We start from the raw sequence: 288,358 nt of genomic DNA on the forward strand, positions 1-288,358 counted from the left end.
AGAAGACTGCTGCTTCTGCCAAGCAAGGTTGGTGTGGCTGAGGCAGCAAGGAGGGAGGTGCTTCAGCAATGTGCCATGAGATAAGAGGGTAGGAAGGAACCACCAGGTTTCTGGGTGCCAGGTGGAGCCTCTCCATTAAGTGTGTTGCGCTGATGTTGCTGTGTCCTTGGCCGGACCCATCTACCTACATAGGTGCACCCATGCCGGGACCATAGCAAATTTCCTGGCACCCTGTACTTGAGGTGGCACAATAACTGTCTGAACCAGCCCCTGGGCTCCCGTGGGAAATGGCTTCCCTGCACATGTTGTTGTTCGGCTCTGCTTCTTTAGGCTGTTGGTGTGTTTAGGCTTTGTGTTTGGGCAGCAGGAGCTGTGGTTGCAGCCAGGTGAATCACCAAATCTCTTTGTTCTCCTTTTGTGAAAAAATGTGTAGTTTTCTGGCTGAGCTTTGCATGGTCATCATGGTTACCTCTAGGATAATCAGTGCATCTTCTCTTGCTGCCGGAAAAGTGAAAGGAGAAGAAAGCTTGACAACACAGACTAAAGGATTTCATGCTGTTGTAGAAGACGTAGGAAGGAAAGGAAAGGAGTTCAGCTCAGTCGCTGAGGTTGGATCAGACCTCCATCAAGAGAGGAGCAAAAGTGGTGGGGACTGAGAAAGGGAAGTCTCAGGGCAGGGAAGGTTTTCCTGGGAATCTACTGAGAGTGCTAGAAAGGAACTGAAACACCACTGCGAGCATCTGGCTGAGCACAGGGGACGCGCATGTAAAATGTTGAACATTGCTACGCTCGTATGAGTTGAACGTGATATATAAGCATTTGTCTGGACAAAGCTGTGTCCACAGCTGATTTCTAGGAAGATCTTGTGCTTTCCCTGTCCCAAAAGAATCCTGTTTTAGCATTTGTGCTCCCTGTTCCACTGGGGAAAGGAACCAAGAGCCGGAAAGACAGAGGTAGGCTTAGGGACCTGGATGAGGGTTGCTGCTTCGCTGGTTTTACTCTGGGCTTCACGGCTGCTGTTCAGGCTATTACAGATCAATCTTCATGCACGCAGCTGCTGGTCTTCCACGTGGGCTGATTTTTTCAATGGCAGAAAAGCTGCATGGGGAAGCTGGGGGGCCAAGCAAAACTGCTCTGTCAGATTGTAAAAAAAACAAGAGAGTAATTTGGCTTTCAGTGGAGGTGAGGTAAAACTTGATGTTAGACCACCTGGCTCACCTGGGGTAGGAACGTGTAGGTACTGATGAGCTGCAATGTGAACTGCCTGTTGCCCAGGCAGCAGCCAAGACGGAGTTTGGGTTTATAGGAAATAGGGTTGTAGGGTTGGTGGAAGCAGCTGGGAGGGATGGAGAACACAGTCTGTGAAAAGCAAAGCTTCGTTGTCCCAGGAGCACTAGAACTAATGAGCTTTGCATTTCAAAGGTGCTGAGCCTTCTTCAGACCCTGTAAAATACACGCCTGGGATTTGTCATGTTAAATCTCTACACTGGGGAAAAGAAGCGTGTGGGGGAGGTGGAGAGAGAGGCAGAGGAGGCAGCATGCAGCAAGTAGAGGCCAGAGGCCCTTATTTGGGTGCAAGTACCAATCTGCTGTCTGCGTGAGTCTGCCTGAGTTGCATATGCTCTCCTTTTCTGTGTGCACAGAAAGTTGTAATAAATAGAGGTTCAGGCAGTGAAGAGCATTTATTTTTATTTGCCTATTTTTGTCATTCACTTGGCATCTCTAGATGGATGATGGAACCAGGAGGAACAGGCTATTCTCCTTGCGAATACAGCCCTCGCGTGTGTGAGGCAGCCTGTCTCAAAGACAGTTTGATGCCTGCTGACCCTTTGCAACTTTCCTTCGCCTTGGAAATATCACGCCAGTGTAATGGTCTGCTTTTGGTAACCCTGCCAGCACCTTTCAATCGGAGCTGTGGATAGGCAGTTTTCCATACTCTCTGACTAGGGTAGCTCAGGTCCCGGTCTCTGCCCTTTCTTCTGTTTGCCATCAGGTATCAGAGTGGGAGTGGAAGGACTTTCTTTTGACACTTTACCTCCCGGCAGCCAGGCATAGACCATATAACCCGCAGGCTGTTCTGCTCCTCTGCAGGGCCTGGATCCATCCTGCCCCAGTGCTGGAGAGAGCTGCCATTGCACAGGATGGTTGACAACCTTTTGCCCCATCTACCTTCTTTCTAGAGACAAACTACTTTCAGTCTTCGCTTTTGATGACAAAGGATGTTGAAATGTGCAGACTGTTCAGTAGTGTCTTATTTTTCCTTCCTATTGTCTTTTCAATGTGTCAGTTTTAGTAGCCCCGTGTACAACACGTGGGCCCATGGGCACATGTAAAGCATCGTTCCCTTCCCGTCAAAGCCAGTGACTCCCGAAGTGAGGAGGCTAACCAAAGCATCCGGTGAAGTTGACACTGTGCCTAGCTCAAAGTGGGGTAAGAGAAGCTTTTTCGTGTCTTGTTGGTCCACTGAAAGTTAAAATTGGCAGCAAAGACATCAAAGCAGGTGTGAGGATGCTTCTGCAAGACTTGCCAAGGACTCCTCTGTTCCTGTGTGACGCTGGGAGCCAGGGCAGGGAAGAGACTGCAAGCGCAGCCTGTTTAATATTCTCTTCTGTCCCTCTGATCTCCCCCCTACCCCGCAGAAGCAACATGTCCCGTGTTTCTGCAGAGCTTGTCCTGAGCAGTAGCAGCATCTGTCAGGGGTTACGGTGGCATTAGCCTCATGGAGCTGGGAGTTAGCAGCGCTTGGCAGAGTGACAGTTCTGCTGTACCTTACATAAATCTGTGTCTTGCATAAATCTGTCTCTGCCTACTCTGTCAAGGTGTGTGGTCACAATTTGTCTCATTCGTCCTGCTGTCCACAAGGCCTTTTGGTTTCCTAGAAGACTTCATTTGTTTCTTGAGGCCCCTTTCCATCCTCTTGCTTCGCACCTCCCCACTCTATACCTTTTCCCTCATGGTTTCCCCAGGAGTCCGAGGGGGAGCATATCTTGTTAAACCAGTGCTATTTTAAAATAAATTCCCGTCACCTGCCCCTCTCACATGCTGCAGGAAGCTCCCCATATTCCCATGGAAAGAGGGAAGGTCCTGAGCCTCCCTGTGGCTTTGGCAGTAAACCACAGCAGCCCTCCACCCACCACCTTCTCTTATGGGCTGCACCTGATCCCAGTCCTGGTTCCTCGCTCACTGGTACTTAATGGTACTTGGTGTGCCTTAGTTGCCTCTCATCAGCTTTCTTGGGCACCTCTAGACCTTCTGAGGCTAGAAAGTAGCCGCAACTACCCCCGTTCTTGGCCTTCTTCCAGTCTCTAAGGAAATTCGTGGGGAAACAAGAAAATCTTTATTAAACAGAATGGTATGTCGCCAACCATACTAGTGCCGTGCGTTTTCGTACAAAGCAGCTGAAAAAATGATAAGCTCTTCAAAGCATCTCTGGTCACCACATGGCTTGTCCTGAGCCACCCTCTCCTGCTCAGGGACCTTACGGGGGCTGTGCTGTGGTGGTGACCTGTGGTGTCGTGAAAGTCTGCTCACCAGTGCTCTCCCATGTCACTTTGTCACCTCCCCAATTGCTTTATTGTTTCAAGGCTATAACGAATAACCGCTCTGAGCGCTGTGGGAGAGACCAGCATAATGTTCCTGCCGTTCTTCAGGGCCAATCTCTTAATATGCATTACCCAATAAAATACAGCGGCTCCAAAGGAGTGTATGGTCTGTCAAGTAAGTCCATCGCACCTCTCTGTGAGAGTCTCCACTGAGATACACGTCCTTGGGTGCTGAGAAGGAGGTGCTTGAGCGTAAGGGTACTTATTACTGTTATTATTTACTGTTGTTTGGAGTCTGGAGCTGGTAAGCGGTGAAGGTAGTACACTCTTCTACCACAGATTATCGAGGGGGGGGAAAAAAAATAAATCCCACGTTGTGTTATAGCGTGCACTCTGTGCTCCTAAAATGGAAGTTTCTGTTTTGTCTCCGAGCCCTCTTTCTTTTGTAGGCAGATGTGAGAGTTGTAATGCTAAGTGAATGGTATGTATTAAGTCTATACAATGGCTCTTAAAAAAATAATTACATGTGGTACAAAAGGGAGACGAAACCACTCCATTCCTGTAAATGGCCACTTAAGATGTGGACAATAAATAAATGACTGTAATAAATAATCTGGTGTATCAGAGCTTTAGCATTTAGGAGGAGTAAATCAGAGCTCGTTCTCCATTGTCTGCTGAAATGCTTTGGCAATGGAGTTGGAAGGAAAGATTTCACTCCGAGTTGTGGCAAGGTGTTGGAAAGCCCAGGGGAGTGTGGAGGAGTCTCCTGCCCTCCCCTGTCTCTCCCGTGTCTTTTTTGTTCCGCTTTCCCTGCACCACCCCTCCCCGTTCGCAAGCATGTGCTGCTTTCTTGTGAAATGGGAGAGACCCTCCTAAGTCTCACTTGCCTCTTGCGAACAAGTGCGAGGACGGCGCCTGGGGAATAAAGCCTCCGCCGGCGGAATTAACGCGTCCCCCACATTGCTCGTTGGGTGTTCAGTCCTTCTCCTCTCCGAAGGCTTTGCCTTTCCACCGCCGCTCTCCCACCCTCCTCTGCCCATTCATCCCCGCTCCTCGCACGCAAAACCAGCGCCTCTCCCGCTCCCTGCCCAGTCTGAGTGCCGGTATTTAAATGCAGCTCCAGTTGCTATAGCCCCGGCGAGTAGCGGAGTGCCTGGCTGGGGCTGGCAACCGAGGGCTGTGTCGCTTTAAGGCATGTGATACTTTCCCGAGCAGGGATGTATTGAAACAGGCTACGGTACTTACAGCATCGTATAGCAGTGTACGTACAGCCGCCTGGCTCGGCACTGCCCGCGCTGGAGTGAGGCTGCTCTGTCCTTAGGCATAAACTGCTCCTCGTCCTTAAGTATCCTGGAAGCTGCAAATTATCTCAAGATCACTTCAAAGGTCTCATCGGGCAGAAGGTGATGCTCGGAGATGATTTAAAGGTGAAAATGAGAAGGTTTCCACCCCTCAAACCTTGGCCACTCTTCTGACGGCAGAGTCTGAGAGCTCAGATGTCTTCTTTACTCTGGGAACAGGATTTGTAACGAGAGATTTTTTTCTTTTTTTTTTTTTTTTTTTTTTTCTTTTAATCCTGATAAAGAAGATTACTGGGAAGCTATTAAAAATCCCTTATTGTGATACAGATGGATTTAAAAAAGTGTTAGATCTTTCCAATGAACACTATTAGAGTGCTCTGCTCTTGGTTGGATTACTCAGGTAAGGAGCTTCTTTAGGATTTAAGGTTCAGAAAGCAGGTCTGGAACTCATCAGATAATAACTGGAGGAATACTCCCTGCCGTGTTTCTGTACTAATGATAAGATGATCTGTGTGGAGAAGCGTGTATGTATGTGACAGCAGTTTGCTGACAAACAACTGCATGAAGAAATGTTTGTAAGAAATGCTGGGGTTTGAGCAAAGGTAGTTTGAAATAGCATAGTTCGATAAAGATTTTTATTAAAAAAAAAAAAAAAAGGGGGGGGGGGGAGCGGAGAGCTAATAATAAAGCCTGAGTGGGTTAAGTCAGTCTGCTGTCCATGTGGTTAGGAATGTGATGCCTGAGGAAAGCCCCAGGAGCGTTCAGCAGGCTGTACAAGTTTGGCTTTGCTTCCCTGTCGGCTAGGATTTTTAAAGTTGGGTTTAAATAACCTGAAATATCCCTATGTGAGAGTCACCTTTCCCTCTTACCTTGTTGTATAAAAAGCACGGGAGCACCAAATATGACAAGAAGGCATTAATTCCTGAAGACACGGGAAACCTACTGGGAGCTCCCTGATCTGAGGGGATTGAATCTATTTTGCAAGATAAATAGGTCTAAAAAGAGAGGAGAAAAAGTACACTGTATACTGCAAACTAAACAGTTGGAAAGGAAATTAATTATATGCTAAGCAGTGCATCAAACACTACAGAGAAAGGAAGAGCCTCATGCTGGTTAAAATAATGGTTTGGTATTTTCTGTTAATTATACTTGTCAGTTTATGTGGGTCTCTTCGACCAATTAAACTTAAAAAGCTTCCCAAAGACTGTGTGCTGCTTTAAAATCAGACGCAAACCCATATTTTTTAATGTATATATTTTATTAACATTGTGTGTTTATTGTTAGTCTTCCTGCGGCAGCAATCCCCCTAATGTATCACATACAGACTTTTTTTTTTTTTTTTTTTTAATTTTTCTTTAAGGACATGATTTTTCTATGTGAGAGATTTAATCTTTCAAAGTATTTCTTGCTCTGTGAAAATGATGTTCAGCTGATTGGATTATTAGATAGAAAATGGCATCACGTCATTGGCTGAATAAGGAGAGTGCCTGAAGTTTGATTAATTTGGCAATATGAAATGCAGCAGAAGGTGTTGTTAAGGGAACTGGACGATGTGTAGCGTAGCTGAGCCTTGCAAACCTCCCGGTCCTTGCAGGCGCTGAGAAAGAGCTGATGAAGTTAAAAAGTCAGAGGGAAATTTAGCCAGTTACTACAATAATGGATGCAAGTATGAAAAATCACAGTTGTCTATATTAGATGACCAAGTGTGCCAACACCGGGAGACAAAGAAACTGCTCTTTCCCTTTGCAATAGGAATCTCTTTAAAATTTTGACACAATCTGCTTTGTGAAAAGATCAAATCTTCTGTAGAGTACATATGAAATTCAGTCTGGCCGTACTCCGGTCCCTTTACACGCACAGGTCGAACAAAAAGCAGCTGATTTTATCTGGGGATTAGAACATAATTCTGAGAAACAATTACTTTGTTTAGCAGACAGCATCATGATTAAAAATTAATGCTTGCAAAAGTCAAAAACAATAAACTTACCTTCTGGGTCAGTATTAGCCTTCCAGTCTTGGGGATGGAGTGTTTTGAAAATGCATCTCAGATACCTGAGAATGTTGTATGCCTGTCTGTAATGTGCTTAAAGTAGTTTTCATACTGTCTGGACATCGCGTTTTTTCAACTGGCAGTATGATTTATTTTTATTTCTTAACTCCCTGGTCAATTCAGCTATGGACCGGAGTGGGAGTATTTTCCAGCCTTCTTGTTTACATTGGGTTTTTTTAGTCCTCAGATCATTACAGTTTCATTTTTACCACTGAATTATTAAAGTTACCCAGGCTCCTGTGTTGACACCTTGTTACCTCAGCCGTCCTTTTTGGACGTGACCTTTGTTGTATGACAATTGTGTCCTGCAGGGGGGAATAATAACCCACAGACAAAAGGCATTTAGCAAAAGGAGTAAAAAAGAATAAAAGGAATATTAAAAAGATTAAATTCTGTTGTAATGGAAGCTGACTATTCCGTGTCCTGTCAGGCAATAGATAATAATGTCTGTCTAATATTTTGTTTAGAGAATGGCAGTGGTCTCTGCAATGTCCTGGGTCCTGTATTTGTGGATAAGTGCCTGTGCAATGCTCCTCTGTCAGGGGTCCCTCCATCACACTTTCCAGCAGCATCACCTGCACAGACCAGGTAGGACTGAGATCAGCTGTGGGATGCCATAAGTTTGCAGGCTTTCTGCCCGTGCTTATGTCTGTCTCGATAATGACTGAATAATCATAAAATCCATTTTATCATTTAACTTTTATGAGTTGTTTGCCGTTATATTGCACAGCATTTTTGGGGGGTTGGTCTAACGTGTTGTGCTTTTCCAATCTGATGTTGGAATATTTGCCCTTTAGCGTTGTCTTCTCACAATTTCCCAACACAGGAATCCCATTTTGGATAACTGTTCAGCTTCTCTGTCTCTTTCTCGGTCCTTATTTCTATCCCCCTTTCTCCCCTTTTTGTGCGGTTCTGGAATGGGTGTATAACTCAGAAAGACATTGTGACAGAACAGGTTTGGATAACTTTGCAGTTATCTGACCCACACCGGACATGGGTTTATTTCTCAAGTTACCGGCACCAAATCTCACTCGTAGTCACTAGTGTTTGCTGGAGGTCAGGTGTTTGCCTTAGCATAAATGAGAGACACAGTTATTCTAAGGTTCTCAAGTTTGTCTCTGAAAATTGATGGGGTTGCAAAAGTGCAGCCCAGAGGAGAATTTGGGACCGTCTTTCAATGGAGTTAAATGCCTGTAAAGTCAGAAGAAACCCCACAGGTTAGCAGTGGAGAACGCAGCTCGCTGTCTGTTGTGATCCACAAAGACTGCACATGAGTAGTTTTATTGTGTTTTTATTAATAGGAGTGGATCATGTAACTTTTTCCACTGTTAATTCCGCTTTGAAGAATATGTGCTGTGTTTAAAAAAAAATGAGGAGTTGGGATATTCTAGTACAGTATTATCATCTGGTTAAAATTAGATGGGCCAAGAATATTGCTGAACAAATTTGGATCCAAAGAAAGGTGGGAGAGGTTTTAAGAGCTTTAGAAATTAAAGATGCAAAATACTAACCCGCGGTGATGAATCATTTAACAATGTGGCAACTGATGCTTTAATGTTGTTTGATCTAGTGGCATACCTTCACAGGCAAACAGTTTCGAACCGCAGGTCTTTAGCAACCTTAATGACTCAAAGTTTTTCCGACTACTACCATTGCCCAAAAGTCATAGGTGTTGGCATTGTCTTGCTTTCTTGTATATAAAATGTGCATAGTACAGAGGAATAGACCTAAACCTTTGATAGCCCAGCTCTCAGTAGCAATTTAGAGCGTGAGATTAGCTAATGGTGTTATCTTTACTAGCTGGCACTGGAAGTTTGAGCGTGTTTGAAGTCTGAGTGCCCAAGTTCTTATTTGGGATTTACGGAGAAATGAACAAAATATTTATTAGAATGCAACTGTAAGTAACGCTGCTGGTTATTCGAGTCTGTCCCCCAGTAAAGGAGAGGGGAGGAGGGGGGAACCAGTCCAGCTAAACAGATAGGTGAAAGGAAAATGTAATCTCATTTTGTAAAATCAGTTGAAACAAGTGACATTATGAGAAAAAATGAGAGCCGGGCGGATTCAGAGCTCTGCAACATTTGCCTAAGCTTGAAAAATCACCTTTTTTATGAAGTGAGAACAGCAAGACACTGAATGCATACCAAGTGTTTGGGGAAATGTGAAAAATGACAAAAATCTTTCACTCAGAGATGCGATACAGATAGAGTGAAGGTTTTACAGCTGCCTCATCACCTACTTAGAAACAGGCAAGCTTTCCCTCCTGCGAGCCTTTCTCAGGCAGCTTCTCCGCACCCTGCATGAGTAAGATTGATGGTGTTCTGATCCCAGGCAGCCAATTTCAGTCTCTCAAGAAATAATCCACTACATTGACAGATGAGTGGAATTTGACACGATGTTCACCTCGGATTCAGATTGCGCTGCACCTGGGAAGTACCAGCTAGTGAGCGTCCTTTAGGGAAACTGTTAGAGATTTTGGACAATTTCTGCTGTCACAACAGAAAATCAAGACAGTGTTTTTTATAAGGCCATGAATTTGCAGTCTGCCAACTGAAAGGTTGTACATAAAAGGGATGGAAATACGTTAACTAGCAAACTGAGTGATTTTAATGTATTCAACTGCAGTCCCTGAGCACACCCTATTTTTCATATTTATAATATTAGGAATGCGTCATTTACTTTTAGTTAGTCACTGTGTAAGTAAGATTAAAATGTTCAGCCAAATAAAAGTGAATAAAAAATGGATGCAGATGAGCCAGTGCATAATTCCAGTAATTTAATATTTGGTATATGAAATTTCAACTTATTAAATCATGGCAAATATAGCTGTAATCAATAGCATGCTCAGCATACCTTTTCCTTCAGTTCGTGATCTTCCATAGATAATGAGACGCTCTGAAATAAGAGATTTTGAGCTGCTCAACTCCATCGTGGGGCTACTTTGGTACAAGATAATTAAAAAGGCAGGTTCTACCCCATCTTGTGCTTCTCATACTTGATGCATAGAAGAGTCTCACTGAGCGCAGGAAGGTGCAGGTGAAAGATAAAATCCTCGTGGAGTGTATTTAATGCAATAAGCTTGAATTGAACTCGGTGGATTAGCACAGTGAATATACCCATCTGTACTGCGGCGGTTAATCCAGTTTTGAAACACTGGAAACAAAGGGCACTACATGAAAAGGTTAGGTTATCATCAGAGATTTCTGAGCTTGCTCTCTTTTTCATGAAACTTTCTTAAATAAGTGTCTGAATGGGTTGAAATAGATTTCTATGCACTATGTGCAATCACAAAAGTTTAAAGCCGCCTTTCAGTATAATTTTTCAGTTTTATAATTCAGTACTTCTTCGTTCAGTTAGACATAGCAGAAGGTACAAACCCGAAAACAAGTGCGATAAACCACTTCACATGACAGTATTTGTAACTGACTGTAGCTTTATTTTCTCTGAATTGTTGGCAGGCGGGCACAGAATGTGAGGGCATAGTAAATACTGCTTGAATATACGGTGGATGATGTGGTATTATTTGTGACTGTTCGTTCTTGTCTCATTAACGCAATGAAACTTTTGAATGCCACTGTTAAGTACCCTTAAGTATTGGTGGCTGTTCCCTTTGGCTCTGGTAGGTGAGGAGAGCAGGTTACGTTTTCAGGCTTCTTCGCTGGGATCCAGAGGAGACCTTTGGAGTTAGCTGGCTGAACACCATTGCAATATAATTCCCCTTGGGTAATACATACGGCTTTCCGCAGGTTTTTTATGACTATATTTCATTTTCATGAAAATTATGTTAGGCAAAGGATGTATGAAAGCATTCACAGGAAATAACTTTATGTGGAAACAAATCTCCATTTTTTTCAAGCGTGTCACTTCTGTGTGATTTAATAAGAAACAGCAGTAATGAGAAGAATTCCACATTGGCCGTTTTAGGCTCTGATATACACACAGTTGTAGAGCTGTTGAATTGGCCTGAGGATTAGAGTGGACAGGTTGTGATTTGCAGAGTTAGCTGAGTGCCTGTGATAGTCCGTTGATCGTCTGATTGATGGCACTGACCCCACCCGAGGTACGAAGTAGGTGCTGGTATTTGGCAAGGCAGCAAGATATTAACGAAGAAAAGGGTTCAAGTTTTAAAAAACAAACAAAAACGCTCCCCCTCAATCGTGCAATTCTTACCAAATTTTCTGGCTTTGTTCCATAAATGAGGAATGTTTTGCTCCCAGTGAGGACCATCAGCTAGTACTGAATCACAGTGGATGATACTGGCCATGTGTTGCTTAAAAATACAGGAAAGCACATTAGACTCACCTGTAAATTCATGCTAAATACTTTGCTACACAGCAAGGATGTTAGGTCAGTCTTGCATACAGTGTAAAGATGTGAGGCAGACACAAGCAGAAACATGTACCTACTGTAGCAATGCTGACATTTGCAAATATGTTAATTAAAAATAGGCCTGTTCAGAGGAAGAAATCATGGACTGAATCGAGGCTGGAATCATATGTCTACTGAACATGAATTACCTTTTATTGTGACAGTAGTTAATGATGTGGCCATTAAAAATCATCTGAAGAAGTGATTCTCTATACCTCATATTACGAGGAGGAAAATCGGTCTCGAAGCATTTCTACCCAAACTAACAAGCAATATCAACCTAAGGATGCTCTGAGCAGGTTTCTCAGTAGACAGCATTTTGCAGAAACTTGAGTCTGTGGCTGTGAGCAAAAAATTTCTTAGTTCTGATCTCGGCCTTCCCACTGATTTTTATAGCCTTCAGGGAAACTGCGTATTTTCACATTTCTAAGCTCTGCTGTTTTCACATGCCCCATATGTGTGGCTATTCAGTTCAAAACAGACTGGGGAGAATGTTGGTCTGAATCTAATTCCTCTAGAAAAACGTAAACAAAATACCTGTCTTTACTTTGCAGAGCAACTGAGATCTGGAAGATGAATTCAGTGAGATTTGTGCTCTTGGTATTGATAGAAGCGAGTGTAGGACTAGGTAGTTAATATCTAAATGTATGCAGGTCCTGCGATTAGCAAGAATTGTATTACATTAATAATACAGTGTGAATGCAAACTGTTGCCTGTAGTACACAATGTCCAAATTGCCACGCAACGACTTAGTCAGTACCCAGTAGATCACGTCACGGACGTGAAAGCTGGGAAATGGCGTTTCTTGCTGTGGTAATTAAAATGAACAAATTCTTAAGCTCTAAGTGCCGATTCGGATCTCATTTACACCAGTACATGCACAGGGGGCACTATATACATCCCAGTTTGTTCAAGATCAGAAAATCGTGCTCACGGTGAGCTATTCCAGTCACTCACTGGGAATCGCCTCTCTCGTGACACCTTTCTGTTATGGATCTTTTGGCCTTCACAGTCAGTTCTTGAACATGTGAAACCTCCAACTGCTCAGTAAAGAAATCCAGGTTGGAGGTGCTTACTCTGTTCCTGGCCACATGCAAAATGCATTCGGATGTATGTGGACAAATGTAGTTGTGTGGGTTTTGTGTAGGCAGAGAATGGACGTAACGAAATCAGCAGTTAAGGATGAGGTGGGGTTACTGGCAGTGTGACAGCGATGAATTGCCTCCTGTGCTTGTGCGATGTACTTGTGTACAGCAGCAGAATTTTTTAGGAATATTGCACCCTGTGATTTATATTTCTTTTTTTTTTTTCTGAAAAAATCAAACTTCCAAAAGAGAAACAACATGGCTATAGGGTGTGTTTGCAGCCGGAGAGTTAACTGTGTGGATTTTCTCTGGGGTCTGTAAGCTGTTACTGTCCCTCGGGGGAAGGGGGGAGGGTAGGTGGGCATTGCCAAGGAGCCACCAGTACCCAGTGGAGGCTCAAAGGCGTGAGGACGCCTCTCTTCTTCAGCGGAGAAGGGTGCGTAGCCGCAAGGCTCACCGCTCGGTTGCGGGAGGAGGAAAGCTGTCACCAGCCACGCTGCTGAATGTGACGCCTTGTTACTTCTGATCCAGGTAGACGGAGCAACCTGTGGGGAAGCGGGTGTCGCAGCTCGATGGGCTGTGAAGAACAGAATGGCTGAGGTGCGCGGTGGGGCGCGGAGCGGAGGCCCGAGGTGCGCGGTGGGGCGCAGAGCGGAGGGCCGTGCCCAGCGCGGCCCCGCAGGAGCTGCTGGAAGCACGGCTGCGTTCCCTGCGACCGCCCCCGCCGCGCACCTTGTGCTCAAGTGCAATGCCGGGGCGCTAGCAGCGGTGTTTCCAGAGGAAGGACGTGCCTCCCGCGCGTGTGGCTTGCACTGGCAGTGGCTGGTGCTCTGGTTCTGTCCTTCCTCCCGGCCCTGCTTTTGTCCCCGTCCCATTGCCGCTCCAGCTCTGTCTGCAGGCCGCCACGCCGGCAGGAGCGAAGCACGTCCCTCTTTACGTGGCAGAAGGTGCTCTGGGGAAACGAACCAAAAAGGGCCTCTTGCTGCGACGGCCCCAGCGGGGACCTTCTCCTCCCGCAGCCCTGTGCTGAGCCTGAATCTCCTACCGCAGCCTTGGGGCCACGGTGAGTCATGAAGGGACCTCTCGGCGCACTGCGCTACGCGTAGTGCTGGCTGTTACGGTATTAAAGACTGTGAGAATTCATACTACGGTGGTTAAGTCCCAAGGAAAATTTGGCACCTACAAATATAAACCCCAAAGGCAAACTACATTGCTCCGCGCTGAAGTATTTCTGCTGATAACATCAGAAACCTGCCTTTAATGATTAGCCTACTTTAGTCCAAGGCTCATTTATATTTTAGAAGGCAATATCCAAGTGCATTTCCTCGTAAGATAGATGTGTTTTCTCCCATTAAGTTTCATATTGTTTTGTCCTATCCCGCCTATAATCTTTGTATTTCCTTTTGAATGTTTTCTTTGCCATTCTGCTGTGAAATCAACCTTTGCTGGGAGCGAGATTTATTTTCCTGATGCTATTCAGCATTTTTGCTATTTCCCGATGCTTTGTACAGAACAGTTCTCTCCAGCTAAACTTATTTTTTTGCATGGGAGTGGTGCTGGAGATTTCTTCTTATTCTGCTCCAGGCACGGCCCACGAGGACTGCAGCACCGTTGGACTCTAAATTTATAAGACTCAGTCAATGATGCACAATGGGGAATTGGGGGTGTAAATTAAGCTGAATGAAGTTACAAAGCCTCATGTATGACTCATATTTCTATGCTCTATTTAGAAGATTGTTATCCGACATCCCTCTCTTGCCTTCTGCATTCCTGTCAGAACAACAGTTTTCCCCTTTTCCTTCGCAGTGGGTGAAGAAACCAGTCCGGCCCTTCTTGAAAGGGCACTTCAGTGGCAGCGGGTGCAGGATCACTGCTGCTGTCATCTCATAATCAATAATTGCGTCGTAGTGTTCCATTGTAATCCGTATTTGACTTTGAGAGATCAGCTTTTCTCGGGAACTGAACTGATGGCAGGAATGGAGGACCTTACTAGTTCTTGGAGGATGTGAAAGTGATTCCTTGAGAATCACCACGTGCAGCCCAGTACACGCACAATCTGTTATCTCCGGTGGCTGAATTTCCTTCTGCCAGGGTGCTCTCATTGTGCTGCCTTGTCTTTGAGCTGCGAGTAATCTGGGAATAACCTGCTCTACACCAGCAGCTCCCACCGACAGTCGCATGTGCTGGGCGCTTCTTAAAATTGTGCATAAATATTTCTTCTATGAGCTGTGAAGTTTTATTTGTATATCGTGCACCTTACCTCTCGCTAAACGAATAGGCGATTAGAAAGCCGTTTAAATAGTGATCCTTGTCTCTTGATTATTAGGGGAGCTGCTGGTTCACATCAAAACGTGCATTTAATCCATCCTCATGCGTGATCCAAAACTACTGTTGGATTAATTTTGTTTTCTGTAGATGACAAATCTGAGTTGAGAGCCTTCATTGTGAATCTACTACTGGTTGGACTCGATGATCCCAAGGGTCTCTTCCAACCTAGACAATTCTATGATTCTACTAAAGCCAATGAGCAAAAATCACTTCTGTAGCTAACGTGCGTGCAAATGAAGATTATATCGATGGAGAACTTGATCTGAAAACTCCTATGAACATGCATGTCAGTTTATTGGAAAGTGGGGAAATTGAAATTGTGATTTCCTGTGTTGTAAATAATACCAGCAGCCAACAGGCTCTATGGGTCAGTCTGAAGACAGGCAAGAGCCTCAGGTTCTTAACTGCACACGGTCTGATAAAGTTTTATTATCTTTTTTTAGTATCCTCATTAATGCTCTTCAAAATTGCTGTTAAATATTTCTGGCAAGCAAGGCTTCACTGTAACTTTACTGTATTGTTAAGGATTTATTAATGATAATCTTTTCTTGCAGGGTCTATTTATGTTTGATCATGACATTAATTGGTTGCCAAAACAAACTAGAGTTAATTGTGTTTAATTAAGTGGTTGGGAGCAAGCATGGATAGTTTATTTGGAAATCGGTTTCATTGATTTATATGTTTATTTTATGAAAGAACACGAATAAATTAAGGGAACCTATTGTTTAGCACCCTTTTCCCTGCATGCTGCCCAGGAATTATCAATAACACAGTTGTGACTTTGAACATATTCGAGAGTGGAAAATTATCTGTATTATATATATTTGTCTATACAAACCTATTAAGAAGTAAACGTTTACTTTCTGAATCATTCTGAATTAAATCAAACCTAAAACCAAACAGAAATGAGATCAAGTAACTTTGAAACTAACAGGAAGGTAGAGTTTGGAACAACGCATCTTGGAAAAATGCATTGCAGAGAAAAACTAAGCTTCATTTCAGATTTGGCTAAAGGTGCTTTGGATAAGGAAGGTATAGTAAAATACACTAAGGCATGACTAGATAAATATTTTCTATAATAACTATATTAATACAATATATAGCTATAGTTTATTTCTATGCTATAGTAATAGCTATATTTTCTATCACTCATTTCAAAACCCACTCATTTTACAGTTCAGAAGCTTTTGAGCACCAGCCTATTCATGTTTTAATGCTAAAATCAGAACTGGGTGGAGAATTCTGAGGACTTAATGTTTTTTGAGGAATCAATTTCCTAAGTTGAAACTGTAATTTAAGAAAAATAGTAGTGTGATATCTTTGTGCATTCCTTTTTTCTGCATCAATATTCCTCACTGAAAAAAAAAAAAACAAACCCACAAATCTGCATAAGGTTTCTGTTATCCCAGCAGGTACCCAAAACAAATCGTCATCCTGATAAATGAATAAATCCTGTTTGGAAGTATATATTCAGAGATGCCCATGGCTACCTCTTTCCCCAAAGAAACCAAGAACTCACAGACTTCCAATCCAATACCAATGCAAACATGAGGCAGGTCTTGTGTGTCCTTCTAGCTGGTACCAGCTCTTGTTTTGGTTTGCAGCAGTGCTGAAATGAAAGGAGGTCTAATTTTTCCAGTTGCCTTTTTCCCCCAAATCTCTGCTGGTTTAATAACGAATATTTCCCTATGTAAAAATCTTGCTTAAATTGTAAGCTATCAGGGCTACACTAATGCTGTTTGCTGTGAATAATATCATTAACTCATGAAGTTCCCCTTCTTGGTTACTTGCGTGAGATGCTTTCAAATTTGGGTGGTCAGTCAGCCAGAAGTCGCTATTGTGTTGAAACAAAAACTCAAGGGATGAGTTGAAGATAACAGAGGTTTTTGCGTTTGTCATTGGTTTCAGCGTGCCAGGGCAGGATCTGACAGAGAATGATTGCGTCTAAGCCAACTCCGACACCTGTAGTATAATTATTTCTGTATCCACACATTTCTGTAGTAATATCATATTTTTGTGAGGCTTTAGAATGCAGCTTCCTCCCCCCACCCCCCCACCAGGTAATTAGAAAGTGTCTTTCCGTGGCTGAAACCTCAGCACTTTCTCCATCAAGTCAGCAGCCTGGGTGGTGTTTATCTCAACCTTGTTGTGAGTTTCGCCAACAAATAGATGACTCCTTTAGTTCTAATTTGGTTTCTCTTGGTATTTCTATTATCTTTCTAGTTGGCAGGCAAGGAAATCAGTTGCGCATCAAATGAAACCATTTGTCATGGATTAGTGCATGCAAATGCCTTGATAACAGCAAGAGACAAAAGCCGGCGAGTGTCTGAATGCTGACTTTGGAAGAGAAAATTAAAAGGCCAAAGCACCGGTGACAGCAGTCCCTAAATGAGATTATTCGATGCCTAAGAGCAAGGCGCCACTCTTCTCTCCCCTTCCTTGCCATTTTTTCCTCTTACTGAAATCTTAAGACGTTAAGGTAATGCACGGTGGCCCCTGCGAAGTGGCGGAGTGTCCGGGGGAGCTCCTGACTTTCCCAGGGCTACTGCCTGTCCGGACCTTCCCTCTGTCTATGAAAAACCATTTGTATCCACAGCAGGGCTGGGAGACGGGACTCATGGTTGGCCAAAAGCAGAGAAGACTTAGACATCAGTGATACTCCAGCACTCATATCCCAGTTTGTCACAGCTCACTGGAAGTCGGTAGAGCTGCCAGGCGGTGTACCTAAGGGAATCACGTTGAGGTGGAATATATCTTCCTCGGTGTCTTGGTTAGAAATATTTTGCATTTCCACTTTCCCCGAGGACAGAATTGGGTAATTGTTTAATGCTGATCTCCTGCAGTTGATAACACGCTGAATTGAAGGAGTTGACAGCAGTAATTAGATATTTGTCTCGTGCTTGTGTTTGTTACTCCAGTTTCTTTATAAGCCTGGGTGGACTCTTTTCAGCCCTAAAAAGTAAGCGTGGGCTCTGCCAATTTACCCACTCAAAGGACGGTGCGAGGAAGAGCTGAGACGCAGTTGTGGGAAGGGAATTTTGAGATGCCCTGAGTGGGAGCAGGCTGTGGACAGCCAGCACCCCGTGCACACTTGCAGGTTGTGTTTCCAGCCCTCCCAGACCGCTCTTAGGACGGCGCCAGATACAGAGGCTAATTTAGTGGAAGGACTACAATGTAGCCAGATTATCTGCTGTCTTCTCTAGGTTTTTACCCCATTTCAATCCTTTTTTATTATTATTATTTTTCCCCACTACTTATTCTATATCTAAATCTGTCTCCCTTCCATTAAATCAATTTCCTTTATTTTCTTGTAAGCCTTTCTTTATGTAAGCTCTTATGGCTCTTGCTTTTAGTAAAGGCTTTCTGAACCTCCTCCTCTTAGAGTCAATGCACCTTGATGTGCTGTTTGAGCAACAAAATGCCACTTGATTTCATCCCAATTAGAACAACACCCACATTTTTATGAAATAAATAGTTTCAAACATTGTTATTTGGAAAGGATCAAAAGACTTGAAATGCTAAAATACATTTTTCACTTTCTGATATTGACACCGTGTTTTAAGTGTTTTCTAACAAAAACTGGGGAAAATATAATTTATAACCTTTTTCACCCATAGGAAAAATTATTTCTGATGATCGGGATTTTCCGATGGGAAGAATTTCACAGGTCTTTGTGCCTGTCTCTGAAGCAGACTGTATGCAAGGCAATATGCTCTCATAGTGATTTCTGGTTTTTATTGCACCCCCGTCCACCCCTATGCTTTGATTTTGTGTATTTGCGCTGGAACCAGACCTTCATCCTTTACACCCCCAAAGCTTCTCCCTCTTTTGGTGCTGTGCTCTAGTGAAGACACCTTGTTGAGGTCATGATATTACCGCAGATATGAGTGTGTTGGTCAGAGTGGGTGAGACAGTCTCTGGAAAGCAAACTCTTGGCTGAGCAGGGCTACTTCTGAACATGAACAAGCGCTGGTGATAAAAATAGGTGCAAATTAAAGGGAGAGGGATTTCTGCTTTCAGTGTGAATCATGTGATGGTTTCCCCTAGTAAAGCAGTTCCCTGACTTCTTAGATTGGAGTTGAATTGGCTTTGAGCTGCCTGTTGCTGCATGGTATTTAGTGATGTTGTACCTTCTATAAGCAGTGCGGGATCAAGGGGTTCTTTTGTACTCGTCACACTCTTGTGCATTTCGGGCTATGCAAGTCCCCCCTAAACCATGTTCTTATGTAAACTGAATTATTTTCTTAGGTTTTTTGGTTTTGTTTTCTAATCTATCAAAGGACAAGGTGCAATCTATAGTGTGTAGAGATGGAAACAAATTATAAAGTGGCATCACATTTATGCTGAAGTCCTTCAGATAAAGATTTTATGTATTTAGTATGCTGCTCCCTGCATCTGAGGGGCTGTGCTCTTTAACAGGTAAGAAGAGATTATCCCTTAGTCCTGACAGAATCTATGAATCAAAGTCTGCTAGGTAAAATTCGTACTGAGTTTAAAACGCAAACCTACTTTCAACTGTAACTAGCAAAATGAATTCCTCTGTATAATACATGTGCATTGTATGAATTAGTGCCTAAAGTTTCAGAGGTCCTACTATGAGCTGTGTCCTGTTGGCTTTTGAAGTGCAGATTTTGAATGTCCAGACTTCACAGAGGAACCAAGCAAAGATACGAACAAAATTCAGATCTGCCTTTGTCAGGAGGGATTTTTCTGTATTCCAGTAGCACATACAGATCTCAGAACATTGATATTTGCTATAGAGAGACCATAGTTTTACAGGACACCCAACCAACACCTGCCTTTCTCTTTGGTTCTTTTCTTTCTCTTTATGCTCCACCAAGGGCCAGTCGGTCCCTCTGTGCGGTCTCTACACAGCATCCAGCAGTGGAATAGATCATCTGTGGAAACTGAGATCTCCATCGTGAGCATATTTGGGGCAGCTGAGATGCAAAGAAGTGAGGTTTTGTTTTTCTGGTCCTCACGTAGCTTCTTCCTGGTGGCTGCCAGACACTGTCCCCCCAGCTGGTACCCAGAGCAGGCATCCCGTCCCTCGCGCCCCCTCCTTGGCATGGCTTGGCGCGCAAGTACAAGCGTTGCTGCGAGCTGGGCGATGGATCATGGAGGCTCTTAGCTCCCTCTTTTCATGAAATCAAGTGCTTTAGTGTAAGCCAACTTCACGCTGGCTTAAACTTTCATGGTAGTTAAGCTATAATCTATCAGACTGCCCCAGCTGTGAGGTGTAAAGAGCCTTCACTTTCACTTACTGTTACTCAATTGACAAACAAGTTGTACCGTTGTAGTGAATTTTTTCCCCTGTGTCCCTGTTCTCAGCTGAGCCACAGGCTCGGCGCGTGCCGACAGGCAGTACGGCGTTTGCTTCAAAGGTGGAACTTCCCACTTTTTACTTAATTGCTTCCTTAAGGAGATGAGAAGGTTGGGCTTGTCTTTGGACGAAAAGGCTTCTGCTTTAAGCGTGTTTCTCACTTGAAGGCTACGCTTCCCACCAGAGTTTTGTGCGATGCTTCCAGTCTTTCACAGGCAGCGTAACACTGATTCTGCGTAACGCAGAGCGTATTTTTTGTAACATGTCTGACTTGCAAATCTTGTTAACTGCACACTGTTATCTCACCAGGCTTGCAGGCCAGATACAACGGCATAAAAACTTGTGGCAAGATAAATCATGTCAATTTTTTTAATTGGGGGGGGGGGGGGGGGGGGGGTGTGGAATTCAGACTCTTTCACTTGCTGCAATTGGAAAAAACTTAATCTCCTGATTGTTTCTAAAGACACATACTGCTGTGGGGAAAGACCCAGAAGATCGATCCCAGAAGAGGACTGTGCTCTGGGGGCTCCTAGCTGGAAAATCACCTGCGAACGTGTGAACGCTGTCTTGCTTGGCTCAGCCAAAGGTGTGGTGGGGACATGGTGGGGCTGGGATGCTGTTAGGGTCCTGCACGTCCTTCCCCACTAATGGCCCTTTTTTGGCTGTGGCCGTTGGGTTTTGAGCCAGCTACAGAAGTTTTGTTTCTCGCTTGCTGGGACCTAGAAAAACTCCAAGCTGGGGAAAGGTCTTCTCTGTTATTTACCTCTGTTTTGGCAACACAGAAGCTCAGAGGTTATACTGCTATTTGCCAGTATTGTCATGTTTCCTGGCAGGATTTCATGCTTTCATAGAGGCAGGAATCCCATGTCCCAGTTCATATCAGGGCCACCTGGTTGGACTGGGGAGTCCTGGCAAAGGTTGCATACAGCTCTGGAGCCCCCAACATAGGAAAGACATGGACCCGTTGGAACGGGTGCAGAGGAGGGCCACAAAGATGATCCGAGGGCTGGAGCACCTCTCCTATGAGGAGAGGCTGAAAGAGTTGGGGCTGTTCAGCCTGGAGAAGAGAAGGCTCCGGGGAGACCTTATTGAGGCCTTCCAGTCCCTAAAGGGGCTACAGGAAAGATGTGAGGGCCATAAGGCACTGGAACAAGTTGCCCGGAGAAGCTGTGGCTGCCCCATCCCTGGAGGTGTTCAAGGCCAGGTTGGACGGGGCTTGGAGCAACCTGGGCTGGGGGGAGGTGTCCCTGCCCAGGGCAGGGGGGTGGAACTCGATGATCTTCAAGGTCACTTCCAACCTAAATCATTCTGTGATTCTACGATCCTTTTCCTCTCATGCAATGAAAGGCGACTGAGCTTCAGCTGATGTCCACTGCCTGACTTGCAGAGGGTATCTACAGGCTCTTGTCAGGCCTTGAGAATCAAACTAGGACTTGTTTCCATCTGTATTGCTGAATTAATGTAAAAATTGCTCATTTTAACCTCTTGTGGTTATAAGTTTTTATGTGCTTGAGCAATTGTAGCACATTTTCTTTTCTGTTTTGACAATTGTTTGTTTATTTTTGTAGGCTGAAGGAATACAGGGTAACACTGCATTTTGCAAAGCAGTGTTTCTTTTGTTATGTGACTAAAGCAGTATAAATAATTGATTTGGGTTTTTTTTTTTTGACAGCCAAAGCAAGATATCAAGTGTTGGTTTGGTGCAGTATTTACATTTCTAAATTAGTTGAGAATAATTTTATTGGTTTTCTTACTAACTGGAAAAAAGTTGTATTTATAAATGCTGAAAAAAAAAAAAGCAAGGAATATGCCAGATTAAATTAATTAAAAAAAGTTTAGAGAAGGTACTGTTTCTATCTTTAAATAGATTTAAGTCAGAGTATCTCTAATCAGAAGCTGTTTTCTGCTGTAGGGGTTGACCCTTCATCTTCTTTCTCCCAAAAGTAGAGCTGAGGTGTTAAGATATTGCTGGTACCTCTTGAGTTTTTTATTTTTAATAAATAATTAGGTAATCAGGAAAGCAGAGGTGGGGCATCAGGATATTTTTTCCTCTCACTTGCTATGAGAAGGCAAAAAAAGCCAGTCCATTGCTCAGTCTTCATGGCTAATGTAGTGTTTTATGTGAGGTTGAATGGGCTTTGAGACAGGCCCAACTCCAGCCAAAAAGGGAAGAAATGGACACGGCAGCGCTAAACTCACCGCTGCTGAAACTGAGTGCGCAGCTCTGCTCTGAGCTGGTGGGGGCTCTCAGATGGCGGCGGCAGATGCTTGTTTTTGAGAATTAATTATACGTGTTCAACCTCTGTTCAACATCTTTGTCGGCGACATGGACAGTGGGGTCGAGTGCACCATCAGCAAGTTTGCCGATGATACCAAGCTCTTTGGTGAGGTGGACACGCTGGAGGGGAGGGATGCGATCCAGAGGGACCTGGACAGGCTGGAGAGGTGGGCCCAAGCCAACCTCATGCAGTTCAATAAGGCCAAGTGCAAGGTCCTACATTTGGGTTGGGGCAATCCCAAGCACAAATCCAGGCTGGGCGGGGAATGGCTGGAGAGCAGCCCTGAGGAGAAGGACCTGGGTGTGCTGATTGATGAGAAGCTCAACATGAGCTGGCAATGCGTGATTGCAGCCCAGAAGGGGCAACTAAGATGATTAAGGGCTTGGAGCATCTCCCTTATGAGGAGAGGCTGAGAGCGCTGGGACTCTTTAGCCTGGAGAAGAGAAGGCTGAGGGGAGACCTTATTATGGCGTACAAGTATCTAAAGGGTGGGTTGAAGGAGGATGGAGCCAGGCCCTTTTCAATGGTTCCAAGTGACAGGACGAGGGGCAATGGGCACAAGTTAGAACATAGGAAGTTCCGTTCAAATACACGGAAACAGTTCTTTACGGTTCGGGTGGCAGAGCACCGGCACAGGCTGCCCAGGGAGGGGGGGAGTCCCCTTCTCTGGAGATTTTCAAGACCCGCTGGATGCAGTCCGGAGTGATGTGCTCCGGGCAATCCTGCTTTGGCAGGGGAGTGGGACTGGATGATCTCTAGAGGTCCCTTCCAACTCTGAAAATTCCATGATTCCGTGAGACCAATACTCCTCCTTTACTATACATCTCTAGCAGTGATTTTGCTGTCCTTGAAGAAACACAGACTGGAATGTCGCTTTATTTTGAGAGATGCTTCTTGGTTTTTTTGTTGGGTATACTTTTAACTGAGGCTTAGCATTAGAAATGTATTTAAGTGATAGCATCTGCTTTTGTCTTTTTTATGTAAACTCAGCTCTGCTTTGCAAAGCACCACTGTTCTCCTCTTCTGGAGAAAATGGGCAGTGAGGCTGTGTCAGTGTGGTCTAATATTAATCATTGAATCCAGCACTTATTTAATCTGTATCTACTTGTGCCTTTTTCATGACAGGTTCTTGGAAGGCTGGGAGGGAGTGTAGTGGGATTCCTAAATCGAGACAGTGGATTTTAAGTAAGAGTAACTATGGTAAATTAGTTAGGGATTATGTGGCAGATTCCTTTAGTGAAATATACAGAGTTGTAAACAAACAAACAAACAAATCTTCTGGTAGGAACAACTTAGCAGTTTTGGTAGGATCCGTATTTTGGTAAAAGAGGATGAAAGAGAGGTTGAGATCTTTTCAACATAATCAGCGGTGCGGTGCTTTGAGCATTGCCCTGGAAGCGGATTCAGACGAAGGACTTGAATCTCAGTCTTCCACTGGGCTGTTGAGTATGTCTGAATTTTTCCTTTCCTGGGGAGAAAGCCCGATTCAGGCAGCAAGCCGCTGGTTCAGCGCACAGGGAGCTGACGGCATAGTCTGGCAGCAGCACAGCATAAAGACCAAGGTTTGTTTTTCAGCAGCACAAAGCACAAACTTCTTTCCAAAGCCTTGTGATTTTTGTGAAGTTACCAGCCTGTTTCTGCGTGATGTCCTTTTGCGGTATTACCCAGCTCAGTGGATGATCTGCAGCTGTCAAATCTTGCAGAGACCCAACTTTCTGCCAGCAGAAATAGAATGGGGTGTAAAACACTTAGGATTGGCTTTGATGGCCCTTCACGTGGAATAGAAAATGTAGATTCAGTTCATAGCTGACAAAGAGCTGATTATTTATGTTTCTTAGAAAACAACTAAGAATATCTAAGAATGTTTTTTTACCATTATGGATGACTTTCCTTGTATTTTCACATCATTCTTTCTGAATCATGACAAACTGAGATTAAACAACAAACACCCCCCGAGATCTGTGATTTTTTTGCAATGATTTACATAGGACGGTACCCATAAATTATGGAGGCAGCTATCGCATACTGTGAATGAACAAGTACTTTGTGATGTGGTTTTGAGAAACATCCCATGAATGGTATCTGCAGAAGGTAATGGTGCCATCCCATAAAAAAAGGGGCTTAACGTTTTCAGGACACTAAACCATGAGACAAAGGTACCGATTTTTTTATTTCTTTGTAACATTTTTAACATAACCCCATGAGGTTTTATGCTGGATTATATCACTGTCTTCCTATCTTTTTCTCATTGCTTTTACCATGTCATCTACATATCGAAAGAGCAAAAATCCACCTCTTCTAACAGGAAAAGAATGAAGATTTTCCACCTTGTTCTGGTGCTCTGAATGCTCTGACATCTGTAATATAACTATTTGTCAGCAAATAATTTACCCAATTTTGGACACCCTCTTTTGTCTGAAGCATCTCCCTCTTCTGTAATGGGAAGGTTTGGAAAGATGCTGTAAGAAAAGGAGGCTTGATTTTCTTCTGCTGCAAAGGCTCCATATTTATGGCTGCTATTATTTTGTATATTTTCTTTCATTACTCCTTGAGAAGGATGGACGAAGGTGCCAATGTATCATCTTCCAAAATGAGAACGTGTGGATACGCATATGGCCAGACATGTCTAACCTGTGCGTTCTTAGTGGTATATTCCCGTACGAGCCTCTGTATGCTACCTCATCTGGTAGTGCAGAGACCCATTTTTAGTGCACAGAGCTGGATTCTGCACTCATTTTCTTCAGAGAACATCGTCCTTTACTCTTCCCTTATTTCTTGTCTTCTCAAAAGAATCCATAGTGTGGATGTTCAAAGCAGCACGGTTTAGCCACTCTCATGGATAACTAAGTGCTAAATGTTTCCCATCAGCTGACCAGGTCTGGCAGTCTGCATTTCAAAGTCATAAGGGTTTGGGATTTTGTTGTATTTCTGCTGGGTCTTGATGTATTGAAATATTTTGAGTTTTGCTATTGCCGAGAGTCTCTCTCCTCATCGTACAAGTGCCACACTGGAACGAGATGCTTCCCCCAGGACCATGGCTTGTCACGGGCCAAAGCAGCAGTGGGAATAGCATTGTAAGGGACATTGCCCAGGGGAAATGAATGTTGCTGCTGCCTTCAAATTTTTTTTTTCTTTTTTTTTTCCCCCTACAGAGAGAATTTCTGCAGCTACCCTAATAGCAGTAAACACATCTGTTTGCAGCTGTAGAAGCAAGATGTGTCAATAGCTGCACTGGGCAGGGCGGCAGCAGCAATGTCACGGCACGGCTGGAAGCTCAGCACACGCTCATTTTCCACGTTTCTTGTCCATGCACCCCCCGGCCAGCCTGGCTTCGCCTGTCCTCAGGGCACAGTCCTGTCAGGCTTGAAGTGGTGCTGGTGAGCTGTGGTCCTGGTGGAAGGGGCGTTGTACGTGTCTGCTGCCACTGCAAGGCAAAAAGCCCCAGCTGACCTGGGGTGTCTCAGAGGCACGGGGCTTCTCTCATTCTCGTTAGTTTACATGCACTTGTGATCCGCTTTTTTTTCCTTCCTGTCGGTGAAAACCGTCAGAGATGTCACTCCATGGATTGGAAATATTTATCGAACTCCCTGCTGCTTTATTATTTGCTTTGTTATCTGCCTACCTCCACCCTAAAGAAAGAAGATGATACCCTCTTCTCATTTTTATTTTTTTTTTAACTTTCTACGCTCTGGGGGCCACAGCTAGGCAGACCTCGGCGCTTTCAAGGACTGTGTTTTCTAAATGGAGTACTTAAAATCATAAAGGATAAATGTACAAAACAAAACCTGGGAACAGTATCAATTATCCTGCCTTTCTTTAGAAACATTTTTCTTATTACATTTTGAATTATGATTCCTGTAACAAATTCTGAAGTATAGGTATCGACTGAAGTGGAGAAAATGCCCAAAGTGTCATTAAGTTTTCCAAGACTGTTTCTGTCAATATTTAATATTTGGGTATGTGCAATTCATGCTGTAATCAAGGCCATGGTAAATTGGTGGAAGGTAGTGCTTGTATGTATGCACATCCATACCTTTACTGTGAGCCAACTCATTTCCCTCTGTACGTTCCCCGCATTCATATGGATTTCTTTCATGGGGGTTGCGGGCACTCTGTGTGGTAAGATTCAGAAACTTCAAATCCACGACATCGATCCACTTGGCAATCTTCTAGTAAATCGCACCCAAGAGTTTAGAGTTTGTTCGGCTTTGTGCTAGATCAGCGTTTGGATTTACAGCTGTTTGCCAGCCCGGTGGGCAGAGGGGTAAACATCCAACATCCTCCCCCCCGGGAGGATGCCTCCAGCCTGGCAGCAGCCGGGTGTTAGGCTCGGAGCCCAGCAGCGAGGGGGTGCTTATCACCTCCTTGGGGAGGGACCGCCACCTCGCTGCTCCGGCAGCTCCCGTGGCTGCCCTGTGCTGCAGCTGCCTTTTGGGGTGGGGTATAAAGATCTGGTAGTGAGCAGAGAGTGGGGATTTGAGGTAGTAACAGGTTTTCTTGACAATAAGCCTGCCAAACGTTTTGGTTTCATCACACTTCTTCTGGCAGTGATAAATGTATTAATTAGCATTTTAATCGCATAATAGTCTATAGCCTGAAAATGTCAAATTGTGAGCACATTTGTAGATTAAGTTTAACTATTAGCGCTTTTCCAGGAATTTATATATAGGTACGTATTATATCTTTATTGGCAATATTAAATCATCATGGTTGGAGAGCTGTGCATCTGTTCGTTATTCATTTTCCCGGCCACTGGAAACACGCAGACATCACCGCGGCTCACCCAGCTGTCGGTGTTTGAAGATACCTTCTCTTTTTACGTCTCCTCTATAGTTATATAATATGGAGGAGTGAAGGATATCAAGGTTTCATCAGTATGCTTTTCTGTAACTCAATATATAGTTATTATTTTTTCAAGGAGGGAAACTTCCACACCTAGGAGGAGAAGAAGAGGTAGACTATGAAACATTGTTCTTAATGGCAGCAGTGAAAGTGTTTTGTGATTTGGGATGTTAGAGCAAGTCTTCTGGGAAACGGATTAGGAGGCCAGGAGAGGGTATTGTCATCAAAGTGCATAGTAAATTAATTTACCTCACACTCCTGCAATTTATCACACGGATATCGCCTCTACACATGAAAAGATACACGAGTATGGATGCAATATTGCTCTAGTGCTTATATCTTATTCCAGAACTTAAATAATTTAATGCTCCTGCTTTAACCTTATTGAAATATTAAAACGCTGCAATCCTTTCGATTTGCTTTTGTTACAACTGTAACATTACATTTTTGTGTCATTATGACACCGGTTCATAATTGCAGCCCAGACAGGTCTTTGGCCATTTGAAGAGAAAGCAAAACTGGGTTTGACTGGTAAATGCTAAGCAAGGACAAGGACACGCGTTACCGAGAGGGAGGAATTACAGATTCACTGACATCAGGAGCCCTTTTAAAAAGAACTTTTTCATTTTCTCACCCTTGCAACTTTTGGCTTGCAGTCGTTTCCCATCTATGTAGTAGTTCTAAGTGATTTTTCAAGTCGCAGCAGTTACGCTTCGCAATTAGACTTGGCTGGTAAACAGTTCATTAAAAATGCCTACTTCAAAGCAAGATGAAACGAGTCTTTCAGAGGTTTTGATGAAGAATGGGACAAAATAAAGATCCACCTATTGTTGAAGGGCCTCTAGGTTGGGGGGCGGTGGTGCAGTGAAGTTGAGCACGGGAAATGCAGAGTTATGTCCTGGCCTGGAATTATCGGGACTAAGAGTTCTCCTTTGCTACTCGCGGTCCAGGAAAATACCCTGAGAGGGCTGCCCTGGTTGCTCTGGGCCTTCAACCAAAACCCGCCTTCTTCCTGAGCAACCCTTCCCCCTCAAAATTACTGCAGCTCTCCTCCTCAAAAAGTTTCGGCTGTACAGAATACGTGCTATTGGATTACAAAAAGATTTCCTCAAAAAAAAAAAAAAGTCCCAATTAGCTGTAGTCACTGTGCTTAATTCAATGAAGCTGAGCTGATCCCCGCCGCTCATGGAGGCGGCAGGCAGTGTCGCAGAGGAGAGGGTCTGCTCCTCCTCCTCTCCTGCCCTCCCATGTCCTCTTGCAGGTGATTGCTTGGCTCCTGTCTGCAGAGCCACCCGCTTCTTTACCTGGAATCCCTTTATTGCCTGGGTTCCTCTAATCAATTACTTATCTCCAGGCCTTTAAAAAAACTTGGCAATTGGTGTATGTATCTGTTGTTTTTTTTTTCCCAAAAAATCTGAAACCACTTTATGTACAGCTTATCTAAGTGTACGATCAGCGCAATGAATAGTAATTGCAATTTCCAAGACTCCCGTGAAATGTTCACTTTCTGAAGAGTTTTCTTGACGGTTGTTTATGGGTAGAGTTCATGAGTATCACTGTGTTAATCTTTTTTGATTACTAAAACCTGATCACTCAGATTTCTTCTTCCTAAAGTATTTTTGGTTCAATTAATTTGCTTTTACTGCTGGATCTAACACATATTCCGCTGTAGAAAATAACCTGCTAATGAAACTACATCTTCTTTTAAATCGGTTCAGACTTGCTCCTGACGATCGTAGGTCTTGTCAGACTTCCATTTGAGGAAAAACATGTGCCTTAAAAAGCTTGTGGAAAATTCAAATAAAAAATTCAATTACTCGGATATTTCAATTTACCTGAAATTTCTGAGGTGAAATATTGTCTCCTTTAAATTTCCTGAGATTTTGACACCGGCGTGAGTGGGTTTGACCATTCTTTGCATAGTTCTTTTTCTGTATTTTTTAGCATAGAGTAATTAGTGTTTCTTGGAGGTTTTTTTCCGTTTACTGAAGTTGTAGGGCTCAGAGCCTTTGCCTTCAGTGTGAAAATACAACGCGGTGATGCCAGGTCAGCCCAGGCTCTCGTAGCTTGGCCGCACGGAACGAGGCGGATTCACTCAGCTGGGACCGCTGCAGGGGAGCGTGCGGGAGAACAAGCTGAACCGCGAGGGTGGCAGCATTTCGGAAAGCTCATTGAACCATGAGGTGGTGCAAACATTGGAACTCAGACTCCAAAACTGGCAAGAAAAAGGTGATGGAAGAAGTTGCTACTCTCGTAGAGAAGGAGGAAATCTTTCCAAAACAGGCAGTTGGCTCTCAGTTGAGTTTTCGCCGTAGTGTTACTCCACCAGCAGAACGTAGGCACCGAGTAAGACCACGCTGATTCAATGGTATTTTACAAGCATTGCCCAAAAGACTTGGGGCAGTAGTCAACTGTTTTCTAGGGTTATGTATAAAAAGCACCTTTAGACCCTCTTACCAAATGAGATTCATCGATGGCTCTTGTGAGGGATTTCAGATGAGCAAAGTGATTCATCACAGATGGGAGTAAATTGTTACTCATGACATTTGATCTTAACCAGTGAAATTAATCTCTTCCACTGAGGTAGAAAATTTGTCATGACAGCTCTTGTTCAGGTCCTCAAGAGTGACCGGTACGTAACTGGGTCTGCAGGTGACAAAGTAGTGTTTGGGTAGTCAAAAGGGAAGGAGGAGGCAGCAATCTTCTTAAATTAGATGAGGCCAAAGCTACAGAACCACTTTGCTGTGTGTTATTCTATTCACAAATCAACAGTATGCTGGGATTCAAAAAACAGATTAGAGATTTAGATGATTAATGGAAACATCTTCAGATATATTCACATCTGTTTTTTAGCTTGTAACCCTCATTTTAATAGTATAAGCTTGCTCTTCACCTCTTAGCTTCATGTCTCTGGTGCAAATCCTAGTTATGCCTGCGCTAAAATCTGCACCTGCCTCCCTGATGTCTGTGACATCTGGCTTTTGACTCTGATGCAACATAGCTAGGACAAAATCCTTATGGCTAAAGCAGAACTCACCATTGTGTCAAATCTGCCTTTTCGGTATCGCCCACTGTGAATAATTCCATCCTGCCTGTAACATGGGTGTCCTCTTCAGCTTGTGTCACCCTGGCCACCTCTGAATCGTACTGCATGAGCCGTCTAAGATGCAATCGTTCAAGTTTATGCATGTAGCCAGAAGTCTCGTTAAGGTTCTTATCTCATGCCCTGATTATTTGTACCTGCATTTGTCTGTTCCCAAGTTTCGTTATAGTGTGCTAGTGTCTGTCTGAAATGATGAGGCAAAGACCGTCCTTAGCCTCTACCTCGTCTTCTTTCTGTCCTGGTATCCCCTTTGCTATTGCATCAATCGTAAACTGCTTGTTTTGATATATTTTTTTTTTTTTAAAAGACTGCTTGGTCTATTCCCAGCAGATTTATTTCCTGTTTATTGTGGTGTACGTGCTTTCATGTGTACCTCGCATTGTGCAGGCTTTCATGTTGTTCATTCTCATAGTACTTTGTGTACTTCTTTAAAGTACCAAGCCACTGTAGTGTCAGCTGCTGTTGGGATACTGGATTAGATGTAACAATTGGTCTAATAATCTATAATAACTTCTCTGTGACTGCAGAAGGATCTTCAAAGTTCTTTACTTAGGGAAACAGATAAATTTTTCTTAAACTAAGGCGACCGTGTCTGAACTACAGAGGCACCTCCTGGGACATACTGGTTTAGGTACCCAAATGCAGGTTTGTACCTGTGATTTTCAGCCAGGAGTTTTCAGGCATCTGGTTTAAAAGATCAGTTGCATAAGGATTTCATTTCAATGGGTCTTAGTCCTCTGAATATCCCCCTTTCATAAAAAGAAGATTCTAGGCGTACCCACCCAATGCAAAGGCAGAGAGAGATGCCCTAGCTGGAGCCTGTACCAGCTCCAGAACCAGCGTAGCTGCATCAGGACGTGTCAGCTGGAACGGATTGCTGTGCTCAGTCGGTGCCCTGCTTCCCTGGCTGGGCTGGTTTCGGGGTTGCTCCAGCATCATGCACGTGTTGATGGCAAACCTGTCTTCTGTGCTGCGTTGTTCAGTGCAGGCTAGTTTTAAGGTCTTCTATCAGTTTAAGTGCTTCTATCAGTTTAAGTGCTTATAAACCCAAAATGCAGTACTTCAAATTTTATCAAAGGTTATCTTAATTGCACACATGTGTACGTGTGCTGTGTGGTTCTCAGATTTTGTTAACAATTATCAATAGCAATTATTAAAAGACGTTGCAAAGATTTAATATTGATTAAATCACTTACGCATGTGAGTGTGCATCATATGGAGTGCCCCTGATTTAACAATCGCAACCAAACTATGCTGCTCGGCGAGAAGGAAGATGTTATTAAAGTGAAGTATATGTGTATGGGCAGGCTATTGCCTTACGAGCTGCGGTGATAAACCTTGAGGCTTAGGTACTCTTGAAAATATCCCCTCTGGAGAAGTCATGCATTTGTTTGTAATAACGGTCAGAGACTTAGAACAGGATTTCTGTTGGTGTTTGTAGCTTGCGCCCTGGCAGCGCTTAATTAGCATCTAAACCCAACGTTAGGGCCTCAAGGGTGACCTTCACTAGAGGGGAGCGATCAGACCCCTTTAATTTCCTAATTACTGAGTGGGGCTAACGGATGTATGGCAACATCAATTCCACAAAAACTATTCCTGTTCCTCTTGGGTTCCTCAGACTCCTTTGCTTGTATTGATTGCATCTCTGCCCTGCAAAATGTATAGGCAGTGTGAAAGCAAGCTGGTTTGGCTCGAGGTGCTGCGAGATCAACGCCGTCATAGGTTACATAGTGCTTTAAATCTGATATTCCAGAAAGAGGACAAGATACTGTGCTCATCTCCACTGACATAATAGTTATTAATAACTGTGCTCTGTTTTTAAGGAAATAAATGTGGAACAGGGAATTCCCTCAAGAGTTTTGAGGGGTTTAAATTGCTCCAGTCAACAGTACACACAATACCATCAGTAATATTTATTAAACACAACTCTCCGAAAAGGAGAAGCTAACACTTAAAAACGTCCATGGGCGCTCACTACTACTTCTGCAGCGGAGCTGCGAGGTTATACGTGCAGCGTGCCCACGAAATGTCCCTTATTCGCGGAGGAACAAAGCGAGTGAGGTCTGGCGTGGAGCGGGCAGGTTGTGGGGTTCAGACCTTGCTGGCAGCCAGTGCTTCGGGTCGGTGACCGGCGGTTGCATTCGGAGGCCACACAACAAATTATTCCCTTTGCGGCGCTGGGGTACGGGGTCCTGCTTCCCCCTCTCTAGCGTTTCTACTGCTCGCGGTAGCTCAGCTCAAGCTTCTGTAGTGACCTACAGCTAAGTAGTTACTGCGCATAAAGCACGTAGGAGTAAAATACCAGGAAGTGTGTCAGATAGGAATTATACCACTTTAAAATTATCCATCTAAATCAATTTAATATGTGCTTTTATTTTTTTTTTTTAACGCTTTTCACCAGTTTTACATTATGAAGAACGGTAAATAACTGCTTGGTCTTTCCATGTCATCTGCTAATTTTTATGCTTTCCTGTGTCCCTCCCCTTTAAGTGTTCCTGCTGGAAATGGAGTGTTTAAATCTGTTTGGTGCCCTTGATTCCCTTCTGTCCTTTTGCTGGCGTCTCTCTCTCTCCTGTTTTTCCCACTTTGCCTTTTTTAGGGTGGGGAGCTTAAGTTTTACCCTTTTTTAGTATGATTTAATTATATTACTTCTCTACTACTTTCTTTCTAAGCCATTATTTTTCTAGCTCCCAAATTGTCTGACATTATGGCTGAACCATCATTTTTTTTCCAACCTGACATTGTTTACCTTAGAAATATCTTAGAGAAGGTACAGCTGACTGTTATGACTCGAAGTGGAATTGCATCTGTTCTTTTAACTCTTGTATAATTTAATGATTTTTCCTCCTTAAATAAAATAACCAAAAACAACTGAAAAAAAAATTTGAAATGCAGTTCAACAAATGAAAATAACAATTAATGTTGGCCTTCAAAGTGAAGCAGGGGGAGTTAGTGCCGGTATTCCCTCCAGAGCCCCAGTGCTATTTTTCTTCCTTTGATAATACCAACAAAGTGGAAGCAGCTCGGGCAGATTTGTGTGGGGAGGTGTAAAAGTTGTGGGAGTGTGGAAATAGCAAAATAAATTTATCTTCATCCCACTACAGTGTGTCATTGCAGCTGTTTATTTCAGTAGTTGTTCCACATAAAATACCGAGCAGAGCCAGCTTCTCTGTGCCTCAAACCGGCTGCAGTATATGGGTATTTTCAGGTGACGGGCCAGTAAGCAACAACGACCCGAACGCTGCCTGTATTGCCACGCGTGCCTCGGGCTAGGTGCAGGTCCTGCTGCCTCATCAGCTGGCAAAAAACCACTGCCAGGATCTGTGCCTGTAAATACCAAAAAATGCTCCTCTGAGGAGGAGCTTGAGGTTGGAGGATGCTCTTGCCTCGCAGATTTGGAAACCAGCATTCTGTCATATATTTTTATTCTCATCTTCCCGTTCCTGAGGGGAGCACGGGACAAACCTTGAAAAGGATTCCCCTGTTTCTCAGCTACCTTCTCCCTCTCACCCGGAAAGTGCCGTAGTGAGTCACCTCTCTTGAAAACCGGAGGGGACTCTCGGAGTGCTGCTGCTGCTATTGACTGTGTGGGGGGTGAGCTCCAACGCCACTGGGACGAGCCAGCATCCCTGCCTGGGCAGGGCTGGGCGTTTTGGCTCTGATATAAATTAAAGGCATTAGCTCTTCCCAGGCCTCCTGTGGCACCCGTGAGGTGTTGCGTTGCAAAGCGACCTCACCGTCCGCTCCCAACTTCTCATCAGACCTGGCCAGAGAGGAACTTTTAGCTGAGGTGTGACTGTGGGTAGTAGAAAGGGGAGAAGACACTTTGGACAATTAAATACAGATTCTTTGGTGTTTCTTAAAATATAGCAACTATCAAATTTAAATAGAAATCTAGCTGTTGCAAATGCAAATTTTGTCTAAAGTTCAGCTGCTGCTAAATGAGATTCTGGTACTCCTATACTTAGAAATGCTTAACATAAATTATGACCTAATTAACATTTGCATGGTAATCTAGACTTCCTACAGCTTATTCTGCTAATTAACACATGACAAATGATCGAGAATTAATATTTCATTGAAACATAACCTGACCAAGAAAGCCCATTAACGCTGTAGAGAACACTTCAGTCCCTTATAGTTTTATACCTGAAAAGCGTTCCGTTAGAGTTAAAACTATTTTATAATTGTTGTCATTAAAATTATTTGTTATTAGAAAAATTACTGTAATAAGGACAACTGCATGTGTTTCAATAAATTCTTCTCAGGTCTATTTCAAAATAAATGAATACACGTCCTGATGTGATCGACTGGGCTAATTAGGGTCTGGGGTCGTTGGCATTCTTCTGTGACACCCCACTGGACTTCAGTCAAACAGGTTGAAACAAGCAAGTGCAAAACCCATGCGTTGTTCCTCTGTTCTCGTTTGTTTGTGATGTGATAGTACCAAAGGGTAATACCAGTCTGCCTAATGCCGCGCTAGGAGCGGACCTGCGGGTTAGCGCCGAGCGGGCCCATACCGGCACAGAGCACAGCATAGTGGCACGCAGAGATACCAGCTCGAGTCCTTAGCTGCTCTTGCCCCGTTTGCTCTACGTTTCGTGTTTTCCCCTTTTTAATGCTGCAAAGCATCCTTGTGCTTGTCGCTGCCGCAGTGGGGCCGGGCTTCCGGCGCCCTCAGCGGGACCCAGCTCCTCGTCCTCGCCTTTCCGAGGGAGATGGGTCGCCTCTTTGCAGGATATGAAGGTCGGAGCTCCCACTTAAAATTTCTCATCTTAAATGGTATAGCTAAAACGGAGAGCTTACTCTTCAGAAAAAATCCTTTCTTTAGATCCACAGAAAAATGAAAAGAGCCTGAAGACTTCAGTAAATGTGTATGGGCTAAGGATAATTAACACTTAAATAATAATTAAATGCTAACTCATATAACCAAGACACTGAAGTTTTAAATCAAGGTTGTAATTAGGATTACATGATCAATGCACCACAGAAACCCAATGTGCTAGTGCCTTGAGTTCAAAGTGATTAAGTACTGGCCGTTCTTGCCATGCTTTTTTTCAAGCGTTTCTATTTCTAAGCACTGCTCACCCAAAATTTGAATACAGATGTGTCTCCTTGGGCTGAAACAGTAAGTTTGATTACCCTTAAAAAACCCCCGAACTAAAAATAATCGGATGAAAACCTCATTTTCTTCTGCTTCTATTCTTATGCAAATAATGCCACTTAAAGCCATAGGTATCCTTTTGCAGGAATGTAAGTCCCTTCTTCATTGTTTGGTCATCAGACACATCTCTACGGGCACCGCTTGCTCCATTTCTTTTGGATAACGTATCAGCATTTGTTCACTAAGCAATAAATCCTTAGTGATTAATCAGTGAAAATGCCTATTGGTTTCAGAAGGAATCTCAACTGCTTGCAAAATACAGGATCTGCTCTCTAAGGAAAGAGCAGAAAACATGCACATATTAGACTAACATTTGCTTTGTTTTAAAGTCAAATTAATTTTGCCTTGCCTGAAGCTGAAAAGGAACTTAATCATATATAGCGAGTCTGTAATAAATCCTGCTTGACATATGGTATTTCCCAATGAGCTTCCAAAAAGGAGGGGGACGCAGCAGATAGGTTGTTGGGGGACAAAGGCCTGGTGTTTCTCGAGCACCAGTTGAACTCCGACATTTTGTATTTGCTTTTGTACTCGAGCTGTGTGTGCTTTTCTTGGAAGGAGCTCATAACTCAGTTTTGTGGCACATGGCTGCTTGGCACTGGTCTCAGACGCAGGTGCAATGCGGGAACACGTACCTGCAAAATCTGTTTCATGAGACTGTCAGACAGCTCGTCTCCAATGGATAAGGTCAATGTCTACGGTTTGAGCGTTATGGCTGTTGTTTTATAATAACTTGAATACTTATCTAATTATAAATTATCCATAACATTTTTAACTCAACCCAAGATACTGGGGTCTATATGTTATCAGTTCTGAGGTTATGAATATCTATCTTAACGGTTCCATATGCCCAAACTTCTTCACATTAAGAGAGGATTTCTCAGAACTCTGATCACGAGGAATCATGACTGATCAGGTTGGGGAGTCTTTTTTTTCTCCTTCACCAAATGAAAAACACAGTGCAAGAACACGGGGAGGGGTTGGGCAAAAGGGGAATGACTAGGTTTGCATCTGAACGGTGGCATTGCGGAGCATATCATTTCAATTATCAAATAAATACTGAAATACTGAGAATCCTTGTGCAGCCGTTTTCCCATTGCCTTCTTGGGAGAGGCCTTAATGAGTACTGGGTGTAACCCATTGTATAATTAACCATTAATGCCCTAATATTGCAACGATCTGAGTGTTAGCAGAGTCTATCTTTGAATTTCTTGTGAGGGTAACTGTTAGAAGTTTCCTTTGTCCAGAGATGGGAGTGCAGATAGGAATTGGTAATATTGATCTGCCAACAGTGGTATATTCTACAACTGAGTCTGAAGCGCATCAGCCCTTTGAAGCTCTCTTTCTTCTTTAACTATTTTTCCTTTGTTCTCGTTATTTTTTATGTTCTGGCATTGATGCCCACAATGCTAAGGGAACTGAATGTAAAGCCCTTCAGAAATCTAGCAGTTTGTGCCTGTTTACATTCTTCTGTTGTACATTAGATACTCAAACTTATTTGACCCTGAAAAAAAGGCTTCCTTTAAGGCTTTTAATTCACTGTGACATGTTACGTGTGTCTGCCTTATGCAGGTGGCATCATGGCATTTGCCTTCTACAATACAGCTGGAGGACAAAAGTAAGAACGCAAAATTTCATGTCAATCTCTTCAACTGTAGGTGGCCTTTCAGTGCTCCCAAAACCCTGATGTGCATAATTCTGGCCCTCCCGCCCCCCAACTTCATCAGAAACAATAGAAAGTTACAAGTATAGGACTTGGTAACATATTTTGAATGAAAAAATCAAACCCATGTTGTGTGTTTTCTTCAACTAATAAAGAAACCGACTCTCTTGAGTTTGGGGAATCTTTGAGTCTACTCTAAAACTACTGACTTGCTACTGTTCCTCCAGGAGAATCCCGTTGAATTTCCGTTTCCTTGAAATCTAGAGGTGGTCTTGGGATCTCGAATTTGCAACAGTCTCTGGACCTCCATGGTTTGCAGATTTAAACGATGTTTTAGTGTTTCCCAAGAAGGACTGGCACGTACAGCAGGGTACAGCTGGGATGGACCGTCCTTCTGAGCTCCACACTGCCCTGGATGCAGGAGCATGTCGATGCTGCTGATGTTCCAAAGGCCCATAATATTCCCTATTCGGATGCTACGTTTTTGATAAATCCGCATTTACCCAGGCTTGTGTCGCATCGTGTAATTGAAGCAATCTAATTCATGCGACTGAGCAACACTGGAAGCCAGTGGCTCACTTTTATAAAGCAGTTTCCTTTGAATTCAAAAGAAAGCGTCTTGAATGTCTTTGATCTATGACAAAAGGTCAAAAGTTTGAGATGCAGGAGATATTGCACGTCACCCATGGGTCTGGGGACGGCAGAAATGTCAGTCAGGCTCCTGACTGTTTTGTAGTAAGAGCGATTTCATGTCTCCAGTGATCCTACATCCTCCAAATCTACAGCACTCTCACACTTGCAACCTTCGGCGTCTTTACTTCGAACTTCTGAGAGCTGACTGGGCCCACTGACTGAAATGAATTGTGGGTAATTAACTCTTGGCTTATATGGTTATTTTGAATCAAACAGACTCAGATTCGTGTAGGTTGCTCAGCTTTTTTATCCCAGAGTTTGGGGATCGAGCATCTTGACACAATTTTCTTTCTTTTACATAACGAACAGCAATCTCCCGTCTCTGCATTTTGTTATATGCCAGCTCCGTTACATCTGAAGGTAAAACCACAGCCCTGACTGCGTCAGAAAAGGCAATGGAACTTCTTTCCAGTTGGTAGAAACAAAACCCATTTGCGAATAGACAGCGAGTCAGTAACTGTGTTCTTTAAGAAATGACTGGTCGGTGCAGTAGGGAAGGAACTGCTCTTCCAATTTGGCTGTCTAAATGCAATTAAATGCTGCTAGGTTTGCCATAACAAACTGCTAAATTGTCACTGTCATCTACTGAAAGAGACACCTCAAGTTATTGAGGGCACTGTTCATTTCCTCCTCGCAGATAAGGGATCTGTCCGGCTGTCAAGTGTCAGCTGTCATCAGGCGATGCTGCTGTGTGCCCGGACTTCAGAGCGCTCAGCGCCGTTACTGCTTGGATGGCATTTTTACTTCTTATTCTGCTTGGGTTTGCCACTTTGGGGGTGCGTTGGCATTTTCAGCTTCCCAAAGAAGCACTTCAGGTTGTAATGGGTGGGGGTAATGGCTCAGGGAAAGAGCAGAACGGGAGCGGCATTTAAATGGGTAAAAATTTGGGATATTTTTGAGACAGGGCACAGCTCGGTTCCCTGGCTGTGGTGAAGGAACAAGTTGTGGATTTATCGTTTCGGGTCTGGCTCATAAACTGGCCATCGCAAGGTGGTTTTGTTTCCTCCACTCAAACTCGTGCTTTTTTTTGAATACCTCCATTCACACAGACCGTCACAGTCACAGCAAAGGTTAAACTGAGGGAGAGAAAAGAGTGTCTTTTTTGTTGAGTTAGCAGTGAATTCATCACTAGATAGGCTTTTCTTGCTGAGAATAGAGGCTGGACTACTTGAATCTGGTCTGTCTCTTGTACTCATTGTACTCTCTAAGTCTTTTTACCTTTTTGCTTCTCGTTTCCCCTTTGAAATGGGAAGAACCCACCAGAGGGTGTTTTCAGCATTAATTAGTTGGCATAATTTGAGATGCTGAAGAAGCTCATGATAGCTCAGACACTTGATTTTGGGCTGCTGCCTCTCTTATTGATTGATGTTGCTTCTTCCTCACATGCTAATATGGTGGGGAAAAAACCGCCCCTTTTTCAGTTTGATGTCAGACTGACTCTTCTTTCTGTCTTCTCCCATCCAAAGCATCTGGAGCTGATGGAAGCAGCTGCCTGCGTGCCAGGCCACCACCAAGCGAAAGGGGCTGTGCACTGATGCACACGTACATTCCTTCCCAGGGCGTTTAGCTATATTGATGTTGGAAGGCAATATTTTGGCCGCTGGAGCTGGTATTTACATTTAGAGCTGATCTGTCATTTCTCGGTTTGGAGATGTGAGGTCGTACGTCCATAGACCCAGCACGAGTGTCAGAGAGCCCTTCTGCTCCTAACGAACGCGAAGGGATTGCTTCGCGGTGAGTCATCCGGTCATATAATCAAAATGTTTATAGTGTCTGTGTCTTGGCGAGGCCGTCTGCGGTGCCCCAAACACAAATTCCATCAAACAGATTGTTGCAGAGCAGCCATGTGTATTAACTCTATTTATCAGGTAATTAATTTTGGTAGCAGAGAGAAGGGATGACCACGATTTACAATGCGATTCGGGGCCACGTGCGAGAAAGAACAACGCTGTCGCATTGTGGGCTGCAAACGGGAATTTTAAGTATGCTTTCATATTTCAGTTAATATTCTAAATGCGTTTAGGTAACCTTCTAACCAGAAGGCTATCTGTATGCTAACAGGGGAGTCCAGTTCATGTCCTGCTTCTGGCAAGACAGGACTCATTTTCTCTTGCGAGTGTCTATTTGGTGAAGGGTGGGGTTTGGGTTTTTGTTCGGGATTTTTTTCTGGCGTTTTAGTATTGCGTAATTCTCAAGAAGAGATATTAATTGTTCTCTGGCAGTAGTCATATTTTAATGTTTTTAACCAATATGATGTTTCTACACCAGCAAAAAGATTTGAAAATTATTTTAAGCCACAAATCCTGATTAGATTAGGAGGTGTGGAAATAAATCGTTCCAGACAGGGCCTGAACCCTATAAATGTATGATCAGCCCCACTGCTATTTCCTGGATGCATTTTGCTGCCGGGTGCCCTACCAGGCACCCGCTAGGTGACTTTACCTCAGTTTCCCGGCTCTTTGCCGGGAGAGAAGGAGCAGACATCACCTGTATCTTCTCCAGAGCATACGCAGTGCTTCCGCCTTCTACCCCTCGGCAGCGGCGCGGATGGGAGGCGGGCGGGCAGGAAGCAATTCATCCTCCGTCTCTCTTTATTCCCTTAGTATCGTCAGACTCCGAGTACTCCCGTTTGACAAAATGTGTACAACATGCAAAGGTTCATCTAATTTTTTTCCATCATTGGCGTGACGTCTGTTTATCAATAGCTCGCTGATTATTGATATTACATTTCCTACAGAGCAGGTTACATCTTTTAAAATTTATTCTCTCTCCTTACAGTTTTCCTCCATTTTCTAGCTGGAGGGGAGAAAACCAAAATGAGCATTCAGTTTCATTTTCCAGTTCAGGATCCCTTTTGTTCCTGCAAGCAAAGTGCAGGTCGCACCGCAGGCGCTGGATAAATGGCTTGTTTTACCTCATCACCAAGCGAAATGCTCTTCCTCGCTTTTTTTCGCAGTTACAACGTGTTTGGTGTTGTTCCATTTGCAGCGTTTGTAACAAGTTCCAGTCCGATGACCTCCTGAGATCCTCTCAGCAAAGCTTGCAAGCGGTGCGGTATTACGGCAAAAGAGGCAACGGGCAAAGTTGCCTTTACCGCTGCACGGCTCCTCTCAGAACTGCCAGTACCTTTGGAATATGCTGCTTTGTTAGTTTGCCTTTTATTTTATCTTGGGTAGCTATGATCGGTCGCTCCGACGGTTGTGAACAGCCGAGATGAGGCCGGGCTTACGCCGGTCGGTGTTTTAGCCCTGAGAAGCTGCCTGTGCTTCAAGGCACGTCCTGGGCAGGAGCTGCCGGCTGGGATGCCGCCGGCTGGGATGCCGCGGGCTGGGAGGTGCTGTGGCTCCGGCTTACGCGGCGTTCCGACTCTCTCCTGCCTCTTCCCCTCCATGGGTACTGTCTGACTGTCCACAGCCACCATCTTCCAACAGGATATCAGCACTCGGGCTAGTTAAAATTTGAAATTTTCATTTTTTTTAGTTGAAATAGCTTTTGTTTTCCCCCCTTTTTAATATTCTCTTTCCTAATTTTACAATACTTTTTTTTTTATGAGTGAGCAGTGGTTCGATATTTCAACTCATCTTTCATGTTGTATCTTCTTTCATGTTGTTTTGAAAATCATTATTGCCTTGCATTGAGCAAATCACAGTACCCTTTATGTAGAGCAAAGTGTCTGCTTTGAGATGCAATGAAGGGTACGTTTGACTCTCGTACAAAAGTCGTACATTAAAGCGTTTCAATAGTAAAGTAGTGCAGGATGCTACTGCCATCGAGTTGGAAAATGTGAGCATAAGAAGCAGCATGTAAATTGTAAAATATATCAAATTATATTAATGCTCAACCCCCCCCCATAAAAAATCCCTAAATATCAATTTAATAAATACCTAATTGGAACACATTATATTCCACAATATATTTGTTGAAGTTTTATTGAAGTCAATAGAATTTGTAGAAAAAAATCATTTTTTGACAAAGACCAGCATTTGGATCCAAGACCCTACAAACAAACAATATGTCATAAGGGGGAAAAGGCCCTTCATGACACCCAAATCCTTACCAGAAACTCCAGAAGATTGGTGCTAAACACACTTTCTATTCTTGCTAGCTTTTTCTCAATCAGCCTCTATTGTGGGAGAGAGGGAAGGAAGAGCTATTCTTTCCTAAAGCCCTTTCATGATGATCGGAAATCCAAGACACAATCAAGTCTTTCTATACTAGAAAAGTGGGTGGTAGATGTCAACCTAAATAGATTAGATGAATTATTAATGTGCATATTTTTGAGGCTGACAATAATCGGTTGAAGACGACAAATCTATTTTCATAAGTAGCGTTCCTCCAGACACAGCACCAAATTGGGGGTCCCTCAGTTTGGAGGGAAGAAGATTGAGGGGGACGTGGACGTGGCTTACCAAGTCACAAGGGCGGGAGAAACAGTCAATGTGCAGCTGTTCACCACATCCTTAAAAACTAGAGCTATTGGCACCCAGTGAATAAGCAGAAAACTGATTTTGAAAGGATATTTGTCCTCTGAAATGTCCCCAGTGCAGGGCTGTAGGTGCTGGGGTAGGATGGAGGGACGGGATGGCACAAACTGGTGGAAGCTCGTGTGCTCCTCCAAACAGCACCTTATGGCTGCTGTGGGAGAGGGAGCGCAGACCCACAGGGCAATTCCGATGATAATATGTCATCTCAAAACAGTCCTCAGTCTTTCCTTATTTTCCTGCCTTTTCCATATGTTCTGGGCAAGACATGGGCATATGAAATTGAGTTGAGAGAGAGGGTGTTTTGGCTGTTTTCTCAAGTCCCTGGAAAGTACCATTGTAATGATAAACTGGAGGGAAAAAAAAAAAAATCCTGTTCCAGTTTTCCAACTCTTCTTGTTTACTCCCTTGGTGACAGCCCACCGACTCAGCTCCGGTCGTCACTAGAAGCCAGGTTGCTGCTTCTGAAAAACTGACTGGAATTTCCATGATATGGACAAACACTTTCGAGTTTAGTTTGCACCGTGTTTATCTTATTTCCAGAGCCACTTAGTCTCAGATTATCCAATATAAAAGATTCATCTTCTGCTTAGCGTTCAGTTCCTCTCTGTGTCCTATGTCCAGGCTTTCTGCAAGGTACGCAGCTTTTTAGGGTGTAATGCTATTACGGCAAATGCATGCATAATGTATAAAACCTATTCATAAACAAATACTGAATTATGTTTACCAACATTTGCTTTGTATCCAAGCCAGTCTTTTCAACTCAATTTATATAGATCTTTCCTCCTGATTTCCACATTTCCCATTAGGTTTTTTGAACTATTGCCCTTAATTTTGTGCTTTGGGGCCGTAAGGATGACAGAAGCGATGCCATTGGGTTGCTCTTTGGAGAGCTGATGGTGACAGTGGCAGTTTTCATTTCAGCTCCCCAGGAATCTTCAAGTGTGTGACTGATATTCCCATATTATTTTCACCTCTCAGGGAAATGCCAAAAAAAAAAAAGAAGGAGCAGTTAATCCAAAAACTCTATCAGCCCCCAAATGAGCAGAGTGTACAATAGAGGCATTAACGGTTGGTAAAGCAACTCCGCTGCCTTTTAGAGCTTCTTATTCTAAGTGACATGGAAACAGCAGCTTTGCGCTCTGATCAGAAACGTGGAGGTTAAAATTTAATGCAGCTGAACACTATCCCACTTGTAGGGCTGTCATGAATTTTACCTGCAGCCTACAGAATGAGAAGGATCTCCTTGACGAGGTGCCCCCTAAATCCCAAGGCTGCATTTACTTTCTTAGAGGTGGGATTCTCCAATGTCTGCACACGTTTTCCAGTTTGGCACTTGCGGCTTTAAGAACCGTTTAAATATTTATGTGTTGTGCAAACGGCACTGCTTAGTTACTGTTGGATACCTGTTGTGGTACAAGGCTTGAATCAGAATTACACAAAGTCTGAATCGCAAGATGCAAAGTGAACCCCTGAAAACAGCCCCATTTTGTTCAAAGAAGCTGATCCTTTAGTTTGAGGCTGAAGGAAATTCCTAATTCTCTCCATTTCCAGAGGGATTGTGCTTTCGTCTGGGTTTGCTGTATCAGGAGAGAGATGACTGCTTGGCAACATGTTTTGTGAGAACAGTAAAAACGCGGCGGCTGGCGTATTATATATTCTTAGATCTACTCCGCAGGGAAGAGCGGGTCAAAAGGACCATGCTGCCGGCTTTTAGCCGAGTCTCTCACAATGTGGTTTTCAGTTAACTGATGAAGAACCCCACTCTGCAAGATGCAAGGCATTTTTTTGTGAGGGGTGATTACCTTAATTTCCCCCTGGGAGCCGAAAATGCTGAGCTTCTCAGACGTTATGTTCAGTGCTTTACAGGACTAAAGGTGGCATAAGTACGTTAGGGCTAATTTGAGGGGCAAAGACCCACAGAGAGGGGCTAAAAGTCATGACACCGAGACGATAATTTCAGACCTGCAGCCGTCCTACAGCACCTGCTTCACTTCTTGGTCTTCTATCGAGACTGGATACAGGGCCATAGCTACAAATATATATGTAGGTACCTAAAGATGCCAAAAATAATCTCCCTGAATGTGTCTTCCCTATTGTTAAATGGTAAAATCCTGATCTGGTTTTGCGGTAGTGTTTTGAGTTAAATTTCTGAGTTATGTTTTCTCTTTGGAAAGTGTTTTTGTTTTTTTTTTTTTTTTTCATTTCTTCTTAATACTGTGAATTATTTCCTGCCAGTTCTGGGGTGTTGATTTTTTTCTTTGGAGCCTTGCAAGATCGATGAGCTTCTTGTCATTTGATAGATACGTACAACTGTCTGCCATTTGCTCATTCAGGGATGAAGAGACCTTTAATAGTGATAAATGGTTAACAATATCAGCTTTTAATGTCTACTATATGGAATTAAAAGTCTTATGGAAAGTTCTTACACGCTTCCAAATTGTGGTCATCTGGTGCCTTTGTACTTTTACGTGTTAGGAATCCAGCAACTATCCCCTTCGTGCCTCTTGGATACAGAACCACAGTTGTCTGACTTCAAAGCCACTAGTCAGAATGAAAACGCAAAGATTGCTAAAGCTTTCCTAAGCATTGCCTTAAAGACTTATTTTCATTTATATTACTCGGCGATTTTGATCTTTCTTTCAATTACTGTAACATGTTGATAATATGACACCTGTGTGTGCGTATAAACCAAAATGGATGTATATGTAAATTTAATAGGTAGATCTACCTCTTTATCTGATGCAGACGTATTTCCGTGGGTATTAGTTGTCTATACAAAGTAATACTCCTGCGTAATTTGCAAAAGCAATTAATGCATGGTATTACAACGCACATCGTTGGTCACCTTCTCTACAGTCTGTGCACAAACTTGTTTGTTCTGGAATAATGCTGGGTAGCCTCAGCCTCTTCTACCTTAGCTGTTGTATTTAAGTCAAGCTACCCTGGAAGAGCTCTCTGGTATCTCTGCCAGCGTGGGACAGCGGGTGGGACCAGTAGGACCAGGGGCGCGAGATCAGATGCTGCTGGATTCACTCCTGGATCTATCGGAGGGCGGAGGTGCATCCTCCAGTGGCCCTGCTGGGTTAGCAGATGGAAACAGCATCCCTCTTTCCCGCAATGAGAAGTCGTTCCATCAGGCCCTAAAGAGTCGTGTGTTACCTACCCTAAAATAAACCACTGGCCTATGGAAAGTTTAGTACAAAATTATCTTCTGAAGTCTTTCAGATGAGCGTCAATGTACCCCGGTAGTAAAGTAGACCAGGTATTTAGTTGAACCAAAAGAGAAGACTACCACGGTTAACTTTAAACGCTCTATTTTTTTTTTCACGTTCAAGTATATTGCTTGTAGCAGTAGGGATTAAGGTACTCTAAGGAGTTCCCAGACGTTTCTTTAGGATGACCTTCACAAGTTCCTTGGGAGTTTACTATCTGCAATGGAGACATCCCCAGTGAGTGCCAATTAAATATTTATACCACAACATAATATTGCATAGATACAGTGGTCGCCATTAACATTTCAGAATTTGTTTATAGATGCTGCATTCTCACCACAGTTATTTGCTAATTCAGGCACAGGCACAAACAAATGGTATCTCGAATAACTCTAACTGTTGGAGGAAATGCTAAATTTTTAATTGTGAGCGCTGTATATGCACGTGGTGTGTATTGGTATTCTTAAATAATTGGGCCTAAAAGCCCCAGCTGAGAATAGCAATCCATTGTACAAACTTGCATAGGAATCTGGCCAAGTATCTTTGCAATAGAGAAGAGCTGCCATTCAGAAGACCTTTGAAGATTGTTGGATCAAGGAAGGTATCTGCTAATTGAAGGTAAACTGCGGGCGTTCATTCACAGATTGTGTCAGAGTGCAAGACGCGTATTTAGGTAACAGCAATGTTTCACCAGTCATGTTAAAACAGAAATAATACGAGGCAGAAAAAGTTACTTTAACGCTACTAAATGATGCGTCCTTACGTAGTTTCTTCTCACTTTGGATTCGGAGTTAAATGCAATTTACAGTCCAGTGCTTGTAGTGCAAATGACGTTTCTTTTAAGTTGCAGTGATTCTTGTGCTTAAAGGGTATAGCTTAATAAAACTCAACTCCTCTTTGAAATGTCTCTTGTCAAAACTAAACACTTTGGAAATTTTCAAACAAACATCAGATGAACTCGCTGTAATTGGCACTAGTGTGTTGAACATAAAGTACATTACTCTTGTAGGATTTGTTTCACTCTACATTCATTTCAAGATATGGGGTTATTCTGCACATTGAAGATGTTTGGCGGCAAGAAAAATAAGTGATGAATGAACGCGACTAGTGGCAAAAATTAAAATGTGCTAGTAAGGGTGCATTCATGTTTACTACATAAACTTTATTTGGGTCGGACAGACTCAATTCATGCATATTTTGCTGAGCACTGATCAGATTCAAGATTTTGGTTGTTTCCTGTCATGTTTTCTGGCCAATGGAGAGATCGTATCCAGCCTAGTGATGAGCAAGTTGCAGGTATACACGTCTCATCTATTTTTACTCTGGTTTAGTCCTCCCCCCAGAGTTCTCAACAACACGGGCATGGCGTCACTCACAGTATCTCCTCTTGAGTTTCTCCTTTGCCAATGGGACTTCCTCCACCTCTCACTGCTGCGAGATGCTGTAAACGCCTGAAGCGTTTTGAGGTGCTGTTATACTGTGGGAACAAGAAACTCTGTGTATCTCCTGTCCATGTATCTGCCTGCAAAGACAGGTGGCAGTTCAGTGTTAAGACTAAATTGCCTTTGGTTTAATAATTCATATATTTACGTAGCTGCTATTACCTGTGCCTATATGGCTTCCAGGTGAGAGCTGGGCCGCAGTGGAAGAACTCAGGTCCATCTGCACTGCCCAGACAGGGAACTGCTGGAGAGGGTGCAGCACAGGGCTACCAAGATGATTAGGGGACTGGAACACCTCTCTTATGAAGAAAGACTGAGGGAATTGGGTCTCTTTAGTCTGGAAAAAAGACGGTTGAGGGGGGACCTGATCCATGCTTATAAATACTTAGAGGGTGGGTGCCAGGAGGATGAGGCCAGGCTCTTTTTGGTGGTGCCTAGTGACAGGACAAGAGGTAACGGGCACAAACTTGGGTATAGGAAGTTCCACCTAAACATGAGGAGGAACTTCTTTACCTTGAGGGTGGCAGAGCACTGGAACAGGCTGCCCAGGGAGGTGGTGGAGTCTCCATCTCTGGAGACATTCAAAACCCGCATGGACGCGTTCCTGTGCAACCTGCTCTAAGGTGGCCCTGCTCTGGCAGGGGGGTTGGACTAGATGATCTCCAGAGGTCCCTTCCAACCCTATGATTCTATGATTCTATGACAGGTATGCCTTTAAGTGGGCATAGGGTACGGCACGGCTGGTAAAGGGAGATAGGATGCAGCTGAGAAAGGGCTAAAAATATCCTAGCAGAAAGAAAAGCAAAATAAATCAAACCAACACATAAAGAAGTGGAAAGGAGACATGGCACCCTAGAGGCAGGGACATAAGAACTGAAATAAAATTAAATTGCTGTAAAGTATTATACCTGGAATATCCCTATTATCTAGCCAAAGAAAGTAGCAGGCCTTCAAGGAAGGCCAGTGCTGATACTTGAAAAGGAGAAACAAAAAGAAAACCCTTGTCTTCTGAAAAGGAAAGCCATGGCATGAACACCTCAAATATTTCCCCTGTTGTAACTGAGGGGTGAGACCATCTGTCCCTTCAGAATATAATTCCGAAGATTTTTTTTTTTTCTTGGTCTGAAAGGGGATGGAGGGAAATACCTGGAAGCAATGTAGTAAATAAAATTAGTGCTGCGTACTGAAAGGCAAAATAGTTAGGGCTGTCCCTTGATTTCTGCTTCAGTTTGAAATGAAACTAAACTTCAAATGCATTCATGCTTGGTGGTGCAAGTCACCTCCCGGAAAATTCTGATAGCTATTGTTTTGTGGTGGGTTTTCTTTTTAAAACCTTAGTAGCCAAGGCGTGTAATGTATTTCTGCAAAGAGGGTGGCCCAGTAGAAATCACTGGTTACAACGCCTTTGGCATCATAGCAATCAGGTTTGACTTAACCAACGCATCAGGAATCAGAAAAGAAGCTTGGTGGCTCATCTTGGTGGATGTTGGTGGTTTTCTGCCCCACAGCGGGAACAAGCCTGGAGGCTGCATTGCCGTGGGCACCGAACGCGCGCCAGCGACGCCCTGCCTTGCAGTGCCTCTCTCTTTGGCGCCTGATAAATCCCAATTCGCTCCACAGGTTATGCAAGAAGAGTGAAAGTTTCCCCTGTTGTGCAAAGGACTGTTCGGTTTTATGTTTTGGTTTGGTTTTTTGCAGATCTTTTTAGTTGAAAACAGGCATAGTACCTGTGTCCGAACTCCACTCCAATTAGAGAGAGTGGGTGTAGAATTAACCCATTTCAATAGTGCTGGAGAAGCGGTGGTCTTTCACAAATGATGCCTGTGTTATCTTTACACGAAGAAGTTCCCTCTCTGCACGCTCACCTCTGGCTCCTCTTTGCTCTTCCCTCACCTCGGGGTTCGTCACCCGCAGCCCCGCTCTCGCTTCAAAGAGCTGCTGAGGAGCTCCACGGAGGCACGCGGCCTCTCGTGAGGGCAGGCAGAGGCCTGGCGTGGGAGAGGATTCTTCCCAAATTGCAGATGCTTTGTGCATGACAGGTGAATTTAAACTTTTTTTTTAAAAAAAACGTAGCTTTTCAAAAGAGACTGTAGGCCAGCTTCTAGATCCCGTCTCAGCCGTGGCACTGCTCTGGTCCCCGGGCAAGACCTGTCTTTTCACTCTCTCCTCCCTGACACGCAGCGCAAACGGAGCGCGTGTGAGCCGCACGCACTCCCCTTTCCCAGGAGTACCTCTCCTGAGGGACGGACAGAAACCTCAGTGCGAAGAAACGCTACCTGCGTCGCGGTAGGGACGTCACAGGCCCCGGGAAAGCTGCAGTCGTGGCAGCTGTGCGTTTGCCAGCTGCAGTCCAGCATAAATCTCAGCGCTGCCCCCTCTGCTCCTGGTCGTGCGTTTTCGGTTCTGACCTGCGTTACTGTGGTACCGGGGTGAAAGCCGTGCTCTGCCCCGGGTGCAGAAAGGCGCCCTGGGAGAACAGGGCTCTCCGTCAGAGCCAGACACGCTAAAGCTGAATGAATTTCACTCCTGCACAATTAATCACTCGGCTCTCTGAGAGTAATACAGATCATGTGCACTTGCATTAAAAATCCTCCCCCTGACAGTGCTGTTTAGAAATCTGCGAGCTTCTGAAATCAATATTTGAAGTCTTTGGTTGGGAAACCTGCCTTTTCTCAGTTCTTTTCTTCCTAGAAGACAATATCAAAAGCTGGCATCTTAACCTCCTACTAATTTGCTTCTAGTCAGTCAAATGATGAGTTTAGCTAAATTCCCTTTCCTAGTAACTGGCAGCGTAAGTTAACATCTACCTTTTCTCCCTACCCAGAGCCAAACCCACACAAATGCCTTCTAACTAGGTGTATGTACATTACCAATACAGCTTCCTAAATAATCTGTTATCTAAAAAGCAGTAAGTTCTGTTGCCCGTAGAGTTTCAGAATATTTAGTTTAAAAAACGTGAGCAGTAAGCATCTGGGTTTGCAAGCTTCTGGCAGATTTGTTTCAATAAAAGGAGTAGGTTTTGAAAAATTCAAAAAAGTGAGACTTTCTTCAGCTGTTCTACTCCTCGGATATATTCTGGATCACCTGTGCTGAAGATGGTCTCAAAATAAGTTTGTGCAGCTCAAAGTCAGACATGTCCTTTCCTGTGCATCCATCAGGAATGGGGCAGAAATGCTTCTTGCAGCCCGGTCACTCCAAATAAGCGTAGCTGGAGCAGGCAGGATTACAGGGACATTAAGAAGGGCAATCAATTTAATACTGCTATGAGAGAAGTCGAGCACTTGGGATGGCTTTCAGCTCAGAAGTTGAGTTTGTGGGATCTAAATTTGTGAGGTTTCTCAGCCTGTTCATACCTGGGAATCGCGACTGGTGACGTGGAAGCCCAAAGCAAGAGTAACTTTCATTTGTCAGAGCTCTGAAATGAGTTTGTATGTCCTTTCTCTGCATTTCTGGGTGTTTTGGAGGGCCAGGGAGAGGCAGATACACAGCAGAATAATTAGTTTGTGGTGTATAAAGCATTCCCATAGTGAAAGGAGGCAAATGAGTGCCTCGGGGAGGGTGTGGGATGCACCTGAATTAGCCCGCGTGCCCGATGTGAGTGATAAAGCTGACCCCATCCTGGCATAGGGGCATTAAACACTCATCGTCGCAGAGAGATCAGGTAGTCACGCTGCAATTTGCTACAGTAAATCACCCGGTAAACGAGAAGCAAGCAGGTGAGCAGGATTTACACAGCGCTGGCATGTCATCCTTTTACACGAATAGGCACTTAAAACGTTTGGTGCGGTTATGTCTCGGTCCCCGGGGAGGATGGAGTCATTTTTTGTGGGGGTAGTTTAGTTCAGCTCTGAGGAGGTTTGTCTGTGCTCTTTATTTTATGGCACAGCGAAAGCTGCTGATCTACGTTAGCCTGTCTGTGCTCGAAAGTGCTTGCTGTCGAGCTGCACGATACCTCTGTTTCCCCAGCAACTTCGTTAATTCATTTAAACTCTCTCTTCAAAAGTAACTTTTGCTGTCTACCTTAGGATAGGGAATTGTAGGGGAATTACAAAATCAATATACAGAGCAAACCCAAACTAAATTTAGAGACACCTCTGCGAAAACAACGCGTGTTTGTATTCCTTATCTAAGATAGATTTACTTTTTGCGTTGTTCACTTTGTTCTTCCTACATCTATTCCTTTATCCATCATATCAAACATAGGAAAAAATGCCGAAGCTACTGAGGTATGAGCTTATGCGTATATTTTGTCGGGTGATGGATCCGTGTTATTTTCTTCATCTAGCCATTTCTTAAAAGTAGATCCCAGTTTGTGTAGTCTCTGAACTGTATGGTACATTTATATGGATATTTAGGAGGTACAGTGACTACTTGGAAGCGGTGAATTCTCTATGGCTGGACAGAGTGCTGGGTGCAGACACAATCCCAAAGTCCAGCCGGGAGGATACACCTCGTTACAACCATTGCATCAGAAATAGGGATGTCTGAATCTATTTTGTTAATGATTAACTAGAGTATAAAAAATTGCAGTTGAGGGAAACCGTGGTATTTGGTGGATGCACCGCAAAGAGCTCTGCCTTTGGCTCTGGTTTAGAAAACATTGGCATCGAGATGAGAGGAGTTTCCCCCACAGTGCTGATCTCCCACGGTCTGCCCAGTTTGATTCCGTAGCACTCTAAATAAAACCCCCAGGACGCTGGCAGAGTCTTGAAATTTCTTTGGAACTCGGGAAAATATGAAAAGCAATGGGCAATAATGGGCATTAGTCTTTAATCAATTGGCACAAACCCTTAAAAATCAAATCCTTTCCCTTTCCAGACTGTGTCAAAGCCTCTTGGGTTGCAAGGGCTATTCCACTTCGGACCTTCATGGTGGCTTGACCAGAACCAGACTCTGAAGATGCACGAGATACCTTCTCGGGCTGCGTAGAGCCCAGGCCTTGTGTTGTCCATATTTGCTTGCCAGACACTGGGGAGCAGTGGCCAGGGCACAGCCCTCTGCCTCAGGGCAAGTGGCGTTTGCGATCTCTTCCAAAGTCAGCCACCCCTGCTCTGTGTTTCACGGGCATTTCCGAGGAAAGCAGTGTGGGATGGGTTGAATTGGTCTTTCTGGCGGAGAAAGCTGGGCCGTGTTGTCCCTGCATCCCCTGTCTGCTTCTAGGAGTAGAAAATTAAACTTGCAGTAGTGTATCAATCCGGAGAAAGTTGTGCACAAGCCTATTGCCTGCAGTCTGCGTGGGGGCCAATTTCACCCCGCGTTCCTTCGTAGCCCAAGGCTGTCAGCTCCGTGCTTTCCCTCAGCCGTGAGGATTCAAAGGAAAAACAAGATAAAGAAAACAGCTTTGATTTTTATATTTTTGCAGCTACCAACGAACAGCATATAATTAGCCTTTCTTTTACATATTAAAGCTAGTCTGATGATGCAATATCCATTATAACTCTAAAAGCTTAATCTTAAACATAGCAAAAAAAAAACAAACCACAAAACCCAGAGGAGGATCATATGCCTGGAAATTAGCATAGGGTTTTTTCCTTTTTAGAGGAATGCCGGAGCGCATGGATGCTGAGAGGATGTGACTCATGCAGAATGAGAACGAGTTGTTCTTCAGCCTCTTGATATAGTGCCTGGGATATCAAATCAAGTCCAAGCCCTGATTTGAAACTCCCTTGGAGGACCAATTTTTAATTGGATCTGAACCACTTTCAGTGATGGAAGGATACCTCTTTTGGTGTTATATTTATGGGAAAAAATGAAAAAGCAATTTTATACGAGCAATAACATTCCCCAGGGCATGTAGTCAGGATCAAATAGACGTATTTCCCAATTGCTGGATTCACAGCTGAAGCATAGTGTATAGATTATATAGGCTACATGTTGCATCTCACGCAGGGCTCTGTCCTTTTTATGCTGCTACTGGTATTTTATACAGACAGCTTCCATCTCAGGACGGGAGTATTTTGCCGTGTTTATCTTAAGGAGAGACTAGATCTCCTTTGAATTTCCTCTCTTCAGTGCATGGGAAGAATGCATAACTGACTGACCCTCAATTATTTTCCCCTTTCATCAGACCCAAATGATGCACATTTCACCTCTGCATACGCTCGTTACCTCCCTCGTTAGTACAGTGTGGAGGTCTTGGCACCGTCCCACGGGGGAACGGGGTCATGTGTTTGTGACTTATTCCTGTGGTTACATAGTGGTTTTAACTGTGAAACGTTTTGGGTCAGCTTTTCTTCAGTGCCAGGGTGCAAGCTTTTAAGAGATGCCACCTTCCGTCCTGTGCTGCGTTAGAGCGCAGGCAAAGCAATCGTTCCACCCACCGGCTGTAATCAACTTACAAAGATTGTCAAATAACTCATGGGTAATTGTTACTCTTTCTGAGAAATCAGACTGTGCTGTTGGTTTTTGTTGTTTGGTTTTTTTTTTCTTATATTTCCCTCTTATTAACCAGCTGAAGAATGGCTTATACAAAACCACCATTTAGAACCTCCCCTTTTTCATTGGTCATGAAAAGGATCAATTTGAATTGCAGAGCACTGCTTTTGAAAGGAAAAAAAATAACACTTGGCCTTTGCCTGGTACTTTTGCCTTTATTCAGAAATCATCAACAAACAACTACCTGGCTATTTAAATAACCTTTCATTCTAATAACTTAGTTATTTATCTACCACAACCTCATTATTTAATATTAACAGAAGTGTTTTGCTTTGCAAAATCTCAGTGCTCTTTCTACCTGTTGCTGCTGTTCTATCTGGGAACCCTCATACCAGTTGATTTTCTGTCTTCGTTTTTCTGGTATAAGTGAGTTTAATATTCTGCCCTATGCTTTCTGTGCCCTGGATGTCCTCACAGAGTTGTCATAGAGTAGCTAGGGCAGACTACATGTATAATTTGCTTCTCAGTAATTTTCCTGTGAGGACAAGTCCTAAAACAATTATTTTTGAACTAAAGGTCTCGGAAACTTCATTTGACTATCCGACAAGGGAAGAGCTGATCTCAGGGTTGGCTGCATTCACGTTGTTCTTCCTGTTCTCCGCAGGCTTTTGTAGTCACACATCCACAACTGCATCTGAACACCTTTCAGTGTGTGTTATACAACATGGTTAATATCTGGCATGTATTTTTCTTCTCACCTGCTCCTTGGGAAGGGAAGTGTGAGCCACAGTGTGCCTGGGCGTTTTTGTTTGGTTTATGCAATATGCACATTTCTCTGAGCGAGTTGGACTCAAATGAATGTTCTTGAAAAGGAGATGTTGAAGGGTCTGTAATTCCCGTTTCAACCTGAGAAAGCTCAGCATCCCGTACACATGAACCTAATCCTCCTTACAGCACTTCTTTTCCACACAATGAAGTCCTGAAACATGGGTTTCAATCTCCACACACCGTGTGCTGGCGTGCGCTGCAGGAACAACGAACCTCAGTTGCGGGCTCTCCAAAACATCCCGGCCACGTCAGAGAAGCGCTCTATTGCTTGTCCTGGCTATTGGGAGAAAGTAGTTATAGCACCGTGCTGATACAGGTATTTCACTTCTAGCCTAGTTATCTGGGCAGGCACTGGGTGCCGTGGCTACACACCTTAATGCAGGTGGCCGATGTGGATTCCGGCTGTCCAAGAAGCACTTTGACCCTTTCTGGGGATATTGATACAGAGACCAGAAGACTAACCTGATTTACTTACAATGGAAGCTAAAGGGATTGTTGCAGCTTTCTGCCCTGGATGGGATTTCCCTGACCAGGTCCTTCTGTCCAGGACATTTATTTGCACCAGGTGCAGACCTGACCAGGCTGGGGCTGGAGTCCTCATCTGCACCACCGCGCGGGGCAGGAGGCAACCTTTGTGTGTGCAGACACTTGTAGCCTTGGGTTCCTTCAGTCTTACAGCCACGGTGAAACCCTTCTCCAGCCAGTAGGACCCTTGAATCCCATTTCGTCTTGGCCACAAAGGAAAACTTCTAACAAATTTCATTATTTCCTCACTGAGAGTTGAATATACCTCATGTTAATTGCGACACTGCTTCAAATTTTCCATTAGTATATGCTGTATCATTCTTTCATGTCAGTAATTCTTTGTTCAGTCTGCCTCACTGCAGGAATATATTAAGAATCCTTATAGCCCAGCTTTAGACATGCTTAGGCATGATGATGTTTCATTTATTGTTGTAGAATGAACACTGCAGAGCAAGCAGGGGGCTAACCATTTAACACCAAGTGTCTTATTAATCAGCTTTTGTTTATTTAATTTAATAAGCAGCTTTTGATAGCTGCAAGAGTCTGGTTGTATATTTAATTTAGGGAGTACTTACTGCTTGGGTCTTTGGAACACGTGACTTCAGCCGTCCTGATACTTGGTTACTGTATGGTGGCCTTTAGATCTCAGAAAATTTGTTTCATTTTTTTCATTTTTCTTTTGCAAATGCAAGAAGCGTTCTCTCCTTAAGATTCCAAGGAGTCCACTTTCTTGGGCTGAAATTTTCACGCTGCTTTGTTCTTAATTTTGAGAGAGGCATGCATAGGCACACAAAAGCCAAGCGAACGCTTGCCTTTTGACATCAAAACCCAGGGAAGCAAGTGCTAGAAGCTCCTGCCTTTGAATCCTGTCTGGTCCTTTGGGAAGCTGTGGGACCTTCTTACCATAGAATCATAGAATGGTTTAGGTAGGAAAGGATCTTGAAGACCATCGAGTTCCAACCCCCCTGCCCTGGGCAGGGACACCTCCCACTAGACCAGGTTGCCCAAGGCCACGTCCAGCCTGGCCTTGAACACCTCCGGAGACGGTTGCCTCTCTGGGAGACCTCCAATCCTTCCTGACAAAAATGAACATTATCACATCTCTGCCTTGAATAAGGCCCAAATTATTTCAAAAGCACTACTATGTGAGATAAGGACTAGAATCCACCTCCGAGACCATTCTCTTACAGTCCTTTAGTTGCATCAGCCCGTGGGTTTTCTCATATAGTTGTTCTTTAGAGCTATTTAAAATGCTTCCCAACATGCAGCATGCTGCATTCCTGTTCCTGGCGCTACAAACCGTGTCTCCTTAAGGATTTGGGGTCCAGGAGATGATTGTCACTCTGGTCCCACTCCTCAAAATTCGCCGGGACAGAAATCAGAGACCTTCAGGGTAACAGGAGAAGCCTTTCTCTAGTTTCATTTGCATTTCATGGAATCAATACTTATTTAAGTAAACTATCTGGGTTTATTTTTCTGAACTAGAAGAATGCCGTGTGGTTTTGTATCTTCCATTAGTTCAATCATGTCACATTTACAAGGTGGGTTTGCATGTACAGCCTGTAGCTCCAAGTGGCCTTGGGCATTTTATTATGGATCCAGTAGCTGAAGCTGCACCTTGCTGTATCTAGTGAAAACTCAAGAATTCTCCCTAATATCCAGTGCAACTTGATTTGATAAAATCTTGATAAATTGAAGGCAGAATATTACTGAAATAAATTTACATACATGTGAGTTCCAAGATATTCTTTTTCAAGCGAAAAAAAAGGATATAAAAATCATTCTGTTATCCGTGATAGTCTATTTGTGCATTTTTCCAGCACAAGATTGACATGGAGGCCACGTATTGAATTGACTTTATATGTATGCCTATTCACCGCGCTGTGGGCTATAATACTGTGTTTTGAAAGACTATTCAGGATTAAGTCTCTAACTTCATGACTCCTTGCATAAATCATTTAAATACTGTGGGGGTGGGGTGGGGAAGGGAGTCTCAGAAAAATGGATAATTGTAATTGTCTTGATGAAATATATATTGACAACATGAATGTTTAACTATTTGATAAACCCTTTGAAAAGAGGCAGTGTCTGCTGCAATTGGCAGATCCTTATGCAATCCGAGAAATACAGAGATCGATACATGACTGCGGAGTCCTACATGTCCTGGGCTGTAGCCCCCATTACTGCAGCCCCCCTGCAAGTAGCCCCCGTTATGCCATTCTTATACCTAAACAGGATGACAAGTGAGGGACTTTATTCAGTGCTGAAAAGCTTTAAAATACCACCCCAAAACACCAACAGAATCCCCCAAAACTGTTACACAATTTTTATATTGGCTATTAAAAAAACCTAACACCCAAATATCCATGCTTGGCGGAAAGTCAAGGGCATGGTCAAAATTGATTTTCAAAAGCATGGGTATACGAGTAATTAACAAAGCAAGCTTTTAAACCCAATTTAAAAGGAAAGAGTTTTGAAGAACATAATTCAGTTTCTCTTTCAGTTTATTCCCATGCTCTCATTGATTTTTAGGGGCTGTTGCGTAGTTCAGTTGTAGTCATTAGGATCCTAATTCTCTTAATTCACTAAATCGCTTGCTTGTGCCAGTTCTTAGTAATTCATTGTCCTGAAATAAAAAGAGAAAGAGCAAAGATTGACATCCGAATTGTTATTTTTCCTATTGTGTTGTCTGGAAGAACAGTAAAATCAGCATTTTACAACCTTTTCCTCTCTCTGCCCTATAATCGGACTGTAAGACATTGCTAATGATGGAAATGTCTCATCTAAATGGGAATACTTAAGTGCCCGTTCCCATGATTTTTTAATCCTTCCACGAAGAGGTATTCATACAGGATTCTTGGTATCCAGCTCCCTCTATTTCCAGATCTCCAAAGAAAAAGACCACTGTGTGCTGGAGCGATGTAATGTTCCTTTATCCAGTAACAGTGGGACTTTGACCCGTGTTTCCAAATAGGATTTAAAACAAAGGCTTTAAACGCTAATGTGGGAGACTCGGCTCTTCATTGCAAGCGAGAAGGGCTGATATGCGGAAGCAGCCATGGAAAGTTATTTTCGTATGTCCATCAGCTACAAGAATGGGCCATCTCTCGGCTGTTATGTTCGTAGGGCCTATTTGGACATCTAAAACATATTTCTGCTGCAAATAACGTCGAAAGGTCCGTAGGTTAATTATCTGAGCATTTTGGTTCCTTGGGGAGGCAGAAGCACAAACCCAAGTGTGTGCACTGGACACAGCAAGTACAGCAGGACTGTTTCCAGCAGCGACGATGCGGAAGCGGGAAGCTAGCCCGCTGCCGAGCCGCGGGTACCTCGGCTTTCCCAAAGAACAAGTGGCCGTCTGCAAATTAACCTGAGATGGCTCTTTGCTCTAATGGAATAGCTGATAGGCCGCAGCTTCAACAAGTGCTCTTTGCCAGAAGAAATCCTTGATAAAAGATGTCAAAAATAGTCCCTGGGGAGGGGGCAGAAATGAAAAGCTCAGGCTGGAGGAGGAGTCAGCTTTGTGCAGCAAAAGGCGAGTCCGAGCTCTCCGCACGGGATAACGGCCAAGAACCCATCTTGGGAAGAACGAGGGCCTGTTATCCCTTAGCGACCTGGAGTGATGTCGGTGTGAGGGAACTATTAAAGGGTGGTGGAGGCTGAGGAAAGATAGTCCTTTTAAGTGAGAAATGAGTCATTTGAGGAGTGAGTTTGCTTTTATTTTTTTATTTAATTGCTTTTCTCTCTGTCTCTATTAGCTAGATATCAGCTCTGAGAAATGTGCTATTTGGGCTTCTGGGAATTCGTCAGCGGTATTTCAAGTCTGTTTGCCTATTGGTTTTATAGACTTGTCAGCAGAAAATCACGGGAGAATGCAAATTGGGAAATCCTTAATTGTGTGTAACTTACCAGTTCATTTCCGGGCGTATTTCTCAATAAAATTATTTCCAGAACACCAAATGCATGTATGCATTTTATTTCCATTGTGTTTATTCATTGAAAAGCTATGTCATAAATGGAGAAGTGCTTTCCTAAGTGCCATCTTGCTAGCATTGTAATGTCATGTCTCTGGCACTCTCAGTTATGCCAACAAGAGGATTTACTACTGCCAGTTCCAAAAAATAAGTTGTAGGCTGCCGCTCCCTGCCGCTTTCCTGCATTGGGCTTTTTTACCCCAGGTCCGTATTGAGTTCCCATGAGAGCTTCCGATATCCTTTGCACCTTTTGAGCCCATCCCTGCTGTTGCTGACCCCCAGCCACGCAAAACTGCCACATGAATCCAATCGCCTTCTCTCCTCCGGTGATACCTCCAAACTCACTCCCTGGAAGGACACCAAGTGCTGCTCCAGGCTCAGTCCTTCCCTCGTTGCTTTTCTTCTTGTCCATCCTCTGCCCTTTTTCTTTCTCAAACTCTTAAAAAAGGTTTTCTCTTTCTTTTCTAGACATCTCACCGCTGTTTCTCTTTCCCTGATCCCCTTGTGCCTTTCCTTTCCCATGTTCCCATCCCTTACTGTCCTCTCAAAGGCAAACCCTCACGTTTCACCCACTCCATCTCTCCGCCTCCCCCAGTGGTTGCTCTCCCAGTGATAACCATCCTCCTTCCATTACTCTCCTGCTCTCCTCCTTTTTTCTGGCACTCTAGTTTCTTTTCAGGGCTGTGCCTGACGAAGAGGTTTATGCCACTTTACCCAAACTAGATGAAATGGATGCGCAGCTATTTCTGTTCGTAGCAGCTTATTTCAGTTTGCATCAAAACTGCTCTTACGCTCTACCGCGGTGGAAGCAGCACAGAAAAGAACCTTTTTTGATGCTGGAAAAAGCCACCCAAGGTGTTTTGCTGGCTGATCCTGGTGGCTCTTGGGTAACCAGATGTGGGAGCATGGGAGAGGCTCCGAGGGCCGTGCTTTCAGTTCACAGCCCCTCCGTTATCTGCTGCTTCTTCCACCGACTTGTTTTCAGTGGAAAGAGGCGTTTCCCTTCCGACTCAGCCATCTGCCTTTGTTGCGCCACGCGTTCTCTCTTCTATCTCTAATTGGAGTTTGCACCATCTGGACCTTCCCCCTCTTAGCGGACAGAATTTGTAAATATCGTGATGGGTTTTCTGGTTGGTTTCCTCACGATTTCCTTCTTTTAACAAGAGTATGGAATTGGCAGAGCAGCCACCTCATGGATGTTAACCGAGCCGCCCTCCTCCGTACCTCTCCTGCCCTATCTTTTCCGTTTCAATTTGGGTGCTCGAGCTGTGATGGCTTCCTCGGTATTTGTGCAAACATTACATTTTATGAAAATAGCAGTGAATAACGCTGTTAGTACCTCCTCCTCATAGTTTCATTTCCTTTCTTTTAAGCGTCGCTCATTAAGACTGTGGTTAATTTTTTAATTTCATATTATCTATTAGTTTTCAGCTCAGATACCATCCTGCTGCGGGTTTTCTTTAACCTCGGTGGTGCACTGCAGCTCTAATAGTGTCTTACTCGGTTTCCGGGTATTGCTGAGGGCTCATCTCTGACAGCAGCCAGACCTTTAACACTCTACGATCATATAAATCAGTCCGATTTACCTGATTTTTATTGCTGTCGATGGGATGCAATGGCTTCATTTGTAATGATAAAATATACATTTGTACCCCCACCCTCAGCTTTGCCTCGTCTAGCTCAAGCCAACGATGGTTATTTCTCACATCACTCAGTTTGACATAGAGGGCAACTGTTGTTTTGTCTATAACTCTGGTTGTGAGGAGAATCTAAAGACAGCTATAGGACATTTGCTCGTTTGCCGAGGGATGGATTGCCCCAGCCCGTCGTCCACTTGCAGAGTCCGATGAATGGGCTTGATGCCTCCTTCAGCACTAAATGTTTACTGCTTCGCTGAGCTGCTCTACTAATCTAACCGCACCGAGGGCTTTAAAATAAATATCATTGCCTTCAGCCTAATTAATTAAATTTTCTAATTGTGCTCTCTCTTTACTGCTGTACAAGGTAATAACTGATGCTTTAATTGGGGCAATTCCAGAAAAAAATCATCTTGTTCTTATTATTGGGTTGTGGGGTTGGTTTGTTTATTTAAGCTTTCCCTCAATATAATATCCGCAACTTTCAATTGCTGTGGGAAGACTGTGGGAGAGCATCTTCCATGTACAACACAGGGAAGATGCTGAGGGTCCTGGCTGAGGTGGCTGCTGGGTCAGGCCTGACTTCCTAACGGCCCTACAGCTCCTAACGTTGGATTTCGTACCGCTGCTGGCAGCCCACGTACCCCACACTCCTTTTAGGATGGGGATCACGGGTCATTTAAGCAAGCCTGATCCCAATTTTTAATGATTTTATTTTTCCCCTGAAATGGATATTGGAGAAGAGATATAGGGCCATTGGGCGCGTTATGATCATAGGGTGTAAACCACAATTCCAGTCCTGGTGTAGTCTGTTTAATAGAAGAAACCACAGAGGAAAGATCCATTTGAATGGTTTTAAGATCATAATCTCTCTAAGTATTGTCCTTATTTTCCAGAGATGTTTCATAAATGGTAATTGCTGCTTTGGGAACAGGCCATTGAGAGTTGCTGGATATTTGGCAGCGTCGGGAGTCAAGGGGCTTAAGGGCTTTTCCACACAGGGAAATTTACCGATGTAGTTACACCAGTGTAATTATACAGCTCTAATTGTACCAGCATAAATACGCCATGTTTTCCAGGATGAGGGTTACCTTCTTCTTGTTTATCATGCTTGCACTGTGACACGCTTTGGGTGAAAAGGAGCAAATTTTGGCAGGTACCTTCACCTTTATCAGAACGCTGGAGCTCAGGCTGTGCCAGGTCCCAGCAAGCCATCCACAAAGGGCATCCCGTCGCCTACCGTACCCACAGCCACGCGGATTTATGTCCCAGCAGCACCATGGTAAAATTAGGAAGGCTGTGTTGCACAGCCCAGTGGGATTATTTTGTCCATGGGCTGTGCTTCGGCCGGCTGCACGGTAGCTGTTATCCCACTATTCTGCAGAATAATAGAAAGAGCTATCTAGCAGGGACGGGGCTCTCTTGGTACCACAGGTTCTGAAAAGGGATGGAAAGACATGCGCTTTCAGCGAGATGATATTATAGTGTATTATCGAACAACCGAGCCATGGGGGTCTTCTGAGAAATGTAAAAGCAGCACGCTCGGTGCGCGTTGCCTTCGGGGCTGGGAGGAGAACGCTCCCAGACTCGGAGCTTTGCCTCCAAGATGGGTAAGTTAAGAGTAGAGGAGGCGATGCAGGGGAGGGGGGAATTAACTTGCTGGAGTTTCTGCGCAAGGTGCAGTTAAAAGCATTAGGAGCCTTTGTGTAACCACTATTATTTGAAGAGGCAAAACGCCTATTTTGGAGTTACGCATGTTCGAGACAAAGAAACGGTGCTTCTTTCTGCAAGTCAGCAACAATAGCCAGCTGGAACCTGCCTGAAAGTGTTTCTCGTTGGATTTGTAATCATTATTTTCAATTAAATAAAAAAGAGGGGCCTCATTTTGTTTCAAGTACACATTCTGCAATATTTCTGATAGGATGGGAAAGAGCATACTATGCACTTAAAAATTACTGCTCATTAATTAGCTGCTTTGATCCTAAGAGTGAAAACATGCCACCTGTGCTACAAGGTGGCTTGCAGAGTCTTCTTTAGAAAGAAGACTTTTGCTGAAAAAGCTTATCCTCTCTGCTGTGTTACGCAAACAAACTATTTTTTTTTTCTCTTTTAGTAGGAGTGAAGTATGAGGGTTTTTTTTTCCTTTTCCCGGCTTGCTAAAAATGTGTGATAACAAATTGACTTCAGTGGGAGTTTTGCATGGGTAAAAGCTGAAGGATCAATCCCCATATTGTATGTGATTTTGCCCTAGTAATTATTCTTCAGTTGAACAGCTTCTCCATGGCAACTGCTTCAAATAAGTCTTGTATCTTCACCTATTTTTAAAAAAGGACATATTAGGGTGTATGTTTTAATTGTTTTTCACCCTAAAAAGAGAGACGGGAAAAGAATCAGACACAAGCTGAAGTGTACAGGATTTGGCCAAAGATGTCCTTTCTTCCACTCACGTCCCCACCTTTTTTCTGTCCTAGGAAGGGGAAAAAGAAAAAAAAAAAAAAAGCATATACAGTTAAAAATAAATCACTACCTTGTCTTTCCACGTCCCCTTCCTGAGCCTCTGAGACATTATGACGCCGACTTGATCAGTCATCCCACATCCACCCCGACAGTTCCTTAACACAAACTTTCTTCTTCCCTCTTTTTTTTTTTTTTTTTTCCAGCCACAGTCTGCTTTCAGTCTGGCAATTAATTGTCCTACTTCTCCTGTCCTCACCATTGCATTCTTGTCAGATGGCTCGGCTGAAGGTCAGGGCCCGTTAGCCGCTTGCTTTGCTTTGCACCCTCTTGCTAAAAGAAAAGGGAGCAAAATATTCTGTGGCTGGATATTCTCTTTCGTATTGGACTCACCTCACGGATCGTTGGTGATGCCTCCACATGCAGCTCTACTCCTAAAAAATGGGACTTTTCTAATTTTTTGCCAGAGACTAGAAAACACATCTGCTGCCAGCAATACCATAGCCAGGAAAAACATCCAATTATTTTAGACTTAATTTTCTATTTTCATTTTAGTATGACAACTGTGCTTTCTAATAATACTCCAAGAGCAAGGGTTTAATAAGAAATCGTCTTTTCTTTATAGTTTTCTGTTGTTGGAGGTCACTGTCTTTTGAAATAATCTTTTGGAAGGTCTTTTTCCTCAATTCATTTCCAAAAGTGAAGTTATTGTTTTATGCTGGACACGGTGGTTTTGTGTTCAGTTCCGTCTCCTGTGGCACATTTTAAAGGCTAATGGGGTAAAATGGGTCCCCCTCCTTTTTGCTGACCACACAAATGTGGAAACTCGGGCAGATAAGTTCACCTGTCCTGGTGACATGGTTTTTGCAACACTGCGGACTGGCAGTTTTACTGGCAGGTTTTCACACGTGGCTTTCCTCAAGTGGTGGATAAGGCCGTGTTACATCTGTTTCACCTGAAACTCCGTGTCATGTGGCATACAAACGATGTTATCTGCTTGGTTTCAGCAGGACTGCCTCCCATGTGAGAACTCTTTTGTCATTTTTAAGATTGCCTCCAACAGTTTTTGAAGGTTATGTCTAAGTTTTAAATCACTACTCTATCTTGTGAGGATCGTCAAATGCTGATGAGTTTTAGCTGTTTTTTAGCAAACCCGGGATGACTGACACTGGCCCTGAGTCTTTCCTTCTGTAGCCGCTCACCCCTCTGTATACACTGCTCTCATCTTCCCTGTGATGCACGTTGCTTTTAGCGATCCAGTCAATATTATGACCCAATAAAGAGCTTTATCTGCAGAACTAAGATGGCAACAAACCGTGGCAGAAGGTGGGAAGAGTTTGCTGGAGGATGAGAAGACCGTAAAGCAGCTTTCTCATTTAACCTGATTTATCACTGTAGCCCGAGCCACAATACTCATGCATGTCAGCAGGCGCTGCTCAGTTTTCTTCTTTTCTTTGCAACTCTCAGTGTCAAAAAGAGGGCTCAGCGAAGAGAGGGCTCATCAGGCAGCATCCACGAGTTTACTGGTACACTATGAAGCGTTGTCTTTTGCTGGTTTCTGACAAGGAGAGTAGAGAGTGGTTAATAAAGCTAAACTACTATTTTTCAGTCAAAATGTTGACAGCCATTTCGCAAATGCCGTCGTTGCTCTGGCATCTTGGGAAACAGCTTAATAATTAACGTTACGGTGGAGATTTTAACCGTCTGCCAGTTCTGACTATCACCAAAACAACGCACAAACTCAGGCGATGTAGCAGCGGTACCTCAGGTGGGCTGGACATCAGGCACTGAAGAGCAGCTGTCATGTTTCATACCGTGCCATCAGATGGAAGAAACTCTAACTGAATCTTAAAAGGGATGCATTTATTACATTTTCGTTATATGTATTTGGCTTGAAGAGATACAACACCAGTCTTTTGTTGGCATTAAAAAATTAAGCCAGCAATTAAAAAATGAAATAAACACAACTAGCAGTGAAAAATCTAGGATTCTTTTTTTTTTTTTTTTTAATTATGTCTTGGCTGTATTAGTGATTAAATGGTATACCATCAGTCAGGTTGGGAGAATAATTTGACTCTAAAAAGCTGTGAGACAAAATTTCTGGTTACCTTCAGTTCTACACTGCCTATTTTGTCACTTAGTCTATCACCAGAGCTATATTTGGAAAACAAATAGCCCTGGTTTCCTGCTGAAAATGACAGCTATCACTCTACAGCGAGAACAAAAAATAAACAATAGTTGATTTTTATCACAGAAATTTGGACCGTTCTGTTTAATTGAGAAGTATCCAAATTCTCCAAGTACTCTCAGATCAGTGAATTCATATATATACTTTAATGGGTAAAAATGGGTGTGTTTTGGTACCATTCATCACTGGTTGTACTGGTCTTTTGGCCAAGAAACCAAAAATTACAGAGGGTTCTCTGCAATGCTAACCTTATTACTAAACTTTTAATAATAATTAAAAATAAATGGATAAAAAAAAAAAAACCAAAAAAAACCCCTACATTTTATGGCTTAATGTGGTCCAACAGACCAAAGTGAAGTGCTTACTAGTGTCTTGCGGACCACCAGAGATAGCTGGGACAGCAGGTGGGATCCTCGCTGCGGTCCATGGAATGTCTTTGCTGAGCGTGCAGAATTTCCATGGGCGATGCATTTCAATCAGCATCAGTTTCCCCACACGGCAAAGAGAAATACCTTTTCGCAGCAGCAATAAAATGATTGATGCTGTTGGTTTTTATTACAGCTAGGTCTTAAAACATCCTTTTATCCCGTTTGTCCATCCCATGCAGATTTTAGACAAAGTGACATCTTCTCTACGAGCCTCCTGAGCTTGCATCTCTCCCTGAGGCAGGGCTCCTTCAGCGCTGCTATTTTCCTCAGGACGCCCATCTCTTTGCTTGTGTAAGTAGGATAGTGAATGAAGTATTCTTTGGTGGGGAATTCAGCAAGTTTATTGTTTCGTTTATTGCTGGATTTGGCTTTTGAGCAAAGAGCGAAGCAGAGGGACTGCACACTGAATGCTGAAGGGAAGAATAAATGTTGCACGGGCTGCATCGCTGGCTGAACTACATACTGATTTGGGCAGGGTCCTGAGGAAAAGGGAGCACGGAGTTATGTACGAGTCGTGAACAGGATTAATGTTGTAGGATTAGACCTGACAGCAGATTGGATCCTGCTATCTAAGGACTTGACTTTGCAACTTTAGCATTCTTCTCAGTCATTTTGTGTCATTATTGCTTATGAAAGAATATCTTTAGAGACCTTCCGGCAACTTTTCTGACATAAATCCTTCTAGTCAAAACCTTTTCCACCCAAACTAGATCTTGTGCCCTACTGTATTACAGGGATTATAATTCCTGATTTCAGCTCACCCCAGGATGTGGCTATCAGAACGATGAAGAAATGATTGTGTGTCAAATCATGAGCCAGGGCACAAGGGAGAAGGAGAACAGGGCATGATTTCCATGGTTGGAGACCAAAGGAGGAACGATTGTCATACCTACCTTGCTCTCAGATAATAATCTACACCACCTGTTTTATAGGTTTCTGTAGGTTAGTTTTCCGTTCTTGCCCCTTAAAGCCGTCTGTTTATGTTTGAAATATCTAGCTACTTGTAAAGTGGCGTTATTTAAGGTAAGATGGCAAGTGCATCTCTCTCAGTTTTTCAACTACCAACAGATGTCATAAACAAGGTGGCAAAACCCCTTTTCGTACCATACCATACCATACCATACCATACCATACCATACCATACCATACCATACCATACCATACCATACCATACCATACCATACCATACCATACCATACCATACCATACCATACCACACCATCTTGCTGTCACAATTAACATCTAGTGATCCAGGTATTAGGTCTCTACCCAGATCAGAGCATCCCAGCTGTTACTACAGAGCACAGAATCACCGAATGGTCAGGGTTGGAAGGGACCTCTGGGATGAATGACACTAAGGCACCAGACTAGATGGGAAAAATTAATTTATCAGGAGTCCAGGTTACAATTTTGAGTCTTTAAGGAAAAAAAGTGAAAGCAGGGCTTTGTATGTGTTAATATCCTCTAACCTTAAAAATGCTTGTTGAATGCGGTAAACTGAACGCATGTTCTTGTCAAATTACATTTCTAGCTGTGGAAGGTATATGAGTAGACTATAGCTTAATGTTTTTCTCAAGGTATGTTTATTTAATCTCCATCACAGTGTAACTGCAAGGCCGGCTGTCTTCATATATTTTGTTATATTTATATGTTATGCCCAGTTGTAGGTAGCATGTAAGTGAAATTCTGTCATTTATTAAGCAGGTAAATGTAATCCTAATTTTCAAGTGTCCATTAGAATGCGAAGAGAGTCATGACATTTATCTTGCAGACTCATGCTTTCGAGATCTAAATGCATATGTAATATCTAGCAAAGAAATTTTACTTGCTGGGCTGGACTTTGAGGTCACGCTGAATTTATGCTTCTGCAATCTTTTCTGAGGGAAAGAGCCTTTGCTCATATCTTTGAAAGGATGTGAGATAATGGACTTTTACAGTGAGGCATTTGTACTTCCAGAAAAGCTTTTACTGGCCAAGAGCAATGCCCAGGCACTCCTGTTGCTTGGGTAAAATTAATTGGTGAAGAGTCATTCCACATTTAGTGAAAATGAAAAAACAATGTTTTGATAACTTTAGGGACTTCCTTCCTTCCTAAAAATGACTATTTGAGCATGCTGAGGAAGGTAGACCATTATGTTGCTACTTTGAAATAAATCTCAGAGAAATATATTAGCAGGCAGGCAATGTAGTGGGGGATGTGGGCTAAATTATATGGCTGTGATTACAGATATGGAGGAGAAATCCATGAGGTGAATTCCACATGTATCTGTGTGTACTAGTTAAACCTTTACAAAGTAATAGCAAAAGGAATAGTGTATGCTGTGAAGCTGGAGTTGAAAAATAGTCCTCCTTTTTAGTTAATGAATACAGAGGAATCTTTGTAATATATAGAAAATCAGAACTCCCTAATGTGTTGATTATTCTCCCATTAAACATTATCCTGGACATAGAAATGGAATATAAGTTAGCTTTATGGGGGAAATATTGACTAGACAGGCTGCTAGCATAGAGATTAATTTTATTATTTAGGAAGGCAGAATATTAGGATACATGAGTGTTTCTTTTTTTAACCGAGATGCTATGCTGTCAGTGGTGAAATATTGCTGCAGGAGAGTTTTCTTTTTATACGCAGTGGTAAGAAGTATGGCTTCCTTTCTCGGCACTTCAGCCACAGATGCTATCAGCTAGACCATCTGTGGTGACAGATTTGTGTTATATCACTTAGAAACTAAGCGAAGCTGGTAAAGCCTCCTACTGCAGGATATAAGTAGCTTCTGCTAAGGCTGGGATGTATTGTGATTCTGTCTTTCTTCGGGGGGCAGAGGAGTGGGAGGATTGTGTGGATAGAGGCTCACAATAGCTTTCAATCATGTCTTCATCGAATCTTGAAATGCTGGCAGGGATCTTCTGGGGCCGTGTCCACACAAAGCTCCTTCCTCTGCATCCCCACAGCAGATAGATCTGGACTCTTCTTGCTCGCTGCGAGCCACTAGCAAATCTGCGGAGGCCAAGCAGGACACTGAATCCAACCTCAGAGGAAGTCTGTGTAGGCAGTACGTACCGGGCTGTCATGTGGCCCATAGCTCCTCTAGAGGAATGACTCTACGGAAAGGACAATGTCTCCTCATTGTCTTAAAGATATTTTGGGTCATGGTGGGCTTCTTCCTGCCCAGCTGTAATTTTTTCTTTCCATAATCTTCAAAATGATTTTAATTGGTGTTCTGGGATTTCTGGGTTCTGGGTTCGTGAGACCCCACCTGGAGTACTGCATCCAGCTCTGGGATCCCCAGCTTAAGAAGGACATGGACCTGCTGGAGCGTGTCCAGAGGAGAGCCACGAGGATGATGCGAGGGCTGGAGCACCTCTCCTATGAGGAGAGGCTGAAAGAGTTGGGGCTGTTCAGCCTGGAGAAGAGAAGGCTCCAAGGAGATCTTATTGTGGCCTTCCAGTCCCTAAAGGGGCTACAGCAGAGCTGGGGAAGGACTTTTTACTGGGGCATGTTGTGATAGGATGAGGGGGAATGGCTTTAAACTGGAAGAGGACAGGTTCAGATTAAACTTTAGGAAGAAATTTTTCCCTGTGAGGGTGGTGCGGCACTGGGACAGGTTGCCCAGAGAGGTTGTTGAGGCCCCATCCCTGGAGGTGTTCAAGACCAGGCTGGACGTGGCCTTGGGCAACCTGGTCTGGTGGGAGGTGTCCCTGCCTATGGCAGGGGGGTTGGAACTCGATGATCTTCAAGGTCCCTTCCAACCTAAACCATTCTATGATTTCCCAGAGGGTGACAACCTTGCATGAACATCGTTGTTAGCAAGTGACCATGGTGACCATGAACAGAATTTGAGCACTGCGAGGACTGAAACCATTAAACCACACAGGGAAAACTGGCCATGCCAGGGACAGTTTTTCAGCCATGAGTATGCAAGAAAGGGATGTTGATGGCATGTAGTGTCACATAGCACTTCTGTGCAGTGAGATGTGGTACAAATAGGCATTTTAGCAAAAACATCGCAGAAAGCTTTGCTGAGTCAAGAATGGAAACCTTCAGTCTTCACGTCTGTAACTGTCCAGTTGAAGGTATTTGGAGATGTATTAGACTGGAAAGGTATTTTTTTCATGTCTCCATAAACACAAAAGAAATGTGGTTTTAGACTAAGAAGCAATTTTTTGCTGCTGAGAACATTGCACTGTTCTCGTTCTATGTTCAGAATCAGTGGGGCATAGTCAGATACCAAATGAGCACGATAGGATATAACAGTATGAAAGCTCTCCAAATTTATTGTGCTGAGAATTACAGGTTCCTCAGCCCATAGTGCTATCAACTCATTCCTCATCTCATATTCTAACAAGTAATAACAGAGCTAAAGGAGTTGAGCACCTTTATGGCAGTTAGCATTTCATGATCCCAAGCTCTCCACCTACAAAACAGAAGAGATCATCCGTTCGGTTATGTCGAGAAGTGGCCATGACTTCTTTCAGTAATAGAACCCATAAACCATCCAAAAATAAAACTATGGCATTTTACAAAATCTAAGCGATAACAAACACCTACTTGTCAGTATAAATTTGCAAAATTGTCTTTCCGTTCTTTTAAAATAAAATCCTACTGATAACTTATACTTTAAATCCGGCAAAGAGACTTTCCAACAGATGATCTCAGGAAATTGTTTTTTATCTTTGTCTTTGGAAATGTAGGCTTGCTACATCTCACCCACAATAATTTTGCAGAGGGAAATCATAGCGGTGGTTTTCTGGGTACTGTTCCTGCACACAGTGTAGCCAGCTAAAATTTTCCAGTTGGTAAGATAAATACTGTAAGAGTCATAAAATGAACAGCTCTTTTTTGTGAAGTCAAGTATTTCCTGAAGGATAAATTGGTAGTCAGTTAAGTCCCTAGTTGGAAGGCATAGCTTACATGCAGTAGCTTATTGGCTTCTCATATGTTACTACTCCTTTTCTTATTTTGTCGCTTTTTTATCCTTTACTTTATCCTTCCTCCCTTCTTTCATCTCTCTGAGCATTTGGTCCCCAGGTTTACAAAGACTTAAAGTCATTCACCCCGAATAACTGTATTGATTGCAGCAGTTACCTCACATCTGCGGTTGATGCTGCCTCTGTGCAAAATCTCCACCCAAGTTTTCTTCTTCCTTCTTCAAAACATCCCAAGACACCACTGCAGGGTGGAGGACATAAGAGGTTGCTGAGTGTTCTGGTTTGAGGTAAAACAGAACCAATTTTGTTCAGTAACTTCGCTTCTTAGCGGGGCCTCTCTAACTACTGAAATGAACTGCGTATTGAGCAGATGGTGTCACTCTCTCAGCGAGATCAGACCAATGTTCATAGCTGATGCCCGGGCACAGGATGCAGAGAGGCTCTGCTTATACTCATTGCTATAACCCCCACAGCCAACCGACTTTGGTATTTGCCCCGTTGGAGGGTCGGAAGCGGAAAAGCATAGTGGGGTCCCACCTGCGGGGAGGAGCGGACAGGACAGGTGACCCAAAACTGACCAACGGGGTATTCCGTCCCATCTGCCTCATGCTCAGTATGAAAGCTGAGGGATCAAAGGGTCGTCTCTCTTCCTTCAATGGCCGACGTCTGAGGAGGACTCTGTTCGTCTGCCTATGATCCCGATCCTGATTCCAGATCCGGAATCCAGTTCCCATCCGTCACTGCGTCCAGCCTGGGACTGCCCCAGTGCCAGCCGGTGACGTGATTGTCATCTTGGGAGCTTGATTCGGTTTTGTATATATATTTCATTATTTCTTTTTATTTTAGTGTTAATATTTCATTAAAGTAGTTTAGTTCCTTCTAAACTCATAAGTCTCTTTTCCCTCCTCTGCCTCTCTCTTTGAAGAGGGGTAGAGGGGAGCATCTGTCGGTCCCATCTGGGGTCCCCCAGGTCCCCAGTAGCCGATTTGGCCTAAACCACGACACTGAGCCTGTCTTTTAGGCATGGTGACACAGAGGGCACGCAAAGCACGGGTCATGCTCTGGTTTCCCCAGCTGGCTTGTCACCTAGACCCCCGCGGATCTGGCCCAGGCGTGCTCCATCAGGAGGGCAGGCAGGCAGCGGGTTTGCTATTGAGCATGGCCCAACGCTCCACCTGAGGAGAAGGGCCTGTGTGTGAAATCGCGCTGCCCCTCCATGAGGCCTTACCCGTGCACCACAAACCCTTCCTCAAGCGCTCCTGCGTTACTGTTTCGGGGAACACAGTCATCACTGCGCTGAGTAGGAAACAACCTTGCCCTTGACCCGACACCCTGAAAACCATCTCTAAATAACACTGGAAGAAGAGCGACCTGGAAGGCTCAGATCCTGTCAGCAATCTCTAGTCTATTTTAGGCACCTGCTTCTCGCCAAAATCTGTCGGGACTTGGTGCTGAACTAATTTGGAGGATTTAAATAAAACTACTTAGTATAATAAAAAGATAAGATCAGCCAGCGTGCCATTGAGAAACATTTGAAATTAATTCTTTTCCCTTTTTGATTTCCAGAAAATATTATTTTTTGCTTTTAAAAATGTGAACTGGCTATCATCCATTTTAAAGCAAAATGAAACTGGCAACAAAGACTCCTGCATTTAATTATTTTTTTTACATATCAAAAGTATTGCCTACAAGGGATGTCTAATATTAAAAAAGAGAAGAAACTGTGATTGCTTTTACTTCAGGATCAGTGGTGTCCGTGTAACGAGGCTTTTTTCTTTATCAGGCATTTGTCAGGAGGGTTTGTCACATGTATACGCGCGGTAGGATTAAGCTAAGCTGGGACATAGCAGATTTATTCATTTAACAGGTTTCCTGGTTTATTGGGCTGGTTTATTTTTTTTGCAGTCTTCAATATAATTAACTTGTTGCTTGTTAGCTCTCTGCCCTGCTGCCCCCCACGTGAGGTGAGGGAGCTTTGTGGTGTCTTTGCAATACCTCCCAGCTCCAGAAACACACAACCACGTGGCAAAGCCAAGTCAGGCTTCCTGGTCCACGCTTCTGGGGAGTCCTTCTATGAAGACTTTGAGTTCCTGAGCACTCTCTTGATACCGTCATCCAAAATCCTGCCTTACTCTCCATCCTCCATCCGTACTCTCTTGATACCGTCATCCAAAATCCTGCCTTAGCAGAGGTTCCTCGGTGTCTGTGCTTGGCTGGTTCTCTGGCCAGTAGAGGTGGGCCGCAAGGTGGGGTGCAGTCCAGGGGGGGTTGCAGGAGGTCTGTCTGAGTTTGTGTCCAAAAGTGAACACTGTTCTGTACTGAACACTCAACTTCCAGCATGCACGCAGAGATATTTTCTCCCCGGTAACTCTTCATAGAGATAAAGTGATCAATACCAGAACCCTGATCCACATATCTAGCGTGCTGCTGGCTGGACAACATACAGCCTTGGTAATACATTGCTATAGGGGGCGTTATAAAAAATTAGAGAAACGGGGAATCGAACTCTGGGCTCTTGTCAATTGGAAGGCACCTCTGGGTGTCATCTAGTCTAAACTCCTGCTCACATCAGAGCACCAGAGCAGGCTTCTCAGGAGCTTCTCCAGTCAAGGTCTGAATAACCTGTGCTGCATGAGGTCATACGAGGTCCGTGGGTGAAACTAAAATTAAATGCAGACAGGAGTTACTGCAATAGAAAAGGTCCTGCCAAAAAAGAGATCCTCACTATGCTGTATGTAAAAGGAGAGACAAAAGAAACGCAAAATATTTGGCACAAATTCTGCTCTCTGTTATGTCCTTGTCATGTCCTTGAAGCCAGAAAATCCACCCAATGGATAACTTGGGTCAGAACCCGGTTCTGCAGCAGAGGCATGATGATTTCTCTGCAAAGAAGAATATTTTATGAACAACATGTTTAAGTTATGTCAACTATCAGCCATTCATGAACTTTTATTGACAGCTAAATAGAACCTGAATGGTTCGGGTTTTTGGCTGTCATTCAGGGGTGCTTTTGCTTTCAGGTCTGTCTTAACCTGAAAGCATGTAATTTGTTTCATTTGTGGTGCTGCATAGGAAATGAACCTGGGTCTCTAGTGCTCAAAGGCAAATGCAGTAATCATCTGCATGACTTGATTCCTTATTCCGGTAATATGAAAATTGTCAATTATGGATGAATTATGGGCGCTACTGATACCTGTAATTTGGTTCTGCAGTTTTGTAAACATGTGCAGCTGCATTTAATTGTATTTTACCAGTCATGTAATTCATTAAGGTGCACCTGCAGTCACCTAAGATACAGATATTAATGAACTGAAAAGCTGTATTTCATTGTCTACTATTTATATTGACATTTCTTACAACTGTTTGTTTTTAATCACATTTCTGTATATCTGAGATGCTGATATTAAAAAAAATTAAATGATTGTGAAATAAACAGACAACATAGCTAGCTGCTGTATTTTAACTTCCTGAAAGTACTTGCTAAATAATTAATTTAAATAATTGCTTTTCCATGCAAAGCCCAAGACTGGAGGAAAGCTGTAGAATTGATTTTTGCAACAGTTATTGTGGTAAAGATGAATCATTAGATAACTGATTCCAGGGATGTGAGCTGCTGAAGCCCTTACTCTGTATTTCCATGCTTGAGTGGTGATGGATGTTGTTCAGCTCTGCTTGAATATGGTACCTTCACCTTTCATCTTCCAGTCCAATCTCTCGGAGAAGTTATCTTCAGATTTGGGAACACACTTTTAAAATAGACATTGTATTTTGCACAAATATGTGCTTAATATGCACAGATGCACAGCCCATCCCTCCTTTTCTGCTTCTAGATATTCCTAAAATTTGGATTAAACCAAAAATTAAGTAGTCTTATTATCCATATAACCAGTCCTCAGTTCAGTACATTTCGCAGAAGGTACTGGTAGAGCACTGAGAATCAGATCGTACCTTGGATTTCTTTTTTGCCCTTCTTTCAGCATGTCTCGTATTGCCTATTATTATGGGAAAAAGAACTGGTCTTATGGTAGAAGCCTGTGGCTTCAGCAGGTCTGGGGTAAACTCCGGCTCCGTGGGGAATTGTCATAACTTTGCTGCATGGGATAAAGATGGAAAAGAAGGTGACACAGAGCACTTCAGTTACTGTCTGCGTCCCTGGGAACATTGCTCCGTGGCTGCTGCCGGTATGGGAGCGCGCGCAGAAGAGTGATGAGCCCATTATCTGCAAGCTGCTTAGAGGAAACTCAAACCTTTCCATCAGCTCAGGAGACGTACTCTGATCTCCTCTCAGTGTTGGTCTCTGCCTGTTCCTGCTCTCTGTGTTGCCTACTTCTTGTCTGACAAAGTACGACATTCAGGTACCTTATTCCTGTCGTTACTTTCTCCTTGAACAGAGTTTCAGTTTTCATTTTTCCCTCTAGACTACCTCAAAGGTTCGTCCCCAGTCAATCACACTGTTACACATAAGGAAGAAGCCACACCGCTAAATAGCGTAGTAGCTAATCAGAATGAAATTATTGAGTCTGAGAAAGATGTAGAATTGCTTACCATAGGTTACAAATGTTGTAGTTCCTGTCCCTAAAAAAGGTATTGTACTTCCTGAGAAAAAGCCTTTTCCTTGATGAACCTCTTGGTTGGTTGAGGATCTTTCCTGGAAAAAACATTAACTTTTTGTATATTTTCAGTTAAATATTTTTTGTCAGGAAAGTTTTCCCATCTCTAGCTATTAGAATACTCTTTCTGCCTTGCATGAAGTTGTTCCTGCGCCCTGTATTGTAGGTCCTGAGACAAAAATAGAGTGAATCCTTTCCATACATCTTGACATTTTCAAGGATGTGTAAAATTTTTGTTGCAGGTTGGGGGGGAAGGGGTGTTAATTCAGTATTTCAGAAGTTCTTGTGATCTGAGTAAGTATGCTAAGAAATGTCTCCTGGCCTTATCCTGAGATTCTGTGATAGATACTTTTGCAGTTGCAATATTTGTCACACAGCGGACTAATCCCATCTCTCAGATGATGTACTTTGTGGCTTGGCACCATCTAACTACACAGTGATGGTTATTGTAAAAGCAAGCTAAATATTCTTCAGCACATCTAGGGTATTAAGTACTACCAGGCATCACACCTCCATTTCTGGAGATGCTTTACAGATACAGTTTCCAGCTAGGAAAATGTCAAGCAAGAAGATGAATTGGAATCTGAATAGCAAGACTTGCATAAGAGGACACAGGCTTCTCAGATGGAAGAGGCAGATTTCAGGACAGATGCCTTAATTAGAAAGAATTAAGGATTAATGTTGTAAATAACTTCCAAAAAACACAGGAGTTGCTGGTTATGTCTGTCCTGACATCTGTGCAAGTGTTGGAGTGTCCAACAGTAGGAACATTTGCACAGGAACAATCAAAGTACTCATGTTCTTCTTATGCTAGAGTCTAAAAACAGATGAAAAAGTTAATTGCCCATTTCTTCTGTTTCTTTGTTATGCTCATTAAGAACATTGCAGACAACTGAAGAAGAAAGTAAAGAAAAAAGTAAAAGGAACTGCCATTGTTGGGGAGAGGACTGGGAGATGTGGAAAGGTGGATGGGAATTTATTGTACATCAGATTGGGGATGGTATTATTCACTAGGGGAATACTGCTCGGAAATCTGAGTTAATATGGCAACTTGGCTGTTTTATGATTCTGTTCTACTGACAGTATTGAAATGAGGTATTAAAGAACAACTGAAATGCAGAAAAATGTTAACAGTAGGCTACGTTTTCAAATCACTTTATTCAAGCTGTTCTTTCCAAGGAAGTATAGAATAGATGAAGCACAGTTCCATTAAATTAATGTGTCGGTTGACTCATTTTAAAGCCCTCTTTCTGCGTAATACCAGAATTTGTAAGGATAATGAGGTGCCCAAATCCCACAAGTTGGTTCATCTACCAGGCACTTTAGCCAGTTCCAGTTAGGGTCATTTTCTTCCTTACACTCAGATGAAGTCTCCTGCAAAGCTTGGCTTTCACTGGCCTTTGGAGAAGTTCTTTGCATCACTGACATGTTATCCACTTCACTGTGCGAGGGAACAAGATTTAGCCGTTATCTCTGCCTATACACATCGTTTGAGGTTGTCTTTAAATGAGATGCTCTTCCAAGCCACGTAGGTACCTAGATTAGAGGCAAAATATCTCAGTCATTAAATGGTTCCTTGTCTTGCTGCAAGTCATACAGTGTTGGGGAATGGGTCAATTAGTTTTGAGTTTGCAAACCTATTGATTTTCCACTCCTTTTCCCTCTGTCAAGCAATAGACACTAGTTATGACAGCACCTATCTCTGTTTCTATGTGAAAGTTCCATGCACAGCGACAAACTTCAGAAATTAATGGCTTTATGACAAACTCACAAACTTGCATGATTGCATTGACTTTGATCATTGATTTGTATACAGTGTGAAGAGTTAGAAGAGAGGAGAGGTGTATCCGACTCTCAGTTGACCAGTAAGTGCCATATCTAATTGATTCTTTTCTGCCAGGTGGAAATTGAGTTTTCTTGGCTCAGAAAAAGGTACCTATTTCTGGAGTTTGCTACCATTTAAAACACTTCTGCTTATCCTCATGTTTGCCATTGCCTCAGAGCATTGTCATTTGCCTTTTGCTGTTGGTTTCTAAGCACGCTGAACTAATGAACTTTAGTTTATAACCTTAATGCTTGTTTGTATAATTGGTTCTTGCTACACTGAGCATTTACTCTTCTATCTCAGGTCTTTTATTGCTGAACTCCACTCAAACACTTCAGTGATGTAGGCTTATCCAGACCACAGAATTGCTCGACACACAATATGGGTAATTCAGTGTTTGGTTTCCTGCAATACATATCATCAAGGGAAGTTATCCTAAACTGGGTTTGTCGTAAATAAGGACAGAACTATGGCATCAATAGAAGGCCAAAGGGTACAAAAAAAAAAAAAAGAATAATTTTCTCTTTTTGTTAACAATATTGGCAATTTCTGGATGCTGCAAGGCACACTTTTTGCTAACCGTGCTAGCTTCCTGCTATCCGTTCATACTTTCTGCAAGGCTCTCAAAGCAGAACTCGCAGTATGAAGCACACAATGGCCATGTATTAAACAGCTTTAATTTGAAAATAAGCGTGGGATAGTTTGTTGTTTAATTTGTTTGTGGCTTCATCTGTCTAGGGATGGTAGGAAGAGAGTCTATAAACTATCCTCCACTCTGCAGCTTGCTTAAACCTCCGCTCCAGTGAGTAGACCAGGAGACGGTGGGTAGCTCCAAGGGCTGGGTAACACCTTGGCTCAGCCCTCCCACTCACTGGGTCAAAATAGCTGAGCCAGCACCTGCGTGCGGGGAGGTAATAATTTAGTCCTGTTATAGGCCAGCGGTAAATCACTACCCTTTCCCTCCCACGGGGAGTAGGTGATTGTGATTCAGAGATGCGTCTCTGAGTCAGGTGGCCTCCCGGGGCTCATCGTGGGATGTTCACTCTCGGTTTAGCATGCAGCAATGCAGAGGAGTCGATGCTCGCCCAAACATTGCTGGAGGGGGCTAATTGCATGCAGTTTGAGAAGAAGGTATAAGGAACTGCTTTGCCTTTTAGTTCTTTCTAACCAGTGTCCCATCAGCCCTTCAGTGATAAAGAAAGGTTTAGCATCCTGAAGGTGAAATTTTACATCCACTCTTTCCAGCTGTTTGTTTTCTAAAATATGTATGCTCGATTTTCAAGAAGGAAGTCTTAAAGGCGCAGGAGCAGGCTGAAAAACGAGCCATGGGGCGAAAAGACTAGCCTGGCTGGACAGAGAGGCTATGGTTGCAACTGAGGGAAAAAAGGAGAATTTATGGCCTTTGGAAGAAAGGGCCGGCCACTCATGAAGACTATAAAGGTGTTGTGAGGCTATGTAGGGAGAAAATTAGAAGGGCCAAAGCCCAGCTAGAACTTAATGTGGCTTCTGATGTTAAGGACAATAAAAAATGTTTCTACAAACACATTAGCAATAAAAGGAGGACTAAAGAAAATCTCCATCCTTTATTAGAGGGGACGGAAACCTAGTGACCAAGGATGAAGAAAAGGCTGAGGTACTTAATTCCTTCTTTGCCTCAGTCTTTAGTAGCAGGACCAGTTGCTCCCTGAGTACCCAGGCCCCTGAGCTAGGAGAGAGGGGCGGGGAGCAGAATGAAGCCCCCGTAACCCAAGAGGAAAAGGTGTGTGACCTGCTACAGCTCTCAGACACACACGAGACTGTGGGGCTGGATGGGATCCACCCAGGCATACGGAGGGAGCTGGTGGATGGGCTCACCAAGCCACTTTCCATCATTTCCATCAGCAGTCCTGGCTAACCGGGGAGGTCCCGGTTGACTGGAGGTTAGCAAATGTGACATCCATCCGCAAGAAGGGCCAGAAGGAGGATCTGGGGAACTCCAGGGCTGTCAGTCTGACCTCGGTGCCTGGGAAGGTTATGGAACAGATCATCTCGAGTGTCATCATGTGGCACATATAGGACAACCAGGTGATCAGGCCCAGTCAGCATGGGTTTATGAAAGGCAGGTCCTGCTTGACAAACCTGATCTCCTCCTATGATAAGGTGACCCGCTTAGTGGATGAGGGAAAGGCTGTGGATGTTGTTTACCTGGACTTGAGTAAAGCCTTTGACACCATTTCCCACAGCATTCTCCTGGAGAAACTGGCTGCTCATGGCTTGGATAGGTGTACTTATTGCTGGGTGAAAAACTGGCTGGCTGGCCAGGCCTAGAGAGCGGGGGTGAATGGAGTTAAATCCCGTTGGCGGCCGGTCACGAGTGGTGTTCCCCAGGGCTCAGCACTGGGGCCAGTTCCCTTCCGTATCTTTATCAATGACCTGGATGAGGGGATGCAGTGCACCCTCAGTAAGCTTTGCGGACAACACCAAGTTGGGCGGGTGTGTCGATCTGCTTGAGCATAGGATGGCTCTACTGAGGGATCTGGGCAGGCTGGATCGATGGGCCGAGGCCGATGGTATGAGGTGCAACAAGGCCGAGTGCCGAGTCCTGCACTTGGGTCACACCAACCCCATGCAGCGCTACAGGCGTGGGGCAGAGTGGCTGGAAAGCTGCTTGGCAGAAAAGGACCTGGGGCTGTTGGTTGACAGCCACTGAATATGAGCCAGCAGTGTGCCCAGGTGGCCAAGAAGGCCATTGGCATCCTGGCCTGTATCAGGAGCAGTGTGGCCAGCAGGACTAGGGAAGTGATTGTCCCGCTGTATTCGGCACTGGTGAGGCCCCTCCTCGAGTACTGTGTTCAGTATTTGGCGCCTCACTACAAGAAAGACATTGAGGTGCTGGAGCGTGTCCAGGGAAGGGCAACAAAGCTGGTGAGGGGTCTGGAGCACAACTCTTATGAGGTGCGGCTGAGGGAACTGGGGGTGTTCAGCCTGGAGAAAAGGAGGCTGAGGGGAGACCTTATCACTCTCTACAACTACCTGAAAGGAGGGGGTAGCGAGGGGGGAGTCAGTCTCTTCTCCCAAGTAACAAGTGATAGGACAAGAAGAAATAGCATCAAATTGCATCAGAGGAGGTTTATATTGGATATTAAGAAAAATTTCACGCATGGAAAGGGTTATCAAGTATTGGAACAGGCTGCCCAGGGAAGTGGTAGAATCACCATCCCTGAAGGTATTTAAAAGACGGGTAGACGTGGTGCTGAGGGACATGGTTTAGTGGTGGTTTTGGCAGTGTTAGGTTGATGGTTGGACTTGATGAACTTCAAGGTCCCTTTCATCCTAGACAATTCTATGATTCTGTGATTCTATATTATAATGCATAGGAAAGTAATCATAGTAAAGGCTGAGCACCTGCAGAGATAAGTGTCTTCTCACACCTGCATTTCAAAAGGCAGCACTAATCAAGATAAAGGAGGAATCTAAAATAGTTGAGGCAGTAGGAATTTTCTGGCAAATGACTTTCCAAAGTTAATATCTTTCTTCCCAAATTTGAAAATGGCCATCTTGAAAAATGCCAGCTTAATGCAAATTAATGTAGAAAAGAAAATTGGAAGTTTCCTCTGGTGTATCCCTGCAGGCTCTCCTGAAGGACCATAATGTTGCTGTCACTGCCTGTCTGCTGGAGGGAAGGGAACATGCAAGAATTTTCCTCAGGGCAGCAACTTCAGCCATGGTTAGATGGAGTTTTTATTTTTTTCTGGAAAATCTTACTGGGGAGCACAGGGAATTATGTTTCTTTATAGCTTAGGGGTTATGTAGTGATCTTTTTTTTTCCTTCCTTCCCCCCCCCCCCCCCCCAGTAGTAGTAGTAAAAGGAATCTCTACTTTCTGGCCAGCTAAGTACCCTGCCAAAACAGAAAAGTCTGGTCAACAGCTTTGTTCTGAGTGTGCCATGGATTATTCTGTTATCCCCAGGTCTCCAAATACTTTTTCCTAGTATAGGAGCAAATGTTCAAACGCGAGCAGAAACGCTGTGGTTGTAGTACTGCCATGGGAGCACACTGTGGGTGAAGAACTGTGTTTCCTTTGCACATGTCTTTCGGGTTAGGGTTGTTTCTTGACACAATCTATCTCCGAGATTCTTAAAAAAGATAATGACATACTCTTGTTTCTGACCGCTTCTGCTCCATGACTAGTGAACACGCAGGAAGAAGACAACACATGTACAGTCCACGTAAATATGCAAGAAATTTCTTGTTTCTCCTCTACTGGGTCCAGTTATTCACTAAATCTTCCGAGACAGTCAGTGCTTGTCTTGCTCAAAGAGAACAACAGTGCTATTTCTTGTGAATATATTACTAGTGAACACTTTATAAGCCAAAATGAAAGTGTACTCAAAGACCTTCCTTAGGCAGGAGTGAAAGCAAATGAAAGAACAGGAGAGGTTCATGATTTTGATATGTCTTAGCAGTAAGTGACTCAGACTCATACAAGGTACCTTTTATTCCGGTCTTTTGTGCACTCATGTTATGACGGGTACTCATGTCTTGTTCTCTCTGTAAAGCGGCTGTGGTACTGCTGAAAAGGCTGTCGTCAGTGCCAGAGAGACAAATGCTGCATGAAGAGTGGCAGAAGAAGTTTTCCTGCTCCACAAGTGTCCTCACCTTGATTTTTTAGGAGTCATCTAGTTGAATAAAAGTAGCACTTCCGCTGTTATGGCCATTCAAACAAACCTGACTATAAATATCTCTGCCAGCTCCGAGTAGAGTGTAGATTTTCACTGAAGGTGTTTGTTCGACCAGCATCTCCTGTCCATCCCCAAGCAGACAATTTGTTGGATGTGTCCAAATTTCCTTACCCAAGGAAATTATTTTTGCCCTCTTATTCTGTTACCTGTGAAAGAATCCTGTAGTTCTAATCTTAAAATTCAGGTTGAACGTTAGACTAAAATTTCATGGTAATATAATTGTTTCATATGAGATCTTTCCACTTCATAAAAGGTGGCTTCTGATGGTCTGGAAATAATGTTATAAAACAGAAAGCCCCCAGAAACACTAATGCGTTACCATCTCTAGAACTGTGTTATCTAAAAAATACTTGAAATGCCTTTCTGCTGTACACTGTGTCCAGAATCAAAATGAGGAAAGACAAATTTTTAAGATAAATTGGTTTGTGAAAAATTTATGTGCACTTTACTAGTGCAGGCAGGATGTAATCTGTTTTGTATTGAATCTGCTTGAAAAAAACCCACAATGATAATGAGATTTTTTAAAGGCACTTTTAAATTCATGCTGGCAAAAGACAAATAGTCATGACTTTTAATTTCTATAAACTTAACAGCTGGGGACAAAATAAAGCGTTATTAACTTAAGGGGTGTAAGGAAGTTGCTTTTGTTTCAAGGACAAAATAAGTTATTCTCTTCTCAGTGTTATTCATCTAAACTCTCTGTCTGATCTTTCAGCTGGTACAGCCAGGCCAGTGAGAGGTTTTATTTATGGTGCTTTTATTGTTAGCAGTGAGAGAAGAGGGGCTGCAAACATCTGCAGTGATGTCTGTGTTCCCCATCCCTGGTAATGCCTGTAAGAGCAATGGTTCTGAAGGAACAGGGGAAAGGTGTTCTGCTACTAAATGGGATATTCTTCGTATCCAAAACATGAAATGTACTACCGAATAGTGAGGAGCTTCTTAACCTCATTTTATTGTTTGGAAAAATAATTTGTCTCTCTATCATGAGAGCTGTTAATGATAAAAACATTTCTTCTTGTCAAACTGTGTTCTTACACTAATTTTTAATTGCATTAAGTGCAATTTACTGTTATCAGAAGATAAATAAGTTCTTTTTCTTTATCACCATATGTCTTATATTACAACTGAGAAGTAATCTGATCTTTTTTTTTTCATTTTGATTATGAATTTAATGGTAATTCAAAGGCCAACCACAGTTTCTTGGTATTCTTATTCGCCTGCTGGTTTTTTTGCCTGTTGAATTCAATTCCATTTATATTAGTGATTTATTTTTACTGTGAATATGTTTGTTTGCCACCTGCAGACTCCTCCTGTATTTTCCCAGGCTTCACCATAGAAGTTGTAGAGTATATTGCGTTAACAGTAAACCACAAGTTCATGTTTACATACCGAGGGGTCTCCCTTGAGTCCCAAGTCTTTACTAACTGATTTGTCATAGAGGTGAAGGGCACAACCTCTGTGTTTAGGAAATCAATAGCAGTTGCCATTTCCATTAAGGAGCCTTGGCTGAGGGTGTTCTATCTTGCATATTGCACTGCTGTCAGTACATGCTTTTGTTTGCTTGTGGCCTGAAGCTAAAAATGGGGACAGACCAAAAAAGGGTAGAGGTGTGTTTTTTTTTCTCAAGTAAGTGTATCCTCTCCATAGAATTGGGAAGGACTGATCTGAAGATGGCTTGAGCAAAGAGGGAATACATAAAAACTAGTGTAAGTAAATGTTATAAAAGGGTGTACTTATGCTTGGCTAAACCAAAACAGTGGAGCAAAGTACAGTTTGACCTGGTGTAGAAAAATGAGCAGAAGTGCCAAAAAAAAGAAAAAAAGAAAGCTCCCACTGCAGGGAAGATTTCTCAGTACATTATAGGGGCAGCAGACTAATAGCTCTGTTCAATAGTTGTTGAGTAGCATCTGATGGTTTTCCTGGTCGTCTTGAAGAATGACCAGTGTTTGAAATAACTGTAGGTGGAGTAGCAGCAAAGAGCCACAAGCCAGTTAGCAGCAAAGGTATTGCTGCCATTGTTTACCTGCCAAATTATGAATTCCCCCAGGGGCTGACGTGGGCTACAGCCCTTTATCGTTACCTGTGCTGCTGTCCTTTTTCACTGCTTGGGATCATCAAAACATGTTTTGTTGCTGCTTACCTTTGAAGTGCAGGAACGCACAAGAGTGCACCAGAGCGATGATGTCATTACAAAATGAGTTTACATCACTGTAAATTCTGGGGAGGAAGTGGACTGAAGACAGCCACCAATACTCCTGAAGTCAGCATGCGGAATTACAAAACATGGCTTTCATGATTTCATATTGGCACGTCGCAGTTGGCGCTAACCATTTCCTCTAGGCTGGAGCGTCATTTAAAAGGCATCAAACTGCACGTGATAAGGCTAAGCTCCCCGTCTCCTCCCAGGGTGCTACTCAAAACTTACCTGCTTAATACTAGCGTTGTTACAGTGAGAGAAGAGGGTACTATCAACTTGATTAGACCCTGAGGTCTCCATGGCAGGACTAGAGAGACGCTCACTGGGTGGGGGCACCATCAGCAGTGCTGCTCAGGGCTGTGCCAGAGCACCCAGGCTGCAGGAGCCCAGTCCGTTCATGTTTGTCTGGAGCATCCAACGCCCAGTTGATGACAGGAAAAGATTCGTCTCCCAAGGTGGTGATAAATTCACAGCAACCGCAGTGGCGTGGAAGTGGACTCGTGGAAAATTTGCTAGCCCTGCTTGTGTTTCATCGTGTTTCTGCCTGCAGAAGGACCACTGTGCTATTCCGAGGTCTTCTACACTTTCCAGTGGATTTCAAACACTTCAGTTTTAAATACTGACCACCTGCAGAATGACACCACTGCTGAATGCTGTATGCACGGATAGGATAATCTTAGGGAAGATGCATTTATTATTATCAAAATTATTAAAGGGGCATCTGATTGCAGTGTTTCAGTTAAAGCTTATTAAACACTCCCCATTTTATCCTCCATTTTCAGGGATTTATAATTTTGCTATAAAAATTCACTCAACCTTGAAACTTGGCATCCATGATTTCATTCCAGGAGATATTTTTAAAGATACAAAAGCAGAAATATCCTTATTCTGGCAATGGCTTAAATGGATATTAACTTTCAATCCTGCTGCACAGCACATAGGAAAGTTGAAAAAAACTGCTAAAAATTACTGCTAAAGAAAAAAAAAAAAAAAGAGCCTTTAGAGCAACGTAGCTTGGATTGTCCACTGAAATCCTGATGCCTTGAATGTGATCTTGTGGGGGCTGCAGCCACGTGTGACTTCTTAGAAGGACCCATTCCCCTGTGACGGGAGGGCCTTGTAGGTAGGGAGGATGCTCAAGCACAGGCAGTCCTGCAAGCGGTGTGAGCCAACAATTTTAGCAAGTGAGCTTTAGCTTCGAGGGGTGGGAAGTGCCGTATTACAGGAATGCCTGGGAGTTTTGTAAGAGTGACAGTGAGCACTGTTGCACTGAGTTTGAGTGCTCTGGAGAATTACTAGAAAAAACTTGCTAATTGTTAAATCTTGGAACAAATTGCGTTGGGTCACTGTAGGGTCTCCGTCATCAGACCTCAAACTGGACAGGCGAAACCAGGCATGGTGTCGGTAACATCTCAGGTACAGTAAATTCTGCCGTAGGGCAGAGGGAGAGATGGGCTCTGTCACATGGCCCCCAGGCCATTTTTTTCTCATTTTTTTGTCATAAAATTTGCTATATACTTTGTCATTGGTGCTGCTTCTTCCTCGCCCCGTTTCACCAGGCGAGCGCTTTACAGTTGTCTTAAGCGAGTCCTTATTTCTTAATGCAGAGCAAAGTGTTTTGTTCTCAGCAGAGGTCTCCATTTTCCCGTCCTTTTTACCTAACACATCTGAGCCTGGTGTCTTCTTGATTTCATTGGCATTTAAACTGCTTGACATCTTTAGCCCTCAAGGATGCTCTGAGCTGTAAAGACTCCTTGCAGAAACTGCTGTTCTGGAGTTATAGGTGATGCCCGATTGGTTGGCTGCTTCCTGCGCTAAAGAAATCAAGCAGCGTGTAGCTTCTCCCATTAAAAATTAACGCTCTGCAGTAGGTAGTAAAGACCTTAAATGTTTTGTTGTTAAGGAGCAAATAATGGAAAAACACCACCTTTTTGTTAAAGAATGAAAGATGCTTCAAGTTAGGAGCTTTTTCTTGTTACGTGGCTAGCGCCGCCTTGAATCTGGCAGCTGGAGGACAGTGGCCAGGAATGCGTGATGGTGTCTGTGGGTTGCTCAGATGTTATTCCACCGTTCATAATCATACGGCTTCTACCTGAGACGGCCAATGTGCGTATGCAGTATGTTAAGAGATGGAGAAGCGCCTATGTGATTTGATAGTACTTTGGGTATCCTTTCATATACTTCGTGTGTGTGTAAAGCTTCACGCGGCTGCAGATGGCTAATTTAAAGAGAGGCCTGTGGGAGATTTGGCATAGAGTGCATTCACTCATGCAAATAACAATAATTCATGTGGGAAAGAGTGAAAGGATCATTTGAAATGGAGCACCGATTCCAAGAACTTCCCAGACATCCATTAAGGTTAAGGGGCTAAATTGGGGGGGCGGGGGGGGGGGAACTGGGGATTCGGTAATCGTTCGGGGTTATGTGAAGACGAATTTTGGGATGTCAATGTTCACATCTATTTTACACACTCAGTCCGCAAGGGGAGATTTGCCTGGTGCATGGGGCTCTTTGCCCTGTTGTAGCTGTCTCAAGCTGTTCTTCACTCTGCAAAACAGCGATGACTTGAAGCCTGAGAAATGTGCGTAGAGTGGGATGCAGTGATTAGAGCAGACCTGTGGAAAGCAAGCACGTTTCGTCTGTCTGCCTGAAATGGCATAATGTTTTTGGCAAGGACCACAGCGAAAGAAATGAGAGGGGGCATTCTGTCCGGCCAACTGTCGCTGCTCACGTCCACCTCCCCTCCGCCTATCTGGTACGTCGGCCCTTTTTCAGTCGCGCCGTCTAAATGCTAAATAGCAGAGCTTCCGCGTGGCTGTAACTATGCAGCGCTCTTTTGTTACACTCCGTGCTGCTATCAGATGAGAAAGAAAAATAGTTACTGAGTAATTGAAGATTTAGGAGAACTGTGAAGCACTGCCATGCAAATAAGAGGAAAAAATACAACATTGTAAGAATGAAGTGTTTGGAGAAGCTCTCTAGGGTAATATAAAAAGAAGTCTGTTTATTTAACAGGGTTGCAGCAGAGGGGTCCTTCGGCTCAACTGGGATGTGACAGGGGCTTTACTGGGTATAAAAGCTGGTGCTCACGTCTCTGTCTAATTGGGAGTAATTGCAGTAAAGTAGTGGTATAATAAAGACTAGTTAGAATAAATGCTACTAATGACAGTAACACGTGTTAACAGCGATATGATGATTGCTGGGTATTGGTGGGTAATTGCTAGTTTTAATTTTAATTTTACAAAAGAAATTATCAGTTGTCAACCACCCACTTGTCCGGGACAATGCGAAGAGAGGTAGCTAAGACAGACACCTGTATTTAGACTCCCCTGGTTGCTTTAGCCGTGTTGCACCGTGCTTCTTTTTAAAGTATGGCCGCAGCCTCCAACGCACATCCTTTATGGAAAGAAAAGAGCAATGTCACTTTGAGACAGATCCACAGGGTTTAGACCAACTTTCCATTTCCTCAGTTAATTACCAACATAATCTCTAGATAATCTCTTCTCAAGTCTATGAAGATTGGCTGCCTTTGAATTCAGAGGACACTTGGTCTTTTTGGATCCTAGCCATAGATTAAACTTCTTCAGAGTGCAGATAGCTGTACTTTCCCGCTGTTGATTGAAACACGCCGCTGAACACTTCTGAAGTTGGATAACCCCTCCAGAAACGCAAACAATCGCTGGCCTCCCCGTGTCCTCCCAGCTCAGAGGTGCCAAATCCCATTATGACTCATTTCTGTGCAGACCGTCAATCATAGCCTTGTTGTTCCATGTGTGAGAGGATTTTCCAGTTACGTTAGGAACGCTTTATCAATTGGAAATCACACATAATGAAAGCTATTTCCACCAAACTTGCAAAATTGTGTCTGTAATTGTATTGTTATGCATTCGCTGCATAAGCCTAAAGAGGGGAATTTTCTAATTATGTTTTCTTAACTATCCTCATCTCCCGCGAAAGAAGAGATCTCCCATCTGCAGGAGACATATCACGATCATTTGCACACCGCTGCTATCTTCGGTCCTAGGCATTTTTGCGTGTTCTGCAGAGAGCATCTGCCGGCAAAAACGCTCCCAAGGTTTGTCTGCCGTCACCTCTGGGAGCTTTGCAGAAGACCAGAGCGCTGTCAGAAGAAAGTTGAACATTTTTCTGGGGGAGGGGGGACAGCTTTATTTAAATGAACAAATGTACCCTATCCTCTATGCTTTCCTTCTGTATCACCCACACAGCCCCACCTCTCCAGTCCCATACAGGTATAGATTATCTAAGAAGCCATTTGCCCACTGCCTGTGTGTGGCTGGGAGTGCGTATGTGCCAGGAGAGGCTTAGATCGGATATTAAAAAACATTTCTTACCCAGAAGGGTTGTCAAGTATTGGAACAGGCTGCCCAGGGAAGCGGTGGAATCGGCATCCCTGGAGGTATTTAAAAGACGTCTAGATGTGGCACTTTGGGACACGGTTTAGTGGTGGACTTGGCAGTGCGAGGTTAATGGTTGGACTCGGTCTTAAAGGTCTTTTCCAACCTAATTGATTCCATGATTCTATGCACTTCTGATCTTAGTGGGCTCAGTTAAAAATGCTGGGATCTGACAGCATAAATGCACTTTGTGTCACTGTTGGAGAATAAAAATACTAATTTTTTAAAGATATTTAGTAATTTATGAGACAGCAAGAGAATCAAATGCTTAATATATGCTTACCTGTAGGGCATCATTTTAAATTAAATTTTGCTTTTGAATGGGCCTCGCACTTCCGAACTATTTTACATCAAAAAAATGCGGATACCTGCATAGTCGTATGCAGGGCTTGTCTCTGGTTTAAGATCGAGTTTCTAGCAGCAAGGCTGTCATTTAATTTGCTGATGTTTGTTTACAGACTAAACCCTGCCCATATCTGAATGTAACTCAGTACATGTCTGTGGTTTCAACACAAGATATGACCGATCGTTCAGATATCCATACAGTAATTTCCCATGAGCTCAGAGGAAATCATTCCGTCTCCCAGTGGAGATCCAGCACCATTTTCGATCATACTTGAAATTTCTTCGCTTGTGAGTATCGCGTTTCTCCCCCGCCCCAGACACACACAGCCATCCCAGTTTCTGGTAACAAGTTTTTGATCAGGTTTTCTTTGTACGCTCAGCTTTTGAAAGCTCACCATTGGGGTAAATTTCTCTTTCATCTTCATGTAGCCTTCTCCTCCCCTTTTTCTCTGAAAACATATGAAATTGGTACGGGAGAAAGTTGCAGTGCAAACATAATTTGCTTGTTTAGTTTGAAATTGTAAATCACCTTTTTTAAAATTCTCCCTACAGTGAAATAAAATATAAAAAACCCCAAACCAACAGTTTGGGGTTGTTTTTTTTTTTTATCTTCTGACATTAAAATCTGTAATTTCTGCTTATGAAGAATAAGACAACTCTTTCGTTCCCCAGCTGTATGTGTTTTTACAAATGTCAGGCTTAGTTTTGAATGAATGAATACATGCAAATGTAACTTCATACTTAAATATGGTGCCATAAAGGCATCTGAAAAGACAGAATTGGGGTTGACACTCTCCGGGTGGAGGGAATGGTGCAAGATTGGCTTCTGCCCCATCCAGGCCTGATATTTTGAATGTTATCTGAAAAATACAAGAGCCGAAGAGTTTGCTAATCAAACGCTGCTCTCTACCAAAGTACTAAAGAAGTTATTTACCGTGGCTGAAATGTTTATGGCTATGTGTAACGTAGAGAAGTGGGTGAGAAACAGCTTTTAGAGAACGACAGTGATTTTGGTTTAAGACATAGGAAGCTCAGACTTGGCTTTCTACTGTGGAATAAATAGAAAATTAACTGAAATCCGTCCTCTGAAGCCATTGACCTAACAGCCAGCAACGTGTGTTGCGAAGTGTTGGAAAGGCTGGCTCTGCAGGCTGCCATGGGATGGAGCTGACATGCCTCGGCCGTGCCCAGCCGACCCAGCCCTGCCTGCGCGCCCCAGCGCGCTCTTGCCATGCAGCTCTGGTTTCAGCGTGCCCAGAGCCTTGTCCAGCCCCACGGAGGAGGCTGCTCCAGCATGACTCTCCCGTACAAAATGCTTAGAAAAAACTGTAAACAGTCGGGCTAAGCGTTGCTTGTGTCCCCTCTTCCCTGCCACTGCCATGGAGCATCAATTATCTGCAGGCGGTGAGAGTCTATATGAAACACCGTTCCAGCAACTTGCTGCCGGTAGCACTATATTTGCTCTCTTCTCCTGCCGTGCTCGTTGTTTTCCGAAGGCTATGAACAGCATCCAGAAATACTGTGAGCTGGACATATTCTATTAAGGACTATTCTTTCTGAGTCCAGAAAGAATAAAGGCTATAGCAAGGGAAGGGCTTGCAACTCAGCTCAAGCAGATGAGCTCTGCTGGCACTGGTGCAGCCACCGAAAATGCCACCAGCTAAAACCCTAATCCGGAGTTAGGTGTAAAGCCAGATGTTTCAGACAAGGATGTCAGCTGCTTTTTTGTTTTCTGAAACAAGGACTGTGAGTAATCTTGAGGTTGCCATCTCATGACAGTGTCATGAGTGGCTTTAGTAAGATTTTGGAAAGCAGTCAGTGTGTATGAAGGTACTAAAAAAAATTCTTTATTTCTTGTGTTGAGCTTGTTGAACGTAAAGCCTCCCTGCTCCTCTCGGGTTTGCTGCACAAATCACAGTTTAAAATACAATGTGTGTTTTACGCCTACCGATGCGCACGTGTGTGTGTGTACAGTGAACACTTTAAAATGTATGAATTGCCGCCATTTGGTGGTTAATAAATTCTTCAGGGGGAGAGGACCCTCCTGAATTTCCAGATCAAACCCGATCAGTTCCTGTAACGTTATAAGGTGAGCCAGATCCCGGCTGATGTAAACTGCCACAGTCTCAATGAAACCAGAAGAGCGGTTCAGATCAGCATCAGCTGAGAATTCAGCCTGCGTAATAAGCAAGTTTCAGAAATACACCATTTATCCATTTTACTGTTAAAATATTTATTGTGGCAGGATATTTTCAGGCAGCAAAAATAAGCAGCTCCCAAACTTGCTAAAAATACAGAAAAGACTTGAGTACTGCTAAAAGGTGTTATTTTTACTGAATGTGGTTTATTACTTGCATAATTGGCATAAAATAGAAAGCAGTTCATGATAATGGTATTGTTCATACTTCTGTAATTAAGATCGTATCAGCATTTCAAGGGCATAATACCCAGTTAGAAAAATGCATGCAATTATAGCATTAATTCCTTGGGAAGTAGACCTTCAGCCAATTTTTATGGGGAAAACACTGCTTTGGTTGGTAACCAGGTAGAGGAGTCCAAAGAAAATGATTCTGGGTTCCAGCGTGGCATCAGGTGTTTTGCATTCCTCACATAATTAAAGCCTAATGTGGAAGTGATGCCTTCAACGGACTTAACTAGCAAAAATGCAAATATTAGACCGACTTAGTATGTTCCACTTTTACAATGTATTAATTGCTGTAAATATGCAAAGGTATGCAATTAAAAGAGCAAATGAGTATTTCTAATTAGGATGAAATGGTAGCACATTTCATCAAAGTAGGACACAGTGTGCTACTTAGCTGTGTATATGTTTTTGCCAATTAGTCAACAAGGAATTCTCGTATGAACAATTGAGCCTTATATAATTGGAAAATGAGCACTGAAGCACCAACGTCCAAACCCAACGTTTATATTACCCTGTAACACAACAGGGTACTTTTGGCCTTCTTTGCATCTGGGGAAAGGGAAAATTCATCGAGGACACCTGCGCCTACGTGAGGGCGCGTGGCTGGCCGCGCCGCGGCGTGCCGATGGGGCCGCCCGGCAGAGACCTGCGGAGAGTCCTGCTTCCAGCCAGACCGAGCAACGCACGCCGGACTGGGAGACCGGGTGCCCGAGCAGCCCAGGGCCGAGGCTGCTTTCTAACCCCTTGCATTCGTTCGTTTGGATGTGTCCTTCAGTTTGCGAACGAATTCGTTCCTTCAGTGCGCCGAGCACCGTAACGAGCGTCCGCGGTACGTGGCGGGGTGAGGCTGCGGGTCGGAGCCCGGCTTTCCCAGCGCTGTGCTACGACGCCCCTACTCGCGGTGGCAGAGTACCACACAGACGGCTTACCAGCACTTCCCTAGAAAGCGTTTAGAAACAGGTCTCAGCTGGAAATGAAACTCTGGGCTGAAACAATTTTGCTCCGGGCTCCTCCGGAGAGCTGCATCTCTGTGGGTGCACGAGTGGGAGAGGGGCGATTCCACGGGGCGGCCGTGCGTGGGATGCGCCAGGGCTGCGCGGCTGCCTGGACCGCGGCAAGCGACCTGCTGGAAGGCCGGGGTAGCTGAGCACCCTGCCAGGCGTACAGCCCTCACACACAGATACTAAATTTGTATGCTGAGCCTCACCTAGTGGGGAAGCAAACCAATTTTCTGTGCAGTCCAGAGTATCCCGGTGAATATTCCACATTTTGGACGAGGGAGCGCTCAGAGCAGGTGGAGTTTCTCTTAGTCGATGCCATGTGGCGTGCGCGCTCCCATGGCGAGATTTGTATTTGGCGATTTACCGAATGAACTATTTGGTAATTTTAGGACTAGATCCCGTGGGGGTTTTTTGTCATATGAGGGGAATGGGATTAGAAGTGGAATAACTTCTGTTCTTGCCTAACATCTTTGGGGGAAGCTGTATGGAAAAGGATGCCACTGATACAAATTGGAGCCACAGATATATCAGTCAAGATGTCAGTTCAGACTGATGTGGGGTTTGCAGGAAGAAGTGTTTAATCTGCCTGTCATGGGAAGCTAAAAATCTGAAACTGCTTTGAAAAGCCCTTGAAGGGGCAACAGAGCATGAGAAGGATGAGGAGAGGAGTGGTGGAGCGCACAGCAAAGAGCCCACCCCAAGGGCTTACGGGAGCTGCTCCGAACAAGAATGTGCCTCTAGTCTTTGTAATGCTGTGCTGGGTTTGGGGCTGCTCGTCCCTTGCTTTTGCATAAAGTTTCCTTGTGTTTGTGAGGATTCAGAATCTGTGTTGTGGATTCAGTAAGTTTAGGGAGTTCGTTTGGGGGAAGGAAAAGCCATTTCTCCTTTGTATAATAATACAAATGCACTTAGATACAGGCTGTACTTAGAGAACTGTCTGACAGCCTCTGTGACAGACGAAATAGAACATTCTGGGGTTGCAGAATAAAATAATTCATACTGTACCGGGCAGCCTCCTGCCCTGAGCCCTGACCCCTCAACAGATATTCTTCCCATAACCTCCTGAAATATTCCCAGAGCCTCTTTCATGGTGAAAGGTAGCTTGCTTAGTGCTTCTCCTATACTCAGAAGGCACTGGCCTGTAGCTATAAATAATTACTGACTACTCACACTGCCTAGCGCAAAGTTCAGATTTGAACTTTCATTCGGATACCTCTGTGCCTGTTCGCGCTTGCCGTATGTGGTGAAAGTTGTATTTTCTCCATCCACCCCATTCGCCCCAAGTTAAAGCGATTCTGTCGTCTGGTTGAGATGCTCAGACAGGGAATTAAGTTGGGGGCTTTTTTGAGTGGTGGGGTTTTTTGTTTTTTTTTTTTTTTTTTTTTTTTGTCTTTCTTTCTTCCTCTTCTTTTCCTGAGGAAAGTTTCTAAAACCTTGTTCTTTCCAAAAGAAAGAAGGGAGTTAGTCACCCAACTCCAGCTCATCGGCACAGGAGTGTTTAGTTCCCTTGTGCTCCATTGTGAACTACCACAACCAAAAGGCTGAGGTGTGTCCTACAACTGCTTTTCACAGGAATTAGGGAAGCCCCTTGGCACCCAAGTGAGGCAGGGATGGGCATGAGCAGAAGAAGATGGAGAACATCTACGGGTCTCTCAGTCCTGAAGACCTTTGAGTCCTGGCAGCTGCCCCAAGGCAGGACATTGCCCTTCGTGCCATCTTTGCAGAAGCCGAGCCTGCAGTGGCCCAGCCATGAGGAACAGGGATCCTCTCTGCTGGGCTTAGCTGGAAGAAGGGTCACAGAATCACAGAATGGTCAGGATTTGAAGGGACCTCTGGAGATCACCCAGTCCAACCCCCCCGCCAGAGCAGGGGCACCTCCAGCAGTGGCACAGGACACGTCCAGGTGGGTTTAGAATGGCTCCAGAGTGGAAGACTCCACCACCTCTTTGGGCAGCCTCTGCCAGTGCTCTGCCGCCCTCAAAGTAAAGAAGTTCCTCCTCATGTTTAGATGGAACTTCCTATGTTTAAGTTTGTGCCTGTTACCTCTTGTCCTGTCACAGGGCACCACTGAAATAAAGACATCCCCCTGGCACCATCCCTTTAAGTATTGATAAGCATTAATAAGATCCCCTCTCAGTCCTCTTTCTCTAGACTAAAAGGACCCAAGTTCCTCAGCCTTTCCTCATAGGAGAGATGTTCTAATCCCCTGAGCATCTTCGTAGCCCTTTGCTGGACCCTCTCCAGCAGATCCCTGTCTTTCTTGAACCAGGGAGCCCAGAACTGGACACAGTACTCCCGATGTGCCTCACCAGGGCAGAGCAGAGGCGGGGGATGACCTCCCTTGACCTGCTGGCTACATTCTTCTTGATGCCGCCCAGGATGCCACTGGCCTTCTTGGCCACCAGGGCACATTGCTGGCTCGTGGGCATCCTGTTGGCCACCAGGACTCCCAGGTCTCTTTCTACAGAGCTGCTCTCCAGCAGGTCAGCCCCCAACCTGTACTGCTGCATGGGGTTATTCCTCCCCAGGTGCAGCACCCTACACTTGCCCTTGTTGAACTTCATAAGGTTTCTCTCTGCCCAACTCTCCAGCCTGTCCAGGGCATGCTGGAAGGTGGCACAGCCTTCTGGTATGTCAGCCACTCCCCCCAGTTTCGTGTCATCAGCAAACTCCCTGATGGTACGCTCTATCCCTTCATCCAGGTCATTGATGAATATATTGAACAGGACTGGACCCAGTACTGACCCCTGAGGGACACCGCTCGTTACTGACCTCCTCGCTACTGACTCGTTACAGCCCTGCGGGCTGGCCTCCGTCGAGGCTGCGCTAATAGATGGCACTTGTGTAACAGCCTTTATACGCGCCCATGGGACTGCGCCTCTGCTTCCTTTTTAAAAAGACCGATTACATATGGTAATGGCAACAAATGCCTCTTGCGCCATGGCTGAGCCTGACGCGTTGATAGCTGCGCTCGCAGACGATGCTTTGGCGGAGCGAACCGTCTTCTCCAGCTTTCAACAACCCTCACGGCATTTCACATCTGGTTATTTGCACGCTGCTATTTTGACAGACCTCCTACCCAAAGTGCTTTGCATCGCTCAGGCTTGCCAGATATTAAGCTTCGTGTTTTGAGGCAGCGTAACTTTCCTGATGTATTGAAGGTGTTTAGTACTTTCATTTGACCTTAGCTCTAACTTGCTCATATTTGTCACTGGAAAGAAAGGTGATTAGGAAGATATATGGCACTCTCTACTGATTGCAGACAGCGGATACGCGGCACTGTCAGAGTGGGCAACTGCTGATAGAACTGTTTCAAGTTGAGTACAGTTTGGCTGTCGGGCTCACATCTCTGTCAGCTCCATTTGAATATCTCCTAGCACAATTTCAATATTTACTTCATGCAGAATGGAGAACATCTGGGATTTATGTGGCTGCTCACAGGAGTAAAGGAAAAAAAAAAAAAAAAAAAAAAAAGAAGTGAAGAAGTGATTCTGGGGCCTTGCCTACAAAAGCTTCAACTTTCTGAGCAAAGCTAAATGGTGTTTGGCAGCGCTATAGTAGAAAATTAGAATGAAAATGGTATAAAGGCTCCTGTTAGTACCCAAAGAACTTGTATTTCTGCAGAATTTGGCATAGCAACATCATGCATTCCCAGAACTCTCCCTGTCTATTCACAAATAATGAAGTGAAAACAAATTGGGTATGTGGAGTACATTATACGTGCCAGCGGGCTTGTTTGTGTGTGTCTGAGATAAATGTGCGCGTGCCTGTGTGTACGTGGGGTAATTGTTATCTGCTAAGTGGCGCGTGATCCCCCTCCCTCCACGAATTTACATCACCACTGTGTGCTGCCAGTAACAAAGAAATATTGGGTACTACCTTTTGTATGTCGAGACTCAGTTTCCGTGTAGAGAGGCTAATACTAGCTAAGAATTAAGTGGTCTTCTCTTCCTGCTACTTTTGAGGCATTTGGGAATATTTTTAATCCCTTTTGCTTTTAATTGCTGTTGTCCCTGCTTCATCCTCTCCCTTGTCGCCGCTTAGTCCTCGCTGAACTGAAGAAATGGCTTTTGCACAATGTTCTCAAACTATTGAGATCTTTGATTACAAAAGGTACCTGCTGTTTCCGCTGCCGTCTGTAACCGGAATTTGCCCGGGGAAGCAACGCTGGAGGTTGCGCTGAGGGGGTGGCCGCAGCCTTAGGAAACCCACTGACATGGGAGTGCTGCTCTGCTTTGCACTGGGTGAGGATCTGTGTCTCTTCTGGCCCCTCGAAGGTGGTTATTTTTGTCAACAAAATAGAGCTTCCCTACAGTGTCAGGGCTTTATTATCCCAGAGGAAGTCAGCTGAATTTCGGGACAGCACAGTACCTTCCCAGATGTTTGGTGCGGTGATAATATACGCTCTCTTGACAGCCGCATTAGAGCTGGAGCTTTGCACTCCGTATATTAAGAGCCTAATGACCTGCAGTAATTGCACAATTCCACCCTCACGCTGCTCTTCTTTATTCCGCGAATCCTGATTCCCTACTTACTTCAGCAAAGACTATCAGCGTTGGGCTATGCCTGAGCCAGCTAATCCGTGTGAGGAAGACTCTCTCCAAGCAAGAGTTCTTGCAAGAAGTCACAGCACCTTGCCGCTCGCTCGGGACTGCTGATACTGTGAATTTCCAAATTCTAGTGTCTGCCCTATCTCCTGTATTCATCATGAGTCAAACTTCCAGGTACCACACGTCTGAAGCTTTCTCTACTTGTTTTCCTCTTCGATCTCATAAATTTTTCTGAGTGTATTCTTATACATGAATTTTTTTTTACAGCTATATAGTAGTCTTTATATCCAGAATTCCCGTGCGCCTTAGCGGCGTGTGTCAGGGCCAGGGGCACTGCAGTAAGTCAAACTAACCCTTTCCAATGCTGACGATACGATGTATGCACTTTATATTTCTCGCTAACCCATAAAGCAAGTCCTGGACTTCACGGAATGTTTGCATTTACTTTGCGTGTCTGGAAGTTCAGGTGTGTATGAAAGCCTTAGATCTACTGCACCCGCACAGAGTGTCCTTGTTGTACATACGCATTAGTAGTGATGTTTTCCAGGAGCATCTGTGCATACGCGAGACATAGGATGATGGTCGCAGAGCAGCGTACTTGGCCCTCCCGGAAAGCTTGCTTGGAGTGCATGGCTTGTGGCTTCATAGTGTGGGGGACCCCCGTGCCGGCCCCTCTTTCAGAGTCATCTTTCCTGAAGGAAGACCAGCCGCATCCGAAAACGATCTGATCGCCAGGAGGTGATAATATGTTCACGGCAAAACAAAAAAAAAAAAAGAAAAAAAAGCGGGTAACTTAATGAGAAAAAAGTTAAAAAGCGTATAATCGCAAAGGAAAATTACCTCTGCTCTGGACTTTTCCATAAATGCGTCATTGTACTTGGGAGTTATCTAACATTTCTGTAATTGCTCAGCCACTGTGTCTCATATTGCAGTGGAATAATTCTGCATGTATAGGTGCGTATAATATAGAGCGATGGTTTTATTCATCTCAACGGAACATCGAAAGTCTAAACTATATCTAAGCACTGGTGTGTATCAGTTGAGTGTTGTCCTCTCTCCTGCTTTCCTAATAACTCTGACACATCCTGATTTTTATTTTTGACACATTTCTCCGTAAGCGTAGTAGTAAGATGTACCTCCCTTACATGAATCTTGGTTTGTACGGACTTCCATACCCAGTTTCACCATTAATTTCACCTTAAGATAGTTACAGGTTGTCACTGGGCCTACTCTAGGTATATTATTTCCGTATCATTTTGGCATGGATGTGATGATATTTATTCATACACAAACAAAGCCAATAAAGCGCATATCTAGCGCATATTTTATTACTAATGTAACATTTACAGCATTTTATTGTTAACATAAAATAACGGTACACATATAAAAAGCAAATGTTTCAGCATAAATCACTCTCAATGTTCAGCTGGCGTGACCATCTCAGATAATGTTTCCATTTATCAGTCAATATGTCGACACGCCTTGGTGCGTCAGATGTAAATCATCATCGAAGGTATCTGTAACTCCTCGAAATGCCATCCATTGAACTGAGCCCATTCAAGTTCACCTTTTAGCTTTTTCCCCGAGCTGCTCACTGTCCATCAAATACGTGAGGGAGGTCAGAGGTTAATGAATCTTAATTGGACTTCATTATGTGGTAATACGGCACCTCGAGAGCCTCATTATGCCCCGCTACTGAAGAGCAATGTCATAACGTAAGGACGTAATGAACTAGAAGCCCGGCATTATCATGCACTGTAGCACTTCGTGACTTGCGGTGGTTCTCTGCGTCGTCTCCAGTGAGGTATGAAGCTTGGTGCATGCTAATACAGTCCGATTTCAGTTTAGAGAAGAAACTGAAACGCATTTGTAAGTACAAAGGCTTCGGATTGATTGGATTATGCTGTAAGGCAAGCCCAGCGCTGTGTAACTTCTGTCGTTACTGCGATCTGTTGTTCTTTGTTCCTGTGATGCGAGAAGAGAAATTGTATTCCTTCGCTGCAGGTAGGGCCAGTCAAACTGAAAACAAAAATCCTTTACTCCCAAGTTTTATGGCGTTAATTTGCCATGTATTAATTTTCATGTGTCATTTGAGAGCAAACAAAGAATTAAAGTAGTTCATTCGGTAATAAAACTGTTTTATTCAGAGTTGTAATTAGGCTGTATTATTTCCAGTTTCCCTTTGGAGGATTGGAGGCCACGAGCAGAAAATGATTGCGCTGCTCTTCCATATGTCAAAAAGTCTGCTTATACACTAGCTTTTAGCAAAAATGCTCGTAAGGTACTAGTGAAGTTAGCGGGGCAGTGCCGGATCAAAATATACTGAACAGTAGCGTATTTTAGGTACGTTGTAACTACCTCCGTCTATAAATATATTTCTCTTCCCCAAAGGCTGACGTTCCGCCATCGGGTGCGTTTTGCCAATTCTTTAGCAGTTGCCATTTACGTAATCACTCTGTGCCCTTATTTAAAACAGGAGCCAGGTACGATGTCCGGTTGCTAGAAACCGTATTCTAGGAATAAAAGCTGTAGTAGAGAGTTTGCAAACAGCTCTTCACAGAGCTCTGTAACTAATTGATAGGTCTGTCAGCTAGCTTGGGTTCCGTGTGTTGTTTGGGTTCGGGGCTTTGGGTTGGGTTTTATTTTTATTTTAGTCATGCTGGAGCGAAATATTTTTTCTTAGTAAAAAATATCACGTGTGAATTTAGGCTACCTGAAACATTTTGTTTGAATAAAAGACTTGTCTTTAATTTTTTTTGTTTGTGGTTGGGGTTTTTCTGTGTTTGTTTTGGTTTTGTTTCTTTTTTCTTTCAATATTCTGGCATTTTTTAGAAGGGCTAAACAAGATTTTAATTTGAAACAAGAAGAAAATTAAAAAATTTCATTTTGAAAATATTAAGTGAGCACTTCAAATTTTAAAAAACAAACACCTCTTTTAGCCAAAAGTCTTTATGGACTTCACCCCAGAAAGGCAATTTTCTGTGTGTAAACTATTCACTTTTCAATTTTTCATTTCTTGGGTCATTCATTTTTCATTATTTTTTTCTTTTCACCTTCAGATGCTCCTTTTCTTCAGGGGAAAACCCAACCATATTCACTCCTAACATTATCTGTTTGGGCTAATCTTGCTTAACAGCGTGTGTTGTTATTTGCAAAACCAAAACAAATCCAACCCAGAAGATGACAAACAGTAGGGCCACCCTAAACATCACTGCAGAGGGAGATAACTTGGGTTTGGCTTAAGAAACGTGCTGATTTTTCCTGGTATTGCAAATGGCAGCTAATTTACAATTGTTTCATAAATAAATGATTTTCAGTCAGCAAAAGAACGCCTTCGTTTCTAAGCTGAAACCGGTAATTTTCTTGTGGACTTTCTGTTGTTAGGAGAGGAAACCTGGTTACACGCTGTGTCTGTAGCGCCAGGTATCCCGCCTGGAATCCAATAACTGAGTTCAACAGCCTCAAAAGGATATTAAACATCAATATCCTTTCCTCAGCGAGAACTAATCAGTTCCATCTCTCCGGCTTTCGGGATAAAATGAGCCTGCCTGGTTGCTGCAGGATTTATAATATTTATAGCTGCATTTTATGTTCTCCGTTTCCGCCTCTCTTTGTTTCCATCTCTCTCCTTTGCTGTATTTCCATAGGACGGGCGTAGGCTGCACGTAACGCTGCACATTGGTTCAAGCAACCAACCCGGAGGACGTATCTGCCTCAGGAAAGGCTCCGGCGGTTTCACTCAAACCCAGCCATGTATCTGCCTTTAGCTTTTATTTTCATTTCAGAAGAAGAGCCCCGGGGGCTGAATGACCGCCGGGGAGGCTCTTTGGATGCAGCAATGACGTAGGAGTCCTCACCCCTCTGGAAGCGCCCACGTGTCCTGGGAGCGGGGCCGCAGGGAGGGCCGACCTCGTCGGTATTCGCCGCCTTTGATGTGGTCAAACGCGTAGGGATGGTGAAGCAATGCAGATTTCTGCTTTCACCAGACGTAAACTGTGCCCACTTCTCTTCTTCCTGGGGTCTGTGGTGAATTGAACGCAGCAGCGAGCGCGGCTGGGCAGCGAACCTTCCTTTTGCGATGTTCTTGCGGCCCACAACACAGCGGGACCCCTGGTCCTGATCAGGCTGTCATAGCGCTCTTGTAACCACGTGGCTATTTTTCGTTGCGTCAACGGATAACTGAGTTCAGATAAACATGAAGAAAAAAGCCCCACAACACTACCCCAACTCCCCCCCCCGCCCCCGGCACGGGTGGTGTAGGAAAGCAAATCTCAGCCCCTATTAATTGTTAAAAAACACTTTCCTACAGCATAACGCATTACTGTTGTCCCTAAAATGTGAAATATAATACAAATAACCGGTGGCAGCGAGGGATGTATTTGCTGTAGGCTCAGGTAGGGTTCATCTGGTGGAGTTCCATCACATTCTGATAGATTTATGACAGTTCAATCAGAAGTACAACACTCGTACGCGTGTGCTCCATACCCCCAGGGACAATACAGATTTCAGGAAATGCAATGAGCTTTCCGGCAACAATCACAATTCAGGACAGCAGTGTCCTCACTCTGGATATCGGTGGCAACATCTAATTATGAAGAAGAAAATGTCAATGCTTTCCCTTTATTACTAGCATTGTGGCTGCATTAAATCTAACTTTATTTGACAGGGACTACTCAAAATTATCTCCTACAGAAATGTGCTATCAGACAGCAAGAGTATATCTTTGTCAAAACCACAAGTAGTAGCTGCTGTTAAGCAATTTTGCAAATATGGTACCTTCAGGCAGATCTACTATATTTCATTCTGCATTTACTGAGATGACAATTAGCCTTCAGTGTCAAGATAAAAAAGATTATGGATGCAAATATGGCTATTTCTTTTCTTCCAGTTGATTGTATCTGATCACAGCCAGCTACTACTTCTCCGAGTGATGAGTTTAAATATGTTTTACTTTTTTCTCAAGGAAAAAAATGGAAATTGACAGCAGAGTACTTAACTGCTGAGATTCATATGCTCACTTTATGTATATATGAAATGTAATTCAAGTGGCTGCAAACATTGACTAATCCAAGAATTCAGGCTTATTTGAGTTTTCTGTAGAGAAGCTTAGATTAGATCAAGTTGATGAGTTCTTTTGAGTTGCATATTACAATGTCATAAAAGACTAACTGAATTCACACCAAATGCGAGCTGGGCTCCGGCTCTCAGCACCGCCGAAGAATAGAATCAGGATTTGCATCTTCTCTTGCAGACAGCAAACCTCCTTTTGGATTATTGAAGGAGTTTGGGCAGATTGTCTCACCGCGGAGCAGCAACATAACATGAGAAAAGCCTTATTATGGAGTCAGTCCCTACATGTGGATTTTTTTATTGTCAGTTCCTAAATGTGAGCTATTCTTCTGCGGCCCGGAGGTGGCTTAAACTTCTCTGGGAAATTTAGTGACAAATTCGTCATAACAATATTCTGGAAAAGTAGCTGGAACGATTAAAAAAAAAAAAAATAGAGTTAAAATTCGTCGCTTCAGACTCATCTATCACGTAGTTCAGCAGCAAGGAGCTCTGCTGAAGGCCCCTAAGGTGCAGTCTGAGCTTGAGACGGTGCTTTGGTTAAAGCCAGTGGGCTTCTTCCCAAGTGTGCCAGGGAAGGGCAGAGCCCCGGCGCCCTCTGCCCGCCTGCTCCTGATAATGGAGACAGCAGAGGTTGTCGTGGAAAACGAGCAGTCCTGAGCACAGTCTTTGTAGTCAGAGACCTTTTCCTTTGTATCTACACCCAAAACCTAGTCGCGTTATTTCGTTGGGCTTATTAACTGAAAAGCAGGCATGACAATGGAAGGAGCGCATGCGATAAAGAGATGGAGTCGGGAGCTAACTAAAGAGAACAGTAAATGTTGCTGAGGTTATGCTGTTGGCAAAAGAGCTGGATGCCGTTAAAATTCCAGCAGATCAGTTCAGTAAGACGAAATTCGTTGAAGGATGCTAGGCAGTAATCAGAAAAATGAGTTCCAACCACAACAAAAACTGAAAAGAAAACACCGAGATGGCCACAGCAGGTGTACTTTATACTGCTGGCACTTGTGAGACCTGCCAGAGAACATTATAGACATGCGGCAGCAGAGCATTTGAGTATAAAAGGAGCATAAAGTTGCCTTGGCATTCACAACCAATTTAAAAGAAAAGCACCGCTTGGATACATAGAAAATATGTATCTTCCAAATATTTCATATGGAGATTGTGGTGCTTATGCTGCTCTAATCAAGAGGACATTCATGGAAGAAACCAGTAAACAGCGGGCTTGAACAAATGCTTTCCCAGCTCCCAAGTAGGAATTATTTTTAATCGTAAGACATAAAGCATCCATTGGAGTAACCCCCGATCGGTATCTTGCTGTCATGTGAGTTGTTCCATTGATTTCAATGGAGCTGTTAAAATAAGCACGTGCTTAGGTGCTTGGCTGGGTTGAATAATAAAGAGGGTACATTATTTTTGCAAAGATATCTGACAAAAACTGCTCTCATTTGCAACTTACCTCCCGTTTCATAGTTCTGTCCTTTAAGGAAACATTAATTCGCTGAGAATAAGAAAGAAGTCATAGACCAAAACTGCACCAAAACAGAGGAAGACTGTTTTCCCTGCAGAGAATTCAGTATGCAGCGACCTCCAACAACTTTAATTAAAGAGAAAATGCATACAGAAGAAAACAGTACAAAGATATAGCTAGGGCTAATAGTTTAGTTCAGCATCAAAAGTCAGTAAATCGGTGCGCTTCATGAAAAGCAGCTGTCAGTTCTTGGCCAACTACTACAAAACATGCTGTGATGCACTGAAACGTTAGGGAAAAAAAAAATAGAAAAATAAAAGAAATAAAAGAAAAGAAACTTTTCCTGAGTTATTAAAACTGGGCACACAGCTCATATTCCTTTTAAACTACCTAAGGGAATTAATTAATGAGGGGAAAAAAACCCACACCACAAAACCAAAGTCCACTGGGAAGTTAATTGCAGGTATCTGCTTTGGCTGTTTCTCTCCAGGACTGCCATCATTAGCTGCTGCTGACCTCACCTTGCGAGACAGTTGCACAGGCTTGCATGAAATTGGGGGTGCTGTAGCCCCGCGTGGCATTCACCCGAGTTGGCTTTCCGGTGATTAATCCAGAGCGGGTGATTACCAGGAGCTGCCGCCTTTCCTTACGCGTTAGCTGCAAACCTACAGAACCCCCACCTCCATTAACCCACACGGGGCTAAGGGGCGACTTTTCTGCTCCGGGGTTTCATTGTGTCTCTGCCCCTCCGGCGGCTTCTTTCATTGATTGCACTTCAGTCCTCTTTAAGGATACCTTCAGGGACTCCTCACTTCCCCCTCAGAGGGGTGGGAAAACTGGAGCTGGGCGAGGAACGCTGCGGGCGTTTAACCACGACCTCTGCTTATCAGATCTTCTCAGGTGCAGCCGCAAAAAGCCGTAGCGGCAGTACATCTTCCTTGACTTCGTCTGCAAATGGTGTCTGCTGCCGCCGAGGTTTTTTCACCCTGAGCAAATGTCATTCCAGAAAGTGGCAGGGCGTGTAAATGTAGATGGCTTCATAAGTTTTCCTCCAATTTTCAGGAAAAACCTACAGATTTTTTACCCCTTTAAAATACCTACAGATTTTTTACCCCTGTAAAAAACCTCCAGATTTTTTTACCTGTATTTACATGGTGATTGTTTGAAAAGTCTGTGATGTGTAGTGATGATCAGGACATATGACTTTGCTCAGGATGTCAAAACGTCTCATGAATTCAAAGGAAACAGCAGTCAGCAGCTCATGCACCAGCACCTTTCCTGCTTTGGCCCCCTGAAACCACTCCTGCAGGTGCGGAGGGAGATGTTTGTTTGGGTAGAAGGGGATGGGTAGTGCCAAATTAGGGAATTAAATTGTAAGTAACCAGTTGGCCAAATTATCTATACTTAGTGCCTGAAAGTTACTGTTGAATTCCAGCACCTTTGCTTGTTGGCAGCTCTCAGTGGAGATACCCTTTCTAGGCATGAATGGAACCGATAGCATCACTTGAGTGCTGTCAGCTGAAGTGATGTTTCTCTTTCCTTCCCCTAATGGAGACTGAAAGGGCCCTGAATTCCTGGGTTTAGTTGTGTGAAATATCAGGTTTTTAGGAAGGAAAAGGAAGATAGATGTAGGAACGAAAAACACTGCAAAATCACACAAGTGTAAAACACAGATGAGTTCCTGCAGGGTTGGAGCCCGCCCGGAGCAGACCTGTCTTGTCCAGCCTAAGCCAGGACACAAATGTGAAGAGGTACTGTAAAAAAGCAGGGCTGAATCTTGGGCTTTTAGCCATATATTGCAGTGCTTAGCTACAGATACACAGGACTAAAAATGCTCTAGTATGAATTGGACTCGATCATTTTCCTACAAGCACGCTTTTGGAAATAGAGATGGCTTGATTACAGAAAAGTAGTTGGAGAGACAGAGACCTATGGAGAATTAGAGCAGGCAACAGCACTGGTTAAGATTTGCAGTGCTCTTTGTTTTGTTTACAATGCAAGGTAAATTTGTTTTATTTGAATGTCTCACTCCCATCCAAAGTGTTACTGCAAATCCTGTGGCTGAAGCTGAATAGCCGATAAAGTCCTTGAAGCGTTTATGCGACCTTTTAATCTGTGTGTGTAGATTACGGTTTACAAATTAAAGCACCAAAGAAATGCTTTTATTTCTTCTGAACAAACCGCCGAGCTGTGTTTTAATGTCAATTTTTGGTACTAGTTCCAAGCAATTTAGTAGAAGTTTTACCAGTGTAAGGATTCAAAATTGAGCTCCCTGATTGCAGACTGTCACTTCTCTGGCAGGCACAGTGATCTCAGAGAAAGTCTTCTGGCTGTTAGTCTGACATCTGTAGCAGTACAACTACATTTCTTGTTGAAGTGTGTTTCATCTAAACTGTATCATTTGGCAAATAAAAACCATTTAGTCAGATACAGTAGACGGATGCTGAAATTGGCCTATTAAAGATGCTTTAACAAATGGTATAATGAAATTTTCTGCAGCTGAGACACTAAGCTTAATATGACTCAGAATAGATAAAGCAAATAGTGACTAAGAGTAAAAGCACTTTATAGGAGATAATTATCATTTAAGTAAGGTACTTTGCAGATGCGAGGAATTTCTGCAATACGCTTCTCTTTCTGCGAGCATTAAAGGTAGTTTCCTCTCGGTAGTGACTCAGTGTGGAGCAATTTGTTTCATAACCGGAGAGTTTTAAACGTAGTTTGGAGGTTTGCTGAAATGTCTCAGACTCTTCATTTTGTGATGCTTTGAAATAGGCTGTGTATTTATGAATGATTTTCCCCTGAGTCTTTATTAACTAACAACCACGAGTCTCCCTCATCTTCCAAGGCAAACTCCTGTGAGTAGGAGATTTTCTCGTTGCCTGCGTGGTGTTTTCATGTGCTACAAGAAGCTATGCTTTACAGACAGATACTCTAGTAAAACGCTGGCTGACTAATAAGCTGTATGATTTAAGGTCAGATTTCAAGTACAGGTTGGAGCGATCCCTTTTTTTTGATTACATGTAATAGTGGAATGAGTGTACTAGATTTGGCTGGGTTATAAATGTGTGTCTGTCTTATAAATATGTATCTGTTCCCACTGTGTTTATAAGTATGATCTCAGTAGCCTTCTAGCCTCAGCTTGATGGCTCTTTCGGATACACGGAGACAGTTGTCAATTTTGTATGAACCAGGTTTTGATTTCCAGAGTCAAACTGATTCCAGTTGTGCCAATTTTTCCTCTCTGCTGCGTGTTCAAATCAGTGACTGAAGTTATCCTCCTGGATTAAGGCCAGGCTGGACGGGGCTTGGAGCAACCTGGGCTGGTGGGAGGTGTCCCTGCCCAGGGCAGGGGGGTTGGAACTCAGTCTTCAAGATCCTTTCCAACCTAAACCGTTCTATGATTCTATGATTAGTGACTCCTTAACTTTATCTGTACATAATAGTAAACTAAAAGTTAAGCGAAAGTCTGTGTCTAGATCATAGATGGTCAAGATCCAAAGCCTGGCCTAATCCAAAGCCCAATGAAAGGAGAGAGATGCCTCGTGAGCTGTTCTTCGCAGTCCTCTGAAGTCATCATTTTCTTCTGGGCAGAGGGACTGCTCCCGGGTAGGGCTCCCGGTGGGACAAGCTCCCTCAGATGAGGTGGAAAAGGTTGACACACATAAATGATTTTACCTGCTTGAGATGTCTGCTGAGATACGTGATTACTGAGTCGCTTTTTAAGTAGGTGACTGACTTGATTAATTAGTTTTCTGCAATACGTGTTATTCATGAGCAGTTAGGAAGCCTTTCCCCTTCCTCACAAAGCACGTTTATTTTGCCAGACGTTATTTTTGTTTAATACGCAATGTATTCAGCAACTGATTGCAATGCGCCATGCAAGATTTTTATAAGTGGTGCTGTATGTTTTAGGAGTCGGTATAGTTATTGTAAGGTTTAATGTTCGCAGCACTTATGAAACAAATGGCTTTTCAGTGTCCATAGTATTTTATCACATCAGTAATAAGCTATTACATGAATATGGAACAAGTTTTATGTGACACAGCAGAGAAACAGTATTAATTTCCCATACCATTACATTCTCATTTTGAATTAGCAAAGGTGTGACTGAGATCCATTTCTAAAGAAACCACTGTGCCATATATCGGTGTATGCGGAATGTCCCGATAAGGAGTTGCTGCAGTTACAAACAGGATAAATGGAACTTTACTTTTAGATGAAAATCTCTTCTTTACATATCTTTCTCCCTGTGTAACACCGCAGAGTAGAGCAAGACCATACTATTCAGATACCGGCCAGGTAGCCCACGCAAGCCCTGCAGTAGCCCCTTGCACATTTGAATTGATTTCTCCCAGGCTGAATCCCATAGCAAGGTCACTCGGAGGTCTCCTCTTACCCACCGCTTTCCCATGCAGCCGGCATAGTTTTGCACCGCTGCCTGTAACACGCTTTGCCTGTGGCTTTCCACCTTGGAAGGGCTCTACAGCTCGCGCAATGAGTGTTTCAGGTTAAGATTAGATTTAGCGTTAGGCAAATGTTTTTCAGGGATTAAGTTATTCACACCCGGAGGTTGGAGCTATCCCAAAACTCCTCACCGAGAGTTTAAAATCAAATCCGCTGAATAAAATATTTCAGGCTAAATCCGATTGGGGGCTATCAGCACACGAGGAGAACTTGTGCGTTTAACCGAGAGCAGAAGGCAGCACGGGGAGGAGGGCAGGGGCTGCCCAGCCTGGGTGAGCATCCCTCCGACCTCACTCCACGGAGCAGCTTTGCACACGCCGGTGGGCGACGTCTGCGTGGGTCCTGCCCTCGTGCAGGCACCCACAAATCCTGCCACAGCCTCCCCGCGCTTTCACTTCGCGTTGCACTGGACCCCCAGAGCCAGCCCTGTCCCAGTTTGCGTTGGCACATCTGATTGGCCTTCCACACAGTAGTACTTCGCACTTGTCTTCAGTGAATTTCGTTTCCTCCATTTCAGTCTGGTCCTCCAATTTATCAAGATCGGTTTTCTACGCCCGTCGCCGAGAGACTTCCCCGCCTCTCCCAGCCCCTTCTCAGGTGCACGTTTCAGCAGTGGGCTCTCTTTTCTTATTATTCACTGTGTAAAAATCGCTACCGGCGCCGTTGATAAAGAATGGTAATCTTTTCTTTGCAGCCCGCAGAATCTGACAAGTGTTGCACTTCTGCTCTAGAAGGCTATAAACAGGCTTAAAAATCTCCAGAAGGTATATAATTATTTATTTAAATGGAGTGGGTTTATCGATTCCTGTTGAATCCAATTGATTTCATCCCCGTTAAAACCCAGGTGACTAAAGAATGTAGCCTCTTTGATAAATTAATAATTGAATGTAATGAATTATTAATTGTGGCTCTTGTTCTGCCTTTGGTGACACAAGGTGCAAAGACCCCAATTAATTCCCCCCTCACCCCCGTTTCATTCAATGAGCAGTTTCCACACCGAGTTCAGGTCTATGATAAATCTAGCAGAGGAATAATATTAGCTATGCTGTTGGTCCACTTAGTTGGTAGAATGAACCACGTATTGGCAGTGTTTGAGGCTCACTGAAGTTATTTCAGGGCTCTCCTTAACACACATATCTTCTGGTTTTCAGCAGAAACTCTTGTATTCCGCAAGCGTGAGTTTCCCTACGTGCATGCTACCGCTGGGGGCAAAGATGTGCGTTCATTCACCTCCAAATAATGGATTTTAATTGTATGGATTACAAGCGTTCTAGAACAATCTTTACAATTATAAACCAGATAGTGATGTGGCACAAAGAGCTGTGTGGAAAAAAAAAAAAAGCCTGAAAAGCAGGTCTTGAACATTGTGTAGGGCAGTAAGTGCAAGTCATCCGTGGTACAAGAAAAATTGGTTTAAGGAAGCCTTGCCCGTGGTGCAGGAGGAATCAGCCAAACGCACTGCACTCTGCTGTTTGCTTCCATTTCAACTTCGCTGTTTGCTCTGAAGACCCCATTTACTGCAGCTGCACACATCACTTTCCGTCGTGATCTCGACTTGTCTTCTTATTGACCTAATGGGGAGAACTCAATATTATTATTTTCTGGAAGAAGGGATTACAGACAGCACTGAACCAAGTGATCTGGCTTTCTCTCATCCTGGCCTCAGGTAGCGGGTGCCTCCCTGCCTGGTGGCCAGCAAAAGCTGCTGCTCGGTGTCATCTCGCCTTAGGAAGTGGTAGCCCTCCTAAGTGTCCTTCATCTTGCCGAAGGATTTTTAAGTAGAACTACCTCGTTCCTAAGATTCTTTCTTTTTTCCTCTGATTTTTTTTTAAACCAAGATATTCTCTAAAAGGATTTTTAACTTGCCATTAGAAATCCTCTTCATTCCTTTTTAGCCCTTTAGGATTTTGTCAGGATTACTAACGGGATTTTTATCACTAGGGAAATATGGCTTCAGACATTATATCTTAAAAAAATAAATCTGAAGCGTAGACTGTCAATGAAGCAGCCAACACATTTGTATTCTTCTCCAGAATAGGTTGTCTTGTAAACCAGAGGATTCTTTAGCAAGGTGTTTGAATTTTTCGTGTGTCAGAAGAAAGCAAATTTCTGGCTGAGGAAAACCATCTGTAGAGACGACAGTTTGACCATCCTGGTTTACTATTTTGCTAACGTGCACCTGCCATATAGGTTTAAAATACTTCACCGTGTTTTGCTGCAGCTACGTTCTTCCTCTTTCTGGTCCCATACTTAAATATATTCTTAAGTCTGTCTCTGCTCAGCAATTCGTTAGGGATTACAAGCATGTACCTAAGTAAATCAAACAGCCTCGCAAGTGTTTTCCTGCATCAAGACCACTCTTCTTGTGTATAGAGGATGAGTAAAGAAGGAATTGGGGACGTTAGTTCCTGCTGTGCTAGACCCAAGAGGCGCCATAGGGTGAAGAACATTCAAGCTCTCCCCTACATTTATCTCGGGGCATACAGATCATGCAGTACTCAAGGGGCAAAAGGGAACAGTGCATATGACTTTATCTAATGGCTTTTCTACACTGGCTTCTTTGTCTTGACTTAACGTTGTTATAATCAGCAGGTTTTTACAGCTTCAGCTTACTGCGTACCCCTTGTGAACTCCCTGAGCGAGCAGTGGAGGCAGCTCACCAGCAGTATTTATGTACAGACCCGTCCATGACCTCGTTAGGTCTCCATGTTATACCGAGTATATCAATAGCTGGGGAATGGGAGTCAAATCAGGAAGGAAATGGGCCCGAGAGAATGTTGCATTGCAGGAGGAAGTGTGTTAACCTCATATGTGGTCTTCAGGGATGCAAGAGCTGAAATCCATGCAAAAGCAGATTTGACCTCAAAAAATGCTTGCTGATGCCCAGATTCCTTTCATTGTTTGTCAAGTGAAGCAAGAAAGAAATAAATTTCCTTTCTTCTCCCTTAAAAACTGCCCTCACAGGGGGGTTCAGGAGAGCCCTGTGTCTTTGGTAGGATCTTTCTGTCTATCTCCCCCCCAGTGCAGACTGTTGATGTGGAGTAAGGAAGACGGGACCACTGTCGTGGCAGAGCGGTTGCAGGTTGGAGCTGGAGGAGGCCCTTAAAATAGGAGGTAGCATCTCTCTGTTTCTGAAAGTGTTTTTCCAAGTCTTGGTTTGCCCAGGAGGTAGGCTCCCATGGTGTGCCTCTGTGCTCCAGGTTCGCTGAGGCTCTACATGTTCTCATTGGAAACTGGTCAAAACTATTTTCTAAATAATTGCTTTATTTAGAAAAATCCTGTGGGTTTTTTCTGCTGTTCATTTATTTTTTGTTTGTTGTTTTTTTTTTTCCTGATCAATAAACAACATAGCTCATTGGTTAAAATGCATCACACTGAAGAGGTTAGTGGGTCACGTAAATCTTTTAGAGCTAGTAACTCTAGTTTTTGTTTGAAAAAGTTTATTTAAAATTGTGTGTCTGGGGATGTACTGTCAAGGCTATTTGAGTTTCATATCAACTATAATTATTTAAATGACCTCTAATCTATTATATCTTTGAAAATCTAAAATGCAGTAATAGGAATGACGTCCTGTGAGCACAACCTTTATAGCCACTTACAGGATTATCCTTAGCAATTCTCCAGTGCTTTGGGAGGTGGGGATGGACAGACCTTTCTGAGATATTTTCCTTTTTGATTGCTAAAAACTTTATGGATCACTCAAGAACAAGTTTGGATTAATGAACAAGTGCAAAATACAGACATTCCTGGCAATGACAGAAAATCCAAGCAATAATAAGCATGATCCATCCAGATCCGAGTGCCAAGGGCTTTCTCAAGCTGTGACCATATGATGTCCGTGAGCTGCATGCTCATCTTCTGTTTATAGCAGTATTTAGGATGTTCTCCAGCTCGTCTTCATTTGCCTGAAGAGTATAAAGAGGTTTTGCAAAAAATGGTGACAGTAAAATACTATTAATTTTTAAAGTGATGAGTACAAGCCTCGCAGCTGGTAGCTCTATGCTATTTACAGCAGAAGTGATCTGTGTGTTTATATATTTATAACAGGCCAGGTAGCGATTCGTGTCGAGGGCCGGGGGGACAGCTTGCCTCGGCAGGCACTTCCATCGCAGGGTCCCTCGCGCAGAGTCCCCGCGCCCCCCGCCTCGCCCAGCCCGGGTCACCTTTGCCTCTCCATGAACTACATGTTCTGCTTCTGCACCGCTGAATTATCTGAGTCAAAAATCATGCAATAGGATGAAATGCGTGTGATCTTTAAAAAGAAGTCTGTGCCAGGTAACTTTTATTTCCATCCTTGGCTTTGACCCTTCAGGCTTTAATCAGCTTTCGTTTTCGAGCTCATCTTTGAACCCACAAAGGCTCTCTTGTCAAAGGCGAGATATTGTATCTAATCACTCGATTTCAAGAGCTGGGCTTTAAAATTAAAATGCCAGATATTCGAGTTCATGATAAGGACAGGAAAAGTCATCCTTAAAACAAAAGTTGGCAGGACTTCTTTCATCCTCTTCCCCAGCTCTCGGCCGCGCACCCGCGAGGGGCGGGCGCAGGGCAGCTCCTTTCCTCACTCAAATTTCACAAATACCGAACCTGGCAGCTCGCCTCACGCACGTGGTTTGTTTTAGCAGGGGAGCAAACAGTTTAATTGCTCGGATTCCAGGCCCCGACCTCAACTAACCTTAATTAATTAATTAGATATCGGCACAAGTCATCGAGCCTGTAGGGGAGGAGAGGAAAAGGCTTCTATTTTGAGGCCTGCTCTAGGACCTTCTTGTTTGTCTTTGCCAGAGGAGGGGAAGGGGGAAGTGCTTTCCGTTGCTGTTAAAACAAGACCTCAGGTGAGGGCGACTTTGGACTCTCCTACAGCACCCACCGTACAGGAGTTTGCGTGGCTGCTGTCACCTCGAGGAGGCCAATGTCCGTGCCCAAGCCTACCTGCTGATCCGCTGAATTGATTTCGTAGAAACTAAACGCACATCAAGGCAGAAGGGCTGCATCTGGAATGGATGTTAGCTCTGTCTCAAGTATCTATCTCGAGTATTTATCTCGAGTATTTGGGACTGTAGTTTGAGGAGGAAGAGGCTGAGGGGAGACCTCATCACTCTCTACAACTATTTGAAAGGACACTGTAGAGAGGTTGGTGCTGGTCTCTTCTCACAGGTAATTAACGACAGAACAAGAGGGAATGGCTTCAAGCTCCAACAGGGTAGATTTAGACTGAACATTAGGAAAGAATTTTTCACAGAAAGAGTGGTCGGGCATTGGAATAGACTGCCCGGGGAGGTGGTTGAGTCACCATCCCTGGATGTGGTTAAGAGACGTTTAGATGTGGTGTTGGGGGATATGGTGTAGGGGAGAACTTTGCAGAGTAGGGTAGATGGTTGGGCTCCATGATCCCAAGGGTCTCTTCCAACCTAGACAATTCTATGATTCTATGATTCTATTTTATGATCTAACTAGGGGTTAGTGGTAGGCTGTCCGTCGGAGGCTGCGTTGTGACAGGGCAGACTTGACCCCAGGTAGAGGCTGGGGAGTCCCTCTAGGCTTTCCGGACAGTCCATCCAATGGGCAATCAGGAGACAGGTCCAACTGGACATAAATCCCCTCTCCTGCTTACCAGGAGCCCCCGAGCTGCCCTCCTGGGCGCAGCAGCCTCTGCGAACACGTCGATGGATGCCAAGAGGGAGGTGGAGTGGTTGCAGCAGTTGCTCTCATACTGCTTGGGGCGGCTGTAACTCAGCAGGACACAGGCTTGTTTGTCTGCAGGCTCAGATTTGGGACATAAAAGCTTCCTTTGGGAAGGGAAACACAGCTCTCCTGAATAATTCATGTTTTTTCCTTAATTATTCAATAATAGGTGCCCATTCTTTGGTATTGACATCCCAGATAAAATGCCAACAGTATATTATGTCTCTAAATCTCGTTTTCAGGAGTAGTTTAAGGCCAAATTTTCAAGGTTATAAAAGCATCTTAAGAGAGAGATAGCAACTTTCAAGACCGGTATTTAAGCTGGGCATCCAGTTCCCCAGGAGCACAGCCTCCGTAGGCATTTTGTAAATGTATCTTTTGGCACCTAATGACCTTGGCATCTTTCTCAAGAACAGAGAACAGAGGGACTTTGGATGACTTCCTATGGCTAAATTGCAGTGGAAGCTTTTGTTAAATAGGAAATGCAAAAAAAGGTCTTTTAGCATGTTTGTTTTGTTAGCTGCTCTCTTATGATACAGCAGAAAAGACAGGTCTTGTAAAAAGCTGAAGTGACAACCAATCTTGTTATTTTGAGGGTGAAAAAATAAGTAATGCCATGTTTTTCTTCTAGTTCATTTAAAAATTCATGTCTGAGACTATGGTACCAACTTTATGTGGCATCATTAGAATATCTGCTTAAAACAACTTTCATTTCTTAGAAAGTCTGAAGTGCAACTAACAAATGCTAAATCTTTTAAGTGTAGTCTTCCCCAGCTGCACAACACTACTACTTGTTTTGGCAGATTCCCAACACGGCTGTGAGTCCTCTCTCTGCTTTCTGTCCTCAAAACATTTTCTGGATCAGAGCTTTTGACAAACAGAGTCTGTGGGGGTGTCATGTTTGACAGCTCCAAAACATTAGGAAGAAGTTGAACTGGAGTAAATCAGCATTCCTGCACTGACCGTGGTAGCGCTATATTTGTTTTGGTTAGTTGAGATCCGCTTAAGAAAAGATTAAATTTAGACGAATGTGTTAAAGTGTTAATTGAGGGGGGTTTCCCATAAACAGTCTCTTCTGTAATGAAGCATTGCTTTGGTTTACAGATGTCTACATGTGCATCTTTTATTTATTTTATAGTCAACTAAATTAGTAACAGAAACTATAACAACTTAATAGAATGATTTAATACATAATAGAAAGCAGGGGAATTTGCGATGCTCTGATTTCCATTAGGCTGGAGTGCGAGCACCCCACGGCTACGCTCCAGCGTGCCAGCTGCCTCGTGGAGGGGGAACCCCTGGCCCCTCTCTGCCTTTCGGGGGCCGGCAGGGAGCGGGGGAGCTTTCCGTATTCCCCGCTCCAGCACGGTGAGCTGGCCCAGTCCCAGGAGCGGCACGGCCACTCGGGGAGCAGAGTTAATTCTACTGGTTGGGGATCAATGCGTTGGATATTATCTATAATATAGGCTTGCCCTAAGGCTCAAGTCTTCAAATGTATTTAGGAACCTGAATATGCAAGTGATTTCCTGATGGACTCGCCCAAGATCCCAGATGAGGACTGTGACCAAATGCTGTAACCCTTTCTAGTCCCCAGAGAGAGAGAGCATTCCTGGAAATGGCAAAGTGCGTTGGACTATGTTAGGATTCTGGGAAAAGAAAAATATTTAAGTTGCAAAAGAGAACCAGAGGAATTGACATAACCCTGACGTGAAGATTACCGATCCCCCGCTCAGCGTGTGCCAACCATACGCCACTCCAACTTCTGATATTGTAAACTTGTAGCTGATCACTTACGAGTCAACGAAAGAACACTAATTATTTACAGAAATTATATGGTAAATAACTGCGCACAACAAATGTACTTGCTTAAGTGATAATCTGCTTCTAGATAATTCACAAAGAGGAAAAATGTGATGCTTTCTTTATGGCAAATTATTCGCTACTGTGAAGTGATTTGCTAGCGAAATGCTGATTCTTGCCAGATATTTATAGGGCTGTGTCCAAACTTATTAAATATTTCAAGAAAGAGTCACGAGAACATTGCAGAGCGTAGTTAGTGTTTGCGTAGAACTCTGGTAATGATTGCTTGGCACGAAGGTTTGGCTCAAGAAAATCAGCCAATACTCTACACCAGTATTAGATTTTCTTTACATAAATTTCAGACCAGAACAGTAATGGCTTGCAAACCTTAACTGGTATGTGGAAGCGAGGGGAAAGGGAATGAAATGACAGAAATAATTGTTTGCTAGGCTCTTGCTTGAGAAGACCCTTTCACAAACATCAGCTTTTGCAATAGGTTTTCGCGGTGCCCCGATAAACAGCAGCAATTCCTGGTAGCTGAATTGCCCTCTGTGTTGCTTGGCAGCTGTCAGTCAATCACTGCTGAAATTTACCTCTTTGTTATATGTGTTTTATGAAAAAAAATAGGAGAGCATTCACACAACCTAAGTGGACTTCATTAGCATAATAACAATAATGTAGCACTTCTAGAGGAAAAAAAAAAAAAAAAACCACAACAGCTTAAGGGAAGTTTAACCTGCCTTCCAGCCCAGTTTCTGCACAGAATGGGAGCTTTCTAACTCGAGGAATTGAATCCAATTTCCTAAATCTCTGGGCTGATAGTGGAAATAGTACAGGGAATAGAGAGGCGATTAGTTCATGCAGCTGCTTATCGCGTCTGAATCTGGGCAGGACGCTTGCGAGGTCCGTGCCAGCAGAGGCTGCCTGGGTTTGGGCGCTTCTCCTTCCTACTGTCTGACTTGGTCTTGATTAAGGTGGTTATGGCTTTTGTCTTCAGACTCTCGGGAAGTTTGCTGAGGGGGTCTGCCGTGACGCAGCGCTGGCGTGAGGCAGTTAATACTATCAGGATGCTCAGAATGAATACCGCCGCACGTGTGTCACATACGGGTTTTGCCGCCGGCTCAGTCAGCCACACTAAGGCCGTCACAACAGTGCTGGCGACAGCAAAGCCCTCTGCAGGTCAGTAACCATGCAGGCTTCAACCTCCGACATCCCCCAATTTCAGTTAAAGACATTTTTTTTAAGGCTTTGAATACATCGACCAAACTGTTTGTGACTTCACGTGTTGTCGTGAATGCAGAGCCATGCTGATTTTCCCCGGCTAAGGACTGAAAACCCAGTCCCCGCGTTTTGAAATTGCTTTTCTGACTTTTTACAAGGCTCCAAGGGAAAAGGCACGTGACGAGAGGCCCAGCTTTGAAAATGTAGCAGGATGCCTTTCCTGTGGTAGCTAGGGAACAGGATTGAAAGTCAAGTTTATCCATACATGTGCATAGATATGTGCACGTTTGAAATGTGTATGTGTGTATTTTGAAGCTTTTTAATATATATTTATGTATTCACAAAATATATTTCCATGTATGTTATACATATGTATATTTTTAAAAAAATCAATTTGTGCTAAATCATTTCTAATTCTTAAATGAAGCCCCAAAGTTTTCTTCCTTGCACGAGATACAGCCTATATAGCGTGCCAAGCCAAACACCACAGTTTGTGTGCCAAGGTACTGGAGGTTTTGCCGTTTTAAGGAAGTTAAAAGTAACTGATTTCAGAAGATGTTTAATGAAAATGCTTGCTTTCCTTCACACTGGTGCTGTTTATTTTTGTCAAACTCCGGCTGGTTTGTTAAATATCACTAAATGATATTTACAAGTTTGCAGTGCTCCCACGAACCAGGTGCAAAGATTTTTATTTATCTGTCTATCTGTGTGTTACATATATACACATTTTCTTGATTTACATAATCGAAAGGAGAAATTAATGACAAACGCCCACCTACCCATCATCAGGCACGTCAATGCCCAGATATAATCTCATTTTATTTGTATTCAGTTTAATGCTCAGGGAAACGGATCAGCCCAAAAGACCGAATCGCACATAGTTGTCTGTGCAACTTTCCAGCAGATTAAGGGTTGCATACCTCTGCCGTGGACCCAGCCCTTTATTTTACCAGAATCTTCCTCTCAATTCCCACACAAACCCACAGCTGCTGGTGTTCGAACTTCCTCCTCTTTGCAGCCCCGGCCATCGGGAAGGCCCTGGGCGCCTGTCTCTACCGCAACAACTCTCCATCTATTTCCAAATATCAGCCATAAATATCTTTTTCCCCTTGCCTATATCCCTCAATTTCTCACCCCATCTGAAGCCACATTTTAAGCGTTGGGTTTGCAATTGGAGTTTCTAATTGTGGATTGGGCTTTGAGACGCGAGTTGTCCTCCCAGGCATGGGGGTCCACGTTTGGGTGTCTGCCCCGGGGAGCACCCAAGGGAAGGACCACAGCCACCGAGGGAAGGGTCCCTCTGACCTGCTCATCATCCTGTTGCCTTCAACCGCTCTCCGGTGGAAAGCTCAGCACTGTGGGTCCTCTCAGTGTCGCTGCCCGCTTTGTGTCACAGACGGCTTTTGCAATTATTTGGGTGCTTCCTTTAAGCACATTTGAAGAAAGCTGCGTTTTCAGCAAATTCCCTTTGTTGTCCTGATTTATGGAGAGCAAATCATCTTAACATAATTTTTCCCAAACTGCCAATTAAAACTATTTCTGAATTTTCTCGTAAAACTGATGATGTCAGTGTAATTGATTACAGTATGGCATCAAACATCAGTCTTAAAATACTTTCAGATGCCAAATAGAGTGAACGTAGCCTCGGCTTCTTCAAAGGACTCTATGGGTGTTACTCAGGGCATGTTCATCTGGACAGCCCGGGAACGTCATACACAGGTATGATTCCACCTGCATTTATTTCTTAGCCAGGTTGCGATACATTATGGGATGTATATGGTGGTCAGTGCCACCTCAGAGTACCTTCGAGCACATCAGTAACCAGTCTGCAAGGTCAAAGTCCATTTGTTTCTGCTTAATTCCGAGGTGTGTGAGCCGACACAGGCAGAACACGGGAACAACCGCAAAACCACAGATGAAAGGCAAAGAACAAATTTAATCTCGACACCTCGTGGGGGTCTCCGAAGCAGCACCCGGGCGGAGGCATGCAAGCGGGGGACACAGGCACCGCAGAACGAGAGAGTCCTTATTAGTGAGAGAGTCCTTGTTAGCGAGAGAGCGAGAGCTCAGACTTGCTCTTCTCGCCTGTATTTCAAGGGTTCAAGCCGGCATAGTTTTTCACTTTGATCTTCTTCAACAGCAGGGCATGAGTCTCAGGCACGTTCGATAAGGTGCCCCCGAGTCCAAGTGTGGATGTTCCGCTTGTCGAGCACCTAAGGTTAAACAACACTTAGTGTGATATATGTGTTTTCCAGCACCCCACGTGCGAGTCACGTGAGCGTGTTTACAGTCCTCCTCGCCGATCTTCCGCTACTTTCCCACATAAGGCATTTTGGGCGATCCGAAGAACAAGGTATCGCATTCAAGACATGAGTGAAAAATTCTTAATTCTGGCATAAAAGTGCCATTGGTATATCAAACGCTGAAGATAAATTTATGACAGCAATTCTAATTCGAGCCACGTTCTTGAATTCAGTCCACCTGAGCACAAAGACTATTTGATTGATAGAAAAAATGTGTGATCTATCTGTCTCTAGGGTGCCATCTTTTCCCATTGTCCCTTTGAGCTCTCAGTTCTGACACAATTGAAAACAAGGGGTCAGGTTACTGCTCCAAACGGAATGATTTTATGCCACTTACTAATGCTATTTCCTTGTAGGCCAGCCAAAAAAGATGGAAGAGATTGACACGCTTTTATGCCCCTTGAAATGTGGTATTGAAGACCGTATTAGCATACACATATTTGCTCTGTCTCTTTCTTCTAATGTACAGCTAACATGTTCTAAAATTAGTCTGAAGCAGGTTTCTCATAGAGTGGGAATATGCTTATCTGAAAGATTTCTTACCCCGATTTCTGACATAAAATATCTGAGCGGTATTTTAGATTTAGTTATGAATAGATACAGCTTATTGATAGACAAATGATACCCCCGATGCTTTGCCTTCCTGTTATTTTGACATTGTGCTTGTAATTGGTGAGAGTGAAACTTGAAAATTAGCAAGATGGAATTATCTGATACAAAGAGAATAGATTCAAATTTGCGGTACTGAAATGGAATAGAAATATATCTACCACCGTTTTCCTGTATTTTTTTTTCCATAATCATTTCAGGTGGGTGTTTATGTTTCAGAAACTGCAATTTATTCTGCATAGCTCCTTTCATCCAGAAGAAATGGACTACAAGGTGTTTTATAGACTGTGGTAATTTAACTTACGGCGGTAATATAGGCACAACATGGCAAACAGACCTTCTAACTGGCAGAGCACTTAATTCATGCTGAACATTAAGCACCTCGGTAGTCCCATGATGAAATCCACTTTGAGGCTGCTGACAGGCCATTTTAATGTTAATCACATGCTTACAACCTTTGCCGTATCAAGGACTTAATTTACCAACACTCGAACAGTATGCAGCAAAAGGAGAAAATAGGGAAGACGGTAAGAAATCGTTTCCAGATAGAAAGCACTACGCTTCGAAAGTTGCTGAAATGGTCACACTTTCAGAAATCTCATTGACACTTGACTTTATGCCAAGATGTTGTTATTTCCTGCAAAACAAACAAACAAAAAAAGATGGAACAGGTGAACTGGGGAGAGGCAAAAGCTTACTCCTTCCGTCCAGAAACCACTCAGTGCAAAATTTGGCTCCATTTGGCTTTGTCACAAACACTGATAAGACCAAGAGCTTGCTCACTCTTCCCTTTATGGTAAGCGGTTGCTCCTGTGGCATTAGTATGTTGAATCCTAATATTCTTGGGCTCGTTCAGAATAGTCACATCCCAGCTGTCTCCCTGTACCTCCACAGGCAAAAAAAAAATAAAAATACAACCTGCTGTCAACACAGCGGAAAGGGCAGGAGGCAGCCTCCGCCTTTGTGGGGATGGGGCTGTCACTGATCGAGGGGAATGGAGGAAATTCCCTGAAATATCTTTTCATTTAACATGGGTAGGTGAGAAAACGTGTCCTTCACCAAGTGTGATTGCTGATGAAGATGACGTTAAAACCGTAGCACATTGAGTTTAAGGCTTTGGTGGAAGGGAATGTGGTGAATCAGCACCAGATTTGATCCCCCTAGAGTCATGTGATGGAAAGGTTTCAGGCTATGTGTGAGGTTTGTGCACGATCAGTTGCTGCTTAGAGATTTCAGAATCCGTAAGAGATTTCAATGATGGAAACAGTTTGGGATCTGTTTTGCATCCCATTGTATGTCTACTGGGTCTTTTGCATATTTTCCCATCTGGGCCTTGGATGAAAGATTGTCTTCGGTTTCAGGGGGATGAATTCAGTGGTCTTGTTTCCTTTTAACTATAAATATATACCTTTTTAAAGATACATAGATTAATCTGCTGGGCAAAAAAAACAACCCAGCATTTCTTCGCTCATCGTTACAAACGCATATGCAATCAAAATGGAAGACGGAGAGAAGATGCGTGCTGACTCCATGCTGACAGCAGTAAAACTTTTGCAGAACACATTGAAACTTCTGTCACTAAAACTATTTTATTGCAGCTGGGAATAACAAGAACTGTGAAAACTAATCATTAGACACAATAAAAACAATGCTTTTTTCTCCAGATAGGTAAATCACATTTTGAGAGGTAATTGATAAACTAATGCTACACAGCCAGCTGTAAATAAACCATCCATCCCAAGGATGAAATATATGCTTTCTTCAGTCACAATCCTAAACCTCCATCAAAGATCTAATTTCCTCCCTTTAGCAGGGGAAAACACAAGCCTTTATCAAACAGTAATCCTTTTAACAGAAATGCCAATTAAAACTACCCTTTTCTTTATACTATATGCGTTCTTACCATCTGTCTTGCAGCTCTGTACTGGAAATAAGAAGGAAAATAAAAGGATTCTCAGTTTATTATAACTTTAACCGTAGGAAACAAAATCCAAGCATTCCCTCGATGTCAACAAATATCCCCCTTGGCACCCAGCGGCAACATGATTGTACTCTTGCACTTCTGCTTGAATTAATGAGTTTGAGCTTAGCGCTCGGGGTGCAGCGCTGAGAGCCAGAGGCTCGTACCCTGTAATCCAGGGCTGGAGAGACTGTTCTTCGCCGAGGGCAAACGGACCTTCGAAATGCCTTTGGCAGACCACACAGCAACACCTAAGTGGAGTGGCAGTCACCATGACTTCTTATTTGGGTGTCTTTCCAGGGTATCAGAGCTAGGAGAAGTCTTCTGCACTTTTCTATGGAGGTGTAGGTTGAGTCAGAGCAAGGTCCTGGATCATATTTCAAAGTACTATCTCCGTCTCTCTCTCCTTTCTCTCATGTGCCTACATAAATGTCTATCCCACTGCTCAAAATCAGGAGATATGATAACCAAGTCCACCCAAACTAGCAGCAGTTTTAAAATGTTAGAGTCACTACTTCTTGAAGCTGCAGCGTGTTTTCAGAATAGTACCATGAAAATAATGCAACACACTGTGAAGATGCTGAAGCCCTCTTTTTTCTGTCATGTGTAAGCGTATTTTAAGTATTCCATGACCCCTTTTCTTGCATTTTTAGCAAGTGATTCATAAGTTTATTCCCATGTCCTGTGAGACTGATGTCCTCACAAGCTTCTTGTGTTCTGGCAACAGCCTGATCAGTTGGCCAAGTGGAATCTGTGTGTGTGCAGAAAAGCTGCAAGCCTCCAAATTTGGATGACCCGTAAACTGTGATTAAAAACAGCATTAAATGTTATTAAAAGTGGCGTCCAGAGATTTGGGGTTCTTCCTCACTATGTTAGTTCTGTTTCCCAGAAGTTCCCCTGGTGTCTGGCAGTGGCACGCAGTAGTTGGGCAGTGGTGGACTATGGTACGATGTGGGAGTGAGTGTGGTGAAAAGGACTCAATGGGTGGCCCTTGCCTAAGCTGTGACATTAATACTGGTTTGGTATATCCTGTGGACCCACTGAGTTCAGCAGCTTATTTTGGGCCAGCTCCTATGAAACTGTTATAAATTTGCAAACATAGTTCAGGGAGGGAAGATTGCATTTGTTTGTGTGATCAGGTGGAAAACAAGTCATATAAAATTGCTCATTTCAGTTAAGATAAAATACCTTTTTTACCCAAAATACCTTTTTTTTAACCTTTTTTAAGATCCAGGAGCACAGAAATTATGTGTTGCAACAGGTATCAGACTGAATGTCAAGGAAAAAAGTATTTTTCCCACCGGCATGAAAACAGGGAGATGTCTACCTTCATGCCTTTATCCAGGACTTAATTAATAATGTGCTTATCAGTGTTACAAATCTTAACAAAATTACCTTCTTTTTTTTTTTTCTTTCCTGATTTTTCCTGTTCTTTCAGCTTTGCTTCTGTTGGTCTCGTGGTTTTTGCAGATTATTAATTCTGCTTCAGATACACCTTGTGTAGACCTAACCGCATGTTTCTAACAAATTCTTTGTAAGTCAACACCTTCTCCTCTGGGACTGGAGTGCAATACCTTAATCCCCCTTTGCATTCAGGAGGTACACCAGGAGCCTTGCTGCCAAACTACTTCCTATCCTTTTAATAACTCCTTTAACTCTCCCATCGTCCAGTTTGATGGCTTGTGTTTTATTGCAAAGTGAGCTTTCCTCTTAAAGATAATGATACCCTTTGGTTTCTAAGTACCTAGTAAATTGGTCCCAAGGTGTCTTACGACTTTGACTTGTTGAAACATCCACCCCATTCCTTGTACAGCTTCTCTCGTATAAAACTAACCTCACCAAGTTTGTGGCAGCGATGGAGTTTCCGTGGTACGCCAGTGATCATGTCATAACCAATTAACAATCTGCACATCTGCAATGTTGGGACGTGTTTGCTGCTATGCGTACGCACGCAGAACTCCCATCAACGTGTATATCTAACACAGACAAGAGGTTTATTAACGGAAAAGACAATCTATGCAACATAGAAATTACTGCTTGAATTATTTGTTAGATGTTTCCCATTAAAAAAATCTATGAAATGAGAGAAAAATTAGATAAACTCTTCAACATCAGCAGCAATGTCTTGAAATAAGCAAGTTCTACCAAATCGTACTTGCTTTTCCACCACAGCAGCCCAAATCTTATCGTGAGCCTGAGGAATATGATATGTTTTTCAGACAAAACCAATCTGAAATATCAGATCAATATTCTGGTTTAATTGCGCTGCCTTGGAAGCCTGATCGTGTATAAGTGTCAGTGTCATATGTGATCCTAGGTGGCAATAAATGTTAGGATGATTCTAATGCATGAATACGTGTAACCAAAGACAACCAAAACTGCGCTATATTTGTCTCAGAAGAATATAAAAGACTTCAGTTCCATTTCCAGTAATGTGTACTAATGCACTAATCAATGTAAGATGTGAACCAGAATGTCTCCATGACGAAATACAGTAGTGTCTGAAAAGGACTTACATCCTTCCTATGGAAAATTTAAACCAACTCAGAAAAATTCGGAAGAGTAGATATCTCCTTCTAAATGCTCTAACTTCTGCATAGGACACATATAATTTAATTTCGTAAGAATTTCATAACAATAGCTGCAGGTGTCAATGTACTTTGACATTGTCAATGTACAAACAGATATTTGAAATCTTCTGGCAGAGTACCGGTTCTGGTGAGGGATGCCACTGTCTTTTTGGCAAATTTCACCATCTCAATTGGCACTCATACATAGTAACTAATTTGAATAGTTTACTATATAACAAGGAAAGTGGCTTTCTTGTGAACACTTGGATAATGAATATAATTAATACCACACTGAGGGTTTTGTCAGTCTTCCTCGGTGCCCCTTTCTGAATGCTTTTCTCTGGATGATCCGCTTGGCCTGTCATTCGTGTGGTTTTTGAGATAAAACAATCCTCCTTATACGAACATTCCGTTTAATTACTAAGGCCACCGCTTAAATAACTCTGCTGGAGTTACTCCATCTGTGAACTGCGTGAGTCTACGTAGAATAATTCGCTACACGTGTAAAAAGAAAAGGGGAGAGAGGAAAATTGCAGGTAACCCCGGGGCTTAGCAGTAGGTCTACTACAATTAAATAAAAGATTTTCTGAAGGTGACCTTGCGGGTGTTCATTTCTTACTCTTGTCAACAGTGGGCCATGGTGACAAGGCGGGCAGAAGGTAGTAATGAGACAGTTTGATTGATCAGTGAATGTCAAATTAATTCAGCTGGAAGCTTGCCAGAGCAAAACACAAAACTGCATGGTGGAATAAATAGAAGAGTGGATTTGATACTTTGGGTAGAACAATGCCCTGAAACCACTGAAAAGATGGCTCAGGCATGGAAAGGTAAAAAAATGAATTCCGTAATGAATTATTTGTCATTCAAAACAAATTTGGTTTTACAACAGGAGATAAAAACTATACGCAAATCTTGGCAGCTTTGCCAAAAGGAGAAGCAATATATTAGAAAAATGTTAGTGGGACAGGTGACGAATATTCATTTATCTTTAGGCAATCTGCAAATTCAGCCTCTTAGATTAAAATCAAAGGCATCAGTCTGGGGAATTTGGTAGTTTAAAACGTGAAGGAAAAAGGCCCTTTTTTTACTTTATTTTTTATGTACAAGCAGGTATCATTTTATAGAGCTTCTTCAGAACCAATCGTGAGAAGATCGGTCTATTAAATATAGTTATTTGGATTTGATTGCAATCATTTATGAAACATCTATGGTCTGCCGCGTGCACGGAGGGAAGCCCTGGCCGACCGAGGCAGTGGCAAAGCCTCCCTCCCTTCACCGGGCGCTGGGGAGTACGGCTACACCTGCCAGCAAAAATTGTCCCTCCTGAGACCAGGTTTTTATCTGATAATCAAATATGACGGCTACTTTCGAACTTACTTAATTCAACCCATTTCACTCCTATTAGCAGGAAAAGTAACAGTCACCTCCTTAACAGTACTCTGCCTTGAGAAGAAGTATCCTCAGAACTTATGCCTCCAAAAAGCATCTTGCCACTGGTGGGCAGCTCCCTCCTTTTCAGCCTGGCTGCGCGTCTGGAAAACCTTCTTGCTCCCGCATGTAGTTTTCGTGACGTGACGGGGTTGGGAGGAAGGGAAGTGGTGGGGTTACGGAGAGATGGGGCTAAAACGTGGGAAAACCTTCGGCGTGGCCCTATCAGCTCTATCATCCCATCCTGCTTTTCCCCAGAGCTGTTTTCCGTGGTTGCCCCTGCTCTTGTCCGGTGCTGCCTTTACAACCATCTTTTTTTAAAACCAAAAATGTGAAATCTGCACTGCAGAAATGCCCGCACACGCGCTATAGCCGCTGCCGGCAGGCTCTAATTACATAGCGGTACATTGCGAAGTGTTCTTTTTCATAAAATAAGTAGCATTGTCCTATTTCGACTGTAAAGGTACTTATATCAGCTTTGTGTTGTGAACATCAGTCCAAGAGAGGATATTTGCTACAGCTTGGTGCAGGGTTGGTATTTATGCCGCAATTGCAAGTCGTGCTTTTACCAGTGTAGGAAGATATCTTACTGGGCTGCATCATCAGCCCTTTATGCATCTGCTGTTCTGCTGGAGGTAGAAGAATTTTCCCTCTAAGCGTAATGCTGATGTTGAAAACACGGAGAGAGTTGTTATAACTAGGGTTAGTTCAATTGCTCGGTGTCTCCTGGGAATATTCATGCCACCGCACTTGTAAATTAATTTCCTTTGGCTGTTCTGTGTTCTACTTCTGTTAATTTTCTATGAACATTTCTACAATATGGTTTTATCAACACCGATATTCATAGAATGACTCTTTCTAAGCCAAAGCATATTTGCAAGGGCTACTCCTGGTGCTCAGGCACGTAACTGTTCTGAAAGGACAGAGTGCTCTTGTATTGTTTGTAAGAAATTCTTATTTTTAAAAACGACTACTGGAAACAACAGCAGCTGAGATGAGTAATTTTGCTCCGGTGTTAACAGAGTTTTAGGGCTGCAAATGTAATTTGCTGAACACCAGGAAAGGCTGATAGTAAGGTTCTTTGTGCGGTCACAACTCCATCATCTTCGGTGTATACACTATAAATTAGGTTTTATATCTGGAGGGATAGGAGCGAATTCCTTGAGGTGAGCTGCTTATGCTCGTGTTCGTTTGCGCCACGGGACTGGCCAAACCTGGAAGTTTGACATGGCGGAGGCCCAAACGCCAGGAGCTCGCTCTGCACGGGGCAGGGGCAGCGAGGGGACAGTACGCAGTGGTGGGACACGGGTCCTGGGGACTTTCCGCACTGGCACCGCTGGGAAAACCCACCGGTGACGGCACACTTATTCTGACGTGACACCGGGACTGCTGCGAGCACATCTGGGCCTCACGGCACAGACGGGATGGTGGGTAGGAACAAGACATGGGAATTTTGCCACCAACTTCAGTGGGAAACAGATCGAGGTGTTGTCTTTCTATGCATTTATCTGCAGTGATTAATTTTTTAGGGAGACAGGGACAGCCAGCTGCCACTGAGCTATCTGTTCCTAGGCTCCAACTGTTCGATAACTTCCCAGCCGGAGAAGCCTTTGTCCCCACCTCATCTCTTTTTTTTCGGTCGTTCACATTATCACTTGATAAATATCTCATGACATGATGCTCTGTTTTACCCAGACCCACACCTCGGAGACCTCCCTGCAACTTCTGCCAACCCAACCGTAGGAATGTAATGCATCAATAAAAAAAAAAAAAAAAAAATAATTACTTGATGTGGCACGAAGTGAGACCTGAAATACCCTTGATATTGTGTGTTAGGTACATTTCAAACCTTCATGTGCTACGGGGTTTAATGGCTTACTGCAGTTCTGTTGAAAAACTTTACTTTTTTCATCAGAGTAGAAATTTGTCATATACAGAGGAACAATTAGTCAACCTGATAGATGACAGAGTCTCTTGATCCGATCTGTGTAATTATACGATGCCGATGAAGTTCTTAGCTCGTTCTTTTCCTGCAGCTAGAAGTGTATCAAAATACTTGTTCGGGCACTACCTGCCCCTGATAAAAGCTCCTACTTTTTTTAATAGAGGTCAGCACACCCTGTTAGTGCAGTGAAATACCCTATGGATGAGAAACTTCAATGCGACACTTCAGGCGCCCAATTTGAACGCCCTGAGTTAGCAGCCTGAGCTGAGCCTGGTCTCTGATGAGCAGAACCACGTTCAGGAGGTGCCGATTTCTTTCCACCATGTGGGGAAGCTCATGAGTCATTTGGGTGCCTGAGCAAAGCGGTTAAACTATATGTCCTCTGCAAAGCACCACAATTTTGAAGCGGCCTCTAAAACTGCACAGCCCCTCTTTCCTGCAGGAGCCGACATTTGCACATGGGTAAATCTCACTTGGCTTAATTTTGGCACAGAAATTGTCTTCTTTTTAGTGGTGCAGGTTCCTTACATATGCAGGGGAAAGCACAATCCTGCAGTTGCACTTTCAAGGATTTCTGCAGAGAAGTGATCCCTCGGGGCTTCGCATCTTTTAACTCTCAAGGCAGGAAACCTGCTGCTTTTCAAAGCAATCATTTTGTTGGTCTGAGTTTGCTCCTCTTGAAGTCTGCCATTGGATTCAATGGGAAGGATCTCAGCCCACCTACTGCCTTGAAATTCCACCTATTCTTTCCCGGAATAGTAATAACTATTTCTCCACTGTGATAATGCTATTTAACTCTCCAGTTCATTGACAGTAATATCCTCCCCTAATATTTATTGTACACGTCGGTAATTTTTACTTGATCTTCATTTCCAGATAACGTCCATATGTCTATATGAAAACATTTTGATTTTCCAGCTGATGTACATTTCTCAGTACTGCAGCAATTGAACACATAGCTATTGCTTTGAACGTTGAAGAGGTATCAGAGGACTGGAATGAACCTAAAGGTTGCTTTAGAGGCCTCTCTCATCTTTAAACAATTCACACCAAAAAAATCAGGTGCCAAGCATTCTGTTGATTAAAGATTATTTAGCACGTTTGACCTGCTTTCCAAAAAAAAAAAGAAGCCACATATCTAAAAGTTAGTCACATTCCTGTCAGCCTGTGCTGGCGTTTCTGACGGGATTTTTATTAATGTTAAAGGAAAGGAAACGGTTTTCATTTCTCCCAAAGGAAATACCATGTTTTCACATGGTGGAAGGACAACCATGCTTTGCTGAGATTTCCGTTGCTGTGATTTACTTGTCCTCCTCTTTCCGTAAGTAGCCCAGATGAGCTCTCTTTCTGCCAGTTGGCATTCCCAGAGCATCTGGGGCGGGGGGGAGGAATCCTGGTGCTTTGGGTTTGCATCAGTTGAAACGAGAAAGGTCCCGGGTCACTCCTGAACACGGATTTTGGCAGCGTACCCCGCCGCTCCGCGCCCTCCCTCGCCTCCCGCTCATCACAGCGTGGAGTCAGAGCGGCTGGCTTCGGCGGTGGTGCGCTCACAGCAGGGATGTGGCATCTCCGGAGGGGCACCTTGGGGGAGGGACCGTTTAAAAACACACGGGAGTAAAACGCTACTCGGGAGATTTTTGACACCTCCAGTTTCTAAATTGGTGCTGGCATACGAGGAGGGATTACCGCAGTGAGGTTTTCCCCTTCTTCCTAAAAATCCTTTGCCACACGGTTTTGCAGTACGCAGCATTTTTTAAGTGGAGGGAGGCGGAAGGGAGGGAAGCATTAAAGATAAGGATTATATTAAGGGAAGTGGCCGACTTTGGAGCCGAGCAGTGTGACAAGACTGAGGTAGAAGAGCAGAGACTGATTTTGGATGTGGGATAATTTGAGACCATGACTATCGCTCGCAGTTTTACACACTGTAATGAATGCAGGCATGCGGCAAGAACAGTTTGGGAGCATCTGATACATGAAAGCATGAATATGATATTAGGCGCTTTTAATTGCTGAAGTTTTGGTGTCTCGGGCTCTTTTTTAATATTTTCCATTGTTGTTATTCTTTCTTAAGAAGCTGTAAGGGTGCTCCTTAGCTCTACAGAGTGCGTTGGACACGGAAACGTAGAAACCAATCGAATTGTTTCTATACTTTGTCCTACCAAATGATTTATTTTGTACGAGAGCATCTTTTGTAATGCATCTCCCTAATTAAGCTACTTCAGGCACCCTTCTAAGCTCAGCGTATATTGGCCCGGATTCAAGATCTGCTCAGTGCAGAGGAGGCGTTCCAGGGAGCCGACTGTGGGGCTCAGGCTCACAAACCCCATCTGCTCCGGCCTTGATTCCCATTTGAGCATCTGAAGGGGAGGCTCCAGGTTGCCCCAAGTCGTTTGGTGACCTCGGAGACTCTCAGCCAGCTGGGAACTGAGAAAATGGAGATTTCTACCCATTCCCCACACTGTGACTGGGTCTGTGACAGCCGAGTGTTTCCCCGGCTGGGGCCGTACTCTGCCTGGGTGTGCTCTGGCGGTAGTTGGGGTGAGTGGGAAGAAAAAGGGGCCCTTTTAGTATAATTCTACTTCACTGTTACATCTGTCTGTCTTGACGATGGCTGTTAGTCCCCGTCAGTCTCCACACGAGATGAGTGAATACTGCTCTCCCCGGACTTCCAGGCTTACAACGACGTAATTACAAATGGTATGAATATTTAGTCACAATACCTCAAAAGTGTCCTTAGGATATGTTTCTAAAAGAATTCTTTCATAAAAAGCAAAGGAAAAAGTCATAGCTTCACTGAATTCAAATGGAGATCTTTGACGTGTTGACATTCTTGGTATACTGCTGTCAAAAGCTTAAGTTCAGCTGTAACTATTTTTGCCAAAAAAATATTTGAGATGCAGTGTTGGGGAGACAGATACCGATCTTGGGACGGGGGGAAGATGCATTTATTCAAAAAATGCTCATAAAAAATTATCCACAGAGCAGTTCTAAATACAGTTGTTCTTTGCAAATACCATATTAACTTAAATAAAAAAAAAAAAAAAAAGAGAGTCTGCTTAAGTGCTTAAGTGAAATCAGGTGTCTGTAGGATGCCCCGTCGTCGCTCGGTTGCTGACACCTGAGGCATTTAAACTCACCTGCGAAGGATTTTGGCCAAAAGAGGGGTTGTACTTGGGCAGCTTGGAAAGGGGTGCTGGTGATGTGAAATTGTAAAATTGCTAAAAGAAAATTTTCCTCCGGGAAGAGTCAAGGACAAACCTGGAGTTAAAGGGAATTGAATCAGAATGTTTTTTTGCAAATTATACTCCCAGGCTACTTAAGAAGAAAGTTTTATGGATGCGAGGAAAAATAACTCCTTGAGCTTGATATCTACCGTCTCTGAGATAGCTGGTGAGTACTTTTATTGTGAATGTGTTTATGTTTTTATGACTTGTGAGGAGATTCAAAACTTTGATCTAGTTTAACAAAATAAAATCATAGCAGGAAAGCTTGAGAAAGGTGCGGGGAGGCCACTGGGGAACGTTGTCAGCGCCGGTGGGTCTGCTGGAGAGTGTCTCTGCGCGGTTGGCACAAAGAGCAGCTTTGCTGGCAGTGGAGCTTCCAAATAAACATCTCCTTCTGATCTCCAGAAGTCTTATTTTGGATAGGGCTCCCAAGTGTCTTTTGCTAGAATTCCCCAACACATTGAAGCAGGAACATCTATGTTTCTGATGGAGTTTCTTCTGTCCCTAAATACTGACAGATTATCCTTGCCAGAGACACCTTACACCTGAGCTTGGGAAAGAAGCATACATCAAAATGTTCTTTTTCTCTTTTTTTTTTTTTCTTCTTCATTCTTCAATAAAGTAAATGAAGGGTATTTACAGTAAAATAAATCACCAGAAGAAGATGCTTTCTGTGCTGTAGTACCCAGTTCTCTACCATCAATATCCCCAGGATGATATCCAGGTCTAACATACGAGCGTTAATGAAAAAGAGGGTCTTAATAAAAGTAGCTTTTTCATATTTGTTTTTTTTCAGGTTGCAGAGTTATTGCTTTGCAAAAGCCATTAGAAGGCTCCTTTAACTGCACTCTCTGTTGGAGACGGATGTCATGTCTAAAAACGTTGTCACCTTCAGAATACTGTGAAAGTCAGGGGCAAGTTATTTTAATAAAGCAGTGCTAGAAGCTGTGGGTAGAATCACAATGGAAAAGCAACAACTGCCTTTCTATGGCCGATGCGGTAATCTCGGCTACTCTGGGGAGATGCTAAGAATTATGTGGATGGTGAGATTAGTGTATTACTAAATTTAACAGCCAGAACAGCTACTGTGTTACCTCCCTAACACGTTAGTAATATTTAACGCTTCCGAGTTGTATAGCCCGTTTCTTTACGGCTCTGTTGTACCCACGCCGCCTCCGGTGCGGCCAGCTCGAGCTACCTCGAGAGATGGAGAAATAGGAAGGCTTTCTTAGGAAAGTGAGTGATTGGGGTGAGATTGGGGTTCCTGCGGGAAACGATAGAAGCTGCCAGGCTCGTGCCTGGAAAAATGCCCCTGAACAACAGCGCAGTTTTCCTAAAGGAAGAGACCTCCTGGTAGGGGAGAGATGTTGCATTGCGCAGGAAGGGCTTGATGGTGGTTCCTGGAGGAAGGGTTAATAGGAGAGTCGTTTTGTAGCCAACATAAAATTCAGCTTGCGTTGACGGCTTCTTCACTCTGAAAGCTCTTTCTTTCTGCAGGGGAAATCACAATAGGTGAGAGTGGGAATAAAGGAGATTTCTTACCCGTTCTCCTCTGACTGACCCCAGGCCTCGCAATTTATGCATTGTGCTCTTTTCTCTCCCGTGCTCTATTAGCTGACCCCGCCAACGTTGATGCCAGTCGTTAAACTGCTTCCAGTTTGGGGGGGTTTTCTGGTGTTTTTTTTTTTTTTACAGGCTTCTCTTTAAAGTTTCATCTCACTCGTGGAGACTTCCACCCCAGATTCCCCTCGCTTATTTATTTATGCATAAAAGCTGCTTCTTGGCAAAAGCACAGACCTGGGCAGGAGGCATAACGACACGTCTGATATTGGGATTGCTGGAGGGGTCAAGCCAGCACAGCAGAAGCAACACACGTCAGGCAGGGCCTGGGCGATGCGGAGGGGAGCTCGGCTCGGGTTTACTTGCCAGCTCCGAGGAACGGCGTTACCATCCCGAGTCTCCTGCTGCGCCGTGTCTTGCTTGCCTGTCCGCTCTCAACGGAGACCCAAAGAGCATCGTGTTCTCGCGCAACCTTGGTAATTATCCCGGCTACCTGGGCTCCTGCCTCCCAAGCCAAGGCTGCCAATCTCTGACCAGCCAGACGTGCCTTGTAAGGCCTCTTAATTGGCTTTTGGGGATAACTGAAGTGTACCTATTCTGCCTGGCCAATTTGCTAACAAGGCTCAGCTGCCTCTGCTGGACCTTGACGGGCTGGAGAAGGATTTTCAGGGCTTGGCGAAGCTCGGAGCCGTTGGAGCAGCTGCCAGTGGTACCTGAGGGTTGCTGTTGGTGGCTTTGCCTCTCCTGGGAGAGGCTTCTTGTGCACGTCCAAAATCTTTCCCATTGGAAAAAGATGGGTGAGTGCTCCTTCACCATCCCCTAAACATCCTCTTCCTCCTTCCTTCCCTTCTCACAAAATGATACAAGCGGTGTTTGCCAAGGAAAATAAGGAACCTGTATGTGGTATTTTACTCCTACTTTCTATCTGTGTATACTAAGTCAGGTATGTTGAAAGTAATGGGATTTATAACACCATTATGGTTCTGATAGTTGGCCATATCTATGGCTAATCTTATTTTTTCTCTGAGCTCCTCCGTCCTTTGCTGCACTCCGATTTGATATTTTTTTTTTTATTATTTTTTTTTTAATGTAGTGATATCAGTCTCTAGGAAGCAATGTTCTGTCACAATTAGAGTTATTAGATGGCACTGTATATAAAAAGAGGCCAAAGTGACTTGATAGTTATTTCCTTTTTTTGTAGCTATAGACTCATTAGAAGAGCCTCAGCCACTTGTGGCAGGCAGGGCAGAACACACCTCATTAGTGTTTAGTATGAGAAAATCCTGGCATGCAGCACCAAAGGTTAGTTACAGATTTATTTCATGATGGATCTAAAGCTCTCTATTTTAACACTTGTTCTAAAGTAAAGCTACTGAACCATGGCTCTGTATTGCAGTACATTAAAATGCAATGATAATTACCCTCATTACGAAAACATCTCGTAGCTCTTGCAATACTTGCTTCAAAAACGTATTAAGGGGGAGTACACTTGGGATGCAGCCCGCGGAAGTAGGGGGTGAAGTCTCAGAAAGCAAAAGTATGTTTACGGACAGGAGTGGTGGTGAAGAGATGTCCCTCCCTTGACCGACTCCTACTGCAAACTGCTGTCTCTCAGAAAAGGTCTAATTTGGCTCCCGCCAGTCAGAAGTTTCCCATAGTCCTTCCTGGAAACAGCACTCGGCGAGTCCCAGTGCTCCCTGTTTGTCTTATCCAGGTCTGGTCTGGGATTGACCCGTTAAATGGGGTTTGTGTAGGTGCGTGCTTACCTGGTACTCCCTCGCACAGAATTTCTGGTTTTGGCAGTTTTGAGGTGACAAAGTGAAAGGTGTGTTAGCTGAAAACAGAACTCATTAAAAGTCAGGTTTGTATTTCCAGCCTCTCTGCGCACACTGGGGGGAAAATAGTTCTTGTGCGTAATATGTAACCCACGGGATTTGGTTTGAAGAGCTGTATTAGCCTGGAGACGAAAGAGGGAAGCCTTAATTAGAAACAAAACAAGCAGGCTTCCAGCCACCCTGAACTCGGTGGGATACAGAAGAGGCCTCGCAGTAAGAAAACTCCTTGATCAACCAAGTTTCCGCAACTACCACTGCCTAGAAAAGCTGTTACGTTGGGTGAGAGAATAAAAATAGGATATATCTCCCCATCCCAAGCAGTGGTAAGGTTTTTCTGAAATGTGACTCTTAGCAGGGGACAGCATTTTGGTAAGGATCAACATCTGATCCTTACAGTTCAGAGGAAAACTTTGCTGACGTATGTATGTCTCGCAGTTTGTTGCTCATTCGTAGCCTCCAGGAGGCACGTGAGCAGAAAACCAGTCGCTTGGGTAATCGTGGTAATTAAAAAAGATGTAAACTTCCAAAGTAGCTGACACTTAGTCATTATGCCAAGCTGCCGTGCTTGACTGAGCTAACGTTAATTCCGATATCCCATTATATCTGGCTGATATCAGTTTAAAAGATAGCCGCGGTGTTTCTTTAGCAACTTGCAGCTACAGTCATAAAAGTATCGATTGCAGTGTACGTTTGACAGATGTGAGATGTATTTAAGAGAAATTGTGCCGTAGATGCTCTCTTGCTTAAACTGCTTAATGCCATATGGATTCCAGACGTATTGTTCTGGATTTCACTGGTAAGGTCCTGTGGAATCTACCTGAGAAGTGCAAGATTGAGGAAACGCCTTCTTTTGGGCTGTGTTTTTAGTTTCTTAGCATAGATCTCTTTGATTTTGCTACCTGACTACAGAGGTGATGGAGAATGGGAGAAAAAGCAGGGTTTTTAGCCGAGCTCGCCATTTTCGCTGAGCTTTCACCACATGCGAAGTTATAGACCTCAGCCAAAGTGAAGTCTCCTAATTGACTTCAGCAGCCTTTGATGGAGGGGCTGAGCACTGAAGTCTTCTATTCCTTGGGAATTATCTACATATTTAAGAGTTATTTTATCTTGTCTTTCTGGCACCAAATTGATTTCCCAATAGTGAATTATTATCTTTAAGATCTTCATTAGATACTAAAACCCGGGCTAGTGGAAGCTGCTGGGAGCCGTAAGGGAACTGCAGAGAAGTTGTCACTTAGAAGACACAAACTCTATGGAGGTGGCAAACAGGGTTGCTCCCAGCAGCCTTCATTCGTACAGGTGGCTAGACGACACGAAGTTTCTTTGTTCGACCCTTAAATGAATTCTATTTTCTTTTCCTAAGCTTGTAAGGTAAATTAAGATTTTTATTAGACAAGACATTCTCAATGTCTTCATTTCCGCGTGCAGTTTTGAATCGGTGCATGTGCCCACACTGAAACACAAGGAAAATGCTGGCAATTGCCCTAAGATAAGAAAGCATAAGAAGAAAGATTTTCATTTCCCTTAAAAAAAATTAAAAATCCATCAATTTGAAAAATGCAACAAGCTTAATTACTTTTATCTCTTTCTTTAAAATCATGTGCTGGCTTATAGCATGGCAGGGGGAAAAAAGCAGGAGCCGGCCCGCAAACTTGCATGAGAAACGGGAATAGTGAAATGAAATGGCAAAAGAATTATTCATAGATTTATTTCTCTGTGTTTGGGAAAAACCCAATTGTGACTCTGAGGGCTCTCACAGAGACAGGCTCGCTGGCATTATGAAAAAAAGGCCAAAGTTCAACTCTATCTAAAGATTCAAAAGCTGTCATCAGATGAATGTATGCCTTACAGTGTAGCTTGCAAAAATCGTTTCTCAGCTAATATCCGCAAGGACAAGATATAGTTTGATTTGGCTCTTCCAGGAGGTATTCTTGACTGCTTTGGAAAGCAATATTTTAAAATGGGGGCGAGGGAGGGTGGTGCGGAGTTTTATTTTTAAAGCTCTGCAAATCACAACATCAATCAGCCGTGAGGATGGAGACTCTCTATAATATGTATCTTGAATCTTCTGTTTTACGCCTAATTGGGAATTGTTTTAATGAGTTTATGAAAATCAGTCTGACTTCCAAAATGTTTCAGGAGTTGTTTTTGTTTGGGTTATTGCTGCCTTCTCGTTGTTGATTTCTACACTGTAGTGTAGAAGGATTTGGGACTTTTTTTTTTTCTTTTTTGTCAACCTTTGCATTTGATTCATGTGTTGATAGACCCTTAACACTGTGTAAATAGATTGGGTAGCAAATCTTATCAAAAACTGCATAGAAAGATGCTGGAGACAACAATCTAGTAGTTCAGTGTTCCTGTACTGAAGCATTGCGGAGACCAATAATTTACTTTTTTTTTTTTTTTTTTTTCCTTTCCCGTTCCCCAAAGCTGATTGACACAGAAAATGAAAATGGTAAATAAATGTTCATGCTAGTTTATTTAAAGAGGTGCACGGGCTTTCGGCATGCATCCCACAGGTTATTTAATAAGATTTGTGCACAAGGCTCCCACACAGTGCTTACCCCCCGATGGGCAAATACGCATGCTACGTGGCTACTTTTAAACGCGGGAGTCTAAGAGGCCTAATTCCTATTTCTTTATTCAGTCAGCAGTGCCGTTATTACCACTGAAGAAAAGGGATCTTACGTTTTGAAAAGCCCCGATCTTCCCCCCACAGCCCTACTCTGGCAGCGGTAGCTCCAATGAATCACACGCGAGGAATTGCTGATGGAGGAGTACCCGCTTTAGAACTTCTCAGGAAATGCTTTTAGAACATCTCAGAGATGCTTTTGGCACAGGAGACCCTGCAAAGACCGCTAAAATAACAGACAGCCCATTGCAGGTCAGCCTTTTCTTTATGTTGCTCTTGGCCCGATGGGAGATGTGGTCAGAAGGCACATTCGTGGCTTCATTCGTGAAGCAAAGCCTTCAAAGGGCCCGGGGCCCAGCCGGCCTGCGCGTGGCCCACAAAGGGAAGAGGGCCCGTGAATTTAGTTTCAGGTGGTTTACAGCACAGCCTTGCGGGCGAAACTGAACCGAGGGCGAGATCTGAGCGCGCCCGTAAATGGGCGCTGGTAGCGGGAGAGCCCTTTTCAGGGGCAGTGGCAGCCGTTTGCGTTTCTACGTTTGTCAGTCCCCTTGAACGCTTCTCGCGGTCCCCTTGCTTGTTTTGCTCCTGTAGCTGATAATTTTATATTTTAAAAAAAAAAAAAAAGGGAAGGATGGATGATTTGGCTGTTTTGCATCAACTGGAGAAAGCCATTTTTCTCCCATTGTTCTGGCTCAAAAGATGTGATGGGAAATGTATCTCATAACTGGAGCGTGTGGAAGGTGAATCCAGCGTACGCGGCTGAACATCAGCACGGGGAATCGGAAAGAGCAGGTCCTGTACAGGAGTCATGTTTCCTGCCAGATGCTGGTGGACTGGGCGAGCAAACTTTTTAAATCCTTTATAATGCGAAATGCAGAAACAGCACGCAGCTTAAAGGAACCAGCAGGAGAAAATTCCTTTCTCTTCTCTTCATATCAGTCAGTATAGCCTAAAATGGCACAAATCAACATCGATTTTTCCATCTCTTTACTGAGGTGGATTCCATCTGCCTTTTAGTTAGATGTGGAAATTCCTAAATGTTCAAGGGTGTAAATTAGCATGGAAACTGTGTCCGTGAGAAAATGAAGGACATGTTTTTAATAGTTCTGTTTCCTATAGGTGCTTGAAACTGTATTTGTTTCCCTTTGTGCTCTATTCTGGCAGCGCCGTGCAGCCAGCGCATCCGTGGAAGTGAGCTGGTTTCACCTCCAGTCCTGGATGTGTCAAATTAACTCAGGCTACAGCGTCCCAAGTCCCTGGAGCTGTGCTTGTGCCCCTCTATCGCCAGGCTTGCCCCGGGCGTGAGTTCACAGGAGTGTCGTGCCTGTGGTGCTATTGGTTAAAGAAAATCATCAACTCAACGTCCAGCTCAAAGACGATGGAAATTACTGAGAAGGAGAAGATTTGTAACTTGGCAAGACAGTTTTTTACAGCCCCTTTTCCGAGTGCAGCTTCATTGTATTGGTTTAAAGCATGTTTGTCCTCCAGATCCTTGTGCTTTTATCATTTAAAGTGAGTTGAAAAACAAAACTTTATAAAACTCAATAACTTGAACAAAGATATAATCAACTATAAAAAAAATAATTCAACCTTAAGGACGTGGGAGTATTTCATTTAGTGTCCTGTGCAGTGATACTGGGCTGATAGTTGTAATTGTTTATCACTCTTTAACATGATCGATACGGTAGCTAACTGCAGTTCTCTCTTTCAATACCATTGATTGTAACAGCTCTGACTGACAGTCGCTTCGTGTACGTTACAGCTGTAGCTACAATTAACATGACTTCTGAATGGCTGGGGAGATTTAGACTCAAAGGATGCTATTCTTCACTGATTTACAGCCCTTAGAGTATTCCCGAGGCTAAGTGAAATGTAGATCAATGGAGAAGTTGGCCTAGGTGGCGAGCTAGTCCATCGCGGAGAAACACTTCCACTTTGGTGTATTTACCGTATAGTGCACGTGGCTCCTCTGGTATTACCTCTAAAGAGAAGTAGAGGTGCGACATTGGGATTGAAAATTTAAAATAAATAAATAAATAGATTGTTCGTTGAACACATTCACTTACAAAGTTATTACTTGCCTTTTTCGTAGCGTTTGAGTCAGCACAGGCGCACGAACATGAGGGATGCAGCCCTGCCAAACTCCCTTTTGTCCGACACCAGTTCACTGCATGCACCTTACTTTCATGCTCTGTGCTTTGCTTACTTGTGCTTGGAGGACCGTGCACGTGAGTGAGCTGTGCACCCTCCTCTCCAGACTGCTGTCCTTCAGCAGGAAGATCCTGAGACAGACCATGATGATCCTGAGACAGACCATGGACCGGTTAAGTTTGCTTTGAGCAATTTCAATTTGCAATTGGGTAAAGGACTCTCCATGGACCTGTCTACTGGTAGGGCCTGGCGAAGAACTGGGTTTGTGGCAGTGCTCAGCCTGTGGTACGGGCACAGGGCAGGAGTTCGATGTTTGCAGATGGCTTAAGTTGCTTCATTGTATTTTGGGCCAATCCAGCTCCCGACTTGGGAGCAGATGGGATTAGTCAACCTTTGTTTCTACTGGGATCACAGAGCAGAGCTGTAAAAGTCTATTCTTTGGTTGTTTTTTTTTTTTCCTTTGATGAGTACAAATAGTGGTAGTTAATTCCCTGTCAAGGTGAAGCTGCCATTGCGCCCTCCCTCAAGCCCTGACCATTAACGTGACCATTTGTTAATGAATGAATTGTTGTGTAACTAGTTGTTAAACTACCATCAAGTTGTTTAACAACTGTTAGGTTCCTCCTCAGCCCGGGCATGATGCTTGCCTGGATTAGTGTGGGGGTCTACTAATAATCTATTAACACTTATTGAAAGACGACCTTGGAACACTTTTAAACTATGTTTGTGGGAGTCAGTCTAGAAAAAATTGTCTATAAGAGTTTAGAAGAAAAAATATCCCCTTCTCGCGCGATCCAGTATAATTGGCTTCTGTGTACTGGACAAATCAAACTCATCAAAGTAGCAGTGTGGTGCCACTGGCTGAAGGCTGGTTGTGAAACAGGTTTGCATCAACCTGCTGATGATCGTTCGTACAGCCTACATGCCCTTCCCGTTGGAATGATGCCGTTCTTCCTTCTGTTTTCAACAGGTCTGCAGGTTTCTCGCAGCAGTGACAGTACATCACCTCCCTGAGTGCTGGGAGATGCAGGATGTGCACCACACGCAGCTGTTAGAAACTGTAGTGGGGGGAAAATGGCTTAGATTTTGTTGGTGCTGTTGCCACCAGTCTTGACTGATAATGGAACAAATAATGAAAAGTAGACTCGCCTGCATCATGGATGTCAATGTAATCATGATTTCTTTTTACTTCAGGCCTTTTCAAAGCTGGTCTGTGTCAAAGTTAGAGCCATGGTATTGAGTGGCCCAGAGCACAAAAAAAGCAGCTGTCCCACATAAAATAAGTTTTGTTTCTATTTTTCTGTTCTTTGCTCTTCTTACCTCATCAAATCACTAATCACAGGCACAGAGACCAATCTGCCCTTGGCCGTATCTATAGACTCCCACTGACTTGTGGTGAGAGATTATACAGTGGGACCTGAGGCTAGAGGTTTTGCCTTGGTTTTACTTTTTATTCTGAAAAAAGAGAAAAAAAAAAAAAAAAAAAAAGGAAAAAAAAAAAAAAAGAAAAAAGGCAAGGGAGTAGTTGGAGCTCAGAATTCAAAATGAAAGACCCCAAATAAATTATTTCTCTGCACCTACAGCTTGAAAACGGGATGTTTTCCTACTTCTTTGTGTTGGTGTCTCACATGCTGATTGCCTTATTAACAAGCTGATGCAATCTCCACTGCTGAATAACTGAGCCAATTAGGACATCGCTACATGTGTGTTACTTGAAGGACACGCTTCAGTTGGGATTTCCTTCAGTATCTCCTGTCTGGGAAAACCTAATGAAACTGCTTTGTATTTAGTGCTTGCGACGGTGCTTCTGACCTTTTGCACTTCCTCTCCCTTCTTGGATAAGGCACCTGCGTTTTGGACCGACTTGCCGTGCATGTAAATCGCTGTAAGTGGTGAAGTGACTTTTCCTTGATTTGGCAGAGGGCACTAAGCATTGTGCTTTTGTTCCCTACACTACTGAAAGTAAGAGTTGGCTAACTACGCGTACTGTGAGAGCTATTGTATCACGCTGTTAAAACCTAAGGAGCTTTTTATTGGACTTTCATGCTAAATAACTTTAAAGGTACTGCCTGGTGTTTTTATATAAATTATAAATGTTTTAAAAATACATCAGAAAAAAATACTTTAATAGCACAGTTTCCCACCGCAGAGTCTCGCGCTACGTAAACTTTCGGTTACGACTACTTATCCCTTCCCCCACCAGTGACAGTCTGTTTCACAGGGCTCAATCATAGCTAGCTATTCAGCTTGAATAAAAGATTTCTTTAGATATTTGGCCGTGGAGCATTCATCTTTATTTTGTAGGTTTGGTAGGAAACACCCACAAACCTGATGTCTGCTACAGTCCCCCAGACAGTGGTTGTTTGTGAAACTTGGCATAAAGGCCATCGTAAAATAAAGTCGCTTGCAGTTTCGGAGAGGAACGCGGGGTTTTCGGTGAGTTTGATCTTGCTCAGTTTCGTTGGGAGCTGTGAAACTCGTGGCTCTGGGATTGAGAACTGCGCGAATATCGGGAGTGCAGACCTGCAGCAGATCCGAAGGATCGGTTTCAGTGGGGTTCGCACTGAAACGGAACTCCCGGGGCTGATGCATCTGCTGAAGGCTCCCCCATAAATTCGTAAGCTGTAGTAGCAACGCGGTCGGTCAGCTGAACCCCTGCGGCTGTCTACGGCCTTTGTGGTGAACACAAGGTAACACGGCTTTCCCCAAGAGCCGTTTCCTTAAAGTGTAAGAGAAGCTGCGTTACCTTGCACTCGCCGCGGGCGAAGAGCGCGCGCCTGGATGGTTCGCGCACCTCTGCTGGCCGCTGCGTCTCGCTAAGCCGCAGAGATTTGACTGTAAGGCTCAACTACAAGTCACTGGTTCTCCTCAATGATGAAAGAAATGTCCCGGGGTCACGGAGTGTTTCCCGTTTCCCTTTTATGTGGGGGATTTGCTTGTTATCCTTCTGCTAAGGGTTGTTTCAGCGCTGTCTCTGATAACTCCTAGGAGAAGAGAAGCCGAGAACCTTCCCGCTCCAGGCAAGGGTGGTGAGCGAGCCCTGTGCCGCCCGCGGCTCGGCATGCGGATGAGGGCAGGCGGCATCGCTTCTCACCTCGCCACGGGCACGAGGGAGCGTTTTATACGTGTGTTTCTGTCTCGAGCCGCGCTGCCCTGGAGTGAACGTTCGTGTTGGCACCTCTGAAAACGGCAGAGAGAAAACCAGGTTGACAAAATGCACTTGGTGTACTCGTAGGCGCTGTTTAAGGGGCTGTGGTGTTAAGGGTAGCACAAGGATGATGCTTTCCCGCGAGAGAGGCTGCACGAGACCAACGTTCAGCGTTCTCCCCCATAAAGAGGACTGAAGTACTGCCCACAGGGCAGAAGTTACGTGCCGCCTTAACTTTGATTTTATCCATGCAATCTTTCTTCCTCTACTCTTCTGCTTTCCTTATTAGTGTTGACTTCGGGATAATCCTTTGTATATACCTTCTAATGAATATACGGTCTTTCACGTGAAAGTCGTCTTGTGCGCTGGGGTTGGGTAGATTCGGTCAACTGCAGTTAGTAATGGAGCTTCAGCAAGGGAGGGGGATGCTTTGATCCATCATTTCCAATGTGGTCCACAGCCTCCAGGTGGAATTTGGCTGGTGGTGAAGCCACATCGTTTCTATACTGCTGAGTTTGGTGGTGAGGTCAGTGGTGACCAGTGATGAAACTGGAGGGCAGAGAGAGGCCTAATCCCGAGTATTTGCATATCGCTGGCCTAGGTGCTCTTGTGAATTCAACAATAAAGGTGATTTCGCAAGGTAGCTGGGCAATTGATTCCAAATAAAGGTTTTATCCTATAATAGGCAAGTTTTCCTAGTTCTGTGCGTAACTCTTGTGACCATCAGCTGTGTGGGGGCTTACAACACGCTACGTATCAAAGTATTATTTTTGATGGCCTTGAAACTGCTGCCGGGAGTCAGATAATACCCGCAAATAATGAGTTGTAACTGTTGATATGGGGAAAGTGTTTCGCAATCTAGTACAGCAAAAATAAATTTAAAAAGCGACTGCAGGACTTGCAAATGTAACAGTCCTGCAAATATTATTTCTCTTTGCCTTCCTATTTATTCATACATTTGTAAATGCCAAAATGTCTTTTATCTGCCCTTTCTCAAGGGCAGATCCCTAGTGTCATAGTAATTGAAAATTAAGAATTTACAGTATCGTAATTAAATTCTACCCTTTGAACTCTTGTAGACTGTAGCTGCATATTAACAGCATCCCACTCAGATCATGAGTGGCATGAAGTATTTTGAACACCAACTGCTGCAAGATAACATAACAAGCTCTGACAGCTCCCTAATTACCAGACTACCCACTAGTTAAGAACTCTTTAATACTGTAGCAATTCTCTTCTTTGCACATGAGTCAAAAGGTATAACTAATTTGTCCTTTAATTGATATCTATATTGCTGTTTAAATAAAGGGCACATACTCCCCCAATATGCTTTAGCATTAATTCGTCACCTGTGAACTGAATTTGGAAAATAATTGGAATGACTGTAAAGGCTTCTTTCATTGATTTTTTTTTTTTTTTTTTTTTTTTTTTTTTTTGTCACTTTCACCAGGAAACTTTTACCTCCGATTTGATCATTAGTCATGTTAAGTGATCAGCAAATCATGTAAAGTCATCCTAAGCAAAGCTGAAGTTCAAATGCTTCTGTACGTGTAAAAGCTTCCCACCGGGCCGTGTCCCAGCGCCTGTGTGCCAGCTGCAAATTAATAAACAATTAGTCCTAAAGCAAAGGTTGCAGAGCCACGATGCCACGATGCGGGCAGGCCTCTCGCCTGAACAACAGCGGAGGGAACAAAGTGCCGCCTGCGGCACGACGCCCCGTTGCTACTCTACAAACCCAGCAGGATTGTACTGGTGGCTCGTTAGCAGTGAGGAGTGGGAGATGGCACTGCTGAGCTCAGTGCCATCCCAAACCCCACCGAAACTGGCCCCCTGCCTGATACCCATTGCTGTCTCTCTGCTTTTCCTGTCAGTGGCTATAATTTAGGGGGGGGGGGAAGAGGTTCTGAAGGCTTACCAGTTTGGAAGAAAGAGCGGGGAAAGTCATACGGAAGCTGCTGTAACTCCGTTTTCAGCACAGACACAAAAAGTGAATTCTGGAGGGCTCTGAAGGTGGAAGAGGGTAAAACCAGGATGTCCCACTCTTAGCAGTGCAGTTATTTCCAGGAGAGAGGAGGACATCCGGCAGATGTGCCCGGGAAGCCTGGGAAGGGGGCAGCTTGCAGAGATCAATACCTGCCTCTGCCTGAAAAGCTGCCGGAGAAGCGCACATCTCTCCCAGCGCTGTTAATGACTGTGCTCTGGGTTTCTGAACAACTTCTGCCTTTGTGTTCTTCAGCACTTTGTGATCGTGTCATGATTGAAGTTTTTCCTTAGATTGCAGCTAGAGGAGGTGGGAGACCACTAATGAGGCTGGTTTTCGGGACATTCCTCATGCTGTGTAAATACCCCTCGGAGAATGTACTATTGGCAAAGGTAGTAAATGCTGGTTTCACTTCTGCTTTTCTCTTTTGTTCAATACCTGGTATGAATTTAATGGAAATGTTGCTTGCAGCGCATGCAAATGCGATGCCATGTTTTGACGAAGATGACTAAGATTACCCACATCATTAAGGCAGCTAAAATGCAGGCAAGCGCTTCCGAGAGCATCGCTCTGTGCCTCGCTCCCATCACGGCTCCTGCAAGAGCAGAGGTTCCAGTGAGCTCACATGTGCTAGCTGTACCTTAGGTTGCCTCTGACTTTAAAACCACTCCATCCTTCTCCGCTGCCTTTCACGACACAGAACACAGAAGCAGTTGTTTATATGAATCTTCTTCCTTCAACAATACCATATCCTTTGCCTGCATTCATTCAGTGTATCACCGATGCATTCAAACTCCTCGCGTTCAGCCGGGGAACGGTACGACAGATCTGTGCTCTTACAGTACATGTAGAGATTTGAGTTTTATGAAGCACAAAAAAGGGCTCAAAATGTTTTTTCGAAACTCTTTTTTTCATGCTTCAGTTTCTCTAAATGGCAGGGCAGAATGTTATCCATCTAGCTAAGAAAAACCTCTCCATAGCAGAAAAATAAGAGGTTACCCAGAACAAGAATATGGTGACCTGTGTATAAGTTATTTAAGAGAATCAGTAGTTAAAACTTTATAGTGTTTTGGCAATTGCTTTGTCTTTGGAAGGAATTTCTGGGCCATGCTTGTAATTCTGGGCAAAGCAGACTGGACTACAACTCGGGACGGTAGCAGTGAGGAAAAAATGTAATTGATAAGAGGAATCCCTGATAAGAGGGGGTGGGGGGGGAATAGAGTAGCATTGTGGCTGTATGTACCTTCTATCATTAAAATATTTTTAACCAGCTGCATTGTTAGAAAGGAATACCTTTGTATGCTCTGGAAAGAGATAGAAAATATCAGTCAGTGTAACAGGAGAAGAATGGCTGCCTATCTTTGAGATTTGGGTAAACGTTCACTCATGCAAAACAGCAGAAAGTCCCCAAAACTCATTCATGAGTGAGCCAAAAGCTGAAATATAGACCTGACATAGATCGCACTGTGGAGCGGAAGAGTGGATGCTCACTCAAGTAACAGATTTATATGCGCGTATTCTGGGATGGATGTTATCCCAAAGCGGCACTGAATGTAGGCACACATGTGACTGTTGTGTACAGTATATTGTGTACAGTGTGTGCACGGGGCCCCTCCGCTGCTCTGGTTACAGAAAATCTCATTAAAGTCATCTCTGCGTCTCCCAAAAGAAGGAATACTTCTACGTGGTCTGTGACAGACAGTTTATATTCATGCGGTTTTCTCACTACTTTTGTATTTGCTTCGGACCCTTTCAAAGTCCGTTTCCTTCTATATGCCTCTGTGGGTCTCTGAAACTCCTTATGTGAAAGATATGTTGTCTTAATGCCGGTGGGGGGGGGGACAGGTTGGTCGTGGCCCATCAAAATAACCCTCATCAGAACAAAACCAGTGAAATCGGATGGAGGGACGGGAGGGAGGAGGTTCCACTGGTTTAATGAAAATCCCAGTTCTCTCTGCTTTTCTGGATACAACAACCTGGCTTTTGGTATCGACGGCTGAAATGTGCTGTAATCATGTAACAGGTACCTCTAGACAGAAATCTATTTTTTGTTCCTCCTCTTCTTTGTATTAAGTGAGCTTTTTTGTAATGTTACTTTTTATAGCCTATAATCATGGTAATTATGTTTTGTTGAATCTTTCACAGTAGTCTAACATTTAGTAACGTTGATCTCGCTGTGCTGGGACTTGAAATCTTTCCTGCCATCAGATGCTAATACGGTTACATTATTGTGGCAATACGGGAGCTAAGCCTAAGTACAGTTGTTACCATTGTTACCTTTGGCAAATTACTTCTGGTTATTATGAGTAGGTGAAATCAGAAGGTCAGTGTTAAGCAAAGCGTGAAGAAGATATAAGCAATAGACGTATTTAAATGTCCGCGCAAAGCACGTAGTTGTTGGGCTCTCTAATGCTTTGGTTAGCATCCAGCAATCACCAGGGCTTGCTTTCAGCGTCGCGCTCGTTGCTATGATTATTTCCCGCTGAAGATCCCCCCGTGTGCTTTTTCAAGAGAATGCACATGTGTCCAAAGCTAACTCAACCAGATAAATTCTCCTAAATGCTGATATTAGTACAGTCCTGCCAGCTTACTTCTATGAGTGCTGAACTACGTAGCATCCTCGTATCATCAGATCAATATGAGGAGGTGGCTCAGAGGAAAGAAGTTCAGAAAATTAATACTGTAGTTTCGGTAACATACTGTGGGAAATGGAAATGGCACATCCCTTTCTCTCCCTGTCGTCTGCTCACTTGCTCTCCACTTTATGACTGGGATTGCACTCTGTGCTGTAAACAATCCCCATTAAACTCAATTGAGGCACTTCAAGACAACAGCAGAACTTACACCAACAGTTTATTTCTCGTTACGTTCCTCCAGCCTGGCCTGCTGTCATCATTCCAAGGCAAAAATCGGCTGAGTAAATTTGTGTCAGTCAGGATGTCCCCCGTAATAACTGGGCTTTTATAAAATGTCTGTCAGGTTGTCGGGTGCTTGAGCTGGTTGTTCAGAAGTCACAGATCCTGGATTGTCGGTGGGAGAGGCATGATCCACCCCGGATCACGTCTGCTGCTCATAGCTCAGTAAGCTCCAGCATGGACCTCAGTGTTTTTATCTTCACATCAAGCTGGAGTAAGACTGATCAAATGACTGATGTTTAACTAAAAGCATTGCTGCTACTTCTTTTTCTCTTCCTGGTACAACCTTTTCTCAGCTGCTCGTTAGCCAGGCAATGTAGTCGCCACAGTCTCTGCCCGAAGGCGAATCCTGTGATATACCCCGTGCACTTAACAGAGATATTGCTTCAGCGGGAGAGGAAAGGGAGAGATAAGACTTCTGCCTTGAATAGGATGACACAACAGTGGTTCAGAACAGTATAATTTTGAGCTGTTGTGGGTTTTGTGTGACAGAACTGAAAGCCCTTTGAAGTCATGGATCTGTATTTCCACGTGGAGCCAACAGGTCCATGGGGCACCCAGGAGGGGTGGCCGGGGGCTCCTCTTCGCCTTGCAGAGCAGGGCAGACTTGTGCTCATAGCAGCACAAACACTCGCAGAGGGCTGACCTGACATCTCGTGCGATTCTAAATTATTTTTAAACTGCTCTAAAGGCAGATGGGTTTCAATGAAGGCAGGTTGCCACTGGTGGCATATGCCCTGTCATGAGTGTCTAAGACTGAGAACCAGAAAGGAGTGTCTCATCACCTTTGGCAGCTCCTTCCAGGCGTAGATTGGCTTCCTTTCACCAAGTGGTCCCCCTTCCTCCAGGTTTTTTTGAGCTTGTCATCCTTTCTGTCTGGAGGCACCAACGCTCCTCCCTGTAGGGTTTTGGTTTCCTCTCAACCAGGAGAGGGAAAGCGAACTTCACGTTCCCTGAACTACCACAGGGAGCGCGGTGATTTGTGACGTGCCGGCAGCAAGATGATCTTTGCAGTTGAGCTCTGAGGAAACACAGCAGTGAGCATCGAGATGCAATGTAACCATGGTAGATGATTTAATTTTTTTTCCTCTATTTTTTTGGGAAGGACATCATTCAGATGATCATGTTGCTGCTGCTTTCAAGAAGAGCCTGGTGGTGCCCAGGGAAATGCAGCTCGCTTTCCTCTAGAAGAGCTGGCTCAGCACCAAATCTCCCAGTGCTCTCTTCACCAACAGAGTCCCCATGCCTCCAAATTTTAAAAAAGAACAATATGTGCAGCATCCGATTGCAGAGCTTTGTGCTGCAACAAACTTGTTATATAAGAAAAGTTGTTATCGATGTGTAGTGCTATTAGAGTTTCTTTGCCCTCTCACCACTCTGCTTCAATGCCTCTGACAAGCAATTGGCTCTCAGGTCCCAGAGTAGGAATGAGAGAGACAAATCCAATAAAGGATTTAAGCGTCACTGTAAGGCTTGGGCAAAATTCAGGTTCCTCTGTCTGAAATTGCAACTCGGAAAGCTCATCCAGCTACCCGCTCCTGGGGGTACCCAAATGCTTTGGTTTAACAGCATGCCTTGAGTGATGGGATAAAATGTGCCAGGGCTTCTGGAAGCAGGGTCCAGGAGCCAGGGCTTCGGCTTTTCCGAGGTAGTTATCAGCTTTGCGTTATCTCCGCTAGCCAGCAGCATGGGGTTGCTCTGCCCGTCGTCTAGCAACCAGGGTCTTCAGTAGAGGTGAATGGTGAGGACGTCTGTCTCTGCTGCGCTGAATACTTTAGCTACAAAAGTTCTGTGCGATCAAACGGAAAGCTCCAGCACCGTCAACTCCCATTTTAAAAGCTAAGGGGCTGATCAGAGCCCGCGTTGTGCAAGAAAGGCTGTGAACACGTGTTCAGAGAGGGTCCTGGTGCGGACCTTACCACAGAAAGGAGCTGGGATAGGGCTTTTGGTGAGTACGGGTTAAGTCCTGCATCTGACCCACATCTGCTGATGGCTGGCTAGGCATGAGTGCTGATTTCGGATGCTCTGTGCTCCAAGCATGGGATGTTCCATACTCATTTGGAGGCACTGTGTGCGTGTAGGAGTTGGGGCACCAAAGTCCTTTACTAGATCTGCTCAGAAAATGAAAATATTCTTCTTGCATTTTACTTATCCAAGAAATTCTTCCTCATTTCATGCTTTCTAACTATACTTTTAAAAATATCTGAAAAAATATTAACTACGTATGTATCAGTGAAGGACAAAGGCAAGTTGTAGCATCAGCCGTAATTATTTGCTTGTTTTGCTTGAAATGCCATTTTTAGCCAGTTTCGCACATTATACAAATGCCTTCCATGCCAAATCACCCATGGAACGTACAAATCATCTCAATTGTTAAATTCATTAACCTAACAAACTGTGGACTAAAAGCCACATTTAAAGCATGCGTCCTAAATAGTATTCTCATTATGTGGAATCAGATTAGTCCCTAATCAAATTTGACTTGGAGCTTGGAGCAAAAGGTAATGGAGTATGACCCCTGATGTAAAACAAGAGTAGGTGAAGTAGTATCTAGCACCACGATACCTCCATTTTGCGCCGTGCCAACTAATTCCATCCTTTCTGAGGATTTTCATCATTTTGTGAACAGATTTGTACTTGTTTAACTCCTTACCTCAGCTTCTTGCACGCACTCGACATCTGCCAAGATATTTACAGATACTCTTTCCCAGCAGCTTGATGGTTTTGCACATTCGTGTCACTGATGTAACTTTAATAGCATGGAGCAATAATAATTATCAAGTCTATTATTGTTGTGCCAACAGACCGGGCATTGATGGGACACCGTGGTTTGAGACACAGCACAGACAGAACGGGAGAAACTTTCTGCTTCAGAAAGTTCGCTGTACAAATAGAAAAGGCAGGAGGGGGTAGAACGTTCAAAGAGAAGGAGGGGGAAAAAAAGGCCAAAATGGAGACAAATATCACGGTCAATTATTGAGTTAGGAAAGCATATCTCCCCCCTGAGTACTACTTCACCGGACTGAGTTAGCCGCTGTGAGCTCTTTTCCCCATTTGTCGAGCAGTTGGGACTCCAGCATGGGTTGCTCAGCACCAGCACCAGCCTGGTTTAAGGGAATGCCACAACAGCAGGAGAGGTGTGTTTTCCCCACCTGCCGCAGCCTGGGCTCAGTAAGCGGGCTCTGGCACGCCGTGGGGCTGTATTTACCTGCCCGTTTTCCTTCCAGTTGAAAGAAGAACACGCAGGGGGGGCAGCGAATAGCATCCACCACGAAGTGGTGCACACCAGAGGCAGGAGGTGGGATGATGCAGTCTTAGTCCCCTGGTTAACCCACCGGGATGTCCTGTTTATTTCATGCAGGAGTATTCTGTGTGTATTAAAAGAAAAAAAAAAAAAAATCAGCATTTGTCCTATTGTAAAGTACCTCCATACAAAAGACTGGTTTGTGTTGAGGTTTTCTACTGTTTTTTAAATCCTTCCTTTTTTAAAAAAAAATGTGGTTTTCTTTTTCGACGCGTGCTTTCTTACAGCAGCCTTTGAAACTGTCCCACTTCATGCGCTGCCAAAGGTAATTCTTTTGTTTGCCAGCTACCTGTTGGCTAATTAAAGCTGTAGCGGTTCATGTGATAGATGAATACCATCACACCATCGGTTTAGCTCTTTACTTGTGTATCGGTAGTAAGAAGGAGGACTGGACTGCACCTACAAAGAAAAAAAGCAAAAATGTTTAACAAATTTTTAAAAAATCCATCCTTCTGATACTCAGAAGACCCAAAGTAGAACTGTCAGTTTTTTGGAAAGCAACAAATACGTTTTTTAAAAGTGGTCAAGGACATGAGGGGAGGTTACCGCCAAGCAATTTGGCAGATAAGAGTGCGTGTGATGGTGCTGAGGTCGTTGCAAGCCTGCTCACGTGCTCTTGGCAGGCTCATTGGTGACAGAGTCTTAGATACCCAAGATTTGTTGCTGTCTGCAGCTTCTAATGCCCTATCCTATGCACATTGTCCCGCAGTAGGGGCATACACAGTTCCTTATTCTCCCTACTCGCTGCAATTGAATTGACTGACAGTGTCAATGTCTGTTTATGAACTTGCAAGTGCTCATTCTTTTCTCTCCTTTTATTTTTTGTTATTTCATATTAACGCTGATGACTTCAGTATATAAACAAATGCATTCAAAAACTGCTCTGGAGGCAGTTTGCGTTATTTAGTCTGACCTGCAGTTGTGGTACAAGGTAAGAGCTGCGTCGTGTGATTCTAAAAAAATCTCAGTGTGACGTTTGGTGGCTTTGGGTGTGCCGCAGCCATCGCAAAGGCGTCATTAGCAATCTGGTGCAGAGAGCAGCCTTTGCGAAGGAAAGGGTAAAGACTGAGTTAGTACCAATTACAATGAGGTTTTCATAACTTGCACCTAAATCTAAGATCACTTTTTCTTTTTTTCCCCGCAGAATTAAATAAGTCCTCCATTTGCTTTTCCTCTTTGCAGGTCATTTCTTCTCTTCAATCTTCTCTAAAAAATTGGAGGTTAAAAAAAGGTACTCAGACCAGACTCTTCAGACAGATCCAGTAAATGAATGGGATGGCTGGCTCTCTTATGATTCTCCTTTTTAAGCTACAAAAGTTTTGGATTTTTAACTTTTTGGCCCTTTTAAGTAAATGGGAGTTTTGATTTTGACTTCAATAAGGTCTGTCTTTCTCCTTCTAGAAGAAAACGTGGACGTATAATTCAAACTACATCAAAACCTTTCTGCTTGCTAAAATAAAAGAACCTGTTTCTGGCAGTTTAGCAATTACCCACAAGTAGTCTTTGCGGCGACTTCTGCAGTGCTATTTGGTGTCAGCATCTGGGAAGAATTTGGCTCCAATAAACTCTTTCAAATTTAAAGCCGTAACACAGCACCAATATGGAAAACCAATAGGGCTAGAAAACAGTAAAAAAAAAAAAACCAAACCTGAGTGAGTGTACCTCGGTAGCTGCTTTGCAGCTCACGACACAGCTCCAGAGCAAAATCCAGATTGCACCTGGAACGTCTGGTTCAGTTAACATATCTACGAGGAGGGAACTTGGTGGCTCTCATACCCGTAATGCTGTTTCGTTGGCCGTAGAAATATAGTCGTTCCCACCCAAGTTCTCACCCAGTGCACAATGCATGAAAATTCATGTTTAAATGCACGGAAATTCATGGCAATTAATTGCACGTGTTGCATGCACAGCTCCAGATCTCGGCATCGGGGCCCGGAGGACGGCAGAGCAGGAGCGCTAATGTGACTTCGTAACAAATACTTGGGCTTTGGCGTGAGGCATAAAAACTGTCCCCGAAGGCTGACATGGGGTAAGGAATATGTCATCAAATAAGAGAAGCTGTAATTTGAAGACACAGTGTGTCTATTCTGAGGGCCCCTTCTAAGGAAATCTTTTGAAAAATAGAAATGCGGTAAGAAAAGGCTTCTCTTACCGTTGTTGTCCCTTTCTGGGGTGTTAAGAGTCTATTTTTTACTGCTTTCTTTAGTTATCTAAACTGCTGCTACCTTTATATCTGGGCACCGCTTTACTGGACAACTAACAAATTAGTTGAAAAATAGGAGCTAGCTGGGGAGAAAAGAATTTGGGTCAAATCCCATAAATAGCTCCTGATGAAAAATATAGGAACAAGAGAGAATTCAAAAACCATTTCATGGGAAATGCCAAAATGTTTCATTTCAGTGCTTTAATGATCCAACTTCTTAGCTTTTTCTTCAAATCAGCATTTTTTAGTTTAAAAAAAAAAAAAGCTCTATATACTAAAAAAAGAAACAATCCTTTTTTCAGGAGTTAAATAAACCAAAAACATAATAAAATACTTTAGGTTAAATGAAGCATTTCAGGTTGTGCCTGTGCTAAATGCGGAGGTTTTTGTTGTTGTTGAAAAAGTGTACTTATTTTGACCTAAACCAATTTCTTTCTCAATCTCGGAACTGGCTGGGAAACTGAAGAAGCTATTTTTTCCTCTCTCCTTCTCCCTTTTCCAGCCTTCTTGAGGCATTACGTTTCCTTAGCAGACTTTTCGAGAGCGGACAGGCTTTCCTGGAAGCAAATCCATCCGTCTGTGACTCGCGAGAGCATTTCTTTCGCTGGAATGTTTCGCATGTGTGTTCCTTCTGAGACAGACCCTGTTGCTGCAAAATACTTTGCAGAGCACTGTCCTTGGACAGGCACTCAACGAGCAGTCGTGCCATGTGTATTTTTGTTAAAGCTTTGGTTATTATGGCAAATGTAGGATTTAAATACCTGTAATGTTCTGTGAGCGGTGGAAACATCTCTGCTGCCTTTGGACTGCAGACTTAATAGTCAAACGATGCGTGTTTGGTAACCAGCAAAGCTCACGGGTTAGCGCTGGTCAGTCAGGGTTACTGCAGAACCCCTGCCATCGCATCCCTTTGTTTTCCAGCTCAGTTGGCTCCTGGTTGGAAAACACACCTTCTAAAAAGCTGCACAGGCACTTTCGCTGATGCCCAAGTGCTGTAAAAGTTTAGTGCCGCACTGTGGTACCCTCATCTCTCTCAATAATGTTGGAAAAAATACTTCAGGACTGTGAAGAACAAGGACTTGCAGAGGCAGAGAAGGCAAAAGCGGAATGGTTTTGCTCGGGAGGAGGCTGTTCAAGTGGGTGTCACATCTATTGCTTCGTCCGCAATAGAGCGAGAAGCCTGGCAGCGCCCGTCCTCCGTTCTGCTCTCCGCAACTTGCGCGCTCGGCAAACGGGGAAAAACCAGCGCACATCTAGGACCCCTCTGAAGGTCCTCCTCTTACGGTGGCTGAGAGCAAGAAGGGGTAGCGGAGTGGTGGAAAGGAAGGCTGGATAACCAAAAAGAGGGCAGCTGCTGCTGTCCTAGTTACTCGCAATATTTGCCTTTTAAATTTCCCGTACGACCTGGGACTGAGTGCGCTGGGGGCTGTGGTGCAGGGAAGCTGGGTCCGGCACCGAGCGCACAGCCAGCCCCGCCAGGCGCAGGCTCACACCCAGGGGGTCCGGCGTAAAGACAAATTAGCCCCACAACTCTAAGCGATGTCAACGATGCCTTCTCTGTTGCGCTGCTCTGGCATAGCGCACTCTAAAATACAGCCCTAATCGTACGGAGGAGCGCTGTGGCTCTCCGGTGGGTTTTATCTGTGCCTTCACAGCACAGGATTCCTTTTCGTTCGGCCTTTGCCCCGTCGTACCATTTTTCTGTTTGGGAAGAAGCAGCTCCGTAGCTGAAATCAAATTTCTGCCTGCTCTTTGCTGCTCTGCCATGATTACGTGTATAGGGAGGAGAGGAGAGAAAATCTAGACTCGTGTGATGTTATGGGAGAAGGAAAATAACAGAGAAAATGTTCATGAGGACAAAAAAAAAATGATTTGTGTGGATTTACTGTAACTTAGAGTAAAACATTTCCTAGATGAATGAATGTTATTATCTAGATCAAGAGTATTATATGGAAATATCGTTTAAGTTTCACGCCCAAGTCCCAGTTTAGCTTCCACTAAGTCAATAGAAAAGATTGCAATGTGTTGAATGGAAGCGAGATGTAGGTCTATAAAAGAGTTTTTCTTTTCACAGGGGACGTTGCTTTGCTATTTGTACTCTTTGTTTCTTAGGAATGTCTCTCAGAGGTACTCCCTCTTTCATTTCTCTAGTCAGAAACATGTGATTAATGATCTCTTTTTAAGCTTTATTATTCAATTTAGCTCACTAATCCAGTACACATGTGCATAGATCTGAAAACCTGAATTGTCACCGCATTCATCCAGGCTGGTATACGTAGACTTGCAACTATCCTGGAATCTGACAAATCAAATCATTTTAATGAACCACAGCAAACAGTTCGTGTTGAAACAGCTGTAAGCACAATATGCAAATCATGTTTACTGGTAGCTTATGCTCCAGAGAAATAATCTTTCTATGACTGCTTTATTATTTACAGTAGTTCCAAAATTTAATTTTAGTCAACATTGACAGATGCCATCCATGTTAATACTTGGACTGCTATATAAGGAAAATGCTAAACATATGCAGAGATCTCATGTTTGTGAGTTGATAATGTGGTTGACAAATGGGTTTAACAATATCCACTCATTTCTGAGCAGTCGGCTAAAATTCACCTGAGGTCTGCGGTAACGGAGTGAAGAGGAAGGTCAGAGGAATATGAATGAAGAAGAAATAAAGGAATGACTCCAGAGAGCAGTGGGTATAATAAAAGCATGACAGAGGATGATTAATTATATTTTAGTCAGATAATTCCCAGAGAATATTTGTGCATGATAAAACTTTCTAACCTTTCGAGTTGTAATTAAATGAGAGATACACTAATCTGACCAAGTAGAGACTATTCTGTTCCTAAAACAGCGCTAATGCTTATATTAAAAATGTGTTGTTTTAAATAAGCAGTCCTACCTGGCAGGAATAAAGTCAGGGCCATTAAGTGCAAAAGACAGAACTGAGAGTAAAAGAGCTAAATTGAAACAAAAATAAAGGAGATTTTGAGATGTGAGGTACGTGTAAGATGCAAGGAACAAAATTAGTGGGAACAGCTGTTGCTGGAGGATAGGGGTGAAACCCTCCAAAATTGTTCTCTGCTTTTTATCCCACGTCCTTTGTTTTGAAGGTGCCCATTTAAGACTTTGCATACTCGCTGTCAGTGAGTGCGGTGGCGCTGTCAGAAGCGACGTGGGTTTCTGTTCAGGTCTTGAGCGGCTGGCAGGTGGATTTAGACTAAAGTCCTGAAGAGACTTGAGAGTGTAAACTAGTTCGTATGTGTCCAGCAAACTAAGCATGGATCCTAAAGAACATGGTTTCTCCTCTTCCGTTGGTTATTGCCATTCAAAAAGCATCTTAAACTGTTTCTGGATCTTGACGTCAGCAGAGCTGCTCCTTTAGCTGGAATCTTGGAGCAGGTAGGTAGGAGCTGTCCTGGATTGCACGGGGATGGACTTTCAGATTGCAATTATTTTCCATTTAAACTCTATTCCTTAATCAATTACTGAGGTGGTGGAATCTCAGGTACAAAATCACAGTGCTTTAATTCTTAATTAACCCAAAAGGAAGAGCTTAAGTACAATGAGCCGCGTCCCCCTGTTTAGTGAAATTCGCTTTGGTAGGAGTCAATATTTTCATTTATAGTTAATGCTACAAGAGATATTACAACCCTCGTTATCCTACCTTGCCTTTAATACAGGGGCTTTGGAAACCACATTTGCAGTGGACTGGAAAACTCAGTTCCCAAGGGAAAGCTGGTTTCAGCTTTCATGCTCTATACTGCACTTCATGCCGATTTTTGAAGGGGAAGAGTATGAAATCGGGGTTACGTTATTTCGAGATGGATGTACTGGTGATAGACTGGTCTTGATCTGCCTTCGTAAGAAACTGTTTACTGCCTTCCTCCCTCTGTTGGCTGAAAACGCGCAGGGAAAAGTGACCATAGCGAATGACTCCAGTATTTCTGTTGTTGCTTCATTCTGATGTGGTTGGAGTCCTTGAGAGAGGAGCACCCAAAGGAGTTCCGTAATCCCACCCTTTTCCTCTGGCTGATCTTGGAGCCTTCCCCTTTCCAGGCTGTGGTTTCCACTCAGCCTCCTTGCCTTTCCTGTGTGTGTCTTGCTGCACGAGACACCAGCTGGGGATAACGATGCTCTTCTTTTTCAGGTTGTCTCACTCGCATTCTGTGTCGCGTTTCCTGGCAGCTCAAAGCTGCTCAACCCCTTCTTTTTGCTTATGGCTGGGGGTCAGATAAAGCAGAGATGCTCCGTAGACACTTGCAAGAAGTGCAGGATGTTATCTTGGGGTTTTTCTTCTATCGAATCCTTGGGTTACTTCATTGAGAAATCAGGATGACCTCTTGTAGAGAATTTGCATAGCAAGTTAGGGACTCTTACCAAAAGAAGTCGTTGAAAAATTATGTTGGGTCTTCCGTTTCTCTTTGAAATTAATATTAGAATACTAATTTGCTATTGACTCTTTTCGAAGCGTATGAAAATAAGAAGCATTTTATTGAGGTGGTTGGTCACACCATTAAAAAATCCAAAACAAAACTCCCCCAAAAACCCTGAATGGTTGGATTTGAGCAGAAAGATTTCCTTTTTAATAGGTCTGGATGTATCACAGAAGCACTTGCGTACAGCAAGCCTTTATGTTCACGGTCCGCTTAACAGAAGCCTATCATTTGGCATTAAAATCTGAATCTGTGAAATGGTTAAGCACATGTTTAATCATAATGGATTGTGGACCCACTCATGTATATCATTCTAACATTTTTTTTCAGCTTTCTGAAACACATTTTTCCTTAAGTTTTAAAATAATAATGCAGTGAATTATGCTGATTTCACCCTGATCTCACATTTTTAATGTTGCAGGCTTGATCAGCAAATTTTAAATCAAAGTATTTCCTGTGGCTTCTTAGATTAAAGTAAAAAAAAAAAAAAAATGCAGTTCAGCTGTTTATATACAAACATGCAGCAGTTATAATGAAAGAATTACCCACAATGCCAGTGTCACTATAGTAACCTGCATTCATAAAGATCTACATTTAGCGGTGGTTAAAGCCAAATACGTATTTGTTTCACATAGACCGTATCATTTTTGTAAGAACCCAACAGCAAAAAAGGACCTATGGATGCAAACAGGTGTGGAGTTTCCTACAAACAAGCTCTGCCTTTGCCATTGCTAACCGTACGCGGGCTCCCGGGCTGCTCCAAGCGTTCCAGAGGACAGAGTCATTCAAAGTGGTATCTGAGCACAAAGTCAGCTGAGTGCCCAGTCCTCTAACCCGTGTCCGCGGTAGTATCCGCTGGCGGAGGTCCTGTTCTGCACAGAGCACCACTGACTTCAGCAGGATGCTGCGGGACTGATGCTCTCTAACCCCCGGCAGCTCCTGCGTCTAACTGCTATAAATATCAAAAATGGAGTGTTTGACTGGCAGAGCTGTTATTGATTCTAAGCCATGGAAAAAAGAGAAGAGTAAAGAAACAAACAGAAGGCAAATAGAGGGTATAAAATAACAAGTGGATGTACACTGTAATCAAAAGGTCCTCTCTAGTTTTGATGCACTTTATGATGACGCTCTGTTAAAGAGAGGTGGGGGGTTTTCAAGTCCGTGGCTGATTGCAACCAAAATAACTACAGATCAATAGAAACCTCCACTGGGAATGGAACATTGCCTGGAAATGATCTTAGCAAAACTCTCTGGCTTATTGCCTTGCAACTTTATGCAACTACTTCTTTATGGTTGTTTCAATTCTTGTATGCATAAAAGTCACTATTGGCCTGTATCCACCTTTGTAGCTTGGTAGTTTCAGGGAATGTAAGGGTACAAAAGATGACTATTTCCTCTACTTCGACTGTTGTTAAATGCTGTGCTTTCAGTTTTGTGCAAATATCCCACACTGAGACCGCAAAGCGTTCAGGACACTGACAGTGCGCGGTGGGCAGAGGACAGGAGAGAAGTGGGAGTCCAGGCACCTTCTGAAGTGGGAGGTACTTGGATGATCCCACCGCGAAAGCCTTACATCTCCTAAAGAGAAAGGCACAACCATCCTGCAAGCCCTGCACGTCTGATACAGGGCAGGGGAATTATTCCCAGCCCCAAAACTGGTAAGTGAGGAAAGCACAACAGGTAGAGTCTGCGAACGTGTGTTCTCCATGCCACCTCCTTCATTAGTCCCCAGCAGCCCCTCTTCAGCAGCTGTGTCTCTCCGCTGATCCTTTAGACCAAGATAGAAGAAAACCCTCAGATTTTATCTAGACAGTTTGCTTTATAGAAAGAAAGCAAAATGAATGTGACCGGGTTTGTCTGAGACGAGTGGTTTCAAGCCTGGAAATACCAATCCGATATTAACCAAAGATTCTCTGGGTTCAGAATAATTCTGAACCGCTGTTTGTTCCAGCCAAACTTCAACCAGGTCTTGTGAAAAACGGCGTGCTTTTTCTATTATACCATTAACGACTGCTGTCAGACTCGTGTGTGTATCCCTTTGTCCCCAGATATTGGGTTCCTGTTCCCAAATATGTGGAGAAAATGTTAGGGTATAAAATGGGTACGTAAAAGGTTAAAATCAACCACCTGTATTGCGGGTCAGTGCGGATTTTTACCAGTTTGGTGGGTTAACCTGTGTGGTTAAAACGGTTTCTGTAGTGGGCTAGGATGTAAGATCGTGGTAGCTGGTACCTTACCCATCCTCCCGGCCTGGCTGATGTGGTACCCGTTTGCTGCTGCCTTGGCTGCTGACATCCCCTGATGCAAAGAGGCGTTATCTGCACCCAGAAGCTGTGTCCGCATTGTCTCTGTGACTTTGAACTAAAAAGCAGCTTGAAATTAGCTGCGTTTTCTTATAGCTGAAAACAAGAACATAATTTCAAGAGAACAGCACAGAGCTGTCAGTCACTACGTTCTTTACATCTGAAAGTTTAATGCGATTCGTCGTACGTGGATGAAGAAAAATAAGAGTGTGGGTATGCGGAGGGAAAACTAAGGGCTGACAGGTGGAAGGGCCCCGTTCATTAGTACATTTCCATCAGATCTGAAGTAAAACTGAGACAGCGAGTAAAAATGGAGATTACTTATATAAATAGAAAGCAAATTGAAAATAGGAAAGTAAGCATCAGTACAGCTGGGATATAATATTCATAATGACATGTTCACAACATAGGACAAAAGTTTAAAATCTTGTTCCTAAATCAATAAAGAATAAAAAATGGCATACTTTACTCCAGTCAAATAGCTCTTTGAATTTCCATTTCAAATAAAGTGAAAGCAGGTTGCCATGGCTACTGAGTGTTATTGAATGTCTTCATATCTGTATAATTGCTGAATATTTGTAGACAAACAGTTGAAATGCATCTTTTGCTTTCACTTGAAAACTTGGAAGCTAACTAGTTGTTAATGTGAGTCCCCTGGTGTCTTCGTGAATAATTGGCTCAACATTAAGCTACAATTCTCTCTATCCCTACAAAGAGACATCTATTCAAACAGCCATCATACATGTATCAGACCCAAGATGTCATTATGTGTTAATGTACACTATATCTTTATTTTACAGAGCTATCCGCATTTAGATAAATCAAGGGCTTCTAACATGGTTGACTTGATTTTATGAAGCTTGCCTTTGGGCTGTTTGATCTTTGCTTCCAAAACTTGATAGCTTTTCACGGAGAAGTGGATCTCTTCAGCACAGCTGCAGAGGTCCTGTCCGTGGAGAGCTGATGGCTTTCTTGGGCTTTTCAAGGACCTGCCATGGGGCTATTTTATACAGTGCTTGCCCACAACGTCTCCCTCTGTCTGGTAGGTGGGAGATCACATCTAACAAGCATCGCTCATTTTTTATTTTTTTTTATTTTTTATTTGTAGTGAACGTTGCAGTTAAGCTGTTCATATGCGAAATGAGATGTGGAATTTCCACTGTCTTCATATATTATACATATATACTCTACTCCATTTGCCTGCTAAATGCAGCACTTCTCGCTGTCGCAGAACTAACTGATGTCTAATCCCGCATAAGCAATAGCCTCCAGTGAGGCTGATTCAGATACCCATAACTTTCAACAACATTACAGAACTCGAATTTTGCTTAACTTGTATTCATATGTAAGTTACGTGCACAGTTTATACTTAGGCAAAGCATTCGACTTCTCTTTTTTTCTTTTTTCTTCTTTTTTTGTTTTTGCCTATGGCATGCCTTTGAGAAGATCTGGTCCTAAAGCTGGAAGGAAAATATTTGGGAAAAAAAAAAAAAATCCTAAATAATTTCCTTGCTTTTCGTCCAATTTAGAAATATAATTAAATGGTAAGAAAACCAAAAGCACTATTCTTCCTGTCTCCCTTTGCTTTTAACTGCACCTACAGTAGCACATATGTGGGAGTGAATAGGAGGAAGGTGGTCCAGAAAAACAGACTTTGTGTTGTAGTGAACAGTTGCCTCTGTACTACAGCACCTGTGAAAGAATTAAGAAAACACAGGATAACAGGGCACAGTTCTGTAAGGTACCAAGAGCTTTAAGCTCAAATTTGTGCTAGTAAATCCCGAAGTAATAAATGTATAACTTGCAAACTCAAAGGAATGTGGAAAATGCTGAAATATTCGGGGGGGAGGGGCTACTTCCCTCTCACTCCATCAGTACTTGTCCTGTTCAAGAAAATATGTTATTCCTCATATGAAATTTTTGAACCTGTACATATGTGTTTCTCACCAGCAGTGAAAGTGGTATAGTTCTTGGTAATTAGCTGTTATTAGCAAAATGGCAGAACTCCAAATTGGAGAACTCTTAAAACACCTGGCAGCACCTAATAGTACAGATCTGGATCAAATTTCTCAGCTACTCCCTTGATACACAACTAATTACCCAAAATCCAACCTAGACTGTATCCCAGTTCTGGAAAGTAATTTAACCATATGCTGAAACCTAGCAGTAGCGAAATCGTTACCGGCAGCTTGCTTTCTGTTAAAAATAAATAAAATTTTTGAAAAATTGCTAACTGTAGAGTCAGAAAGCTCATTTTATTTCCACTTGCTGTACTAGGATTGGTGCAATTTATTTATTTATTCAGGACTTGAGGTCTATATATAAATCAAGTGTACATTTTACTCTCTTTGCATAGTTCCAGTCAACTAGTAGCAGAAAAGAAGTGCTGCATGAAGGTCTTTGGCCTTCCTACCAAAGGTCATTACGCCTCTAAAGAGCACTCGGTTAATCCTCTAATCGCTTAGAAGTTTTCTGTCAAGCCACATTAGTCTCTGTTCAGGTTCCACTAGATTTAAGGTTCTCTTTCTTGGAGTTTGCTTAATCGTATGAGTGGAATGTCTTTCCCCTTGCACAGCCTTTGGAGAAAGCTCCACACCTTCAGCCTCAGTATAAAATAGCCTAGTTGTGCCCAAGTGATACTTATTTTATTGCTTCTTTGACTGTAATTCTCTGCCCTTCCTATTTTGCAACTTTTTCTTTTTCGTTGTCGAGCTCACCCACGCTTCCGGTGTGAGGCAAACGGTTCTTTTGAAGAAGAATAATTTATACAAAGAACGTCGTTGTTCATTTTTCTGTATTTTCTTCGTAGTCAGGGATTTTCCCCTGTGACCTTGCAGAAAGCAGCTTGGGTAGCTCCATGTGTAGTGCGCCTTCCACCTCACAAGCTCACGTCATCCCTTTGTAGCTCTGAAAGCCACTGGAGTGTCTTTGTTGGCCTGTCTTAGGCCAAGAGGAACTCGGTCCGTTGTGCTTGGAGCTGAGCTATGAAACTGTCTCCCTTCAGCACCACGATGTGCCAACACCAACGTTTCACATGTGTAACTCAGGTGGGTTTTCCCAATTACTGCCAAAATTTCATACGCTTTAGTTCATAATAAATGGCCTCTGCTTTGTCATGTTAATGAGTGCAAATTATGATATTTTGAAGTTTTTTCTGGTATTATATACTGACTCCAATGAATTAGGCAGTGATACAATTACATCAAATTCTAGGCTTTATCTGCTATGTATATGAGTGTCTTTAACATCTGAATAATGGAAAAAGAGGAAATACGTGGAATGAATCCTTTCAAGGTTCATGGACTCAGCGTTTCAAAGATGTGCGAAACCTCCTTTTTTACAGAGTTATTCCATTGACTGAGATTTTTAAGGTCAGAAAGCGTCAGTGGAATTACGTATTCCATTCTCCTGTGCAATACAGGTCACGGGATCTCATCCAGCTGTTTCAGTAACCTCTGTTGAACAAGCGTATTTACTGAGGCATGAGTCAATGAACTGGAGAAATGAACTGAGTTCTCCCCTCTCAACCTGCCGAATCCCCTCTGCGCTATTCCATTTTTACTCAAAATACCAATCTTTCTGTAAAAAAAAACTATTTACATAAATGGAGATTATGTCACTTCTTTAGAACTAGCATCTAATGTGTTCTTTCTAGAGAAGAGAATACATATGATGTACTCCTCTGAATACGCATGTGCGCGCACACACGGCTCACCCTACTTCTACTTGGGAAAGTCTCCCTGAGAATAAATAGTATTAGTTCTGCAAACATTTGTAATCCCCCCGTCGCGATCATCTCTGCATCTATAATCCATTTGTTTTAGACAATAGAAACTCTTCAGAAACTTCATAAAAGCTTTATAGATCAAATTTACAAGGTGGAGAAAATTCAAACTTACAGAAGTAACGCTGGTGGAATGAAGAAAAAATGTACGTGGTCTGTGCTTATTTGTATAATTTTCTGGGAAGAAACCTTTGGTAAATTGTTTAGGGCATCTGCAGCTCATCTGTCCGCCATCCTGAAACACTGCACTAAAACACAGAGAAAGAAATTACTCTCTAATTATGCTCAGCTCCCAATATAGAATTGTAGAATTGTCTAGGTTGGATGAGACCCTTGGGATCATCGAGTCCAATATGGGGAGGGGCGGGGGGGGGAATGTGTCCCTTATCAAAGGTGCTCTGCTTATCACTAATGCCATGAGCTGAGAGCTGCTAAACGCTTCTGAAAGCCCTGCCGTGGTTCCCTGGGTGCCACTGAGGGCATCCTGTGTGCCTGCTGGCTCCGAGAGCTGCCCGGGATGCTGGTGGCCAGCCTGATGCTTTCCAATAGGGCGAGGAAGCCTTTGGCCCTGGGTTGGGGTCCTTCCCAGCCCGTCCCTGGTAGGGAGGCGACTGGGATTCATTCACGAGGGGCCAGGCTGAGGTTTGAGTGGTGGTAGGTGAGGAGCTTTTTCTGTAACCCAATAGAGCAGAAGCTCAAATGTGACCATCCAGTGGCTGGTACCGTGCTACAGAAAAGCATGCAAAGGTGCTTTATTTAGTTCTGACGCAGAAGGGATGATAGGTAACTTGAAAAAAAAAAAAAAATAAAATGAAAAAATGCAATGTATCAGCTACACTGCAAAATTTATTGGTTGTGTATGGAGAACCTTAGAAAAAAAAAATTAAAGAGGAACTATAGGCCTGAACATATGTCTGTAGAAACTGCTGATAAAACTCTCGTTTTCAATAAGTCTAATAGCTCGAGAAAATTTCAGTACAGGTCCACGTACCTGAAAAGCTGGAAAGCTTTTAAGCTATTTTGTCCCTAAATGAGTAGGTACCATGTATTTCTCAGGCATGTTATTACACCATATTTCACTATGGCACTGTGCGTATGCGGTAGGAGCGTTGGCTCCGCAACGCACCCCGGGGGTTGTAACTGCCCCCCTGCGTGCGTGTCTGCTCCCACGGCGTGCCCTGGCGATAGGGATGGTTGCCGCAGCGAGCGGGTGTGCTGTCGGTTTATAGGAGCGATATTTGTGCCCATGAACTGAAACCGCATCGCAAAGGCTGGCGGCGTGCTGTGAACGGCCATCCGGCGCGGGCAGGAGCAGGGCTCCCCAATGCCTTTCCAACATAATGGTGCGGTTCTCTGTTGAGCTTGGGCTGCAGTGGGCGAGGGGAGGAGCAGATCGTTCCTCGAACGCGCGGGCTGAAGTTTAGCAAACGCCAGAAAAGCTGACGTCAAGGCCAGGCACTATTTTAAAAAAAAAAAAAAAAAAAAAATTCTTCCCTTGTGTTAAGCATAGAATCTTGTAGAAAATAAGATTTTCCATGTCTTAATTGTAACACAGAAAGTGTCTTTTATTCTTCCTATGCTTGAGATAGCAAGGTAATTTCAGAACTGAAACTGATTGTCTCAGACATTCGCGACTCAAATATTTAATCTAAAGGGTAAAATTCCCACAGTACTTCTCTCATCATTCCTTAGTTCTACAGAGAATAAAAGCTTCAGCTTTATATGATCTGATATTATTTCCATTATTGGTATTATGCTGGAGGCAAATATCCTTCAAAAAGCAAAATCCACTTCCCCAGTGCTAAGTTGCACACCACAAAGGCCCAGTCTCTCCTTTGCACTGTGTTCCGGAGATGCCTTGTAATCTGCTGAGAATTTAATAACAATTATTTTACTTCTTGTAGTGAAGAGCCTTTAAGATGTAATATAAAATATTCATCTGAAATCTGATGTATCTAAATTTCCGGGGCGATTTAGGGCTGAAGTATGAATTTTCCAGCGAACTGAAGAGTTTAAGTAGTAGTATGCCCCTACGTATATGCATCTGTGTACCTCTCCACGCGGGTGTGCAAGGACTTTCTTTGGCACCACTCTGATTTTGCTGTGCTGATATATGCAAAGACTGTGATAAGTAATAGCTTACTCATAAGTAGTTCATATGTTTTTGGAGCTCTGCCTCTGGAAACAGAAATAAAAATAAGCATTTCCACGTGTGGTAAGCTAAGACATCAAATTCATTTTTTTCCAATAACCCCTCAAATTCTTTATCTCCTTAATAACACCTCAAAGATTTTCACATGATCCGAGTCCAATTGCTTCTATCTGAAAGTGGTAAGAGCTACTAAATAAGAACCTCTAAACAGCATGCAGTGTAATATGGCAAACACTAAAGTATTCTGCAGTTGAAAACAGTGGGTAATATAATGCACCTTACTTGTAATACAAAAAGGACCTCTTAATGATATCAGACAAATTCCTGATGTCTTTTTTTCAGTTCTTACCGAATAGAAATCCCACTGACTTTATCACCTCAGTAGGGCTGCAGGATCTTATCCATCCTGCCTGATACCATAATGACATGAATATGGAATGCTTTCTATATTTATTGTAATACAAGGGAACATGCTTTGTAATTATGCGTAATGAGGTCTGTAGGGCTATGAGGTGTGCGTGTCTGGGCATTAGCCACAGACAGGCAGGGGATGGATACAATTTCTCTGCTATCGATCATTTCTAAACATAAAATGAGATGGTAGGGAAGATTGCTTGCCGCAGTTGCACAAAGCAGTTACTGCATCTACAGAAGGAACTTGTGCAAATAAGTGTTTGCGTGAGTGAAAGAGGGAGGACTAGAATAAATACATGAGAATTCGGGGGCATGTGGGTGATAATTGTATAATGCTGTATACATGGAGCAGCAAGATCAAACATTAGACTGAAGCATTGAAGTAGACAGAGTCTTTGCATCGGTAGAACTTGTTGCTTTCTGTATCCAAAATATCTTTGAAAAACATTATTTGCTGCATATAATTATCACAACTCATTTGTAGATGACACAGTTGGGCTTTGATCAAACAAAGAAACGAGGGAATTGAAGACCAAGAGTAAGCAATCATGACTCAGGACTGTGCAACAGACTGAGACAAGAGAAATTGCAACCAAAGAATGAGCGCATTAATGTGTGCTTAGTCTGAATTTTCCACAGCAGTCCAAACCAGGAAAATGAGAAGAATTCAGGCTAGATACTAAACAGTTGCACCAAAAAAAAAACCAAACCCAAAACAACCCAACAACATTCCCTTCTCTGTTATGACACAGAAAGAGGGGTTCATTTCAGCGTGGTTTGAATGGTTACAATACAAATGTTTACACCTGAGCTCAAAGATCCTCTTGCAGTCAAAAGCTTTGCATGATCTAATGCGCAGAATGCTACTGCCAGGCAGCAGATGCTTCTCAATGTTGTTAATGTCATGTAGACAGTACACGACAGCCAAATAAGATGTGTAAGTTTTATATATATTGACATGCTAAAACAAAGACCTAAAAGATGCTAATAAAAAAGAGAAACGGCAAATTGTGTTAGAAAAGGGAATTGTTTTGCAGGAGATGCTGCATCCAGTTTGTGGCAAGTTTAGCTTTGTGGACCAGATTGTAAATCAGTGAAGCTGTATCAGGTAGACAGATCATAGAATCATAGAATGGTTTAGGTTGGAAAGTACCTTGAAGATCGTCAAGTTCCAACCCCCCTGCCATGGGCAGGGACACCTCCCACCAGCCCAGGCTGCCCAAGGCCACGTCCAGCCTGGCCTTGAACACCTCCAGGGATGGGGCCTCAACAACCTCTGTGGGCAACCTGTTCCAGTGCCTCACCACCCTCAAAGTGAAAAATTTCTTCCCAATGGTTAAACTAAACCTCCCCTCTTCCAGTTTAAAGCCATTCCCCCTTGTCCTATCGCTACATGCCCCAGTAAAAAGTCCTTCCCCAGCTCTCCTGTAGGCCCTCTTTAGGGACTGGAAGGCCGCAATAAGATCTCCCTGGAGCCTTCTCTTCTCCAGCCTGAACAGCCCCAACTCTTTCAGCCTCTCCTCATAGGAGAGGTGCTCCAGCCCACGCATCATCCTCGTGGCTCTCCTCTGGACACGCTCCAGCAGGTCCTTCTTATGTTGGGGACTCCAGAACTGGATGCAGTACTCCAGGTGGGGTCTCGCGAGAGTGGAGTAGAGGGGCAGAACCCTCTCCCTTGACCTGCTGGCCACACTTCTGATGCAGCCCAGGATACAGTTGGCCTTCTGGGCTGTGATTGCTGGCTCATGTTGAGCTTCTTGTCAATCAGCACCCCCAGGTCCTTCTCCTCAGGGCTGCTCTCCAGCCATTCCCCACCCAGCCTGGATTTGTGCTTGGGATTGCCCCAACCCAGATGCAGGACCTTGCACTTGGCCTTGTTGAACTGCGTGAGGTTGGCTTGGGCCCACCTCTCCAGCCTGTCCAGGTCCCTCTGGATGGCATCCATCCTCTCCAGCATGTCTACCTCGCCAAACAGCTTGGTATCATTGGCAAACTTGCTGAACCCACTGTCCATGTCGCTGGCAGAGGCGTTGAACAGTACAGTCCCCAGTACTGAATAACAGGAATAATTGCTGTGATGATCCGCATTAGACATGGATCCGTTTTGGGATTCTGATTTTGGTATTTTTAAACAGTAGAGAAGAGAAAAATTGTCCAATGAGTTATTAACTCTGATAAAAGTTCATTAACATAATAGATTATCACTTTTACTGTCTGGATGCATGTGAAGTTAGTATTCATTGGGTGAATTAGGATTATCACCAAAATGTGACGTTTTATTGTAGAAAATGATCTGTATATTCAATTTTTTATCTACGTTGCAGATAGCTAGTAAATGTCAGAATATGCCAGATGACATTAAGAAAGTTATTCGAGCAAAGACAGTTTAAAACACTTACTAGTGCCTGTGGTGTTTTTAGATGGAGAGTAGAAGACATCACTGAGTTTCCTCATGTTCTCTGATAATCACAGCAGGTAAAGGCAGAGCAGTTTTTTGAATGTACCTGAAGCTATCTGCTAACTGCACATATCTTTCAAGATCATTAGGGACTCCTAAGGAAAATACAATTGAATTTAAAATGCTAAGCTAGCTGAACCTTTATGCATATATATGTTTAAAAATGAGTATCTGTTTATACACATGTACATGGATTTTCGAGGTACTCTGAGTATGTGCAAATACATCCGTAAATGGAATTATAATCTCCACTTAAGTACAGAATATGCCCCGCTTCAAAGTCAATACAAAACAATTCTCTCATTCTTCTTTATTTGCTTTTTTCAAAGATTGTAGGAGTGAAGTTACACTTGGTCTCAGATTTTATAGGTGAAGACAGATAATATGATTTAGCATTAATTGATGAACCTTTTATTGTCTTCTATTGCTTGGTCTTTTGAACCAACATAATGCATCCTACTGTTGCATGAAATTCGTAATAATACTTGCTGTTTGGTGACTTGAAATGGGTTTCCTCAGCTTTAGCAGAGCTGGTATTTCTCAAATGGTTATGTGGTTAAGTATTTTATCTTGCGTTTAGAGCAGCTACTTGCTGTATTACCTGGCTTTTCAAGGGACAAGACTCTTGCAGACATCAGTATTCAGGAACAATTGTAGGACAGTGCAAAGATTAAAAAAGAATTAGAGGAACAGCAAGGAAGCAGCAGCTAAGTAGTAAGAGGCGTAGTCACTAAGAAAATGGGATTGCCGCCTGTGATGGGAAGAACGATGACTAAACGTTGTGCTCCATCTGCAAAAAAACCTCTTACAAATAAAAGGGCTCATTCTGATTTTATTTGATGAATAGGCTCTACAGTGACTGACACTATGCAAATTACGTTGATGAATCTAAAATATCTAATTAGTGAAATTACAGAATAATCTCATGAAGTTCCTGGGGATGGGATTGTACTAGTGGTATATACGTTGCCATTAAACATCTTTGCATTTTGGGGAAGAGGCAACGTCTCTTGCCCTCCTGGACCATTTCAGAAGCCACTCCTGAGGGACTCTATGGGGTTAGGGAAGCAGGTCGCCCATGCTGGAAAACACTGAGACCTAAAAAGTGTCCCAGCCCAGGACGGAGGACGTCCTCCAGGGAGGTATGAAGTTAGTAGGAAACCTTCCAGGCAGTGCAGGGCATCAGTCGCCTTTAATGAGACAGGGCTTTTTATCTGGACTTAAAATAATAAATGAGGCAAGCCCAATAGGAACCATTATCAAGGTTCTTTATTATTGTAATAAATACTATTTTTTGGACATGTTCTAAATGAGCTTTGCTATTTGCTTGAGCTGGAAAACAGTGAAACCAACCAACCAAACATTCGCTTTTTAAACATTTTGCATTACTGCCCAACTCTTGTAGTAAAAAAGGGAAAATCTCAGCCATACAAGCTAAGTGCAGGAATCAAAGAATCAAGTCCTTTCCAAAACTCTGGGTTTTTTTTTCCAAAATAAAACAAGCTGCCAAGTAACTTCCAGTCATTCTTGCTGTGGCAATAACCTTTCTCAAATAAATCGATGCACTGTTATTTTATTAACTCATCCAGGTCGAAAACTGTCTCCAGCCAGCCAAACAACTGCTCCTTTAAGAAAATACAATAAATTTAAGCATATAGCAGGGAGTTATTTGGTGCTATGATGGCCACAGTAGATCACTGGGAAGAGGTGATACAGTTGTTCATAAAGCAGTTAGTGCTGGTTTAGTGTGGGATACGCACTGCTGACGATGCTCTTCCCAAGCAGTGATCACCGCTTGTAGCCGTTAGAGATGTGGCGGAGCCCTTCACGTAGGGATGAGTATGATTCTATAATATCAAGACTAGATGATTCCATAACATTATTTCTAGTGAAAATTAGATGTTTGGGGTCATCATGAGAAAATTTCCTGGCTGGTCGTGATGTATTACTCAAAAAGCTTTGGGAATTACGGTTGTATAACTTTGTCCAAATATGCAAATACATCATGCAGGACCAAGTGCTTTCAACATTTTATACCCGATGCCTATGATTTTTCTTAGGAAACCTCTGTTCTGTTTGAAAGTATGTCAGTTTTCTGCAATATTTGCAGCAGAGTCAAAAAAACAAATATTCTGATATACGGATAGCGTTCTTTATTTTCATCCATATTTCTGAGTAGTTTTGTAAAGGCTGATGAAGGAAGTTGTGAAGGAGTGTGGATGCCGTATGGACACAATTAGGACACTCTTTGACCATGTTTTGTACATAATTGTCTGCAATGTTTAAGCTGTTCCATAGTAAAGCTGGAGGACTGGAAAGCAAACATCAAAACATATTTTGGTGTTCAGGTCACCTGAACACCTAAAATGCCTTTTCTGAGAACATGTACCTCACCAGGGACTGAGCTGATTTGCTGTCTGGTTAACTCCTGATTTTTACTTTGTTCCAGCTGTAAGTGACACGACTCATTAGTTATTGGATCTCAGTGGTATTATTGTCATGGCTAATTCAAAACTTCCTTCAGTAACAGGTTGCCAACTTGCATTGTTACCTGGTAATTATTGGGAGACAAAAGGGTCTGCAACTGGAAGAAATAGGGCAAAATTTGCTTCATTAGTTACTCGGTAGATTTGCGCTGTGATACCATGGGCTTACTCAGCAGCTTGAGAATTTGCTAAATTTGTATTACCAACATTTCTCCAGCTAGTCACTTGAAATACATCTTGTACAAATAAATATGACATATGCAACTGTTTAAATTCACAGTCTGGCATCGTACTAAGACACAGAGATGTTTAAAAGACTGATTTACGTGTAAATTTTACTGGGTTATGCTGAATAAGAAACTAGTGTACTACACATTAATATGTTGACAATATAATGAAAGAGGGAGAAAAAAGTTTTATCATACTTCAATGAAAACAATAACATATTTGCTTCCGTAATGATTTCCATAGGCTTGGACATTAATGTATACTTTTGAAATCAAATTATTAGGGGTTCATAAATCAGCCGTGGTACTGTTTCTGTAACATTTTACTGATGGAGAGTAGAAAGCCATCACGTAAAAGGAATCCACAAATTGTGGGAGGAGGCATCCCTTAATGGCAACACAGCACTGATTTATTCATTCTACCCTTGCTTGTAGTTAAGAGTAGGCACCAAGTTTATTCCAGATTAAATATTAATGTAACTAAGAGTAAAGCCTCATCATACTTGAGCTCATTTTACTTGAGCAAACACTATCAGGGCATAATTCAATTGGTATTTTACATGGCAGGTAACACTTGATATTAAAAGGTCATAAGAATACTGTGGGTTTACTGAAGTTTTCAGGAAGCACTGATTCACATCATTTGGGGGGTTGCTTTAGAAGCCGTGAAGGGATGCAACGCTGCCTTTATTAGAGTAGGTTTTTCATCTGGACCCCTTCAGCTTCAACAGCCAGACATATTGATCTGGTGTTGCGTGTTCCTTTGGACGCTTTATTTCATCCTTCTTTTCTCTTCCTCGAACTATTTTGCTAGAAAATGAAAACAATAAACCCATCCATTCTCGGAGGTTAAAACATACAGAAAGATACTTCTGTATGACAAAATTAACTAAGGAAAGACCTGGATTCCCGGGAGCATGATGGATAAACTTTAGAGACTTTTTGATGGTGTCCTAGTAATTGAATCATTTACAGCCCAGCACAGGGGAGAAAGGAACAATTCCACAAAATTCACTTTCAAATTCTACTTACACTCTTGCATTTAGAGGTTGGAATCCTTCACCAGAGGCTGGGAAAAGGCTGCACTGATAAAATGAAGGCAGATTAATTTTGTGCAGTCCACACTCCATAAATAAGGCAATTTTCAGTTTCAGTAATTAATCCGATAGAGTGAAGTCCTGTCCACATTTGCCAATTTCTTCACTGGGACCGGGATTTCGCCATGAGATTTTGTGTGGCATAAAGGGACCGAATCTGCTGTCAACTTTACCACTATGAGCTGTCTTGACGAGTCAGGTTTCTTTACAGCTACGTGAGTTCCCGAGGAGTGTCTTGGAAAGGTAGTTTAGAGGATTTTGCTCCACATGCTCAGAGTAGCTGGGGAAATTCAAAGTGAGCGAGAGCTGAGCCAGAGATAGAAATGTCTATATTCTTCAAATTCCTGATGCTGCTGCGTCCTGAGTTCAGCTTTTTTTCTTTCTCTGTTCTACTTCTTCTCTATGTTTTTACCATCTGATTAGTTAATTATCGCTATTGATTCTACTGTGTTATCAAAGAGACAGTGTTTCCCTTCTGGTTTACCTGTGAATTATGTTTAGACACCCAATAATTATTTTGATGATAGTAAGTATAGGAGTGAAGAAATACCTCCCCACTCCGTATGCAACACCTAGCTTGTGACTGAAGGAGCTGAAGCTGAGTGCTACAGATACTTATCAGTGTTGCTGTTCAGTTAAACTGATGTGACCTGCTGCAATCAAAGGAAAAATCAAAGCGGACAGGAGCCGGGTTGTGAAAAGGCCCAAGCCTAAGGGCATTAACCTGCTACTTTATTTGGGAAAGGGAATCAACATCTCCTATCCGCAGTCTAAAGTACATTTTAAAAACCATATACAAAGGTGATAGTGCTTTGCCTTTTCTCCAATAGCTCTTTGATGATTGGCATCAAGAATCCAGCAGCGGGGTAGAAAGACCTTGACGTATCCCTTAGTGACGTACGATACCTTGGAGGCATGGACGGTATTCAGCAGAATTGGCTTTCCATGAATAAAATTCTAACACTTCCACACAAACCCCCTGATGTCAAATATCTGCCCTCCGCCACTTCGGATGTCATACAGAGCCTTCCAACGACGGCCTCAGTTCACGTCTCCGTCTGAAATATCGTCACTCTGGCAATTAAGTCTGTGGAGCTCGAGGCTGTAATAGTAAAACACAAACTATGCAGTACAGAGTGTTTAATATCGCTTAGCATTACTGTAGAGTAGCCTAGTGGAATTATAGATATGTGAGCATGTTTGTGCGTGTAGTTAATGAACTGAGCTAAAAATATATCATGGAACATATTTTAATGCTCTGAAAAAATATAGAAAAATGTACTGCTCATCCCTAATGAACGCGGATTTTCGGTAATGGGCCCTATGGGTGTAACATGGAAAACTCTTTATATCTGCACGCAGACCACAGTCAGGCACGCTCAGCCCTGACGGCTGCAGAGCTGGATGGGTACCGATGTACACGCACAACCGCTGCTATAGAGTGCGTGTGCTTTGTGCTCCGTGCTGTGATATGGAGTTCTTTCACCCCACGTGCAGACCAGTCTTAAAATTAAGACCTCCTCATGTTTGGGTAGCCAAGACAATGTGAAGGGAAATAATGCTCATATAACAGTGTGTGTACATGCCGGGGTGTGTATGTGCAGATAATGGAATTATCTTCAGTAATGCCTTTAGTGTGCTAACACCACTTTCAAGTATTTTTAGAGGTACGCAGAAATATTTGTTATAGTTATATCTTATTTTTAATGTTAATTAACTAGCACTAAGAGATGTGTTTACCATAAATTAGATTTACTAAAAGTTTGGGCAATGATCTGGCAAGTGTGGAAAAGCATGGCATAAATGTATTTTTTTTATGAAGCACGTGGAGATACTTGACTTAGACTGATATGGTTGGCAGTCTTGGCTGATGGAGAACATGACAAAGAGTTTCACAAGGACTAAGAAAACTAGACGAATGAGTATTAAAAGGACAGGTGATTTTCAGTGTTGGTCAAAGCAGGAAAAATAAGACAAAAAATATGTACATAGGAGGAAAATTGCAAAGGCTAATTTTAGCCTTGGGGCATTATTCATCCTTTATATCCAATGGAAGGAGACGGGCATTTAAAGTGCCACTTAATCATCCCTGGGCTAAAGCTAGTCCTTGTGGATGTCCCTCACAGCACTGGACTCTAATTAAATCCTAACTACTCAGTTCAAAGACCTGATTCATGTCCTGAGCAGAACATCTGCTCACTGTGTGCTATAGTTAGCATGATCCAACGTGTGATGTGGTTAGCAACGGTCTGCTCTGAAAGTGAATAATGGCTCCGTGAAGGGTCATGTAAGTGAAGAACTGGGGAAGATGATGTTGTCAAGATGTAAACTGCGGAGAGACAAGAGCACCCAGGGGAACATGTGGTGAATTGTTTCTAGGGGCTAGCAGAGACTGCAGAATAGCGTAACAGGAGTTCAAGCCCAAGAGGATAGGAAGAAAATAGAGAAAGAGGCCAAGAATTGTTAGAAAGCGGAGCTGGAGTAGTCCCAGGGGTGAGTCACTGTGGGCCCGACTGCTCTTGTAGCGGTGAGGGAAAAATCACCCATCTGGTGATACTGCAGAGGATGATTTATTATGAAAACATCGGTTATTGGAAAAAATAGTGTCAAAGTGAAATAAGTGTGCCCAAACTGGTGACTTCTGAAATGCTTGTTCCAGCACACTAGGGAAAATGGAGTGGGAAATACTGGACTGAGTACTGAATTCTTGAATGTCATTATGAGAATTTAAGATGTGTCCATGGATTCACATCCCCCCCTCTATCATCAAATCCAAAGCACCGGTGAAAACTAAAAGAGGAGCCACAGAATAGGTTTGAGAGACAAGGAAATAGCTTTATATGAGCAAAAATCGGTGTGTCAGTGACTACATACAGTAGAGAAAAACTCATGAAGAGGCATGAAACGGAACTGCAGAATAAGTTCCTATTTGCAGCTCTCTTAATGAATGAGTGCAGACACTCAAGAAATTTAAGAAACTGATGTCGGGAGCCAGGTTTAAAATATTTATTAATACAATGTATATCCTATGTGAAATGCACAGCATACCAGTAGTACCACAGACATAAAATAGTACGGATATTTTGCTGGATCATTTGAACACCATAACTTTGCGTAGGTTGAAAAATGTTTCCAAAGGAATAGGAGCTCTTATTCCCCAGGATATACGTGTGTGAGCAGGCTATATTGTAATTGTCCCATTTATGGGCTTCTTTAATGTTCCTTTGCAGCCCTTTGTGTTCCGTCTGTCAGAATGAGCACAGAACAGATGATGGACAATTGCTCCCATCTAGTTTGGCAGTGTTTTATGTTCCAGGATTGTACATGTTTAAGGGCCATTTAGCAGTGACCCTGGGATGCTCTGAGGATTTCTCAGGTGCATGGGAGATTCATCCTTAGCTTGAAGCCCAGGCACAAAGAAGTTTTGCAGCGGGAGTGGTTACCACCAGAAATCAAAGAATTGGGGGAGATTTGGGGAATGCGCATGACAACTTTGACATGTCCTTCCTTGTTCTGTCCTGTAGCAGTGACTCTGGACAAGGCTCTGCAAGGCAGGCTGTCAGATGATGAATGAAATAAATAAAACTCTGAGAATGAAATAAATAAAACTCTGAGTGTGTACTTCTGATGGCATTTCACAGCACAAGTCATCTTTTGAGAGAGCACGTCAAAACTGATGTAGTTTGAGTACAAAGAGAATCCAGGAGATGGAAGCGTGAAGGAGATTAGCTCTGGATAAGAACAGAAATAATGGAAATGGAAGCCTTGCAAAGGGATATGAAATTCCCGATATATGATTTATGTTAGGAATACGTGTCCTAAATAACTTGGTGATACTTTGCAATGAGTTACTATTTTCAGATGACTAGAAGAATGGCCTCTGGGACATCGGGACCATCGCTGGGAATATAACAACCATACTGGGTCAGGAAAGAAATCCAGTATCTTGTCTCCAGTAGCAGTCACAGCACATGCTAAGGCAGAGTACAGAAGTGGTAAACAAATAGGGAACATTTGGCCCTAGACCTTCCCAATGTTCAGTAGTTTGTGACTCGGGGATTGTGTTTAGTAACCTTTAAAAGAGTTTTCTCCCATTTGCTTGTCTAACCACTTCGTGAATTCGTGGAAAACTTTCAGTTCACGTGCCTTGTCTGAGAAAGTCTCCATTATTTGTTTCAACCTTCAACTGCATATTCTGTCATAACTCCTGGATTTGGTACTGGAAGACACAGGGAAAATTTGTATTTCCCTGACATGTAGCAGTACCCTGATTACACATCATTTCAAACCACACCTCTTGTTCAGAACTCATAATAATAATCTTTTCCAGAAACCCACTCTTATTTCAGTTAGAGATATTCAAATTTGGTTCTTAAGTAATATTAGTCACCACCAATTTAATATTTACTATTTAGAGTTGGGCAAACCTAATCTCCTTATATGGGGCTTGGGGGTTGCGTTAATGAGTTGCGGGTGACTTTATGTCTTCTTTTATTCACTTTATATAATTTACTGAGTTTTGTTAGCAAATGTTTATTGGCCTTATTATGAATAAAGTCAGACCTAAGGCAAACACCTTCCAGAATAGCAAGTGATTGTGGAGGACTCTGTTTTGGAGCTAAAATCGAAGTTTCTGAAAGTTACCTGGGTTTCAGCATATATGTTTTTAGCCTTTTCTAGAACTCAGGTCACTTAGCACATCTCCAAGTAGACACCCAAAATCAGCAGCTACTGTGGGAAAACTTAATTTAGTTATTCTTTTAGCCAGCAGGGTCAGCGGCCAATTGCCTTGGTCACAGTAGTTACGCGCTAACGTTGTACGCAGGCTGAGAGCTGCACAGTTGCTACGTCAGATGGATGTTCAGAGGACCGTCATGTGTAGCAGCTGCCCTTACAATTGTCATTTACTGTTCCTGAGAGACTAAAAGCGTCCTCAAAAGTTTTTTTAAACACAGAATTATGAACCTTCCCTTGAAGATATATATGTACTTTCTTGCAGCTTATGTTTTTTCTTTGTGAATTTTGAATGAATTATAAGCCCTTATTTTTAGCCTTCTGTAGTAGTGGCTTCCATACTAAAATCTCAGACCTCTACAAATAAGAGAGAAAGCATGTTTTTTACATAACTGCATTGATTTGCGAAGTCACACCAGGATGTGTTAGATCCATTTGCCAAGTAAGCTTCATAAAAGGTGTTCTACCTCATGTAAAAGAGTAATAAATACATAACATTATTGTGAATCATGCCATGGTGCAATCTTCTCTGCCGTGGGACATGGTGACACACAGCCAAACTGCACGCGGCTCCAGGAGTGAAGAGATGAGTATATTCACCTGCAGCATGAATTTAAGTGCAATGCAATTATCCAAGTCAGAATCTTGTCCCTTTTTTAATAGCTTATGTTGGCATTCACTGTCAAGTTTTTGAGCATCTTCTATGAGGGAACATTCCATAATGTTCCATGAGGCACATTAACACTGCTGTCTTCTTTGCCTAGTGGAACAGACCACTTGTATTTTGCTTTTCTTCATTTCATTTCTTATAGCGTACAGAAGAGCACGAGTGGCGTCTGCTTTGGCTTTATGGAAGGAAACTGGGTAGAGAGGTTGACTCTTTTGCGACTGTGAATGTTCCTAAATCATCTGGAAACGACTTTTCCAATCTGATTAAGCTCTTCAAAGTTTGTGTTTCCTGTTGCACACGCCCCAAAGCCACCTGCTTTCAAAAATCTGCAGGGTGGCAGCCAGTAACTGCACCTCGCTATCTTATGGGGCTGATACAAAGAGCAGTGGATGATACTTCTCAGAAAATAATCTTGATTAGACGGAGTCTGCTACTTTGTGAAGTCATGGGAGTTTTCTTAGGACACGGTTTCATTCCTACCCAAGGGAATTTGGCCAAAACAGGAGATTTGATTTCATCTCTTGCCACTGATATGTGCAATCTTACATCTTTTGCAAAGATGATTGCCCTGATCTTTTGCCAAAATGACTTTTTTATTTCTCTTTTTTTTTTTTTTAAATCAACAGCCCAAAGTATCTGGGGAGTTTAGCTTAACCATTCACTTTAACCATTCACTTTAACTAAATCTGTATTGCTTCAAGAAATTTCAGTGCAGTTTTACACTTTTCTTTTTTTGCTTTGTTCTGATGCCCAAGTGCTTACTCCCTGTCTCTTGGGGATCAGAAACAAAGCCATAAAACCAATAGCAGTTGACTGGAAAGCCCGTGTGTTAGATGACTGGCCAGAAGGGAGCAGAGCTGTCATCAGTCAATCATGGTGATGACCATCTGATGAAATTCACAGCATGATAAAAAGAATTTCTTACTGAGTGAGGGTCAGTGAGTTGAGCATCAACAACCAAGAGCTTGTTTGTCTACGGCGTTGATTGGCGCATATTTTCAATCATCTTAAATATCATCCCTTTTGAAGCAGTCACAGTTGGTAATTTATTTAGGACACAAAACCTCTAACATAAACAAGGATTAATCTTGGAAGAAAACTAACAGAGACAACAGCTTTGTGCCATTTCTTTTGTTTGTATAATTAATGTTCAACATTAAGTGTTCACTCGGCTGATACATGCATGGTACCAGCAAAGTAAATTCATTCAAATGCAAACAGTTTCTCTTGTATTGTTTTTGGAACTATACGGTACATTTGTTCAGCTCCGTGGTAATACTTTAAAAGCTAATTACTTTGAAAAGTAAACAAGTATGCAAATATACGTCAAGAAGTGCCAATCGGTTAGGTTTGAGGTTTTGGGTTGAAAGAGCCCAAGAAGAGAGAACCATGAGTTTGCTGAGTTACTGACAGTGCTGTATTTTCTGTTTTCTATTGTAGCTCTCTGCAGTAGTTTTTTCTATTGTCTGTCTCTACAATGCTTTCTTTATCCAGCCTAGTTTAAAAAGAATTGGAATCAATGCTTCAAGATCGTGCAAATTTTCAGCTGAAACAAGTCAACAAAATAGTGATAGGGGGGAGGAGACCGCAAATGCCCAGGAGGTTTGATCTGTTTGGAAAGCAGCAAGCACTGGAATATTTATGCGCCTATTGAATAGACCTCACAGACAGCTTGCCGACATTGGCCGGGGACGATAGGCTTTTGATTGCTGCAACGAAAACGTGAACGAACAAAGCAGGGAAGGAGAATAGGAAATTTGGGGCAGCTGTGTCCCATTTTGCCCCTTCCCAGCCCAGCCTTCGTTTGTGCTCTGCGCTGCGCCGAAAAGCCTCGGGGTTAAGGGTTCCCTCCCTGGCTCTGCCTCTGCTGCAGCTCAGGACTGGGAGCTCAGGAGCACAAATGTTACAAGCCCATTTGCTTTCTGCTCCGTGCCCTCTGCACTGACACCATTATGTCAGACGTAAACAGGAAGGTACAGAAATTTGCGCTTCACTGGTTGCTAGTTGTGCCAAAAATCTTAGTATGCGACTGTGCCAGTGAAACATCTGCACCCGAGTGCTCTTACCAGCCTTACCTGGGTGGAAGAGGCCATGCGCTCATCTTCGCTCCTTGCAAGTCATCACCAGGAGGACGGGAACCACAGTTGTTCCGGGATGCCCCACTGGTGGTACTCCATGAGGCTTTTTCCCCGAGCGTAACCAGTGAGCTGGAAGACAAGGTTTAAGACTTCCAGATCTAGCCAGAATCTTAGATTTTTCAATGATAAAACTATATACATTACACTTAGAGACTGGAAGGTGTCCAGTAACTTCTTGAAGGCAGATAATAGTAATAATTCATGACCTTGATATAAGGAAGCTGCTGGTTCGTGTTTTTAAGGAAGCAGTCAGATCATTACACCCCTCATTCCAAACCTGTGCCCAGCAGCCTCAGCATCTTCTGACGTGACAGTTATTTAGGACCTGGTGCTATCTCACTGAGCCAGAAAATTTCTCACCAGACCATCTCCTGGTCTGAGGAAGTCCTGCCATTAGACTTCTGTTCCAGCACCATTAATTCAGTAGTCTGTCTCTCAGTACGGTCCTGTGCTTGCATATCAATCCCTCAGAATGGTCTTTAGGTCTAAAATCCTGCTTCTGGTATGGCTGAATATTGTTTATTGATGCGAAAAGAAGTATCTGATTCTGGGAGTATTAACATATATATTCATATATTGAAGAGGTGATTTGTCCCACAGAGAGAATTGCGCTTTCTAAATAAGAGAAGGGCTACCATGCGTGAGACCGGGAGAAGGTGATTGCAATATCAAAGGAGGAAATGGAATAAATGAACTTTCCAATTATTTCAGTAGCTTACCTGCTTGATAAAGTGTGTAAATTATTGTAATTTATTTCGATGAAATTTGTGTAAGCAAGAGTATTTTTTTAGACACACTAATTTGTCAGCAAAAGAACTTTTTAGATGTTTTCTACGGGCTTCTTTTGCTGGTGATTGAAATAAGACCCACGTCCTAAAGCTATTATTGTAGCAACACGGATTTTCTGGCTGCATGACTTGTTCACAGATGGTTAGCCTTTGACATGGCAATGAGATTGTTCACTTCTGCAAGATGTTAGCACAGATCAATAAGAAAACTGTCTTACAGAGAGAACACCTGTTTGTCAAGCAAGCCTGCCTTAAAGGTATTTCTGATATTACGTTTTTGTTTGTTCAGTGGAAAGTCAGTAGTTTCCCTGGCCGCAGTCAGTAGTTTCCCCGGTTGCAGGGTCAAGTTCCCTGTTCGTTAGTGTGCGGTTTGATAGCGGTAAGGAGAAGACTCCTTTTAGAAAACGGGGGAAACCCACATCTTTGCAGCGCTGGATGTCTTAGCAGCTTGGGCTTAAAACTCTTCCCCTTACTCCATTTTGGGCCAGAGAGGCATTGCAAGTGTTAGTTTAGTCTTCTGCGAAGCAAAAAATCACTTTCATCACCACTTTCAAGTTTTAAAATAAATATCTGGGGACTGCTCTACCCAGGTTGTGGCTCACAGGAAACGGGGCCTCTGCCTATTTACCAGTGATATTAAAATACGTGTTATGACAGATGTCACCAAAGTCCAAGACTCATAATAAAAAGGATCAAAAAAAATTTGTAGACCCAGGAAATAATGTGAATGAAACTAGAAAAATGCCAACTAATATATCCGGGGAAAAGAAGTATTCAAGTATTAATGCTGGAAAATTGCTAGCTGCTACAGCGGGGATGAAAAAAATAGGAAAGTGATGGCATTTTCTCAAAGAGCAGGAGGTAATAGTCCCTCTCCTCGTTGAGAACACTGCTGGAAAGCACAGAGCGCCATTTCAATTAGCTATGGCATTCCTCTTCCACATTCAGACTGTTGGCTAGATTTTCTATTACGTAGCATCTGTCTCTGTTTCTGTCTATCTCTTGTTTTCATTCCTTGCCTATCTCCATCGTGCCTATGTGCCCAGGCGGTAATAGATAAATGCCTGTGTATCTGGTAGTTTATGCACTGATGCTCAAATATTTTTGAAACTTGAGTAACTCGCGTTGGTTGTCTACGTTTTGGTTATCAATACTGAAGAGCAGAGTAGAGATAAATGCTGGGTTGGGAAAATAGGGCAGATTTCCTCTCTTAAATTGCGATAATTATAGTCATCAACTTAAGAGCACAGAATTTCTATCACTGTTAATAATAATGTTATTGTTATATAGTGGAAGCTTAAAAACATCAGTACCAGTGATGTCAACGATGCAGAAAAGAGCTATAGACATAATTAAGGTGATGGAGGCAGGCTTATGAAGAAAGATGAAGAGAAGCAGCAAATGCACAGCTTGGCTAAGTGGTGATAATGATGATGGGGGATGTGATGACCATCTAAAACGTATCTGACATCTGTAAACATAGAACAGGGAATAGTTGTGTTCAGTTGGTCATAGCATTACAATTAGGGTTAATGAGGAAAACTGAGCAAAAGAAAACACAGAACATTTTTTTGCTGTTCAGCCCAATGGTAGATCCCATTAAATGCTAAAATGGTATCTTCAAAGGATCCCCTGTTGCACCAGCAGAAGCCCAATTGCTTAAATAATGTGAAAATAAATTGAGCAAGATGCTCATGAGTGTGCAGAGGGAAACATTTTGATACTGGGAAAGGACTGGGCAAGATGACCTCTTCTGCTTCTAATTTCCAACGCTCTATTAGAAAGAGTTGGCAGAGATGCCCTATTTCTAGCTTGCAGACATTTCTCTTTTTTTTTCATTTGTAATGAGAGCCCAGTTTAGATCCAAAATTATCCAAAACTTTCAAGATTGGAAATTCAGGTAGCTGAACTGATGGTTCAGAGCATTAGGGTAGCGTCTCTGGTGGGGCTCACCCTAGATGCACATGAGCCCCATGAGGATGGCAGTTAAACCTGAGTTATCCGAAGCAAAACATTTGGGGTTGAATTAAATGATGTTTTTCCAACTAGCTGAAGATCTGAGAAAGCTGGGCATGTATCAGGACTAGATTAAGAAGAACTGAGGCAAGGAGAACCCTTTGCATGCAGTGTGGCAATCGGCACAGCGTCTGCAGCACGTCAGACTACCCGCTTTTCCTTGGGAAGCTGCAGTACGGGCATAAGGACGTGCATATATTTAATTTTTTTTTGCATGATTGCCTTGAAATGTATTGTTTGGTTTATTTTGGACTAAAAGTGATTTGTTTTTTAACGTAAAATGGCTGCTTTGTGATCCTAAGAGACACAGTTCAAGTCATTTCCAATTTCCTTCTCTTTGTGGGCTTCAGCTTTCAAGATACTTACCGCTTTTTGATGAGGGTATGAGTACGTCATAACATTTCTTGGCTGTAGTACTATACAGGGAAGAAACTGGAAATCATTAGCTAAAAGTAGTTGAGTTACATGAATTATAACCCCCTGCTGAGACATGGGGATTTCATCTTGAATTGAAATTTATTGATGTTTGCCAATGAAGTGTCAATTAAAAAAAAATTCTGTTTAAAAAGCAACTTTAATGTTAAAAAGCCTACTCCAAATTCTCAGAGATAGAATTTGGACGAAGACTGATCCTTACCAAGGGTAAACAGGAGAGAGAAAAATAAATGTATTTTCTGCCTGGCCTGTTTGGCTCTGCTCACTACGGAGCTCCCAGCGCACTGCTACTGTTTAACTAATAAAAAATAAATTAATATGAATTTCAAGCCGGTGCTGTAATGTATCACACGTTGCTTTCGAAGTAGGAAATTATTTGCTCGCTGGACTTCATGTATTTCCACTCAAGTACGCAGTCCTTTTTATTCATATTCTAAGGGAACAGAGTGAACTGAATTGCACATGTATTCAAAGAGGCAGCACAAATCTGAGCAGGAGCCAGATGATCAATTATCAGGAGGTAGTACTGCATTGTGTTGTTCACCAGGAGCTTCAAGAGAGACGAGAAAGAAATTGTCAAAGAGAGAAACATTCAATGCAGTTACCAAAAAGAAAAGGTAAAAATAGAGAGAGAGAGGAGAACCGGAATAAATCGTGGTTAGAATTGTACGCTGAGAGCTGGAGCGGAAAGACAGAGCAAATCAAGGTGACAGGAAATAAAATATTGCTCATGAACAGAAACAGGGAGGAGAGAGACATCACAACATGGAGACTTGCGGGAAAAAAAAAAAGGCAGCTCCGGATAGTGACTGTGGGAAAATGTAGGAGAAAGGGGGTCTTGGGAGTCTTTAAGGTAGTTTGGAAAAAGAAAATCAGTCAGACTTCTTGTGTTTGAGATGAACGTCACTGAAACGAAACAAAAAGAAGAAAATAAGAGGAACCAAAAGTTATCATGAAATAAAATATTGCTATTGTCCTCTCCCTTAAAATTTTGGTGAGGAGGAGGCAACCACCCTTCCCCTAAGGCTTCCCATAGAGGTGGCCGCAATGAAGCGTTAAATTTTGAGACCGGTGGGGTCTGAATCCCACGTCATCCTCTGCGTCCCTCCCTCTTCCTCAGCCGTAGTTTGTTCCTGACCAGTAGTAAACCAGCTTGATCATGCTTGGGTCTGGATGAAACAGATTATTTTGAGGCAGAATTTTTTTAACTCGTTGATTTATAACCACAGTATAGTAGCCTGAAAATTAAAATATCGCCGTTCACATATCCAGTCTGTAACATTCACTGAGGTGTTTGACTGTGCTTAAAGCTAAATAAAGCTCAGTAATGAGTGTGCTATGAATTCCTCAGGCTGGAGACTACCGGGTTCTTCTGCTATGGATAATGTATGCAGTGTAAAATGCTTTCCATGCAAAACCAACCGATTGCTTCTGTTCCTTTCGCTCCATCCTCTGTCCTTCTGTACCATTGTACAGTCAGTTCCGGGCAAAGGTATCGTTCTCTACTCAAATGTAGGAGCAGCTGCCGGTGGTCACGGTGTGAGTGACTCTAGGAATATATGGGGTGGGATAATGCGCACGCTTGTCCACTGAAAAATGACTGAGAAATGATTGCTTGGCATTGCTTAGCTGCAGCAGAGTGTGGAATTTACTGCTGCTGCTCGTGGCACACAGCACCTGTACAGTGACATTTTCATTACATATGCTGTAACTCATGGTCCTTTGTTTTCCATTTCATGGATTTTGCAACACGTGGTGAACCCCATTGAGGGAAATGTTGCTGCCACTATAGCAGGACATCTCATCTGTAAGAGATCCCATCCAAAACATCTTCGCTTTGATCCCACCCTAACATCTCAGTTTTATACATCGGCCAAATTCTTTTAGTCCCGTTCCTCCTTGTTATTTTATTTATTGCCGTTCTTCGGAAGATTAATGCGGCTTCTGCACGGGATATAATTCTCTATATCAGTCTGTCTATAGTATCTCTGCAATCCTAGCTCTTCATCACTCTACATTCTTTATGGATCGCATTACTTTCACCACCCCCTTATCTAACTACTTCATAAAAACCTCCTCACACATTTATAAAGCATGACAAGAGTATTACCATAAACTATGTTACTCTGCTCGGTAAACACATCACAGACTCTCCATAGGCTAATCACCTGAGTGGATAAAATTATCTGGGGATGAATTTATCTGCAGCAATCGTATCAAAAGACAAACTGTATGGAACAGCAGCGTTCTGCTTTTCCATCATTTTGTCTCGACTGAAAGCCTGGATTGCAAAGTTGGTTATTGCTGATCTTCTTTGTAATCGGTAGACTTATTTATGAATATTTAACAGAAATCCTAAAAGTGTGAGATTTTAGTGTCTCATGTGAAACAATAAAGGTTACGGTATGAGTCTAATAAGCAATTTTGGGTCTCTTTTGAGGTCGATGGGAAAAGTAATAAAGTTTCCCAATTCGGAGAGTAGGCTGAGGATAAAGGCATTTAATAAAAGGATTAGACAGCTTGAGAGATCTGGAAACATCAAGGTGCTTGGGGAAAGCCTGTTGGGCAAGAGCGAGACTCTGGCAGGACCAAACAGCGCTCGCCTGGTTGACAGAGAATAATTTCTAAATCCTTTCTTAGTAACTACTTCTCATGCACGCTTCTGTATTCATTTCTCATCAGCAGCTGTGCCTAAATCACATATTTCTTATCAGTTTAATTATTCCATCTGAAAAGAGAGTTATCCTATCTTTCTTTCATTATGTGCCTTTTGTAAGAGTCGTTTAACTTAACATCCATTCTGTGGATGCCTTTTGCTGGCAGCATTTAGAAGAACGTTTTGAAGTCCTGAGAACAATACTCTGTGGTTCACCCAAATTTTGTTGTTAGGTTATTTTCAGGCCTAATTCCACTTTGGATTTTCATGCTCGCTCTGGTAAGGAACCAATATTGGAAATGTTCATTTCTGCTCAGCGGCAGAAATGTTCATTCCTCCACAGCTTTGTTACCTAGAAAATTTGTTCTGGGGAAGAATTGTGCAGCTGCAAAGCAATGATCAGAATAGCACAGTAGGTCTTTTTAATCTCTAGTTTTATACTGCTGCCTGCAGTTTAAGTTATAGGAGGAGCACTGCTTCGGTGCAGGCATATTACACCTATTTTGCTCAAACTGTTTTTTTTTTTTATCCTCTCTGACAAATCAAATATTAAATTTTCCAAACCACCCAAGTGACTCAGGGCAAGATTTTTTTGAAGATACTTCTAGATTTTTATGCTCAGCCTTACTAGTTCTACATCATTTAGGCCAAGAAATCCCATTTACAAGTGATATAGACCTATAGGACTGTCATATCTCACTGAAAGTCAATGAAATTTAGAGCCGATGCCTATTACTTTGTGATATGGAACTTATTTCTCAAAATTAACGTTGTTCTCTTTCTGAATTTTCAAAGTCCTGCCTCTTCACATACATCTCTTAATGGCATTCCAGAGCTGTAAAACCCGCTAAAACTTCTAATTTCTAACCTCCATTTCTGAAAGTTGCTGTAAGTTGATCTCCCTTTGAAGTAAAAAAAAAAATCTCATTAAAAGCTTGAAGATCCCCACCAAGAGAACATTGGATTCTTGGCTGCCTCGTGGGTTACAGATCTGCTTTTTGTAGTTCATCAATACAAGAATGCTAATAGTCCCTATTACAATTCACTTTCAATACTCCCTGTGACAAAAAAGCAATCAAACGTGCGGGGTGTGTGTCTGGTCCTCTGCAGGCGGCTCTGCCTGATGGCTGTGGCTCTGCTGCCTGTCAGGGACAGCGCGCGCACACAACGGGTGGGATTTTCTCATCAACTCTGTCATTTTTGTGTTTGTGTGTACTGTACGCGTGCATGCAAAATCATAATTAAAGCTACCCGTAACTCGGCTTCAGTAACAGCTAGAAGCAAACCCCCTCATCAGCATTCCTCTCCAGCCACGCTTGCCCTGTTGTCCTCTGGAATGCCTCAGCCGAGCTGGTGGTTGCGCTGCCGTTTGAGATGCAGTGTGCCAGGGGCAGTAGTTGCTAGAAGACTGCCTTGTTTTGCTGGGTACCATTTTTCCTTTGATTCATCTTTAAGAGATTTTTTTTTTTTTTTTTTAAAATATGCATAAGAATAAGGTCCTGTGCAAATTTCTCAGGAGATCAATTTGCAAGGCTCTTTAGTAGAAAGGCCTATTCTCTGGTGTGTATATTGGTTTGATATGGAAATCCATAAGCCTGCCCTAGATCCACCCACATCTCACACTCTGGCGTGCTCTGGGTTTTCTTTGTGAATTCAAGAGTAGAATCCGTGCCATTTCTCCTTTACAGAAAACACTTATTTTTAATTTCTGCGAATAAACCAGTTCTTGAGGATCAGAGTCTATTCTGTGTGTAAGTATAAGAATCTGTAAATCTCTCAGATAAAAAGCCTCCTGTGGCTGATGGTAGGGAGCATTAGTAGAAAGTTGTAAAAGACTACAAATCCATGTGCTAATTAGAGCTTTGCATATCCCTGCTTCCCCTATTATACTGAATGGGAAATAAAATACAAATGAAAAAAAAAAAAAAAAAGAGTTAGTACTCAAATGAAATAGTAACATTCTGCTGAACAAAATATTTTAAAGATATTGTTTTCCTCTAGAAATTCTTGTTATGGATTTTTGCAAAAAAGTTTGATTTCATGGAAATGGCCTTTTCTGTCGAAACCAGTCTTAGAAAATTAGCTTATGGCACCATAAATAACCAGAGATGCCTGTGCCGAATGCACATTGCCCCTCAGCTTTTGAATTCTGCCTTCCGAATCTGTCAAAACTTTGGCTTAGTATGAAATTAATTTCCATCTGTAGCTGAACTGCTTTGTCCAGCAGTTCTTCTCCAGACTCTGACCGTATCTGCAATGGGTCAACACGAACCAAGACAGTAACATCTCTGGTCTTACTAGAAATAGGGTCGTTGTACCAGTGATACAGGAATCGGGGCCTGAACCGAAGGGGAATGTTGCACCACTCACCAGGAGAGAGTCCCGCGGGCTCCCGGCCGAGCTGTGAGCTCCACCGGTACTCGTGTAAGTGACCTGGGCGTCAGAAGAAGCTTCAGTAGGAGTTTGAAATGCAAGATGCAAATCCACGGGAAACCAAATTTCACCTGCCACACTCCTCATGGAGGCCCTTGTTCTGGTCTTTTGTAAACAAAACGCATTTTCTTTAGTGGAGATACCCTGACGTCTCCAGAAGCCTTTCATAGCAGCAGCATTTGAGAAAATAATATCCCAACCTAAAACTTAATGACCCGCAGCGGGAATCGCTTATGTTGCTGCAGTTGCATAGAGCCTTCCCAAACTGAAAATAATATATATCCCACATAATGAGCAATGAAAATACTGAATATTAATGAAAATATAAATATAAATTTAGGAAACAGACCACTGCAGTCTATTCTGATCCACTGGGCAAAAAAATCTGGTATATAACCAGGAGGCTCGAAGAACACGTGCGGTTCTTTACAAATCGCCACCATCATTTTAGCTCCATATATAATGAGCAACCCATGAATCTATTTGTAGCAGTTATCATAATGAGAAAGAATTAACTATGATTTAATGCTACCTTTTTATACTCGGGTCCATTTTTCGGTAGTACCTTTGTGCTACTCAGAGTTCGTGGGCCAAATTCGGCAGTTTTGTAACTTCATTGGAACTGATGGCCCTCTGGCAGCTGGGGTGCCATTAGCCTCAACCTCATAAAAATCAGTAAACACCCTAAGCCCTGACTACTGATTGCGCCACAGTCAGTGCCCCTCTCCGTGCGCGGAAGTGCGCGCTCCTCTGTGTGCAGAAATGCCTCCTGTGGGCTTGAGCCTTTTCCTTCCGGAGCAGATACAGAATGTCAGAGAATTCCATGTGAAACAAAAATTTGAGTGTAATTGCACTATGGCTGTGAGGAGTCTTTTATTTGTTCACTTATGAAGTGGCTCGTGCGGTAGCATGGGACTTTGGTTTTCCATCTGTTACATATTCCCGTCAGAAGCAAAAACGTTATTTTTTAAGTAACATAGTAGTGGCTTATTATTTCTTAAAGTAAAGTATAGTATTTTCCCCTGAGTGCAGCATAGTCTGTAGTTCTGGCACATTAGCTGGCATAAACATTTTGATTAAAGCTTATGAATGTATTAATTACAGCTGGGAAGTTTCCAAAGCTTATTCCAACTGCAAACTCTTCGAACTGCAGCCCCCAAAGCTGAATTCTTTTTAGCAAATGTAAAAATGGCTGTCACGGGGTTGCCTTTTCTTTCTCTAGGATGTTTGTACAAAGACATGAGGTGGCAAGGGTGCAAATTTTTTTACCCATTAGTTTCTGCAGGTACTTTTTCAGAAAGTCTTCAAGCGTCTGAAGAATTTTTTTACCGTCATGTTGTTAAACATTTGCTTGAAGTCTTAAGAACTTCAATTCTCTTTAAAGTTTTCTGTGATCTCCCAGGTCTAGCAACATCTGCACATACTTAAGCATTTATCAGAATAACATCACTGGGTATGTGACCCCAAACAGGATGACAACACTGGAACATAGACTGTCTAGCTGAGGCTCTATAAATAAACACAGCCAGGAAAACCAGTAAGAGTTCTAATGGACTCTCTGCAAATGTTGATAGAATTGGTCCGTGTGATTTCCTTTGCTCGTATTCCCATGGCGGGCTGCTTGTGGTGTAACAGAGGGCAGAATTTCACCAGCAAAGCCTATAACGTTGTTTGGGTATGGCTACTTTTTGCAAGTAACATGAACAAGTTCTTACAACAACCTTCAACCGGATGAGGTTGCGTGGCGCATTGGCAATGAGAGAGAAGCAAACGGAACGGAGGACCTGAATTCTAAAATCACTGGGTGTATGACCCCAAAAAGAAAGGCATATCTTATCTATCAACCGGCTGTGCCTCCGCCAAACAACCCAAGAAGTCTCACCTAAGCGGCGCTTTGCTCATGCATTCATGCGCGCATGCATTCATTATGACTGACCTGCCCTAGGAAGGTCCATTAAGTGGAACTCATTTCAAGCACAGATGGTCCTGAATAGCTTAATGTCTGCCTGGTGGCCAGAATAAGTGAATTCTTGATGGCCTTAGACTTCTGATCACATACGTGCAGCCAAGGAGGAAATGAAAACATGTTTATCATTTTGATAAACAACCTCTCTCATTGCTGCAGGATGCTCCACGTAACTCAGCAGAGTCAAATACTATTAAATTGTCATCACTGTCAAAGAGAGAACGTATAAGTTTTGCTACCTGAGTCATAGTTAATGATTTCCACAATGTATAACACAAATCAGTACTGCTGTTTGCCTTTTTTATGTTTGTTTACTGATAAGTTCAGGCTTGGCTAGAATACAGAGGCGAGTTATAATTTTGGAGTGCAAAATATGCTTTTATTATTACCTCTCAGCTAGAGATATACAAACCAGGGGTGACTAGAAGATGGCTTTTTAGCTTCTGGCAGGCGTGCACTCAGACCCTATAGGTGATTAGATATTTCAAGTCACAGCTGCCCACAGTAGGCTCATACTTATGATAAAATATTTCACTCTGCGGTGTGTAAACTCAAGGTGGCTTTATAACAGAGACAAAAATGAATATGATTTCAGGAGTTTAGTGTCCTCCAATTAGAATTAAACCATTTGCAGGAGTAACAAACAGTTATCCCTCTTTTACGGTGAGAATGATGTACAATTTCTACAGTTTGGTATTTTAAGCCTATGCAGAACGAAGACTCCCAGAAGGCTGGGAAATACGAGCAGAGTCGGAATGCCACAGATGATAGTTGCCATCTTCGACAGCCCAGAATCCTTCCCAGCAGCCAGTTCTGTCCCTCTTGCTTTGGGTAGGCGTCACATTTCCTTCATGCAAAGCTCAGAGCATCCTGGGAACTGAGCGCTCTGGAAGAGTCAGCTGTTCTTACTCGACTAAGTTTGGTGTGAAGAGGACATAAGTCATGTTAGGACATTTCCATTCATCTCTGGAGCTTCTCGAAGAAAGAGCAAAGCTACTGCTGATTTGCAAGTTCCTATTTCTAATCTTTTTTCTTATTTGCTTGGGGCAGGAGGGAATTAAAAAAACCCGTAAGATATCTTTCTTACCAGGTGGGTATAACAGCCACTACATGAAATGTAACTGTCGACAAAACATTCGGAAGACACTTACTTAGAGGATTTTAGGGCCCTTCCCCCTCCTTTTAAGATCAATGGCAAATCTGCTGTTGACTTCAATGAGTTGGATGAGGCTGTTATTGTGGAAACAAAGGCAGAAGCTACCTTAGCTCACTCAACCATAAAATTCCAAAAAAAAGACATTTCTGTTCTTTGTGACAAGGATTTAAACTTTTTGCGGCACTCACAGCCTATCAGGTCAATAATTCACATTTTTTCAGGACTCCCAGCACTGTTAACATCTTGCCAGGTCTTCCCATAATCTAAAAGAACCACTGAGAAAAAATCACTGGCTCAGGACCAGAAGTCCTCAGATATTGGTATTAAAGCATTTCTTGGCACTGTCCCTCCCACTCTGCCCTTCCCCCCCCCCCCCCCCAAAAAAAAAGTCGAAAATAAAATTTAAGAAAATTAAGAATCACAGAATAAAAAGGTACTTAACATATATATATGAACGTGTTAAAATTTTTTTCAGTGGAAACTGAAGACTGATTCATGTTTCTCTCCCTGCTCTGACTTGTTTCCTCGTTTGTGCAGCTGAAATAAGAGATTTAAGTTGAAAAACACACACACACAAAGTATATATGTGGTATATATAGATTTCTGTGAATAATGTAATCAAGAGTGTGCTTTTTCAGTGAGTTTTTTTCCTAGTCTCATTTGTATTTCTCTGGGTACCTCTATCTATTCCCATTTCGTATATGGCTTTTAAAAAGCACGTATATGCGTGGTTGGTAAAATATATACCAGCAAAACACATTGCATGCAATGCTATCCACTAAACATTCGTAGGCTAAAAGCGCTTTAATGGAAAAATCTGATCCCATATAACAAATTTTCCTGGAAAACAGGGTGTGTAACATGCATAACTTTCTCCAAGTGAGATGGATTTTTTCTTCTTTTTCAGCACTGGGAAGATTTGTTATTGTTGTTATTATTATTTGCATTACAGTTATAGTCCATGCAGATAAAAGTTCCAATTAATGTACTTAACTGTCTAATGGTAAAAAAAGTGTTTTTTCATTGCTTTTATAGTTTCCTTGTGTTTTCCCACTCCTTAAAAACTATACACTTTGTGTTAAATTCTTTATTGCTGCAGCGACTTGAGCTTCCACATGACAATTAAAGATGTTATAAAGCTCACCCACCACAACCCATTATTTTGAATGGATAACCAAATAAGCAAGACTAGCTCATGTGGTTATTAGTAGTCATACAGCAAATTAATAGAGAAAATTAAGCATTTAGCTTATTCCCAGATATTTACTACACAGTCTAAAATTAGAAATGCTTATTACTGCGTACATTAGCTTTATTGTTGAGGTTTCAATCAATAAAATCACAAATCTTTCCTCTCTTAGGGCATGACCATAAGACAAAGTAAACCAATGAGGATCTTTTCTTTGCTTTCAATATGATTTGGGTGGGGCAACAGGGAGTATATCTGAAGAATTACTTCATAGAACAATACAAGCATTTGGGGCTGAGTTGATTGTCACAATTCCTCTTACTCCTAAGAGACACTTAAAAGACCATTTGTCAGATGATGGCTTTCTGAATTGTCGGGATCTCTCTTCTGTGGCACCTATTGGCTTTCAAAAAGCTTGTGTCAGCAGCCCAAATGCACCTAATAACTAATACATGAAGCAGCATTTCTCTCCAGATGAGTTAAATATTTACTGCAGAGTTAGTCTGGTCTCAGGCTTGCAAACTCATCAGTGCTTAACCCCGTGACCATGCAACCTAAGCTCATTTACCCTAATGGACGTTCACAGGCTTTCATCCACTGACTCACCCTGCAAGGTCGGTGGTTTGAAAAATGAATATTATAAAACATTTCCACACTTTGCGGAGTCCCTCGTCAGTGGTAGTTGTTGTACCACTTGAGGCTGAAAGAGTTGGGGCTGTTCAGGCTGGAGAAGAGAAGGCTCCGAGGAGACCTTACTGCGGCCTTCCAGTCCCTAAAGGGGGCCTACAGGAGAGCTGGGGAAGGGCTTTTTACTGGGGCATGTAGCGATAGGACGAGGGGGAATGGCTTTAAACTGGAAGAGGGCAGGTTCAGATTGAACCTTTAGGAAGAAGTGTTTCCCTGTGACGGTGGTGAGGCACTGGCACAGGTTGCCCAGAGAGGTTGTTGAGGCCCCATCCCTGGAGGTGTTCAAGGCCAGGTTGGACGTGGCCTTGGGCAACCTGGGCTGGTGGGAGGTGTCCGTGCCCATGGCAGGGGGGTTGGAACTCCATGATCTTCAAGGTCCCTTCCAACCTAAACCATTCTATGATTCCATGATACTGTGGGTACACCTGATGGCACACCACCATATGACCTTAACAACACGTAGTGAAGGGAGATTCCTCCCTGCCCGCCTACCCCAGTGCTCCGCTACAGAAATATCACATTTGTCGAATCACCAGGCAACAGGACTTGCTCCTGAGCAGGGAGATGCCACTGGACTCCCAGACCTCTTCCAAAATCCCTTGTTCAGAGCCAGACACGGACCAGCATCTCCACACTGCTTATTCTCCTACCTGGTAGCAGGGTTAATCTAATGTTCAAAAGCTCCCAAAGTTGTTTCAAAAAGAAGAATGAAACCAAAGACAGGAATAATGCTTTTTATGCTATGGTAAAAGCAATGTACAGTTAGCATTTCATAGTGGCATAAAGTAACAACACTTTTTTAGCAAACCTTCTTACACACTCTGCTCTTTAGTAGGCTGTGCACGGTGTTTTGTACCAAGTTTAAACAAAACCTGCCAAATTTATGCCGCAATTTCATAAAGTAGCCAAATATCTGTGGGGAACAGACTGGCACGATTAAATACGTGGTGATTATGAGCTAAACACAATCTGAACTGAGGCGTCAAGAAATTATTTGGGCAGTGCGTTAGCCCGCTGTCGTATCTCATCTTGCACTGCACTGCGAAGGTGAATAGGAATAATACACTTGTCGCTTCGTTTCCGTGCATAGCATACACCTCAAACACCAAATATTCATGAACACTAAGCCACCATCTATCTGTCTATCCCTCCTTTGTGTTCTCCACCTAATCAAACGATTGCAAGCGTTCATAAAGAACAGTTGGGGAGAAGACAAATTAAGCCTGGTGATCTTGCACGCAATGGGAAGGTTTCCTGCCTTAAAACTGCTAATTTAGCGAGGGGTGTAGCAAAGGGAAGCGCCCTTGGGCCATCCCATAGTTTGGAGAGGCTGATTGTCATCCCCTAAGGGCTGAGTACTGGCATGGACTCAAATATTTGGAGAAAAAGCTTGTTTCTTGATGGATTCCCTTAGCCCCTGTCTTTGTACGAGAGAATATTTGGGGGAAGAAGCCTCTGATATTACAAGCATAAAATCAGCCAACAGTTGTTGTGCGTTTACTGTAGTATGTTGCCTACGTTGCTTTAGGCCCAGACCCTGACGCAGTTATTTTTTAGGCCAAAAATTCTGCTGATGTCAGAGAATCTTCTAATGTAAGACAGGCAAGCTATATCTACTGTAGAGGGGCATTTATCTGCATTTCCTATTAAAACTGAAGTATAGCAGCATCTGGCTTATTCAGGAGCACGCGTAATGGGAGAAATGACATTGTAATCCCACCTGTACAGAAGCTGTGCAGGGACACAGGCAGGAGCACGCCTGGGTGCTTTGATTAGCCACTGCTCCTCTTCCTAATCAGAGTGTCAATATTCTCTTTTTCTTTTTTCTTTTTTTTTTTTTTCTTCTTTTTTGCCAGAAGGAGGAACGTGTGAAGTTATAGCAGCACACAGATGCTGTAATAAGAATCGAATTGAGGAAAGATCACAAACAGTAAAATGCTCCTGTCTACCTGGGAAAGTGGCTGGGACTACAAGAAACAGACCTTCCTGTGTTGATGGCAAGTAGCTCCTCCTGTATATATGTCTCTGTTTGTGTACCAGCTTGAAGTCTATAGATTCCGCATCGGAATTTTGTTGTGTTCTCTGTTTAATGAAACAGAAAAACTATAAGCGTAAGCATACGTTTACACCACCTTGCCTGCTACGTTAGTGCACGCTTCCGTGCACATGGGTCACGTTAAGATTTACTCACAAAAAGGAGAGTAGAGTAAAGGCACTTAGATAAATATAACAGATTCTGTGGCAGGATCAAGCCCTTAATAAATAACTGGAGAAAATTGCGTCACTTCACAGCCCCTCCCCCCCCCCCCCTCCATTGCTGCGTTAGTTTTGAATCATAAATATTTCAAAGGACAACAGCCGTTCATTTTGATTTAATTAGCCATTTTAGTTAGTGGCAAAACAGGTAAATGAAACCTGTGGTCTTGTCCTGTAACAAACATTACAGAAACTAGGAAAAAAATCTTTGTCTTTTGAAATCAGTAGTGCTGTTTCTTGTCATGGGGATTTTTTTTGTTGAAGGAAAAACACCATGTTATTTGTGTCTGGGTTTCATATCAGGTCTGACTCCACAGGGTGTATTCCTCTCTGGGGCTCCGCTGCCACTGCTGCAGGGTGAAACCATGGAGCAATCGGCAATAAAGCCACGGCTTGGAAGTGCTTAGCAAAATATAAATGGCATAAGAAGACGGGGAGTAAGTGGTACTAATCCCATTAGTTACCCTTCCCAAACAATCCGCTCTGTGTTGCAGAATCCCCCTGTGCAGCAGCTTTGTGAAAGAGAATATCTCATAAAAATTCCTCGCTACTCCTTATGGTACACATCTGGTGCCGTTATTTATACCACCCCGCAGCCCAAAGGTGCTTTGAAGAGCCAGGGGTCATTTCGGCTAGAGTCGAGGTGGGCTCTGCACTGGGGTCCTTCCTGTGGCTGGACTTCCAGGGGTGGGGGCACGGCTGCAGGTTTTGGAAACATCCAACGTTTCCTCTTTGGGTCTGTTGTTTGGCATTCAGCTTCCCCCCAGGTGAGTGAGAGGGGGTTGCTGTACAGGCAAACATTGGGAGAAATGGTTTCTTCTGGGTACCTTTCCTCATCACATGTCGCAAAGGCACTAGCAGGGGAGCGGGGGCTGGTCCAGTTGTAGCCCAAAGCTAGACGGGAGTGTTGGTGGGCACAGTGGACTGCATAGAGCAATGCAGTACCACACAGGGTTGCACATACAACTAAAAAAATGAGATTGGGGGTGACTTGGAGGGATGAGAACCTCATGTTTTCTCAGGAAGTATTTGTGATCTGTACGTATCTGGTTTAGATACTAAAGACAGGAAGAAAATGTTTTATTTTTTTCAAAAATGCTTTCAGATTTTTAAATTATGAGGCAGTAATTCATAGCTTGTTACACTGGGAGTGCAGTTCAGCTTCTAAACTCATGACTAAAAACAGGCTATGAATGCACCTGTGAATGATTACACTTTAATCCACATTCTGTCATTCTGTTATTGCTTAATTACCCCGATAAAAAGAAGCTTTTCTTTTTCTGTTAAGCACACTCGTAAAACCGTAGGTGAAACCTACAGCTGGTCTTAACCAAAGATCAGCTGTACAAGCCTTGAAGAATTTCACGTTCTTCAGCAGGTCATGAAAAACAGAGGCACGAGATAGAGCAGAGAGACACCATTAATTCAGATCTCATAATTCTGTCCAGAGAAGAGGAGCTCAAAGAATGCTGTGTTAAGAAAAAAAGTCGGGTGCAGGTGTGGAATGGAGCCTAATTGCTCAGTCAGGATTACAATAAAAAGAAATGTTATTGTCTGGAATTTTGAAAGGAGTAAGGATAAAACAATGGCTAATATAAAAGTGCAAAGCTAGTCCCATTGAAGTCACTGGTAAGACTCACAGTGACTTCAAAGCCAGCAAACGTGAACTACAAAGGAACGTCTTCCCCTTTCAAGTTTACTTGTTGTAGTCGGCCCATAGCTTCTTTTGTAGATGGCTGGTGAACAGTTCAAAAGCCCAATGTGCTCCTCGTAAAAATTAATAGAAGGGGCATTTTCCTTGGCCTTTGTTTTATCCCAGACTTTGCTTTGTGACTTTTGACATAGTGACCTGTTTTAAGTCAAAACTTTGACCTACTTAGTGGTTCTGTTCTTGCTAAGGCAAAACTCCCAAAACTTCCCATGGGAGTCCCATTGACGTCAGTACTTTAAATCACACAAAGATTTGGGATTTGCCGTTTCTTTTGTACAGGAAGACATTTCAAAAGGTCATCCGCAACTTTTTGCCTTCTTTACCTACCATATTGAAAGTATTAAGGCTGTTTCATCTCACACTGGGTTTCATACTGAACACGATTTCAAGCCATAATCTGTCATTAAGAAAGCTTGCTTGGATCCATTACTTAAAAATCCATGGATGCTCAGGTACAGCAGTAGACTCACAGCCAAACAGACTGAGCACCTTTGGGAAGTGACAAGGACTGGGAGATCCCATGTTAGCAGTTGGACTCCCATCTGTGGTTGATTATTGCCTCGAGCCATCTCCACCTGATGGCTATTTGGTTGTGCGTATAAAACAAGCTGAACCTCAGCCTTTCCCTGCTCGTACCATTGGCCAAACTGTGACTTAATGGGATCAGAATCAAGCTTTTTGGTGTTTCTCAGTCCAACTTTATCAGAAAACACTTCAAGGCTGATGCCTTGACAGTTTGAAATCATGTTGCAGAGGAGACATTGCATTGCCTTCCGCTCCTACCAGCCCTTGCTCCGGGACACAACTGGGCTGCGTGGGTGGGACTGTGTGGAGAGCTCACTTTGTTTTCTGTTTCAGAGAGAATACAATTATATGTAGGAGTCGGCTTAACATTTTTAATAATTATCAGGAGCGATAAACGGTCCTTTTGTCCTCTGGTTGTGAGATCTCATCGTGGGTAGCACACAGGAGACACGTGTGCAGTCCTCCTCCTGAACGAGCTGACGTTCAGGCTGAGCGTGTGTTGTTGGTACTGCGAAGGGTGGGAAGTTGCCGTATATTCCCAAGCATCGCTTCCTGCCAAGTCCAGCAAACTTTTTCTTTGGAGGCTCATCTTAAAAAAGTATAGTGAGGCCAGGCTGTGGCAGCCTCTGAAGTTATAAATTATTCTTTGCCACTCATTCGGTAGACACTGTCCTAAAAGCTGTCTAAATCACTCATGAATTATGTAGTAGCAACAGTGAGAGCAAAACAAAAGCTAAATCTTGTCATGAAACAGAGAGGCCATTTTCTGGGGTTTTTTGCCTCTTCTATTGCAGATTTACTTTCATGATTCCCTTCACTACTTCAAGGTCTTTTTTTTTTTTTTTTTAAGGATGGTTTGAATGCTCCCTTCCCTCCCTGCGATTTATCTTGCACGGCTCTTGGCCATAGCACGTACCATGGGCATCAGTCTGTTCAGTTCTCTGTCACGGCTGTTATTATTTTCTCCATTTGCCCAAATACCTTTCCAGAGCAAGTCCCGAATGGATTTAGTTCATTTGTGTTACAGCAGCTTCTAAGGGTCCCTTTTTTCAGGGGGAAAGCTGTGCCGAGCATGTCCGGGGTGTCCTCAGCCCTCTGTCTCCAGAGCACAAGGACCTGTGGAGCTTAGAGTGTTTCTAACCTACTCCAGAGCAGAGCTGCTGGACACAGCCTGTGCATCGGCTGTCGGAAGGTCCTGCTCTGCTGTCCTGCCCGCACACCTCAGAGGCGGCCGGGGCCAGCTCAGACAGAATTTGCAGCTCAGACGAGCGTGCAGACCCCTCTGGCTTCACACTTTGATGGACCTGCTCTCTCTCATTTTCCTGTTACTGCAGGCGCTTTGGGTGTGCCGTGCAGGTTATTTCTGCAAGGGTTTCTTAGCCCTGCGTCTGAATTCGCACCTTCCCTCTCCACTGTGCTTACAAACATCTTATCTTCCTCCTTTCAGAAGCCCATGAATTTTTCTCCTGCTGCGATAGGCTCTGTGGGCTTATGAGGGCATCCGGGTGTCAGCACAAATAGCTGGGATTTGTCCCCTTGCTAGTACCGGCACGGCTGGTACAATTTCTCCTGTAGGTAGAGGTTTTATTCCTTTGTCTTTGTTTACCGATTTCTTCTTTTGGAACTGTGGTTATCAGAGAGATGTTCCCAGTAATGTCCTCTGCTTCTTTATAGCAAGTCCTCTTGGGCACATGACAATCGTCCTTTCAGGTGTCAAGTCCACATCCTTTAGAAAATCTGTTCACCCCTGTGAAACCAAAATGTTAGCTGTTTTTTCTTTCGTCTGTTATTCCACATACAGCTGAAAGAATACACTAAAAAGAAAAAGAAAAAAAAAAACCACCTTCATATATTTCTCTTTTTTTAAAATAGAAATTTGTCTCTTTTAAGAATTTTTCACTGTTCCCAGATTTCTTCTGTTGGTCATGCATAATGCGGAGGTATTCTTAATCTTGTTCATTACTTCAAAGCTTTCTTTTCCTGCCCCATCTTCCTTCTCAGTATGGAATGCACTGTGCATAGTGAAACCCCAATGAAAGAACGGGACTTTTAAATACCTTTAAAATTGCTGTTTGAACCTTTTCTAGAAGTACTCAGTATATTCTCAAAATACTTAAATATTATTGAGGGATTTGCATTCACAATGCCACCACAAAAGCCATTTTTATTTTGCCTTTGCGTTCGTACAACCCACGACACTTTCTTCAAATAAATGGCTGTGGACTGGTCCAGATTTGGTGGTTCTACCAGATCTTGGCATCATATGAGGTTTCATAACATCAAAATAAGTTTGTTGTGACAGTATCAAATGTAAAGCTGATACCAACACTGTCGTATTTGGGTCAGGACTTTAATGTTCACCTCTAATTCTTCATTGACCTAATCTTCATGCAAAAATCGGTGTCACGTTTCTGAGTTTTCTTCTGTGGCATGAATAAAGCTGGCTGTGTGAGCTGGAGAGCAGCAATGAGCAAGTGGCGGCAGTGGATTGATTAATGCACTTAGGTCTTTTTTGTCGTTGTTTAGGGCTTGTCTCCACATTAATTGTCGTTTTCTTTGGCTGCTTCTGTTAGCAAAACAGGCTTGTGGCCACTTCATTTATTTTTTTCTTTGTTTTGGTTTGTTGGCTAGGGTTTTTTTAGGCAGTTCATTTTAGCGCTCAGTATAAACAACATGAGGCCCCATCCCTGGAGGTGTTCAAGGCCAGGCTGGACGTGGCCTTGGGCAACCTGGGCTGGTGGGAGGTGTCCCTGCCCATGGCAGGGGGGTTGGAACTCGATGATCTTCAAGGTCCCTCCCAACTTCAACCATTCTATGATTCTATGAATGCTTGACTGCTCATGGGAGCGTCCACCCACCATTTCTATACTCTAGTTGAAAGCATGTGAAAATTCTCCTGGTTGGAAGTTTCCCATTCCCTGTAAGGATACACACTTTTACACTCCAGTGGACTTTGCAGCGGCTGCTCACTTTCCTCCCAGGATATCAGGAAACAGGACAAATAGCCAGGGAAGGAGGTGGGAACGGAGGCCAAGTGAGCCTGTGGGACTACTGAGTAAATATTAACAGAAAAGCTCTGATAATATTCTCTCAGTTCTAATACTTCATATGATTGCTGTAAAAATGTAGTAGGAATACAAGATATTTATAATTTTAATGCTGTCATTTTTATACTGTGAGTAATGTGCTTTGTACCATATCATTTACAGAGGCATTGAACCGTTCTATACAGTCAGTAGGTGGTTATGCCCGTGTGTTCTTCGAGGCCTTGGAATAATACATAATTTGTTCATCTATACTGAAGTTTACTGTGTTACAGTTAATGATTCTCTCAGACATGCATTTTTTGTAACGCTTGAATTTTTTGTTCCCTTCTCTTCAATCTTCTTCCAGTCTTTTTTAAACTCTTTCAGAGGCAACCTCAATATTTCTTGCACAAGTATCTGTGAAATTTGTTGGACCGCAGAGTATGCGATAACAGAAAAGCACCTGCACGGGCTTTTGAAGTCAGTCACAAAGGGACTTTCATGCAGGTTGTGCATGTTGCCAGTGCTTTCAGGAAAAGAGGTGGTTTTAAGACTGGTCAAATCCAACGAGGAAAAAGGAAGGTGCTACTAAAATGCTGTGCAATATCTCTCCCACTAAATTATTCCTGTAAGAAAGGTCTCAGAGATCTGAGATGATCCGATTCCATGTTGTCTGCAACACAGGACTTGAAGCATGAGCTCTCCGGCAGCAGGACTAGTGTTTCAGCTCTCCATGGCCCGCCGTTGCCCTGTTTTATACCAGTTACGCGTCAGGGGAAAGGGAAATCACTCACTGATACGGAACAATAAAATGAAATGAATCCAGTATTTCCCTTTCTCCCTGGCTTTGGATCACATCGAGTTTCAAATCATTCCGTAATATATGAAATATTAACGTGCATGTACATACTTCAGATTTCTATTCGTTTGAGCAAAAATTGGTGTCACGTTTCTGAGTTTTCCGTCACTAGCCACCATGCGGCCCTGTGAATATACATCAGGCTTCGCCAGGATGGCATTAACAAACTAAACACAAGTCTTGATGACCGTTGAGAGCGCTGTGGCTTTTAATGCCTCCCCGGGTCAGCACCTCACAACTCCTCAGACACGCTACTGGATGGTTGGTACCGCGCATCCTTATTTTTCCATGTGCGGTAGCGGGAGCAGAGAGAGGACAGCATTCATCAACACATGTTCCCTTTGCCGCTGTTTGCCCTCCTTTCTCTCACCCAGGACTTGCAAATGAAAAGGTCATACCTGCTATGTCACTCCTTGGGCGTACAAGTGCAGCCGCTCTGTTGACATGAGCTAATATATTTTATTTTTTAAATTATGGATAAGATGCCTCCAGTAGAGCGAGCATGCATAATTCAGGAGCGCTGTGTTCCTGCAGTATGGAGCTGTAGTGTATCCCCTCGCGGGTCCCTGAGCTGGTGCTCAGCCCACGCGCCCTCCCACAGCTCCCCCGCTACCCCAGCTCGCACCGGGTGAGAGATGGTCCCGCGAAATACAGAACTTCCTGGCTTTCCCCGGAGCGAGTGCAGGATTCAAGCCCTGTAGAGTCAAATAAAAGACTCCTATTGACTTTGGGTCAGGTCCTTAGTAAGTGCTTTGTTAGATATAATCCTGTATCTATCAGCGCTTACATCAAGTGAAAACGGATCACAATCACAAAGCCGATAGTTTTCTATTTATCTAATGTGTACTTTAGGTGGTATCACCAGAAAGACTTTTTTTTTTTTCCCCACTCTGTGAAAACACTTTCAATCAATTCTTATTTCTTGAAGAAAGGGGGGAAAAAATGCTTTTTGAAATCCAAGGAGTCAGCTTCTCATCCTTCTAGCTGTGCTTCGGCCTGGATAAGAAGAGATCTCAGGGTCCCACATTATTAATGCACTGTCTATATGAATAACGAGCAGGCTTGGTGAATTATTCCACACTCCCGGGAAAATCTATAACCCTGTCCTTCTGCAGCACCACTAGAACTGAGCAGGAGACTCGTCTTTTTTTGATTTGCTGAATTCAGATGACTTCATTTGTAAGGAGGGAAAAAGCTGTATCTGTTCCCCACTGACACCCATTTAGCAAGCCCCCAAAATTTCACGGTGTATCACGTGGGCTGTTAAAGAAGGAGAAAGAGAGAAAACAGCCTAACTGTGTAGTGGAATATTTTAAGACTTTGCTTTTGTCCAGAAACGCGTCTTCTTGAGTCGCCCTTGCAGCCACCCTGAAATTGCAGCCAGATCCGGAGAGGTGCTGACTTCAGTGGGAGCAAAAGCAAAACTGGCAGTGACGACGCAGAGTAATTAGTTCACTTACCAAGGCACAGCAGCTCTCATTACCAGTTTGCCTTCTAATCCACAGGGCCGGGGCTGAACGGAGCAGAGGGGAGGTGTGTGCCTGACCCTGCCGGTGGCGGGTGAGATTTTGTGTCAGAGCACAGCATCGTTTCCGGAACCCAGAGCATCCCTGAGCAACCTGGGGAGAGCAGAGAGGCCACGCTTCTCCCTGAACAAGGATATCTACAAACATTATATCTCTGTGTGTGTGTGTGTGTGTGTGTACACGCTGTAGAGTCATCCTGACACGGGTGGTACAGCAAAATGCTGTTCAGATGTGGACCTATGTGTTTGCAGGGATTAAGGTACACAGGGGGAGGATACTCGAGGCTCAGATTTGTAGCCAACCTGAGCCAAATTCGGCAAGGGGGGCTGCCAAATTAGGCGCTTCCCCACCTCTCGACGAGGGCTGCGTTGTTTGTGCTGCGTGCAAACATCTGCCAGGCGTTAGGGAGAAGCAGACAGATGATGATGTCTTTCTGGTGTGAAGATGGTGCAACTAATGAGATCGTCTGACTGTGGGTTTATGTGAGTACATCTTCATCTCGGCTATAATTTATCTCCCTACCTGTGTCTTACGTTTCTTTCTTTTCCAATTGCCATTGCGGTTTCCTGGGAAGCAAAGCAACCGCCCTTTTTAATATCAAGCCCATAGAACAGCTGACTAATCCACCCCTGATGAAGTGCAGAGACCTCACTTAAATCCCAATTTCCGCAGGAAAAAAAAAAACAAACATTTTCTTTTTCTACTTCAGAGGGGAAAAAAGCCATAAGTCATGGCACTATCTCCGTCTGCGTGAGGGGTGGTCATTTTTCCAGGCTCCAGCTGACAGGTTTCGGCACCGACACAGAGGGAGCAGAGCCCTTGCAGCCAACCAAGGTGCACAAGCAGCAGCCTTATGGTGAAATTAGAGAACGGCACGACCGTTTAACAGTGTGAAGATACTCAGGAACATATAATTACTTCACCTCCGTACGGAGGAAAGTAACCTTTCTCTAAAATACTTGCAATAAGCCCGCTAGAGGCTAAATGGAAAAACAGTAGGAGTTTTCTCCTCTTATAGGTAGCATTAAGTGTTAATCACAGCGCTGGAAAGAGCCTGGTCGGGGGGGTTGGAGGCAGGGAGCGCCGGCACAGAGGGCAACCGGCAAAAAGGAGCACAAGCTGGGTGGGAAAAAAGAGCCTAAAAGAGAGAGAATTCCCTCGCAGGGGTGAAGCCACGGGTAGGACCATGCAGGTGAGCCCCGTGGATTCAGGTAGCGCAAGGATCGGGCGGGATGCCTGGCCAAGCGTGGAGAACAACCGAGAGAAGGGGTTTTCACAGCTTTTGTATGCACAGATCTACTTGGGTGGCCTAAACCACGACACTGGGCCAACCCGAATTAGCCCAGAAAAGGGGCAACAGCCCCCGGTGACTTATCTGCCAATCTACAGATGGTAGGTGTAAGGGGCGGAAAAAGCTTCAGCGGTGCTGAGGGAGAGATTTCCAAATGTCAGGGACTAGACGGAAAAAGCCTGTCCAAGAAGAGATGCCAAGGCTGGGGTGAGCAGCGGTGTGCCACAGCCAAAAAGCTTTGCTTGAGGGGGTAACGCGGAAGCAGTTCAGAAGAGTGAGATCTGGATATCTGGAAGGGACTTTCCGTGTAAGAGCCGTGATGTGTCGGTGTCCATCACAGCCACCGCGGGGTGTGGAGTCTGTAGCTGCCCTGCGTGGCAGCAGCAAGGCAGCGAGAGAAGGAGCTTTGCTGCCGTTTACTGAATCCGTGTGATGTTGCCAGCTGATACAGGACGTGTGGCAGCTCAGGAGTAAAAGGCTTACACCTTTATGCCATGCCTTTAAACAGACTCTGGCTTTACCTGTCTTGTGTGACAAAGCACACGCGCGTGGTCCAAGCGCAATACTCAAAATGCCTTCAGAAGGCGGCTCGACACCCACAGACAGATTTTCGGCTGGTGTAAACTGGCTCCGGAAATCCAGAGAGACCTGCTAGTTTGTGCCAAATGAGGACGCAGTTTGTTGAGTCTGGGAAAATGAACAGAATGGTGACTGGCTATTAATCCTTGCTCACGGTCTTCAGGGAATATATGGGACCAGCGTTCAGCTAATCAGCGGCCGAGAGGAGCTTAGAGATATGTTAAGGTCAGGTTAGCATCTGTGCTGTATCCCCTTACACCGAATCTTTGCAGTAATTCGGGTGACAATCCATCTCTGCCAGGAAAGACCATGTTACTAGATGGCTCATTCTGCATAAGCTGACGTCATACATCTTTTCCGCGTTGGATTCTGTATTTTCAGGGTACCGGGGCTGTGACAATGCTGCTTGTCTACAGGCGTCTCTAATACAGAAAATTTGTCATCAGAGTATTGCGGAGCATTAAGTGTCCTTTTCTTTTCTTTCAATGCTACTTTCTATCTATAAACACGGAGCTAGTTCACGAGGCGTGAGTGTGGTTTGTAGGATTAGGATTTGAACACAAAAGAAGTGGACGATTAAGTAAAAATGGAAAGTGCTGCTACGTAGTGCGTCCTCCTTGAACTAAGAGACAAGAACCTGAAGTTATTACACACTGAAATTTCAAAGAGACAACGACCAAATCTTTGGAAGAAGAATACACATCGTTAATCCTTTTATTGATGCAGTGAGTTCAAACAAGAGTCACTAATTTAGCACTGGGATTGTCCGTTGTGTTGGATTCCATGAATTAATCTGGCAACTGCAACGAGAGGCGGACAAGTCAAGAAGTGTTTAATTGATTTCAGAGAATTGATTATCCATAAAATCGATCACAGATACATTTCCAGTTCCTCCTCTCGGAATACAGCCAGGTAGCTGTAGCACCCAAACCCCTCAGCAGTTTGTCAGCCGGCGGTCTGGTTTGGGTGATTTTCATGAATTAACATCGCAGAATTGCCTTACATTTAGGAACCAAGTAAGCACGTTGCAAGTGAGGGATTTATTTCGAATCTTAGACTTTGTGCCAAGGAAGTCTGCTGTTCAGCGTGTACATAGCCTGCAGATTTTGGAACAGGTCTCTATACATAGGTGTCAGAAAGCAGTTTATTAATCCAGTATCTCAAAGAAAGCGTTATTCCTTTTTGGGAGGTAAGTGTGTCCGTAGACCATTCAGTTTCCTACAACAACTGCTCAAGGTTAAGCAAGCACAAGTGCCGATGTAGTATGCCAAAATTCAATAATATTTAATTGGTTTAAAAGTGCTGCCTCTCCCTTTTGAAACTATCATGCAACAGACAGCAGTGTGGAAAGGAGCTGTGCTCTACAATTTAAGCATTCTGCCCTGCGTCATTCGTACATAAAACCTAGTCTCCAGGCAGATGGATTGTTTTTAATATGTGGTCTTGTGTAATCATTTCCTTTTGATTACAATTCCTAGGCAGCAAGCATACAGCAGAGTTTTCAAGATGTATGTGCATGGTCAGTACGTTTGTTTTTTTTTTTTTTATCTTCCTAATGTACCCAGAACTCAAACAGCAAGGTGAAACCTCAGCACAAACCATCGCTCAGGAACGAAACTGAGAAGCAAATGACACTGTCCTAACTGAGGGTGATGGCAAATCTCCCGTTAACTCAAATGAGAGTAGAAAACATATCTCTCTATTGGTTTTAGTATTAAAAAATGCCCTCTCCTTTTTCTTCAGAGCCCTCCGCCAAGTACCATCAAATGCCGTTGTATGTAATATAGTTATGCAAATATAAAATGAACTCCATTTCCTTTGAAAATAGCTAACTGGATGAGCACATTTTAAAACAAAAGCACCTGTAGTCCCTGTTAAATAAAAAAAAAAAAAAAACAAAAAACAAAGCCCATTAGTGTAATGAACACTTGTAGCACATTAGTGAGATCGTTATCCAGGGACACGGAGATCTGTCGCTCTGAGCAGGACAGGGGAAAGGAGGGTGACCACTGCTTTGAACCACAGAGCACAGGAACGAAGCAGTAAAGGAGAAGATCCATATAGTTTCTGACAGGTTGTGTTTCCTCTGGGATTCAGCTCAGTAGCAAAGGCCCGGCCTCATTATTGCACTGGTGCTATTCATTTCTCGTTTGTCTGTGTATTGTGATGAATTTGGTTCATCCGAATGTCAGGCGGGGAATCGGGCGAGGAATTTGCGGCAGAGCTGGAGAAGCGTAATGCTTCTCTGTAGCCCAGTGCCGGGTCCTTTCCCGGGCTGGATGTGCAGTTCTGGCCACTCGGCTTCCAAAAAGGAGGTGAATTAACCTGGGGGCCCAGGTGTGGATAAAGGCTTTGGCTGCTCAGGAAAAAAAGGCAGCCTCTATTGAGAGAGAAGAGTTGCAGGGCAGCAAAGCAAAGGGTGAAGGAGTATGAATGCGCTGTCGGATCAGTGTGTGAGCATCAGGAAGGAAGGCTAAGAAAAAGGTGGAGGATTTAATAGATCTCAGCTCCCCGTGGTTAAATGCAGGTTGGAAATTAGAAGAACAGTCCTAATTCTTAGAGGAGGTTGGCACCGGCTTCCCAGTAGGGATGGCAGCTAGTTTTGCAGACTTCGAGTGTCTTTTGCCATACCCACAAAAGACAAAAAATTGGCATTTTTTGATAAAATAAGACTGCAGCATACTGGTGAACAGTGGCTAGACCGCAGGCTGACATAAGTCAAGAAAAAGAGCTGTAGAGCAGACTCATAAGAATTCATTCGTGTGTTAGAGACACAACCAACCGCATATATGCTTTGTCTTTAATATAGCGAGAATTGATTCAATCTGGCCAAAAAAAAAAAATATCATATAACAAACAAATCCCATCAGTGTTCAGGCAGCTGCATTTCATACCAGCTAAAGGGGAAGGTCTGGGGCGGTTGTGTGATGGTTTCTGAAATGCAACTTTTGAAAACAAAACTGTTTTGTCAATGGTGTGAATTTATTAATAAAAGGAGGGGGAAAAATGCCAAGCAGATATATGGAAAAGTTTCATCCCATTTTGAAGTCTTTAGATACAATTTAACTTTATTTGATACAGTAATTTTTTATTGTTTGGTTGGCCAACATTGATATCTTTTTTTTATCCATTTATTTGCAATAACGTGCTGATAAATCAGTTTTAGCAGTGGAACTAATTAATTCTCCATTGTAAGTATTGACTTAGATTTTTTTAATCTGTTCTGTTTGTTGGAGATGGCAGCGCTGGACTTCCCTGGATCAGCAATAATGCGGGAGTATCGCAGAATCTATTTCTACTGCTCCTATGAAACAGTGCTTGTAAGTTCTGTGCGGTCATTGCGCACACACAAAAAAAAAACACTTGCAAACACAAATTAAGTAAATTACAGCCTTGCTACCTGGCTTGCATTCTTCAAATGACCCCTGGTTCCCACAAGCGAGGATTCTAGCAAAAAGCATCAGTTTGAGTTTGCAGATTTCCCAGCTGTGTTTGCTCATTAAAACAGCGCCGGGTGGAAACTCTGATCAGAAATGACCTGTGATTACAGTGGCTGTGGTCTAAATGTATTGTGCGTAGTCAGTTTTGGTAAATAAAATGAGTGGGGGAGGTTTGGAAATTCCTAAAATGCAAATGTAATTGCATACCACCCAGATCTGTGTTCTTCTCTTACTGTTTACTGGCGCTGAAATCCTTGTGAAAGCTGATACGATTTCCTAATAAAAGGAATAAATTGACGAACGGGGTTAGAGGCTTGCACTCCAAACGCAGCACCCTTTTTGCAAAGGCCTTTAGTGGAAACTCCTGCAAGGGCGTGCGGTGTTGAATCAGTATCTCCCTGAAATAACCAGCAACGCTGGTTTTGTAACAGGCTTTGGGTCAGACCCTTTCCGTGGGAACCGCTTTCGTTTTAAAACTCATTATTTATGGTAAGCGTAGCCACACTCTTCATGCATTTTGCATATTCAATTTTCAAGCCAAAATATAGGAGCTGCATTAGCTTCAGTGCTCCCAGCAGGTAATCAGCCTCCTGCAATATCAAACCTTATGTCACCCAACAGTAATAGGCTGAAATAGTCAGAGCCTCAGAAGGACTGTTCCTGCCCAGTTCCTATTAAAATTAATGGGGACCGGGCAGCCATTCCCTCTAGGCAGCTTTGAAAATACCAGCCAAAATGTAGTTGTAAGTATTAACCTTTAGGAAGTTAGTGTTGGCAGCCTCCCGCTGCTCTGTGCTGGTTCCCAAAATCAGCAGCTCTGAGTTGGCGCGAGCGCCGCCTGAGAGCCTCCAGCTCCGCTTTGGGGGGACCGCGTCCTCAGGGGCTGCTGCTCCGCGGCCGCCGGTGGGGAGCGGCTGTGGGCAATCCGCACCTTCGGGCTGTTTTGGCTGAGCGGATCCTGGGGAGTCGGAAGGCAAATTGTGAGGCTGCTCCGCTGCTTGCTCCAGGAGCAACCTGAATTGAGCAGCCTGGGTTTTTTTCCCGGTCTTCGGAGGTGAGGAAGCTCGTCCCATAAAGGCCAGTAGAGAGGGTGGGAAAAGGACTACCCTGGCTCCAAATGTGGAAGTCTGGGGCAGAAATGCCCAAAATATTACAGCTTAACTGTTAAAGTAAACATATTTGGTATAGAAAAAAAAAAAAAAACACCTTCTTGTGAATGCTTTTAGATATTAAACGCTGTAAGGAACGTCTGCCCTGCTGATTTAACCTTCTTTAATTAGGGTTTTTTTCCCTTTCCTGTCTGTATTTGTAGAGAAAGAGAGTCTGGCATTTGAAAAGAAAAAGGGGATTAGAATCATTTATTATTGGATTAGTATTAAACCAATAGAAATAGCAATAGAAAGTCATGTTTTTAAACAACTTCCAGGTCTCGGGTCTGATCCATACAGATGACGACCTGTGAGGAATAAATTGGCTGTGGTTTAGACCGAAGGATTTCAGCCCAGCTAACGAACTTTCAGTAGTGCCTGCCTGAAATGTTACCACAGTAGCTGGGGAGCAAACTGTCCTCTTTTTAAATTTTGTCGCCAAATAGTTCTAAAATAAGCAAAGTGTAATCAACACACTCGGTGAGCAGATTGTTCATGGACACAAAATACATTTCTAAATCAAATAAATTGCTAACTGTGAAGCATTTCCTAGGCTCTGCTTTGCATAGGATGAGATAAGAAGCAAATATAACACGCTGGTCTCTATTATTGACTTCTACTAAAAATGCAAAGCGAAAAATGTTCCCTTTCGATTTCGACAGTGCATCGTTAGGAGAAACCCTGTAAGGACCAGATGGATCTTAATGACCTGTTACACTGCATCTTCACCACCATTGTGAGAGCCAGCTCTGGTTTTTTGATGGACAAATATGCCATTTTAGGAAGCAGTAATTGCATTTTGCTGAATTTTGCTGCGTTTTTATTCTGATGCTATTTCTTTTACTTTCCCTTCCTAAGTATGACTGTCTAGATGTCATGGACCTGGGAGAAATGTGTAGCCAGGAGCATTAGCCGTGCTGGCACATCTCGGAAGGAGCAGAAGGGCCAGCCAGAGCCCTTCCTGGCTCTGCTGAGTCCACAGGTTTTGAGCAGAATTACGGGCAAGGCTTACTGCAGTATCCCTGTGCTTAGGGTATGGATCCTGCGCTTGTTCTGCTAGCTTTTCCCGAAATATTAGGTCTCGCTAAATGTAGCTTTCTGTAGAATATAAATCAGCTACGTTAGTGCCGTGCCCTGCTTGTACAACATATTTGGGTGATGTCTACCCTTATATCTGCTCCCTTCGTGGCATACTACGATATGTCAAAGAATGCTGCCGCTTCCTACCACATTTTTCAGCTAAAAATGACAGGTGCCTGGAATTGTTACAGTATTATTTTTGTTTGTTTGTTTTTTTGTTTTCTTTTGTTTGGTTGGTTGGTTGGTTGGGTTTTTTTTACGAAGAAAACACCACCATAGATGTTGAGAGGTTCTTGCCAGGAGTTTTGCAGAGTCCGAGGGGGCTGTACTTGCACTCAGCAGTCTAACAAGGAGCCACAGTCTACTAGCTTATGCTGCAAAACAAGGCAGGCGTCCAGCGAGGGCGGGAGCACAGGCTTTGTGTAGTGATAAAAAGGAAAATCGGGCTGTGGGCACCACAGGGCCCGAAGAGAGGTTACGCTGCGGAGTGGGAGCGGACGCGGACGCGCCGTGTTGGGTAATACTGGATGCAGTAAATAACTTCAAACGTTTGGAATTTTTTTTCTTTCTTAGAAACCTGAAAAAGCGTGCAGTAACTACGTAGATTAAAAGCATACGCTGTTTGGATCACTGTTACTGTGTCTGTGAAGGATGAGATAAAAATGTATAGCGGGGGGGGGGGGGGGACAGAGAGGGGGCAGACCCATAGGGCCCTGTTCCACGCTCAGTCTGGGGAAACCCTAAAGTAAAAGGAGATATTCCTACAGCCTTTCCATTCCTGTCCAAAAATACTCTTCCTTCCAATTTCTCTTTGGTGTCAAAATAAATGAAAATGTTTCACGGTGATTAATGGCGTGCTGGCTACACAGTGGACGCTGGTAGGGATACAGCCCATCAGTGAGGAGGATACTTGCAGAAAACCTCATCGTATTTTGTTTTGACTTTATGCTGACATGTTGAATTTTGGCAAAAAAAGCGATGACACTCGGCCAGTTACACAGGCATGCGTGTCTGCACATAGACACGCACGGGGAGAGAGAGTCACTTGGTGATTCTGCTCCTGGAAGGACCTCTCCGGAGAAATGCTCTGTTGCTTGACACATGCTGGACTGTTGGCCACTATTTGCACCTGGATTGTCCTCTTGAAGGATTATGTCTGCAGGACAGGCTTGAAGGAGCATCCCTGTGGTCCCCGAGGCCACCCAGTGTTGTCTGGCACTGTGGGAACCGGCAGCCGCTGGGAGGCAGGTTGATGGGAGGTGGAGGCTTCTCTGCCCCTCACTGCCCCTCTGTGCACCTCCTCCGGTGCCACTTTTGAGAATAAAAGGAGGTGACAAATGCCACCCCATCCCTGTTTTCGTTAGGAGAATGGCTTAGTTATTTAGAAAGTGCTTACAGGGTTTTGGAGAGAGAAAAGTCCTGCACCCTTGTGTGAGTCAACTCAGAACTTCTTCCAGGCTTTGATAGAGCTCATTATACATAAAGTCTATACTCTGTTTGTTCACCTACAGACCTTAACTATTATGTACGAAAAAGAACAACTACAGCACAATATTGTTTCTTTCGCTACCATCGATCTTTAGTTTCACACTTCAATTTTGCCCTCTAGATAAAGGGTGGGGGTTTTTGTACTGCTGTGTATGTGAGATGTTTAAAACTTGCTTGAGATTTCGATTTCCAGAGGGTTCTGCGAGGCTGAGGTTGTAGCTTACCGAATATTTTGACAAAGTCCAAGCTCTGTGTTGTAAGAGTCAATTTAGTTTTAAGTTGTTGTTTTTACCACTACAGTGAATAATCCAATTTTTAATTATTTCATATGTCACTTTATTATTTTTAGGTATGTTTAGCTTAAAATTTAGTTGTTTGTCATTATTATAATTTTAGTGGAAGGGACACTGGAGGAACCAAGCCTGGCTGGAATAGATTGTTATCCAGCGTAATGTATTGATCAGGTCAGGCAGTAAATTAACAGGAGCAGAACACCATTAAATTTTGAACTTAATTGCCTTCTACTCTTAATTTCTATTGGATATAATCAATAGGTGCCAGAGGAAAGTTAAAAGAGTTATTTAGCAAGCTGCTATTTCCTGCAGCATAATGGAAAACTACTGTTTCACCCTCTAGTTGATGCAAATAATTTGCAGTTCAAGTGTGGCCACTTAAGCATTTTATCAAAGACTCACTTTCAGTTCTGTCTTGATTAATCTTCATCCCTTCCAGAAAGAAATGTGATTTAGTGACAAATCTGTTTTGGTTTGGCTGCCCCTTTGGTCTTTGCACTTACACTGGTGTTGCAGCAACACCACTTCCCTCCGGGATGTCTCCAGCCTGTGTTCCTGTCTCTAGCCGTGTACCCACAGACTGTCCTCAGGGGGATATTCTCAGGCCACCATCCTTTCCTATCCTTTCATTTTCCAAGCAACGCAAGGTTAGAGCCCGTGGAAATGAAGACCATAACCTTGGTCTTGACTTTTCTTCTTGGTTCTTCTACTAGCTTGTTTGGGCAAGTTGCCTCGTCTCCCTTCTTTTCCTTGCCTGCAAAACGCTAATGTAATCAATCGCCTTCACCAAGGTCTAGTGTCAACCTCATGTGTTGCACTCTCTTCTAGGACTCCCTGTGCTGATGATAGACCTTGTTCTGTTCTCCAGCCTTCTGTTCAGTTTATTACTCCTTGTGGCTCACATTTCCCTCTATACTAATATTTTAGGTACTTTTTTTTTTTTTTTTCACTTGCTGTTGGATTTAAGTATTGCTTATCCTGCTGTAATCTAAAACCATTTCCTTATAAGTCAATATCTCAGCGCTATTATTATTTTTACACCTCTTTGAACACTCTTTCCATTACCTAGGCTTTTGCTAATAAAATGCTGCAAAGGAAACACCGTATTTCAGGTGGCCCCCTGCCAAAGCTGTATGCCCGCTGTCACTGCCCTGTGGAATCACAGGCACATTAAAAAGCCATTGAATGGAGGATCGACATCTGATGCAAATTAGGGGATTATTGCAAACTTTGGTGGGCCTTGGTAGCTGTATTACCGAAGCAGCACGCAGAATAAAACAGGCCAAGGTAATCGTACCTCATATTTTACAATAGTGTCAGTTCTGTGCCAGTGGTGCTATTCCATATTTATAACTTTATATTGGCATGAGGCAATTCACATTCAAGTTAATGGGAGTTTTCCAGGACTGTTGATTCAGGTTCTTGATGACAAACGAGTATAGCCCCTCTTGCACATCTTTACAGCAGAAAGAGCAGTTAGAGTGGAGAAGAGTCTACTTGAGATTTTATGAAGTGGTGTATAATGATGCACCAAATGGACGGACCTTCGTAGAAGTCTGATTTTCTAAGAGAGCTGACCTATACGCCTTCTGAAAACCAAATATCTTCAGGGAGTGGCAAGTTACCCACCTCAAAATAGAGCCAACACATCCAGCAAGTCTTGCTCTGAAATCTTGACCTGCATCTGCCCACAATTCTCCATTACGAAACGATGATAACAGGTATTTTACTGTGAGCACTGTGATTTTGTTCAAGTCCATTATATTTGCGAAAACATTTCTTGCTGTCTATGCAAATTTAAAAACTGCCAAATCATCAGAAGAGCTGAGTATGAATTTACCTCTTTGACAATTACTCCTTGTCACATTATGTTGTTAACAGGGAATTCATCACAGGGGAGAAGAAAAAATAAAGCCTCTTGACAGCTACAAGGAATTAACTGTGCTTACGATAATATATTTTCCAAGGGAAGGCTGGAGGGCAGAGTGTGACAGTGCTGAAGCTGTACCACGTACAGTGACGTCCCGTGGCCATCGTTGGCCCGGACATAACCTTTACGGAAGGAGGGCTTGTTGGTCTGTGTTATAGACTAGCATGAATTGTGCACGACTCACAGTCCCAGCCCTAGGCTGAAATTCTCCTGTTCTAGTCATTCCACCAGTGCCCATAGCATCACTGGTCCTCCTATTGCGAGCAGGCAGACAGGAGAGCTGGGGGTGTGCCTACAGTGTATTTAGCAAACCGAATCACAAAGCCCAGGTGCCCTCGGAAGCCTACGGCCAAGAAGGGAATTGGACGTGGGGCTAATTGTGTGTCCCTGGCCAGGGTGGTGTCAGCAATTATAACGGCATTCCGTATGTCCCATGGAGAAGAGCTTCTCCTTGTGTTTTACGCTTCTGCCAAGAAAAGGATAAAAGGAGATTTTTCTCTGTGTCACCGAGGAGAATCCCCTTTTCATCCAAATGAATTATGCTGTCTCCAAGGCGCCAGATTAATCTGTCTATGATATCCCTTGTGTATTGTTTCTAGACTAACACATATCTGTGTGTCTTCATTGGTGATCAACTGGTACAAACGAAAGTTAACTCACACACTCATCTTTCGCTGCTACCCACTGCCATGAAAACTGTAGAGGACCGATTCAGCCCTGCTGAAGAACAGAGGTGCAACCAGACTGCTCGCTCAGCGGGCAAAGATCTGCTGCGCATTGGGGTAAAGTTTCACCCTTGAGTCGCTTTGTAAGAAGCCTCTGGAGGAGATGCTTTAAGCATCTGACACGGTTCCCTGGAAGAGCAGCGGAGGTAGGCAGCTGAGATGATATTTTGATGCTGTGCCTGATCCTCTCTTGAAACTCCCCTGGCTTACTCGGAGCCTCTTGAAAGGGAAGCAGCTGCCTATGCCACGCAGCAGCCTAGGTCCAGTCCAAAGTTCTACGCGAGATAGACATTTGCAACGACCCCCAACTATTTTGGAGTAAGACGTGTATAATAAGACAACATTTGTGTAAGGCTGATGATGAGTATGGTTCGGCTCCGTTGAAGGTCCTTCTCTGGCTTGCTGTCGTCGTAAAAGCCTTGTGAACTAGAGGTTATTACATTACGGGTATACACACCAGGAAAGGCAGACAAGGTAGGAAGTCTCAGAGACACACATGAATTAGGATTAAATGGAGCAAACTAATTCTGAATCAGATCTAGTCACCACTAAAACGAAGAAGATAGAAAGAGACAGAATCAAAATTAGCGAGATAACAGATTGCGTTTCTGGTTAGGAAGAAGTCCTGCGTTATGAAAGGCTGGTGGGTTTAATGTTCAATTCCACCCTTATTTGTCATGCACATTGTAAAGCATATTCGCAGTCATCACCTTCTAGTTGAAACAGGGCAGTGAGGTTTTGTTTTTCTTAGAGTACTTTAAGTTTTATAGCTTAGAGCCTTGGCAGAAGTCCATCTACAGTAGTAGATGATTCACATGGTTGTTAGGCTGGGGACTGCAACTGTTGCTGTTCTGTCTATACTCTGCAGTGTTTATGGAAGGATCACGATTGGAGCTATGAGGTTTTTCTCATGATCCCTAAATCCAGAAGTGTATTTGCACCATTTTCATCCCTACAAGGTTATCTGCTGCTTACAACTCGCTTTCCTGAGAAACGGTCAGACAAGACATATCGGAAAGCAGGCTTATTTTGTCTATGCCAGTATATAGGAAATTAAACCAGACAGTAACCCTGGTTATAACCCAAAAAACAGCAACAACTACAAGCCCCCCTCTCCACCCACCCCCCCCCAAAAAAAAACAACAACAAAAAAAACCCAAAATAAACAAAAGAAACACCACCACCCCAAAACAAAAAAAAACCAACCCTCAGTTCTTTGGAGGCTTTGCAAGACAGTTCTGGGAGTTTCAGGGAAAGATAATATGTTCTTCACATAACAGTTCAAATTGAATGTGCTGACTCTATACATAAATTGTTTTCAACTCTGTCTTGTCATTCAGTCTAAAGAGGGTTTTAGTGGCACCTTGGTGGAGTTTCTCAGAACATTGGTAGTGGCAGACAGAGGACAGCCTGCTTCAGCTGGAGGGAAGCTGAAGGGAAGCTTCAGCTTCTGGGGAGAACTTTGCCATTAATTTCATGGCCAGCAGAACTAACAAATTACAGCTGCAAGAGAACTGTATAACACGCCGCAAGTGGAAAGTTCTTTATATTGCATCACTGGAAATACGAGTGTGAAACCCCACCACTTACATGCACACGTCTTCCAACGGTTTCAGCAAAATCAGGGGATTTCCAGATCTTTGTCCTGAGAGATAAGCAAGCACATTTTATAAAGATATGCTCAACATCCCTATAAATAACAATTTCTCTTTTTGCCTTTGCAAGCCATCGCCGGAAGGTGAACGCTTCTTCACTTCCTCATTCCTGTCCTTCATCTGCCCACGTAGCCGTAACAGCACGCATGTAAAAATGCATTAAAACTTCAGCCTTGCAATTTAAATGTCAAATCTTCAATCTTATTCCAGTACATTTGGACCCTCTTTTGCATACAATATGGCTGACTTCTTACAAATCTAGTTTTCTCCAAAATGACAGAAGATGCACCTGCGGCCCTCTCCGATAGACCCATTTGTTACTCTACCCTTGCAGAACAAAAACGGAATGCGGCGCGCTGTGCTGAGAGATGGGTCCCAGACAATCCCTTAGGGATATTACATAGATGGTTATATTGTCTTTGTAGAGCTGGTGTGACTCCCCTGTGCCTCGCGAAAATTTAGCGAGGTCTCACTGCAGTGCTGCTGGGATTTAGCTCCGCTGTGATGCAACCAGGCGTCTGCACGGGGACGCGATGCTGCCAAGGTGTGTCCCTGTTGCCCATCTGGTTCAGTGCCCTGAAAAAAAAAGAAAAGACGGCACAGAAATATATATGTGTACGTATATATGTAATCCATTCCACAGCTATCTGGTTGTCTAGATCTTTTTTTCCCTTCCTGGATAGTTTCCTCCGGTCTATACGGAGAGAAGCTGTTTGCAGTGGTGCCGGGTGATGATGTGGGGGGGTGTTGCAGAAGAAAGACCCGGAACACATAACACACTGAGCTGCTCCAATGGAGGCGCAGACATAGCCTGCTCCTTGCTCGCTCGCTTTTGGCAAACTAGCGTTTAAGATCTCACTTTCAAAGACCGAGGGCTTCCAGTGAGTCACCTAATTCCATATTTGGGCACCTAAATTACTTACCCTCAGTTGTTTTCTAAACTAAAAATTACAATTTAAAACAGAAAAAACCCACTAACAACTGTACGATGAATTTTCTCAGACTCGTTCCATTTGAAAGTAATAGCAAATACAATGACTTAAAAAAATACGTTTACATGACTCATTAGCTTTTGAAGAATTTCCTTCCAAATAGTAATAATAAACAGACATGTGTACATTGTGAGATCTCTCGGGTCAGATTTTTTTTAGTATTAAGAAAAAACTTATTTTTATAGCTATATGAAATGTTACAGCCATTCCTAAAGAATTCAGGAGGGCTTTTTTGTTCCGCGCCCACAGAAAGTGGAAGGGAACTTGCCACTGACCTCTCTCCCCAGCCAAGAGGACACAAGTATAACCCAGTATTTCCACTGAAGGACAGAGGATATTTTTACCATTTCTGCCCACGCCCTTCGGAGCAGCTTGTACAATCCATAGTGATCCAAGGACAGGAATACACTTTCCCTTCCACCTTGGCAGGGCTTTACTGTATTAAAGGAGAGCTTGGAACCTGCTTTGAGATCCTTGCAGTGGAGGTGCTAAAAAGACGCAGGGAACCGCTATGGCATGACGATGCGCCGGCTTTGCTGCAGCAGGAGCCTCCTGGTTACTACAAAAGCCTCCGGAGGTCAAAAGCTGTCCTAGTTTGGCTCTTTCTACCTGCCTTTTAATGAACAAACGCTGACGCTCTTTGAATAATTCATTTATATTAAAATACAAAATCTTGAAGCACATCAGCCACTAAAGACTCTTCTTTGCAGAAGACATTCCACATCTCCCTGGCCAGGACCGGTGCTCCCCGCGAGGCGGAGCGGGAAGGGCTCCCCATGAGCTCCCCGCGCAGAATTGAAGTCTTGAATGCTCCCCGGCCACGAATTCAGCCCCTGAATGCGCAGTGACTGAATATTCATTTTGTCCGTTCTTCAAAAAAAAAATACTTACAATTTTAAGTAGAAGAATAGCTCCATTCAGAAGCCGCTATGTGAGGCGAGTCTCTGTCACCGGTGCCATATCTACATTTCTTAATAAGAAGGGAACAAAGCCGATATATTGCCACGTATAAAAATAATGAAAAAAAGATCTCCGGAGAGAGAAATTACCTTTTTGTCATAAAGTGATGTGGGTTGATTATAAGCATACGTATTATTTCTCTTTTGTTGTTCACTTCATTGTGCAGTTCGGGAGAAGAGGGAAGCTGTGTGCTCCTGCTGCATGGCTGGATGATATTAGGGTTTCAACATTCGGAACAGCAGATACTCAGGGTAAAACTTTCCCCTGATTTGAGCTGAACTATTCATCACGCACGTAGCTGTCATTAATCTTACATGCAGAGCCAGGCTTCTCATATTTCAAAATCTTTGGAGAGGCAGCTTTTTAATCTATATTTGGTTCTTCTTTTTTCCCCCTCTGAGATCGATCTCTCTTTGCATATAATGCTGTAGTAGTTTCAATTTAAACAGAACCCTGAAATAAAATAGTTGAATATGAAGCTTTAGCAGAAAGAAAGGAAACAATTATCCTGAAATTCTTTTTTTTTTTTTTTTTTGGAAGTAAAAAACTTCAACAGCAGCACTGCTGACTGACAAAATTGACGTGTATTTTAACTTCTGTTTCGAGCAAGGGATTATCTTAATCACAACAAGAGGGCATATACTCCTGGATGGGGCCATAAATTCAATTAATCTCAGTAGTAATTCTCAAAGCGATTCATTTTAATGTAATGCAGCACCTTGAGGTATCTAAATGACAGCAGCTGAAGCTGGTTAAAGATGAGAGGCAGATGCAGAAGCTGCCCAGCAGCTCCTGGTGGCCAGATCTACCTCCTCCTGTCTCCTCTCTGCCACACCAGCTGGGGCAAAAGGTAGGTCTGCTGGAGCTGCTCCTCCAAGCCTGGACGGGGAAACGGAGGAGAAGGACAAGGACAAGGAAAGGAAAAGGTCAGGGAAAGCAGGAAAAAAGGCAGAATGGATGTGAGGGCAGCAAATGGCAGGGGGTAAGGTCCAGGTTTATTCTCAAAAATTTAGAACTGTGATAGCTGCAGGTTATAAAATATCTCTATCGGAAGTTTCTGGTGACCAAGAGCAAAATTTTTTAAGTGGTTTGCATATCTCTCTGGGCTTTTGAGATAATAATATAGCTCTCTGTTCCTTATTTTGTAGGTCATTTATATGGCTCATAATCTAAACCCTTCTCGCTGCTAGTACCCCGAAAGGATGCTATTGGAATCCCAAAATCGTGCCATTTTGCAGAGCTGAATCTGGACACGTAACATTATGAATTCAGCAGTGTGTGTCACTATGGGAACTGTTTCTCCTGCCAGACAGCGTTGGGAATGAACCGGGAACTGGCTGTTTAGACACTGGTGTGTATGTGTGTGCGTGTCTCTGCCAGGCACACACGTACATAAACATTCAAGTGCAGATATGTAAATTTTACCATTAAGCGTTTGCATCTCTTTGCTTCCCCATTTCTTCTTATTTTGCTTCATTTGGCATAGATTATCTCTGTAAGTCTGGCGACTAGTCAATTACTGAACTCCTTTTCAAAGGAAGGAAAAGGAGGATTACTAAATTCATCAAACTAGCATAAATCACCATATCTTCCCCACCTGAGGATCTGACCCTCTAACTGTAGTTTCTTTCTTCTTTATAAAGGTAATTATTCTATTAAAAGCAATAGTAAAATGAATAGTGCTGTGACTGAATTACGTGAGATAAGCGTGAAATACTGTGATCTGTTCTGCTATGAATTAGTAATTATAGTGTGCCCGGTGAAATTTGCATGCTTTCCTCTCCTTCCCTGCTAATCCACCTTGGGTTAGTTGCTAAACCTCTCCCCAGGGCTGGAGCTGGAGGTTCCTGGTGGTTTACAGTGGCACAGCAAAGAGGAGGTGCGTGCAGAACGCGGTACCCCTGAGTTTTAAGACAGCAGAAGTTAAAAGATAAGTGTGGATTCCTCTGGTGTTTGAAATATCTGTGGTTGCCTTTCTAAATGTGGCGGAGGGGTGGGGTGTTTTTGTGCTTATATAGATGAGGTGAGGAAAAAAAAAAAAAAAAAAAGAGGAGAAAAAAAAAAAAGATCTGCCTCCTCTCCACCTGCTATTTCTGCGCGAAAAGTTTGGCTTCGTGATATGACTTTGAGTTCACACTGCCTGGAGCAGCGAAAGCGGTTGGTATCTCCAAGGGATGGCGCTCAGAGTAAGGGAGCCCCAGAACTCAGGCAGGAGTTCATGGACCTGCGGTAGCTTCTGTTTTGGGGAAGAGCCGCCTGCACCTGCTTGCACTTCGGTGGTTCATGGCAAGTTTGAAGTTAACCTCGAAGAGGATAAACGATGGCGGGGCGAAAGGCAACCTTTGCCACGCTCACGTTGAGAGCCGTGCCTTGAGCCGGCAACAGCAATTATGCATTAACTAGAGGACGGCAGGAAAAGATCTCTCTCTCAGTGCTGTACGGAGGTAGGGCAGGCGTCAAGCCTGGGGCCCAGGCTGGTTTCTGAGGACGAGAGCGCCTGCCCAGCGCCGGCGGGGCAGCCATGGTGCCCTGCAGCCTGCCCACCCCCGCTCAGCGCGGCCTCCTCGCCTCAGCGCCAGCTAAATTCCCCCCAACCTGATAGAAAGGGGCATATATGGGAGAGAACGGAGATAAAGCGAGCCGGTCCCCTTTGGCCCGCGGTAGGTAGCCTGAATCCGGCACCCCTGCAAGGCTCCGAGGGGAGCCGCGCGTTCGACTTGGCTTCAGGGCAGAGGGAGGAAACGGCTGCTGCCCCGGCAGCCTGGGAGAGCCCTCGCCGGCTGCGCTCCCGTGAAGTAATTGCCTTTGTTAATAGGACTTTATTGTTATTAACCATGTTAGGACGGTCGCAGACTGGTGTAGATAGCTTATGCTTGATTAAATAATGACCTGCTGTAGGGATAAACGCAAACTTGTCTCAGTGAATGAAAAACCGTGTCTGGTTTCCTGAGAATAGTGTGCGGCCACAATTGCTCAAAACAAAAGAAAAAAGAAAAAAAAAAAAAAAGAAAGAAAGAAAAAAGAAGTCTTATGTTGACATGCTTAATTAATACAACGTATTTTGTTTCTTTGGAAAAAAACTTGATCTTGACAATCCTCAAGCTAATAGAAGGTCATCCTTTTTTTCTTTCCTAGAAGTCCGAAATAGTCTGTGCAGTGCATAGCTTAAACAGCTCAATATAAGCACTTTTTCACCCCAGAAAGCAACCTCAGACAACTTGTAAAAAGTTCATATAAAGTTTAGATGCAAGCCATTATTTTTAATTTATGTGGTCTCTCTGTGTTCCGTAGTACCTGAACAGTCCTTCCTGCAAATTACATTCTCTTTGTGAATATAAACAGTTTATTAAAAATCTGGTATTAATTATTTAAATGAGTTTATAAATATTTGAGGAAGCCCATGCAAAAGGAACTCATAATAAATTATCACATTCTACCTTCACTGAAAGTTAAATTACAAAACTCTGAAGACTGCCCTCCGTAACAGTCATTTTGTCATCACGAGGTTCCGGGTAAGAGCGTTTTCTCTAGGTAACATAAAAAAATAAAAATCAGCACCTAACATTTAAAGGGAAATAACAACATTTTGGTCTTAGAGTGTTTGTACTAAATGTGACACACAATCAAATATGTGACTGTTTAATTACCTGTGCTCAATGTCTTATGGGAGGAGCCATCGGTTTCCAGCCTTGACTTGGAGATCACAGGTGTGGAGAATGAATTAATGAGCAGAAGGGGACATAGGGGTGCTGCCGAGAAGCCTGGAGCAAGTGAAACAAGAAATCGTTCACACAGATCGATTGATTGAATGTGAAGTCAGATACTGTAAGTGGTAGTGGAAAGAATATTAATCCTACAACTCTATGATAGATCAACCTGAACAGTGCAAGGGGATTTCTTATATGAGAGGAAAGGCAAAAAAAGAAAATTAAATAAAAAATGGCAGCAGCAGGATGGCAAAAACTTCTCTGGATAAACTGTTCAAATTGTTTTTCAGATGGGAGGAAGCTTCAGCTGCAGAGTTCTTAGGTTTGCAGTGTTGGTTGGTAGGGTGAAGACTCACGTTGTAGACATTTCCATCTTTTGAGTCTCTGTGCCCACGGTCGTGTCTGGCTGACAGGGACATTGCACGTTACAAATAGCAGGTGCCAATCAGGACAGAAATATTTCTGCAGAATTCAGGTAATAGATAATTAAACTGGTTTAATAGAAAGAGATGTCTGATGATGATCCTCCCCACCATGTGATTCTTCCTTAACCGTCCTGTGTTCAAGAAGTATCTTGAGGCGGACACCTGGATTTCGTGAGAACTTGGTAAAGTCAGCTCGTGGTCATGCAGGACAGACCAAGCTCCCACTGCAAAGCCTCAGACTGTGCGCTCGTGATGGTTGACAAAACCAAAGCACTTGTACAGACGGACTGGCCTCTATGAGGAACGTCGGTGCGGATTAGCTCCACGTATCCAGCCTTTACGGTTTTCCCAACGCTTGTCCACTCACCTGCTTCTTTTCTTCATCCATCTTCTCCTTCATTGGTGATCTCTGCTGAAGCAGAAAATTGGAGATCTTGCTAGCCGAGGACTGCAACGCAATATGCAGAATTAGGGGATTCACTAGACAATTAGCTTTCCTGCTTGATCTACATTAAAGTATTTGTGGAGGTGACTGTTCAGAAAGAAAACCCAGCTACTTCAACCTTGCGCTGTTTTAAAGTGCTTTAAAAAGATGAACAAAGAGTATTATAGAATTTAATCTAAACCAACTTCCTGTTCAGTTTGCTAGTAACTAGAGCAATTCTCAGTACCTTTGTTTAGCTATTCATCTTTGGAGGGCTTCTGCTTGCATGCATTCTGCAACTGGCAGAGCTGATCCTATTCTGCAAAGCATTTAACGCTAATTCATGCTCAGATTTGTAAAAGAACTTGCACTGGGCATGCTCAGGCTCCATTTACATTCATTTTGTATGAGCATTAATGAGATCAAGTAGAACAAGGACAGATGTTTGTGAAAAATAAAATGCTAAACTCCTATTTGTAGTGATGAGAATAGAGCTTACGGCTTCATAGCTAAGAATCATCTGACCGGAGTGCGCATAGAGATTCCTGGAGTATCTGGAGTGTAAGACTCGGCTCCTTCCATCTGTTGGTTTGGTTTTTTTGTTTTTTTTTCAAGAGCGCATCTTGTGCATTACATAGGAAATAATGATCCTTGTATAAATTCAAGATTATTCACCTTAAGGACAACAAAGTAAGGTCATCATGTAAATTATTTGTAGCAAAAACTTACCTAGAAGTGCAATCCAGGGACTCTTCCAAGGTTGGGAAAAAAAAAAAAAAAAAAAAAAAAAAACCAAAAAACAAAACCAAACCAAAAAACCCAAAAAACAACAAAACAACCAAACCACTGTAAATGGTAGTGAATTTTCATCTTTTAAAATAACTCAGAGTTAGAGTGAATGGAGGCAAAAAGACATGAGCTGTGCCAATACCAACACAGCCATGAAATTTCAAGTGCCCATTAGCAGACTTCTCAGCTCTGTAAAATGTTGCATAGTAAATAAGCATTATGAGCACTGAAGGAAAACATAATTTCAAAGAAAAGCTTGTCAGTTAAGGTCAGTTTAATATCCACTCATGAATTTCACTGTTTTTAAGTCTTGCTGATAAGCTTTTATAATTGAGTTACTTCTCTTATGCCATGCATATTGAAGCAGTAATTAAGCTATGATATGAGATACAAAGTATCGTGTGCTCAATTCATCAATTTTTGTTCAGGCTTGCGGTTCTTGTTCCCATTGTACTGGCATTGTTGCACTGAAATATCTCCAAATCTATCATGTCAAGATTATGCATGATGTAATTTGTGATAGTGGCTAGGGATTTGTTTACAAAAAACAAATGTTCTTTTAATCTTCAAAACAAAATTAGACTTGTCTTACATCACAGAACAAAGCGATTTGAATGAATACAACAATTTTCATAAATCAGTAATTACCTTGTGGAGTGGCAGTTGGCTCATTTAACTTAACCTTTGAAAACCGCTTCCTCCACACAGATTTTAAACTGTGCCCTTCTGAGATAAATTTTGAGAGCCGGACTGTGGAGATTGAAGTGCTCCATAGGTGTATTATTCATACCACAGCAATCCCCAATTTATAGAATTTGGACCATATCGTCTCTCACCGCAGAGATAATTGCAAGTTAACTAAACTACCTCCTAAAGAAATGTGTAAGCTCTGCTTTTTGGTACTGCTGTGCATAAAGTGGCACACCACGTGCGAGTTCATAGTACCATCATTAGGACAATAAAACCTCCCTTAGTTTATCATTTCCAATGGAATTATCCCTATGAGGAGAGCACAGGGCACCTGACCCTATTTGCAGCGTGAGTTGGTTGGTTGGTGGGGGTTCAACTAATACTCCACCAGCTGTAAACCAATCTGCCATAAACGTATTTCTGGAGCTGATATGGTCTGAAGATAGTTGGTGGGTACAGACACCAGCGAAGTGCTGCTCCCGTCCTTCCCCAGAGCAGCCTGGGTCATCCATGGTTATACTGTCAGGGCTATGACCCACATCACTTTATTCTGAAAATCAAATAGCCACATGCCAAGAGGTGATTAATGAAGGCTGCGGTTCTTCTGCGTGTGTGTCCATTGGATAATAGATTTATGCATATTTTATTAGGCTGCAGGACACAACAGGCAGATTTTGGCGGAAAAAGAACGTACCAAGGATGTATTATGAGACATTAGGTCAAGCACTGATGAACTTCAACTACTTGAGAAGTGTTTTAATTACCAACCATGAAAGAGTTAGGCAGCTTTACTGCTACTAGACAGGACAAAGAAGACACGTGATGGTGGGTGGTTTGGACATAAGGATGCCTGCACCAGCAGGTTCTTTCACTGCTGGGACTGAGGAGGACAAGAAGGTCCCTCCAGAGCCACGTCCTGCCACCGTGACAATACCAGCAAACAGCTGCTCGCACCCCAACCCCATCTTTGTACGGCGGGGTCAGCCTGTCCAAAAGGGTGATATCCAAAGCAAGGGTTCTCCTATAAAACTGCAAACCTGACTCGCTAAAGTGATGGCTGAAATCCGTATTTAATCACACACCTCAATGTATTGCTGAATCTGCCACTACCACTCAACCCAGTAAGAGGCTCAGACCAGCAGTGATATTGAGACCCTTTTAAGACATTAGAGTCTCATAATGAACTCAAAATTATGGAGTGTTTTGATTCAGGAATTTTCCAGCTCTGATTATTATCCTCTTCTGATCCTTTTTAAGGGGAGAATAGCAGATGGCTCCATGTGAATCACATGTCTTCGCAGTCTTTTTTTCCAAAAATTCCTTGATATCCAGATTTTAGGAGAAATATCACCCTTTTACTGCTCACGCTGATCTCTGATCATTGTGCTTTCAGGTCTTTTGCCACTTCTGTCCTCACACGATTTCTTCAGCAGCAGGTGCCCACCCGACAGCCCTCACTATTCTTGGAACTTGGAACCCCAGCCACATAGTTTCACATTTTCTAAACTTAGAGATTCAGCTTTAGGCCTTTAAAGCACAGAGAACTTAGTATTTTTCCCAAAAAAAAAAAAAAAAAAAAAAAGGTGACAGTGTAATAGCTTGCATTTTAAAAAGAATAATCATTTTCCCCTGGAAAAACGTATACAAAGCTTAAAAAAAAAAAAAAAGTGTTTTTCATTGACCAATAACACATAATCGTATTATGTGTTATTAATTTCTAAATATTCAATAGAAGACTTTTCCTTATTTATTTGTTTACAGGAATCTTGTCTGTGGACTGGAAACAACAAGAGACAAATACTACACAATTTATACCCAAGCAGCACACCAGATCTTAATTTCATAACTGATAACTAGCCAATATATTATGCATGCTTTGTTATGCCTTCTAAATGCATTCCAGTTATATAATTTATTCATTTTCAACGTTCTTTCATAGAGTGCTTTACTGCTAAGCTATGTTTCTGGCACCTCATTCAGTCAAAATTTCGTAAGACTTTCACCCTTCGGAGCCCATCTTGCAGCTTTTCCCTTCCACCTCGCTAAACTCGGCCCCCTGTGGCGCAGGGGATTCACGTTTGAGCAAACAGCAACTTTTACAGACACCAGATTTGGTCCAAAGCCTGCAAAAACTAAGGAGGATTTTTTTTTTTTTTTTTCGTATTTCTTCAATAACTGTAGGATCAGACCCTAAACACGGATCATTGGTTCCTAATGCAAAAGCAGGCAATAATTGTTCCTCTTGGGTGCTCGCTTCCACCATCATGAGGGACAAAGTCATAGCAATTATATCTTTGGTTCAACACAGCCATTTCCCAGCAATACTAGTCGTGCTAGCAAACATCTCCACAGGACCACGGCAGCTCATCAGATAGATATAGATATAGATATAGATATAGATATAGATATAGATATAGATATAGATATAGATATAGATATAGATATAGATATAGATATAGATATAGATATAGATATAGATATAGAGAGATATGGCTTAGGGTCCCCACAGCCACCCACAAACCTCTGTGTACTTCCCGTAGCCTCGTCTCACAGCCCGGCTCTTCTCTCTCGCTGCGTTTCAACTCATTCATTTACTTTATTAATGAATTATTATTAATGAAAATTTAACATTACGTGGAGACATTTGTCTTCTTTGGTGGCACACTGGTGCTCAACCCCGGTCTGAAACACGTGTGTGAATATTTATAAGCAGCTTCCTATTGTCCTTCCAAAAGTGTATAATTATGCTGTGGTTGGTTCGTTGGCGTTTCATTAGATATATAACAATAAGATTAAGGTTTCGCTAGGCTATCCAGAAGCAGTTCAAATAGGGTGTAAGTAACACTGCTACGCTGCACAAATGTTTCGTCAGCCTCCTCTCAGCTTTGTTCTGCAGCGAGGGACGGATTCAGTTCCCAACCTCAGCAGGAATGGGTCTCCCGACCCTACCGCAGCCCGATTTTCCCCATACGGTTTGGGAGGGGATCCTCAGTCACCTGCATCCACTTCAGCTCCCTGCCTGTGAACATTCCGTGTTTTCATTAGTCTCATTAGCACTCATTAGTGTCAGCGGGTTGCTCTCAAATGACCCACTGTCTTTACAGCGGGGTTATGTCAAACGCCAATAAACTCACGCGCATAAAATTATAAACAAAGGTGGGTGGCTCAGCACTTGCCGTAGATGCACGTTGCTCTGCAGAAATTCAAGAATCTCCAAGAAAAAAAAAAAAAAAAAAAAGAAAAGCAAGGCTGTGTCCTAGCACTCTGGAAGGTCATAGCATACACTATGCGCTTTTGGGGAGACAAGTTTATCATATATGGTTTATTTATCATCTCATGTCCTTTCTCGCCGCCACAGATATCTGCAAAAACCTGTTTTGTCGAGGCTTGCTCTGCCTCGCCTTGTAGAAACCAAGTTTCCGGAGAGATAATGCAGTGAAGGTTCAGTTATAATATCAACTATGATCCATAACTTTCAGAGAAAAAAAATGTCAAGCGTTCGTCACGTCTGAGCTCAGTGGAACGTGGAAGAACTAAAAAAGCCGATGATGCCTTTTGAGCACAGTGTTAGCAAATAAGAACGGTCCGGGGGTGAGAGCCAGCTGCCAGGCACAGCTCGACTGGGCCGGGACCTCCTGGGAAGGAGTGCTACGAGCCATTGGCCTCCAAGCCTGACAGCTCCTGGTGGCTCCGTTTTTTTATTGCCTTAAAATCTGAGAGTTTGGAAAGATCTCACAAGTTGAACTATAGAGCCTAAGAAAAAGTTTGATCGCTTTCCATTGGCATCTCAGTGCTGCTGAGATCTACCCGACTCAGAAGATTATGCAAATCCTAAAGTTCTTAAAATCGGGATGTTTTCATCTGTGTACCTAGCTAACAAAACAGAGGTTTTTACCTCTGAACGGCTGTATATGCTTTATAAGTACTCAGAGGACTTGAGTGCTGTCATTTTTAATGCACTCATGGCAGTGAAGACGCACGTTCACTCACCATGAAGGTGCCACCCATGAGAAATCGTGGTCCTACTTCAGTTACGGATACCCCTCAGCCATATGTCTGAGCAATGTATATTTCCAAAAGTACAAAGAGAGGGACATGGAAAAATGACAAAGCTGCAGCGTATGACCCTCCCAGGTTAAACAGCATCGAGGGTTAGAAATTGCTTTGCGAGATCTGAGCTATTTTGTATGAAATCTGCTCTTTAATCGACCATCTCTATTCAGCTGAAAGTCAGGCGTGTGCTTAAAAACCTTCTGGCAGCGCACTGACTTCATATAATTTTAATGTTATTATTTATTATCGTAGTACCTAGGAAACCCAGCCTCAGCCTAAGACACCGTTCTTCCAGTTATACAAATGCAGAAAAAAGTCAGCCCCAAAGTGCTGCGGTACAGCGTTGAAGCTCAGCAGGTCGGTAAAGACGGAGAGGAACGCACAAGGAAACACGGCAAAAATAACTCATCCTCTTAAGTAAATAAAATTACAAATGGAAAATTGGTTTAGCGAGAAGTTGATTTACCTGTAGTAATAGGGGAAGTCAGAAGCGGAGCTGGGATTACACAAGCCTCGGGAGTTTCTGATTCTCAGGCCATTAGCCAGCACCATCTCCATTAGTCATATTGTCATGAGGGAGGTATACAACATGCTTATGCCATTTATTCCGATTTACCTAACAGTGTGCCAACTGTTAGAAAATGGCGACGTAAGTGTTTTTTCACCAGTGAGTCTTCTCACGCTGTTGAATTAGCACCCTTCTTGCGGGTTTATGCAGCCCTTAACTGGGAATTCTTCGTGGCTTCTTTGTGTCTAATCTGCCCTTTCATATTTTATGGGTATATTTTAGTGCAGCCCCCAGGGTTGTTCAGACACATATTACACTCTTAAAAATATCCTACTCTGGCTGCTGAATATATTGCAATGAAAAATCAAGAATTCTGGGTGGAAAAAAATATAAAAATCTTCAATTCTTTCTAAAGTTTCTGCCGGTGAATTAAACGTTGTTCAAAAAATCTGGAGAATATTGCAAAGATCAGAAAGTTCTAAAATAAGAAGATTTAATATGATCTCTTTTTAATGTTTACTACAATTAAAAAATATTAAATTATCTCAGCAAGGCTGGATCTGAGGCAATTAGGAGATACGAGACATCACTTGCCAGACTGATTGCACTGTGCTTGTATTTTAAACTGGAGAAATGTCAGTGTTCCCAGAGTTATGAGAGGTCTGTTATCAAAGTCTGCAAAGTATTACACTGCGTGAGCATTAGATTGATGTTTCTAAAATTGAGTAAGATTGAATTAAAGCAGATAGTTTGATGGACTCCCTGTAGGAAGCATCCTGTATTTCTCTTAGACGGCATTATTCAACCTGAAATCTTTTGTTTCGGATTTGTATTCTTTAACTTACCAGACTACTGCTTTACAGCTCCCCTGGTAAATAGTATTTCAGCCTGTTTATGAAATACAGAACCCTTCAGATGACACCTTCTTTCACTCCAGTTTTCTCATCCTCCTAGAAAGCGTGTTCCTACCCCCGGAATTCAATCTGCACCCCATGACATCCCAATAAAGTAAGAGAAACTACATGTCTCATTCACTTCTCTGAGATTTTGTTGTATAAGGAATAGGTGAGCACAGGGTTACAGATTCTCCTATTCTGGTTTATATCGTTTTTTGTTTTTTTTTAAAAAAAGCAAAATGACCTGAAAGATTTTACCTACCTCTGTGCTATTCCCATTGCCAAAAGTCTCCATCAGTGCAAGAGTCTCTCACGGGGAGTTTGAACTTTCCTTTAATCTAATCCATTTAGAAAATGACTCACAATTTATTGAATAAAGTGGAGAAAATTGATATCTTTTCATTAAGCTGACAAAGTCTTTTTCACTGCTGGCATCTGTGAAATGTGTTCTCTATTTAAATTTTATTTATATCAGTCTTCTCTGGCGGAAACTAGATTAAAATGGAATGCTTTATACTTAGAGCAAAAACTTTCCCATCCTGCAACGAGTGCCATACTGGTATTGAAAATGAACTCTGTTTCTTATTCCTTGGAGTAACGTGATACCTATGATCAGGAGGAAGCGCAATCTAATATCTCTAACCCTTTGTATTCTATTTCTATATAAACAAAATGTGTACACTTTATCACAAGCAAAAAGAGATAGCTGCAGTGGCTTTATAACGGCAAATGCAGAAGCAATCTTGGAACATTTTAATACATAGCATGTTCCCCCTAAACTGTTGAAAAATGCATGATGATACTTTGCTCTGTTTTCGTATTTCAGGGTCTTCCATAAACATGAATTAAAGCTACATATTACTCCGTGAGCATTGTCATATTGTTACATTGTTAAATATGTCTTTATACTTATTGTCATATATAGTCTGTCAAGTTGTTAAAGCGATTTCCAAAGTACAAATGCAGAAAAGTTAAAAGGAGAATTCTGTCTGCAAAAAAAAAAAAAAAAAAGAAGTCTTTGCATTTTTTATACACACTGGAGTAGCAAACATGACACAAGCAGGTGCCTGCGAGTTCCTGGGCTGTGTGCGCACATTCTCTGCCAGACCACCCTCTGCCCGTGTCCTGTTAATCACCTGCAAGAGGGCAGTCACCGCTTTGAATGACTCCGTAGCTGCAGTTTAATGTAAGAACTTGAAGACTGAGGAATGTGAAACTCAACAAGTTCGGGAGTTTCAACAGGTTAGGAAGTTTTAGTCAAATGGATTGTGTATTTTTTCCCAACTGTTGCTTGATTCAAGAGGGAGATGAATGGAATGGTCGGTGTTTCCACGTTGATTTGATCTCAGTTTAGATGTAAGTATTTGAAGGTGTTTACTGCATTTTTACTGTGGTCCCATAATAGAATAATTTGTTACTGAAATTCAGGGGGAAAATGTCCCCAGTCAGCTCTTTTCACGCACCAAAGCTTTGTGCTCCAGATGATGCACAAGAACAAGTCAAAACACAGTCACTACCCTCATGCAACCCAAACAGGGTTCTCATGAACTTTGCAGGCTGAAGCCCACTGAATTAGACAGTAAATTATCCATGGCCCAGCAATGTGCCCTTGTTGCCAAAAAGGCCAATGGAATCCTGGGCTGCATAGGGAAGAGTGTGGCCAGTAGGTCGAAGGTGGTCATTCTCCCCCTCTACTCTGCACTGGTGAGGCCACAACTGGAATACTGTGTCCAGTTTGGGCTCCCCAGTTCAAGAGGGTCAGGGAACTGCTGGAGCGAGTCCAGCGAAGGGCAACTAAGATGATTGAGGGATTGGAGCATCTGCCTTATGAGGAAAGGCTGAGAGAACTGGGACTCTTTAGCCTGGAGAAGAGAAGGCTGAGGGGAGACCTTATTATGGCGTACAAGTATCTAAAGGGTGGGTTGAAGGAGGATGGAGCCAGGCTCTTTTCAATGGTTCCCAGTGACAGGACGAGGGACAATGGGCACAAGTTGGAACACAGGAAGTTCCGTTCAAATACACGGAAACACTTCTTTGCGGTTCGGGTGACAGAGCACCGGCACAGGCTGCCCAGGGAGGGGGGGAGTCCCCTTCTCTGGAGATTTTCAAGACCCGCCTGGATGCAGTCCTGAGGGATGTGCTCCGGGCAATCCTGCTTTGGCAGGGGAGTGGGGCTGGATGATCTCTAGAGGTCCCTTCCGACTCTGAAACTCCGTGATGCCGTGAATTCAGTCTAAGCTGGAAGTTCCCTGCAGCCACCTAAGGCTCTGGGCATTATGTTTGGGAACAAATTCATTTTAAAATGCAATAGTATTGTGTAAACACAAGCAAACATAAGCGATTCTCTTGCTCTTTCCCTATATTCAATCTGATCACCAGATCTCTTCTCTGTAGTTTATTTCTCTGTTTGGTACATGATTAGCAAATGCATTTCAACCAAATGCCTTTTTGTCTCTTTATCTAGACATCAAAAATTAAATATTTTGGTGAAAAATTTTCTATAGCTTTGCAAACAAAGATTAAAAAAAAAAAAAAAACAGTGTGAATTGGACTGGAAAAAAGAACCTCAAGAATTTTCTGAAGAAAGTTGCTTTTCTCCCCAGCTCCATTAATTACACACTTAGACTTTAATACTCTTACAAAAGAGGCATTTGCTTGAAAAGAACTCCGATATAAGCAATCCCTTATTGACACTAGCAGGAGCTGGGGAACAAAGAAACCCAAACCAAAACACAAACAAAGCAGGAGTAGGCAAGCCTCTTTTATATCATATCCTTTTTCTTTCCCCACGGCGGAGGGTATCTGTCTCAGCCAAATCAGCCTTGCGTGAAAAAACTCCATGCTTCATGTATTCCCTAGACAGTGAGAAGAACACAATGAAAACCACTCCAAAACGTTACAGGCGTCTAATTCAGCATGATGTGAGCACTCACAGCCTGCGATGCCTGGTGACTAACGGGAGTCTGTAATTCTCCTCCAGAATGAGCAGTTCGGGTCACTGGGAAGCTCAGGTTCCGCAGGATCTGGGTGATCTTGAATGCAAACCGCCCTGAGGGAAAGCATCTTAACTTGAACAATTCTCTCTCTCACACGACCGCTTCAGCACGTCTCAGAACGACATAACCTAAATGTAGAGAAGCTGAATTGTATTCCCCGGGGAAGCTTTTTCCAGCCCCCCCCCCCCCCCCATACAGGTGTCCCTAATCTCAAACGCAGCAAACTGTGATTCATTTTAAAGCTTTTTCCTGCCTCTTTGAACAGAGCTGGAGGTGTAAAACTTTGAAATCAAGTAGACCTCAAAGGATCAGCAGTGCCCAAGAAGGACAACTGGTCCTAAAGATTAAAAGGCTTAATCTTAATAGAAGAGAAAACCTATAAACGCAAGACTCAAAGGAAATCATTTTCATGGGCTCTGGACGCCCCTGCCCCAGCGTGGTGCTGAGGACTACACCGCAGCGAGCTTTGTAGTGCTTCAGGCTTACAAAGGATTTTGCCCACTTACATACTAGAGACAAATAGGAGCTTTTAATCCGCCAATGGCCTTAATTGCCCTTTATAAAAAGAACCTTGTCTCCAGCCCAGCGACGCTGGGTAGGGACAAGTGAGGGAGCTCACCGGAGGACCCGTGGGTGGGCTACCTTGTGATTGTAGCTGCACATTGATCACAAATTTTATATAAATATATACATACACTAAAATCTGCACGGTATTAGATGAATCAGTTGACATTAGGGTTCAGCACCGACTTTGCATTTGATTATTTTTCAAGGTCAATGCCCAAACACTCAGGCTGTATTTAACAGCATCAATAAGTAGCTAAATCATTTTAATTGCTAAGAGCTGTATCGCTTCTCCGCGCTGCCTCTCAGTCTGTATGCATCTCATATCTCTGTTTCACATTGACAACTCCCTAGGCCAGGGCGTTCAGTTTGGTGCTTTTAGTACCTAGCACCATAGGAGCCTTCTCCATGGTAATTTAATGCTACAGCACTTCTACTAGTAAATAATTATGATCATCGCTTTTGATTCCATATCACAGGATTCTCCTCACGTATTCCGAGGATGCTCTGTTCTGATGATTGCTGTGAAGGCCAGTGTTTAGCAGGATATGGTTTTTCAGTTTGCCCGCTGCTCAGTCTATTATTAGAGCACAGATTCAGCCCTCGTATGCCTTTTCATGCATAGCAAAGAGAGATATTTCTTTTCTCCACTGTTAGCAGCATTAATGATACCCGTCTGAAAATGGTGTGTGAGTAGCATCACTCAACTGCCTCCAAGCACAGGTGTAAAGGGGGGGGTTGTGTGTTTGTACGTTCTGAGAAGTTATATATTACGTGATAAAAATGAGGTGTAAGCTGTGAGGAGAAATAGGAAAGACAATACAGAGAGCTAGATGGTCGTTGTAGATCCCTTCCAACTGAACTATTCTATTCTATTCTATTCTATTCTATTCTATTCTATTCTATTCTATTCTATTCTATTCTACTCTATTCTATTCTACTCTATTCTATTCTAAGCTTAGCTTACTTGCTCCAACTTACTCAACTCTTCTTCCAGACCAAAAGAGCTTTCAAACCCAAGGTGGTTCTCCCTGTGTTTCAGGTAAACTATGTTCCTGTTGGGACAGTTCTTCAGCATGTCTGCTGGTATAATCACATACCAAGGGAAGGCCTGTTTTAGAGATACTCACTTGGATTCCTGAATCGCAGTAGCTTCCCATTAGAGGTAATTAGCTGGCCCAGAGATATTGCTTGTCATTCTGGTTTGTTTTTCACTAAGACGGGCTATACTGGGATGCACTCCAGCATGGGCCACCAAATATCTTGACCCGACGCCATTCAGATCAACCGTGTACCTCAACAAGCGGCAGAGGCTGGTTTGTCCAGCTTATCAGAGGATCAAGGATCTCACATTTCCAGAGGAGGTCTTAACTGCACTTTAAAGGAAACAAAAGTGAAATTTAATGAATGTATACTTGACCTTCTTTACAGAATTTCCCACTCTATATTTACCATTTATATTTCCCAGAGTTTACTATCAGCTTTACATAAAAAATAGCTTCCTTTCTGGACCCGTGACATATTTTCATCTTCGTTTAATCAATCTAAATAATTTCTCCCTGTTACGTTCTTACTTAAATAATACGCTATTTGCCTTAGTTTGGGTGTAAGCATGTATACGTAAGTCTCCCATTTGTACGTATACATTTGCAGTATTACACACCTACCTGCCTGCATCTGTGTGCGTGCGCTATTTGTTAGTCTGCAGCAGCAGAAGATGGATCAGAAAGTCAGGGGACCATTAAGGAGAGGGAATTACATGAGACTGCCAGATAAAGTGGCTGGGGGTTGACCCTGCTAGCAGTGGTGCATTTTTCATGGGCCACGATGGAAAACAAAATGCTAAATCGGAACAGGCCTATGAAAAGTTAATTTTCCTTTCAGAACTGAGATCAAAAGGGGAACCACTCCCAGTAAATTAGGATTGGAGCAATAAAGTCAGCTGCCTAGGTGGGATAACAGCAGGTGTGGTAAGATAACGTGATGGGTATAACTCTGTGTAGATAATGCTGATGATACGTAACTTTAAAGCTTTGGCCACTCAGTGGCCACCTCTCCTAACCTGAAAGCAAGAGTGCAGTTCGAGTGTTACCGGAGGTGCTGGAGTCCCTCTTTTGTGCCTTGTTGAGTATCTTTCTTCTGGAGTCTCCTGTTCTGTGCGCCACGCAGAACCTCCTCTCGCATGATGAAATGGACTGGTGATACGCACTTTTTAGTCCAGGAGTGCCTGTGGGGTTGGCGCATTGATTTTTCATTGGGGGTTAGTCGTATCTTAGAGATTAGAGAAAAAGGGACTTGTAGCTTCATCTGTGTATCTGTGAATTAAGGGAATGGACGTTAGTAGCAACTGCAGACGTGTCTTTGGGTGTTTCCTTAGGACTTTGTGAACATAACCAGATTACAACTAGATAAAAAATAAATCAAGACTTTAATTATAAACGCTGAAATGTTGCACGCGCAACGGGGCATTTTCCAGAGCTGAATGGTGTGATAGAAAGGTAGTCTGCTGCTTCAAAGGTATTTTGTGGGCTTGAAGCAGCTATGTGGGGAGACAGGAAAGGGTTAAGTGTCTCCCTTGGAGCCAGAGTGCGAGAAGCTTTGACACTTTAGGCTTCATGAGTGCAACCATGAAATTAATTCTTGCCAAGGAAAACAAACCACAGAGAGAGCCACTCATGCACCAACTAGTCACAGTTTGCAAGGTTAGCTAAACTTTATCAAAATCCCTAGACAAAAAATGTCATTAAGATACAGTTAAGGTTATAGACAGATACCAATTCCCAGGCAAGAAACTTCATTAAGGTACACTCAAGGTTGTAAACATATGTGCCAATTAAATTCAAACAACAAGATTCAAACACTGTCATTATTTACAACGTTAAATATTTGGAAATTAAAAGTTACTGCTAGAGATAATATGGTTTCTAGAAAATTCATAATCGTGTTTCAACAAACTGAACTTGTGCTGCTGTTCAGTATTACCTTACCTTCTATTTCTCGTTGTGATGCTCCCTGCCATGGGGTACTGTGAAAGCTAAAAGTCTACGCGGGTTCAAAAAATTCTGCACAGCTTTGTGGAAGAAAAAGGCGGCTGTAGGTATTGAAAGCAAAGCAGACACCGTTTATTCTGGAGTGCCCCAAGCCACGAGTCTAGAAGACCTGGAGAACATTCTGGAGAAAATCTCTTTGACTTGCCTTGTTCTTTTATATGTCCATGACCATCAGATTGGCCACTCGCAGAGACGGGCTGTTAGGATGGATGGTCCTTTGGTCTGAAGCAGCATTCCAGCATTCCATCACGGCATTCCCCGCAGTCACAGCATGAGAGTAGACCAGATCTCATGTATAAGGAAGCTCTGGCAAGCAGTGCACTGTCTTAGAGAATGTAGAATGCAAAACAAGCAATTAAATGTGAAATCCTTGCAACTACATTTCAATTGAAGGGTTTAGAAGGGATGCTCCGTCTCTTAAACGCAGTGTTAGACCCTTAAGATATTATTTAATTAGATTTTTGATTATAACATAGTTGTGAACGTTGTCTTTTCTCTTTTAGCTTCAATAGTGATTGGGAAATGGTGGTGTGAGATGGAGCCCTGCCTAGAAGGAGAGGAATGTAAGACATTGCCTGATAATTCTGGATGGATGTGTGCGACTGGCAATAAAATCAAGACTACCAGAGTAAGTCGTCTTTCTGTCTATATCTAGGAGGTCTTAGTAGGGAAGGGACTCACTAATAATTGCTCACACATATCTTTTCCATCATCATGTCTGCTGTAAACATCTTAAAGATCACTGCATACCTCCTCAGCCACCCAGTGGTTCTGGTTGGGTGAAATTTAGTGAAAATTCACATGGATTCAGGCTGGCCAGCTGAGTCCAGGCTTGATAACCAGTGGCTTGGAGCTGCTGGTCACTTTCTCACAGACATTGTCACCTCAGAAAAAAACCTTGTGCACGTCACCGGGTCCCTTGGTGGTGGCTAAAGGGAAGAACATTAGATGGAAGGGATCTGCTGGATCTTATGTCCATTCCTTGGCTCTTCCAGGCCACATCTGTATTAGCAGCTGTACTTTGTAGCATGAAACAGCGCTGGGGACTCAAATCAGCATTTCAGGTCTTCAGAGCAGCTTTAGCCCCACGCACCCAGGAGCGACGCACTCTTCAGATGCTGAAGATTTGGGTTACACAGGCCAACAGGCGGTCACAGAATCACAGAATGGTCAGGGTTGGAAGGGACCTCCGGAGATGACAATTTTCACCATGCATTGCAGGGAAAACGCAGAGATACGGCTGCAAAGAGAGTGAGTGTGAATGAGTTGGCTAAACTTCTCCTGCTATGAGATTACCTTTGGAGAAAAAGTGTTTTTCAAAAATAGATTCTAGCTTCTCTTTTGCATTGTGCAATTGTTTCACAACCATTTTCTTAAAACTGCCACCTATACCTCTAGTCAACAGTTTTAATTAAATTATTTTCATACCACAATTGAATATTTTTCCAAGAAAATTACATGGTTGCCAAGTCAAGTTTTTTTTTTTTTTATAAATGAATACATTTTGTTTTTCAGTAAATTGGAATATAACTTTTGAAACCCGCTAAATGAAAAAAAAAAAAGGCAAATTTTCAAGAATTTTTTCTGTGTTTATTAGGAAGCTCTACATAGTCATACCCAGCTACTAATTCACAGGGACGTGAAGCTTAGTGTCACGATTTCCTGACTTCTTCCTTTTTCTACAATCCTAAATCTAGTCACTTTTCATGTCTTCTAGGCCTTTTGGTGAAGGAGGGGGTTTTACCCCAGCCGATCCCTGTGCCTTCTGAATTCTTTTCTTTCCATCCATACGACCTACCCGAGGATGGTTGTATCGCATCTCGAGTTTCTTGAACGGTGCCTTCTGGCACGGCTAATCTCACCACCGCATTAAATTACTGGGATACATATTAACATAGGAGGTTTTCTTTGTGAAAGGCAGTAAGTGGCCCCTGAAAACAGGACACGTATTACCTCTTTGCCACCTCCCAGAGCAAAGGAGAAAGCACGGAGGGAACCGTGATTCCTTGGCACAATTTCTTCCTGGAGTGTCGTTGTTGCTGCAAACCACTCTATGCTCACAACTGAAACACCACTGGAAGTTTGTGCCCTCCTCTATGTGCCTTGCAGCGAAATTAAAAAAAAAAATAAAAGACCAAACCTGCTACATGTCCTTTTCAGTGAGGCAACATTTTTCTCACTGAATTAGGGGTTTAAAATGGAAGAAAGCGATATTAAAGAAGCAATAAGCAACATGAAGAAGAGTGTTATACTTTTGTTAAATTACAATAATTCAGTACTTCTGCAGTCTGTCTGCAAATTATATAATTTAGGAATTGCATTTGCTTTTTTTCTGCGAAATTGTCCTGCTCTTAACTCCCCCAACCCTCATCATATAAACTAGTTTTAGGCGATAGCCTGCGTCTAGAAGTGATTGCTAGAAATTTAGCAGCTTCATTAATATGCAGATGTATGGTCCAATCTATTCAGTATGCATTATTGTATTTCATTTAAATTAAATACTTACAGAGTGAGTGCTCATAACTGAAAAAATATTTCTTCATTTACCCACGGGAGTTATTTTAATTAGCTTGTGAGGGGAGTACCTTATGGTGCTGCTTCCAGTAGAATTTTGCTTTGTTGCTTTAAAATATCATTACAGAACCCAATTGACAAAGGCAACATGACACGATGTGCTTAGCAACTGTCTCTTGCATTTTCTAAGCAAAAATTCTACTTCATAATCCCCAAAACTTTGCTTGAATCCCTACTGCTGCATCAAGTCTAGCAACATAAATACAAAATAATAGAAGCAATCCTGAAACAGGCATTTTTTTCTTTGTTTTGTCATTTCAGATGGCATCAGAGAAAGAGATTACACTATAATCTGGACTGACCCCAGTCCAGGCTGCAAGATTGGGCCATGTGTGTCTAATTTATGTAGTTAAGGAAGTTAAGAAAGCAGAAGAAACAAGACAAATCAGTCAACATCCTAGCTATATCTGTGGTGATTAGCCAAAAAGCTAGAGCAAGTCACCCAGGCTGTAAACTGTAAACTGTTTTAATGAAGGCTTTTCCTTACACTAAATACATTTACGTTAGGCAGCTGCTGTCCTGACAAGGAAAATATTCACATTTATGACTCGCAGGATTGAAATACCTATTAGTGTATTCTTCGAGGCCCACCGTAAATCACATATAAGTATGTGTGTGTGTGTATATGAATACACAGATGTACACAGTATATGTAATTTTGCAGTGTAGTGTATTACTTCATGCTTGGTTCTCAGATGTGATCAATACTGATTAGTGTCAGAGGAAGGTGGACAACAGATCCAGCGAAGGCTTTGCCAGCACATCCTCCATTCCTTCCTTTTCATGCGTTTATTCCCGGGTTTAGTCCTTTAGCATAGCTCACTAATTAAGTTGTTAAGGCCAAAGATATAAAGCTCATGGCCTCTGTAAATCGATTTGTTTTCTATTGATGGTCAGAGCAGGTGACAAACACTGGAAAGAAATCATTTTGTAATTCAATTTTTGGAGCAGTTTCAACAGTTTTTTTAATCCCTATTCACTCCTTTTTTTTTTTCTTTTTTTTTTTCTTTTTTTAAAGAACATAAGTTTTGATGCTTTCCTTCCTTAAAAATGTGGGGCTCTGGGAGCTGCACTAGGACCTGTCTGGCGACCACATCACTACATTTGAGCAGAGCAAGGGGCACCAGGGGAAATGCAAGAGCATGGTCCCAGCCTGGATGCTGGGAGATGGTGCCCACAAGGGCACATAAATGCCTGTAAGAACCAGAGCTGCTGAAAACCCATGAAAACACGGCTCTTCATGCGTCCCGTGTTTTGTGAGTTCCCATCTGAGCGAGGGAGTCACTCACAAGCTTGGAGCACCTCTTCAGCTTCACAGCCTGCGCTGTGCCCTCCATGACAGCCCACCCACCCCCCAGTTGCCAGAGTCGCGCTCGGTTTACCCTACATTTTGCCATCAGAGAAACGCAGGCCATTTTACGGTGCCCCGAGGGACCTGAGCATCACATTTCTTAGCAGCCACTGCTCATCTCTTGCTGCAGCAGATAGCACCTGAGGTGCCCCTGGCCCCTCGGCACCGCGGCCCCTCGGCGTTCCCTGCTCCGGCACCAACCACACAAACTCTTGAGGCAGTGTGCAAACAAGAAAGGGATGTATTCCTCCCCGAGAGAGAAAACCCAGCAGGGTCACTTGTCAGTGGCAAAGCAGGAGAGCAGAATCACAGAATCACAGAATCACAGAATTATCAGAGTTGGAAGGGACCTCTAGAGATCATCTAGTCCAACTCCCCTGCTAGAGCAGGATTGCCCGGAGCACATTACTCAGGACTGCATCCAGGCGGGTCTTGAAAATCTCCAGGGAAGGGGACTCCACAACCTCCCTGGGCAGCCTGTTCCAGTGCTCTGTCACCCGAACCGTAAAGAAGTGTTTCCGTGTATTTGAACAGAACTTCCTGTGTTCCAACTTGTGCCCATTGCCCCTCGTCCTGTCACTTGGAACCAATGAAAAGAGCCTGGCTCCATCCTCCTTCAGCCCACCCTTTAGATACTTGTATGCCATAATAAGGTCTCCCCTCAGCCTTCTCTTCTCCAGGCTAAAGAGTCCCAGCGCTCTCAGCCTTTCCTCATAAGGGAGATGCTCCAAGCCCTTAATCATCTTAGTTGATCCTTAGAAGGATGGAAACTGGGGGAAGGAAGGAAATGGTACATGAATCCAGAGTTTTAGTTTCTTTTTTTAAGCTGTCCAACTAGGTTAATATGTCAGATGCTTTCCAGATAAAGTTTTTCTTTAGAGCAGTGAGGAAACCCCTCTGTTTTTGTGATAACGGTCTCTGCAATTAAGAGGTCATTTCAAAGTGGTGGAGCACAAGATAGTAAATACCTCTTGCTATAAGACTTACTGCTGCATTTCATCTTATCGCCTAGTGCTCAGCTAATAATTTGTAGCCCTGATTGAATGCCTGAGCCTGCTCATATTCAAGTCAATTTGAGTTTCATTGCTGACCTAGTCGTCTAGCAAAGGGCTGGACCCTTTGTGCCATTCATCTGCGTGTATCAGTGTGGGAAAGAACCAAAAGCCTTACCTCGAGAGAGCTATTTCTGCTTCTGGTCAGCCATTCTTATTTGAGCATCCTAAATAAAAACCTCTGGGCGGTGGTGTTTCCTCTTCGAGCCATTAGTGCACTCGCTCAGATCAATTGTGGTGTTAGTCATAAAGAGCGATGGTTTTACGGTCTGTCGAAGGCCGTGTTATCTCCCCTGAGGTGAGTAGATGAAGTGGGTCAGACTTTCCAGTCTATTATATAGCTAGTCCCTCCTGTCCCGCCCCTCTTTGGGTAAGTGGGTTGGTAGAGGTCCAAACGAACCTGAAAGACGGGTCCCTCTGCATGTCCTTGTCTAGCGGAAGCTACTGGCATCACTCTGAGAAGGGGAGGGTGGAAGGCTGGGGTGAGCGTGGCCCATGCCATCTCCTGCACCACCGGCCCGGGTGGTGGATGCGCGTCGACCGTCTCCCAGGGTACAGGCAGGAGCTCGCTCAGGGTCTGCCCTGAGCACATCCTTAAACCCCCGCAGCCCCGAGAGAAAAGAACCCCCCCAGAATATTGCCGTTTGAATTCAGCTGTATCGTGAGCAGGACAAAGTGCCGCAAAGCCTAGGTCTTGCTTTCCGCTCCTAACGCATTTTAATTAACTGACTCTTTCGCACTTGCTTCCTGCAGATCCACCCGAGGACCTAACAGAGCGCCGTCTGCATGGAGACAGTGAAAGCCCTGCTGATTTATGAGGACAAAGTATTGAAAGTTTTAAACCATCTCAGCATTTACAAGCCAAATGGATTTCTTATTTGCACTTTGACTGTTTACCAGATAACAACAGTGGCTTTACTGTGTGAAAGAAAGTATTCAGTGGAAATAATGCCCCTGATTTTTGACAGCTGAAAATAAAAATGAAGAAAATGGTTCCTTTGGTAAAGTTTCCGAGATTGCGAAGTACAAACAACAGTATAAGTTTGGATCTACAATTTACTTTATACCGGTTAAAGTATATATATAGAAATATATATATATTAATACATGATATTTTGAAATAAAAGCCTCCCTCCTCAAGAAATTGAATAGTACCACACTTTGCTGCAGCTGCTGTAAATTTTTCTTTTCTTTTTTGTAATGGTCTGGAAGATCCCTACCTGTTTCAGAGAGAAATGTGGCAGTGAAGAGGCAAAGCAAACCTGCTGCGGTACAAGGACGCCTACGAGCTACACGAATCCTACCGATGCGGCATCCAGAGCTTCCTGTTCCCTTCGGCAGAATTTCGAGGGCATTTGTTGTTCCACTTTGTGTTCTGGAGGCTTTTCCCCTTGTGCAATACTAGCATGCTGGCTTTGCTTCATTAACCATACTTGATTGATATATAACAATGATAATTCTATCCTCTTCCAAGAAAATATTTTTAGAGCTGTTAGATATTCCATGAAGATGAGATGGACAACTGCTGAGTGAAGTACAGTATGTATTAAAAGTTTATTTGGCAGAGTTTGGTAGACCGTGAGCTCCCTTCTTATTAAAGATGTACTGTACGTACAATGTCTTCAGACTTTGTATAGCTTGTAGCGACTACAGTAAAAACCCAGTAACCAACTCCAAAGCTTTGCGTCGTTGGCTCACTAATTCTTTGAAACAACGACAAAGCTATTTCTTTCCAGACCAACAGGCGAGAGGGCTTTTACATAGGCTTTGGTTTTTTACGAGCCCGTTCGCAATTGGGGAACGAGTATTTCAGCTGAAGCGAGTGCCTCTGCGGACAGCTGGAATGCTCAGGCACAGCCGCGGGCAGGGGGCTGCCGGGCTGTGTGCTCTTATCCCACGGCACACGCGGGAGAACAACCCAGATTTAAGCTTCCCTCATTGCAGGCCAGGCTAGTTCTCACCGAGAGCGTTTGCCACCAGCTAAAAGCGTACAGGTGGGCAATTCCACGGCGCAGCAAAGGCACGGCGGTTTGTGGCAAGCAAACTGTGCCTGAGCGCTGCTTTCGTTTCAGGAATAGTTTCTTTCAGTTTAATTTTAATCTGTTTCTCACTAAGGTGGATTCGGCTGAGCCGAGATGCTCTTCAGCAAGGATGCGTCCACAGAGACACCGGTCCCCTCACTGCGAGCGGTTTGCATTCACACTCCCAGCTAAGCTGTTGCTGTTCGCCATGCAGCCTGGTCCTCGCCGTGCTGAAGAGAGGTCAAATCTGGGGGCTGAAATCTGCAAGCCTAGTTCACATTCCCGGGCACTTTTGTGAGCGGTCCAATTAATTTCAGGGGGTTTATTCGTGTGGAAAAGTATCTCGCTGTCACGCATAGGTCTGTGCAATCTACCCTCCAGTACGCCTGATGCTACCAAATCAAAGAGGAATAGGGAATTGTAAAACTTGTTCTATCCGGTCCAGCTTCATTTCTTTAATATTTCCAATTTGCTTCCGGCCTGCTTACCTGTCTCTCGCAGGACCCCTTTGGCCACGCTCATCACGTCTAATCCAATGCAGAGGAAGCGCTGCGCTTCCCGAGCTCGAATTGGTCAAAATTCTCCCGCTAACTTTCATTCTCCTTCAGGGCAACCACTTCAATCCCTGATGCTTCAAGAGGCAGAAATTTGTCACTGTAATTATGCTGTGTATTAAAGCAGCTACATGACGTGTCACGCCATACTCCATGCAGGCTTTCCCTGCTGGTCCTTGCCTGATGCTCACAGTGGAAAGGGAGATGCTGTTTCCAACTTCTTTTATTATTTCCCCTTCGAAAAGATACAAGAGGGAAAAGTGTCCAGGGAAGAAACTTGTTTTTCTTCTGTGCACAGAAAGACTAAATAGGAGTACGAGCCTCACCACCAGTTGTAGGTCCTGCAGATGGAGACCGGCCTCATCGGTGGCCCAGCTGGACAGGCCATGTATTTTCTGTCCACAGCCGCCTGCCTAAACCACAGAAGATACCCTAGACTGTGTTTTAGATACAGTCTGCCGTGTCCGTGTGTCCCTAGTCCCATCATCTCAATTCGGAGAGGACCACTGCCTGCCTGGTTACCTACAGGTAGGTGTGGTGCCAAAAGGAGACCATCAGACCAGCTCTAGGCTCGCCTGCTGCAAGTAAGGAGAAAATCCTCCAAAATAAATCCTCGGTATTTCTCAATGTTACTAGAACAGCACTTTAAAAACCCCAGCTCCCTCTAGAGCTAGGAAGCCCTTGGTGCACTAAAAGTTAAGCCCTGCCCCCAGGAGAGAAGTTGATTAAAAGTCAGGATATGTTATCATCCTTTTAACAGTGGGAACTGAGGCGCACTAAGCTAAATGGCCACCCAAAATCACATGGGAGGTCTGTGGGAAAATGGAGCAGAAACTGAACTTGGGTTTCCTCGTTCCCAGTCTACTGATGCTGCGTAAGATGATCCACACGCAGCAAACGAACCCCTTTGCCAAAGCCCGAGGTGTCACCGTTGAGAGGTATTCACCCCATAGCAGTGCGTCTGACGTGGCTGGGACTGCCAGCAGACAACGCCTGTGCCTGTGTCTATGAAACGTGCCTGTTGAGATTGGGGAATATTAGACTTGCTAAAATATAAGAAGGAAATGTTGTCATTACCACAGCAAAGTTTCTTAGATGTTTATGAATTTTTCTTTGCCAGTAGGCAGCCTCAAATATCACCACACCAAATTCAGGAAACATCAGCGTCTCTTTGAAGTTGCTGCAAAAATCTGCTCGTGAAGTGCGGCACTGAGAAATTGCTGTTTTAATTAAAATGTTTTAGAGGGGAATTAAGGCCTTTGCAAAAATAATGACTAATAAAAAGTGAAGTCAAATTAAGAGCTGGATGCAGCTGACCCTCATTTTTTCAGTGAACCAAATTGAAAACAATAATAAAAACATTCAACCAGCCCAGAGTCACAATGATCGTGTATTTCAGGGATACGCACAGTCACAGTGTGTTGGCGGGAAGAGGTCAGAGCTGCTTACCTTGGCCAACGGACCCCAGGGCGTTTCCGTGGTAGAGTGAACGAGTCCCACGTCCCCATGAGAAAGTGAGAGTCATGCCATTCTCTGCACAATGTTAAAAGGTATTTACATCAACAGAAGAGAACGTTAAAGTTCCTGCTCCCTGGCAGAAGTCTAGACAGAGACATGTCAGGGAAAAAGGAGAAATATTTGTAAATGCATCAAAGATAAACTTAGATTTATGTCAGTGTTTCTTCTTCAGATGTGTGAAACCAAGTTATGTAAATCTGAAATGTACAAGTTGGAAAAAAACTGAAAAAAAAAAAAGAAAAAAGTAGCTACCATCTGCCTATTGATTCAGAAAAACTAGATTATGTGCTTCTGTCCAAAAATCTCAGTGTGGTATGACTTGATATTGCTTTGGGTACGATACACGCTATAGCTGAAGAAAAAAGACCCGTGGAGAAAGTCCACTGCTATGGCCAACGACTATGAACAGCATGATGTGCACCCAAACCCGGCATTACGCAGAGAAAGGCCCGTGAAAAATTGCTGAAGGCGATGCAGTTTGTGATGAGTGACGCTTTTGTCAGCCCTATGGATCCACCATTACCAGGGATTGCAGATACTTTCAGTGGCGTATTGCTTGTATATTTTCCTATTATAAAATGATTAGTTATGCTCCTAATTCTCCTCATTTGCCACTTTTCTGTTTCACTGCAGATGATAAAGAAGTTGTAGAGATAAACATACCTTGTCTCGGAAAGCACATCCACTTCATCTGCAGGTGGTAGTCTTTGTTTCTTCTTCAGCGGCGGCATGAATTTTGTGGCCTAAAATGAGCTTTTCTTTTATCAATACCTCAGTCACACCCCGGTAAGCGGGGTTTAGAGCTTGCCTGACAAAGAAATGGGTCATGCTTCTTTGCTTGGTATTCTATTTTTCGTCAGAGAAAAATAGCGATACATTCCACAAATAATCTTTCAGGTAGACAGAAGGAGATGTCTGTACAGGGCAGTTGGTTTAAGGCTGTCAACGCTTTTTCTAGTTCACCGGTTTGAATTCAGATCATAGGCCTGACACATATTTATGGTTCCTTCTCTGAAATGCCCACGCAGTCAAAACACTTAACTTCACAACTATTTATACTTTATAAAACTACGCTGCTCCGAGGAAAAGAAACGGAATCCTCTGCTTTGCAGGTAGGAAACAAAGACTCATAAGATTTGAGACCTGTCCAAGGTTACGCTAAAAAACTTTGGCAGAGACAGGGGCAGAACTGAGGAGTCCCGGGTTTTAGGTCATCACGTAGATGTAGATGTAGATGGTTCATCTACAGTTCACATCAGTGAAATTTCACTGACGGCAGACCCTGGCTGTTAGCTTGGGTCGCAGAGAGCAGAATTAGGGTGCCTGCAGTCGAGTGTGGACAATCACTCCCTTCAGCAGGGATTTGCAAACCACTGATGCATGGAAGACCACCACTGGACCTACTCAACGTCTTCTGCTCCCGCAGGGACACAGCCCTGCCCTAGTTTGGTTTCATGGCTCCTGAGCATGAGCTGCTTCGAGCCTTTCAGATCAGAGCAGAGATGAGAAAAGGCACAGAAGTGGCTGTGCTTAACCCTGATGGGGTGAGAAATAGATGTAGCCAACAGTCCTTCTTTTGGAGGTCACCATTTCTCAGAATTGCCCATCTGGTAGAATGATTTTCTGGTAGAAGTTGACTTTGAGCAGAGAAAGCACACATTCCCTGACACCAGGAAGTGCCCAAGCCAGCCAACAAGGAGCACAAATAACTTGTTCTCAACTGAAAAATGTGAGCACCGCTGCCAAGGGAGTAACTAAGTCATGAGAAAAGAAAAAAAAAAAAAAATCACCTTAGTTTTGACAAATATTCATTTGTGGACACACTTGGCAGATCTTTGATAAAACCTTTTGCTGTTGCCTGTCAAGGACTTTTAATTCCTGAGTGCAGCTCAGAGACGTACAGAGCTCTTTCCCACATGACAGGCCTGCCCGTGACATCTTTTCATCCAACAGTCCTGGTGAGATTATTTTTGTTTTCCCACCATGCAGCAATACAGTCAAATTCGTATGCCCAGAAACAATGTACGTGTTTGAGCATCAGGTTACTGACCTGCTTCCCATTATTTCTCATCTGCTGTCTTTGTCAGATAACTGTTCTTGATTCAGTTAGAAAGGAGGGCTAGAGGTCCACCTAGGTCTGAAGCAAACTACCCATAACCTAAAATATTGCTCAGGGGAATATGCAATTTCTTCCTCCCACCTGCCATTCCTCTTCATTTCCTATTTCATTTCATTTTCATTTCAGCTCATCCCCTCTCTTTCACACCACTTAATTATTTTCATCCATCTCTATTAGTTCTTTATCACCACTACTGCCCCACAGACTAAAGAAAAGCAGCTGTGCTGTCACGACCCAATTCAGGGAGCTGTTCCCCCCCAACAGCAGTGATTTATGTGATCTTCTTTCTTTCCCTTCTTCCTGTGCACTTTGGAAGGTGAGATCCCGACCTCACCGCAGCTGCCGCGCCAGCACCTCCCCGGATTTGCGCTGCCCCCACCAGCAATCCCCAGCTCAGGGCCACAGGGGCCACCTCAGGTGTGCCCTAGTGTACAAATCAGATGCTGCTGGTACTTGATTTGCAGCAGAGGAGATAATTGTCAGCTCCTCACCTTCACTGAACCCGTCCTGTTTGTTGCTTCTCCTGCAGTCTCCTATACCTTGACCAGAACTGAGAACTCGGCACAGAGACTATAGAGGGCTTGCCATTAGGTTATGACTCTACGAGAGGAAAATTTATCGCTATTGATTTGATCAGACTTTTCTTGAACTTGAAACAGAAAGCAAAGAACAGGCCAACTTGCTGTTAAATGCACAACATGGGTTCCAAGCACAGACGTGTTAGGGTTTTTCTGGGCGCTTTTTTTTTTTTTTCCTGGTGCTCTTTCAGTTACATTTTCGTTCTGAAAGGCACTGCTATCTAGACTTGTAGAGCCTACATGGTTATCTCGTGTAAAGTGGTCCAGAGTTTTTACAACGCTGGCACCAAGTCCCCATTGCCTTACTAGTATCTCACCGTCACTGGTGTAACGCAGAGGAACAGTTAGGCTGAAGACGATGCTCTCTGTCTTTCCTCGGCTTCAAAAAAATCTTCCCTGAAAATATCTTTGAAACATAATGTCAACTTTCAAAGCATTCTGCAATGTGAAGAACCTCAATACTGAATTAACGCTGAAGATCAGATAAAAATACTGACAGACAAAACATACTTGGCTCTTGAAATCAAGCCCTTAGTCAAATCTTCCACTAGCTTTGCTTCTGGAACAGTAACCGATGGGTCCCCTTGAGACCCGTTTAAGTCTTAGTAATGAACACAAGCAGGGAAGGAGACCTATCACAAAGGCATCGCTGCCTCTCAGTACTACCTCCAGGCACTCTCCAGCTCCTCTTTAATCCTTCCAGTGGCAAGTTTGGCATTTAGCACTGAGTGCCTGCTACCAATGGGGCTGCTCTGGGTCCACTGTAAGCAGATCTGTATCTCCACCCACTTTCACTGATCTAAGTCTAGTCTGAACTTGACTGATGGGTATGTGTGCTAATGGCACTTACGACTTTGCAATGTGGTACAACAGTCATTATAACTACCTGCTCTTTTAGCAGAGTTTGGTGGCATATATGTTCAAAGGTGCTCCAGAGGAACAACCAGGCTAAGATGCTTCTCCTTCAGCAGATTGGCCATTTTCCTCCGTTCTGTTTGGCCACCAGAGTCTCGAAGACATACAAGCTAAGCAGCAACTGCTAGTGCCACAAAGAGTTATCAGCCTGGGTGTGTACCTTCAAGAGGCAGCTCCAATGAATGCTTCGTTCATTTGGCTTCATTTTCTTCTGACCTTGACTTCCAAGAATTGATGGGCTCAAAACAGCACAAACAGTGACTAGATGGAAAAAAAGGTGGAAAATTGCCCTTGTGCTGCTTTCTCCTGAGCTGGCATAGGAGAAAGGAAGACTGGGAAAGCAAGGGCGGGGGGGGGGGGGGGGGCGGGGAATTCTGTTACAATCCTATAGTGGTCTTTTCTGCCCAACTGTGCTGAGATGTGATTATTGTAAGAATATCACGTTCGGTGTTAGCTTTTCTACTCTCTCAGCGCCTGATTTCTAAATATTATTATAGCCCATCTCCTTTTCAGCCCATCTCCACCCTACTTTTATTCTAGGCAGAGAAAATGATATTCTGCTTACAAAAAAGGCTATTCTTTTACCTGACATACAAAACAAGACAGATGAGCAGAGCCCGTTGGTCTTATTCAGCAAAGCTAATCTCATCGCTTGCTTCACCGTTGGATTATAAACAATATTTCATCCTACCCCCATAACTGAAACACCTTATTTATATCCCATCTTTTTCTTTTCAATGTCAGACAACTTTTATTTGTTTACTGCTGTAGATCCTGTAACCCACTTCTAATTCTCTGATTTGAGCAGAATTGAATGGAGATTTCAAAACAGTGGGCCCCATCCTACCATTTTTCCCCACAGATGTTGTGTCCATATAACCTGCAATTTCCACTTTGCAATGCCCTGTCCTGCAGCGTCTTGTTAGAGTCAACACCATCCCTGGGCAACAGAAACTGGGACAGCCAACTCTGAATTGATAGTCCAGGCATTCACATGTTTTACAACTTAAAATACACGCTAGATAGTTTAATATTTAGTGCTAGTCTTATCCTTTAGTCACCGGCCTCAGTGGAGGGTACGGCAGAATTCCGTCAGTGCCCAGCAGGGTTACCTGCTGCCTAGAAAGGTTCTCCAGACTGAAGTTACTGACTTCACCCCAGAGGACTCAATAAGGGTCGACAGCTTTTTTCTGCCAAACTACATCAGTTCCCCTCATAAGTGGATTTGACCCAAAGCATTTGCTGGTTCATAATATTGCTTTGCAGCCCCACTGCTGAGTTAAAAATAACTTTCCTCCCCACCCCCCAGTAATTATTCATATTGTGGCTTTTGGGACTGCTTGTTACATATGTTCTATGAGACCTTGGAGTTATAGATGGCCCTCAAAAGTTCTCCAATGTGTCACAGTGGCTTTGCTCAACAATAATATCTCGACTGTGCATCTGGCAGCAACCTACAAAAAATACTTATGATGGGATCACAATACATCCCTTTCTTCACCGTGGAATACAGTTGAGAAGGAAAATGGTGACAGGATTTCTTACCGTCAGTGCTGTTCAGGATCTGGGCTCACAATGAGGAAGAGCAGCCCAAAACTTTAGAAGTGGTTTAGCACATAGTTGTCATTGAGTTCTAGTTCATGTTCTCCTCTCTTAACATACTCCACACATCTACCTGGAAACTGCAGTAATTCCACCTTGAAGCACCTCCTGTAGCTGTACCATTTGAAGCCTTGACACTTGCAAAGGAGCCCCAGAAGCCAACCCCACCACATGAAGTGAGTGTAGACCTGGTCAGTGTGTTGCTGTCTCCGGTTCCCCTTTTAACAGCTGCCCTCACACTCCCAACAGAATTTGACCAGAATAGCTACAAAAGAGTCGTTCTCCACAAGTGGCTGTGAGACATGGAAGTCATCTTGTGCCTGAATAATTGAGGCACTTGTCTCTACCAACAGCCAGTTTCTTTCTGTAGTCCTCATTAACCCACAGCAGCCCTATTTAAACCGATCTAATTAGTCCCTTGCAATCAAAGGCAGTGGTTTGGGTAGAAGAATTGAAAAATGGGAGTTCACAACAGGTAATGTTCTTGATCGGGATTATGATTATTTTTGCAAATCAAACCCAAAGTTTGCATAATGAGGATCTCTGGAAAGATATTACATAGGCAATCCTATTACAGAGGAAAACCAGTTGTTCATCACTAATTGACTCCATCCTTCTCAGTCCCTTTTTCACAGACACCTAGAATCAGGATTTCTGAGCACATACAAGCCTAGTGTTAAGTTAAATGAAAACTGAAGAACTGACCTGAAAGCAAAGATTACCAACCTTAACTTTCAATTTATCGGAACCTTGCCATGGTTTAAACACAGGCTGCTCTGCTGAAATCCAGACAGTTTCTACCTGCAGCTCTCGATCTTCTTCACTGCTCTACGATGCACAGGCTAAAGCGAGTGTAAACCGGTACCCATGCGAAATACCCTGCACACCTCCGCGGTAACTTTCCTCACCGGTCAGCACTAAGATGCCCTGAGACACAGGTGAGCCCATCAAACGTAACCCGACATTGAGCAGCGGGAATGATAATGGGTATTCAGTTTCACGTTTATGCAGTGTAGAGGCAAAACAGACTCACAACAGGAGCAAAGTGATATTAAAACCGGTGTCTGGACAGTAGAAGATCCCCATCCCACAGATGACTTGCATATAAAGAGAGGATATACAAAGGCTGTGCTGATCGTTTCCTTAGGATTTAGAGAAATGAGCAACTTTAGCTTTACAGACTTCATGGTTGCTTGATCTCACTACAGTAAACAGCTCCATATTTTTCCTTTTCATGTTTTATCCTGAAGCAACAGAGCATTACATTAATTGACTTGTCTTATTAATTCAATAAGCTGCTTCCAAGATGAAATGCTTAGCTATGCTTGCTTGTTTTTGGCACTTTTTGGTTGTTGGAAGAAAAGCTTTAAGGCTAGAATTGCTCTGATGTTTTCCACAGTTCACTGAATAATTTTATGCACTACTGAAGATTTGCCACATTTGGAATTACTGCAAACTGCTACTTTTTCATCATATTATAATTTAATTCACACTTTTAGTATGATAAGAAAACATTTAACAGTTTGCATATTAGAGAAGTGTATTTGTTCTGCCATAAAGTTGTGGTTAAGAATTCATTATAGGTCACTCCTTTCTAGGATTTATAATTTGGACGTAAGATGCGTATAGAAGATTAAAGATGACATAGAAGCCACCCCGTTCAAATCAATTGTATACAAGAAAATTCAGTGAGAAAAAAATTGACCTTGATGTAAATAGAGAGCAAAAATAATTTACTGCAAACTTGAATAAGATTGAGAATTTTTTACTGTTTCGGCAAGTTATTGGAGGGGAGGTGAAGGTATTTTAAACTTTAAGAAACTTGAATCTCAATAAAGATATCCAATATTCCTTAAGGGGAAAATACTCAGGTAACAATGTGGATTCTTAGATTTCAGCTTCCTTAGGAAACATGAACTCTGGGTTTGCCTTTCAACTGGTGAAAAAGCTGATTTTTTTGTCTGTGAACTGAGTGAAAATGAAATTTCTTTTTTTTCACTGAGCTTGTTCTTTTCCAAGAAGGCTGGCCAGGGGTTGTCAACGCTCTTACCTTTGAAAACTCTCCTTCCATCCATTGCCCGACCCTAGGCTGTGCCGATACGGTCTGTTTTGAAGCGAGGTACAGCATGGTCGTGTCTGCTCAGCACATGGCACACACCTTGGAGCGGCACAAGCACCATTCAGCTTAATGTCACCCTTCAGCAGCCATTGGTGATGTCCATCAACCTCTCCACGTCACTTGGAGGGTCCTGTCACACCGTGAGCTATTGCCCTAGAGGTAAAACTCTCTCTCTGTTTTATTTCTCGGAGGTGGAGCGGAAGCTCACGGTGAAGCCTCTGAGGTGAGGGCTCTGTGGGGTAACTGTCAACACTTCATGCCGCACGGGGCTGTGGGCACCTCCAGCCTCTCTGATGAGGAAAGGGGGTAAGTGAGCCCTCACCAGGGATTGCTTCTCAACCTGTAGATAGTACAACTCCTTAAATCCCCACTCCGCTGCACGGCACTCACCAGAGCCCCTTACAGATCTGCTGGAGATAGGACTGCATTTAGCTGCCTCGAGGGCGATGCCCGGCCTGGGCTGGGCTGCTGCAGGGAGCAAGGGCTGGACACAAACAGGGTGAAAACCAGAATGCTACAAAAAGGAGTCAGTCCCTGGAGAACCAGGTCAGCCGTTCCTGCTCCTAGAGGTAGGAAGGCACGTCCGCAAAAACTGTCCTTCACACCCTCCCTCATCTGCAGCAAGCAAATCGTTGTCCCCCAGCAATACGTCTGGCAGCTTTGTGCTCAGAGGTGATGCCGGCGGTCAGGGCAGAGACTCCCACCAGCCCCAGTATGGGTTGGTACAATGGGTGACAAACCTTCTTCTCACCACAGAGCCAGTTACAATCACTGCTGCAGCAAACCCAATCTGGTAACGACAAAGGCTTTGAGTCAAAGTAAAGACTTTGGCTGCAGTGAGGTCCTGTTTTTAAATGAAGGTTATTGATCAGGTTTCTGGCCTTAAGAAAAGAAATCAGAACATAATTTATGCTCAGAGTCACCTGTAGGTGTTTGCACAACAATTAATACCCACAGTTATGGTAATGCAGCTGGACACACGGCTATAGATCTTTCCCTGGAAACATTTTACCTTTACAGCCACTGTCTCTAACTCTTCCTTATGTGTCCCCATACTCTTCGCATTTCAAAATTATCATACTAAGCAAAGCTCAATGCAGGGTTTAAATGAGTAAGGAACATCTGGTAAGCTGAGACTGCTGGGACTCCACGGACAGATAAAGTTGTAGCACTTTTCCTCTGTATATGGAAATGCATTGTAAATTAAATCTACAAATCGTCTGAAAAGGCACAGGTCAGAAAGCAGGTGGAGAAACACCATCATTTGTGCCAAGGTCAAGTTCCACGCAGCTTAGCTTAAAGTCAGTGCATTTTCCTGCATTTGGTCACAAAGCAGTGTAGTGCTCACTCATTATTTTGTACTTTAATGATTTGTAAAGATGCTTGTGACGTTATTTTGGCCTTCACAAAATATGTGCCAGGTATACTATAAAAGTGACAAATTTTGAGAACATGAAGATATTCCTCTCCCACCCCACCCTGTTTTTCCTTCACTCGCTTTAAAGAAATGTGGGATAATACTGAAATCTCAACCTGGAGCCGCCCGAGACTGAACCGCTGCCTGCTGGTCTACCTCAGTTTCAAAAAAAAGAACAAGTTGTGCAGCAGGCCATCTGCCGTGAAACATAAATGTCTTGTAACAGCAATGAGCCGAGAGCCATGAACCACTTAGCCTGAGGGAGAAGATGTTTCAGCAGGGTAAGCAGCAAGGAAAGCCTCAAAGAGACGGGTGACGCTCCCTCTCAGCTCCGGCTGCCGCAGCGTTGAAGGCCAGCTTGCCACAGCCTGCTAAATTCCTGCACAGCCTGATAGCTCCTGCTGCGTCACCTCTTCGCCTTTGCTTTCATGCAGAGAGATTGAACCCTGGGGAAGATAAGAGTCACTTTTGTCCGTGTTACTCTCTGGTCAGACATCCTCCACATCCCACTGTGCCAGGAGACGATGTCACCACACCTGGAGGTTACCACCGCCCCCCTGCCGAAGACGATCTGCCTCCCTGATGCGCTGGCGTTCCGCCGGCACAACTCGTCTGACACAGATTAGGCAGTGCTCGTATGTTGGCAGACCTGAGCTCCTTGCAGAAAGCGCGGAGAGGGCACTACGAGCTGACGGGACTACCTGCCGCAGCCCAGAGCTGCATCTGGAAGGCAGCGATGCCATAGATGTGCCAGCCAGCACCGATACCCGTCCGACTGCCGTTATTCCCGTCACACGTGAGGCCACGTATTCGCAAAACAATCACGCGCATTTTGGCTTTTGCCTTTGCATGGCAAAGGGGCAGAAGGCACCTGGGAGAGTCCAGCCTACATCTCTGCAGGAAGTTTTAGCACCATTTGCTGCCAAACTCTTAAAACACCCTTTATTCCACATAGATCTGTACATCAGGAATACTCTGGCACCCCTTGCAACCACAGCCCAAATGTCAAATGGGATTAATATGAAACACTAGGACATTTCAAACTGTTTACTCTGGAACAGAGCTAATAATGAAAGACAAGCAGCTTTCAACACAAGGTGGGGTTATCTCGGGTCACAACAGCTAAGTAATATAATTTTAAAACCCCAAAGGGAAAAATTTAAGAAAATGACTTCTAGAAAAATCCCTGCTCTTGTTGCCATTTCAAGAGTAAGCAGCAGGACCATGACACCTCTGTCTTGTTGGCGTAATAACGGTACTAAGTACCTGGGAAGATTGAGTGCTAATTGTTCATTGGGCGATCAGTGATATTCCCAGGTGGATGCAAAGGAAGAGGTTGAAAGGGGATAAACGACCCTTTGGATTTCTCCTTTCAAGAAATCATTGAAACAGAGGCAGGAATGAAAGGAGTGGCAGGACTGGATCTGCAGATGGCTCCAGCGTCAGGGAACATTTACCTGAAAGCCAATAAAAATGTGACAGTCTCCCGTTTTCCCAGGCCATTTAACTTCATCTTGATGACTGTTTTGAGATACGACAATAATCGATGTAGAAGGGCACACCTCCTTTTTAGCACAGCAGTGGGCACCAGGAGCGCAGCACTGCCGTTACGGCCCTCCCGCAGCTGTCCCCCCCGGTGCTGCTGCTCCTCCTCCATCCGCCGTGCGTCTCCCCCGGGTAATAACACCCAGCAGTTCTGCTGCATCGTCCGACCGACTGCCCCAGCTTCTTCCCCCCACTGTCCCTGTTATCCACATGTGGCCCATCAATTTGGCTGATCCCTTTCTGGAGCTGCTGGTGCCGTCCGTGTCCACAGCTCCCACGGCAGCACGTGCCAGTACCTCATTGCCCACCGTGCAAAGAAATTCCCTTTTAAAATCGATCTCCTGCTCATGTGCCATGTACCTCTAACCCTAATTTTGAAGGACATGGTGAACTGTCTGCATTCCGTGCAAAGAAATTCCCTTTTTAAATCGATCTCCTGCTCATGTACCATGTACCTCTCACCCTAATTTTGAAGGACATGGTGAACTGTCTGCATCTCCCACTCTCATGATTTGGTAACCCGTAGCCATGTCCGTCCCCCTCAGTCTTCTCCCCTCCAGACTGAGAGCTCCCAGCCCAGACCCTCGATTTCATGCTGTGTCTGGGGATATATTTGTTTTAAGGCACCAGCCCAAAACCCATCTGAGGATAATCCTCAGCTTTGTGCCCACAGATTTCTCGGCTCCTGCCCCACCTCAGGAGACCCTTTACTTCCCTGAAGAAGATGCAGCCCTGGAGCCTCTTATTTACCTGCCCGACATGCAGATCTGTGGTACGGAACAATGAAGTTCCCATCACTTTCAGCAGGGCTCAATGCAGCTGAGGGGAAAGGAAAGCAAAGATGCCCCGTGTCTGGACAAAACACATCTTCTGGCTCAGGAAGGTCTGACGCTCATTTTCTACCAGTTGAGGGCTACAAAGGATGGTGGAGAATCGCTCTGGCAGTTCCCTTATATGAGATTATCTGACATAGCTGATATTAATCGATGCCCAAGGGCAAAGTGACTAGTATTAACCTAGCTACCCTCTCGATGCCATGAAAAACAAGTCCATCCTTTGTATACTCCTAGGACAAGGAAATAAAGCTAGAAACAAAGTGCTTAAAAACCTGCATTTGTCAGACCGATCCTGTTTAATTAAACAGGAAATTTCAGGGCAACTAAATCAATCTTTACAAAGAAAAGCCGTTTGTCTGTTTACAGAAGAGAAACTTGTGGTGATTTATCTTAAAGAATGTAATTGCCTAATGATTAATAGTCACCAGAGATAGTCAGAGGGAGGAAATGAGGAACAGGAGTGACTTCTCTTGGTGCATGTTTGAAGCATGGCAGAGCTATAAGCCCCTGCCACAGCAAGCATTGAACAACCAAAATTTCCTGGTTTATAGCAAGATGCTGATGTTCTTCCTCTAGTTTCTTCTGCAGATACAGGAGTTATCGGCACCGAAGAAATCCAGATATGCTGGTAGATCTTCAGAGATTTGGGTCCAGAGATACATTTGGGGTGGGTTTTTTCCTGCTCATGATAATACAAAGTCAGATTTTCGCCGTCACAGTTCTCATCTGGGCCCCTCTGCCTTTTTAATGCAGGACTGTAAAAAAATAGGTGTTGCCTGCCTGGGCTCGAGACTTGTTTTGCTTTGCCTGAGTTGGGAGCAGATTTGGAGCTGCTGCAACGCATGGTGAGTAGATAAGGCTCTCAAAAGCAGAACAGATCGAATGAGCTGGTCTGCAGGCAACCTTTGTCTGTCTGCAGGCTACCTATGGCTGTCCGTGGGCCACCCACGGCTCTTCACAGGCTACCTGTAGCTGCTCATGCTGTGGCAGTGCACCAGGGACTGGAACATGCAGTCTGTGTATACGCACGTCTCTGTATATGCATAATGGCACTGGGGAGCCTTAACTCTGGATATATTTTCTTTAGCACAGAGACACTATGAAGGCAGACACAGCTCTTATTGTTCCTAAAACCAGATAGGAATTAATACTTGAGGGACACTTGGCCTTCAGATAAATCTATCATCTTGCTTAAAAGGACAGCCTGTGCTTTTCATAACACGATCAGGGTCTTCTTGCAGCCATTCATCTCGGCATATCCTCAAAAATATAGATCACTGGTGACAGGATAGACAAATGAGCAGATCAGGGTTATTTTTTCATTATATTTATTTACTCGTGCGCTGAAGTATTCCAGCCTGACAAAAGCAGTGTGAGTAGACAGTGGGATGATTTGATTGTCCAGAGAACAGCTAGTTCGTGGAGAGTTTCTAATAAAGCTGCTTTATTATACCGCTAATACAGCACAACTTTCCATTTTAAGGGATCCTCACTATCTCACAAGGTCTTTTCATAAATTGCCATTCAGTTCTGTCATTGCCTATCAGGTTTGTGATTCCCAGGAATGACTGTTGGATGATAAGACTGTTTCCATTAAAAATAAGGGTTATTTTCAGATTCCGGGTCATAGATTTGGGGCCCTTCCCTCTCTGAGACATTTCTAGACCCTGTCAACACAAGCCAACATTCAACCTGAGTGTCCAGTTGGCACCACCATGTTTCAGAGGTTCCCAAGACTCAGCATATCTCAGGAGTGAGTGCAGTGGTTTGAGGTGAGCTGCTGGCACTTACTTGCCCAGCCTGAGGAACAGGAGATGGACCTGCCTTGTGCTGTAGCTCCAACATCGTTAGGTGTCCTCCAGGAAGCGTGTCCCGAGGCTGCCACACCACGACAGGTTGAAGCTATGGCCAGTTTCCTGAGGTGCTGCTGTTGGCCTCCGTCTTCCTGCTGAAGCTGAGCCACGGTGTAATGAACAACGCGGGAGAACAAGCGTAACCACACAAGATGCTGAATTTGTAAGCTGAAGTGCTTTTACAGGAAGTCTTGAAATTTCCCTGTGTATTTTCAAGAGAAACATAAATTTGCCAGGAGCTGAAAAAAGAGCCTGGAAGTCCCTTCCTCCCTAGGCTGAAGGGCCAGGCACTGTCTTGCTTATTCCCTTTTCCTGACCCCATTGATTTTCTGTCTTAACTAGCCAGTGTCCCAGCAGGAGAGCGAGCAGATGGTCTCCCATCCCCTTTACTGTAACCTGACGTAGAAAACAGTGGGCTTTATGGCTACATGGTACCTATACGAGCACCACAGTGAAGTGTCCAAGTACTTCTGCAGTCCCATCCTTGGGGTTGCATCCTGGTGCTGAATCTTGCCCTGACTGCAGGACAATTGTGATTGACAGAAGCAGGAACTGAGCCCAGATTAACTGCATCTCACTGCAGGACCTCAACCCCTAAATACCGCTTTCCATTCCGAAGCCTGTCCACTCACGGTTTTCCAAGGGATAAATTAAATTTACACTACTGATGGGTGGCGGGGCTTAGAAATGTGGATTTCTCACACAGACAATAACAGATACCATGACTGCGGAGCCCTCGTAGGACAGTAAGACACCACCCTGCCTCCAGGATTGCATTCGACCATTTATCAAAGTAACGCCTTTGAATTTAAAGAGGAAACGGATGTTGCCAGTACCTTCTGCAGGGAAGGCAAAAGGCGGCACCGCCGACTTGTCGGCAGAGCGTCGTGCCCTTGGCTGCTGAGCACGCGGCAGAGCTTCTCAAACAGCACTGGGGCGAGGGCTCTGCTCAACTGCACGCACATAGTTCAGACTGAAAACACGCAACCACTCTTTTGTGGGACTGGACAAATGGCTTGAGAGTTTGACGGATCGCGATTCACTTCGAGAGCCTCTGGTCAGGTCGGTAACAGCGTCCTCTGCAGCCACATAGAGAAATCCCATCGCAGCCAAACGCAGAAGTGCCGTCCATGCTATGCCTCTCTCCTCACCAAGTGGATTAACAGATGGAAATGATTTCTATTCACTTGGAACTGGGAGAAGACAGTAACCTTTTAATGAGCTGTAGTTTTTTGATTGCTTGTGAAGAAATGCAGGCAGAGGTCTTACAAACCAGTTAGAAAGCCCTGATTAGTGAAACCTCACGGTTTAAGCAAATGAGGAATGTTTATTATCACTCTAAGGTGGCTTGCACTCAGGTGAAAGTTTGCAAGACTAGTAATGCCTCTGATAGAAGTGCCTTAAACTTGGCCAGCATGTAAAAGGACTAATATTACAAGTGTTTCACTATTTTGCTGTTGTAGCTGAACCGAAGCAACACTTTTTCAGCTCAGTCATGTTTCATCTGCACCTCCAGCAGGACAGCTCTGATCCCGAGAGTTAATGCTCTTTCCCCAGGAAAGTGCTTCGCTAGCATTTCAGTCCCTTACATTAAAGCACACGTTATTCTCTCAGCTACACATTTTTTACCCATTTCCTTTGAATGACTCAAGGAAAATCTGTTCTCAGTCTGTTGCAGAAAGGAGTCCATCTGGTTTTAACCCATAACCTTTTTGTGCTCTACCGACCTAAAAGGCTGCTGCCTATAAGGCAGGCTCACATTTTAGAGCATCTATCGCCATAATTTAGGGATGGCCATAAAACATCATCCAAGCATATCTGCTCTCTTTTCCCATAGATCACTGACTGATTATTTATACGCAGAATCCCAGCTACCTGTTTGACGAGTGCTTTCGTTACTATGCCTCCATATGAAGTTACTCAGCTAGACTGATATCCACAGATTGCCGTATAAATTCCCTATTAAATCCTAACCCTTGTAATTACTCAATCCTAAATACTCTCATTTCTTCCTCTGTAGGTTCCAAAAATATCTAGCACATGAGGATCTCACCGCCACCCTCACTGATCCCCTGCCACCACTTAATTGAATTATAACACCATAAATAATCTGGAGGCTATCTCAGAGGCACCCCATACAATTTTCAGGGATGCTGCCTGGCGGGTGACCTATTTGGAGAGGTGCAGACAGGTTTCTCGGGATTTTCTTCAAGCTGATTATCTCCATATTCCCTGATGGGCCTTTGCTGCAAAAGCATTACCAAAAAAAAAAAAAAAAAGTGTTAAACTATTTAATTTATTAACAGCTAGTCCCAAACCAAATTCCCAAGGTGGAGAAATACTGAGCAGATAAACCTAAACTTCTGGAATTGAGAGCACTGGGCCAGTGAAGTGTTTTAAGATGGGGACCCGAATTTTGCAGCTAAAGACCATCTTCAGGCAGTGAGTGGATTATGGAGCCTGCACAGGGAGCCAAATCCAGAAGGCACTTATTGCCAAGTACCTTCTGGCATCCACAGACATAATCTCCCCAAAAAGAAGATTTCCACCACAAAGAGATGCTTCACATATACAGCCAGAAACACGGTTGCTTATCTGAATTAAAACTTCAAGGGCATTAAGGCTAATCTATTGGCAGCAGTGGGTCTACACTTCAGGTAGATGGAGTGCTTGTGCTGTATTGTAGCCCTGCAGCCGCTCAGCAGAAGGCATTCAGAAAATTGCTCTTCTCTTTGCTTGCCCAGCTGCTGTATGGATGCCTGCCACACTTGTAAGACAATAGATGCGATACCGCCGCAGCCCGCCATCCCGGCCACATCCCCACGAGTGCTATTGTATTAAGCAGAGCTCTGCAGAGTGGGTCGACACAACATGCGTCTCCTTTTATTCTCAGCCTGCGCAAATGAGCCTCTTCTGCCGTCCCAGGAAGAGTCACGGCCCATGCTCCTGAAGAAACCTTTTCCCATCTGTTTGTTCCCCGAGAAGCACGTGCTGCTCTCCTGCCAGCGCTGGCACCGAGCACCACCGTGCACCAGTCAGAAGCGGAAGGCCACGCACTTTGGAGAGCAACAACCATTTCATCGCCCGCCTGCCTTACCCCTCTCCTTCGCTTTGCTCTCCACCAGGTTCAGAAAACTCGGTACATTCTGAGCCCGCTTTTGCGAAAATAAAACAAGTACATTTTTTTTCCTACACTGATTTCCGGAGGAATGTGCTCACTTGTAGGAGCCCAGCACCTGCCGCACTGCCACGGCTGATCCTTTCTGTGCCAACATCTCCGGTCAAACGATGCCTCTCAGCCCCCTGCAGCCTCAGCCCCAACTGCTGCTGTCTCCGTCTGCATTTTTCAGTACCTTTCATATTCGTAACATCAAAAGGGGAGGGGGAAACAGTATTGCAGCTGTTTTCTTCATTAAACTGGAAAGCCCATCAGCCTCATCAGCATTTGTAGAACTGAAAGACTGGAGAGCTGGTGGGTAAAACAAACCCCATAATAGGCAAGTGGCAGCTTAAGATAACACCAGCACCACCAAAGAGCAAAAAGCCTTCGGTCAGTCGCTCCTGCATCCTTGGCTGCAGGGTTTACCCACAGCTTTCGCAGCAAGGCAAGCTGTCTGCTGCAAGAAGTTCTTGCTCTCTCCCCATATGCATCATCTCACATACATTCAGCACAGGATGAACGTGCTGCCCCCAGCGAGTTTACTCACCCGTAAACACCGGGAGTGTCGGTGGCCAAGGTCTGACGCTTGGGTGTCCAAAGATTTCAACAATTTTGTGCCACAGCTGAGAACTGGCACTAATCTGGAGTCGCAGGCGGTGAAAGAGCGGACAGGCAGGGTGAGCTTTCCCGCAGATGGGCAGATGTGTGAGCATCACCGCACCTCTGCAAGAGAAGAGATGGTCAGATAGCGGAGAGGTTGGGGGTGAGGAAGGGGATTGCCGGAGCACAGGGTACACACCGGGCTGTGGCTCACAGGAGGCTGGGGGTGGTGAGGCCACAGGTCATGTCCGCTACCAGAAATTCTCCTAAAATAATAAAAATTAGGAGAAAACTGGGCTGGTGAAGCTGCATTAAAATCTCTGTGTGAGCACACCGAGTGAGCGCTAAAATAGGCCCAATAGTGTAAGCATCTGTCTGTGCACTCTGAGCCTATAAATAAACTTAACCTGGCCAGTGAAGGCTAAATAAAGTCAAATGACGTTTTCTTTGCCTCTGCTTGAGAGCATTCATATAATTGTCAGCCGTCTGTTAGCCTGCGATAATTCGTCTCACTTCCAATGTCACCAAACTGAACCAAATGAAGACAACCTGTATCCTGAGTGCATTCACACTGGGCCCTAATTCCGTTTAATACACCTACTGAGACTTTACGCGTTTGATAATAGATGAGAACAGCTTGTGAATGGCTACAGAGCAGGTTAGAAAGCTTTCTGCCTTAGGGCTGTTTCGCAGGGAGACTGCCCAGCACAGCCACAGTGCTTTGACTACTTAACCATACAAACTGGTGGGACGGGTCTGCCCGTGGACCATCTCCCGCCGCGTTCCTCCAGCCACTTGCGCTTGCGTTGCTCCTACCTGCCCTCCGCGTACACCAGAGCACGCTTTGCAGCGGGAAGGGATGCTCCATGGTTTGCAGCGACGTGGTGGCTCTCACCGCCATGACACGCAGATGAGGGTTTTGGTTTCCTTTCTTCTTTCTCCCCGGCTTCACAGCTGCTTCTCTGAGGGTCCCGCACGTGCGAGCAGAGACACGTGCGCGTGGTGCCAGCGGATCACAGAGGTGTTGAGACCCGATGTTTTTCCCCAGCCCCTCTGTTGCTCTGCGTGTGTGTGTGTTTGTGTAACCAGAAGCTGTTGAGGCTTGATGTATTAATATATAATCCCTACACTGGGAAGCAGCTAGGTCTCCCCTCCTGCTGCTCGTAGAGCACCTTTACATCTTCCCCCGCTTCCCGAGGAGGGGTTGGGGATAAAAAGCCAAACCTCAGGCAGGGGGCTGCGCTTTCTGCCTTCTTAACATGCACAGCTCTCTGCACGAGGTCTCACGAGGGGTGTGAGCCAAACCTTCTCCTCACCCCAACCTTCAATTAAGGGAAGAGCGTGCAGGGAGCCTCGGTGAGCACCAGCACCACACCAAAGCCCAGAGCTGTCAGTGCAGCTGTCGGCAGTGAACTCCCAGGAGCTAATGGCTAATACTAAGAAAACAAGGGCAAAGAAACCCAAAAATAAAAACCCTGAGCCCAAATATCTGATTAAATAACTCTGAAGTACCGAATGTAAACTGCTGCGTGCAAAGGCCCCTGGGAGGAGGGCAGAGTGTCTGTGCTGGGAAGTCCCAGCTGGAGCATGGCTGTGAGAGCATCCTCTGCTCTCGGACAGGAGATGGTATGAGGAGCTCCCACAGCTATTTAGGGCCACAGAAGACAACCAAACACAGAACAACTCGAAAGGAGAGAGAGCCTGGAGCAACAGCACTCAACACATCCTGGTTGTTGAGCAGCCAATGGGCTCCTGCTCGTCTGTTTGACCGAATTTCTGCTAACTCCCCCGAGAAGTTTTGCCCAGCACACTGGGAGAGCCTGACCCTCTGTCCACCGAGCACGAGACAGCCGTGGGGAGCTAAACCTGGGACCTGACCTATACCCTTCAGAGCTAACAGCAGATGCAGCCTGGCATTTTCAGTTCCAAAGATTTTTTTGTGGTAAGATAGGACCAAGTAAGTAGCAATTTAGGCTACTTTACTCCACTGTTAGAGTGTCAGGCATCTAGTTAACCTCTATACCATAGCAGGGTTTGCAACAGACCAAAGCCTTCTCTCCAAAAGTCTTAGAGACTCCTGGGGTGCAGCTGAGGCTCGGTATAGGGCTGACCTGCACAAAGAGGAGAAGCCATTTTCAAGTGCAAATTCCACCTATTCAGTTATCATCCACCCCAGTGCTGAGCCCGGCGATGGAAGGGAGGGACAGGGGCATGCATGGTGCCCAGGGTACCTGGCCAGCTTTACCTCCTCGGGGTAGTGAAATCCCACTGCTGCCTCTGCTCTGCATCGCCGAATTCCCAACAGCATCGGGGTCAGACACGGCTGTCCCATAAAGAAGAATTTAAACCACGTTACCAATAAAAAAACACAGTCATTCTGTTAAAGAAAGTAAGTAAACACCCTCCACTGAGTGATTGATGTGCTGGAAAGTTACACAGCCTAATGAAGAGCGCGATGAGCTGTTGGCATTATTACATTTGCTGTGACCTTAAAAAAGAATAGCTCCAGTTGTCTCCAGAGTACGGCATTGTATGTTCTTGGATTTCTAAAACTAGTGGGAGCACAAAATCCAGCACTGATTAAAATCATAGAAGCTTGTGCTTCTACAACAAGGAAAGAGTGAAAATGGATTGTATTACAGACATTTTGACAGAAAAAATATTTGCTTTCTCGGGGGGAGATATAATCTGTCAGTCACCTAGTCTAACAGCAGACAGGTTTGCTTCCACTCAAACGCCGTTTCAGTGAAGTCTGGTTTTACTCTCTTACACGTTCCACAGTGCGTGAGCCCGGGCTCTGTGCAAACACCTCTAAGAAGCCCCTTTGCAGATCCTCCTGGTGCTGGTGGAATTGGTCGGCCAGGGGAGGGCGGGCAGGACAGCAATCAAAAAAGGGGCCGCGGTAGCAGGGGCGGCCCTGGAAGAGCACATCCGCAGTGAGCAGTTCCTGAACCATGTATGCGGCTGCTGTGTTGTGGCTGTGGTGCCCATGGAGCTGTGGACCAGCAAGGGCTGCAGAAGATGCCCTCAGCGGTGGGTTTTCCCCACCACCTCTACACCATCTCCGTGCTGTCCCACTGGGAAGGAAGGGGATTGCTAAGAGTCTTCCGTACCGCCAGCCCTTGACGCACCCCTAGCCCTGTTCATATCATATCATATCATATCATATCATATCATATCATATCATATCATATCATATATCATATCATATCATATATCATATATCATATATCATACCATAACTACCAAAAGGTGTTGGTTCATGACTCAACATACCAGAAGAACTACCTGTGCAGCCATGCCTATAGGAATGTGGCTTACACTTACATCAGGTTACTTAACCTCCCCGGTCTAAGAACATTTAGCAACAGGATTGCTGTGAAAATAAAACAGATTCAGCAAAACCACCTTCAGGGACAGCAGCAAATTTCAATCGCATTTTCATTTCTGTGGAGAGGCTGAGGGTGGGTATTGTGCCATCTAACGTCAGCATTCAACACTACGTGACTAATTATACCAGAAATGAAACAAAAGTCAATACATTTCTAACTTCATTGGCTGCCAGTTGGGGCTTTATTAAACAAATAAAAATAAAAATGAGTTCTGTCTGTTTGAGATTGAACTAGAAGATTTAAATGCACATTTTCAGTGCTTATACCATTCTTTCATGTTTAATCTTTCTTTTTCAGGTGTGGTTATAAGCTTTCAAGTGATCAGAATGTCTTATGTTTAAGATACTCATTTATTTTGGAAGGTATATGGGAAGATTTCAGGAAAGAGAAAGTTAGATTTCACCTTCTTTCTCCTAGAGTGCATGTGAAGAGGAATACAATGTTTTAATTAAATGTATTTATAGGACAGTGTCTGGCAAAGCATATTTCTCCTGTTGTTGAGAAAACAATGGTGTTTTTCTGTCTTTTGTTACAATATGTAGAAAATGAATAATTTCCCTTATCCATTGTTTTTAATAAAATGTTTGCGCTTTTATCAATATGAAATGTCAGATTGAACCACGTAGCTATTTGCTTTGGAGTAATCATAATATTACCCACAGCTCTATTCAAAGCACCACAGAACATAATAGTGTTAACTGTAATTAGATTATTTTCAAGAGAGTTCCAAAGATTCATTGTAGAGCAGGGGTTTTCATAAGGAAACAGAAAGAGTTACTTTGCTGAAATCCTGAAATACCTCTGCACAAAATGGTTTTGGAGAATTAACTCCCCTTTGTGTCTGGGCTTTAATTATTGCCTTTTTTCCTTGGTAATGTGTGGATTCTAATTATCACATTTTAACAACATAATAGATGACTCAATAGACAAATGTGCTTTCAGACTACAGCATTAGCTTATCCCACTGCTGCTCTGAACCTCCCGGGTCTGCAGGAGATAGCACAGCTACTCTTGAGGACCACCCATGACCTTCTGCATGGCCCAGTAGCACCAGATGCAGATTTCCTACAGAGAAAAACTTCCTTCCCGCGCCACGCGGGGCATCCTTCCCAGCATCGTTCAGGGGTCAGCATTTCACTCCTACCCTCAAAACGGACGGCACAACACTCTTGCTGAAACAGTTCTGTCAGCGCAGTGCTGCAGGGCTAAAAACATTTAATCAGACATTGCAGGGCTGCATCTTCCTGACAGAAAACAGGCAGGCCATCACAAGGAATCATATCATCAATTTTACCAGTTATTTCTGAGCAAGCAGGTGATTGTGGCTTAAATTACTTTTACTCCAGAAAGTCTCTGTAATTGTTTGTTGTCTTTTTTCGCACCTGAGGTCTGTCCCCTAATGGATGTTGCACGGACGACTCATCTGGCATCTGAATCAGAGACTGAAGCCTCCATTGACCTGTTTGGTAGGAAGTCAGTGCTGATCATCATTGTATCTGACAAGTTTTAGGAAATTCCAGATAAACAGAAGTTGATAAACTACTTGCTGTTATACACCTGGCACTTTTGCATTTACAGGATTTATAGCGGCTCTTTCATCTCCAGTTTCTTGGAAAATAAAAGAAACCTGGGAAATCTTGAAATGCAAGTAACTTAAACAGTAACGTAAAGGACACTACACAGCTCAATGGCCATTTTGTTATGGAAGCGATACCCTTTTTTGTGAATTATACTGATTTCCAGTCATGAAGACTTTTTCATTTCCAAGGATCCCTAAAGCACACGAGGTGCTACCTACAGGAAACCCCTTCACTGTTGTTCTGCACAGTGGCCTGGACAGCAAGAAATAAACACTGGTGTACTCCATCTCACATCTAGCTGGACATCGTAGCTGAATCAAACAATTCTCTAACATTAGCTTGGGTCTCTAAATGAATTTATTTTCAGTTCTGCTGAGTCCCCATGTGTTTTCGCTCTCTGTGAACACTGAAAAGATCAAGCTTACGCATAAAATATTTGCGAGAAGGGAATTTCAAGCGAGAAAGCACTCGTTATTGAGCCATAGAGTTGTGCCTCCAGCTGGGTGGCAGAGTAGTTCCTGGGAATAATCGTAGTCAACAGAAGGGAAAGGAAATTTCAAATACTTTCAGTCAGACCAAAAGATAAAACTATGTCTAAACCAGGAATTAATTTGAGAAACTCATCGACTTGTCATAGACTCTTGGCCTCCAGCACAGGTAAGCGTGGTCTTGCAAGGTCTCAGGGGAAAAGGCAGCCTCTGCCCATGGGTTGGTGCAACATCCCTACCAGGCTGGTGAGTACTACACCATCAACTGCCAAAAGACCTTTCAGTTCTTTCTGTTTGACAAACTGAGGAAATAGATAACAAACCTGGTTAGTAATGGCCCTTGTTTTGGAAAAGGTGTTCAATGGTCTCTACTGACTTATTTTCATAGATCTTCCTAGCGATGACATCTCTCAAAGCAGAGAAACCTGCCCTGAGCCATTGGACCAGCACTGAGCAGGAGTGCCACTTTATTGGATTATTATGGTCGATTTTACCCATATCCCAGGCTGTTCTTGGAGGTCTTCCATTCACAATGGACAAGGCCCAAATTAGCACACCTTGCAAGACTTCTGTCCAAGATTCTGTGGCTGCGGATATGTGAACATATTTGCTTCAGAGGGAGCTGAGATCAGCAGGCACTGTAACGATGCTACCCCTGGCAGCAAGCTGGATTTTGTGTATCAGCACTGGGACTTCCCAGACTGTGGCACTGGCTGTGGAAATTGGATTAGTAGCTCCAACTAAACACAGCTTAAGCCATTATAAAGTCAGTGGGAGGTTCTGATTGACCTCAGTGTGCTTTGGATCAAGTCCCAGGAAGAATACGACTGAACTAGATGGTGTTACTGCAACATGTTGTTCCTAGAAGAGCCCTTTGCCCATGACAACAGTGGTGTTAGTGAACAGCTCTCTAACAGAGAGCCTGGGCTACTGGGGGCATTGCTTGGCTGGTTTTGAAGGCAGTTTCTTGAGTCGCTGACTGTTGAAGACAAATGCTGGACAGGGAACAGAATATCTGGTCTAGACCAATCTTCCTTTTGCTGTGATCTAGTCAACCCTGGGTTGACTAGTTGACCCTGGATGTTATTAACCACGTTTGCTCACAGTTGTTTCGCCCTCTTAAGGTGTCTGGGTGAGGTTGGAGGGTTTTTCCGAGCAGTCTCTAGGCAAGTTCTCCTCTCTGCTCCTTCTACCCTCCCTGAAAAAGCAGAGTGTGATGCCTCTTGAGATGCACGAATGGAGCCTCCCACCTAAACCTTGGGACAGCTACTTCTTTTTGGAAAAAGGAACAAATATAGTGAATACAGAAACTGAACCTTGACTCTCCTTTTCCAAACATGTTATTAAACTGGGGGGGAGGGGAATGTTTTAGGGGCACCAGAAACCTTCACTCCTAGCACTATACAGAAAAAAAAAAAAAGACAGACATCATCCAAAGCCTGCCATTAAACGTTTCTCATGATTACTTGTTGCTAGAAGGGAGCTGCAGCTATGCTAATACAGTGTGCTCACTACAAAAAACCCTGTAATTGGGACAAGGCAGCCGCAAAGCTTCCCGCAGCTGGCAGGAATTGTGACTGTTCTCTTTGGTTTTAATTGTGGCTTTTAAAGCAGATCAGTAACAGCAACAATTAGCCTTTTAGATTGGTCTCAGAAAATACCATTTTTAAAATACGGTGACTCTGCAGGCACAAACCCAAAAGCTCTGAGCTCTGCATAAAATGAGCAGCCGTACACTCTGCCTTGTTTGTCACCAGTTTGGTTTCTCCTTTGTTTCTGCTGAATTGTGGTTTTGAAAAGCAGACAGGAATTCGCAGAGGTACTCAAAAGGAAATATCCGTCGTCACCTCCTTTTCCTCAGGAAACCTACCCTTCGAGACAGCTTCTGCTCTGAAGGACGGTCTGGCACTCCAGCTGTGCAAGGAGAAAAAGGAGGCACGACCACGTGGTTACGCAGACTAATACCCGACAAGATTGGTGGTTCTTAGTCAGCCGGACGACTTTGACTCTTACCTGGTAGGACAGGATCGAAGCACAGCCATTGGGAAGAGACACAGGACGGACAAAGAGAAGCAAGAAACGGGAAAATTTTCAATCCAACAAAGGACCCAGAAGATTCACGTCCCTGGGTAGAATATACAAAGCAGTGTAGGAATAAGAACAAGTGCCTCATCAGAGCAGATGGCGTTGTGTCCCAGGTTGCTGTTGAGAGGGTCCTTCGGTGCATCTCTGCGAACGGTAGCGAGGACTCAGCCCGGCTGCCGAGACTGGCAGGACCTCACTTTGCTCATACCTGTCTCTCCTAAGCCACTCCGAATTTTTTTTGCCTGCGCAGCAAGGTTACTCAGTGACCCCAACACCTTTTGCCAACCCTCTGTGTTACCCACCCAAGGCCTGGCACACAAAGCTGGGTATCCCTCTCTAAAATCTCTCTCCCTACTCTGTGGCATTACGCACGCCTCACTCCCTCCAGGAGGGTTTGCCAGCACGGCAACACAAAGGAGCCTTTTCAAGTACAGATCTGGCCTTTGTGCCTCAGGGCTTAATTCTCTGATGCTAGGACTTCTTTGTACCACCCTGGCTTACAGAGTCTTTAAAGTACAAGTGTAAGTGCACTTCGATGCATCTACCTGTCAGGTGGTCAAAGGGTGTTTCTTGCTCTTCTCAAAGAGCGACGGAGCGGTGTTATCAACCAACGCTTCCACCGGGCTTTGATTTCTCTCAAAAAAAGCACTTTAACATTGACACTCATTGCTCGGTCTCATTGAAGTCCACACAGGAGCTTCACAGCATCGCCTCCCTGCCAGACCGTTGTGCCAGCTACTGTCTGACTTCCTTAGTCCCAAAACTTATTTATCTGTCCCAAAGCTGCACGTGCCCCAGGCAGCAGAGGGTTTAGAAACAAAAGGTAGCAATGGAGTCTCTGGCAGAGGAGAGGAGACCCTGGTTTGCTGTATGATGTCCTGTTTCACCGAAAGCAAGAGAAAGACAATGTACCCCACACAGAGTTTTCCAACCAATGCACTTATAAAATGGCCAAATGATAAAATCCATATATACAAGAAATGCTGAAAGACCATACTCCATATCTAACGGTAAATGATTCTGACATTTCCTTGCTTTATTTCTGTCACAAAATTGTTGGAAAATTTAGAAAGTCACCATTTTTCAACATCATAATTTGTCTTTCTCTGTATGCACCATAGACCTAGGAAGAAAAGAGTAGAAGCCGCAATTACAGGAGGCTTTCAAAGAAGCAAAGGAAAATCAGCTTTATGGAGCAATCCTGCATGATTAATAATACGTGGAGCTTGGGCTGAGCCTTTCATCTCAATGGGCTCCATGTACTTGTGGACAGAAGTGCAAAGCACCTATTTTTTTACTTCAAGCCTGTCATTCACTACGTACGTTCAATCAAACGGCATTGAAAGGTGGAAGTGCTGATTTTGTCCATGATGACTGATAATGGGTTTAACACCTCCCTGGGAAAGTGCAATAGGAATTGGCAGGAATATAAACCTTGTATTTCCTGAGGTCATATTTTTCTTTTAAAATGGGATTTTTTGCTGCTGTAAATACGGTGAGTGCTGAGCCAGAGCCATCATTAAGGCTTGCATGTTCCACATTTTACATTACTACACTTGCCTACATCAAAATCTGCACATAACAGACACAGCAGGAGTCTGATAAACCAAATGCTTTTGAATGCAGTTACTAGTTTAATGCTGGGCTTTCATTTATTCCTACCTTACGAAGTTATTCATTGAGGCAATGTACGTTAACGGTAAACCAAAAGCTCTCTCAGCCAATCAGGACGAGGCAAGGAGAAATGTTATTGTAATAACTACGAACAATTCCTATTATAAATAGCTACGACTCCATATAGGAAAGCAAAGGCTAATGGGTTTATTTCAAAGGCCAAAATGGGCAGTATTTCCATTCCATAACTTTAAGGGGTCAGAAAGCATATTCTTTTTTTATGTATATGCAATAATTGACACTAGGAGGGAGCACAAGCAAATGTTTTAGTGCTCGTGTTAGCCTTGCACAGCTGACCTGCTTTCTCCATACTCACCATTTCCCAAATGTTATATTTGAGGCAAACATCCTCTTCATTGCTTACTCTTTCACTCTACATCTTTCTCCACTTCCAGAGTTATCTCCTAGTAATGGAAGTACCAAGCATTAATGGAAGTGTTTTAATAGCAAATGCAGGAAAACTCGCCTGTTACAAGAGCAGAGCATTATTCAAAGCTGGATGATGCTGATGGATTTGTGGTAAACGTGCAGTGTGCTCACAATGCATCAAGTGGTTGCTGTAGCCTTGATTTTCTGTTTTTATGACATTCAACAAAATGCAGTTATTTTAACTCAGGATTTCTGTCCTTGGGAAAATAACAACCTTTTCCCCTCTTTCCCATCCCAAAGTGGGATGGAAAAAATATTGAAAAAAATGAATTTTTGAGCATAAAGTTTCAACCTCTTTTCAAGAGCAAAATATTGTAGGTTGATGCAACAACTATCCCCGTTGCCTCACGGGAGGTGAAATTTCATGTATCCTGCAAAGGCCAACATGCCTGGCCAGGTTATGAATCTCTGTGTTGCATGGAGGACGTGTGGCTCTCACAACACACAGGCTGCAGTGTTTCACGGGAAATTGTCTTGGTTTTATTGGGGGGGGGGGGGCTTTGTGACACCCACACTGTATTTCCCCATGACTCACCTGGCAGGTCCTCCAGGCTTGAGGCTGATCCGCCACAAAACCAGCTGTTCGACCCGGAGTTCTCCATCCCCTGAAGAAATCACCTGGGTGTGAATGCACGTTTTCGCTTTCAAGAAACTGTTCTCTGGAAACCACATGTACCTAAAGACAAAATAGACATGAAAGCATTAAATTATGAGTTTATACTAAACCATCAACTCTACCCTTCAAGAAAAAAAAAAAAATTAGAGATGATAGAAATGTTCTTTACATTCTGTGCAGAATGCTAACACAAAGTTGTGTAACCTTGTGGATGCCTTTTTGATCATAGAGATCTCATAAACATGTTTTCTTTCTCATGATTCAGGTTTTATAGGCAGCTGTCATCTAAACTTTTCAAAGTTATTTTCCCCAAGAAATAATTGATTAAAAATTGAACATCTTGTGAAAAATTCAGGAAAAACTGTCCCTTATAATGAAAATTTTAATTGATATCTGCTGGAATATGTTATCAGATTCATTATTGAAATTCTATTTTTACTAAGCATTTTTATTAAAAATTTCCAGGGTTTCATTAAAAGAAAAGTGACAAGTCTGAATGTCTTGAGATGAACACTATTTTGCTTAATGAATTGTGTGGCATTCAAGCCAATCTCATTGTCTGCCACTGTATCTAATAATGCCATGTGATACCGATAGCTATTCACATCTACAGTAACGTAACATTTGACATCACTATTTTTGCAATTGCTATATTACCAAGTAACGCAACTGAATTTCCTTCGGTCTCAGGATGAGGCTTACGGATGTGCCCAAGGAGGTAGTACAGATGGTACAAACAAATAACCAACTGGCCCATGAGTTTAACTTTTTGCAGGGAGCAATACTTGATCATACTATCAACTCTGAAGAAAATTCTAGCAAAATTTTCCTCTTCTGAACACAGAAGCCATTTTATTAATGGAGAGTATTGAACTGATGGTTGAATGAAAGGAAACGTTTTAGAAAAATACCTTGAAAAAAAGACAATTGTCTATTTCTGCCTAAGATGCAGAACTCTATAACTTCTAGATGGTATCCTGCTAATTGCAAAAAACCATGACGCATTCAAGTTATAAATCAGCATTTCTCGAGGCAGCCAAAATAGCCTTTAAAATTCATTGCGGTAAGACTGCTTTATTACAGCGCTGGAACCGCAGTTTCTCAGCAGCAGCTCCCTATTCAATGCAAATATCTCTGCCAAGATTTGATAAGACAAATAGGGAGGCCAGGGTGGAAAAGAGGGAAATGATGAAAGAAAACTTTGCTGCAAATTAGTTACAAAATGGTTTTAAGCTATCTCCTTTCAAGTGCCTTTCGCCTCCGCCACGTCTTGCAGTAACTCTTCCAGGAGGGCTGGATTATGCTAACGAATGATCAGCCTTGACTCATTCCTTATTCAGGCAATCTCTCAATGGCAGCGTTCCCCAGAAAGAGGTGGGGAGGGACCTTTAGGATTTCACACACGCTGCTTGAAACAGCAAGCGGGACCTGACCACTGAGCAATTTGCAGATGATAGCTCTCCTTCCAGGGATCCATCTTCCTCCCTGCTATGTTTCGCCTCATTCTTTCTGTCCCGTCTCAGATTTATGTCCCTTTTCCTCTCCTATCTTAGACAGCCTCTCCCTCCTGCATATCCTCTCCCTGCAAGGTCTTCCCGATCGGGAGGAAAAACTGATTATTCTGTAGCTCTCGCTGATGCTCACACCGACGCTCAAGCTCCATCACTCGAAGGGTTTTTCAGGGTGATGATTTCCAGCCCTCCTGAAATTGAGTGAAGATTAACATGTAAAAACCTCAGAACCTGTGGTCTGTTGATCTGACCCCAGGCAAAACATGGCTCTGGCTGGGGCTGTTTTACATCTAATCGCAGCAGAAGAACAGCTTCCAACCGGTCTTATTTGTAGGCTTTTATCTCACTGTCCAGCTAAGTCAATCAATTGTTGCAAACTGTGTTGTGCTTCAGGGTAAAGAATAACAGAGAAATATTCAGCCAAACTCTACAAAAAATCTTCCTACTGCTGTGCATATATGTTGAAACAGCAGCCTGGCCCCTGCTTGCCAGGTAATGCCACCGGGCCTTGATCAGACTCTTAGAGCTCTTCCACTTCCAGGGGGAAAAAAAATAAAAAGAGCCATCATTCACCTCAGGAAGCGTCCGTGGAATAATTGCTCCCTCCAAAACAATTATATCTGCAAAAAGCTCCTTTTCCTCAGAGGGAAAATCCTTGTGGAGACTGTTCCCAATTAAGGTTTAATATATGCCCCTATTTCTTCAGGAAAAGGTTTATTCTTGTTCCCATTGGAACCACTCAGAAACTTTAATGGTCTTTGAACCAAGCTCAGTGATGATGCATCTTCATTAGTGATAGGAGTGCTCCCTTGTTTCAGGTTTTTCTGTGGCTTGGATGCTTATCCATCACCCTGTGGCATGCTGGGGACAAGAAATTGGACATAAACTTGCACAAAGAACTGAGATTTCCTACCAACTCGGCCACTCCTCATGCCTGCTCCAAGGACTGCTGGAGTTTTGGTAACTTTTGCTCTGGTGGCACTATTGGAACCAGCCCCTGCCTCCAACTTCAGGACATTCGGGAAATCATAGCATCATCGTCATACAGTCATAGAATACCAGGTTGGAAGGGACCTCAAGGATCATCTGGACCAACCTTTCTTGGCAAAAGCATGGTCTAGACAAGACGGCCCAGCACCCTGTCCAGCTGAATCTTAAAAGTTTCCAACGATGGGGAATCCACCACTTCCCTGGGGAGATTATTCCAATGACTGATTGTTCTCACTGTGAAAAATTGTCCTTTTGTGTCCAATTGGAATCTCCCCAGGAGTAACTTGTACCCATTATCCCTCGTCTTTTCCATGCGACTCCTTGTAAAAAGGGAGTCTCCATCTTCTTTGTAGCCACCCTTAGATACTGGAACATGGTGATAAGGTCTCCCCTAAGCCTTCTTTTCTCAAGGCTGGACAAACCCAGTTCTCTCAGTCTTTCCTCATAGGGCAGGTTTCCCAGTCCTTTGAACATCTCTGTGGCCCTTCTCTGGACTCTCTCCAGCCTGTCCACATCTGTTTTTCTGTATAGCGGGGACCAAAATTGCACACAGTATTCCAGGTGTGGCATGACAGGCGCTGAGTAGAGTGGGATAATGACTTCTTTATCTCTGCTGGTGATGCCCTTGTCAATGCAACCCAGAAATGGGGTTGGGCAGCTCAGCACTGGTGCTGGATACACTCCAGTGTCCCCAGCTGCCAACTGATATCCTCTGGGCCATCAGTGGAGGAGCAGGACATATTATCCTGAGCCATTATGCCCACTCCAGCCCTGCAGTGGTCCTTAATTTTGGGGACTGGAAGCTGGCAAGGCAGGGGAAGGAAATGAATAATTAGGCAATGATCTTTCTTGCTTTGTACCTCTGCAAAACAGCTCTAGAGTGATTTCCAATTCAACTGCCCTATAGCAACTATATCTAAGGTTCCTGGAAGGAGCAGAGATTTTTAAAAATCAAATTATCATTTAATTTCTGTGCCATATTAAGCAAAAAAACCTGCCAGATTTCTAGCCCTGGAGGTCTCTGCAGGGTCCCTCAAACCAAAACGCCCTCTTACCAAAAAGGGAGGAGAGAGATTCCCTCTGTCCTATTTCATCAGCTCTTCCATGCTTTCATCACCCTGCTTATGTTTTCCTGTATATCCCATTACATTTCTCAACAAACGGGGTGCAGTTCTTAATATTGATTGCCATTCTTCTTTCTCTCACACACAGACACATTTACACACTTCTCTCCCTCTTTCTGCCATCATACACTCTTCAGTCTTTTCTCTTACCCCGTTTTAGGTATTGTACAAGCTTTTCTTTGTATTATCCCGCTGCTGTTCAGTAAATGACTCTTCTCGATCAAATCTGTGTTACAAAATCTTTGCATTGTGCTGTTTACCTGAAGCTCCCTCTAATTCTTCCAGTGTTGTACTTTCCAAAGGTTCGCTTTCTTGCTACGGCCGTCTATGCAGCGTTTCATGCTGTTCCCTTATAGGATTTCTTTTCATAGCTCCTCCGGCAGTGTAGGGTTTCCTTCTAAATTGTCAATGGCTCTTCTTGGTATTCAGGTGCCTGTAGCACCTTGCAGTGACAAAGGAAACGAAGACGGTCATCAGCTGCAGAAAGGGACCCAGGACAAGGTGGTTGTGCCAGCCTGTAAATCGCCAAAGCATCTAAATGTTTCTTAAAAAAAAAAAACCAATAATAAGCACTCTCTCATCAAATATTTCTCAAAAAATCTATTGGATTTGAATCAAATGAGAACAAATGCAGTACGCAATGGCTCCAATTCATCTCAAAGGCACATTAATTGTGGTTACTAATATTGGTAAGACTGAGATGAATAGGAACTATAGGCACTAGTGGCAGAGTTAACTCTTGACTACTGATCATTCTTAGAGAAGCTCAGAGTCTCATGCTTACCCATCAGGTGCTTTTTAAAGGAGAGCCTGTGCTTTGGTATAATAGAGGTGTTAACTTCTTCATATAAATATGTAGAATTAAGCTCCCATTTTCCTCCAATCTTAAAAAGTGTTTTGACCTGTGCTTCTAACCAATATTCTATAATACTTACATTGCAGGGGAGACACCATGATCAGTCAGGTGTTTTTTCCAGGGCAAGGCTCGTCCCCTGCTCTCTGGGTGTGCTGGTTTTTATATTGGGGGTTTTAGCAGTTGGACTACATGATCATTGCGGGTCCCTTCCAACTGAACTACTCCTATCCTATCCTATCCTATCCTATCCTATCCTATCCTATCCTATCCTATCCTATCCTATCCTATCCTATCCTGTCCTATCCTATCCTGTCCTATCCTGTCCTGTCCTGTCCTGTCCTGTCCTGTCCTGTCCTGTCCTGTCCTATCCTGTCCTGTCCTATCCTATCCTGTCCTGTCCTGTCCTATCCTGTCCTGTCCTATCCTGTCCTGTCCTATCAGGAGATAACGTCCATCTCAACACAACACATTGTAGCTGACCCTGAACACCCAACCCAGACATGTCATGTACCTTCAAGAACACTCTTACCTCCAGATGCCCCCACCAACTGATGTTATCTCTAGAAGCTTTGGGCTTTGGGTCTGCAGCCTGCTTTGAAATATATTTTGGAGGCGAAGGGGTGGTGGAACATTTACAATTTGGGATCCAGGTGAAACAAGCTGAAGAGCAACCTGGCAAAAATAACTCTGAGGCTGCTTGGACCACACTGTGCAGAAGCACGAAAGTCTCGGGCTGTGGGGTGGAATTCCACCCTGGATCGCACTCAGCATCCCACCCAGCTCTACCGGGGTGGAATCCCCGGGGGCAGCCCAGCTCGCACACAGCTGTGCTGCAGTCTGAGGCGTCATTTCCAAAGCCACCCTGTTTCTCTTTGCTCGAAGGAAGCAATACTGTGGACTGTAAGCCAGTATTTGTGTTTTATGATATCGATATTGTTTATCAAATTTCTGAACTCTTTGAGAAATATGAGAAACACACGTGAGAGTTCCTTGTGAATACACAATGAAATTGTTCCGTTCAGGGCAGCTGAGCTGCTTATCAAATAAATAAATAAAACAAAGTATGCCTTCTTAACGTGGAACTTACCTCTTTAATAAACATCAACTTCATGTTCTCATGAGAATCCTATTATACAACTTCCTTCATTGATTCATGTATTAATATTATTTTGTATTAAGCTAGTACATAATTGATGATATGGAAGTGTTTTCATATGACAACTCCTTCACTGCATAATATAACCCACTTATCATATTTTCAGCTCAAAATTCAGAAAGTTCATGGATGCATTATACACTGGAATGAACAAATTAACTATATAAAACTACAGTATATCATTTGCAAATTGCATGCGAACCAAAGTAAATATACAGTGCTAAATGCTGACTTTGATATAGCTCAGGTTGAAAAGCATAAATCAACAAATAGAAAATAAAAAATTAAGAGCACAATAGAATGGAAAAATCCCCCATGGAAAACAAGACCTGATCTAGTGATTTGGGTGCAATGTATAGCCTATATGGTAGCCTATATGGCTAGTGTCAGCATATAGGTTAGCCATTCAGGGGCAGGACTCTGCCCCAGAAAAACAGACCTGTCTCACAGTACCACTGCCTATAAGCAGAAAAAACAGGTGAAATCCCTCAAGGGATTTATTTTTCTTTTCTTTTCAGGGTGTTTTATGTTTTGTTTTGTTTTGCCCACAATTGCATAACAGGATTCAGCAATACTTCAATGTCTAATATGGTGAGATTACAAAAAGCTCAGGAGCCTGCTCGATTTTATAAAATCTGTTTAAACCTAAGCTCAGAAAGGCAGACAAGGAAACCTTCTTCCTACCAAACAGTGTACCGGGGCAACGATGACACAGACCGTTCTCTGCAGCCCTGTGAGTCTAGTGATTCCCTGTGTTGACTTACAAGGTTTTCATCCCGTGGAGCTCGTTTTACAGATGCTCAGGCAAAACCATTATTATTGGAGAGCTCTTATGAATATGTTCACCAGTGGAAAAAACAATGGTTTGCAGAAGGAACACGCATGCAACACCAGTCTTGGGCAAACACAGCGAGGGTTCGGTCCCGCGCTGCTGCTGTAGCACCAGGTGTCTGCCCCAGCCCAGAAACGGGACCATGTGAGATGCCACTACCTTTCATGGACTTGTGGCAGCACAGAATTGGCTCCAAGTTTTCAGACGCTGTTCAATTACCTGTTATCTCCACCACGCTGCTACACAGCTAAATAGCTGTAAGCTCTAATCGAACTCGGGGAAAATAAGTAAGGAAAAACATTTTTTTAAAGATACCGACTAGCTGTGAGAATTCTATTCAAATTCCTGGTTTCTGCATCATCACACTTCAATGTTCCTTGAATGTCAAGGCACTGTACCAGTGTTATACCACGAATTTTGTACAATATTACAAATGTACACTTTGCCTTCAAGGTTGTTTTTGGCCAGAGTCAGTCTTCACTTCTGTGACCTATTCTGATTCTGATCCCCAAAGTTATGTCAGTGCCCAACACCAACTGCTCCAAAGATGCTCTTTGTGAGACTCGGAGCCTTTCTTCTTCTCTGGGAAGGGTCTCGTTGCTACTCTTACAATCACTGGCATACAGGCAAGGAGTTCAACTGCATCATAAGACGCTATATACAATTCATCTTCTCTTTCCTTCCATTGCACCATCATACACTTTCCTACCCACTAATAATGTCCATCCTGTACTCAGAAAAACGATTATTAAATATTCATGTCTCAGGAATAGACACTTCATCCACAGATCTGCCCACACATACCATCAAGTACAGCAGATCACTAATCTTCTCTATTCTTTCTCCGTTGTGCAGTATAATTTAGAGCCGACTTAAAATATGGGTTAATGCATCTTTTGCCATTACCTTCTCCCCAACTTGAAAATTTATTATGTATTCCAGCTAGGTTGACGAGGGTCAGATGCATATATGGGATGCTTCAGCTTCATAAAGCTGCATTTCATTTCAAATAAGGCACAGTCATAAGGCACGGGTCTTAGGTGTCTTGAACAGAGTATAGCTGCCCCTGCCCAGGGACAACAGTGGCAAAAGTCACATTGGCCTCAATAATACAAGATAAGAGCCCAAATAGTGCCCTATTTCCTATTATTCATAAATGTTCCTACACCTATATTCACTGAACTGCAAATACTGAAAATGCACCTATTGTTCATTTGGCTGTTTTCTTACTGTACTTTCATCTCAGGTGTATTTATAACAACAAACTATGACTATGGGACGTGCTTTGGTCATCTGACTCGATCAAAGTCACAAAGATCTTTCAAACAAGGAGAATAGCTAGTATTTCTGCTTGTCCTTTTTGGTAAGCAGATTACTAACAGAAAACACATTTTTTCCCCCAAGCCATCCTCACCTTTTGCCTGACTAGCATTGCACGCGTGAATTTACCTGTGAAGGCTTCAAAACTTATGTGTTAGCAGGAAACAACGCAAAACACCTTCCATATGTTGAACCATTAAAAATATATGGCTGTCGAATCTCCTGGCTCTTCCCCCTCCACCACTACACTGACTCATCACTTTTCTACTGTTAGAAATGGTCCTCAAGACTCCGGGTTACCTTCCAGCTCCCTTGGGCAAGTGATGAACCACACTACGTGACCTTTTAACTCCCTCCCCTCAAAATGACCTGTCACTTCCCAACCCCCTGGTTCCTCGGGGCAGTAAACAAGTCTTGCTCCGGGAAGCAGTGTGATCCATTATTAATCCTGCATCACCGTGTCTGGGACTTTCAGTCCAAGGCAGAAATAAAAAGACTGCAGCGCAGGCAGACTAGGACTGCAATCAGAGCAGGGTTTGTAATTTAATAGAGCTACCTGGAGTAATGCTATAATCTCAAACAGCCTTCATAAGTTGTTCAGAGAGAGATTCCCTAAATCCTCAAATCAGCTACAAATATATAGTTGCATTACTACCATGGATTTAAATGCCTTTGAAGTCAATACAGAGATTCTTATGGATTTTTATAGGCTCATGTGTTTTATACACACACACACACACACACACAAATATATATATAAATCTCCCTAGGGGTTTAATCCGAAGAACTCATAGCTGAGACTCTAAGGAAAGGCATGGCCTGAAAGCTCTCTGTCTGTAGGATTTTGTTGTAATGTCTTTTGAACAGAGTTTTTATTCCATTAACCACCATTTTTCTTTTCTTCTCCTTTTTGGCAAGGCGAGACTTGTCTCTATTCTGTAATGTAGACATCACCGTCTCAGAGCACATTCCCAAGGAGGCCAATTTAAAGGCTGACAAGAAAATCATCCGTTCTATTTGGACAGAGAGAAAATGATATTTTTCCAGCTGGAAAAAAGAAAAAAAAGTAAATCCTGCTGTGTAATCCTGATCAGGTTTGCTGGACAAATCAAGGAAAGCTTAAGGTTTTGCCAACCTGAGGATCACAGTTATGGGAAAAGCTTACTGAGCTTTATATACTTGTATCATTGCACTAATTTTCACAAAACTGTTTGTTTTTTTTTTCCCCTTGGTGCAGAAGCATACCCAGACCAAGGCCAGTTGGATGCTCATAGTGACCTACACAGGTCCACCAGCGTCCTCACCGCTGCCAATGCCACTGAAGCTGAGCTGGGTCACCCAGTTATTTTTCATTCCCATTTTTATCCTGCCATCTTGCTCCCTTTCCAGCTCCTTTCTCACAGTCTCCCATTACCAAAGCCACGTCCTCTTCCACCTTGAGCAATGTTCCTCCTCCTGCCTTTCCCCAGCTCCTGCTGCAGAGGGCTGAGAGATAAGACCGGCTCAGTGCACCCCCGGCATCACCGAGAGCTTTGAGCAGGTGAGTTCGGAGGTAACAGCAACAGTCCTAACAGTCAAAACCACCATCACATCAAGCAGGATCAGATAAGAGACCAAAAGACAGAATTTTCAACCTATTTCGGCTGGAGAGCTTGACAGGCCAGCTTCAAGAAGAAAAAGGTGAGAGACAGGTTAAAAATAAACACGGGTATCCTTCGGAGCACACGGGTCAGACCAAAAGCCTCTGACATTTTAACTTAAACGATGGCTGAGAAAGCATTTCCAAATCAGAGAGCAACTTGCTGCTGTGGGAGGGGAAAGTGCTTTGGTGAGGAAAAATCCATATTTTTTTTTTTGATTCGGGAAAAAGGAAGGTAATTTTATATATTTTTGTCTCATATTGATTTGGGCATGGGGGTTAAAAATAAAATAAAATGCCTGTTTTGCAGGCTAAGGGCTGTCACTCACCTCAGTGGTCCTGTCAGAACCTGGAAACAAACCTTTTCATATGAGTCCAGTACGGGTTCAGCACATCGAGTCCTGCTGCCGATGCTCAGCAATGGCCAAACCTGCTCTCCAAAATCCCAGGGAAAGCCACAGCATTAGACTTGGTCTGCCATCGCTGCAGGCTCTAAACGAGCTCTGCCTGGAGATCACACGAGGCTTAACTCCTAGAACTAGGCGCCGGACCCGCACAAACAGAGGAAAAAGCAAATGCATTTCTTTTAACCAAATAATTTACAATTTTGCGCTACATTTCTCTGTTTCAAAGCAGGAGGGAAAAAAAAAAACAAAAAAAAAACAATCAAAAACCAACAGAAATTGTAAATGTAGACCAAGAACAAAAGACTAAGTGAGGTGCGTGTAGTGGGTGAGTAAAGCATGGGTAAAGAGTAAGAAGCCTCAAGCTTCTTCACACGTCTTTCTATTGCTAATTAAAACACCATGCAGAATTTCCCATGGGAGGAATCGTGGAAATTAAGCCTTGTGGCGTGAGCCTGAGAGAGGGAGGGGATGCAACCGCTTCCCTTTGAGACGAAATTCTCTCCCGCACTTCTTTCCGCTGTCCTGTCTCACCTCCGCTCCCCACAGCCCCCCACCACTCTGCTGCCCATCCCGGAGCCGAAAACCAAACATGCTGAGCAGAGGACTGCCCCCGTGCCCCTAGGGCTGTCTGGGGACACCTCATGGGCCAACTGTGTGTGATTTACTCCATGGTAAATTCACCTTGGATGTACCAAGGCTCAGTTTGAACTACGATGAAGTGCCTGCAGGCTGCAGGGCAGTTTGTGCCAGCGGTGTCTCGTGTGCTTGGTTTCTGCAGCTCTGCTTCTGCAGCTCAGGGCTGGAGCAGAGGACAGCTTTGCAGTCCTCTCCCTGTCCCCAAAACCCTGACCCAGAGCACAGCCACCCCCCCCCCCCTCTCCCAGCACGCCTCCACAGACCCACTCGCCATGGGAAAACCGCAGCCTCCGCACTGGCTGGAATAATCTTGTGTCATGTTCACAGAGATCAGGCAGGATTTATTTCTAGATGAAACTCGGCTGATAATATAAAGCAAGTTATTAATCCACTCAGGCCGGCCATCTAACACCCAAAGCCTGTTACTCTTGCTGGCTGGAAGGAGGTTTTTGATTGAATCAAGAGGGATTTGTTTAGCTCTCTCTTCTTGTTTAAGTTAGAAGCTGCTTAAAATTTGTAGCTGGGGTTTGGGCCCCCGCATCTACCACCCGACTGTTGGCTCTTCATTACCGGCGACTGAACCTGTGAACTGAGACTTTGCAGTAAAAATAGGAACAAAAGTCAGGATTTGTGTTCCCTCTGCTACATTTTCCTTTAGTGTGAAGATGGCAGGACTAGAAATAAGACCAACTCTGATTATTCATGGCTTTTTTTTTTTTTTTTCCTCAAATACTCACTAAATAACTCTTCCTTTCAGGCTGTGAACTCAACTTCCCCGCCCCTCCTCTGGTTATGGCTTGCCACCTCTCAGTCTTCCCCTCTCCCATCACAAGACTCCAGCTAATATCCCAGTACCTCTCTTTGCTGCCCCATCTTTCAGCCTCCCCCCACCAGAGCCCCATTCCCAGCCACGGCACAGCCCCCCCCACACACCCCCGGCCCCCGAGGGAGAGCCCTGTGCCCACGGCAGTGCTCCCCGACACCCTGCCACGGGCCGGGCAAGATGCAAGGCAACCCCCTTCAGCTTTTACTGCCGTTCCTGGTCATGAAAAAGCCACACATAGGGAAATTTGGGGTACACAGGATGCTTTGAAGATCAGGAGAGTTTCAAGCAGTCGTGTTTATGTACCTCCGCGCTGGAAAACTCTGGTCTCTCCATAGCAGTGGTTTAGATCTGTCAAAACTCTGTGTTTAGCTGCTGTTTTAACCAGCAGGGACTGGATTTTTCTCTCTTTTTCTGTCAGAGGGTTTGATGAGAGAACTGGTATCAGACGTTCAGCCAGAGAGCGATGATAATGCTTTCAGCATCTGAGCCAAAGCCCACTGCCTTTACTGAAAGCCCTTCCATGGACCTCAGTGGGGTTTGACCAGTCCTACGCATTGCCACAGGACAGGGCGGGCTCTGCTTTGAACACATCTTCAGAGTTAGGCACCAAAGTTTCCAAAGGCCACCATGTGGTCCAGTCAGAGAATTCTGCAAAGAGAAGAAGAAAAGAACGTTATTTTTTTCCCCACACTTCCATTTCCTTAAACACCTTTCTCCCTCTCCCACCCGTTATATTTCTTTTTCAAGTATTCCCTAACATCTCCTGAAGGCTCCAAAAAGAAAAAGGTATAGATTCATTTTTAACGGAGAGATGTAAAACCAAAAGCTCTTCCACAAATAAAAATGAGGGGAGCGAAGAAAGTAAACACAAAAAGATGATTACGTGTTTTGAGAGGCTGACAGAAAGGCATTTGTTTAACTCCTCTTCCGCATAGTCTGAGATGAGCTAAATGTGAGGAGCGCAATTCTCCCCGTCTCTATTTATTGCATTATGCATAAACTCTGCTATCTGGGGAGCTGAGCAGATCTTGACATGCTGTGACAAGCTGCCAAAGTTTCCGCACACAGGAGGTACCCGAACAGCCCCGATAAACGAGGCCGGCCCACACGTGCTCCTAACGAAGCGAGCGCGGTGCTGCGCAGAGCGGCCGCGTTCTGCCTCCCTTCTCGCCCTGCCAGGCACGCCAGAAATAAACGAACAAATGGCGTGTGGCATCGCCTGGCGATGGCGGCAGCACTCGGGCGCCTGCGGCAGAAACTAACGGGAGCTTTTGCCTCTCCTAACAGTCATTGTCGCTGCTTTAAATCAGAAATTAAACGAGCAGTTGCAGGCCCGAGCCTGTGACTATCCAAGGGTTTAAACAAACATACTCATTAAGATGCCGTTTGATACCACCTATTTTTTTGGGGGGGTGAGACCACAGTCTCTCATTTCCTTCTTCGGCTTTCTGCCTTGTTAGGCGCTAAAAGCCGGAAGTTAATTAGCTGCTCGCGCAGAATGGAGGAGGGATGAGGGAAGGTGTGACAGAGCCAGGTGGCTGTCACGGGGGAACGTCCCTTCGCGTAAGTGCTGGTATCTATTCGCAGGTTCCGGAAAAATCTCGTCCCCAAGAAAATATACACCAGATGCAAAGCACGTGGTACGTGCTCGGCTCCTCCGCAGCAGCTTCCCCTTTGCAGCCCCCGGTTAATTATAACTTTGAGGAATAGCAGCCTATAATCACGTACATGCAAACTCATTTCTCTTTAAATGAAACCTGGCTAACGGTTGCTGTTTGCTGGAACAATTTTCAAATAAACAAGCTCTGAAACTTAAAAGGAATCTTAAACTCCATTAAATAATACAGTTCCTTCACAGGAATTTCTCCTGGGAAGGGATGTCTTCTATTCAAGTGCCATGTTATGACAAGCATGACAGACTTGATAGCGATCTGTTCCAACTCATGACATTGCTTAAATTAGGTTAGATAGAATCTGTACAGGCTTTCTAAGGAAATCTCCTCTGGGTGAAAGCACTATTATTTTTGTTAATGGCTGTGAATTATGATTTTCTTCTCCTAGGAGTCATAAACTATGTTGCTCCACAGTAGTACATCATGTAATGTATGTAATACATGATTCCTTAGTAGGGGAGGAAACTATTACATTTGCATACATTAGAGCCAGAGTTGTAATCAGAATGTGTTTTTCCACTTCCTTCATTGAATATTTATAGATTTCTTTCTCACTTCCCCTTCTGCCACACATGTCTCCTGCTTGACCTGGTGTCTTGCTCTATCTTATTCAAACTTCGGAAGGGTACATGTTTATGGCACATTCCCGTTGCTTTGCAAACACCAAGTGACTGGCTTGCTTTCAGATCCCTTCCTCAGCCCCTCACACGCTCCCATGCATATGCAGCCGCAGCCTCAGCCGCGTGAAAAGACAGATGGAGGCAGAAAGCAACTTAACTCCATCGCTGTGGGCTCACGAGCACATCAGGGCACTAGACAGCAGCTGATGACACCAAGGACACTTGCAGGTAAACAAGGAGATTTTAAGGTCGTAGCCACACCTGAGTAAGCTCAGAAATGCCACAGACAGCAAGCGAGGCTTTACAGAATCATAGAATCATAGAATGGTTTCGGTTGAAAGGGACCTTGAAGATCATCGAGTTCCAACCCCCCTGCCATAGGCAGGGACACCTCCCACTAGACCAGGTTGCCCAAGGCCACGTCCAGCCTGGCCTTGAACACCTCCCGGGATGGGGCCTCATCAACCTCTCTGGGCAACCTGTCCCAGTGCCTCACCACCCTCACAGGGAAAAATTTCTTCCCAATGTTTAATCTAAACCTTCCCTCTTCCAGTTTAAAGCCATTCCCCCTCATCCTGTCACTACGTGGCCTAGTAAAAAGTCCTTCCCCAGCTCTCCTGTGGGCCCCTTTTAGGTACTGGAAGGCTGCAATAAGGTCTCCTTGGAATCTTCTCCAACCTGAACAGCCCCAACTCTTTCAGCCTCTCCTCACAGCAGAGGTGCTCCAGCCCTCGGATCATCCTCATGGCTCTCCTCTGGACATGCTCCAGCAGGTCCATGTCCTTCTTCTGTTGGGGACTCCAGAGCTGGGTGCAATACTCCAGGTGGGGTTTCACAAGAGTGGAGTAGAGGGGCAGAATCACCTCCTTTGACCTGCTGGCCACAATTCTTCTGATGCAGCCCAGGATACGGTTGGCCTTCTGGGCTGGCTCATATTGAGCTTCTTGTCAATCAGCACACCCAGGTCCTTCTCCTCAGGGCTGCTCTCCAGCCATTCCCCACCCAGCCTGGATTTGTGCTTGGGATTGCCCCGACCCAGATGCGGGACCTTGGCCTTGTTGAACTGCATGAGGTTGGCTTGGGCCCACCTCTCCAGCCTGTCCAGGTCCCTCTGGATGGCATCCCTCCTCTCCAGCGTGTCTACCTCGCCAAACAGCTTGGTATCATCGGCAAATTTGCTGAGGGTGCACTCGACCCCACTGTCCATGTCGCCGACAAAGGTGTTGAACAGTACAGGCCCCAGTACTGACCCCTGAGGAACGCCACTCGTCACTGCTCTCCACTTGGATATCGAGCCGTTGACCACAACTCTTTGAGTGTGACTGTCCAGCCAGTTCTGTATCCACTGAGGGGTCCATTTGTCGAATCGATGTCTCTTCAATTTAGAGACCAGGATATTGTGTGGGACAGTGTCAAACGCTTTGCACAAGTCCAGGTAGATGACATCAGTTGATCTTCCCCTGTCCACTGCCACTGTAACCCCTTCGTAGAAGGCCATCAAATTTGTCAGGCATGACTTGCCCTTGGTGAAGCCATGCTGGCTGTCACCAATCACTTCCTTGTTTTCTACGTGCCTCAGCAGAGTTTCCAAGACAATCTGTTCCATGATCTTGCCAGGCACAGAGGTGAGACCGACTGGCCTATAGTTCCCTGGGTCTTCCTTATTTCCCTTTTTGAAAACGTACTTTCAAGGGCTGCCAGACCAGGGCTGTGAGAGAGGACAAACCATCTGATCCTCCTGTTTCAGTCCTCTCATAGCATAACATCTTGGCATGGCTGTTAGCAGAAGGGTAGAAAGGCACAGGGCGACGCATTCAGCGCTGTGCTGCTGTTTTCAGTGCGTTCCACACGTTTTCTTCTGAGGGCTCAGATCTTCAAAGGTGCTCTTGGGCTCCTAAGTCACTAAGGTTTTATTCAGAAATCCGGCTCAGCAGTCCACCAGGCAAACCCACTCTTGCATTCTTCCACATCTTTGATCATTCATGTCTTGAATTTAATAAAAGCCATTCAAGTGCAAACCCAGATCATTAGGAGACAGACTTAAAGGGTTTGCTCTGAGCTTCCATGAACACACCTATTTCCCCATCAATAAAATGCAAGCTGAGAGAAGACTGACACCCATTTGTAATCTGCAAAGAGGATCTGAAGGCCATCTGAGCAACTTAGAGAAAGAAGCAGCAAGTACACTGGTTTTGATGCTACACGTGAGCACAGAAACAACGCAGCAAAGCTGGAAGACTCTCATAAGGATCAGAAGGTAATATACCACCAGGATAAATTAACACTCGGGACTTTGCAAGAAATTCTTTTTAAATCCTATAAAGCTACAAAAAGTATATAAAGTTCTAAGAAACGCTCTTGAATCTGAAGGACACAAAACTGAACGTGCCCCATTTTGCTAATTCAGGGCCTGCAACCTGTGTAACAGCGATTCTCCGACCTCCCCTCCAGAGAACGTTTGTCTGGGTTTAGGGACAAAATGAGTCAGGTGAGACATCCCCCAGCAGTTCACGAAGCCTGGCTGAAGCACTCAGACACCGATAAAAGCGCCCAATCACGGATACGTTCCCAAGTACACTGATGCTAATCGAAATAGAGCCGACCTTCTCGATGTCCATCAGGCTGGCAAAGGCTCAGCCAGGTTAAGAGGAGGTTTCGCATCCATGTGTCAAAGGCTTACAGTAATAACAGGCTGCACGTTCGGATGTGAGTTATTGTTGGTGCAGGGAGGTTAGAGAGAAACCAAGAGCATTTCTTACTGACTCAAACCAATTTAAGCTCAGGTTTCCAGAGTGACACGTTGTTATTTGTTAGCTGAGAGATCACTCAGGGCAAACATCAACCTTGCAGGCAGCCTGTGGGTAGCACAGCACCCAGCCACGGGCAGGGGCCGCGTGTGCGGGCAGCGGGAGCTGGGACCACTGCACGGTTGGAGGCCACTGTCACCAAAAGGACACATAAAGAAGAGCTGCCTTTGTTCCTTTTCATTAGAGAGAGGGTGGTTACAGTGTGAGATTTCTGAGCGCCTGCGGAGGAGGAGGAGACGGCATTACCTGGTGCTCCGAGGGTTTTAATGCATGACCAAAGATGTA

At 43.5% G+C, this 288,358-nt stretch overlaps 1 protein-coding gene across 1 annotated transcript; it reads left to right on the forward strand.

The window, feature by feature from the left end:
• Window positions 1-7,363: 7,363 nt before the first annotated feature.
• TAFA1 (TAFA chemokine like family member 1) lies at window positions 7,364-241,356 on the forward strand (the record flags this gene model as incomplete). Its single annotated transcript, XM_082487977.1, has 4 exons — window positions 7,364-7,481; window positions 193,869-194,009; window positions 236,102-236,226; window positions 241,329-241,356. 4 exons carry the CDS (start codon window positions 7,364-7,366, stop codon window positions 241,344-241,346), a joined length of 402 nt encoding a protein of 133 aa, XP_082344103.1. The 3' UTR covers window positions 241,347-241,356.
• Window positions 241,357-288,358: the final 47,002 nt, after the last annotated feature.

The sequence above is a fragment of the Vanellus vanellus genome, assembly GCF_965231255.1.
Source record: "Vanellus vanellus genome assembly, chromosome: 9".
NCBI classification, from domain to species: Eukaryota; Metazoa; Chordata; class Aves; order Charadriiformes; family Charadriidae; genus Vanellus; species Vanellus vanellus.